The sequence below is a fragment of the Oncorhynchus mykiss genome, chromosome 17, assembly GCF_057628025.1.
Source record: "Oncorhynchus mykiss isolate SJ-2025 chromosome 17, ASM5762802v1, whole genome shotgun sequence".
In the NCBI taxonomy this organism is placed as follows: Eukaryota; Metazoa; Chordata; class Actinopteri; order Salmoniformes; family Salmonidae; genus Oncorhynchus; species Oncorhynchus mykiss.
Genome location: NC_143038.1, coordinates 56150936 through 56354376, shown reverse-complemented (window position 1 = coordinate 56354376; position 203441 = coordinate 56150936). Strand labels below are relative to the sequence as shown.

The following is a 203441-nucleotide window of genomic DNA, read 5'->3' as shown; positions in this document are numbered from 1 at the left end:
TTTAAGAATATGAAATGTCAGAATGATAGTAGACAGAATGATTTATTTCAGCTTTTATTTCTTTCATCACATTCCCAGTGGGTCAGAGGTTTACATACTAATTGAGTGTATTTGGTAGCATTGCCTTTAAATTGTTTAACTTGGGTCAAACATTTCGGGTAGCCTTCCACAAGCTTCCCACAATAAGTTTCCTCCTGACAGAGCTGGTGTAACTAAGTCGGATTTGTAGGCCTCTTTGCTCGCACACTCTTTTTCAGTTCGGCCCACACATTTTCTATAGGACTGTGTCAACAGTATTCATTGTATAGAGACCAGTGTCTGGCCCTCCAACTCCAAAGTGGAACCATCTCTCCCTGCTACGGTGTAGAACAGAAACATTAACTCAAGCTCTGGAATGCTCTTTAGGTTTTATCACCCAAAAGACATCGTAAATCTCCTGTCAGTGTTATCTCCCAGAGGCCCATCCTCAGTAGAACACACACACAATAGTTAAGAAAATACTCTAATCTGTTGCATAAACAACCATTTGATGCAATAAAATTATTAGAACATAATCTTGCAAATTTGCTCTCACACTTGCCAAAACTATAGTTTGTTAACAAGAAATTTGTGGAGTGGTTGAAAAACGAGTTTTAATGATTCCAACCTAAGTGCATGTAAACTTCCCGACATCAACTGTATATGAGAAGGTACGCTATCGGCCTACTTTTATGAAAGAAAATTACAAAAAGCACAGGCCTAAGATTTTGAAGAAAATGAAACGGATCAGATTATATAAAGTGATCATTAACAGTGCTTTGGTCCACTATGCTTTATGCTAGAAACAAGCTTTAAAATAGTTGGGAAAGACATGACTCCGATGCATATAGGGATATCATTTCATTATCGTTTCTATGACCTTCCGAGGCTAAGCTACAACCTTCTATAGCAGTGGCAGTGGCGATTTTAGCATGTCCCAATAGCAGTCCCAACACCTTAGCACTGTTACACCTGGCTAACAGCGGAGCCTAGTCTGGCAACGAAACAGTTCATTCAGCCTCATTTACTGCCTTAAAAAACATAGCTGATATGGCTGACTTGCTTAAACAAATGTGGATTCTACTGACATTTGAGATTTACAAACTATAGCATAAGGGGACGACAAGCTGATAAGAGGCACTCCGCAATCCGTAAGACACTGTATGTAGGTCTATAACCTCTCATATAGCCTTAATAATAACTCTTGCAGAATTAAGCATTTCTTGCAGTAAAATGGTTGGCAACGTTTTGATTTGGGAACAGGAGTGGAGAAATATGTTTTATGTATTTCTGCATCTTGTGAGAACGCAATTAGATACCATCTGCAGAGGTGCCAATTTCAACCATGTAAAATATGCATCAAAGCCGATCTGAAATCTTATCAGAAACATGTTGGGTCGTTTTCACAGCTTTATTTTTCCTTCCAACCGGTTAAATTGATGACATTTGGAGATTTTGCACAGAAAATCTGTGTTTCTTTTTTGCTTTATTGTCTTTTCTCCCCAGTCCCTAAATGTCTTTCCTTCGCGAAAGATGACAGAAAAAACTTTACATATGTCAACTAGATTGAAGCATTAATTCATTCTATCTATCTATTATATTATTATGTTGAGCAAGTGTTTATTTAGTCTTCTAGGGCATCATATATTAACAGAAGAGAAGCTACATGTGTCTATAAATATAGACAAGTTAACTAACAAATAGCCTACCAAATTGTCGGAAATTATAATCAGACACATCTAAATCGGGCAACAACAAAAAAAATCCTGCACCCCTTGTCAAAAGAAATGTCTGCTGTGTTTGGACGTAGCACGTTTTCTATATTTGTGATTCAGTGTTAGGTGCGGGGCCTCAGACCTTATCACATTTAGTCGGGTGGTTACAGATGGGTTATTAGCATTTATGGTGAAGGTGAACAAGCAGCTGACCCACGGGCCACTCCTTTCCACCCCTACTCTTGTCCACGGTGAGTTTGCGAACCCTCAACCTTCCACCCTGCAGCCCTGTGTGCTATCAAGGTTCCTGCATAGCCACACAGGATAAATAACATCCTGTATGGCTCTGGTTTGTTACCTATAAGAATTTATGCTGTTTTCAAGGCAAATGGTGGTCACAAAAAAAAATGTTGATGTAGATTTTTCTTTTGTTCACACACTTTGCATTTTGTTAATTGATAAATATAATCTATTAACATGTCTATTTTTTGAAATCATTTTTACATTACAGCATTTTTTCACACCTGCCTAAAACTTTAGCACAGTACTGTACATTTTCTCACAGACCACAGTGTATGAGCTGCCAGGAACATAATCCCCCGCAGTAAGACTGTTGCAAGCATGTCTTTTTTCCACTGAATAATAGTGGAGAAGGATCTGCTCTTGTGTGTCGTGTGAGAAGTGTTCCTGTGAATGAATATATCAATGGATGGATGAACCATGAGTGTCTCTGATTCAGAGAGGTTGGGTTAAATGCGGAAGACACATTTCTGTTGAATGCTTTCAGTTGTGCAACTGACTAGGTATCCCTTTTCCCCTTCCCCTACAGTCGTGACCAAAAGTTTTGAGAATGACACAAATAATAATTTTCTGTTTCAGTGTCTTTAGATATTTTTGTCAGATGTTACTATAGAATACTGAAGTATAATTACAAACAAAACCCCACAAAATCTGACACATTCCAAGCATTGATTATGCAAGAATGGGTAGCCATCAGTCAGGATGTGGCCCTTAAGATAATTGACAGCATTCCAGGGCAGATTTGGTCTTGAAAACACTGCAAATATTGCAAATATTGACTCTTTGCATCAACTTCATGTAATTGTCAATAAAAGTCTTTGACCCCCCCCCCCCCCCCCCCGATCATCTGATCACACTTCATAACATTCTGGAGTATATGCAAATCATACAAACTGAGGCAGCAGACTTTGTGGAAATTAATATTTGTGTCATTCTCAAAACTTTTGGCCACGACTGTAGATACATTTCAATGTTGTTAACACACAGTAACCAAAAACCTGATCTAATTTGCATATTCATACTGATTTTCCCAGAATGCACAGATGCACACCAGCAAAACCACTGCACAACTCTAAACAATACATTAATTGCACTAGAACGGTGACAAACGGTGCCCACAAACTGATAGGTCCTACATAAATCAATCCCAACAGCAGAGCTTTCTTTTCAGCACCATGGAGTGAATCCTTACCACCTGGCTATCACCAGAGCCTTGTATGACAGCGAAACATTTAAGTCAGCCTCATTTGCTGTCTTTTAAGAAAAAATAGCTGATATGGCTGACTTGCTTAAACAAATATGGTTGCTACTGACAATTGAGATGTACAAACTATGGCATAAGTGAACGATGAGCGGATAAGAGGCAATCCGTAATTTTGATTAAGACATTAATGAGCAAGATAAGACGGATGTAGTCAATATAGCTATTTGTTCAGCACTTTTGAAATGTACAGGGACAGAATTCAGAACATGGGCCGTTCTTACAGTATTCTCCCTGTAGACCAAGTCAGAACAATAGGGTAAATCAAGGGGGCATATGAGAAGACAATGAAAGCTCTTACAATATTAGTTGATGCCATTGCTTTAAAACAGGCTATAGGCTGCATGTGCACCATCAAGTTAGAACAGTAGGTTAAGTTATGAGGGAGAAAGGGACCAAATTATTAGGGTGAGGCACATGGGTTACTAACAGCTTACTACACAACATACACTTAGTATTACTTTCTTAGCTACAGTATAAATATCTCCCTGGCATATTACATAATATATGCAGCAGCATACAAGACATTTTTGGACTCGTGGAACCGATGTTGTGCTGTGCTCACTTGAACAGGAAGGTGGCGCTGTGATTCTTCTTGTGGGCAAAGTTTGTCATGAAACTTTGTCATGAAAGTCTGGCATTCACCGGATTTATGGTGCTTTCAAGACCACTGGATACTCAGAAAAAAAACTAGGTTGGATCATGATGTCAGTGACCTTCAAGTCGGAGATCCAGAAAGAGGCCCGAGTTCCCGACTTGGAATTCTGAGTTGGGTGACCGTTCAAATCTTATTTTCCAGTCGGGGGATGTTTTTTTCCGAGTGTCCAGTTGTCTTGAACTCACTGAAGTCTGAAATTTCCCATTTCCGAGTTTCCAGTTGTTTTCATTGACAGCATGGCCAATATATTCTGGCCCATGGTGTTGCATGGAAATGTTTATCCTTTTAAGCTTCGAAAAGAGACCCTTAAGCACAGACTTGGACCACACACCCTCTCCACCGAATAGCAGGCAGGGGATGAAAAATAGTGATTACTTTGCAACGCTTGCAGGTAGCCACTGAATCCTTTCAAACCACTCATTGTTGAATTTGCAATTTCTAACTTGTTGTGTAATGTTTATGTCCAATGGCCGATGAGAACCGATACGTTTATCTATAATTTCTCTTCATATGACAAGGATAGAAAAGGATTTGCCAGTAGATTGTCGACGTGATTCATGATGATGACTGGTTGTCTAGCTTGCTAGCTAAGATTTTGAAAGTATGACGTTGACATGATCAGTCCAATCAAAGCTACTGTAGATATAACGTGATTAAACATAATTTTATCTGTGGCCAATGACCTTGAGCCTTCTTCAATGGGCATTTATAATGTAAATCTATGGCAGCACCCAAGCGGGTTTGAAATTTCTAGATCCCCCTGTAGATTTTGCGGTGACGTAGTGTCCCCAACACTGAGCCAATCACGGCGCAACTAGAGACGATTACTAACTCCTACGCTCTGTATTTTCCGCTGGCTGTCCCTCCACCACAGAAAGCACTGAGCTAGGCTGAAACACCTGCATTTTGGAGCTGCCTTTAACAAGAAAGCAAAAAAGAGACCAGGTTGGTATGCAACTCTATTAACTCAATAAAAAATGGATTTACATTGTTTAGGAACTGATATGTGACACATATTAATGCCAGGATATCATGCAAAACAGGCTGAATGACGGGTCGCCACTGCTTATTTGTCTCTCTCTTTTATAAACTCTGCAGTTGTCCATGTTTCTTCAACATTCATTCAACCAATTAAAGAATAATATCACTGAAATGTATTGAAATCACCTATTAGTATCAATGGCCTTTCCAAACCAAGTTTTCATTGATTGTAACTCAATGTAATTGTATACTAATTGTTGAAGTTTAATCAGGAAAGGGTCATATACTTGTAACAAGCATAATGTCTGCCGTTCTGTATGAATAAAAGTTTCCTACCAAACCTTTGCACTGATGTTCCTGGAGAAACTCTTGCTTGGTTGGTAGTGGGACAGGAGGGATGAGAGAGTCTGTGCGGCTTGTTGGCACTGTGTGGTAAAACATAAAACTAATTGTTACTTTAAAAGTGCACGGTACAATGCAATGATATATTCCTGTATACACCCCACTGTATCCTGTGCATATGCCAAATAAACATTGATGTTGATTTGATCATATAATTTTGATGGAGTATGAGAGAATTATAGTGAGAACTTACCCATCATTTATGAATTTAACCATCACTTCACCATCAATGAATTGATGGTTGGTAACAATACTGGGCATGGTCTCACCTGAGAGAGAGGAGGTAGGTGATATACTGGCCATGGTCTCACCTGAGAGAGGAGATAGGTAATATACTGGACATGGTCTCACCTGAGAGAGGAGGTAGGTAATATACTGGACATGGTCTCAGGTGAGAGAGAGGAGATAGGTAATATACTGGCCATGGTCTCACCTGAGAGAGGAGGTAGGTAATATACTGGACATGGTCTCAGGTGAGAGAGAGGAGATAGGTAATATACTGGACATGGTCTCAACTGAGAGAGGAGATAGGTAATATACTGGCCATGGTCTCACCTGAGAGAGGAGGTAGGTAATATACTGGACATGGTCTCACCTGAGAGAGGAGGTAGGCAATATACTGGACATGGTCTCAGGTGAGAGAGAGGAGATAGGTAATATACTGGCCATGGTCTCACCTGAGAGAGGAGGTAGGTAATATATTGTGCATGGTCTCACCTGAGAGAGGAGGTAGGTAATATACTGTCCATGGTCTCACCTGAGAGAGAGGAGATAGGTAATATACTGGACATGGTCTCACCTGAGAGAGGAGGTAGGTAATATACTGTCCATGGTCTCACCTGAGAGAGGAGGTAGGTAATATACTGACCATGGTCTCACCTGAGAGAGGAGGTAGGTAATATACTGGACATGGTCTCAGGTGAGAGCGAGGAGATAGGTAATATACTGGACATGGTCTCACCTGAGAGATGAGGTAGGCAATATATTGTGCATGGTCTCACCTGAGAGAGGAGGTAAGTAATATACTGGACATGGTCTCACCTGAGAGAGGAGGTAGGTAATATACTGGCCATGGTCTCACCTGAGAGAGGAGGTAGGTAATATACTGGACATGGTCTCACCTGAGAGAGGCGGTAGGTAATATACTGGACATGGTCTCAGGTGAGAGAGAGGAGGTAGGTAATATACTGGACATGGTCTCACCTGAGAGAGGAGGTAGGCAATATATTGTGCATGGTCTCACCTGAGAGAGGAGGTAGGTAATATACTGTCCATGGTCTCACCTGAGAGAGAGGAGATAGGTAATATACTGGACATGGTCTCACCTGAGAGAGGAGGTAAGTAATATACTGGACATGGTCTCACCTGAGAGAGGAGATAGGTAATATACTGGACATGGTCTCACCTGAGAGAGGAGGTAGGCAATATACTGGACATGGTCTCAGGTGAGAGAGAGGAGGTAGGTAATATACTGGACATGGTCTCACCTGAGAGAGTAGGTAGGTAATATACTGGCCATGGTCTCACCTGAGAGAGGAGGTAGGTAATATACCGGACATGGTCTCACCTGAGAGAGGAGGTAGGTAATATACTGGCCATGGTCTCACCTGAGAGAGAGGAGGTAGGTAATATACTGGACATGGTCTCACCTGAGAGAGAGGAGATAGGTAATATACTAGACATGGTCTCACCTGAGAGAGGAGGTAGGTAATATACTGGCCATGGTCTCACCTGAGAGAGAGGAGATAGGTAATATACCGGACATGGTCTCACCTGAGAGAGGAGGTAGGTAATATACTGGCCATGGTCTCACCTGAGAGAGAGGAGATAGGTAATATACTGGCCATGGTCTCACCTGAGAGAGAGGAGATAGGTAATATACCGGACATGGTCTCACCTGAGAGAGGAGGTAGGTAATATACTGGCCATGGTCTCACCTGAGAGAGAGGAGGTAGGTAATATACTGGACATGGTCTCACCTGAGAGAGGAGGTAGGTAATATACTGGACATGGTCTCACCTGAGAGAGGAGATAGGTAATATACTGGACATGGTCTCACCTGAGAGAGGAGGTAGGTAATATACTGGCCATGGTCTCACCTGAGAGAGAGGAGGTAGGTAATATACTGGACATGGTCTCACCTGAGAGAGGAGGTAGGTAATATACTGGCCATGGTCTCACCTGAGAGAGAGGAGGTAGGTAATATACTGGACATGGTCTCACCTGAGAGAGGAGGTAGGTAATATACTGGACATGGTCTCACCTGAGAGAGGAGGTAGGTAATATACTGGCCATGGTCTCACCTGAGAGAGAGGAGGTAGGTAATATACTGGACATGGTCTCACCTGAGAGAGGAGGTAGGTAATATACTGGCCATGGTCTCACCTGAGAGAGAGGAGGTAGGTAATATACTGGACATGGTCTCACCTGAGAGAGGAGGTAGGTAATATACTGGACATGGTCTCAGGTGAGAGCGAGGAGATAGGTAATATACTGGACATGGTCTCACCTGAGAGAGGAGGTAGGCAATATATTGTGCATGGTCTCACCTGAGAGAGGAGGTAAGTAATATACTGGACATGGTCTCACCTGAGAGTTTAGTTTATTAGGATCCCATTAGCTTCTGCACATGCAGCAGCTACTCTTCCTGGGATCCACATAAGACATACAAGTACATGGCAAAGTACAGAACAGTTATAGACAAGAACAACATAAGATATTACATTAAGTCAAAAATGTATTATCATTATTTATTGTTGAAGAATGGTGTCACATCCCTCTAATAGAGTTCCAGATACTAAGACACTACTAAGACGCGTTGAAGCTGTTCTGGCGGCTCGTGGTTGCCCAATGCTCTATTAAGATGCTTTATGTTGGTGATTCATTTATTTTGGCAGTTACCTGCATATCCATTGTAAAAATTGCTCAAGCTCAGTAAATTTGGCTGGGAGTCATTAATGGACAGCAATATTCAAACATTGTCTCTGATTTACAAGCAGATTTACACTATATATACAAATGTATGTGGACACACCTTCAAAATAGTGGATTCGGCTATTTCAGCCACACCGGTTACTGACAGGTATATAAATCGAGCACACATCCATGCCATCTCCATAGGCAAAAGTAGAATGACCTTATTGAAGCGCTCAGTGACTTTTAACGTAGCCCAGTCTACTGTAAGTGCTGTTATTGTGAAGTGGAAACATCTAGTAGCAATAACGGCTTAGCCACGAAGTGGTAGGCCACACAAGCTCACAAAACGGAACCATCGAGTGCTGAAGTGGGTAAAATTCCTCTGTCCTCGGTTGCAACCCTCACTACCAAGTTCCAAACTGCCTCTGGAAACAACGTCAGCACAAGAACTGTTCATCGCCTAAGATCCCTATGCGCAATGCCAAGCGTCGGTTGGAGTGGTGTATAGCTCGCAACCATTGGACTCTGGAGCAGTGGAAACGCGTTCTCTGGAGTGATGAATCATGTTTCACCATCTGGCAGTTCGGTGGACAAATCTTGGTTTGGCAGATACGAGGAGAACGCTACCTGCCCCAATGCATAGTGCCAACTGTAATGTTTGGTGGAGAAGGATTAATGGGGCTGTTTTTCGGGCTTGGCCTCTTAGTTCCAGTGAAGGGAAATCTTAACGCAACAGCATACAATGACATTAGACAATTCTGTGCGTCCAACTTTGTGGCAATAGTTTGTGGAACGCCTTTCCTGTTTCAGTATGACAATTCCACCGTGCACAAAGCGAGGTCCATACAGAAATGGTTTGTCAAGATCCTTAGAAGAACTTGACTGGCTTGCACAGAGTCCTGACCTCAACCCCATCGAACACCTTTGAGATGAATTGGAATGCCGACTGCATGCCATGTCTAATCGCCCAACATCAGTGCCCGACCTCACCAATGCTCTTGTGGCTGAATGGAAGCAAGGCCCCGCAGCAATGTTCCAACATCTAATGGAAAGCCTTCCCAGAAGAGTGGAGGCTGTTATAGCAGAAAATGGGTGACCAACTCCATATTAATGCCCATGATTTTGGAATGAGATGTTTGATGGGCAGGTGTCCACATACTTTTGGTGTATGTAGTGTTAGTCAGGACCATTAACAAAACCTCAACACCTATTGGAAAGCCATTCTATTGTGTCTTTGGCATTACAATTTGTGTAATTGTCCCACTTAAAAATAAAACTCTATCCCAGGGTTAGGTATTCAGAATAACTTTTTATCTGGGCTTTGCTTTGCCTTTAATATTTTTTTTTATTCTGAATATTGCTGTCCATCAATGATTCCCAAACAAATGTTTTATGAGCTTGAGCAATTTTGACAAACACAATGGATACATGTTGCCCTAAGAGTTGTGCAAAGTTGGTAGAATCTTATTCAAAATGATTCACAGCTGTAATGGCTGCCAAAGGTGCTTCCACCAAGTATTAACTCTGGGTGGGAAGACATACACAATCAATACATCTTCGTTTTTCATTCATTTGGAAAATGTTCTATAATTTTTCTATCACTCCGGAATTGTGGAGAAGGATGTGTAGATCAGTACGGAAAAAATAGAATGTATTCTCTTTATAGATTTCATTTTAAGGCAGCAAAATGTGAAGACTGCAAGGGGTATGTAGACTTTCACTAGCAACTGTATAAATAGAAGCAGTGGAGCTGTTATTTGGAACACAGCTGTTTGACCCTCAGAGTTCTTCTCTGGAAGGTCATCCTCATATGTTTAGAACATACCAAAAGGAATCACCTTTCCCCTACTTCCAGCACACATGGTTGCTGCCCTCTGGTATTTGGGGGATGGGAAGTTATACTGAACAAAAATATAAATGCAATATGCAACAGTTTCAAAGATTTTACTGAGTTACAGGTCATATAAGGAAATAAATCAATTAAAAAAAATACATTAGGCCCTAATCTATGGATTTCACATGACTGGGAATACAGATATGTACAGTGCCTGGCAAAAGTATTCATCCCCCTTGGTGTTTTTCCTATTCTGTTGCATTACAACCTGTTATTTAAATACATTTTTATTTCATGTAATGGACATACTGTACACAAAATAGCCCAAATTGGTGAAGTGAAATATAAAACATTATTATACCCCCCCCAGAAAAGTGGTGCGTACATATGTATTCACCCCCTTTGCTATTAAGCCCCTAAATAAGATCTGGTGCAACCAATTACCTTCAGAAGTCACATAATTAGTCAAATAAAGTCCACCTGTGTGCAATCTATGTGTCACATGATCTCAGTATATATAGACCTGATCTGAAAGGCCCCAGAGTCTGCAACACCAGTAAGCGAGGGGCACCACCAAGCAAGCGGCACCATGAAGACCAAGAGCTCTCCAAACAGGTCAGGGACAGAGTTGTGGAGTAGTACCTATCAGGATTGGGTTATAAAAAATATCAGAAACTTTGAACATCCCACGGAGCACCATTAAATCCATTATTAAACAATTTAAAGAATATGGCACCACCGCAAACCTGCCAAGAGAGGGCCGCCCACCAGAAACTCACGGACCAGGCAAGGAGGGCATTAATCAGAGAGGCAACAAAGAGACCGACGATAACCCTGAAGGAGCAGCAAAGCTCCACAGCGTAGATTGGAGTATCTGTCCATAGGACCACTTTAAGCTGTACACTCCACAGAGCTGGGATTTACAGAAGAGTGGCCAGAAAAAAAGCCATTGATAAAGAAAAAATAAGCAAACACGTTTGGAGTTTGCCAAACGGCATGTGGGAGACTCCCCAAACATCTGGTCAGATGAGACTAAAATTGAGCTTTTTGGCCATCAAGGAAAATGCTATGTATGGCGCAAACCCAACACCTCTCATCACCCCGAGAACCCCATCCCCATTTTCCATTGGCAGGGACTGGGGAATTGGTCAGAATTGAAGGATGGCGCTAAATACAGGGAAATTCTTGAGGGAAACCTGTTTCAGTCTTCCAGAGAGTTGATACTGGGATGAAAATTCACCTTCCAGCAGGACAATGACCTGGTTTAAGGGGAAACATTTAAATGTATTGGAATGGCCTAGTCAAATCCCAGACCTCAATCCACTTGAGAATCTGTAGTATGACTTAAAGATTGCTGTACACCAGCGGAACCCATCCAACTTGAAGGAGCTGAAGCAGAAATCCCAGTGGCTAGATGTGCCAAGCTTATAGAGACATACCCCAAGAGACTTGCAGCTGTAATTTTTTTAAAAGGTGGCTCTACAAAGTATTGACTTTGGGAGGTGAATAGTTATGCACGCTCCAGTTTTCCGTTTTTTTGTCATATTTCTTGTTTGTTTCACAATACAAAATATTTAGCATCTTCAAAGTGGTAGGCATGTTGTGTAAATCAAATGATACAAACCCCCCCCCAAAAATCTTATTTATTTCCAGATTGTAAGACAACAAAATAGGAAAAATGTCAAGGGGGGGGGGGGGGGGGGGTGAATACTTTCGCAAGCCATCGTATCTCTTGGTCACAGATGCCTTAAGAAAAATGGGCCTTACAATGGGCCTCATGATCTCGTCACGGTATCGCTGTGCTTTCAAATTGCCATTGATTAAATTCCATTAGCTTATGCCTGCCTGCACATACCATAACCCCACCACCACCATGGGGCAAACGTTGACATCAGCAAACCGCTCGCCCAAACGGCGCCATACACGTGGTCTGCGGTTGTGAGGCCGGTTAGATGTACTGCCAAATTCGCAAAAATGACATTGGAGGTGGCTTATGGTAGAGATATGAACATTAAATTCTCTGGCAACAGCACTGGTGGACATTCCTGCAGTCAGCATGCCAATTGCACGCTCCCTCAAAACTTCAGGCATCTATGGCATTGTGTTGTGTGACAAAACTGTACATTTTAGAGTGGCCTTTTATTGTCCCCAGCACAAGGTGCACTTGTGTAATGATCATGCTGTTTGAACAGAATATTGATATGCCACACCTGTCAAGTGGATGGGTTATCTTGGCAAAGAAAAATGAACAGGGATGTAAACAAATTTGTGCAAAATAATTGTGAGAAATAAGCTTTTTGTGTGTATCGAACATTTTGGGGAACTTTTAATTCAGCTAATGAAACATGTTGCGTTTATATTTTTGTTCGGTGTAGTTGTGTTTGGCTGTGCTGTTGTTAATATGGGATATCGGCCATGCTTATATTTGGCTCAAACAGATCATGACCTCACAGCTGTTGTTTGCTTCTCATGGATATTTTCACTGACATTCTCAGATCTAACTTTCTACACCAGAGGAATTAGGGCAGAAAAGGAATGTTCGAGTGACAGTTCACAGATAGTATGCTACTTCATTTAGCCATTCAACAGTCTGTGTTTACTCCTTTACATTTTGTTGGATGGAAGTAAAATACATAGTAATAAAACAGAACATATTGCATTTTTTCTTCATGTGTGACAAGAATGTACTTCGTAATAAAAATGCAAATTTACCATGTCACAATGGATGATGAAAACAGTCTAGGGTAGAAGATGGTGACTGGCATGAAGAACTTAGCCTGTTAAACTTTATAACTCTGTTATAAAGCATTTGTTGGTTATGATTTCACTGCAAAGCAGCTCCTCCACAGCCACTAGCTTGCTCACTACAGTCATGGCAGCAGATGCATGATTAGAGCAGGAGGCTGGAATGGGCAGTAGCAATTTTAGCATGTAAATCTTGGTGGGGCAAAAAAAAGTGGGAGGCATGCCAGCAAAGCCACTATACAACACTAAACAATACGTGAATTGCACTATAACAGCGACAAACAGTGACAAACCAGACAATGAAAGATCTTACAATATTCAATGATTACATTTCTCAAAAACAGGTTATAGGCTACATGTGCACCACCAAGTTAGAACAGGAGGCGAAATTTAGAGGTGAAAATAGACCAGTTTAATAGGGACTGGCACATTGGCTACTAACAGCTTATTACACAACATACACTTAGTATTATTTTCTTAGCTAAAGTATAGGTATCTCCCTGGAATATTACATAATTTACGCAGCAGGATACAATACATTGTTGGACTCAACTTGTTGAGCTGTGCTGGCTTGAATAAGAAGGTGGCGCGGCGGTCCTTCATGGGCAAATTTTGTCATCAACATTGTCATCAAAGTCTGGCATTCTCTGGATTTATGGTGCTTTCCAGCACGATGACGTCAGTGATCTTCAGGTCGTAGCTCTAGAAAGAGGTCCGAGTTCCCAATTTACAATTCCGAGTTAGAGGAAAGTTCAAAACGTATTTTCCCAGTCGTAGCTCGTTTTTCCCCGAGTTCACCGTTTTCTGGAACTCACTAATGTCAGATTTTGCAGTTCCAAGTTAACAGTTGTTTTGCTTCATTAACAGCATGGCCAATGTTGAATGTTTATAATTTAAAACTAGGAAAAGAGACCGTTAATCTTAGACTTGGGACCACACAGCCACTCCACTGAATAGCAGGCTAATGATTGCTTTGCAATGCTTGCAGGTAGCCACTGATTCCTTCCAAACCACTCATTGTTAAATTTGCGAATTTCAACTTGTTGTGTAATGTTTATGTCCAGTGGCCAATGAGCACTGATACATTTTACCTATAATTTATCTTCATTATTTCTCTTCCCATGACAAGGATTAAAAAGGATTTGCCAGTAGATTGTCAACTTGATTCATGAGGATGACTGCTTGCTAAGATTTTGTAAGTATGATGTTGACATGATCAGTCTTATCAAATCTACTGTAGATATAACGTGATTTGACGTCATTGTATCTGTGGCCAATGACCTTGAGCCTTCTTGGATGGGCACTTCTAATGTAACTCTGCCCCACCTGCCCTGAATGATGGGTCGCCACTGGGTATGGGTGGTATTTATTGTGCCTCCAGCAGTGACTGGTCTGGACACAGCCTGTTTAGCCAGCCCTGGACACAGAATGCTGCCAGAGGCTAGAGTGTGGGAGGGGGATGTGTGGGATGAAGTGAAAGGTGAAAAGGTGGTACGAAGGGATGCTAATCGCTATGGTCTTATGGAGACGTGGTGAGGAGTCAAGACATTTTTTAAAAAATGTTTTACCTTTATTTAACTAGGCAAGTCAGTTAAGAAGAAATTCTTATTTCCAATGACGTCCTAGGAACAGTGGGTTAACTGCCTGTTCAGGGGCAGAACGACAGATTTGTACCTTGTCAGCACGGGGGTTTGAACTTGCAACCTTCCGGTTACCACTAGGCTACCCTGCCGCCCCATTATCATGCACAGTGACCCTTATATCACTCTCTCTAACTTGCTCTATCTCTTCCTATCAGCCTTTTACCATATGTCTCTTTCCCTCTCACCATTATGATGACCCCCTCATTTATCTACCCTTAGGTCTTGTGCTCACATACAGCACCCTGCAATTATCTCTCTCTCGATCTTCAGTCCACAAAGGCGGGTCACGTGCTGCACTGTTATCTCTGCTGGGCTGCTGGGTCACAATGTTAGGTGTGTGTGTGCGTGTGTGTCCACTTAACCCATATTGCTAATTTAGCGTCGGTACTAAATCAATAGGCTATGTCATCTTAAAATTCAGATTAGGCTACAGCAGTTTAACTTTCAGGTGTATTGCACTGAAAATGTGTTCATCCAGATCCCATCTATGGTAAACACAATATCCCAGAGGAAACTTAAATAAATGAGTTCTTAGACTCACTGGAAGACCTTGGCCTACATCTCAGTCTATATATAGCCTGTAACTCATTCAACGCAGCAGGCTAAGGACATTTTACACATTGTTCAGTAGGCTACACAGCATCAGTCACCTGTCCTAAACTCCTACCTGACTGTCTTGTGATTTAATTTGATTTCCTGGCCCAAGCTGAAACACAGTGTGAACAATAAGACAAATATCATATGTGTTCAAATATGTTCATTTTGAGAAGCTGGATAGTAAACTCAGCCGGAGCCTCTTACAGAGGAATCCCAATCACTCTGAAGCAATCCAGCAGAAGTGGGTGTGTGCATGCATAGACGACATGCATCACAGTATCGCACAGCTCTAGACCTCAACTGGCTGCGGCACGTTTCTTCCGTGTGATTGCCCCTCTCACATCAGACGCACACACACCACAACCAACCTCTACGCAACGTAGGCTACACCAGAACTAAATAGGGATGATGAGAGGCTCCAGTCGTTCAAAAAGCACGCAGAATCTGGATCTGACGGGTAAGGAATTTGGACTTTAGATAATAAGGTTTATTATGTGCTATGCATGCATACATTCGACTAAAGCTGGGCTGTGAATAGCCAACCGAAAACGACGTATGGGCTTTTCGGGAAGACGTAAACAAGTGTAGATGTCATAGGCAATGTGTTGTTTTGACGCTGAAAAATGACCTTATAGTGACGACGATACGACCTACAGTGTAGACGTTTTGAAGATTGACATTCACGACAGATTGTTTTACCACACTGACAAACAGATGTTATTTATTGCCGATGAGCAGCTATTTAATTTGAAGCTGATTCCACTCAGTCGTACAAGTCCATTCATTCAACATAGGCAGTATAGTTTCATAGGATGAAGTGTACATTTAGTTTGCAATATGTGATCAAAGCTTGACAATTCATTCCTATAGCCTACCTGGCGCTACCAGGATTACTGGTGTTTGCCAGACAAAGGTAATAATGTAGTGTGACATGCAATAGTTTCTTGGGGCCGATTTGGAAGGACAGTCTGCTGAATTTAGGCTCTGCAAAATAATTGATATTTTAACCACAGACCCATTTGGAATCTTCCATTTAAACTCAAATAAACTGACTTTTTAGGAACAGTTACGATATATTATATGGTAAACATGCTACAGATAACCTTGGCATTTCTAGGCTAAGTGAGTTTCTATGTGTTATTGCTTCTAGCACAACCATTGAGCTATTAAGGGCGAAAGCTCCCTGACAGCTGCGACGTGGGACAGCCTGGTCTCATACACTAGACGTAACATAGTGTAATGAAACAGGCAGGGAGCAGGCCTCGAACCCTCGACCTTCTAGCACGAAATCCAGCACACGATCGACTGTGCCCCAAAAGCATGCTCACGCAGCAGAGTCGATATCCACGCTTATAAACCCAGGGTCGTTACACTAATTCCTCCTTTCTAAGAGCTCGTCCTCACGCTAGCTTGCGAATCTACGTCTTATAGGAACGCGCTCACTGGCCAAGCACACGCAGTGTCATGAATGCATGGTCTGATCCCACTTCTGACACCAATGTAATGAAACAGGCATAGAGCAGGCCTCGAACCACCGACCATCTAGCCCGAAGTCCAGCGCGCTATCGACTGTGTCCCAAAAGCATGCTCAAGTGGCAGAGTCGATATCCGAGCTTATAAACCCAGGGTCGTTATTCTAGTAAACATAAATCCGGGACCCTGAATGAGTATGATATGTTACGTTTGGTATGGTTACATAAGACAAATGGTTACGTCTGGGTGGATGGCTGGACATATAACGAGAAGATCTAGCAACCCAATGGTTGCGAGTTCGAATCTCATCACGGACAACTTTAGAATTTTTGCTAATTAGCACCTTTTCAACTACTTACTACTTTTTAGATACTTTGCAACTGCTTAGCAACTACGTAGCATGTTAGCTAACCCTTCCCCTAACACTAACCGTAACTCTTTTAGCTAACCGTACCCCTAACCTTAACCTTTTAACATAACTCCTAAACTTAACCCGTAACCCAGCTAACATTAGGAAGTTAGATAATGTTAGCCACCTAGCTAGCAAGCTAGCTAATGTCATTTTTTTTTGCAGATTCTTAACACATTGTAGGTTTTGCAAAATTGTAACATATTGGACATTTGCAAATTCATAACATATAATACAAATTGTAATTCGTAACATATCATATGAAATTGGTGATGGACACCACAAATGAATATGTACCATATGAAATATAACATATCATACTAAATGTAGTGTTTCGGATTTATGTACAGAATAATATGAAATGCTCTGAGGCCAGGTTTTGTGGGAGGGGCCATGCTAGACCCACTTTCTGTTCATGATACAATGTAGTGTAGAAGGTTCAGTCATGAGTTGATTTATATCCTTGGAAAACCACCTCACTGTGGTGTTGCAGCTGCTGCACCAAAAACAATACTGGCAACTATGTATGAATTGTGTTTTCACTGCCTTAGTTGCTCATAGGGCATTCACTGTGTGCTATCCCAATGTTTTGACTATAAATGACAGGCTAAAAGACTTCCTGGCAAGCACACCTATCTGGCAGGTTGAGAAACCAAGGAATTTACATACACTGTAACGGCAAAATGTATAAAGGGAAATTGTATATTATCAACAGTGAAATACTGTGTGACACGCTTTACTACAGCATACTGTAAATTGTAGTGAATTGTGGGAAAATACAGGGAAAGAATTGTACTGTAATTACACCCCAGATTACAGTAACATACCATATTTTTGGAGCGTCAAAAACCTTTTGTGTCAGACTCCGAAGTGGCGCAGCGATCTAAGGCACAGCATCACAGTGTTGTGGCATCATTACAGCCTGGCGTTTGATCCCAGGCTGTCACAACCAGCCATGACCGGGAGTCCCATAGGGCAGCCCACAATTGGCCCAGCATCATCCGGGTTAGGGGAGGGTTTGACCGGGTAGGGGGGCTTTACTAGGCTCATTGCGCTCCAGCAACTTCTTGTGGTGGGCCAGGTCCCTGCAGGCTGACTCAGGTCGTCAGTTGAACGGTGTTTCCTCCGACACTTTGGATTCCGGGTTAAGCGAGCGGGTGTTAAGAAGCGCGGCTTGGCGAGTCATGTTACGGTGGACGCATGACTTGACCTTCGCCTCTCCCATGCCTGTTGGGTAGTTGCAGCGACGAGACAAGATCGTGATCACGAAATTGGGGAGAAAAAGGGGGTAAAAAATGGATTAAAAAAACTTTTGCTTCAAAAACAAATATTGTTGTTTCTGGTTCATTAACTTATTTAGAGGTGTGCTTTGTAAGAGGCTATATTTGTTGTACCAGTTAGTGAGAATGCTGTAACATTTTAACTGATATATGGATATCAATTTTTATTTAACCTTTATTTAACCTTTATTTAGTTGAAAATGTATAGGAGTCAGCTTAGAGTGGTAGCAAGTCGTAAACCTTTATTGGTTAAGCATTTTGCCATGACCTGTTTTGCCCTGTAGTTGCTGTATGTTTGGACGCCTTTGTTAAGGCCTCTATTAAGTACAAGTGATATAACACCAAATATTCATTGATATTCTGTAATTACTTAGCACAGTGGTTCCCAAACAACTTACTCTTGAAAGTTGTAATAGTAGATTTCGAAATTGGGAAGTGCATTATCAGTTTTCCTCTTGTCATGTCATTCATTGTGTAACCGATGTGAAATGGCTTGCTAGTTAGCGGTGGTGCGTGCTAATAGCGTTTCAATTGGGGGACGTCACTCGCTCTGAGACCTTGAAGTAGTTGTTCCCCTTGCTCTGCAAGGGCCGTGGATTTTGTGGTGTGATGGGTAACGATGCTTCGAGGGTGGCTGTTGTTAATGTGTGGAGAGGGTCCCTGGTTCAAGCCCAGGTAGGGGCGAGGAGAGGGACGGAAGCTGTACTGTTACAATTGCGTACCTTAGAGAGCTATGTATAACTTGTCAGAAATATCCAGATCAACTAGCCCATGTTAGCTAATGTTTTTTAGCTAGGTTATTTTAGCCCATAGATTTTGTTGCGATGTTTTAATGTTGGAGTCACTCAAATATCACATGAATGCACATTAGACATGGATAAAATGTATAGAATTGCAAGAAAATTGGATTTAAAACTGCAAAACCCCGGTGTCGAAGTCGTGGATGTCGATTAACATTTCAGTTGAATGCATTCAGTTGTACAACTGACTAGGTATCCTCTTTCCCAATATGTTCTCTGTACCCCATGACAAAATGTGTAGAATTGCAGGAAATTAGCTTTAAACCTGCAAAATGTTATCTTCGCCAACAAGAGGGCGAACAGTGCTTGTGCCCATAGAAATGGATGTGGTGCTCGCAAGGAACTCCTGACTATAGCAGCCAACCTGCTTGCACCAATCCCATGTAAATACTGTGAATTAATAACCCCATCTCACCTAAATTTATTTAATTTAATTCATTCATTACAGTAGCATTTACTTTTTTTTACAGTATTGTACTGTGTGTCAAACTGTCATTACACAGTACTTGCTTTGATACTGTATTAATATTACAGTAGGTGTACTTCAGTATGAAATACAGTAACTTACATGCCGATAGCTGCCTATAACTTACAATTCTGGGCAACCCCTTTAAAGTGTAATGACTAAAGCTTACTGTTTGAAGTCAAACCTTGTCATAACCAGATTGACGCTGACAAATCAGGTTTGTTAGCTCCAAAGAATGTGGAGTGGTAGTATTGGACTGGTTAGAGAATCTACACTACAGAATGCACAAACAATAATTATAAAAGGGCAAATCTCTGTCAGGGGCACATTGTAAAGAGTTTACCGTGAATTTGACAGTATCTTACAGGCAGCTCTGTGGCAATTAAAATTCTATATTTCATATTACAGTACACTTATTGTAATGTAAATATGGTATCAAAGCAAGTACAGTAAAATGGACTATTTTGTAAAAAAGTAAATGCTACCTTAATCAGAATTATTGAATGAATGGATGAATGAAATTGGTTGATGGGAGGGGTTTGTATTTCCACAGTATTTTACTGTAATTACAAAGGATTGGTGCAAGCAGGTTACCTTCTAGGTAAAGTGGTTGCAAACATTACAGCATATTAATGAATATTTTGTGTTTTATATCACTTGCACTTCTAGAGGCATTGTCTCCATGTAGCGCTATCTTAGGCGTCTCACAGTACATTGCAATTTATTGCCCTGGCGACATCGGCAGTCCTCATGCCTCCTTGCAGCATGCCTAAGGCACGTTCACGTAGATGAGCAGGGACACTGGACATCTTTCTTTTGGTGTTTTTCAGAGTCAGTAGAAAGTCCTCTTTAGTGTGCTACGTTTTCATAACTGTGACCTTAATTGCCTACCGTCTGTAGGCTGTTAGTGTCTTAACGACCTTTCCACAGGTGCATGTTCATTAATTGTTTATGGTTCATTGAACAAGCATGGGAAACAGTGTTTAAACCCTTTACAATGAAGATCTGTGAAGTTATTTGGATTTTTACGAATTATCTTTGAAAGACAGGGTCCTGAAAAAGGGATGTTTTTTTTTTGCTGAGTTTATATGAGATGAGTAATGCACAATATGTAAACATTATTAAAGTGACCAGTGTTCCAATTATTAAAGTGGCCAGTCTATGTATAGGGCAGCTGCCTCTAATGTGCTAGTGATGGCTATTTAATTGTCTGATGGCTGTTTTTCAGTCTCTTGGTCCCAGCTTTGATGCACCTGTACTAACCTCACCTTCTGGATGATAGCGGGGTGAACAAGCAGTGGCCTGGGTGGTTGTTGCCCTTGATGATCTTTTAGGCCTTCCTGTGACATCGGGTGCTGTAGGTGTCCAGGAGGGCAGGTAGTTTCCCCCTGATTATGCGTTGGGCAGACCGCACCACCACCTGGAGAGCCCTGCGGTTGCTGGCGGTGCAGTTTCCGTACCAGGTGGTGATACAGCCCGACAGGTTGCTTTCGTTTGTGCATCTATAAATGTTTGTGAGGGTTTTAGGTGCCACGCCAAATTTCTTCAGCCTCCTGAGGTTGAAGATGTGCTGTTGCACCTTTTTCACCACACTGTCTGTGTGGGTGGACCATTTCAGTTTGTCAGTGATGTGTACCCCAAGGAACTTGAAACTTTCCACCTTCTCCACTGCTGTCCCGTCGATGTGTATAGGGTGGTGCTCCCTCTGCTGTTTCCTGAAGTCCACGATCAGCTCCTTTGTTTTGTTGACATTGAGTGAGAGGTTATTTTCATATTCATATTCATTACCGTTATGACCTTTGGGTACCAATTATAATCACTATGAGGTGTGCCCACTTCTGAACATTGTGCATCCATGGGCTATTGTGTGTTATCAGGTCTTCTGATCCACCATCCAGTATAATGTACTATCAATGCTTCAAAATCTTAAGCTTAGCTAGCCCAATGCTGCCATCTTATGGACAAACACTACCTGTATTGGAGAGGTGCACCCTTTTGTTTGGGATTGAGATAGAAGTTATTCACAAACACTGAACCTGTTGGTATCCTGAGGTCATGCAAGCATTACAATATTACTTTGGTATATACCCATCAGCTAATTATCTCACCATTGTGGTTTGAACAGTTTTGTACAAAAGAACTCTTAAAGTATAGCGCCCATATTTGTTTTACGCTATGGTTTTACACTGTAACATCTATATATTTAGTGTTAAGATGTATATCTTGTGAGTTATACCTGTATCATTATTTCCCTGTCTGTAGCAGCCTACAGTCTATCTGAATAGCTTCTACCCTCAAGCCATAAGACCACTGAACAGTTAATCATATGGCTACCCAGACTATTTGCATTGACCCCCTTTTTTTGGTTGTTGCACTGACCGTCTTGCACTGGCTCTACCCACACACACACACTACACTCCACTCCAATACACACATACTCTCACTGCAGCTACTCTTATCTATCCTGATTGACTAGTCACTTTCCCCCTACCTATATGTACATATTACCTCAATCACCTCAACCCCATCTGAGCAGCAGCAGTTAGGCTCCTCCTCATTCTTAAAATGATTCAATCATTTAGTTTTTTGGGAACAGTATGGTTGTTTCAATGGAGTGCTTTCTCCACATCTGGAGATATTTTTCATTTGAGAAGATTGATTGAGATTGATCAACCTGGCTATGCAAGCTTGCTAGTCTACTTGATCTGGCAAGAAGCAACAAGAGCAGGATTGAGGGACTAGGACATGAGGACAACGAGAAAGAGGAAAAATAGAGGATAAAACCAACAGAAAAATAAATTGATTTGGAGGGTTTCTGAAAGATTTCTAAAGGAAAGACCGTACAAGGCATTGAAAAGGAAACCAAATCTAAACAAGCACATAAAGTAGGATTATTCTGGACATTGTAGTTGGTGTGAACAGTGTTAATAATCAAGCCATGAACTGTCCCGCTCCATCTTTGGAGGATACATGAAAGACTTGGCATCTATTGGTTTACCTAACAATCAGCCCCCGTCCCCACAGGAGGCCTTTTGGTAGGCTGTCATTGTAAATAAGAATTTGTTCTTTACTGACATGCCTAGTTAAGTTAAATAAACTATAATTATATACTCATGGTATCCTAATATTTCTTATTATAAAAAAAATTCAATATTTCAAAGTTGCTTGCATCAATGCTCAAATTCTAAAAATAACAAATGGCAATCGTAGCAGGAACTTGGCCCATTCCATTTAATCTAACAGCTGAACAGAACTCTGAACATTGTAAACAGCATCAAACAAAAGTTAAGAGGGAAAAATCCAGAGACATCGTTTACTGATTATACTCTAATTGGAGACAATACAATCTCTGACGTGCTCTTCTTTACAGATGTCATGTTCCCCAGCAAGAAAACCATTAATTGTTACTCAAACGGAACCTAAAAGTCACTGACAACAACCAAAACAAGTGGGGTTTTAGGAGGAGTTCTGAAAGACACTCATGGGGGTGTCCATTGAAAGTTGTCTAGCAACAACTGGGACCTAAAAGGCAAACAAAATAAAACCCCATACCAAACTTAAAGTGAGGAAGCAAACCAAAAAGTGGAGCAAAACAAAACCAGGGAAGATCAGATAAAGGATTGATTGTCTAGAAATTAAAATCAGCCACGCCAACTAAAGGTGTTAACTCTCCACATCTCTCAAAACAACTGGAGTACTCGGCCAACCACTCTTAAATATAACCTGGGCCAGCACAGGTGAAACACATACTGACTAATGAGGTGACACCAATTGGTGCGCCCCATGCTCTACCGTGCTAACACCCAACCTCAAAATATATACATTGGAAAACCAAAGCCTGCAACACAGCATACTGCTGCTTGGTATTCTGCCACATGTGGGTACTTTGGCCATGTCGGAAAAAGATAAATCACTAATGGTCCACAAATCTTGGTATTTCATGAACAGGAGCCTGATAATCGACTCTTCACCATTAATGCCTACAACAATGGCACTGTAACGATTCAATGGCCTAGAAATTGTACTAATCCTCTATATATACAATAGTTTACATCATTGAAAGAGCTAACAGACACCTTGAAAGAGAATGACACTAACTGCTACACTTTAATCAGAAGACTGATGGGAAATCAGTTCATTCCTAAAGTCCCACACTCTCATATCTAACCAAGCCATCCTTGCAGACATGGAGAGCGACAACATGTTCCAGGCTTTGGGAGTATCTCCCTACTGGATGTAGAGGTGAATGAGCTGTGTGGTGAGGTGACAGTTCTGAGGCAGGATAAGGAGGGGCTGAGAGAGAAGCTGGCAACGGTCTAGAGCATCATGAGGAGAGAGGTAGCTGACATCGGGGAGTAGCTACAAAGGGAGTTGTCAGCAGTCATATAATTGCTACAACACAGAGACACCACCATCCACACTCTAAGATAGCAACTGGAGCCTACCACAACCCTCAATATCACACCCTCACATCCCCTCATCGGCAGTACCACGTATTGAACCTCCGGAACTCACACAGACTCAGTACATGAGGTCAGTAATCAGGTCTGACCCGACCTCCCCAGGATCTTTACATCCCAGCCCCAGAGCACCAGCGCCAGTGGAGCCATGCTGGGACCTTCAGAAGAGAGGAACGAAAGGCCATCTGTGGTCCCCACCCCACTCCATCCCCCCAAAAATCATTCCAGACACCACAGCCCACAACAGCAGCAGAGCACCCTATTGCCTTCATTTTTAATGTGACTCCAATGGGACATTTCTCAGACAGACACTGCTATTCCCTGGCATGTCAGTCAGAAAGCTATGGTGACCAACAACACCAAGTGTCTTGAAAAGTCTGTCAAGAAATAAATGAAATGGGGCAAATATTATAATGACACCCTACCCCAGCCAAAACCGGACGACGCTGGGCCAATTGTGCGCTGCCCTATGGGACTCCCCATCCCGGCCCGGATGTGATACAGCCTGGATTCGATACCAGGGACTGTAGTGATGCCTCTTGCACTGAGACGCAGTGCCTTAGACCACTGCACCACTCGGGAGCCAAATAATTTGATGGCAATGAGAGGACCTGTGGCAGCCAGAGATGCAAAGAGATTTCCTAACACCAAAATCACTATGTCTACCCTGTTGCCACATGGAGCTGTGCCCTTCCACATTATTCAAAGCAACAACAATTATTTGTCTAGAGGCTGTGCTCTCTTGGACAATGTTTACCTGGCGATCCACCATGACATTCACCCCCAGATGATGTACGACCTAGTACACTTGAACAAGCAGGGTGTCAAGGCGTTTGCTAGGAACTGAAAGAAACTCCTCTGGGACAAAGCAAAAACCAAAATAAGAGGAACTTTGCCATACATCCTCCAAGATCACAACCACCAGCCCCCACTCAGAGAGTCCAGCTCCACCCTACACCACCAGGCCACATCCAGAGAGGCCAGCTCTACCCTACACCACCAGGCCACATCCAGAGAGGCCTGCTCTACCCTTCACCACCAGGCCACATCCAGAGAGGCCTGCTCTACCCTTCACCACCCGGCCTCATCCAGAGAGGCCAGCTCCACCCTACACCACCAGGCCACATCCAGAGAGGCCAGCACCACCCTACACCACCAGGCCACATCCAGAGAGGCCAGCTCTACCCTTCACCACCAGGCCTCATCCAGAGAGGCCAGCTCCACCCTACACCACCAGGCCACATCCAGAGAGGCCAGCTCCACCCTACACCACCAGGCCACATCCAGAGAGGCCAGCTCTACCCTTCACCACCAGGCCACATCCAGAGAGGCCTCTTCTACCCTTCACCACCAGGCCCCATCCAGAGAGGCCTGCTCTACCCTTCACCACCAGGCCACATCCAGAGAGGCCTGCTCTACCCTTCACCACCAGGCCACATCCAGAGAGGCCTGCTCTACCCTTCACCACCAGGCCACATCCAGAGAGGCCTGCTCTACCCTTCACCAACAGGCCACATCCAGAGAGGCCAGCTCTACCCTTCACCACCCGGCCTCATCCAGAGAGGCCAGCTCCACCCTACACCACCAGGCCACATACAGAGAGGCCAGCACCACCCTACACCACCAGGCCACATCCAGAGAGGCCAGCTCTACCCTTCACCACCAGGCCTCATCCAGAGAGGCCAGCTCCACCCTACACCACCAGGCCACATCCAGAGAGGCCAGCTCCACCCTACACCACCAGGCCACATCCAGAGAGGCCTCCTCTACCCTTCACCAACAGGCCTCATCCAGAGAGGCCAGCTCTACCATTCACCACCAGGCCACATCCAGAGAGGCCTCCTCTACCCTTCACCACCAGGCCCCATCCAGAGAGGCCTGCTCTACCCTTCACCACCAGGCCACATCCAGAGAGGCCTGCTCTACCCTTCACCACCAGGCCACATCCAGAGAGGCCAGCTCTACCCTTCACCACCAGGCCACATCCAGAGAGGCCAGCTCTACCCTTCACCACCAGGCCACATCCAGAGAGGCCAGCTCTACCCTACACCACCAGGCCACATCCAGAGAGGCCAGCACCACCCTACACCACCAGGCCACATCCAGATAGGCCAGCTCCACACTACACCACCAGGCTTCATCCAGAGAGGTCAGCTCCAGCCTGTACCATCGGGCCCCTTCCAAAAAAGACCAGTTCCACCCTACACCATAGGTTAACTTCCAGAGAGGCCAGCTCCACCCTGCACCATGGAGCCCCTTCCAGAGAGGCCGGATCCACCAGACAACATTGGGCCCCTTCCAGATTGGACACAGATCTGGGGAAGGGTACCAAAAAATGTCTGCAGCATTGAAGGTCCCCAAGAACACAGTGGCCTCCTTCATTCTTAAATGGAAGAAGTTTGGAACCACCAAAACTCTTCCTAGAGTTGGCCACCCGGCCAAACTGAGCAATCAGGGGAGAAGGGCCTAGGTCAGGGACATGACCAAGAACCGATGGTCACTCTGACAGAGCTCCAGAGTTCCTCTGTGGAGATGGGAGAACCTTCCAGAGGACAACCATCTCTGCAGCAGTCCACCAATCAGGCCTTTATGGTAGAGTGGCCAGACGGAAGCCACTCCTCAGTAAAAGGTACATGACAGCCCACTTAATGGCACTTAATGACTCTCAAACCATGAGAAACAAGATTCTCTTTTCTGATGCATCACGTCTGGAGGAAACCTGCCACCATCTCTATGGGAAAGCATAGTGGTGGCAGCACCATGCTGTGGGGATGTTTTTCAGCGGCAGGGACTGGGAGACTAGTCAAGATCGAGAGAAAGGTTCACCTCCAACAGGACAACGACCCTATGCACACAGCCAAGACAACACAGGAGTGACAAGTCTCTGAATGTCCTTGAGTGGCTCAGCCAGAGCCCGGACTAACATCTCTGGAGAGACCTGAAAATATTTATCCGTTATTTTAACAGGTAAGTTGACTGAGAACACATTCTCATTGACAGCAACGACCTGGGGAATAGTTACAAGGGAGAGGAGGGGGATAAATGAGCCAATTGTAAACTGGGGATTATTAGGTGACTGTGATGGTTTGAGGGCCAGATTGGGAATTTAGCCAGGACACCCCTACTCTTACAATAAGTGCCATGGGATCTTTAATGACCTCAGAGAGTCAGGACACCCTTTAACGTCCCATCCGAAGGACAGCACCCTACACAGGGCAGCGTCCCCAATCACTGCCCTGGGGAATTGGGATATTTTCTTTTAGACCAGAGGAAAGAGTGGCTCCTACTGGCCCTCCAACACCACTTCCAGCAGCATCTGGTCTCCCATCCAGGGACTGACCTGGACCAAGCCTGCTTAGCTTCAGAAGCAAGCAAGCAGTGGTATGCAGGGTGGTATGCTGCTGGCTAAAATAGCTGTGCAGCAACACTCCCCATCCAACCTGACAGAGCTTGAGAGGATCTGCAGAGAAGAATGGGAGAAATTGCCCAAATACAGGTGTGCCAAGCTTGAAGCGTCATACCCAAGCAGACTCGAGGCTGTATTTGCCACCAAAAATGCTTCAACAAAGTACTGTGTAAAGGGTCTGAATACTTATGTAAATGTGATATTTCCAGGCTTATTTTTTTATACATTTGCAAAAATGTAAAATAAACTATTTTTGCTTTGGCATTATCGGGTATTGTGTGTAGATCGATGAGGGAAAAAAACGATTTAATACATTTTAGAATAAGGCTGTAACGTAACAAAATGGACATAGTCAAGGGTCTGAATACTTTCCGAATACACCGTATTCAAGCCATATTTCTGTAAAGCTCAGAGAGGATCTCATGACAAATAAAGAAGGCGTGCTGTGAATAGTGTGTAAATAGTATTTTTGTTGTCTCTTGGTGTCTGTCCTATATATAATTTATTCGAATTTGAATATATTATGTTGTTCTTGTCTATTACTGTTCTGTACTTTGTCATGTATTTGCAAGTTTTATGTTGACCCCCAGGGACCCCAGGAAGATTAGCTACTGCTTCTAATGGAGAAAGTCTACACATTTTGTATTCGGCGCATGTGACTAATAAAATGTGATTTGATCTTAAATACTCGGTATACGATGTCGTATTGTGTAGTTACTACGGTAAACAGAATACTACGTATTAGTGTCTCCGAATTGATACATTGTCCTTTTTGTAGAGAACTTGAAACTACAGATGTTTAGGGAAGAATGAAGTCGTTTAGTAGACCATTAATCCCAATATACATTTGGAAGTATGACATTTGAGGAAAATTGTAATAGCATTAACAGCGTTACTTCATTGTTTCCGAGCAAATGTGCGCGTGTTTTCGCGAGATTATGGTAGGCACATCCTTCTGCGGTTTCACCACGATACCGCCAGACTTCATCAGAATACTGATGCGAGACCATTCGCTTGAAGCGCATGACAAAAGGCTCCGCGCCACAGTAGTCGAAGCAACCACCATGTCCTCAATGGAAGTTGGAATGGAAGAACGACCATCGAACTCTGCAACGCCGCGTGAACTCACTCAAAACCCGCTTAAGAAAATATGGATGCCGTTGCCGTGTAAAAATGGCCTTCCCGAGAAACACATATCTCAGAGAAAGGGTGCGTATATAACGTTACCTACGTGGCTAGACCGCAAGCCGGTTGTTGCACACGCACGAATAATACATTTAATGTATGTTGTTTACGTGGTGAAAATGCATTTTATTCATAGTTAGCTAACGTTACATGTATCTCTTACTAGTTAACATTACAAACGTGCAGCCGAGCGTCAAGCCAGGTTCTTATCTATATATTGTGTCTTAACGCAATTTTCGTTGATTACGTGGAGAAAATATAAATGTGTCAACGGCGTGATCGTCAGCCAGAGAAAGAACATTAGTCTTCTTGGCAATCGATTATTGATGATCTTTGCTGCCTGTTATCTGATGACTGTCTGTTCTGACTGCCCTTCTGACTGGTTCTTCATACTGTCATTGGACTTGCCCCTCTCCAGTCCAGAGCAACGTCCTTTGCTTCTCTTCTGTTAATCTCATTGTATATTTTGTCCTGATTTGTGAAAGAAGCAGATGCCAGTACAACAACCCAAGCGGTTGAGCATTAGTGGCAAACTAAGTCACTTTCAGGACACACTGCTCATTGAAGTATCTATTGTCTGTTCTCCCAGTACTGACTGTTCACAACAGGCCAGTAGATGGTAATCCATGGTGGCATTGTCCTAAATCACTGCCCCATCCTTTATCAATCCAAACTTGTTGGTAAACAGGAATTCTAGTCTTGACTCCTGGCACTGGACTCTGTGGATCTGCTTCTCTAAGCCTGTATTACCCTGTTCAATAGTATTTTTATTAGTATGATTTGTTCTGTGGGTTGACCAGACATCATAGGCCACTTTCCTGGTCAGAATAAGCTGCTATGACAATAGTATTTTGCATGCTACATTTCCCTCATGAGAGATCTCTATGACAACTTAAGGTTTTACTGGCTTGGTCAGTCATAGAAAATCACCATGGTTTGTAATACATAACCTGATCAGTTGCTGGCTTGCTGCACAGGTTTTTATGTTTGAAACTCACAAACATATAGGCAACTTTGACATTTGTTCCCGGCATTGACTTGTTGTATTAACACCACTCACTGGATTGTCTTTTTCACCAAAGGGATATGATATGAAGCCTGGCTCCTCTCTCACCCTGTCCTCTACAGATCGGGTGAGAGAAAGTGTGTGTGTGGAAACTAGGTTACAAGTCTCCAGATGCCTTGGTTTGTACTGTCATTTCACAATAGCGTGCCATGGTGGCACTTGTGACATTTGGTACCTCTACTCCTTATTGACAACATTCCCAATACTTTCTGATATGGTTTTCTTTCTTCATGTTAGATAGCATTAGTACACAGTGATTGGTGGAATATGTTGTCCTTATCCGATTTCAACACAATGTTGCCATCTTTGCAAACTGCTCTCTTTCACTTGGTTCAATAGTTAGTGTGAGTTACAGAGGGCAGGTCAGTTGAGGGACAAAAGTTAACTTGGGAATTAACTCCAAAGGATCATTTTGGACAATTTAATGAAAAAATGTTGTAATCAGAGCCCTTCACTGCTATAGCCTGCACTGTGTTCGGTTATGTTTATATTTCAATGCCGGTCTGTCCAAATATAGTAGAATAATTTAACCGGTCTCTCCCTCTACTCTTTTTCCATGTGCAGTATGTATGACCAACTGCCCCACCCTGATAGTGACGGTGGGCCTCCCAGCCAGAGGGAAGACCTACATCTCCAAGAAGCTCACCCGCTATCTCAACTGGATCGGCGTGCCCACCAGAGGTACCAACTCTCAGCCGTTTTACCTGAAATGACATTTCGGCAATCCACTCACACACACTCAAACTCGTTAGAATTCTCCTCAACAGTCTGTAAGAGAGGACGACCGTTTATGATTTTTCAACGCCGATACCGATTATTGAAGGATCAAAAAAAGCCGATACCGATTATTCGGCCGATTTTTAAAAACAAACAAAAAAAACATGTATTTATTTATTTGTAATAATGACAATTACAACAATACTGAATGAACACTTTTTTTTTTTAAAACTTAATATAATACATTAAAAAAAACTCTTTAGCCTCAAATAAATAATGAAACATGTTCCATTTGGTTTAAATAATGCAAAAACAAAGTGTTGGAGAAGAAAGTAAAAGTGCAATATGTGCCATGTAAAAAAACTAACATTTAATTTTGTTGCTCAGAACATGAGAACATATGAAAGCTGGTGGTTCCTTTTAACATGAGTATTCAATATTCCCAGGTAAGAAGTTTTAGGTTGTAGTTATCATAGGAATTATAGGACTATTTCTCTCTATACCATTTGTATTTCATATACCTTTGACTATTGGATGTTCTTATAGGCACTTTAGTATTGCCAGTGTAACAGTATAGCTTCCGTCCCTCTCCTCGCCCCTACCTGGGCTCGAACAAGGAACACATCGAAAACAGCCACCCTCGAAGCATCGTTATCCATTGCTTCACAAATGCCGCGGCCCTTGCAGAGCAAGGGGAACAACTACTTCAAGGTCTCAGAGCGAGTGCCGTCACCGATAGAACAGCTATTAACGCGCACCCCGCTAACTAGCTAGCTATTTCACATCGGTTACACCAGCCTAATCTCGGGAGTTGATAGGCTTGAAGTCATAAACAGCTCAATGCTTGAAGCACAAAGAAGAGCTGCTGGAAAAACGCACAAAAGAGCTTATTTAAATGAATGCTTACGAGCCTGCTGCTGCCTACCACCGCTCAGTCAGACTGCTCTATCAAATATAAAATCATAGACTTAATTATAACATAATAACACACGGAAATACAAGCCTTAGGTCATTAATATGGTCAAGTCCAGAAACTATCATTTCGAAAACCACATGTTTTTTCTTTCAGTGGAACTGTTCCGTATTTTATCTAACGGGTGTCATATTTTATCTAACGGGTGTCATATTTTATCTAACGGGTGTCGTATTTTATCTAACGGGTGTCGTATTTTATCTAACGGGTGTCGTATTTTATCTAACGGGTGTCGTATTTTATCTAACGGGTGTCGTATTTTATCTAACGGGTGTCGTATTTTATCTAACGGGTGTCGTATTTTATCTAACGGGTGTCGTATTTTATCTAACGGGTGTCATATTTTATCTAACGGGTGTCGTATTTTATCTAACGGGTGTCATATTTTATCTAACGGGTGTCGTATTTTATCTAACGTTATGTCGTATTTTATCTAACGGGTGTCGTATTTTATCTAACGGGTGTCGTATTTTATCTAACGGGTGTCGTATTTTTATCTAACGGGTGTCGTATTTTATCTAACGGGTGTCGTATTTTATCTAACGTTATGTCATATTTTATCTAATGTTATGTCGTATTTTATCTAACGTTATGTCATATTTTATCTAACGTTATGTCATATTTTATCTAACGGGTGTCGTATTTTATCTAACGGGTGTCATATTTTATCTAACGTTATGTCGTATTTTATCTAACGGGTGTCGTATTTTATCTAACGTTATGTCGTATTTTATCTAACGGGTGTCGTATTTTATCTAACGGGTGTCGTATTTTATCTAACGTTATGTCGTATTTTATCTAACGTTATGTCGTATTTTATCTAACGTTATGTCGTATTTTATCTAACGTTATGCCGTATTTTATCTAACGTTATGCCGTATTTTATCTAACGGGTGTCATATTTTATCTAACGGGTGTCATATTTTATCTAACGTTATGTCGTATTTTATCTAACGTTATGTCGTATTTTATCTAACGTTATGTCGTATTTTATCTAACGTTATGTCGTATTTTATCTAACGGGTGTCGTATTTTATCTAACGGGTGTCGTATTTTATCTAACGGGTGTCATATTTTATCTAACGGGTGTCATATTTTATCTAACGTTATGTCGTATTTTATCTAACGTTATGTCGTATTTTATCTAACGTTATGTCGTATTTTATCTAACGGGTGTCGTATTTTATCTAACGGGTGTCATATTTTATCTAACGTTATGTCGTATTTTATCTAACGGGTGTCGTATTTTATCTAACGTTATGTCGTATTTTATCTAACGTTATGCCGTATTTTATCTAACGTTATGTCGTATTTTATCTAACGTTATGTCGTATTTTATCTAACGGGTGTCGTATTTTATCTAACGTTATGCCGTATTTTATCTAACGGGTGTCATATTTTATCTAACGGGTGTCATATTTTATCTAACGTTATGTCGTATTTTATCTAACGTTATGTCGTATTTTATCTAACGTTATGTCGTATTTTATCTAACGTTATGCCGTATTTTATCTAACGTTATGCCTTATTTTATCTAACGTTATACCGTATTTTATCTAACGGGTGTCATATTTTATCTAACGGGTGTCATATTTTATCTAACGTTATGTCGTATTTTATCTAACGGGTGTCGTATTTTATCTAACGGGTGTCATATTTTATCTAACGGGTGTCATATTTTATCTAACGGGTGTCATATTTTATCTAACGGGTGTCATATTTTATCTAACGGGTGTCGTATTTTATCTAACGTTATGTCGTATTTTATCTAACGTTATGTCGTATTTTATCTAACGTTATGTCGTATTTTATCTAACGTTATGTCGTATTTTATCTAACGGGTGTCGTATTTTATCTAACGTTATGTCGTATTTTATCTAACGGGTGTCATATTTTATCTAACGGGTGTCATATTTTATCTAACGGGTGTCATATTTTATCTAACGGGTGTCGTATTTTATCTAACGTTATGCCGTATTTTATCTAACGGGTGTCGTATTTTATCTAACGTTATGTCGTATTTTATCTAACGGGTGTCATATTTTATCTAACGGGTGTCATATTTTATCTAACGGGTGTCATATTTTATCTAACGGGTGTCATATTTTATCTAACGGGTGTCGTATTTTATCTAACGTTATGTCGTATTTTATCTAACGTTATGTCGTATTTTATCTAACGTTATGTCGTATTTTATCTAACGGGTGTCGTATTTTATCTAACGTTATGTCGTATTTTATCTAACGGGTGTCGTATTTTATCTAACGTTATGTCGTATTTTATCTAACGTTATGTCGTATTTTATCTAACGTTATGTCGTATTTTATCTAACGTTATGTCGTATTTTATCTAACGGGTGTCATATTTTATCTAACGGGTGTCATATTTTATCTAACGGGTGTCATATTTTATCTAACGTTATGTCGTATTTTATCTAACGTTATGTCGTATTTTATCTAACGGGTGTCATATTTTATCTAACGGGTGTCATATTTTATCTAACGTTATGTCGTATTTTATCTAACGGGTGTCGTATTTTATCTAACGTTATGTCGTATTTTATCTAACGGGTGTCGTATTTTATCTAACGTTATGTCGTATTTTATCTAACGTTATGTCGTATTTTATCTAACGTTATGTCGTATTTTATCTAACGTTATGTCGTATTTTATCTAACGGGTGTCATATTTTATCTAACGGGTGTCATATTTTATCTAACGGGTGTCATATTTTATCTAACGTTATGTCGTATTTTATCTAACGTTATGTCGTATTTTATCTAACGGGTGTCATATTTTATCTAACGGGTGTCATATTTTATCTAACGGGTGTCATATTTTATCTAACGTTATGTCGTATTTTATCTAACGTTATGTCGTATTTTATCTAACGGGTGTCATATTTTATCTAACGGGTGTCGTATTTTATCTAACGTTATGTCGTATTTTATCTAACGTTATGTCGTATTTTATCTAACGTTATGTCGTATTTTATCTAACGGGTGTCGTATTTTATCTAACGTTATGTCGTATTTTATCTAACGGGTGTCATATTTTATCTAACGGGTGTCATATTTTATCTAACGGGTGTCATATTTTATCTAACGGGTGTCGTATTTTATCTAACGTTATGCCGTATTTTATCTAATGGGTGTCGTATTTTATTTAATGTTATGTCATAATTATGTACAATTCTGGCAAATGAATTATGGTCTTTGTTAGGAATAAATGGTCTTCACACAGTTCGCAACAAGCCAGGCAGCCCAAACTGCTGCATATACCCTGCTTGCACGGAACGCAATAGAAGTAACACAATTTCCCTAGTTAAAAGAAAGTCATGGTAGCAGGCAATATTAACGAAATATGCATGTTTACAAATATATACTTGTGTATTGATTTTAAAGAAAGGCATTGATGTTTATGGTTAGGTACATTGGTGCAATGACAGTGCTATTTTTGCGAATGCGCTTGTTAAATCATCACCAGCAGTTAACCCACCGTTCCTAGGCCGTCATTGAAAATAAGAATGTGTTCTTAACTGACTTGCCTAGTTAAATAAAGGTAAAAAAAAATAAAAATGCCGATTACCGATTGTTATGAAAACTTGAAATCGTCCCTAATTAATCGGCCATTCCGATTAATCGGTCGACCTCTAGTCTGTAATAGTATCTAGAAAAGTAAAACATGTAACTCTTTCTTTCCCCTATTTAGAGTTCAATGTTGGGCAGTACCGGCGTGAGTGTGTGAAGATCTACAAGTCCTTTGAGTTCTTCCGTCCAGACAACGAGGAGGGCCTGAAGATCAGACAGTAAGAAACATTTCCAGTGCTTTGATCCTCTGCTGTGAACAAGTTAAAACACTGGGAAGATCAACTTGTCCTTGAATCCCCCCAATTTTTTATTTATTTATTTTTATTTCACCTTTATTTAATCAGGTTTAAATTGCCTTAAAATATCACGGTATTATATGATATTACTTCCTGTTTTTAACCAGTGTCTGTGATTAAGCAAGCTACATTTATTTGTCTCTGCTAACCCACCAGTGGCTCTTTTTAGTCTTGTCACTGCTGCCTCTGACTCAGTTTTCCCACTGTCCCTTATAGGCAGTGTGCGTCAGCAGCACTGAATGATGTCAGACAGTACCTCGCTGACAAAGGAGGACAAGTTGCGGTGTGTACAATCACTATAAAAACAAAAATATTATTGTGGCTGGATTATGTGCGCATTAGCGGTCAATTCCGACACTTTTCAACCTCGTTTTCATTTTTACAAGCACAATACTAGTGTCTACATATGTGGAAATTGTGTGTTTCTGTGATAGAAATGTGCTGTAGATAATGAAAATGCGGTTGAAAGTGGTGGAATTGCCCTTTAACATTAGGGTGGGATTATCCCGCCATGAAATGCTGTGATATCTCAATGTGTATTTGTATATGGATTACAGTGCAGTGCTTCTGGCAGTCTGTGTGAATACTGTGTGATGGTGTGTGTTTCGTTCTTTCTCCAGGTGTTTGATGCCACTAACACCACTAGAGAGAGGAGAGGGACCATCACTGCGTTTGCTGAGCAGAATGGCTTCAAGGTAATGTTGGCTTCTTCAGTGGTGGTGATGATGATCATGCTTGTGTATAGACAGGTGAGTTGACAACATCACAACAAAAATGAGTGCACAACTCTGAGGTAAAATGCTGGGTGTTGTAGTATTTCTTTAATTTAAACTTTGTTTAACTAGGCAAGTCAGTTAAAAACAAATTCTTATTTTCAATGATAGCTAGCGTTTGGGCTGCACGATTTGGACAAATTATCTAAAATATTTTTTGTGGGGCCAGATATTGGAATATCAATTATGAATTGCAATTTTCAACACTTGTGTGAAAACTTGGTAATTCCGTCAGACATGGTTAAACCAACTGTCAGGGTATAGAACATCACTTATTAAATGAGATCATATGAATGTAGAGTGAATAACTATGTTCCAACATTGTTATAGGCTATATATAATAATAGGATTATTACACCTACATATTAACAAACATACATTTTGAACATTCACAACAAAGCATCCTTCACTCATGCTGCCAAACATACCCTCGTAAAACTGACCATCCTACCGATCCTTGACTTCGGCAATGTCATTTACAAAATAGCCTCCAACACTCTACTCAGCAAACTGGATGCAGTCTATCACAGTGCCATCCGTTTTGTCATCAAAGCTCCATATACTACCCACCACTGCGACCTGTATGCTCTCGTTGGCTGGCCCTCGCTTCATACTCGTCGACAAACCCACTGGCTCCAGGTCATCTACAAGTCTTTGCTAGGTAAAGCCCACTGGTCACCATAGCAGCACCCACCCGTAGCATGCGTTCCAGCAGGTATATCTCACTGGTCACCCCCAAAGCCAATTCCTCCTTCGGCCGCCTCTCCTTCCAGTTCTCTGCTGCCAATGACTGGAACGAACTGCAAAAATCACTGAAGCTGGAGACTCATATCTCCCTCACTAGCTTTAAGCACCAGCTGTCAGAGCAGCTCACAGATCACTGCACCTGTACATAGCCCATCTGTAAATAGCCCATCCAACTACCTCATCCCCATACTGTATTTATTTATTTATCTTGCTCCTTTGCACCCCAGTATCTCTACTTGCACATTCATCTTCTGCACATCTATCACTCCAGTGTTTAATTGCTATATTGTAATTACTTTGCCACTATGGACTATTTATTGCCTTACCTCCCTAATCTTAACTCATTTGCACACACTGTATATAGACTTTTTATATTGTATTATTGACTGTTTGTTTATTCCACATGTAACTCTGTGTTGTTGTTTGTGTCGAACTGCTTTGCTTTATCTTGGCCAGGTCGCAGTTGTAAATGAGAACTTGAGAACAAATAGCCTATCTGGTTAAATAAAGGGGAAATAAATAAATAACATTTAAAAAAACATGATCATAAAAAGTGCAGCACTTATTCATTAACATGAGTTCCTATTTTACCATTAGGCCTATTAGTTCTTAAATAAACTAAGTTCATTGTTTATTCATTCAGCCATGGGCTGCAGATGGAATAGGAGTCTTATGATTGTGTAATTATGTAGAAGTAGGCTCCATCATTATTATAATTTAAATTATAAGTCGGTGCCTTAAAAACATGTGACACGTAGTCTATCGATTACAAGGTGCATCCTGTGTCCAAAACATTGGAGTCTGGTCCAGTCATTCAACACAGCATTCAATGTTTAAACTTCTCCCTTAAGTTTGTTATACAGTGTTGGGACGGCGACTTGGGAGAAATAAATGTGCGAGATGGAATCTTGTATCTCCTGTCCAGCTTGTTTATCATCTTCTTGAAGCAGTCTTTGCTGACTGTGTAAATAGGAACCATGTCTTTGGCTATGTGATAGGTGATTGCCTCTGTGATTTCTGTGTCAGTGGGATGTTTTTTAAATTCAAATTATGGAATAGATTTGTTGTTGCCTCTTGTTGTCACCACAACTCTGAGGTACTTTTTGCAAAACACTTGCATTTGGTTGACATCAGATTGCCTGTAGCCGAAATACTGCCATCACTGAAGATGCGCCCTTCTTTGGCACCAAATCGGCTTCTTGTTGGCACTAGCAGCACTTACGTTTCCGACTCACACTCTCTCTTCACCAACATGTAACTGCTCGCTCTATGCGGATTGGCCAGCATGAGCATGCCATGCAGAGGGTGAGAGAGCCCACTTGTGATTGGTCAGCATCCTCTGTGCTTGTACAGAGGGAATAAACGCAGTCTAGCGCATCTCATTGGAGGTACGGTAGGGTTTTTGTTGTATTAATGGCATGTCAAAGAAAGGAGAACATGGTAGCCAGTCTCTTGCTATATGGATATTGCACATGTCAATATCTCAATTTTGATCTGAATTCGATTTATCCGCCCTAGCTAGCGGCAATAACTAGAAGCTGCTGTGTGATGAATTGTAGATGGTTTATTTCAGCTGGTTGTATTTTGTTCTTGATACCATCTCTTGTTTTGACACATCATATCTGCAGTAACATGGCTAGGGTAGCTAGTTCACCAACAACTGTAACAATGTATCTGAAACCGAACAACTGCTTATTGGGCAAATGTATTTTTCAATAAACATTTACAGATGAAATATAGCTTACATGTTGTCAATAATCCTTTGATTGTAAGCCAACCCTGTCTGTTTTTAGCCTTGTGGTCATGCATGCATTGGTTTTGTTGGTTAACACCCTACCCATCTATGTGACTTAGATGTTTTGTCTATCCTGTGGGTTTACTGTATTCCCTTTTCTCCTAGGTGTTTTTTGTAGAGTCTGTTTGTGAAGACCCTGAAGTCATTGCAGAAAACATTGTGGTGAGTGATCATCCACAGTTCCTGTTGCTAACTCTTTATAGAGAGCACCAATAAGTCTTATTTCCACTGTCTCTTTCTCTGCTCAGCAAGTGAAGCTGGGCAGCCCTGACTACACCAACTGCAACACAGAGGAGGCTATGGAGGACTTCAAGAAGAGGATCAAGTGTTATGAGAACTCCTATGAGACCCTGGATGAAGTTCTGGACAGGTGAGCATCTTATCTCAATGAGGAACAAAGAGTTGTCTCCCACTATTTCATCAAAGCGTTCTGTGGACTGTTTTCTATTCAAAAGTCGTTGCTTTTACAGTTGTAACTGTTAATTCAAAATCACACACCGACTAGGTTCCAGTTTAACAATGTTTACTTCACAGAACATAGTCACCACTACACTCAGGCCAGGTCCATCTCCAGTGAGACTACTGCGCAGGCGTACTAATAATCAAATCGAATCACATTTTATTTGTCACATGCGCTGAATACAACCGGTGTTGTATTTAAATGCTTACTTACAAGCCCTTAACCAACAATGCAGTTTTAAGAAAAATAAGTGTTAAGTAAAAAATAGATAAAAAACCTAGAAAATAATAAGAAATAAACGTTACAAATAATTAAAGAGCAGTATTAAAATGTAAATAGCGAGGCTTTATACAGGTGGTAACTGGTACAGAGTCAATGTACGGGGGCACTGGTTAGTCGAGGTAATATGTACATGTAGGTAGAGTTAAAGTGACAATGCATAAATAATAAACAGAATAGCAGTAGTGTAAAAGAGGGGGGGTGACAATGCAGGGGGGGGTGACAATAATCAAGTTTGCAGACGACACTACAGTGGTAGGCTTGATTACCAACAATGACGAGACGGCCTACAGGAAGGAGGTGAGGGCCCTCGGAGTGTGATGTCAGGAAAATAACCTCACACTCAAAGTCAACAAAACAAAGGAGATGATCGTGGACTTCAGGAAACAGCAGAGGGAGCACCCCCCTAACCACATCGATGGGACAGGAGTGGAGAGGGTAGTAAGTTTTAAGTTCCTCGGCGTACACATCACGGACAAACTGAATTGGTTCACCCACAAACAGCGTGGTGAAGAAGGCGCAGCAGCGTCTTTTCAACCTCAGTAGGCAGAAGAAATCCGGCATGTCACCAAAAGCACTCACAAACGCACAATCGAGAGCATTCTGTCGGGCTGTATCACTGCCTGGTACGGCAACTGCTCCGCCCACAACTGTAATGCTCTCCAGAGGGTAGTGAGGTCTGCACAACGCATCACCGGGGGCAAACTACCTGCCCTCCAGGACACCTACACCACCCGATGTCACAGGAAGGCCATAAAGATCATCAAGGACAACAACCACCCGAGCCAATGCCTGTTCACCCCGCTACCATCCAGAAGGTGAGGTCAGTACAGGTGCATCAAAGCAGGGACCGAGAGACTGGAAAAACAGCTTCTATCTCAAGGCCATCAGACTGTTAAACAGCCACCACTAACATTGAGTGGCTGCTGCCAACATACTGACTCAACTCCAGCCACTTTAATATTGGAAATATTGATGTAAACTAATGTATCACTAGCCACTTGAAACAATGCCACTTAATATAATGTTTACATACCCTACATTACTCATCTCATATGTATATACTGTACTCAATACCATCTACTGTATCTTGCCTTTGCCGTTCTGTACCATCACTCATTCATTTATCTTTATGTACATATTCTTTATCCCTTTACACTTGTGTGTGTATATAAGGTAGTAGTTTTGGAATTGTTAGATTACTCGTTGGTTATTACTGCATTGTCGGAACTAGAAGCACAAGCATTTCGCTACACTCGCATTAACATCTGCTAACCATGTGTATGTGACAAATACAATTTGATTTGCAAATAGTCTGGGTAGTCATTTGATTAGCTGTTCATGAGTCTTATGGCTTGTGGGTACAAGCTGTTGAGAAGCGTTTTGGACCTAGACTTGGCGCTCTGGTACCTCTTGCCATGCAGTAGCAGAGAGAACAGTCTTTGACTAGGGCGGTTTGAGTCTTTGACCATTTTTAGGGCCTTCCTCTGACATCGCCTGGTATAGAGGTGCTGGATGGCAGGATGCTTTGTCCCAGTGATGTACTGGGCCATATGCACTACCCTCTGTAGTGCCTTGCAGTCGGAGGCTGAGCAGTTGCCATACCAGACAGTGATGCAACCATGCTCTCAATGGTACAGCTGTAGAACCTTTTGAGGATCTGAGGACCCATGCCAAATATTTTCAGTCTCTTGAGGGGGAATAGGTGTTGTCGTGCCCTCTTCATGACTGTCTTGGTGTGTTTGGACCATGATATTTTGTTGGTGATGTGAATACCAAGGAACTTGAAGCTCTCAACCCACTCCACTACAGCCCTGTCGATGAGAATGGGTGTGTGCTCGGTCCTCCTTTTCCTGTAGTGCACAATCATCTCCTTTGTCTTGTTCACGTTGATGGAGAGGTCTACCACTTGTCATCAAAAAACTTAATGATGGTGTTGGAGTCGTGCCTGGGCGTGCAGTCATGAGTGAACAGGGAGTACAGGAGGGGACTGAGCACGCACCCCTGAGGGGGCCCCTGTGTTGAATATCAGTGTGGCAGATGTGGTGTTACCTACCCTTACCAGCTGGGGGCGGCCTGTCAGGACGTCTAGGATCCAGTTGCAGAGGGAGGTGTTTAGTCCCAGGGTCCTTAGCTTAGTGATGAGCTTTGAGGGCACTAAGGTGTTGAAAGCTGAGCTATAGTCAATGAATAGAGATTGCATCATCTGTGGATCTGTTGGGGCGGTCTGAAAATTGGAGTGGGTCTAGGGTTTCAGGGATAATGGTGTTGATGCGGGCCATGACCAGCCTTTCAAAGCACTTCATGGCTACAGACGCTACAGAGTGCTACGAGTCGGTAGTCATTTAGGCAGGTTACCTTGGTGTTCTTGGGCACAGAGTCTATGGGGGTCTGCTTGAAGCATGTTGGTATTACAGACTCAGTCAGGGACAGGTTGAAATTGTCAGTGAAGACTCTTGCCAGTTGGTCAGCGCATGCTCGGAGTACACGTCCTGGTAATACGACTGGCCCTGCGGCCTTGTGTATGTTGACCTGTTTAAAGTCGGGATGCATGATATATCGGTAAGCATGTCGGAATCGGACGATATTAGCTAAAAATGCCAACATTGGCTTCGGCCGATGTGCAAAACCGATGTCAAAGCTGACGTGCGTACCTAAATAACGTAGGTAGATCCCGTAATGATGCCACGAAAAATATAGCACTGCACGTGCAACACCTAGCCTACAATGTCTGCTGTGTGGATCGAGCAGTCATTTGAAAGATTAAGACAATTTCAGCCAGACAACTCAAATGCGAAATCCATTAACTCCAAGATAATGGAATTCAATGCCCTTGATAATAAACCGTTCTCTGTCGTGGATGATGTTGGCTTTCGCCGACTGGTCGAGCACAGTGGGTCGATGAGGATTTCCTACTGAGGAAAGCTGCATGGCATGCTTAAGAATGTGCTGTTTCTCTTACCGCTGCTGCCATTTCAATGGCATTTGAGAAAATGTTTGAAACACACACATATCAGATATTGTCCAAAAAATGTCATATCGGTGCATCCCTAGTTTAAAGGTCTCACTTACATCGGCTATGGAGAGCGTGATCACACAGTTGTCTGGAACAGTTGATGCTCTCGTGCATGTTTCAGTGTTACTTGCCTCAGAGAGTGATTTAGCTCTTCTGGTAGGCTCATGTCACTGAGTAGCTCGCGGCTGTGCTTCCCTTTTGTAGTCTGTAATAGTTTGCAAGTCCTGCCACATCCAACGAGCGTCTGAGCCGGTGTAGTACGATTCGATCTTAGTCCTGTTTTGCCTGTTTGATGTTTTGTCGCTTTGCTTGAAAGCGGCAGCTCTAGCCTTTAGCTCAGTGTGGATGTTGTCTGTAATCCATGGTTTATGGTTGGGGTATGTACGGACAGTCACTGTGAGGATGATGTCATTGATACACTTTTTGATGAAGCCAGTGACTGATGTGGTGTACTCCTCAATGCCATCAGAGAATCCCGGAACATATTCCAGTCTGTGATAGCAAAACAGTCCTGTAGCTTAGCATCTGCTTCATCTGACCACTTTTCTATTGAACGAGTCGCTGGTGCTTCCTGCTTTAGTTTTTGCTTGTAAGCAGGAATTAGGACAATAGAATTATGGTCAGATTTGCCAATTAGAGGGTGAGGGAGAGCTTTGTATGCATCTCTGTGTGTGGAGTAAAGGTGGTCTAGAATTTTTTTCTCTTAGGTTGCACATTTAACATGCTGATAGAAATTAGGTTGAACGAATTTAGGTTTTCCTGCATTAAAGTCCACGGCCACTAGGAGCGCTGCTTCTGGATGAGCGTTTTCCTGTTTGGTTATGGCCGTATACAACTCGTTGAGTGCGGTCTTAGTGCCAGCATCAGTTTGTGGTGGTAAATAGACCGCTACGAAGAATATAGATAAACTATCTTAGTAAATAGTGTGGTCTACAGTTTCATGAGATACTCTACCTCTAGGTGAGCAAAACCTTGAGACCTTAGATATCGTGCACCAGCTGTTGTTTACAAATATACGTAGGCCGCTACCCCTTGTCTTACCAGAGGCTACTGTTCTGTCCTGCCGATACAGTGCATAACCCGCCAGATGTATGTTATTCATGTCGTTGTTCAGCCACCTCTCTGTGAAACATAAGATATTACAGTTTTTAATGTCCAGTTGGTAGGATATGTAGTTTAAGTTTACATACACTTAGGTTGGAGTCATTAAAACTTGTTTTTCAACCACTCCACAAATTTCTTGCTAACAAACTATAGTTTTGGCAAGTCATTTAGGACATTACTTAATGCATGACACAAGTCATTTTTCCAACAATTGTTAAAACATATTATTTCTCTTATAATTCACTGTATCACAATTCCAGTGAGTCAGACGTTTACATACACTAAGTTGACTGTGCCTTTAAACAGCTTGGAAAATTCCAGAAAATGATGTCATTGCTTTAGAAGTTTCTGATAGGCTAATTGATATAATTTTGGAGGTGTACCTGTGGATGCATTTCAAGGCCTACCTTCAAACTCTGTGTCTCTTTGCTTGAGATCATGGGAAAATCAAAATAAATCAGCCAAGACCTCAGAAAATCCATTGTAGACCTCCACAAGTCTGGTTCATCCTTGGGAGCAATTACTTCCGGCGCCGACAGAGATGGCCGCCTCGCTTCGCGTTCCTAGGAAACTATGCAGTTTTTTGTTTTTTTACGTGTTATTTCTTACATTAGTACCCCAGCTCATCTTAGGTTTCATTACATACAGTCGAGAAGAACTACTGAATATAAGATCAGCATCAACTCACCATCAGTACTACCAAGAATATGTTTTTCGCGACGCGGATCCTGTGTTCTGCCTTACAAACAGGACAACTGAGTGGATTCCATGCAGCGACCCAAAAAAAAAACAACTCCGAAAAAGAGGGAAACGAGGCGGTCTTCTGGTCAGACTCCGGAGACGGGCACATCGTGCACCACTCCCTAGCATTCTTCTTGCCAATGTCCAGTCTCTTGACAACAAGGTTGATGAAATCCGAGCAAGGGTAGCATTCCAGAGGGACATCAGAGACTGTAACGTTCTTTGCTTCACGGAAACGTGGCTCACTGGAGAGAGACTATCCGAAGCGGTGCAGCCAACGGGTTTCTCCACACATCGCGCAGACAGAAACAAACAACTTTCTGGTAAGAAGAGGGGCGGCGGCGTATGCCTTATGACTAACGTGACATGGTGTGATGAAAGAAACATACAGGAACTCAAATCCTTCTGTTCACCTGATTTAGAATTCCTCACAATCAAATGTAGACCGCATTATCTACCAAGAGAATTCTCTTCGATTATAATCACAGCCGTATACATCCCCCCCCCAAGCAGACACATCGATGGCTCTGAACGAACTTTATTTAACTCTTTGCAAACTGGAAACCATTCATCCGGAGGCTGCATTCATTGTAGCTGGGGATTTTAACAAGGCTAATCTGAAAACAAGACTCCCTAAATTTTATCAGCATATCGATTGCGCAACCAGGGGTGGAAAGACCTTGGATCATTGTTACTCTAACTTCCGCGACGCATATAAGGCCCTGCCCCGCCCCCCTTTCGGAAAAGCTGACCACGACTCCATTTTGTTGATCCCTGCCTACAGACAGAAACTAAAACAAGAGGCTCCCACGCTGAGGTCTGTCCAACGCTGGTCCGACCAAGCTGACTCCACACTCCAAGACTGCTTCCACCACGTGGACTGGGACATGTTTCGTATTGCGTCAGACAACAACATTGACGAATACGCTGATTCGGTGTGTGAGTTCATTAGAACGTGCGTTGAAGATGTCGTTCCCATAGCAACGATTAAAACATTCCCTAACCAGAAACCGTGGATTGATGGCAGCATTCGCGTGAAACTGAAAGCGCGAACCACTGCTTTTAATCAGGGGAAGGTGTCTGGTAACATGACCGAATACAAACAGTGCAGCTATTCCCTCCGCAAGGCTATCAAACAAGCTAAGCGTCAGTACAGAGACAAAGTAGAATCTCAATTCAACGGCTCAGACACAAGAGGCATGTGGCAGGGTCTACAGTCAATCACGGACTACAGGAAGAAATCCAGCCCAGTCACGGACCAGGATGTCCTGCTCCCAGGCAGACTAAACAACTTTTTTGCCCGCTTTGAGGACAATACAGTGCCACTGACACGGCCGGCAACGAAAACATGCGGTCTCTCCTTCACTGCAGCCGAGGTGAGTAAGACATTTAAACGTGTTAACCCTCGCAAGGCTGCAGGCCCAGACGGCATCCCCAGCCGCGCCCTCAGAGCATGCGCAGACCAGCTGGCCGGTGTGTTTACGGACATATTCAATCAATCCCTATACCAGTCTGCTGTTCCCACATGCTTCAAGAGGGCCACCATTGTTCCTGTTCCCAAGAAAGCTAAGGTAACTGAGCTAAACGACTACCGCCCCGTAGCACTCACTTCCGTCATCATGAAGTGCTTTGAGAGACTAGTCAAGGACCATATCACCTCCACCCTACCTGACACCCTAGACCCACTCCAATTTGCTTACCGCCCAAATAGGTCCACAGACGATGCAATCTCAACCACACTGCACACCGCCCTAACCCATCTGGACAAGAGGAATACCTATGTGAGAATGCTGTTCATTGACTACAGCTCGGCATTCAACACCATAGTACCCTCCAAGCTCGTCATCAAGCTCGAGACCCTGGGTCTCGACCCCGCCCTGTGCAACTGGGTACTGGACTTCCTGACGGGCCGCCCCCAGGTGGTGAGGGTAGGCAACAACATCTCCTCCCCGCTGATCCTCAACACTGGGGCCCCACAAGGGTGCGTTCTGAGCCCTCTCCTGTACTCCCTGTTCACCCACGACTGCGTGGCCACGCACGCCTCCAACTCAATCATCAAGTTTGCGGACGACACAACAGTGGTAGGCTTGATTACCAACAACGACGAGACGGCCTACAGGGAGGAGGTGAGGGCCCTCGGAGTGTGGTGTCAGGAAAATAACCTCACACTCAACGTCAACAAAACTAAGGAGATGATTGTGGACTTCAGGAAACAGCAGAGGGAACACCCCCCTATCCACATCGATGGAACAGTAGTGGAGAGGGTAGCAAGTTTTAAGTTCCTCGGCATACACATCACAGACAAACTGAATTGGTCCACTCACACAGACAGCATTGTGAAGAAGGCGCAGCAGCGCCTCTTCAACCTCAGGAGGCTGAAGAAATTTGGCTTGTCACCAAAAGCACTCACAAACTTCTACAGATGCACAATCGAGAGCATCCTGGCGGGCTGTATCACCGCCTGGTACGGCAACTGCTCCGCCCTCAACCGTAAGGCTCTCCAGAGGGTGGTGAGGTCTGCACAACGCATCACCGGGGGCAAACTACCTGCCCTCCAGGACACCTACACCACCCGATGTCACAGGAAGGCCATAAAGATCATCAAGGACATCAACCACCCGAGCCACTGCCTGTTCACCCCGCTATCATCCAGAAGGCGAGGTCAGTACAGGTGCATCAAAGCTGGGACCGAGAGACTGAAAAACAGCTTCTATCTCAAGGCCATCAGACTGTTAAACAGCCACCACTAACATTGAGTGGCTGCTGCCAACACACTGACACTGACTCAACTCCAGCCACTTTAATAATGGGAATTGATGGGAAATGATGTAAATATATCACTAGCCACTTTAAACAATGCTATCTTGAATAATGTAGGGTAAGTAACATTATATATCTCATATGCATACGTATATACTGTACTCTATATCATCGACTGTATCCTTATGTAATACATGTATCACTAGCCACTTTAAACTATGCCACTTTGTTTACATACTCATCTCATTTGTACATACTGTACTCGATACCATCTACTGTATCTTGCCTATGCTGCTCTGTACCATCACTCATTCATATATCCTTATGTACATATTCTTTATCCCCTTACACTGTGTACAAGACAGTAGTTTTGGAATTGTTAGTTAGATTACTTGTTGGTTATTACTGCATTGTCGGAACTAGAAGCACAAGCATTTCGCTACACTCGCATTAACATCTGCTAACCATGTGTATGTGACAAATAAAATTTGATTTGATTTGAATTTCCAAATGCCCGAAGGTACCATGTTTATCTGTACAAACAATGGTACGTACGTATAAACACCATGGGACCACGTAGCCGTCATACTGCTCAGGTTGGAGACTTGTTCTGTCTCTTAGAGATGAACGTACTTTGGTGCGAAAAGTGCAAATCAATCCCAGAACAACAGCAAAGGACCTTGTGAAGATGCTGGAGGAAACAGGTACAAAAGTATCTATATCCACAGTAAAACGAGTCCTATATCGACATAACCTGAAAGGCCGCTCAGCAAGGAAGAAGCCACTGCTCCAAAACCGCCATAAAAAAGCCAGACTACGGTTTGCAACTGTACATGGGGACAAAGATCATACTTTCTGGAGAAATTTCCTCTGGTCTGATGAAAAAAAAATTAGAACTGTTTGGCCATAATGACCATCGTTATGTTTGGAGGAAGAAGGGGGAGGCTTGCAAGCCGAAGAACACCATCCCAACCGTGAAGCACGGGGGTGGCAGCCTCATGTTGTGGGGGTGCTTTGCTGTAGGAGGGACGGGTGCACTTTACAAAATAGATAGCATCATGAGGATGGAAATTATGTGGCTATATTGAAGCAACATCTCAAGACATCAGTCAGGAAGTTAAAGCTTGGTCGCAAATGGGTCTTCCAAATGGACAATGACCCCAAGCACACTTCCAAAGTTGTGGCAAAATGGCTTAAGGACAACAGTCAAGGTATTGGAGTGGCCATCACAAAGCCCTTACCTCAATCCTATAGAAAATGTGTGGGCAGAACTGAAAAAGCGTGTGCGAGCAAGAAGGCCTACAAACCTGACTCAGTTCCACCAGCTCTGTCAGGAGGAATGGGCCAAAATTCACCCAATTTATTGTGGGAAGCTTGTGAAAGGCTACCCGAAGCGTTTGATCCAAGTTAAACAGTTTAAACGCAATGCTACCAAATACTAATTGAGTGCATGTAAACTTTCATCACTGGGAATGTGATGAAAGAAATAAAAGCTGAAATAAATCATTCTCTACTATTATTCTGACATTTCACACTCTTAAAATAAAGTGGTGATCCTAACTGCTCTAGACAGGGAATTTTTACTAGGATTAAATGTCAGGAATTATGAAAAACTGAGTTTAAATGTATTTGACTAAGGTGTATGTAAACTTCCGACTTCAACTGTGCTTGTAGTTCATCTATTTTGTTATCCAATGATTGTATGTTGGCAAATAGGACTGATGTCTCTTTGGAAGGAGATCCTTGCCCTGAGCTCCTCTACTTTACTGTCCAGGGACTGAACATTGGCGAGTAATATACTAGGAAGCAAGGGATGGATGGTATGCACAACACCCAAGTCTGACTAGGGCCCCATTCCTACATCTTTAGTGCAGCTCCTAGGATGAATACAGCTGCCTCTGGAAGTTTAAACAAAGGATCCATGTCAGGGAAGTAACATGTATTGGGAGTCTTGTCCCATCGCTGCAACTCCCGTACGGACTTGGGCGAGGCGAAGGTCGAGAGCCATGCATCCTCAGAAACACTACCACGCCAAGCCGCTTCTTGACAGACACACTGCTCGTTTAACCCGGAAGCCAGCCGCACCAGTGTCGGATGAAACACCGTACAGCTTGCGACTGAAGTCAGCATGCATGTGCCCGGCCTGCCACAAGGAGCCGCTAGAGGGCAATGCGACAAGGACAAACCCTCCCCTAACCCGGACGACGCTGGGCCAATTATGCGTTGCCTCGTGGGTCTCCCGGTCGCGGCCAGCTGCGACAGAGCCTGGGATCGAACCCGGATCTGTAGTGACGCCGCTAGCACTGCGATGCAGTGCCTTAGACCGCTGCGCTGCTCGGGTGCCCTGGAATCCAAATTTCTGCTTGAATATCCAACATTCTTAGCAAATAATGTAAGAAATAACTCCAAAGAATACTGCAAAGTTGGCTAGGAGCTAGAAATAGGTCGGCACCATCTTGTCTGTCAAATACATGAAAAACATTAATCAAATAATTTCCAATTACAACAGTCAAATACGTTGCTTGTCCTTTTAATGTGAATTTTTTTAAAGCTGGTTTCAATGCATGTCGTTTCTAAGAGGTGTTCTCTCTTATAAAGTACGGGATTCCTAAAGCTCTCTGGCCTGTCCCTCACCCCTCTCTCCCAGGGATCTGTCCTACATCAAGATTATGGACGTGGGCCGGAGGTACCTGGTGAACCAGGTCCAGGACCACATCCAGAGCCGGATCGTCTACTACCTCATGAACATCCACATCACACCACGCTCCATCTACTTGTGTCGCCATGGAGAGAGTGACCTCAATGTCAAGGGCTGCATTGGAGGAGACTCTGGACTCTCCCCCAGGGGCAAGGAGGTATGGCTAACTCTATCCCTAGACTTGATCTCTTCCTTACATATTCTACTTTTTAATTTCTTTAATATTGAATAGTTTTACATATTTTTTTTATTCTCTCTTTTCCCTTTTGTGTGGATTTTTTCCATGTGCAGTTTGCCAATTATCTGGGCCAGTTCATCCAGTCTCAGGAAATCAGTGATCTGAAGGTGTGGACCAGCCAGATGAAGAGGACCATCCAGACAGCTGAGGCAGTGTCTGTGCCGTACGAGCAGTGGAAGGCGCTCAACGAGATAGACGCCGTAAGAACTCAACTTTTCAATATTGCACAGTGCCACCTGTGTGACTGTGTGATATCAAGTTAAAGGTTTTTGGTCGTATACACAGTTGGGCAGATGTTATAGCAGGTGCAGCAAAATGCTTATGTTACTAGCTCCTAAAAGTAATCCAAATGCAATCTATTAGAGCTGCCATGGACCTCACAATCCGATATTACGATACTCAGGTGCCGATACGATATATATTGCCGTTCTCATGATTCTACAGTACCTTCATGAAGTAAACTCAGCAAAAAAAGAAACGTCCCCTTTTCAGGACCCTGTCTTTCAAGGATAATTTGTAAAAATCCAAATAACTTCACAGATCTTCATTGTAAAGGGCTTAAACACGGTTTCCCATGCTTGTTCAATGAACCATAAACAATTAATGAACATGCACCTGTGGAACAGTCGTTAAGACATTAACAGCGTACAGACGGTAGGCAACTAAGGTCACAGTTTTGAAAACTTAGGACACTAAAGAGACCTTTCTACTGACTGAAAAACACCAAAAGAAAGATGCCTGCTCATCTGCGTGAACGTGCCTTAGGCATGCTGCAAGGAGGCATGAGGAATGCAGATGTGGCAGGGCAATAAATTGCAATGTCCGTACTGTGAGACGCCTAAGACAGCGCTATAGCTACAATCTATAATAGGGGCCTCTAAAAGGTTGCGAACTACCAGTAGCTCGCCAAACAATTCTGAAAGTACATGCAATTTTCAAGTGTTCTACCGCAAACTGTCATAAACTAATCTCACAACAGACACCGCAACTCCCAGCTACTATCTAATCATCGCAACATTGACATTATCCCACCCCTGGTTAGACACTATTTGCTTAAACACACCATATCAGCGAATTAATTTCCTGCAATATTGCCTGGTACACGCGTTTGTTTGTCTACGCACTATGTAGCCAGCCAGTTGATGCGATAAATCTTGTGCGTTGACAGATACTTTCCCCAAAACCTTCTCAATTTAAATGTTAACTGCCAAGTATGCTTACCTGGCGGATGTATATCATTAGTATTTATTAGTTATTTGTCAATTTTGCCATGAAATGAGTAGCAGCAGTACAGAACCATCGCTAGACCGGCACATTAGACAGCACATGTGCAATTAAAGGGGAATTGGGCTAACAAATTGATTTTTTTTCTTTGTTTTCTTCCAGGCCTAAAAAACAGTCTTCTGATATGATTTAAGCATTGACATGGGCTCAGAACATCAAATTCTGTTGTTTCTCTATGAACAATTGTAATTTTGAGAGTGAAATAAAAAATAAATAAAAAAGCGAATACCAAGAAAAGTAAAACTCAGCAAACCTAATTTGGGAAAATATTTTAAAAAATCAATTTGGGGAAGAAATCAGATTTTATAGGGCCCTCCTTAGTTGTTTATTAACCATTATTTTACCAGGTATATTGACAGAAAATATATAGTACACAAAGGACCCGGAGGAAGAGTTGCAGGGGAGAGAAGAGAAAATGCCTATTTGAAACCTCAAATGAAATTCGTAGCTTGCTCATACTAGAAAAGGTTGGAAACTCTTAATCTGTACATATATATACACTGGATTAATTTACACAAGATCTACTAAGAATGATGTGTAAATCACATTCTTTGTAAACAGTAGGTGTAGACTAACAGTGAAATGCTTACTTATGGACCCTTCACAACAAATTTTTTGAAATAATGGAAAAACTAATAACACAGGGATTAAATACACAATGAGTAACGATAACTTCGCTGTATACACGGGGTACCAGTACTGAGTTGATATGCAGTGGTATGAGATAATTGAGGTAGATGTGTACATATAGGTAGGGATCAAGTGACTAGGCAACAGGATGGATAATACACAGTAGCAGCAGGATATGTGATAAGTTAAGTGCAGAAAGAGTCCATGCAGATAGTCCGGGTACCTGTTGGTTAACTATTTAACTAACTATTTAGCAGTCTTCTGGCCTGGGGGTAGGTGCTGTTCAGGGTCCGGACTGCATCGGCAGAAGATATATTAGTGAGGTTTGTCAAGAACCCAGTATATATATAAATATGGAGTGTGCATAAACAGTGTGACTAAAATGCAATATACAGGTGTAGATTTGGAAAATTGTGCAAGTCTGTGATTTACTAAATATGTTGCGGTGTGTTTGAGTAACTGAAGTGATGCATGTGTGTTTATCCTCAGGGTGTGTGTGAGGAGATGATGTATGAGGAGATCCAGCAGCACTACCCACTGGAGTTTGCAATGAGGGACCAGGACAAATACCGCTACCGTTACCCAAAGGGAGAGGTGAGTGAGAAGAACATTTTCTAATGCCTCATTTGTTAAATCATCTTTATGTATTATGAAAGAGCTCTGCCAACCTGAATGCTGGTTTTATGTGTCAAGAAATATGTGTGAGGACTTGCTTCTGCTGAAGAGCTGTACAGTTCTAAACAATGTTTTTGACAAGCCAGCACTTAGATATGGCCGTTTCCATACTTTCATGGAATGTTTGGGATTGACAGAGTAAGGCATTTGTGAAAATTCTATAGCAATATATAGTTGGAAAGCAGCTGTGGGTTTGGACAATTAAGACACTGCAGTAAATAAAAACGTGTCAGTCTTGTCCAGGACCGGAATCTACACAGACCGGTGCGCCATAGTCAATCAGAGCTACAGTAGGCCTATATGCAAATAAGCCATTTGCCACACTGGCCTGCAAAAATGTACTTTGAGCTGGACTGTCTTTACAGGCAGTAGCGTCAGTGTGACTTTAGACCATTAGAAAGCATTCGCCAAAAGCCAAAATATACACCTGAATAGATTTCTGTAAATATTTAAGTACTGTACCACAGGCATCCATACATTTGGAAACTTTACAGTCCTATTGATCAAACAGCCATGAACAGATAGGCTCTCTCCCTCCCTAAGATCAACAACTAACGGTAGCCAGAGCGAGATGAGCTAAAATCTAACAAGGCAAAAGTAGATAAACTCTCAAACTTTTTCAGCTTGAAGTTGGCCGTCAAAATATTTGCACTGATTAACGATGGGGAATAGTAGCCTGCTCGCCCTTGTGCAGCTTGCTTGCCAACGCATGCTTGTCCCAACGCAAGTTTTGACAACCGAATGGGGAACTGCCTGCCTGCCCATTTAATCGATGCCAAATACATTTGATAAAAAACTAAGAGATGTGCTTGTTACCTGTATAAGTCGTTCAGCTTAGCTAGCTAGCAAAGCAATTCACATTTCTTGTTGGCTAAGTAAATGGCACCTGCATCTCTAGCTGTAGCCGCCGAAAAACGATATGAGAGGGAAAAGGTCGGCCATTCATCCACTGACATGACATTCTCCCAGCAGCTTGCTAACCTAAGCTGTGTTTTTAGCTTGCTAAATAAATAGCTACATACTATGCATTTGGAAAGTATCCAGACCCCTTCACTTTTCCACATTTTGTAACATTACAGCCTTATTCTAAAATGTATTTAAATAAAATAAAAATCCTCATCAATCTACACACAATACCCCATAATGACAAAGCGAAAACAGGTTTTTAGAATTTTGGGGTAATTTATACAAAAAAAAGAAACGTTATTTACATATTCAGTAAGTATTCAGGCCCTTTGCTATGAGACTCGAAATTGAGCTCAGGTGCATCCTGTTTCCATTGATCATCCTTGAGATGTTTCTACAACTTGATTGGAGATCACCTGTGGTAAATTCAGTTGATTGGACATGATTTGGAAAGGCACACACCTGTCTATATAAGGTCCCACAGTTGACAGTGCATGTCAGAGCATAAACCAAGCCATGAGGTCGAAGGAATTGTCCGTAGAGCTCCAGACAGGATTGTGTCGAGGCACAGATCTAAGGAAGGGAACCAAAAAATGTCTGCAGTATTGATGGTGCCCAAGAACACAGTGGCCTCCATCATTCTGAAATGGAAGAAGTTTGACCCACCACCATGACTCTTCCTAGAGCCGCCCGGCCAATCTGAGCAAAAGGGGGAGAAGTCCTTGGTCAGGGAGATGACGATGATGGTCACTCTGACAGCGCTCCAGAGTTCCTCTATGGAGATGGGAGAACCTTCCAGAAGGACAACCATCTCTGTAGCACTCTACCAATCAGGCCTTTATGGTAGAGTGGCCAGACGGAAGCCACTCCTCAGTAAAAGGCACATGACAGCCCACTTGGAGTTTGCCAGAAGGTAATTAAAGGACTCTGACCATGAGAAACAAGATTCTCTGATCTGATGAAACCAAGATAGAACTCTTTGGCCTGAATGCTAAGCATCACGTCTGGAGAAAACCAGGCACCACTCATCACCTGGACAATACCATCCCTATGGTGGAGCATGGTGGTGGTAGCATCATACTGTGGGGATGTTTTTCAGCTGCAGAGACTGAGAGACTAGTCAGGAATGAGGGAAAGATGAACGGAGCAAAGTACAGAGAGCCTTGATGGAAACCTCCAGAGCACTGAGGTCCTCAGACTGGGGCGAAGGAACACTTTCCAACAGGATATCGACCCTAAGCCCACTGCCAAGACAATGCAGGAGTGGCTTCGGGACAAGTCTCTGAATGTCCTTGAGTGGCCCAGCCACAGACCAGACTTGAACCCGATTTCAACATCTCTGGAGAGACCTAAAAATACCTGTGCAGCGTCGCTCCCCATCCAACCTGATAGAGCTTGAGAGGATCTGCAGAGAAGGAGAGACACTCCCAAATACATGCTTGTAGCGTCATACCAAAGAAGACTCGGCTGTGATCGCTGGCCACGGTGCTTCAACAAAGTACTGAGTAAAGCTTCTGAATATTTATGGAAATGTAATATTTCAGTTTTAATTTTGTATTAATTTGCAAAAATGTTTTCTACATTGTTTTCCACTTGTAGTATTTGTCTGTGCCCTGTTTTTTGGGGAGTGTCTTTTACCCCCTGCCTTAAGTTTTTGTCACCCTTTTTGGCCGAGTGAGAGTCTTGGTTGGTCTGTCTCTCTGAGTGTACCTAACCGTTGACCTGTCTCCTCAGTCCTATGAAGACCTGGTGCAGCGTCTGGAGCCGGTCATCATGGAGCTGGAGAGGCAGGAGAACATCCTGGTTGTCTGTCACCAGGCTATCATGCGCTGCCTGCTGGCATACTTCCTGGATAAGACCGCAGGTCAGTCTGGTTGTCTTTCCTGGATAAGACCGATGGAAGGTGTTGTTTAGTCTCCTTTTTGCAGATCTCTTTTGTAATAGATTTCTTGGTAATGTTTGTGTGTTGTTTCTCAGAGGAGCTGCCCTACTTGAAGTGCCCACTGCACACCGTGCTGAAGCTCACGCCAGTGGCTTATGGTAAGACTGGCCTTCCACTGCTACGCAGTCCTGTCTGTACCTACTTCAGTGTTAATTGTGAAATAACAGAAATATTTCACATTGGATTTAGTTGTTTATAATGCAAGAATGCACCTTTCTGTGCCCTGTGTTTTCAGGCTGTAAGGTGGAGTCCATCTACCTAAATGTGGATGCAGTGAACACTCACAGAGATAGACCAGAGGTTGGTATATCTACATACTCACACACACAGATACTGATTTGGTGGCAGATTTGGTAAACATAAGGGGGAATCTGTGCTATGCTTGACAGATGACTCTAAACTCTGTAAGCTGTGCAGCTGTAGTGCTTTTCAACAGTCCAGGTTGCAATGGCTTCATAATCAGAGGAGTGTTTAATAGTCATGCTTAGAGTGGATTCTTTATTGTAAAGATGTCATGTGCACTGGTATCAGTACTAAAGATGATGATAGTGACTCATGTTGTGACCTTCATCCATTGTCCATCACCATTTCACACGCTCATCCTGAATAAACCAATTAGAGGATAGTGGGATGGAACGACATGATTCATGATGTTATATCATCAGGTGAAATCTGTGTGATTAGGGATCATGTTCATGACATTTCTTTATCGTATACGTAGAGAAGCATTTAGGGAGTGTAACTATTCAAATTAACTTTGATAATGAAATAATGAAATGGATTTTTATCACATCCTGGGCTCTGTTTTCAGCTGGTGCTCAGGAGGCGCTAGTGTCAAATGCACATTAGTTTGCAATTTAGGCATGTAAAAAATGTCAGACTGATATTTTCCAGTCCTAATGCCACGTTTGTCAATTTACCTGTTGAACATCAGCTCATTTGCACTGAGGTGGGAGGGGTGGCAATATTTGAGGTGTGTCCTTTAAAAACAAACGCAAAAGTTACAATTTCATGCAGCACTAATGGTAAGTTTTAAAACTCACAAAATGCAGGTCTTAACGGTAACGCTGTTAATGGCATGATTTTGAGAGCAGAAGTGCAGCCTATCCAGCCATGATGCACAGGGCCCATGGAAGGAGAGATGTGCCAGTGAACCTTGTATTTACAAACCTTAACAAATGATTGATTTCCGCCCCTTTCATTAAATTGGATTAAAAAACAAGCATAGCCTACCCTCCCGTTAATCAAGGCTGGTTTAGCAACATCACATAGGTGTGCCTTTTTGTCCTGGCCAGAGGTAGCTTTTTAATAAATGGTTTCTACTGGGAGTGCTTTTAAATATTGGAGGTTTAAGCCCTTGTGCATTTTAATTATTCACAATTCACATACCTGCGTTTTGCTTGTTCAAGTAGGTTATCCATCCCACTACCGATTTACTGAAGGCATGCTCTTCCAAAATATTCAGTCCTCATAATGCCATATCAACAACAGATTCTTATTTTTTTTTTAATGATACAATTGACAGGAGCCTAGTATTGGTTTGAATGCAATTGACATTTTGTCTGCTATTTCTGGAGAATGTGATCTGTAAGGTGGTTCCATGATGTTTATAAAACATTACAGTTGTGAAGTGTAACGGTGAGTGGACATTCCCCCGTTCTCTTTACATTGGATCCAGGTCCTGTGGAAAGTTTGGATGTGAGTAAAATCCTACATAGTCTTATTTTCCTGGTCTGTATTATGTGCCCAAGGGGTGCAGTTATGGTGCCTGTAACTGTATTATGTGCCCATGGGGAGCAGTTATGGTGCCTGTAACTGTATTATGTGCCCATGGGGTGCAGTTATGGTGCCTGTAACTGTATTATGTGCCCATGGGGTGCAGTTATGGTGCCTGTAACTGTGTTATGTGCCCATGGGGTGCAGTTATGGTGCCTGTAACTGTGTTATGTGCCCATGGGGTGCAGTTATGGTGCCTGTAACTGTATTATGTGCCCATGGGGAGCAGTTATGGTGCCTGTAACTGTATTATGTGCCCATGGGGAGCAGTTATGGTGCCTGTAACTGTATTATGTGCCCATGGGGTGCAGTTATGGTGCCTGTAACTGTATTATGTGCCCATGGGGAGCAGTTATGGTGCCTGTAACTGTATTATGTGCCCATGGGGAGCAGTTATGGTGCCTGTAACTGTATTATGTGCCCATGGGGAGCAGTTATGGTGCCTGTAACTGTATTATGTGCCCATGGGGAGCAGTTATGGTGCCTGTAACTGTATTATGTGCCCATGGGGAGCAGTTATGGTGCCTGTAACTGTATTTACACGTTGCCTATTTAAAACAAGTTATTTCGTTTTTATTAGAATTGTGGACAGTCATTTTAGGCCTTATCAATAGCCTAGTGAATTTAATGTTGCTTGTTGACTACGTTTGGCATGTCCAGACTGCAAATTACAGTAGACATTGCCCCTGTATCAGTGCGAATGCTGTTGCCTATGTTTCTATATTGAAGCAATGTGTTTTAGAACAATGTGGGCTGACATGTTCAACATATTCAGCAAACTAGGCTATAACGGACTAACATTCAAATTGGAGTTGCAATACATAAAAGACCATAAATACACAACTTGAAGCAACTGCATATTTAGCCCTGGTTTATGTTCTGATTGGCCAGTGAAGGGCCAAGTCTTGACACACTCAACTTGTTTATTCATCAAAACCCAGCCCTTTCACGCCACCACCAACTACTCTGCCTATAATTCCGGTTGTGAAAATGGCAAAAATATTTCTGACACACCCTGAACCTATAACGCTACCACCAGCGCTAAGATTTACCATTGCGCTAGGTTTGTTAGAATAGAGCCCCCTGTCTTTCCCACCCATCCTCCCATTATAGCTATTTTGTTTCCCTGATGTTTGACCCCAACCTTTTCTTTCATTGCTGAACAGAACGTAAAGGTGTCGCGGATGGCCGAGGAGGCTTTGCTAACAGTACCAGCTCATCAGTGAGATGGTATCCCCTCATGCTCTCACACTCCCTTCTTTCCACTCCCCATTAACTTGTTCTTCAATCAGACACTTAGTCCTCAGTCACTCCATACCCTCTTTACTTCCTGACATCAGAAGTACTCTGATTTTGTTTTGGAGTATTCAATAATAATTCTAATTAACTGGAATCTAGTTCATTTGTAAATATCCCTACCATAAGGGTCTGGTTTTCTTTTTTTTGTTTATTGACCTGCTGCTTTTTTCCATCTCCAAATTGACATAATGGTTTTGTAAATCAATGTTGAACTGCCAACTGTGAAGCGATTTAAGCCGAAGCACATTTCATTTCAAATATTTTCATTTGTCGGATAACCTTTTTTAAATTTACTCTCATGGATGTATGTCACTTTTTTTATTCGGGAAGCTCAGTATTTTATTATTATTTGTCAGTAGTGAGTCTGTGGATTTCAATGTGACTCACTGTCTTAATTAGTTGAATGTGTGTCTGTCTGTGTTCATAGCGTTGCACAAATGTCTACTTGATGAGGTAGTGTTTTGCACCTTTACTCTGAAACCTAAACTCTTGAGTGTTTCTTTAATTAGTTATTTTTTAAAATTCTTTCAGTTTAGTGTATTTTTAATTTGATCAAGTTAGATTAAATGTTAATTTTATAATCATGTATGAAGATGGCCCAGAAGAACACATTTTTTATTAGAATGTGAAGGTTTCTGCTCCATATGGAATATGAGGAAGTAATTGACATATCACTGTTTACTGGCTATGTTAATAAAAATCGACTTGACCAGCCCTGCTGTATTTTATGTATCGATACATTGACCCTCACGTTTTTGTTCTATAAATGTCTTCAGAAACATCTTTTACTGTGCTATGCAAATGCAGAGCATTTTGTCCTCAGCCTTTATTAATATGCAGCGGCTGTATTGGAAGTCATTTCCTCTGTAGACTACTAATGCCTATTCATCAGACTCAATATAAACACCTGTTTGTAGAACAGTGCTTGACCTCTTCCTGACACCATAACAGTAACTCTCCTCATCCACAAAGCCAACTGCAAAACATGCCTTTTTCATACACACATCTGACCAGGAACAATAATATTCAGTTGTCTAAACTAATATCTATTTCTCTAAACCATTATCTCTGCCGCAAACATAAACAAACCTCACTTTGTATAGCACAGTGTGTCTCTCACTGAAATGAAATGCCTTGTTCTAGGACTTCTATGCCTTGAAGCTATGGGGGATTTGAACATGTCCCTTATTTTGAAACTCCATGGATTTGAGATTTGATTCGTCATTCTGGTGTGTCTTCAAAGGGATGTAAAACGTGTATGTTCCTCTTTCAGAATGTCAACGTTCATCGCACCACAGAAGATGCCTTGCAGACAGTCCCACCTCACCTCTGAAATGCAAGCCACTCGGATTGAAGTTTGGGCTCTCCTCTACCTCCCTGTTACTACGTGTCATTACTTGTGTCTAGTGGTACAGAGTCAATGGACATTCTATCTGTGCAACTCACTCAATTGATGGTTCTTTGTTGGGCGATGTAATGTTTTCACAGCCTGGTCTCAAAGCAAAACATACAGTACGAGTCAAAAGTTTAGACATTCAAGGTTTTTTGTTTGTTGATTGTACCATTTTATACATTGTAGAATAATAGTGAAGACATCACAACTATGAAATAACACATGGAATCATGTAGTAACCAAAAAAGTGTTAAACAAATCCAAAAATATTTTTGATTCTTCAATGTAGCCACCCTTTGCTTTGATAACAGCTTTGCACACTCTTGGCATTCTCTCAACAAGCTTCACCTGGAATGCTATTCCAACAGTCTTGAGGGAGTTCCCACATATGATGAGCACTTGTTGGTTGCTTTTCCTTCACTCTGCATTCCAACCATCCCAAACCATCTCAATTTGGTTGAGGTCGGGTGATTGTGGAGGCCAGGTCATCTGATGCAGCACTCCATCACTCTCCGTGCTCAAGTAGCCCTTACACAGCCTGGAGGTGTATTGGGTCATTGTCCTGTTGAAAAACAAATGATAGTCCCACTAAGTCCAAAACAGATGGGATGGTATATAGCAGCAGAATGCTGTGGTAGCCATGCTGGTTAAGTGTTCCTTGAATTCTAAATAAATCAGTGTCACCAGCAGAGCACCACGTCCATGCTTCACGGTGGGAACCACACATGCGGAGATAATCCGCTCACCTACTCTGCGTCACACAAAGACACGGGAGTTGGAACCAAAAATCGCAATTTTGGAAAATCGGACCAATGGATAGATTTCCACTGGTGTAATGTCCATTGCTTGTGTTTCTTGGCCCAAGCAAGTGTTTTCTTATTATTGGTGTGGTTTCTTTGCAGCAATTTGACCATGAAGGCCTGAGTCACGCAGTCTCCTCTGAACAGTTGATGTTGAGATGTGTCTGTTACTTTAACTCTGTGAAGCATTTATTTGGGCTGCAATTTCTGAGGCTGGTAAGGCTAATGAACTTATCCTCTGCAACAGAGGTAACTCTGGGTTTTTCTTTCCTGTGGCGGTCCTCATGAGAGCCAGTTTCATCATAGCGCTTGATGGTTTTTGCAACTGCACTTGAAGAAACTTTCAGAGTTCTTGACATTTTCAGAATTGACTGACCATGTCTTAAAGTAATGATGGACTGTCGTTTCTCTTTGCTTATTTGAGCTGTTCTTGCCATAATATGGACTTGTTCTTTTACCAAATAGGGCTATCTTCTATATACCACCCCTACCTTGTCACAACACAACTGATTGGCTCAAACGCATTAAGGAAAGAAATTCTACAAATTGACTTTTAACAAGGCACACCTGTTAATTGAAATGCATTCCAGGTGACTACCTCATGAAGCTAGTTGAGCGAATGCCAAGAGTGTGAAAAGCTGTCATCAAGGCAAAGGGTGCCTACTTTGAAGAATCTTAAATAAAACATATATTTTGATTTGTTTAACACTTTTTTGGTTACTCCATGATTTCATATGTGCCATTTCATAGTTTTGATATCTTCACTATTATTCTACAATGTATAAAATTGTAAAAATAAAGAAAAACCCTTGAATGAGTAGGTGTCCAAATTTTTGACTGGTACTGTATTTGACAAATTTATGCCACTCCATTAAGTATGATATGTTACTTTGTTGGGTTACATTACATTAGCCTGCGTAAATCTGGCATGCTCAAATTAGTATGGTAAGTCATATGTTTGGGATGACAGATTACTTAAAGCAAAAACAAAAGGAGGGTGGAGGCGTATAACGCGAATATCTAGCAACCCGACGGTTGTGTGTTCGAATCTCATCACGGGCAACATTAGCATTTTAGCAACGACGGAAAAGTATTGACACCCCTTTACTTTTTCCAAAAGTTGTTGTATTACAGCCTGAATTTACAATTGATTAAATTTGAAATGTATCACTGACCTACACACATTAACCCATAATATCAAAGTGGAATAATGTTTTAAGAAATGTCTTGAGTCAATAAGTATTCAACCCATTTGTTAGGACAAGACTAAATAAGTTCAGGAGTAAGGATTTGCTTAACAAGTCACATAAATTGCATGGACTCATGTGCAATAGTAGTGTTTAACATGACTACCTCATCTCTGTACCCCACACATAGAAATAATTGTAAGGTCCTTCAGTCGAGCAGTGAATTTCAAACACAGATTCAACCACAAAGACCAGGGAGGTTTTCCAATGCCTCACAAGGGGCACCTATTGGTAGATTGAATATTATATACATATACATTGAATATCCCTTTGAGCAAAGCAAAGTTATGAATTACACTTTGGATGGTGTATCAATACACCCAGTCACTACAAAGATACAGTTATCCTTCCAAACTCAGTTGCCATAGAGGAAGGAAACCACTCAGGGATTTCACCATGAGGCCAATGGTGACTTTAAAATAGTTCGTTTTTAATGGCTGTGATAGGGAAAAACTGAGGATGGATCAACAACATTGTAGTTACTCCACAATACTAACCTACAGTGCCTTGCGAAAGTATTCGGCCCCCTTGAACTTTGCGACCTTTTGCCACATTTCAGGCTTCAAACATAAAGATATAAAACTATCTTTTTGTGAAGAATCAACAACAAGTGGGACACAATCATGAAGTGGAACGACATTTATTGGATATTTCAAACTTTTTTAACAAATCAAAAACTGAAAAATTGGGTGTGCAAAATTATTCAGCCCCCTTAAGTTAATACTTTGTAGCTGTGTTTACAGCTGTAAGTCGCTTGGGGTATGTCTCTATCAGTTTTGCACATCGAGAGACTGAAGTTTTTTCCCATTCCTCCTTGCAAAACAGCTCGAGCTCAGTGAGGTTGGATGGAGAACATTTGTGAACAGCAGTTTTCAGTTCTTTCCACAGATTCTCGATTGGATTCAGGTCTGGACTTTGACTTGGCCATTCTAACACCTGGATATGTTTATTTTTGAACCATTCCATTGTAGATTTTGCTTTATGTTTTGGATCATTGTCTTGTTGGAAGACAAATCTCCGTCCCAGTCTCAAGTCTTTTGCAGACTCCATCAGGTTTTCTTCCAGAATGGTCCTGTATTTGGCTCCATCCATCTTCCCATCAATTTTAACCATCTTCCCTGTCCCTGCTGAAGAAAAGCAGGCCCAAACCATGATGCTGCCACCACCATGTTTGACAGTGGGTATGGTGTGTTCAGGGTGATGAGCTGTGTTGCTTTTACGCCAAACATAACGTTTTGCATTGTTGCCAAAAAGTTCAATTTTGGTTTCATCTGACCAGAGCACCTTCTTCCACATGTTTGGTGTGTCTCCCAGGTGGCTTGTGGCAAACTTTAAACGACACTTTTTATGGATATCTTTAAGAAATGGGTTTCTTCTTGCCACTCTTCCATAAAGGCCAGATTTGTGCAATATACGACTGATTGTTGTCCTATGGACAGAGTCTCCCACCTCAGCTGTAGATCTCTGCAGTTCATCCAGAGTGATCATGGGCCTCTTGGCTGCATATCTGATCAGTCTTCTCCTTGTATGAGCTGAAAGTTTAGAGGGACGGCCAGGTCTTGGTAGATTTGCAGTGGTCTGATACTCCTTCCATTTCAATATTATCGCTTGCACAGTGCTCCTTGGGATGTTTAAAGCTTGGGAAATATTTTTGTATCCAAATCCGGCTTTAAACTTCTTCACAACAGTATCTCGGACCTGCCTGGTGTGTTCCTTGTTCTTCATGATGCTCTCTGCGCTTTTGACGGACCTCTGAGACTATCACAGTGCAGGTGCATTTATACGGAGACTTGATTGCTGCACTGAAAGTAAAGGGGCTGAATAATTTTGCACGCCCAATTTTTCAGTTTTTGATTTGTTAAAAAAGTTTGAAATATCCAATAAATGTCGTTCCACTTCATGACTGTGTCCCACTTGTTGTTGATTCTTCACAAAAAAATACAGTTTTATATCTTTATGTTTGAAGCCTGAAATGTGGCAAAAGGTCGCAAAGTTCAAGGGGGCCGAATACTTTCGCAAGGCACTGTAAATGACAGTGTGAACAGAAGGAAGCCTGTACAGAATAAAAAAAAATATATGCATCCTGTTTGCAATAAGGCACTAAAGTAAAAATTGCAAATAAATAAGCTTCATGTCCTGAATACAAAGTGTCATGTTTGGGGCAAATTCAACATTCATACATCACTGAGTACCACTCATTTTCAAGCATGGTGTTGGCTACATCATGTTATGGGCATCCTTGTCATCGGCAAGGACTAGGGAGTTGTTTTAGAATAAAATAAACAAATACAGCTAAGCACAGGCAAAATCCTTAAAGAAAAATCTGGTTCAGTCTGCTTTCCAACAGAAAAGTGCACCTTTCATCAGGACAATAACCTAAAACACATGACCAAATATACACTGGAGTTGCTTACCAAGATGACATTGAATGTTCCTGAGTGGCCTGTCTTAAAGACAGAAGACGTAAAAATGGCAGTCAAGCAATGATCAACAACCAACTTGACAGCGCTTGAAGAATTAAAAAAATAATAATGGGCAAATATGGTACAATCCAGGTGTGCAAGGCTCTTGAGAGATTTAACCATAAAAACACAGCTGTAATCTCACCAAATCTTATTCTAACATGTATTGACTCAGGGGTGTGAATACTTATGTAAATGAAAGATTTCTGTATTTCATTTTCAATAAATTTGCAAAAGTTTCTAAAAACATGTTTTTACTTTGTCATTATGGGGTTTTGTGTGAAGATGGGTGAGGGGAAAAAACAATTTAATCAATTTTAAATTCAGACTGTAACACAAAATGTGGAATAAGTCCACATTTTAAATGAATATTTTCTGAAAGCACTGTACTCTTTAAGCTACTTTGTAACTACTTAGCATGTTAGCTAACCCTTCCCCTAACCATATTCCTTTAATCTAACTCATAACCTAACGGTGTATGTCATACTAAAGCAGTCAAATGTAATATATTATACTAAAGCAGTGGAACGTAGCATATCATACTAAAGCAGTCTAACGTAGCATATCCTACTAAAGCAGTCAAACGCAATATATCATACTAAACGATCAAGACGTAGGATACTATACTATTTGTAGGCCAATGTAATGTAACCTAACTTTAAGTAACACACACCACATTTGGACACCTACTCGTCGACTATCTCATTACAAAATCATGGGCATTAAAATGGAGTCCCCTCCCCTTGCTGCTATAACAGCCTCCACTCTTCGCTTTGTGCACAGGGGCATTGTCATGCTGAAACAGGGACAGGCCTTCCCCAAACGGTTGCCAGAAAGTTGGAAGCACAGAATGTCATTGTATGCTGTAGCACTAAGATTTCCCTTCACTGGAACTAAGTAACCCAGACCTTTATTCTTCCCCCACCAAACTTTACAGTTGACACTATGCATTCGAGCAGGTAGCATTCTCCTGGCATCCGCCAAACCCAGATTCGTCCGCCGGACTGCCAGATGGTGAAGTGTAATTCATCACTCCAGAGAACGTGTTTCCACTGCTCCAGAGTCCAATTGTGGCAAGCTTTACAGCACTCCAGCCGACGCTTGGCATTGCGCATGGTGATCTTAGGTTTGTGTGCGGCTGCTCGGCCATGGAAACCCATTTCATGAAGCTCCCAACGAACAGTTCTTGTGCTGACGTTGCTTCCAGAGGCAGTTTGGAACTCGGTAGTGAGTGTTGCAACCGAGGACAGATTACTTTTACGCACTTCAGCTCTCGGCGTTCCTGTTCTGTGAGCTTGTGTGGCCTACCACCTCGCAGCTAAGCCTTTCTTGCTCCTAGACGTTTCCACTTCACGATAATAGCACTTACAGTTGACCGGGCAGCTCTAGCATGGCAGACATTTTACAAACTGACTTGTTGGAAAGGTGGTATCACGTTGAAAGTCATTGAGCTCTTCAGTAAGGCTATTTTACTGTCAATGTTTGTGTATGGAGAATGCATGGCTGTGTGCTCGATTATATACACCGGTCAGCAACGGGTGAGGCTGAAATAGCCGAATCCACTAATTTGAAGTGGTGTCCACATACTTTTGTATATATATAGTGTATCATACTAAATGGAGTGGCAAGGATTTGAGTAATATATAACACGTTTTGCTCTGAGACCAGGTTGTTTTTCCGCCCCTTCGCCCTCTCTGAGCACATCCTTGTCCTGTTTTGGTGTCTCATGTTCAGAGCAATGTGAACTGAAGGATCCAGAGCCTTTCGGCTTTTCTGTAAGCATCCTCGATTGGCCTGTACAATTGTATCAGTTGGCCTTATTACTCCTCCGTAGGTATCTCAGTCAGTCTACAGCACATTCAGACCAATGGTTTAGAGGTCCAAACAGAAATGGGAATTAAATGAACAGTTCTGCTTGCATTCTAGGGTTTTGGGGTATGCTTTCAGGGAATTACTCAGACCCATTACCTTTTGCTGCTCCATTCTCATGGTAGGAAGAGCAGTAAGTCCTTGTTAGTAGTTTGGTTTATGTGTGTTAAGGCTTTATATATAGCTTACAGCGGTGTCTTGTCTAGGAGAGAGAAATGGACTGCAACTTATTTTTGTAAAGTATGAACCCCCTCAAAGTATTGATTGTGTGATTCACTTGTCCATTTTGAACCTCAGAAGTGTCACTATTGTTCTTCATGTCAATGTTTTATATTAAAAAGTATTTTGAGATGTGCAATTATAAAAATGTGATGGCTACACCATCAGCATATGCAAATATGTGGGCATATTCAATTGTTGGTGCTTGTGTTGGCTGCTGTTGAATCCAAATGTTTGATCATTTTTCCTGTGTTTTTCAAAATGTTTTTCCTGTGATTTTTCAAAATCTTCAATAAAGATGTGTTTTATACAGCTGCCTCAGATTCATCGAACATAGTACCTCTATTACAGATTACCTAACAGTTGGATTTTCTCCAAATCAGCCACGCACAAAACTGCATACAAATTACCAAAGGCACCAGTGTTGAATGAATATGCTGGAACTCAGTGTTATGAAAATAATATTTGAAGATAATAATTGGCCATAATGAAATGTGTTTGCAGCTTAAGGCTTACGAACGGAGGGAAATCTTAAACAAAATAAATACTACAACCAGTCTGTTTTAGTTACATTTTAGTCATTTAGCAGAGACTTATCCAGAGCGACTTACAGGAGCAATTAGGGTTAAGTGCCTTGCTTAATAACAGCACATCAGATTTTTCACATAGTCGCTCAGGGATTCTAACCTTTCGGCTACTTGCCTAACGCTGAGCTACCTTCCCCCAGCTCAGCACTAGAGGCCCACACTCTAACCAGGAAACATGCAAGATCTGACTCGCTCATTTTAGAACCAGCAACACATTCACTTCTCCTTTCTCACACCTGAAATAATACAGTGAGCCTTACTCTGCGCAAACTGAAGAGAAACAGCTGATCTTAGCAGAGACTTGAGTCCCAACCAACACAGCTAGTGCCACAGGAATAGATTTTGAAATTAAAGTGCCCTGAGTGTACGAAACATTATGAACACTAATATTGAGTTGCACCCCCTTTCACCCTCAGAATGGCCTCATTTCATCAGGGCATGGACTCTACAAGGTGTCGTAAGCATTCCACATGGACGCATGCCCATGTTGACTCCAATGCTTCCCACAGTTGTGTAAAGTTGGCTGGATGTCCTTTTGGTGGTGGACCATTCTTGATACACACAGGAAACTGTTGAACGTGAAAAACCCAGCAGCATTGCAGTTCTTGACACACTCAAACCGGTGCGACTGTCACCTGCTACTACCATATCCTGTTCAAAGGCACACCCTCTGAATGGCACATATACACAATCCAATCCAATTGTCTCAAGATTTAAAAATCCTTCTTTAACTTGTCTCCTCTCCTTCATCTACACCGATTGAAGTGGATTTAACAAGTGACATCAATAAGGGATCATAGCCTTCACCTGGTCAGTCTGTCATGGAAAGAGCAGGTGTTCCTAATGTTTTGTATATTCAGTGTACATATCTAATGGTATACACACACTCAACTTCAACAATGAGGATGTGGGCAAAAAGAAGAGCATGGATGGGACACACGGGCACCATTACTCAGAACTACAAACAAGCTCTCATGAGTTTTATTGGTGATCATTTCAAACATGGCTTATTTTAGGACAGTTCAATAAATCTGTGGTATCTTGTAATAAAATGTAAACATACATATTTTTTAAATTTATCTCCGTGATGATCGTTACATTTTGAGGTTACATTTTCTTTGTTGTAACAAAACACAAGAGTACATAAAGTCACAGAATGTATAAAAACAACACAGGCCGTTTCAGTTGGCACAACACATTCTCATTGTCCCGGTAATCATGAATATCAACCTGGTTAATACTTAAGGACCCGCCTTGGCTTTGAGATTTGTTCTAATTAGAAAATAATTCATTATATACAGTCATCAATATTTATGAGTACAGGGAAATACTTGTGATATGCAGTTGGGTGCCACACACACCCACCCACACTGGATTGGTCACTTTTCTATGGTATTCCTCACTGATTGGTTGTTCACTTACAGTACGCTTCTCCACCCTCTTCCTGCTATCGGACCCTTGAGCCTGCCCTGTCTCACAGATCCATAGTGATGGCCAAGTCATATGATCAGTGAGGGATGAGAGGACACCAACTCAGAACTGCAACAAAAGGAAGACATTGACAAGCATCATAATACTGTTCCATTAGTCGCACTGATTTGACTACATTTCTATAAAATGTAGATGGTTTTGCTTCGAACACTGTCTTACATTCTTGAGGAACTCCTCCGCTACGATACGGGCACGGGCATTGACAGACAGCTTCATCTCGCTGATCTCCTTGTCGATCTCCTCCATGAAGGTGATGACGAAGTCCACCAGCTTGTGCTTGTACATCTGCTCCGTGTGGAAGTTGGTGATGAGGAAACTGATGTCATAGCCCTACATGACAGGATGGAGAGATGGACAAAGAAAGAGAAAAGGAATTTAAAAAAGATTAGCAAGTCCAACAACAGCAATACCAACAACACCAATTGAATCATTTCCTGTTTCTATTCCTGCCTCTGTTTTCTTTCCTGTTATGAATCTCACTGGTTCTTTCAACCCCAGTTTAAAACATGAACGTCTAAGTTGATTTTCATTTATCACCTCAACTGGTTTCCTCCTGAGAATGAAGAAGTTCTCAGCTCTCATCATCATGAAGCGCATGAACTTGTGGCACAGGATCTTCTCAATCTCATCAGCCTGATGGAGCCAATTACGGTGCACTAATCAGCATTTGCATTAAACACACTTTTGTTTCCATATTGATTACAACTGATAGCTTTCAAATCTATATGAAAGGCTTGATTTCCTTAAACACACAACATCAAGATAATGGAAGGATAACATTGAAAGCAAAAAGACGGGTCATATTCCCTGACCTGCTTCACAGCAATGCTGACTCGCACAGAGTTGATGGAGCCCTCAATTAGGACCTTCTCCTTGTCATTGCGGCTGATCACCACAGGCTGTAGTAGGAGTTCTTTACTACTCCTGTAATGAGAAAACAACCAACTTGACAGAGCTTGAAGAATTAAATAACACTAATGTCATCATGAGGACAGAGAGAGAAAGAGAGACTCTTTCACACACAACTCACCTGACCTCCACCTCTGGTTTGTTGTGGCGTTCCACTACCTGAGAGGAGAAGTTCTCCAGACAGAGGGCGGCCTGCAGTGTGGCACGCACAGCGTTCAAGTATGGGCGCAGGGTCGCTGTCTGAGGGAGGTAGTGCCAACATTAACTCACGGATAGAAAACATCACTATTACATTTCAATTATCACGACAATCATCGAGACACTTTTTGTTTTTTTTTACTAAGTCTTTACATGTCCGTCTCAGACAGAGTGCTTTCAGAGTGCTGTTTGTACCATGGTCACAGGTTTTGCTACAACCATGTTACTACAAACATATTAGCCTCATTCATTTGCATAGTATTGAACGATCTAATAATGTTGTGGTGTTGTCAGAGATTTCTAGTCTGTCTTGCTTTGATCAATACTTTTTTCCTAGGGCGTCCTGTCAAACCACCATATTAAGGTTCAACCTACCTGATTAAGGTTCAACCTGGGAATTTAAAAGCAGAGAATATAATCGGTATTTCTGATTAAATAGAGATTTAACTCACTCACCATTTCTCTGTTGTAGTGGGTTTTAAAGGCGGAAGTTATTTTGCCACGCCTGCCAACTCCTCTTCCGCAAATCTCATATCACAGCGGATAGAGCGTTTTCATTGATTTCGACTTGACGGTCACCGCGGCCATCTTTCTGCTATCTAAAACATCTTTGGACGCATCCATTTGTTGGCCTCACTTTTTAGGGGAGTTAAATAAAATTATAATTTAATGAATTGTATAATTTAAAAAAGCATGACTATCTGACAGACTATTGTAATAGTATACCTACAAATACACTTAAATTAGGGACAAACAAAAACATTTAGATCCCTAATATTCGTTTGATTCCCGTTACCATAAATCCACATCCCCAAATACAATTTTGTATTTTTCGGAGATGCCATTCTACAATTTAGAGGGTCACTGACGTTCTGTATTCGTCAGATGGGAATTGCTCAAAAAAAGTATTAACAATTGAGAATCATTCAACACTCAGAGAATTACTGTTCATTTTTTTCTGCCTCAATAATAGCTAGTACGTTAACGTACAATACCCTCTTACTGAATATTCTTATCCCCCCTCTTCCACAGATGGTTCAATCAATAATGGATGCCAGTACAGAGGTAAATATTGGTGCGTAAATATTCTAAATGTGGTCCATTTACATGGTGTATTTGCAATCAAACCACTATTTTGTCAATTTATAAACCGTATTTGGGGTCCTGATTGATATTATGAATGGTCACTTTTGTTTCGGAAGCAACACCGGTCGTTGAGCGCAGATACTACTGGTACTGTGCTAAAGCTAGCTAACGTTAGCTGATTAGCTAAGCTAGCTAACGCGCTAATGTTCACGATATATTCAATGGCAATCACCAACGTTGTTCCCCGGTCTTGAAGTTAGTAGTAGTAGGCTAATGGAGTTCAGTGATTCATGTGAGGAGCGTTTATTTTTTTTGGACAGATGTATGTATGAGTGTACATTTTTGTATGATCAAAGGTGCACTTTATCTCTGTCTCTCCACACAGACATAGCCCACTCTAAACCATCAAGATGAGTGAGTTGAAGGACTGCCCGCCTCTAAAGTACTATGACTTTAAGCCAGTAGAGCATGTGAAGGTGTGCCCCCGCTACACTGCAGTGCTCGGGCGCTCAGAGGACGATGGCATCGGTATTGAAGAGCTGGACACACTGCAGCTGGAGCTGGAGACTCTCCTGTCCTCTGCCAGCCGTCGTCTCAGAGCTCTGGAGGAACAGAGACAGGTAAGACAGGAGTCAATGGGCACATATTTAATGTCACTGACTAATTTAGTAGCTTTTGTGTCATTGGACTGCCCAATGATTCAGTCACCTATAGGGCTGGCACAATTACTGTATAACCATGGTTATGTAACCAATAGTCATAAGGGACAGTTCAAAATGTACTGGGGTGAAGGGGGAGGGTTGTGTTTTTAATTGTTTTTATTGGACACAGGAGGGTACTGTGTTTTTTTCCCCCATGGTTTATACACTGCTCAAAAAAATAAAGGGAACACTAAAATAACACATCCTAGATCTGAATGAATGAAATATTCTTATTAAATACTTTTTTCTTTACATAGTTGAATGTGCTGACAACAAAATCACACAAAAATGATCAATGGAAATCAAATTTATCAACCCATGGAGGTCTGGATTTGGAGTCACACTCAAAATTAAAGTGGAAAACCACACTACAGGCTGATTCAACTTTGATGTAATGTCCTTAAAACAAGTCAAAATGAGGCTCAGTAGTGTGTGTGGCCTCCACATGCCTGTATGACCTTCCTACAACGCCTGGGCATGCTCCTGATGAGGTGGCGGATGGTCTCCTGAGGGATCTCCTCCCAGACCTCGACTAAAGCATCCGCCAACTCCTGGACAGTCTGGTGCAACGTGGCGTTGGTGGATGGAGCGAGACATGATGTCCCAGATGTGCTCAATTGGATTCAGGTCTGGGGAACGGGTGGACCAGTCCATAGCATCAATGCCTTACTCATGCAGGAACTGCTGACACACTCCAGCCACATGAGGTCTAGCATTGTCTTGCATTAGGAGGAACCCAGGGCCAACCGCACCAGCATAGGGTCTCACAAGGGGTCTGAGGATCTCATCTCGGTACCTAATGGCAGTCAGGCTACCTCTGACGAGCACATGGAGGGCTGTGCGGCTCCCCAAAGAAATGCCACCCCACTGACCCACCGCCAAACTGGTCATGCTGGAGGATGTTGCAGGCAGTAGAACGTTCTCCACGGCATCTACAGACTCTGTCACATCTGTCACATGTGCTCAGTGTGAACCTGCTTTCATCCGTGAAGAGCACAGGGCGCCGTGGCGAATTTGCAAATCTTGGTTTTCTCTGGCAAATGCCAAACGTCCTGCACGGTGTTGGGCTGTAAGCACAACCCCCACCTGTGGACGTCGGGCCCTCATACCACCCTCATGGAGTCTGTTTCTGACCGTTTGAGTAGACACATGCACATTTGTGGCCTGCTGGAGGTCATTTTGCAGGGCTCTGGCAGTGCTCCTCCTGCTTCTCCTTGCACAAAGTCGGAGGTGGCGGTCCTGCTGCTGGGTTGTTGCCCTCCTACGGCCTCCTCCACGTCTCCTGATGTACTGGCCTGTCTCCTGGTGGCGCCTCCATGCTCTGGACACTACGCTGACAGACATAGCAAACCTTCTTGCCACAGCTCGCATTGATGTGCCATCCTGGATGAGCTGCACTACCTGAGCCACTTGTGTGGGTTGTAGACTCAGTCTCATGCTACCACTAGAGTGAAAGCACTGCCAGCATTGAAAAGTGACCAAAACATCAGCCAGGAAGCATAGGAACTGAGAAGTGGTCTGTGGTCACCACCTGTAGAACCACTCCTTTATTGGGGGTGTCTTGCTAATTGCCTATTTCCACCTGTTGTCTATTCCATTTGCACAGCATGTGAAATTTATTGTCAATCGGTGTTGCTTCCTAAGTGGACAGTTTGATTTCACAGAAGTGTGATTGACTTGGAGTTACATTGTGTTGTTTAAGTGTTCCCTTTATTTTTTTGAGCAGTGTATTTGACCTTTTCAAGTTTTATGAAAGTATTTTCTTCCATCCTAGCCACATTTCCTCATCAGCATGCATGCACCTCCCCTATATCAAGGTGTTTTGGTACTTCCCTAATGCACTACACTTTTACACACGTTAACTATTACTATACCACAGGTCAATATTAGAGAACAACTGGTCAAGGAGGCTGATGGCCCATATTCAATATCATTACATTTGACAATTTTGATTACAATTTCCCAGGGGCGTATGATAATGCATCAATTTTAAAATCAAACAAATTTGACTTTGGTAAAAACAATCTAACTACATAACAACATAATGGTAATACTTTTTATTTGAATGGTAAATCTCTTGATAAACTGGGAAAATGAAGATGGCATAGGCCTACTCAGTTAGGGGTGTGACGATCTCATTGTAATCGTATCTGTTGTTTTATCACACTCGATATTCGTAATCTGAAAACCCGGAAGTGTGCATTAAATGTTGGTAAAGCCTGTACATCAAGTGCGCTATCACTCAGAGCGCATCATTATGTACCTTCACTCATTCACGCACATTGTTAAAAGGTAAATGACCCTGACAGATGAAAATGCACATGATTTACTTACTTAGTCCTATTCAATTATCAACGAATAATAAATAGCCTAATACATGGCTGGCTACTACTGCCTGCATATATTCCAGACACAGATTTAGATGAAGGTAGGCTAGTTCGCTTGCCCCATATATTGTTTTACTTTAGAGAGGAGCAAAACTATTCTCTCCCAACACTTACAGCTGCAAGAAAAATGTTTGTGCCCTATGGAATTACATGGATTTCTGCATTGATTACTCATAAAATGTGGTCTGATCTTCATGTAAGTCACAATAATAGACAAACACAATCTGACTAAACTAATTCACACACAAACAGTTGTACTCTTCAAATTATTATTGAAGACATTGAGTAAATATCCACTTTGCAGGCTGGAAAAAGTAAGTGAACCCTTGAATTTAGTAACTTGTAGATCCTCCTTTAGCAGCAACAACCTCCACCAAACGTTTCCTGTAGCTGCTTATAAGACTTCCACAACGTTGAGGAGGAATTTTGAACCATTCCTCCCTACAAATCTGTTTCAGTTCATCAATATTTCTGGGTTGTCTTGATTGCATAGCCCTCTTCAGGTCATGCCACAGCATCTCAATTGGGTTAAGGTCAGGACTCTGACTGCCATTCCAAAACACAAATCTTCTTCCTTTTCAGCCATTCTTTGGTTGATTTACTTGTGCGCTTTGGGTCATTGTCTTGTATCACACAACCTCTCTTAAGCTTGAGGTCATGAACTGCTGCCCTGACATTCTCCTGTAAAATGTATTTATCCACGTTTGAATTCATTGTTCCCTCAATGATTGCAAGGCGTCCAGGCCCTGTGGCAGCAAAACAGCCCCAAACCATGATGCTCCCTTCACCATGCTTCACAGTTGGGGTAAGGTGTTGGTGTGCAGTGCCATTTTTCCTCCACACATAGCGTAATGCATTTTCCCCAAAAAGTTAAACTTTTGTCTCATCTGTTCACGGCACATTTTCCCAGACGTGTTGTGGAACATCCAGGTGATCTTGGGCAAACTTGAGACGTGCCGCAATGTTTTTTTTTTTTAGACAGCAGTGGCTTCCTTCGTGGTGTCCTTCCATGAACACCATTGCGGTTCAGTGTTTTCACCACATTCTTATCGGCAGACTCAACAGCCTTGGTTTCTCCAATGACGGCCTCGCCTGGTTCACAAACTACTTCTCAGACACAGTTCAGTGTGTCAAATTTTAGGGCCTGTTGTCCGGGACCTCTGGCAGTCTCTATGGGAGTGCCACAGGGTTCAATTCTCGGGCCGGCTCTTTTCTCTGTATACATCAATGATGTCGCTCTTGCTGCTGGTGATTCTCTGATCAACATCTACGCAGTAGACACCATTCTATATACTTCTGGCCCTTCTTTGGACACTGTGTTAACTAACCTCCAGACGAGGTCATATACTACCCACAACTGCGACCTGTATGCTCTCGTTGGCTGGCCCTCGCTTCATATTCTTCACCAAACCACTGGCTCCAGGTCATCTATAAGTCTGCTAGGTAAAGCCCTGCCTTATCTCAGCTTACTGGTCACCATAGCAGCACCCACCCGTAGCATGTGCTCCAGCAGGTATATTTCACTGTTCATCCCCAAAGCCAATTCCTCCTTTGACCGCCTTTCTTTCCAGTTCTCTGCTGCCAATGACTGGAACTAATTGCAAAAATCACTGAAGCTGAAGACCCATATCTCCATCACTAACTTTAAGCATCAGCTGTCAGAGCAGCTCACAGATCATTGCACCTGTACATAGCCCATCTGTGAATAGCCCATCCAACTACCTCATCCCCATATTGTTATTTTTTTGCTCCTTTGCACCATAGTATCTCTACTTGCACATTCATCTTCTGTACATCTACCATTCCAGTGTTTAAATGCTAAATTGTAATTACTTTGCCACTACGGCGACAACAACTCTGTGTTTTTGTTTGTGTCGCACTGCTTTGCTTTATCTTGGCCAGGTCACAGTTGTAAATGAGAACTTGTTCTCAACTAGCCGACCTGGTTAAATAAAGGTGAAATTAAAAAAATAATGCATCCTCTAAGGTGCTGTGAAAGTTGTTGGGATCGAGGCATGGTTCACACTAACCAATCTGTGTGTGTGTGTGTGTCTGTCTGGGGAAATGAGAGCAGAGGGAGAGTGGCTTGTTCTAATCCAATCGTTGCAGCATGCTCAACTGATACCCCGCCCATTTCCTTACAGACAAGAACTAGCCAATAGTTGTTTAGAACGCACAGTGCTTCACACTGTTGGAGTGAAAGAGAGATGGCAGCTGACAATTACTTTTTTCCGATCAATAATAATTACAATTATTCATAATCGTATTGGGGAAATTCTCCATATCCATCACGATTCTCAGTTTGCCTTCCACCTGGGACTCACACTGAGTGTATTAAACATTACGCATAGACCAAATACACTACATGACCAAAAGTATGTGGACAGCTGCTCGTTGAACATTTCATTCCAAAATTATGGGCATTAATATGGAGTTGGTCCGCCCTTTGTTTCTATAACAGCCTCCATTCTTCTGGGAAGGCTTTCCACTAGAAGTTGGAACATTGCTGCGGGGACTTGCTTCCATTCAGCCACGAGCATTCGTGAGGTCGGGCACTGATGTTGGGCGATTAGGCCTGGCTCGCAGTCAGCATTCCAATTGAGTCCAAATGTGTTCGATGGGGTTGAGGTCAGGACTCTGCAGGCCAGTCAAGTTATTCCACACCGATCTCGACAACCCATTTTTGTATGGACCTCGCTTTGTGCACTGGAGCATTGTCATGCTAAAACAGGAAAGGGCCTTCCCCAAACTGTTTCCACAAAGTTGGAAGCACAGAATTATGCTGTAGCATTAAGATATCTCTTCACTGGAATTAAGGGGCCGAACCATGAAAAACAGCCTCAGACCATTATTCCTCATCCACCATACTTTACAGTTGACACTATGAATTCGCGCAGGTGGCGTTCTCCTGGCATCCGCCAAACCCAGATTCGTCCCCCGGACTACCAGATGGTGAAGCGTGATTCATCACTCCAGAGAACACGTTTCCACCTCTCCAATGGTTACGAGCTTTACACCACTCCAACTGACGCTCGGTATTGCGCACGGTGTACTTAGGCAAGTGTACAGGTGCTCTGCAATTGAAACTCATTTCATGAGGCTCTCGACAAACCGTTATTGTGCTGACGTTTCCAGAGGCAGTTTGGAACTCGTTAGTGAGTGTTACATCCAAGGACAGACGATTTTTACGTGCTACAGCCCTTGGTGGTCCCGTTCTGTGAGATTGTGTGGCCTAACAGTTTGTGGCTAAGTCGTTGCTCCTAGACGTTTCCACTTCATAATAACAGCACTTACAGTTGACCGGGGCAGCTCTAGCAGGGCAGAAATTTGATGAACTGACTTGTTGGAAAGGTGGCATCCTATGACAGTGCCACGTTGAAAGTAATTTAGCTCTTCAGTAAGGCCGTTCTACTGTCGATTTCGTTTTTTGTCTATGGAGATTACATTGCTGTGTGCCTTATTTTATACAACAGGTGTTGCTGAACCTGCCAAGTCCACTAATTTGAAGTGGTGTCCACATACTTTTGTATAGATAGTGTAAGTAAGCACAGGCAAAATCGTAGAAAGCAGACTGAACCAGGTTTTCCTCTAACAGACACTGGGAGGCAAATTCACCTTTCAGCTGGTCAATAACCTAAAACACAAGGTCAAATACACTTAGTGTCCAAAACATTAGGAACACCTGCTCTTTCCATGACATAGACTGACCAGGTGAATCCAAGTGAAAGCTATGATCCCTTATTGATGTCATCTGTTAAATCCATTTCAATCAGTGTAGATTAAGGGCAGGAGACAGATGTAAAGAATAATTTTTAAGCCGTGAGACAATTGAGGCATGGATTGTGAATTGCCAAGACAAAAGATTTAAGTGCCTTTGAACGGGGTATGGCAGTAGGTGCACCGTTTTGAGTGTGTCAGGATTTGCAACGCTGCTGGGTTTTTCACGCTCAAAAGTTTTCTGTGTTACAAGAATGGTTCACCACCCGAATGACATCCAGCTAACTTGACATCTGTGGGAAGCATTGGAGTCAACATAGGCCAGCATCCCTGTGAAACGCTTTTGACACCTTGTTGAGTCCATGCCCCAATGAATTGAGGCTATTTTGAGGGCAAAAGGGGGTGCAAATCGATATTAGGAAGGTGTTCCTAATGTTTTGTACATTGTTCCTGAGTGGCCTATTTACTGTCTTGACTTTATATCGGCTTAAATCAATGGCAATACCAACATGCTTCAAGCAGACCACCATAGTCCCTGTGCCCAAGCACACAAAGGCAACCTGCCTAAATGACTACAGACCCGTGGCACTCACGTCCGTAGCCATGAAATGCTTTGAAAGGCTAGTAATGGCTCACATCAACACCATTATCCCAGAAACACCTAGACCCACTCCAATTTGCATACTGTCCAAACAGATCCACAGATGACGCAATCTCTATTGCACTCCACACTGTCCTTTCCCACCCTGACAAAAGGAACACATATATGTGAGAATGCTGTTCATTGACTACAGCTCAGCGTTCAACACCATAGTACCCTCAAAGCTCATCACTAAGCTAAGGATCCTGGGACTAAACACCTCCCTCTGCAACTGGATCCTGGACTTCCTGACAGGCCGTCCCCAGGTGGTGAGGGTAGGTAGCAACACGTAGCCACGCTGATCTTCATCACTGGAGCTCCCTAGGGGTGCGTGCTCAGTCGCCTCCTGTACTCCCTGTTCACCCATGACTGCATGGCCAGGCGCGACTCCAACACCATCATTAAGTTTGCTGACGACACAACACCGACAACGATGAGACAGCCTATAGGGAGGAGGTCAGAGACCTGACCGGGTGGTGCCAGAATAACAACCTATCCCTCAATATAACCAAGACTAAGGAGATGATTGTGGACTACAGGAAAAGGAGCACCGAGCACGTCCCCATTCTCATCGACGGGGCTGTAGTGGAGCAGGTTGAGAGCTTCAAATTCCTTGGTGTCCACATCAACAACAAACTAGATTGGTCCAAACACACCAAGACAGTCATGAAGAGGGCACGACAAAGCCTATTCCCCCTCAGGAAACTAAAAAGATTTGGCATGGGTACTGAGATCCTCAAAAGGTTCTACAGCTGCAACATCGAGATGGTTGCATCACTGCCTGATACGGCAATTGCTCGGCCTCTGACCGCAAGGCACTTCAGAGGGTACTGCGTACGGCCCAGTACATCACTGGGACAAAGCTGCCTGCCATCCAGGGCCTCTACCCCAGGCGGTGTCAGATGAAGGCCCTAAAAATTGTCAAAGACCCCAGCCACCCCAGTCATAGACTGTTCTCTCTACTACCGCATGGCAAGCGGTACCGGAGTGCCAAGTCAAGGACAAAAAGGCTTCTCAACAGTTTTTACCCCCAAGCCATAAGACTCCTGAACATGTAACCAAAAGGTTACCCAGACTATTTGCATTGTGTGCCCCCCCTCAACCCCTCTTTTACGCTGCTGCTACTCTCTGTTCATCTTATATGCATATTCACTTTAACTATACATTCATGTACATACTACCTCAATTGGCCCGACCAACCAGTGCTCCCGCACATTGGCTAACCGGGCTATCTGCATTGTGTCCCACCACCTGCCAACCCCTCTTTTTATGCTTCTGCTACTCTCTGTTCATCATATATGCACAGTCACTTTAACGATACCTACATGTACATCCTACCTCTATAAGCCTGACTAACAGGTGTCTGTATATAGCCTTGCTACTCTTTTCAAATGTCTTTCTACTGTTGTTTTATTTCTTTACTTACCTACACACACACACATACCTTTTTTTTTGGCACCATTGGTTAGAGCCTATAAGTAAGCATTTCACTGTAAGGTTTACACCTGTTGTATTCGGCACACGTGACAAACTTTGATTTGAAGATTTGAAAATGGCTGTCTTGCAATGATCAACAACAAATTAGACAGAACTTTAACAATAAAAAAAGAATGTGCAAATATTGTAAAATCCAGGTATGCAAAGCTCTTAGAGACTTACCCAGAAAGACTCATAGCTGTAATCTCTGCCAATAACATGGACTCTTAACATAATGGAGCTTTGTTGCCCCTTGCAGAAACAAGCAAGGTGTTGTAGCAAACAATGAATAAAATGGGTTGTCAACCTCCATCCCTGGCAATTTGACTTGTAAACTCATGGGTACACTCGCAATTGCTGCCTGGTATTGTGATGTAATATGTACAGTGTTCATTCAAATGAAATATTAACTGATGTACCTCACACAATGGAATTGAGTTGAATCAACAAATCACAGCACATATTGATGGGTACACTTCATGCTTTTCTCCTATGGGTACACTCGCGATAGCCGCCAGTCCATCCATTATGCTATCATTGACTTGAATGGGAAAGCGTGTTCTATTCATTCTATTTCTATGGCAGCACATGCAGTCGGGCGGAGAAAATGTGTAGAAAAAATAAAAAATCATCTTATTCTGCCTCCTTGCTCGAACTGCTGTTGCTACACCTCCATCTGTAATGTTGGACAGGAAATATATTTTGGTGCCATAGTGGTTCTGAAACTGTAAGTGGTCTGATACTTGCCCTGATGCTACAAATCTTACTGCGTCATCCTCTGAAAATGAAGTTTTGTTGGTGACTGGTCCCTATTTTCTCAGATCCTCACAGACTGGCAGGATAAGAAAGGGGACAAGCGCTTTCTGAAGCTGGGAAAGGATGCAGACCTTTCAGCCTCATCACGTCACAAACCTAAGAAGCAGAAACTCGATGGAAAGGGTAGTCACGGGCCTGGTCCTGGGCGACCCAAATCCAAAAATCTACAGCCCAAAGTCCAGGAGTACGAGTTAAGTGAGGATCCACAGGACATTCCCCGTAATCCTAAGAACGATGCCCCCAACAGGTCAGTAACAATCACATCTCACTCAAACAGTGTAGGGTGTCTGCATCTTTTGACCAATGAGTAACATAATATGTTAATTGTGTAGATAATCTTCTAAGAAAACAAATGGTCCAAACCACATGTCTCTGTCATAATCTGTTCAAATGTTATTTAAGTGTTTACCCTTGTAGGATGGCTAGAATTAGGGTGACTAAATCAATAGAGCCCGGAAAAAGTGGTCAGAAATCAGGAATGTTGCATCGCGTCAGATATGCTGGATTCTGTGCAAGAATAAAGGCCACTGGCTACCTGACAGGCTCACTTTCCTGTTGAACTCGTCATCTTTCTTAAAATGGATATCGATTTCATATTTTAGTATAAGCTTTTCATACTAATTCGAAATGACTGATATTTTTCCCAAATTTCTCACAAAAACAAGTGAAATGTCAACAGAGGACCGAGTGCAAGGCTGTTACAGTGATGTATCAGTGGTGTAAAAATACTTGAAAGTACTACTTAAGTAGTTTTTTGGGGTATCTGTACTAAACTATTTATATTTTTCACAACTGTTACTTCACTACATTCTTAAAGAAAATTCTATACTTTCTACTCCATTTTACTCCCTGACACCCAAAAGTATTTGTTACATTTTGAATGCTTAGCAGGACAGGAAAATGGTCCAATTCACACACTCAAGAGAACATCCCTGTTCATACTACTGCCTCTTATCTGGTGGACTCACTAAACACAAATGCTTCATTTGTAAATGAGTGTGCTCCTAGCTATCCATAAATATAAAAACAAGAAAATTGTGCTGTCTGGTTTGCTAAATATAAGGAATTTTGAATGATTTATACTTGTACTTTTACATTTGATACTTAAGTATATTTAAAATCAAATACCTTTTAGACTTTTACTCAAGTAGTATTTTACTGGGTGGCTTTCACTTTTACTGGAGTTGTTTTCTATTAAGGCATCTTTACTTTTACTCAAGACAATTGGGTCATTTTTTCCACCACTGCGCAGTACCGCCAGACCAAGGTCACACCGGTACTTCTCCAAAACTGCTCTCTGATACCGCTGATGGTCATTCGTAGCCTATCAAACTTGCTAACTGCCAGTTGCTAATGGCCTGGTACTCACCTCTCTATTGTCCCACTAATCACTCTGACATCAATGCAAATGTAATTGAAAATCAAACACTTCATGAGAGCTCATGTTGTGCAACATTTCTATAGGCTATGCAATTGTGTGAGAAAACAGTTTTGATGGACTCTATTAAAAAGAAGAGGATACCATCAGCTTTCAATAGGCTAGGCCTACTATATTTATTTCTCAACTTTCCTAATTTTAAGCACATTGCTTCACTTTACATCAGGAGTAGCCTACCTGACTGACATGAAAATGAACAGAGGGAAAATCGTCCTCCATTCATTATTTATGTGCAACTTTTTTCTCTGCCCCTGTTCTGACGGGTGCATGATAATTGTCCATTCTAAATCAAAACTAATTTCACGCATATATTATTAAGTATATGTAAAGAAAATATTAAATTGAGTGTAGTCTGATTGGTGACAGTAGTATCACTTGTGCATGGTGACAGTAGTATCACTTGTGAATGATGCAGTGTGTGCAGCCTAAGGCAAGAAACAGCACATGCCTTTTGTTTGCGACTTATTCAAATCATAGTCGCACACATCATGCAGCCTAACCCATAGGCCTATATGTTTTGATCACAACTAAAGTGACCAAATAACTAAAAATGTAACCTGTAGGTCTAAGGCCCCTGGAACACGGTTGGAGAGCACACAGCCTACAGAACCTAGTGAAATGTGTTCTTATAAGTCCAATCGCATGTGAAAAGAGTTTTGACTAGCCACTATTTAAGAGGATCCTATCTTTCTCGTGCTGCTATATTTATTGCTCAATTCTTAAAATGAAGCACATTAATCTGCTTTATATCCAGTGTAGCTTTCCTGGCATACATATGAGTCAAGTTTGGGGTAGCAAATTTTCACCATTAAAAATGCACCTTTTTAGAATAAAACGTATTTCCTTGCATCATAGCATTTGCAGACTTAAAATAGCTTACTCTTCATAATGTGATGAGTAGATTGGATAGTTATAATTTAGGCTTCTAATTTAACTCAATCACTGTTTAATTTAAAAAAAAAAAAACCTGTTCAATGCAGCTGAGTGTGTAGGCCTAGGCTATATTTTATATTAGATACATTTCTTTCTTTGCATGGGAAAAATGTGGCCGTTTTATAAACACATTTCATGCAATTCTACTACACTTTATATGACTGGAGAATTGTTTTATGTAGAACTGACCCAACAATGATAAATAGTGAATATGCACAGTGCGCACTCACAGGGGATATTGCTGATGCTCTCTGCTGGTGCCAATATGATAGGCTATACTGTTCGCAATGCAGTTGAGAATTTTGTTAACTAAAAGAGAGATTAGTCTTTTCATTGTCTTCTCTTTACAGCAATAAACATTTTCTTTCCAAACTATGTTTTCCCCACGATTGTATTTTTAAATATTGTGAAATGCCTGGCTTGGCCTCTACTTTTCACAGACAGTCGCAACTCAACAATAATCTGCCCAAATTGTGCTCCCTGCCTTCCGACTGTAAGCAATGCAATTTTAAAACAATTCACAACATTTTACTTATGGACGCGCCGCCTATGCTTGCATATTAAAAACGTAATGCATGGGACTTCCATTCGCTATTCGAGTGCTGGCTACAGATTACACGTCTTTTTTTGTGGGCCATTCTAAATAAATAACAATATTCCACACATACATTAGTAGGCTATATGTAAAGACCAGATTAAATTAAGAATAGTCTGATGGGTGAGAATATTAACAAGTGCTTGTCAAATTGTCAATTAGAAACTGATTAAGTGTGTGCAGCCTGCACAAGAAACAGAGCAGAGCTCATGCCTTCATGCAACTTTTTTCCGATCATTAGTTGCATCATGCAGCCTTAGAATGTATTAAAAATCAAAACATATAGCCTAATGTTTTTTCACAACTAAGGTTGCATAAATAACTCTAAATTAAGCATGTAAACTCAGAAGGAAAAAAAATGTCACTTTTTCAGGACCCTGACTTTCAAAGATAATTTGTACAAATCCAAATAACTGATCTTCATTGTAAAGGGTTTAACACGGTTCCCCATGCTTGTTCAATGAACCATAAACAATTAATGAACATGCACCTGTGGAAAGGTCGTTAAGACACTAACAGCTTACAGGTAATTAAGGTCACAGTTATGAAAACTTAGGACACTAAAGAGGTCTTTCTGCTGACTCTGGAAAAACACCAAAAGAAAGATGCCCAGGGTCCCTGCTCTTCTGCGTGAATGTGCCTTAGGCATGCTGCAAGGAGGCATTAGGACTGCAGATGTGGCCAGGGCAATAAATTGCAATGTCCGTACTGTGAGACGCCTAAGACAGGGAGACGGGAAGGACAGCTGATCGTCCTCACAGTGGCAGACCACGTGTAACAACACCTGCACAGGATCAGTACATTCGAACATCACACCTGCAGGATAGGTACAGGATGGCAACAACAACTGTGTGTGAGTTACACCAGGAATGCATAATCCCTCCATCAGTGCTCAGACTCGGGGCGGCAGGTAGCTTAGTGGTTAGAGCGTTGGACTAGTGAGATCAAATCCCCGAGCTGACAAGGTAAAAATATGTTGTTCTGCCCCTGAACAATAATTTGTTCTTAACTGACTTGTCTAGTTAAATAAAGGTAAAATACATTAAAAAAAAAGAAACATGCTCAGACTGTCTGCAATAGGCTGAGAGAGGCTGGACTGAGGGCTTGTGGGCCTGTTGTAGTAAGGCAGGTCTTCACCAGACATCACTGGAAACAATGTCGCTTATGGGCACAAACCCACCTTCTCTGGACCAGACAAGACTAGTCGGATTCGCGTTTATCGTCGAAGGAATGAGCCTGTACTCTTGAGAGGGATCGATTTGGAGTTGGAGGGTCCGTCATGGTCTGGGGCAGTGTGTCACAGCATCATCGGACAGAGCTTGTTGTCATTGTAGGCAATCTCAACGCTCTGCGTTACAGGGAAGACATCCTCCTCCCTCATGTGGTACCCTTCCTGCAGGCTCATCCTGACATGACCCTCCAGCATGACAATGCCACCACGCACAGAATGAGCAGTATGGCTGATTTCCTGCAAGACAGGAATGTCAGTGTTCTGCCATGGCCAGTGAAGAGCCCGGATCTCAATCCCATTGAGCACTTCTGGGACCTGTTGGATCGGAGGGTGAGGGCTAGGGCCATTCCCTCCCAGAAATGTCTGGAAACTTGCAGGTGCCTTGGTGGAAGAATGGGGTAACATATCACAGCAAGAACTGGCCAATATGGTGCAGTCCATGAGGACATGATGCACTGCAGTACTTAATGCAGCTGGTGGCCACACCAGATACTGACTGTTACTTTTGATTTTGACCCCCCCCCCCCTGCTGAAAATTTACGCAGTTTACAGTGCGAGGACGATTCTTGTTTTGCTGAGTTTTGGAGGACCTGTTTCTTTGTTAACCGCTCACAGAATAGCCGCATGTTGCCACTCCCTATCTATTGTATTCATCAATGTTCAATTGTATTCTTCATACTATAAAAAATGCCACTGAATTATAAGAAAATCTTGTCTACTAAGTGAACTAGTGTAGCCCACAGCCATATGGCATGGCCAGATCAGGGCCTGACATAAGGCCAACTTAGAATATGCTATTCTGCTCTTCTAAAATAGGCTACATTTTCTTCATATGATGTTTGTTTAAACCTGTCTAAAATAAATCATGGATTTATTGTGATTGTGTACGCTATATTAAATGTAATTTTCCAAAGGTCTGCATCAGTGGCTTGTAGGTTATGCGTGGAAGCCAGGAGATGCTAAACATGTTTATTTTATATTAACGGTCAATTACCATTAGACCTGCAGCTATTTGCATGACAATCACCAACTGAGAAAATGTTATGACCGCCACAGCCCTAACTGAGTGCATACCAAGCTTTTTATTTCAAAGCCTTTTACATTTAATTCAGCTCCGGTCATGCTAATTCTTCTTTTTGTGATCTACGGAAACAACTTTGAAGATGACGACCACAAAATGTAAAATATTCAAGAAACCTGCACCGCTACAGTTGGAAGTTTGAAGTTTACATACACTTAGGTTGGAGTCATTAAAACTCGTTTTTCAACCACCCCCAAATTTCCTGTTAAAACTATAGTTTTGGCAAGTCGGTTTGGACATCTCCTTTGTGCATGACACAAGTCATTTTTCCAACAATTGTTTACAGACAGATTATTTCACTGTATCACAATTCCAGTGGGTCAAAAGTTTACAAACACTAAGTTGACTGTGCCTTTAAACAGCTTGGAAAATTCCAGAAAATGATGTCATGGCTTTAGAAGCTTCAGATAAGCTAATTGACCTCATTTGAGTCAATTGAAGGTGTACCTGTGGATGTATTTAAAGGCTTACCTTCAAATGCAATGCCTCTTTGCTTGACATCATGGGAAAATCAAAAGAAATCAGCCAAGACATCAGAAAAAAAATTGTAGACCTCCACAAATCTGGTTCATCCTTGTGAGCAATTTTCAAACGCCTGAGGGTACCACGTTCATCTGTACAAACACCATGGGACCATGCAGCCGTCATACCGCTCAGGAAGGAGACGTGTTCTGTCTCCTAGAGATGAATGTGCTTTGGTGCGAAAAGTGCAAATCAATCCCAGAACAACAGCAAAGGACCTTGTGAAGATGCTGGAAGAAACAGGCACAAAAGTATCTATATCCTCAGTAAAAATGAGTCCTATATCGACATAACCTGAAAGGCCGCTCAGCAAGGAAGAAGCCACTACTCCAAAACCGCCATTAAAAAAAGCCAGACTATGGTTTGCAACTGCACATGGGGACAAAGATTGTACTTTTTGGAGAAATGTCCTCTGGTTTGATGAAACAAAAATAGAACTGTTTGGCCATAATGACCATTGTTATGTTTGGAGGAAAAAGGGGGAGGCTTGCAAGCCAAAGAACACCATCCCAACCCTGAAGCACGGGGGTGGCAGCATCATGTTGTGGGGGTGCTTTGCTGCATAAGGGACTGGTGCACTTTACAAAATAGATGTCATCATGAGGTAGGAAAATTATGTGGATATATTGAGGCAACATCTCAAGACATCAGTCAGGAAGTCGAAGCTTGGTCGCAAATGGGTCTTCCAAATGAACAATGACCCCAAGCATACTTCCAAAGTTGTGGCAAAATGGCTTAAGGACAACAAAGTCAAGGTACAGTGCCTTGCGAAAGTATTCGGCCCCCTTGAACTTTGCGACCTTTTGCCACATTTCAGGCTTCAAAAATAAAGATATAAAACTGTATTTTTTTGTGAAGAATCAACAACAAGTGGGACACAATCATGAAGTGGAACGACATTTATTGGATATTTCAAACTTTTTTAACAAATCAAAAACTGAAAAATTGGGCGTGCAAAATTATTCAGCCCCTTTACTTTCAGTGCAGCAAACTCTCTCCAGAAGTTCAGTGAGGATCTCTGAATGATCCAATGTTGACCTAAATGACTAATGATAAATACAATCCACCTGTGTGTAATCAAGTCTCCGTATAAATACACCTGCACTGTGATAGTCTCAGAGGTCCGTTAAAAGCGCAGAGAGCATCATGAAGAACAAGGAACACACCAGGCAGGTCCGAGATACTGTTGTGAAGAAGTTTAAAGCCGGATTTGGATACAAAAAGATTTCCCAAGCTTTAAACATCCCAAGGAGCACTGTGCAAGCGATAATATTGAAATGGAAGGAGAATCAGACCACTGCAAATCTACCAAGACCTGGCCGTCCTTCTAAACTTTCAGCTCATACAAGGAGAAGACTGATCAGAGATGCAGCCAAGAGGCCCATGATCACTCTGGATGAACTGCAGAGATCTACAGCTGAGGTGGGAGACTCTGTCCATAGGACAACAATCAGTCGTATATTGCACAAATCTGGCCTTTATGGAAGAGTGGCAAGAAGAAAGCCATTTCTTAAAGATATCCATAAAAAGTGTCGTTTAAAGTTTGCCACAAGCCACCTGGGAGACACACCAAACATGTGGAAGAAGGTGCTCTGGTCAGATGAAACCAAAATGGAACTTTTTGGCAACATTGCAAAACATTATGATTGGCGTAAAAGCAACACAGCCCATCACCCTGAACACACCATCCCCACTGTCAAACATGGTGGTGGCAGCATCATGGTTTGGGCCTGCTTTTCTTCAGCAGGAACAGGGAAGATGGTTAAAATTGATGGGAAGATGGATGGAGCCAAATACAGGACCATTCTGGAAGAAAACCTGATGGAGTCTGCAAAAGACCTGAGACTGGGACGGAGATTTGTCTTCCAACAAGACAATGATCCAAAACATAAAGCAAAATCTACAATGGAATGGTTCAAAAATAAACATATCCAGGTGTTAGAATGGCCAAGTCAAAGTCCAGACCTGAATCCAATCTCCATCCAACCTCACTGAGCTCGAGCTGTTTTGCAAGGAGGAATGGGAAAACATTTGTCTCTCGATGTGCAAAACTGATAGAGACATACCCCAAGCGACTTACAGCTGTAATCACAGCAAAAGGTGGCGCTACAAAGTATTAATTTAAGGGGGATGAATAATTTTGCATGCCCAATTTTTCAGTTTGATTTGTTAAAAAAGTTTGAAATATCCAATAAATGTCATTCTACTTCATGATTGTGTCCCACTTGTTGTTGATTCTTCACAAAAAAATACAGTTTTATATCTTTATGTTTGAAGCCTGAAATGTGGGAAAATGTAGCAAAGTTCAAGGGGGCCGAATACTTTCGCAAGGCACTGTATTGGAGTGGCCATCACAAAGCCCTGACCTCATTCCTATAGAAAATTTGTGGGCAGAACTGAAAAAGCTTGGGTGAGCAAAGAGGCCTTACAAACCTGACACCGTTACACCAGCTCTGTCAGGAGGAATGGGCCAAAATTCACCCAACTTATTGTGGGAAGCTTGTGGAAGGCTACCCGAAATGTTTGACCCAAGTTAAACAATTTAAAGGCAATGCTACGAAATACTAATTGAGTGTATGTAAACTTCTGACCCACTGGGAATGTAATGAAATAAATAAAATATGAAATAAATCACTCTACTATTATTCTGACATTTCACATTCTTAAAATAAAGTGGTGATCCTAACTGACCTAAGACAGGGACTTTTTACTAGGATTAAATGTCAGGAATTGTGGAAAAACTGAGATTAAATGCATTTGGCTAAAGTGTGTGTAAACTTCCAACTTCAACTGTATGTCAACAGAGCTTGGTGCTTATTATTGGATATATTAGGTTACAATGTCTGACTTTTTGGATATAAGGTTAATGATATGTTAGAGAAAGACACCACTGAACGATTCAGAACATCAATAATCATATTTGTCTTGGTAAAATGTATTTTATAACAAGTGAAATTTCATCACCAAAGGCATTTTCACCCACTCTGGGCAGGGTCAGTGGACAGACACAAGTTGGTTTGAGATAGGATATGTGTTTGTTTTTCATTGTCCCACATGCATCTGTGTATTATGTTTTCCAGATTTTGGGCATCAGTAGAGCCATACTGTGCTGACATCACAAATGAAGAAATCCGGGTTCTGGAAGAACTATTGAAGCCCCCGGATGATGAGGCTGAATACTACAAGGTACAATATTGAATGTCCTAAATCTTTTGTGTTTTATGTCATATTCTTTACCTTTATTTAACAAGGCAAGTCAGTTAAGAACAAATTCTTATTTTCAATGACGGCCTAGGAACAGTGGGTTAACTGCCTGTTCAGGGGCATAATGACAGATGCCTTGTCAGCTCAAGGGTTTGCAACCTTCCGGTTACTAGTCCAACGCTCTAACCACTAGGCTACCCTGCCGCCCCATATTATGCTCATTACATTAGTAGCTGACTTATCAGGTCTCAAGCACTACCAGCATATCTGATAGTAGGTATTCTGTGACACTTCAGATAAGAGTTGTGCTTTAGAATGGTATGTTACTCACATCCTCTGTTAAAGATTTCCCCAAGGAGAAAACATAGATTAATAGCATTGTATTGGTTATATTGTGAAGATTCCAGCATTGGGGAAACACTTCTCTCAGCGATGGGCTCAGGAGGATCTACTGGAGGAACAGAGGGAAGGAGCACGAGCCAACGACAAGAAGAAAAGCCTCATGGGACCACTATCTGAGCTCGACGCCAAAGGTGAGTGCACTCATAAATGGGTATTGTGTCTGTCTACAGTCAGCACAGAAATTATCATGCGTATTTGACTGATATGAGGATGCTTTTATTCTCTCAGATGTGGATGCCCTGCTAAAGAAGTCAGAGTCCCAGCACGACCCCCCAGAGGATGGCTGTCCCTTCGGTCCTCTCACACAGAGGCTCCTTCAGGCTCTTGTTGAGGTCACATACAGTTGAAGTCGGAAGTTTACATACACCTTAGCCAACTACATTTAAACTCAGTTTTTCACAATTCCTGACATTTAATCCTAGTAAACATTCCCTGTCTTAGGTCAGTTAGGATCACCACTTTATTTTAAGAATGTGAAATGTCAGAATAATAGTAGAGAATGATTTATTTCAGCTTTAATTTCTTTCATCACATTCCCAGTGGGTCAGAAGTTTACATACACTCAATTAGTATTTGGTAGCATTGCCTTTAAATTGTTTAACTTGGATCAAACGTTTTGGGTAGCCTTCCACAAGCTTCCCACAATAAATTAGGTGAATTTTGGCCCATTCCTCCTGACAGAGCTGGTGGAACTGAGTCAGGTTTGTACACGCTTTTTCAGTTCTGCCCACAAATTTTCTATAGGAATGAGGTCAGGGCTTTGTGATGGCCACTCCAATACCTTGACTTTTTTGTCCTTAAGCCATTTTGCCACAACTTTGGAACTATGCTTGGGGTCATTGTTCATTTGGCAGACCCATTTGCGACCAAGCTTTAACTTCCTGACTGATGTCTTGATGTTGCTTCAATATATCCATATAATTTTCCTACCTCACGATACCATCTATTTTGTGAAGTGCACCAGTCCCTTATGCAACAAAGCACCCCCACAACATGATGCTGCCACCCCCGTGCTTCAGGGTTGGGATGTTGTTCTTTGGCTTGCAAGCCTCTCCCTTTTTCCTCCAAACATAACAATGATCATTATGGTCAAAAAGTTATATTTTTGTTACATCAGACCAGGGGACAAATCTCCAAAAAGTACGATCTTTGTCCCCATGTGCAGTTGCAAACTGTAGTTTGGCTTTTTAATGGCAGTTTTGGAGCAGTGGCTTCTTCCTTGCTGAGTGGCCTTTCAGGTTATGTCGATATAGGACTCGTTTTACTGTGGATATATATATATACTTGTGTGCCTGTTTCCTCCAGCATCTTCACAAGGTCCTTTGCTGTTCTGGGATTGATTTGCACTTTTCGCACCAAGGCACATTCATCTCTAGGAGACAGAACGCCTCTCCTTCATGTGCGGTATGACGGCTGCATGGTCCCATGGTGTTTATACTTGCGTACTATTGTTTGTACAGATGAACGTGGTACCTTCAGGCATTTGAAAATTGCTCACAAGGATGAACCAGATTTGTGGAGGTCTACAATTTTTTTTCTGATGTCTTGGCTGATTTCTTTTGATTTTCCCATGATGTCAAGCAAAGAGGCATTGAATTTGAAGGTAAGCCTTGAAATACATCCACAGGTACACCTTCAATTGACTCAAATGATGTCAATTAGCCTATCAGAAGCTTCTAAAGCCATGACATCATTTTCTGGAATTTTCCAAGCTTTTTAAAGGCACAGTCAACTTAGTGTATGTAAACTTTTGACCCACTGGAATTGTGATACAGTGAAATAATCTGTCTAAACAATTGTTGTAAAAATTACTTGTGTCATGCACAAAGTAGATGTCCGAACCAACTTGCCAAAATTATAGTTTGTTAACGACAGATTTGTGGATTGGTTGAAAAATTAGTTTTAATGACTCCGACCTAAGTATGTATATTTCTGACTTCAACTGTATCTTAGGCTTTATTGTTGACTACACATACAATTCTAAATTACTTTTGAAAACTTAACCCTGCAAATAACTAGTTGATTTGAATAGTTTATAATTAAACTGTTGAATTTAAATTCTTTAATATTGTTGTTTTTTCGTACAGGAGAATATCATATCCCCCATGGAGGATTCTCCAGTCCCTGACATATTGGGGAAGGATGGTGGGAACGATGGGGCTGGGACCTCACCTCGCAACCAGGGCAAAGCTTTTAGGTAAAGGCCTATCCTCCATAAAGGAACATCACCCCCTCATAACCTTGTAGGATACATTCTATAGATACCCTGAAAGAAAATGCTGAATAGCAACAAAGCAGGGCTCGACATACAAGGATACCCGCTGGCCTGGCGAGGTTTTGGAACCCCCCCTGGGCCAGTCAACCATCCACATCATTGGCCTGCTTGGGCCAGTGAAAATAATATTGTAATAATGCTATTTTCAATCTAGGCTACATAATTGATGAAAAAAAGATGAAATCCTGAAAATGTTAGTTCATTATGTAGATTATTTATCAAACACTGCACACGGTGCAGCAGCTCACAAGATGAAGGGGGATACCTGAAGGCATACCTGAATGCCTTCAACTGAAATGTGTCTTCCGCATTTATCCCAACCCCTCTGAATCAGAAACGACAACGGTAGGGTAGGTAGGAAAGATGTTTCAATTTATGATATTTACAAGTAAATTCTAAGGCGTCAATGGGTATGCAAACCCGGTATTCAAATAGTTTGATCCGAAGTCAGGTTCAATCTTTGCGATATGCAATTCAGTCATTGTGTGCTGTTTGAATAAACATTTCTAAAGGCTTTAAAATATATTTTTTAAAAGGCCCAATTAAATGTTGACTGCAAAGTAGGTCTATGTGATATCATGATGATTTGTATCCATTTGGGGGGGGGCACTTGTTTGGCAAACCCTGCCATCACATCATGTGTAGCCTCCACTGCAGATAGGTAGGCTACAGTACAAAACACAGCTAGCCAAACACAACGGTCTCTAGCTAGGTGAGCAATTGATTTAAAAAGGTAAACTACACCCTCCAATTATATATATATATATACAGTGCCTTGCGAAAGTTTTCGGCCCCCTTGAACTTTGCGACCTTTTGCCACATTTCAGGCTTCAAACATAAAGATATAAAACTGTATTTTTTTGTGAAGAATCAACAACTAGTGGGACACAATCATGAAGTGGAACGACATTTATTGGATATTTCAAACTTTTTTAACAAATCAAAAACTGAAAAATTGGGCGTGCAAAATTATTCAGTGAGGATCTCTGAATGATCCAATGTTGACCTAAATGACTAATGATGATAAATACAATCCACCTGTGTGTAATCAAGTCTCTGTATAAATGCACCTGCACTGTGATAGTCTCAGAGGTCCGTTAAAAGCGCAGAGAGCATCATGAAGAACAAGGAACACACCAGGCAGGTCCGAGATACTGTTGTGAAGAAGTTTAAAGCCGGATTTGGATACAAAAAGATTTCCCAAGCTTTAAACATCACTATTATCGCTTGCACAGTGCTCCTTGGGATGTTTAAAGCTTGGGAAATCTTTTATGTATGTGTGTGTGTGTGGGTGGGTGGGTGGATAGAGTGGGGCAAAAAAGGTATTTAGTCAGCCACCAATTGTGCAAGTTCTCCCACTTAAAAAGATGAGAGAGGCCTGTAATTTTCATCATAGGTACACTTCAACTATGACAGACAAAATTAGGAAAAAAATCCAGAAAATCACATTGTAAGATTTGTAATGAATTTATTTGCAAATTATGGTGGAAAATAAGTATTTGGTCACCTACAAACAAGCAAGATTTCTGGCTCTCACAGACCTGTAACTTCTTCTTTAAGAGGCCCCTCTGTCCTCCATTTGTTACCTGTATTTATCAGTATAAAAGACACCTGTTCACAACCTCAAACAGTCACACTCCAAACTCCACTATGGCCAAGACCAAAGAGCTGTCAAAGGACACCAGAAACAAAATTGTAGACCTGCACCAGGCTGGGAAGACTGAATCTGCAATAGGTAAGCAGCTTGGTTTGAAGAAATCAACTGTGGGAGCAATTATTAGGAAATGGAAGACATACAAGACCACTGATAATCTCCCTCGATCTGGGGCTCCACGCAAGATCTCACCCCGTGGGGTCAATATGATCACAAGAACGGTGAGCAAAAATCCCAGAACCATACGGGGGGGCCTAGTGAATGACCTGCAGAGAGCTGGGACCAAAGTAACAAAGCCTACCATCGGTAACACACTACGCCGCCAGGGACTCAAATCCTGCAGTGCCAGACGTGTCCCCCTGCTTAAGCCAGTACATGTCCAGGCCCGTCTGAAGTTTGCTAGAGAGCATTTGGATGATCCAGAAGAAGATTGGGAGAATGTCATATGGTCAGATGATAGAACTTTTTGGTAAAAACTCAACTCGTCGTGGAGGACAAAGAATGCTGAGTTGCATCCAAAGAACACCATACCTACTGTGAAGCATGGGAGTGGAAACATCATGCTTTGGGGCTGTTTTTCTGCAAAGGGACCAGGACGACTGATCCGTGTAAAGGAAAGAATGAATGGGGCCATGTATCGTGAGATTTTGAGTGAAAACCTCCTTCCATCAGCAAGGGCATTGAAGATGAAACGTGGCTGGGTCTTTCAGCATGACAATGATCCCAAACACACCGCCCGGGCAACGAAGGAGTGGCTTTGTAAGAAGCATTTCAAGGTCCTGGAGTGGCCTAGCCAGTCTCCAGATCTCAACCCCATAGAAAATCTTTGGAGGGAGTTGAAAGTCCGTGTTGCCCAGCAACAGCCCCAAAACATCACTGCTCTAGAGGAGACCTGCATGGAGGAATGGGCCAAAATACCAGCAACAGTGTGTGAGAGTGTGTGAAACCTTGTGAAGACTTACAGAAAATGTTTGACCTCTGTCATTGCCAACAAAGGATATATAACAAAGTATTGAGATAAACTTTTGTTATTGAACAAATACTTATTTTCCACCATAATTTGCAAATAAATGCATTAAAAATCCTGCACTGTGATTTTCTGGATTCTTTTTCTCATTTTGTCCGTTATAGTTGAAGTGTATCTATGATGAAAATTACAAGCCTCTCTCTCATATTTTTAAGTGGGAGAACTTGCACAATTGGTGGCTGACTAAATACTTTTTTGCCCCACTGTGTGTGTGTGTGTGTGTATATAGATACATATATCTCGATGTGGTTTAAGCGTTATGGATTTGTACTCTATCAAAAAAGTTATTTTTAAGAGTGAAACTCGTAAACCTGGAAAAACAAAACCGTGAACTATATTTAGCTAAATATAAAACTGATTTTATAGGGCCCTACAACTCGCTAACAAAATCGGTAACAATAACACTCTTTTTGAGATTGCACAAATGTTTAATTTTCTATCTCCAAACAATCAATGTAAATATGATATTTCCAAGTAATAATTATATAAAATGTAAGTATTTGTGTATGGAGGGTAGGTCATTATAGGCTCTAGGCACTTGCTCAGCCCGCAAATTAAAGATACAGTTTAAATGATTTGCACATTATTCGGGCCAGTAGCTTTCAGTTGGCACTGGCAAATGAAACTGAATGTCAAGCCCCGAACAAAGGCTTTGTAGATTACACTAAAGTATTCCAATCACTGCAACTCTGCAGAAGTTCTGCTACTCACTCATTAGTTAACTAGTTATTTCTCTCCTCTGACTTTCCCTCTTTCCTAGTGTTCCTCACACACGCTCCCTAGAAGCGCGGATCAAGGAGGAGCTGATGTCTCAGGGGCTTCTGGATTCTGAGGAACGGCCCGGAGCAGGCGGAGACTCAGAGGATGAGGTGCTGGCTGAACTCCACAAGAGACAGGCTGAACTCAAAGCCCTGAGCGCCCACAACAGATCCCGCAAGCAGGAGCTACTCCGGTGAGAGCACAGGAGAAATGTAAAATATACATCAGAAATAAGGATTGTATGATGATTTAGTTCAAGACCTATAAGGAGGGATGTTCTGACGTCGATGATAATGAGTTGCACTTATAGAAGGCCCAGTTGGTTCTCATTGTGTTCCACTTCATCCACCATCAATATGTAGAGCGGAGATTAAGGGAATGTTAACCTTTTTTAAATTTATTTTTTACCTGAACACACATCACAAACTATTACTGGATTAGGATTTTATTCATAACAAGCCTCAGCATTCATCCTTTACTCTAAACTTCCCATCCTCCTCATAGCCTGGCAAAGGAGGAGATGCGGAAGCAGGAGTTGCGGCAGAGGGTCCGGGTGTCGGATAATGAGGTCATGGAGGGCTTCCGTCGCATCATGGCTGCTAGGCAGAAAAAACGAATGCCAACAAAGAAAGAGAAAGATCAGGCATGGAAAGCACTGAAGGAGAGGGACAGCATCCTCAAGCTGCTGGATGGTTAGAGGGACAATAGTTTAGGGTGGGAATTAGATGGGAAGGGGTAGGTTTTCAGTCTGCCAATGAGTATATACTGTTGTATGTGTCTGGTCATATGCTTCCATGCTCTAGTGGCCATAAGCATTTGTGTTACTTTATAAAACTCCCCAATGGAAGTACAGTGAATACCTACAATGATGTAGCATGATTGTCATAGTTGTTGACACTCGATGTTGAAAATGGAGGTATCTATGTTTTTGTATTGATAATTACTGTATTCTTGCATGAATGTGCTAACTAAACTTTCAGTGCATATTCACTATTGCAACATCGTCACCATAAGAGCTTATGATAATTTAATGTGCATTGCTGGCGTTTTTTTTTTTTTTTTACTAATAACTGATAGTTTCCCACTGGCATTTTCCAAGTTCTGTTGTCGATTTTGTTTTAATTTTATTTTTAACGTTATATAGTGCATTTCTTTTCTCTAGTATGTAAAAACAAACTGAATGTTTGAATAAATAAATATCAGAAAAATGGTTGTGAGGGAGTGTTTGTAATGTGCCATTCAACTTTCACACTAGCAATGTAACGTTGGGAAACGTTTAACCAAAGATTTTAATCGCTAAACCAAGATAGACCACAGTCTGTCGTTATCAACGGGAACAAATGAGCCATAGTTGGCAGAACAAGCAAGGAGGTAGTAAAATCCTACTGGCCTAGGATCATCTGCTTATTCCGTTATGGAATGCCTACTCTGAAGTGAGCGTGTGCAATAACTAAATTAGCCTTTGCACTCCTAAACACCGCATTCGTTTACAACTTTAGCAAATGGTGAAGTCAACGAAACTTTGTCCACTCTGTTCATAATAGATCTCTATTTTTGGAAACAAAACTATTGAGATCAAATGTTTCATCGATGAGAAAATGTGCAGAATGTCGGCTGAAATCCATCCCTGTTTTATTTTTTACAAATAACTGGTATTGTTTTCCACTGGCATTTCCCAAGATCTGTTGTCGATTTTGTTTTAATTTGATTCTTAACGTTATATAGTGCATTTCTATTCTCCAGTATGGAAAAACAAACTGAATGTTTGAAAAAATAAATATCAGAAAATGGTTGTGAGTGAATGTCTAATGTGCAGTTCAACTTTCACACAAGGCACGTGACGTTGGGAAACGTTTAACCAAATATTTGAATAGCTAAACCAAGGTAGATACAGTTTCTGTCAATGGGAACAAATGAGTCATATTGAGCAGCACAAGCAAGGAGGTCGGCAAGAGCCAAGCAGATGCTTCAAATTTATACATCCCGAAATATCTCTCATTGGTTGTATTCCATACACTTAAAAGACCTCCGCCCTCAAATGAAGTGGGCACTTCTGATGACCTCTCATGACGTCTGACGAGTTGACACTTGCAGGGCGAGGGAAGAGTTAATTCATTTTAAATTGACCGTCGTTCATCGCACGGTTGTGTTTTCAGTCATCATGAAACAGTTGTGTGCGCTACAGTTAATTATGATTGCATTTCGTATCTTGGCTAGAAGACAACGCATCCGCAGACATCGAATGTTAGCCATTCTACTATCAGGTAAATTGAAAATTACAATGTATAAGTGTGATGTCAGGGAAAGTTATATTTGCAAGTTAACGTTTCCCCAAAAATAATCAAACAAAAACATATTTACTTTTATCATATGTGTTTGAGCCGCCATGTGCATTAGTAACATACTTTCTAAATTATTTACATTCATTTTTAATTCCATTTGTATATTGACTTATCCATATTAATGTTGGTTTTAAGTTATTTTATATATATATATATATATATATATATATGGAAACTTCCTTAATTTTGTTAACAAGTAGGTATGTGTGTGGCAACATCCAAACTTTTTTCCAACTGATATTATCAATAAATCCATTCCAATAAGGCATGACATACAACATCCTGCTGAAACAAGGATCGTATCGCTCTGTTGTTGAATGGACCAAAAGAGAAACAAATCTTTCCTACTGATGAGTCAACAGGGTCAATAGAAGGTAGGCTCTGAGGGCCAGGTCTTGACATGTTCCTGAATAACATAGCAACACCTGAGGGAATGGCATCTAAAACAATTGCAAAATCTTTAGGTGTTTACAGGAACTGAGTAAAAGACCTTCTGCATTTACCAGTTGGCTCACCAATAGGATATTATTTCGGAACCAATATTCTAAAAACAAAGAAGTATTTTTATACAATATTTCCCGATTATTCCATATATAATATCTGTGTGGAGAAAAAATGTGTTTATTAATTAAGGACCATGACAAGAAAACCTGCCGATGAAAAGCAGAAAGTTTCACTGGAACTTTGTCAATATTATAATTGCAAAACAACATGAAGTTAAGGCCACCAAAAGTAGAGAAGACATGATGAGGAATAAAAGTCCAGATAGAAGTGGGTCTTCTTAAGAATTGTTTTATCCAATAGATCTTAAAAGTATTATTTAAAGTAGTAAAGTCCAGAAAATTCAGCCCACCATTCTCATAAGTGTTCATTACAACAGTTTTCCTAATGTAATGGGTACGGTTTCTCCACAGAAAGTTGAAAAGCATCTGGTCTATCTCCTTGTTTATTTTACTGTCAAGATATAAAGATAGAGTGTCATATGTTAGCCTAGAGATACCTTCACCCTTGGTTATTAGGGGACTCTACCTTTTAAAGATAAGTCCCTCTGTAGCCATTGATTTTGCTTCTTCTGGGGGTTTTTAATACGAGGGTTAAAATTTAGTAAGCCTCTAGACTTCTGATCCTTTGTAATGGTTATGTCTAAATATGTAAGTTCTTCTTTTACTGGAATTCCATAATATGAAGGTGTCACACAATTCCTCTCTTTAACTCAAATCTAGGTGAGGTGCCATATTTCAAATTGATAGCGCTGTTACCATTTGCATAGAGTCTTAATAGCCTTACATTAAAAATCCCCAAAGTCAAGTCTCTCAAGGGAGTGGAAGAGAAACTGATGCTCTACTGTGTCAAATGCTTTATAAAAATCTAGAAATAATATGAAGCTATCCTCAGTTATTAGGTCTGAGTAGTCAAGTATGTCTAATACTAGTCTGACATTGTTAGAAATATGTCTGTTCCTCATGGAGCCAGACTGTGTTTCATCAATGATTGCATCCAGGACTTCTTTAATTCTTTTTGCAAGTAGTAAGGCTAATATCTTATAGTCATTATTAAGAAGACAAATTGGACGCCAGTTATCGATGAGCAGCACTTATTTTTTAGGCTTAGGTATCAGTGTTATTAACCCCTGACTCATTGTAGGAGGGAGAACATTGTGTTTAATACTCTCTAAAAAGACTTCAAATAGGAAGGGAGCTACTTGTTCAGAAAATAATTTATAAAATTCTGATGTAATTCCATCAACACCTGGTGATTTATTGTTCTTTAGATGTTTGATAGACTGTGGATTCCTGACAGTACGTAGAGCTATACAATTTTCTGTAAAAATGTATACAGTATTTAGCCATTTTAATTTTTGGTCATCTGTAATAACACCATCAATGTTTAATTTATGGATAGTGTTATTTGTAGAGTGAAATTTCTCAAGTCTAAAGAAATAGGATCCCTCCTCAATCCATTTTTTCCTGATCTAATAAAGTCTCCTTCTACTTTTAATCTCTATATATTATCCAGTTTATGTAATCTATATATATTATCAAGTTTATTTCATCTATATATATCATGCAGTTTATTTCATCTATATATATTATCCAGTTTATTTATATAGTTTCTATATTATCTAGTTTATCTTGTAACTCACTCAGTTCCATCTTCTCCTCCCCCGATAGGCCGGCAGGGGACCTCTGAGAAAGGGAAGTTATCTTAATGAGCACCTTTTCCTCCTCAGTTTTTCTGGTTTTAAACAAGATTACTACCATATTTTCTAAGGTATTTGGACACCTCAAATTTAAAGAGCTCCCAGTTCTTGCAATAAGATTTTATTCACAAGCCCTTTCCCAAAAGTGTGAGAGCAGACCTTTAACCTCAAACTTAACTACATGATTATTTAATAACGAGCTATTTAGCTTCCAGTAGGATGCTCTACCAATGTAAATAGCCCTATGGTCTGGGAGGGGACTAGTACAAAAATGTGTAGTAACACACTCACTATCAATACATTTGGATATAAACCAAAAATCTATTCTGGATTGTCTGGAACCTGTTGTTACTCCAAGTAAACATTCTGCCGGCCAGAAACCTCTCCGTGTATCAGTAAGATCAAACTTTGTCATAAAAAGTATTAAACCCAAATTCTGACTGGTTGAAGAAAAAAAAAGACACCCTCGTTCACTTACCCTCGCTTTATATCCTTGGGCTAATCCCGGTCACCATTTTGGACGTTGGTCCAAACGATTAGCCAAACAAGGATTATTCGCAATGTAAACCCCTCAGCCATTCTTTCTGATCGAGTTTACGAGTGTACAATTATTTTCACTTCGGCCTGAAACGCCCCACAATTCAATTCGCGATTATTGTACATCCGCTAAGAAAAATAAACCAAAACTTTAGACCTCAACGTCAATATGTATAAGTAAACATACAAGTAAACTAATGTAAAAAAGGTTAGAAATTGTGCTACTAATGGACATGACGGCACAAACACATCTCATAAAAGTAGTAATATTTTTGTTTGGTTTGCTTATGGATTTTTTTAAAATAAAAAATGTTCCTTCTTCAGAAGTTCCAGCTAGGCAGGCTAACTTTATTTAGCTAATTAATTTGCTAGCTATCATACAGTAGGCATATATTAATAATTATATAGTTAATATAGACATGCAATCATAATTGACTGTTGCACATATAAAGCACCCACAAGCTACCGGTGGCTGAAAACACAATCATCGCTGGATGAACAGTGACAAATTTCCATTTGAAAATAATTCCTTCCGCCCTTGCCCTGCAAGTGTATACTCGTCAGACTTCATTAAACATCATCAGAAGTGTCCACTTAATTTGAGGGCTGAGGGGATAGGGTGTCTTTTAAGTGTTTGGAATGCTGCCCTTGAGTCATTGTGGAAAATGTTACATTTGTCAGTACTATACACAATGCATGCGTTTCATTACCTCATGTTGTTTCATCAGACACTGGGCTGAGGACGTGTGGGAGGACTGCATCACAAATACATGGGTTAGATTAATCTTAATCTTTGGCTGCATTCATCCTGAAGGCGGAGGGCGCCTCTCAGTAGAGACCGAGGTGGAAATAATGGGATTCGGATACGTACCTTCTTACAACAAGAGTCAACAGTCTTTGAGCCCAGCCTTGTACCAAAGACATTTTGATAAGGTACGCAAAGTATAGGTGTTCAATTGATCCTGGCTAGGGGGCTGATGTTTCTTTGGGGGGGCTTTATTTGCACCCTGCCTGGAGAGAGATGTGTGTATTAACCAGACAGTCTGCATCCACCGCTTTTCCCTCAGAATGCCCCAGTGGATGAGTGGATGCTGGCAGCAATGACCCAAGCAAGATGCAGTACAGCACCAACAACTGTTGCAGCGGGAGCCGCCTAGAGAAGTCCTACAAGGTGCAGAGTGAGTTGGATTCATCTTCACATGAAATCCACATAACTCATCAACTGGGACAGCATGCATCCTCAAACTTGGTTCCCCGTGTATTAGTGAATGTTTGTGTACCACTTCATTCAGGATCCGCTGCTGAAAGGACAGCGCTGTTTCATCTTGGCTGACGGCTTTTATGAATGGAAGCAGGAGAAAGACAAGCAGCCCTTCATCTATTTCCCCCAGACTCAAGGACCCGCTCACGTGAAAACAAAGGACCAGGATGAGGGGACACCCTATAAGGAGGATACAGACATGCACGTCTGAAGAAGGCTCTGTAGACCTGGAAGAGGTGAGCCTACCCACACATGCACCTTTCATCACTAAGAAAACTAACATTCAGAATAAGATGATTGAGTCTGATTACACTGATGAGGTCTCCCATCTTCCCTTTTCTTCCTAAAAATAATTTAGCACTCTCCCACTGACTCCATCCTGACCCATTTTGTGATCCTTCTGTCTGCAGTAATGAAATAATGTAAACTTTGCCTTTTGACCGATTTGATGTATTTCTGTCTTATGTAGGGCAAAGGAGTCTGTGAGTGGAGAGGATGGCTGTTGCTGACCATTGCAGGACTGTTTGACTCCCCATAGTGGAGATCCCCTCTAGACCTACACTGTGATCACTCTGGGTACATCCCCTATCATCAAGGCATCCATGACCGGTATGGGTCTGTTTAAAACATTACTCTCTTCTTGAGTGAAGTATGTTCTTTATATATGAAAGTTTGTATGAGGTAGAATCACCAATGATTTTGCTTGTGTTGCAGGATGCCAGCGATTCTCGACAGAGGTCAGAAGTTGGCTGGATTTTGGTGAGGAGAAGTCATTAGATGCCCTAAAACTGCTTCAGTCCAAAAACAAACAGACTTTTCACCCAGTCTCTTCACTGGTCAACAACTCTCAAAAACAATTCCCGAGTGCCTGCTGCCAGTGGATCCCCAGGCTAAGAAAGTATAACTGCATGACTTCACTGAGCTACATACCCATATTTGAGATGTCTGATGTGTTCCAATCATTGAATAGCTCCTGATCATTGGTCTGGGACAACCTTTCTAAACACTTAACATATCTAGATTTAAAACGTTGAAGAGTAAAAATACATAATGGGCTCCATACCATACTACACTTTCCTCCCTGCCTCCCCTCATCATATACACTTCCTTCCACAGGAGCCCAAGCCCTCAGCTGGCAGTAAGATGATGATGGGCTGGCTAAAGAGCAGCACACCCTCCAAGAGGAAAGAGCCAGATACTGGGAAAGTCAAACAGGAGGGCCACACAGGAGAAACCAGGCCTGAGAAGCAGCCGAAGACTGCAGGGCCTCTCCAACAGTGGCTGCAGGGACCCAGTAAGAAACCCAGGACCAACTGAGTGGTTGGGACAAACATTGACTGACTTTGAAAAGAGATGGGAACAGACTGAAGAATGTATGTCTTATTGTCTTGAGGTGGAAGAGCGCAAATGGTTTGATTAATTTTATGTCTGGTGTTGGTTGAAGATTAAATAATTAAACGTTTGACAGATTTCGATGGTCCCGTGTTCTGTCAACTTTCACAAGTGACCAATTTTTATATTTCAGTACAAGTAGTAGACTGAATACAAATACCAAGTGAGTGCCCCCATGCAAAATGACACATTTCAATGTATTCAAGAGTATACTATAGATTTGAGTAAACTTTTTTTCAACAGCTGTGTGTATGAGAGCCATGATAGTAACCTACTGTGCTTTAACTACCTGTTCTACTTGCACTAACACACACACACAGATTCTTTATTCAATAACCATTATTACTACCTGAAACCCAAAGACATTTTCAAACAATGTAGATTAAGTGCATTTATCATTTCATTAACTTGATTAAAGCTAACACATTTCCCCCATATGTCCTCTGATGCAATTCAAATTCTAAACATATGCGAACAGACAAAAGATCTGATCGGTAAAAAATACAAATCAAGCACTTAAATTGTTTGCCAACCTGAGCTATCGGCAGAGCGAGAAACTGACAAGACATGTTTTCTTGCCTTAAACGATTGACAAAGGTTTGTAATAGTTGACAGCATAAAAAGAAGACAGGTACTAATAATAGTAGAGATATTTCTATTCTGAAAATATATCTCCCTTGGTTTGATTCTCTACCCCGTGTCAGGTCTCAATGTTGACAAAATAATTTGCCGCTTGACTTTTCCACCATTGAGAAACAATGTGTAGGGCAGTTGAGGACATCATGGAAGTTGGGGAGCAGAGTTAAAATCCATATTGCCTCTTCTGCCTTGAGCTAAAAAAATAAATTAAAAAGTGTTTATTGTGGCTCCAAAATAAGGTGTCAAATAGGGTTTGAATAAGCCTACATGACAACAAAGTGCAAAATATGCCTTAAACACACTTGTATGTTCGATTTGCTAGTTTACATCCAATCAAATTAACACATGTATCTTTAGGCAGTACATTGGTATAACCCCCACATACCATTGATATGACTCACCACTGGAACTTTGGGAGTGAACTACATCTAACCCCCCCCTTATAAAATGTTATGAGGCTGGTGCCATGGAAACAATGGCATCTAAAGAGACAGGTTAAGGGGAAATAATAAGCAGATATGCTGTTAAATGCTCTAACATCCATCTGGGTGTTCTTTGGGCTTGGAGACTCATCTTGAGAGTAAATGTGTGATGTGTACACAGGGATGAGTCCAGTGTGTGTGTGTGTGTGTGTGTGTGTGTAAAGTATACTTTACGAGCGGAACTCTGCTTGCATCTACGAAGGCCAGTGATGATATTGGGCAGAGGAGAGCACACAGGGGCATGTGGGATAAAGGGTAGACAAGGCAAGACAGAGTAGCAGGGCAAACAGTTGTCCCCTGTAGGTCTCCTAGGTCCTCAGCAGCTGCAGGCCTCCGCTGATGGCTTGGCCCGTTCGTTCCTGTCCAGCTTTATCGGTTCAGGGAACTCATTGTACAACTCCACCTCTGTCTCCTAAAAGACGAGATGGTGTTAAGTACTTGAAAGTATTTTTACTGAAGTAGTTTTGTAGTTTACTATTTATATTTTACAACTTTTACCTTACTACATTCTTAAAGACAATAATGTACTTTTTACACTATACATTTTCCCTGACAAAATGTTTGTTACATGTTGACAGGAAACTGGTCCAAATTCATGCACTTATCAAGAGAACATCCCTGGCCATCCCTATTGCTTCTGATCTGGCAGACTCACTAAACACAAATGCTTTCTTTGTAAATTATGTCAGTATTGGAGTGTGCCCCTGGGTATCTGTAAATTAAAAAAAACAAAGACAAGTTTGCCATCTGGTTTGCTAAATATAAGCAATTAGAAATTATTTATACTTTTTCTTTTGATATTTAACCCCTTGACTTTCACATTTTGATGTGTTACAAATTGGGATTGAAATGGAGTTGTCTTTTTTTTTTTCAACGATCAACACAAAATACTCTAATGTCAAAGTGGAATATATACAGTACCAGTCAAATGTTTGGACACCTACTCATTAAAAGGTTTTTCTTTATTTTTATTATTTTATACATACAATAGTGAAGACATCAAAACTATGAAATAACATATGGAATTATGTAGTAACCAAAAGTGTTAAACATATCAATCTATTTTAGATTCTTCAAAGTTGCCACCCTTTGCCTTGATGACATCTTTGCACACTCTTGGCAATAATTAAACATAAATAAATAAATAATATATCTTCAATAGATAAGTATTCAACCCCTTAGTCAATACATGTTGGAATCACCTTTGGCAGTGATTACAGCATAAGTATCTTAAGAGCTTTATACACCTGAATATTTGCCCATTATTATTTTTTTTAACTCTTAAAGCTCTGTCAAGCTGGTTGTGATCATTGCTAGACAGACATTTTCCAGTCTTGCCATAGATTTAAGCCAAAACTGTAACTAGGCCACTCTGGAACATTCAATGTCATCTTGGTAAGCAACCCGTGTAAATTTGGCCTAGAGTTTTAGGTTATTGTCCTGCTGAAAGGTGAATGTCTCCCAGTGTCTGTTAGAAACCAAGTTTTCCTCTATGATTTTGCCTGTGCTTAGCTCTAAAAACTCAGTAGACCTTGCAGATGACTACCATATCCATAAATGACGCAGCCACCATCATGCTTGAAAATATAAAGAGTAGTACAGTACTTACTCAGCGATGTGTTGTGTTTGTTTTGCCCCTAACACAATGCATGTTGTGGAATATTTTTTATTCTGTACAGACTTCCTTTTCACTGTCATTTAGGTCAGTATTGTGGAGTAACTACAATGTTGATGATCCATCCTCAGTTTTCTCCTATCACAGCCATTAAACTCTAACTGTTTTAAAATAACCATTGGCCTCCCTGAGCGGTTTCCTTCCTCTCCGGCAACTGAGTTAGGGAGGACACCTGTATCTTTGTAGTGACTGGGTGTATTGATACACCATCCAAAGCATTATTAATAACTTCACTATGCTCAAAGGGATATTCAGTGTCTGCTTTTTTAAATATATTTTTTTTACCCATCTGCCTCTTTGTGAGGCTTTGGAAAACCTCCCTGATCTTTGTGGTTGACTCTGCACTTGAAAAATCACTACTCGACTGGGGGACCTTACAGATAATTGTATGTGTGTATGTGTGGGGTATAGAGATGGGGTAATCATTCAAAAATCATGTTAACCACTATTATTGTACACAGAGTGAGTCCATGCAACTTATGTGTACACAGCGATATTTTTCCTCCTGAAAGTATTTAGGCTTGCCTTATCAAATGTGTTGAATACTTACTGATTCAAGACATTTCTACTTTAACATTTCTGCAAACAAAATTTCACTTTGACATTGATGGGTATTGTGTCTAGATCAGTGGCACAAAATCTCAAATTAATCAATTTTAAATTCTGTCTGTAACAACAAAACGTGGAAAAAGTCAAGGGGTGTAAAAGGCACTGTACAATGAAATCAAGACAGCACTACTGTAAATACACAAAACACACATGGCATTCAGCAAAGCTCTTATAAGCTCCCGACTGACCCCTACCTGTTTAAGAGCATTGCGTGCGATAGTCTGGAAAGCCTGTTCAACGTTGATTGCCTCCTTAGCGCTGGTCTCAAAGTAGGGGATGTTGTTCTTGCTCTGACACCACGCCTGTGCTCGTTTGGTCGTCACCTGACAGATGCAAAGGGCAGCTGTCATTCTCTGCGGGGAACACAAGCTACTGCCTGAGATGCTCTGGTCTCAAACACTACATCTTGACCCACCTGTCTGTTCTCCAAGTCAATCTTGTTGCCTAGCACCACAAAGGGGAAGTTCTCGGGATCTCGGGGGCTGGCCTGTATAAGGAACTCGTCCCTCCAGCTGTCTAGCGTCTTAAAGGTGTTGGGGGCAGTCACGTCAAACACCAGCACACAGCAGTCTGCCCCGCGGTAGAACGCTACACCCAGAGACTGGAACCTCTCCTGCCCTGCAGTGTCCCAGATCTGTGACAGAGCACAGGGAGGCGATACATGTTCATGAACAACAATAGATTATAGGCCTACCCACTGGCCTCTACTTCAGCACAGCACTTGTGAAGTGATGAGTAAATTGATAGTATCCCTTCCCCAGTACCTGCATGGTGACAAGTCTGTCATCCACCATCACTTCTTTCGTTAGGAAATCAGCTCCTATTGTGGCTTTGTACTGGTTACTGAACTTCTTATTCACATACTGGTTCATCAGCGACGTCTTCCCAACTCTGACAAGAGAGATTCAGCAACAGTTATGACAGAGTGATTGGTAAACAAACATATTTTGTAAACTTTTACGTTGAGAAGTGTAATTAGCAAGGTAGACAGGACACTCACCCAGAGTCTCCCAGGATGATGACTTTCAGTAGTACTTTCTTCCTAGACGTCATTGTGCCACAGCTGAGGAAAGAGAAGGGGCACTAAATTAGAATGGTGGACTAACCATGTACATTGTTATTATGGTAAACAGCAACCTATAACACAGGCACACACAGCATGCTGCCTGTGTGTCTGCTGTGAACCCCCCACCCCCGGGTTAAAAAGCGATGCAGTTTATGTTCTACGACAGCATGGCTCAGGCAATATTATCACAGGCTACTACTTACAACCACTACTACTGCAGTGTAAATATTATAACACTTCCTTTGTGCAATTGACTACATTGACCAGCTGCTAGCTCAACCTCACTCTAGACATTTGGTCCACAGCTAGTGATCCAGTCATTGGGATTACAGACAATGAAATGCTCGGAGCAGGAATGGTTCTGGGAATGTAACCAAGTACAGTGTGCCTCACTGGACACTGTTTAACTACATAAACAACAAGACTAGGTGTTTTTTGTTGTTGTTTTTTTAAACTCTGCCGGCCCCTCCAACAACAGGTTCCTCTAATTTCACTTTCACAGGACACAGGTTTGGGAGAGGAATGTAGACTTAATGTAAACCAGAAACGTTTCAACATGTGAAGGAAGCTATGAGACTTGATCCACAGAGAGAGTGGAATACAATATTCCTGTTGATGTGCGGGCCATATTTGTGCAGAGCCCTTCCATAAAGACTTATTGAATAAAGACCCCCCCCCCCCCCCACTCCTCCAATATAGTACACCTTGCTCTCACTGACCTACATTTTCTTAACAAAACAGCATAACCATATCTCCCCCAAATAAAACCTGACCATAATTATATCCTCCTGATTCCTGCTTACAAGCAACAATTAAAGCAGGAAGTACCATTGACTCGCTCAATAGAGAAGTGGTCAGATGACATGGATGCTACGCTACAGGACTGTTTTGCTAACACAGTCTGGAATATGCTCAAGGATTCATCCAATGGCATTGAGGAGCATACCACCTCATTCACCAGCTGCCTAGTGGTTAGAGCGATGGGCCAGTAACCGAAAGGTTGTTGGATTGAATCCCCGAGCTGTAAAGGTAAAAATCTGTCGTTCTGCCCCTGAGCAAGGCAGTTGGACCCACTGTTCCCAGGGCACCGTGGATATCAATTAAGGCAGCCCCCTGCACCTCTCTGATTCAGAGGGGTTGGGTTAAATGCAGAAGACACATTTCAGTTGAATACATTCAGATGGACAACTGACTAGGTATCCCCCTTTCTCTTCCATCAATAAGTACATCAACAATGTCGTTCCCGCATGTACATTTGCCAACTAGATGCCATGGATTACAGGCAACATCCGCACTGAGCTAAAGGCTAGAGCTGCCGCTTCAAGGAGAGGGACACTAATCCAGATGCTTATAAGAAATCCCGCTATGCCCTCAGACGAACCATCAAACAGGCAAAACGTCAATATAGGACAATGATTGAACTTCCTGACGGACCACCCCCAGGTGGTAAGGGTAGGCAACAACACATCTGCCATGCTGATCCTCAACCCTGGCGCCCCTCAGGGGTGCGTGCTTAGTCCCTTCCTGTACTCCCCGTTCACCCACGACTGTGTGGCCAAGCACAACTCCAACACCATCATTAAGTTTGCTGATGACACAGCAGTGGTAGGTCAGATCACCGACAATGATGAGACAGCCTATAGGGAGGAGGTCAGAGTCCTGGCAGGACACCACATCTCCCTCAATGTCAGCAAAACAAAGAGCTGATCGTGGACTATAGGAAAAGGAGGACCGAACAGGCCCCCATTAACATTGACGGGGCTGAAGTGGAGCAAGTGAACGTGCCGTGTGGAAAGAAATTTGCAACACAAACAAACATGGAGGAGAGTGAACGTGACACAGAGCATGGAGACAGAGCTCATAGCTAAAAGAGGGGCCACTTCGGTCGCATGGATGTGGTTTGGGTATGAAAAGTCTGTGATGGACCAAAAAAACGTCCTCTGCAAATATGCCGCAGGCCGGTCCCGATAACAGGCTCAAACACCACTAACCTATTTTACCACCTATGCAAGAATCATGTGAAACAGTATGGAGAGAGTCTACGGATGAGACCCAAAAGTACAGTCGAGTGCTCAAAACAAACCTGACTAAGATGTTGCAAGAGGCTTTTGCCCACAGCACACCATATGGCAAAGAATTACAAAGATGGAAGGAAATAACAACTGCCGCTACGACTTACATTTGCAAAGACATGGCCCAAATATACATGGTTGAGAAACGAAGGTTGTATAATTCAAAATGTAATAAGAAATAAGCCTTTACACGTGGTCATTTTATAGAAACAATTTATTCATTGAATTTACAGAAAATGTGCTATATTGTGATATGTATCATTTTATGAAATGACCTATATCAGGATATGAGATTTTGGCCATATCACTCAGCCCTAGTCCATACACACAAAGACAGTTGTGAAGAGGATACAACACCACATTTTCCCCCTCAGGACACTGAAAAGATGTGGCATTGGTCCCAGATCCTCAAAAAGTTCTACAGCTGCACCATCGAGAGCATCCTGACCGGTTGTATCACCACCTGGTATGGCAACTGCTCGGCATCTGACCATAAGGAGCTACAGAGGGTAGTGCGCATGGCCCAGTACATCACTGGGGCAAAGCTTCCTGACATCCAGGACCTATATAATAGGCAGTGTCAGAGAAAAGGCCCCAAAAATTGTCAAAGACTCCAGTCACCCAAGTCATAGACTGTTCTCTCTGCTACCACACAGCAAGCGGTACTGGAGCACCAAGTCTAGGACCAAAAGGCTCCTTAACAGCTTCTACCCCCAAGACATAAGACTGCTGAACGATTAATCAAATGGCGTACCCTATTAACATTGACCCCCCCCCCCCCTGTTTTTACACTGCTGCTACTTGGTGTTTATTACCTATGCATAGTCACTTTCCAAGTTACCTCAACTAACCTGTACCCCCACACATTGACTCGGTACCGGTACCCCCTGTATATAGCCTTGTTATTGTTATATAATTTTCTTGTGTTCCTTTAGGATTTTTTTTTCCTCCAGTTTAGTTGATTTAGTAAATATTTTCTTAACTATATTTCTTGAACTGCACTGTTGGATAAGGGCTTGTAGGTAAGCATTTCACAGTAAGGTCTACACCTGTTGTATTCGGCGCATGTGAGAAATTATATTTGATCACAGGACCGTGGATTCAGGAACCCCGACCTGGGATGTAGACCAACATAAGTGATCAATTGGACCACTCTAGATTCTGAGGGTGGAAGATCCATGCATGGTGCCAAAATAGGCCTAACCTCAGTCTGAACAATAAAATGAAGCACTATATACTTTTTTAATTTCTAACAATTTGGCAATTCTGACTGTGGCCTTGCTGACTCCATATTTAATCTCTAACCCATGACATTCATGAGAGTCGGGTGGGTCACATGGGTTTCTCATGTAGAAAGCAACACCACAGATTATTCATTATATTGACCAACTACACTATTGGCCAGTAACAACGAAAATAAATGTCTTTAAAAATGGAAGGAGAGGAGGCCAGATCAGGTGAGACCATTCTAGCCAATGAGAGGGCAGACAGGCGTGTGAACAACATGCATAACGGTTTCCACTAGTTACCAAAACCACAAAGTCAAAATGATCTACCATAAAAACTTGTGAAAACTAAAAATGTGCTTTTTGATTTTAATTTATTGTAAGGGTTAGGCATATAGTTAGCAGTGTGGTTAGGGTTAGGTGGAAAATCACATTTCAAGAAGATAAATTGTAGAAATAGGCGGGGACTTTGTGACTTTGTGGTAACTAGTGACGACCAGGCACAACTCCGCTATAACTTTTTTTCCCTCAAAATTGCCGGGATGTCACGTGTCCTTCCTATATCCGTACACTTGTAACAAAATGTTTTGCAACTGAAAACGTTTACTCCAAACGAATGGATTTTGCAACGAAAACAATATTTTTCTATTGGACAAATTCAGGAATGTACTCATTACCTCGATTCTGAAGCAAACGAAAAAAGGGGGGACCTATTTGAATTGGTCAAATAGACACACTCACATACAATCATCATAGACTCTGCTGCTACAATGTTCATCATATATCCTGATGCCTACCTTACCCCTAAACATATCTAACCCTACTACTCCAGTATCCCTGCATTGTAAATATGATATTGGAACCGACCCTGACTTATACTGAACAAAAATATAAATGCAACATGTAAAGTGTTGGTCCCATGTTTTATAAGCTGAAATAAAAGATCCCAGAAATGGTCCATTTCTCTCCAATTTTGTTTACATCCCTCTTAGTGAGCATTTCTCATTTGCCAATATAATCCATCCACATGACAGGTGTGGCATATCAAGAAGCTGATTAAACAGCATGGTGATTCCACAAGTGCACCTTGTGCTGTGGACAAAAGGCCCCTCTAAAATGTGCCATTTTGTCACAACACAGTGCCACAGATGTCTCAAGTTGGGGGAGTGTCCAATTGGTATGCCACCAGAGCTGTTATCAGCTAATTGAATGTTCATTTCTCTACCATAAGCCACCACCAATGTTGTTTTAGAGAATTTGGCAGTACGTCCAACCAGTCTCAAACTCAGTCCATGTGTAACCACGCCAGCCCGGGGCCTCCACATCTGGCTTCTTCACCTGCAGGATCTGAGACCAGCCACCAGGACAGTTGATAAAATTGAGGAGTATTTCTGTCTGTAATTAAGCCATTTTGTGGGGAAAAACTCATTCTGATTGGCTGGGCCTGGCTCCCAAGTGGTTGGGCCTGTGCCCTCCCAGGTCCACCCACAACTGCGCCCCTGCCCAGTCATGTGAAATCCATAGATAAGGGCCTAATAAATTTATTTCCATTGACTGATTTCCTTATATGAACTTAAACTCAGTAAAATCAATGAAATTGTAGCACTTATATTTTTGTTCAGTATACTTTTTGTGTTTTCATCTCTCTCATGTGTACTTGTTCTACTTTACTTTTTTTTTGTAGTACTACTGATATTGCCAGCAGCATACCACCCTGCTGGCTTGCTTCTGAAGCTAAGCAGGGTTGGTCCTGGTCAGTCCCTGGATGGGAGACCAGATGCTGCTGGAAGTGGTGTTGGAGGGCCAGTAGGAGGCACTCTTTCCTCTGGTCTAAAAAAATATCCCTATGCCCCAGGGCAGTGACAAGGAACACTGCCCTGTGTAGGGTGCGGTCTTTCAGATGGGACGTTAAATGGGTGTCCTGACTCTCTGAGGTTATTAAAGATCCCATGGCACTTATTGTAGGATTAGGGGTGTTAACCCTGCTAAATTCACAATCTGTCACCTAATAATCCTCAGTTTATGATTGGCTCTTTCATCCTCTCCCCTGTAACTATTCCCCAGATAGTTGCTGTAAATGAGGTGTTCTCAGTCAACTTACCTGGTAAAATAACAGATAAATAAAAAATGTATTACTTTATGGTTGGGAAAAATCAAGCAAGAATGGCGTTTCCCTGTACATGTGAACATGACAATAAAAACTTGAGAAACTATTTTTACTCTGTTCGGTTCTTAAACAGCTAAAGGTTTCCGTAATGAATACACCCCAGGTAGGTCCCTCATTTGCTTCCTAGAGTTTTGAAACAGACGAAACATTTTTGCAACTGATTCCGATTAATGAATACACCCCTTGCTGGCTAGTATGAAACATTTGGCTAGCAAAGTTAGCTCGTAAACAAATGTTTACCAGTTGCTAAAATACTAGCTAGTTAGCTAATGATTACAGATGAGCACGTCATTCAACACTAACGTTAGTTATTTTATCAACAAGGTTAGCTAAATTGAGTAACGTTAGCTAACATTACAGTTAGCTCAACTCTGGCTAAACGGTCTGTTTGTTTTCTAACAACGTTACTTTAGCTAACTAGTAGCTGGCATAATGTTGGCGTTACCCCTGATGGGCCTAGTAGGTTAGATAGTCCGTTAACGTGACGTTAGTTGGTCCATTACTAACTAGCACCTAGCTAATTAGATACTACAGAGCCATGCATTTAGAAAAATAGCTAAGTACATGGTTTTGGATGCTTACTGGCTGTTTAGACAGCTAACTAATTGGACAGGGCTGATTTTGACAAAGATGTTATAGTATGACTGATGAGTGACACTCATATTAGAGTCGAGAAGCTAGGTATCTGACTTCAGTGTCCAGCGCTCAACGCCCACTGCGGGGACAAATTCTCAGTTAGCTAGGTAAGTAAATTGGTAAACATAAAATAACCATTTATCAAAATTTGTGCAGAAAAAAAATACCAGATACAAATCTTACCTTGATCAACCCAAACACAGGGAAGGAATGTTAAGGAATGTCCAAATGGGTCTTTCGTCTAACTAGATGAAAAACAGACGACCCACCCCCCCCACCCAACAACCTAACGTTCGTTTGCTAGTTAGTGGTGTGGTAACGTTGCTGTCAGAACGCACGTCTGTTTAATGATATGCAATATATACTTTCAATACTAGTAGGTAAGCCACCTGTGTTTCCAAAGTAAGATAAAGTATTAAGCAAGAGGAATCCCTGTAGGTATACTTGAAGAGGGCCTATTTCTTTTTCTTTTCAGTCTCTTGTCACTTCCTCCAAAACATCCTCTGAGTCAGCAATCTTCGACGTCATCACAGATGTTGACTAAGACACGCCCTAAACCCTGCCCCCTTTTTACTGTATATAGCAGGGTTTCCCAATTTAGGGGTCACCTCATTTGAAAATGGGATAGCTAGAGAAAACAGGGTAGTTTGACCAAAGTCGCGCTTGGTCAGCCTGGTCTCAGACACTCGACCTAACATTGTATACGTAAATCCGGGAAACTCAAATTAGTATAATATGTCAGATTTGGTATTTTTATTTTACTAGGCAAGTCAGTTAAGAACAAATTCTTATTTTCAATGATGGCCTAGGAAAAGTGGGTAACTGCCTTGTTCAGTGGCAGAATTACCAATTTTCTTACAACCTTCCGGTTACTAGTCCAACACTCTAACCACTAGGTTACTGTCCACCCTTATGTATGGTTACATAAGAAAAAGGTTTCTTATTAGCAGAACAATGAAAGGAGGGTGGTTGGCAGTGGTGGATGTGTGGGCGTATAACACCTATGACTAGAAACCCAAAGGTTACATGTTTGAATCTCATCACAGACAACGTTAGCATTTTGGTAGCTTTTAATCTACTTAGTACTTTTGAGCTACTTTGCAAGTATTTAGCAAATGAGGTCGTGAATGACCTCATTACTGAGTTCAAAATTGATTACATGGCTGTCTTCAGACTGTAGTGCTGCTTTTTTTGAAGCCACTCTTATGGAAGCCTCCCGCCGCCCAGACTACAGCTTAATAACAAACATTTAAAAAAACATGGTTATCAGTTAATGAAGACCTGATGAGAAGTTTGATGATATGTGCCCTAGCTTACCACGCAAAGGCACAATGGATTTATTTTTCCCTGGTTGACACAGACATGCTAAGGAAAGTGATATCATCATTTAAGCCTTCTACCTGCCTTCACAATCCTATCCCCACCATCTTCTTCAAAAAAACATGTATTTGCATTACTGAAGAAGTGCAAGATATTGTTAATCACTCCCCACTTTATGCAGATGACACCATTCTGTATACCTCTGGCCCTTCTTTGGACACTGTGTTAACTAATCTCCAGACAAGCTTCAATGCCATACAACTCTCCTTCTGTGGCCTCCAACTGCTCTTAAATACGAGTAAAACTAAATGCATGCTCTTCAACATATCACTGCCCGCCCGTCCAGCATCACTACTCTGGACGGTTCTGACTTAGAATATGTGGACAACTACAAATACCTAGGTGTCTGGCTAGACTGTAAACTCTTCTTCCAGACTCAAATTAAGCATCTCCAATCCAAAATTAAATCTAGAATTGGCTTCCTATTTCGCAACAAAGCATCCTTCACTCATGCTGCCAAACATACCCTCGTAAAACTGACCATCCTACCAATCCTCACCTTCGGCGATGCCATTTACAAAATTGCCTCCAACACTCTACTCAACAAATTGGATGCAGTCTATCACAGTGCCATCCGTTTTGTCACCAAAGCCCCATATACTACCCACCATTGCGACCTGTACACTCTCGTTGGCTGACCCTTGCTTCATACTCGTTGCCAAACCCACTGGCTCCAGGTCATCTACAAGTCTCTGCTAGGTAAAGCCCCACCTTATCTCAGCTCACTGGTCACCATAGCAGCACCTACCTGTAGCACGCGCTCCAGCAGGTATATCTCACTGGTCACCCCCAAAGCCAATTGTTCATTTGGCCGCTTTTCCTTCCAGTTCTCTATTGCCAATGACTGGAACAAACTGCAACAATCACTGAAGCTGGAGACCCATATCTCCCTCACTAGCTTTAAGCACCAGCTGTCAGAGCAGATCACTGGACCTGTACATAGCCCATCTGTAAATAACCCATCCAACTACCTCATCCCCATACTGTATTTATTTATCTTGCTCCTTTGCACCCCAGTATCTCAACTTGCACATTCATCTTCTGCACATCTACCATTCCAGTGTTTAATTGCTATATTGTAATTATTTTGCCACCATGGCCTATTTATTGCCTTTCCTCCCTTATCCTACCTCATTAGCACACACTGTATGTAGACTTTTTCTACTGTATTATTGACTGTATGTTTGTTTATTCCATGTGTAATTCTGTGTTGTTGTTTGTGTCGAACTGCTTTGCTTTATCTCGGCCAGGTCTCAGTTGCAAATGAGAACTTGTTCTCAACTAGCCTACCTGGTTAAATAAAGGTGAAATATTATTATTATTATTTTATTTTTTTACTTTCCCCACTGCACTAAAAATTGCTATGCTGAAACCCCTTCTGAAGAAAAGTAATCTAGATTGTTGAGCTTTTTAGCAATTTTCGGCCAACCTCCAACCTTCCATTCTTAAGCAAAATTCTGGAGAAATTGTTTTTCAAAAATAAAAAAATTCAATGCCAACTGTATTTTTGAAAAATTCCAATCTGTTTTCTGTGCATACCACAGTGCAGAGACAGCCTTAGTTAAAGTGGTAAATGATCTTAGAGCCAACACAGATGTCAAACATCTCTGTTCTCTTGGATTTAAGTCTTACATTCGACACTGTTGACCATGATGTCCTTCTGGACAGACTGTAGAGGTGGGTTGGCCTCTCCGGCCGAGTTCTAAATTGGTTTAAGACCTTTTTAACCGGTCAAGAGTTTATTTTGTCACCCTTGGTCAACATAACTCAGAGAAAATGCATATCACATGTGGCATTCAATTTTGGGTCCGGTACTGTTCAGTTTCTATATGTTACCTCTTGGTATCAGAAATTGATTTTCACTGCTACGCTGATGATACACAACTTAAAATGTCTGTGTCACCAGAGGATTTTTGCTCCACAGATAAATTATTAGACTGTATTAGTGGTTTAAATACTTGAATGGCTCACAACTTCCTCCAGCTAAATCAAGACAAGACCTAGGTACTTATTGTTGGAGCGAAATCACAGAGAGAGAATCTGGCCGCACATTTTAATACACAGGCAATAAAGATAAAACACCAGGTAAAAAACCTAAGTGTTATTTTAGATTCTGAACTCTATTTTGAATCACACATTAGGAATGTGACCAAAATAGCTTTTAACCACCTGAGGAACATTGCCAAGGTGCGGCCGTTTCTCTCTCAGGCTGATACAAAGAGACTCATCCATGCTTTTATGACAAGCAGGCTTGACTACTGTAATACTATCCTGTCTGGTCTACGCAAGAAAGCCATTGGTCAACTGTAAAACATACAGAATACAACAGCACAGGTACTGACCAAGACCAAACGGAGAGCACACATTACACCGTTTTAAGGTCTCTGCATTGGTGCCTGAGAGTTTTAGAAATAATTTTAAGATTATTATATTGTTTTTTAATTGTGCACCCCAATACATGTCAGACATGCTTGTAAGTTATGTACCTAGTAGGTCCCTCAGGTACTCTGGCACTGCCCTTTTAACGAGTGGTGGAAAAAGTATCAAATTGTCATCCTTGAGTAAAAGTAAGGATACTGAGTCACCTAGTCAAATACTACTTGAGTAAAAGTCTAAATGTATTTGGTTTGAAATATACTTAAGTATCAAAAGTAAATGTACACTGAACAAAATATAAACAACATTTAAAGTGTTGGTCCCATGTTTCATGAGCTGATAAGTATTTCTGTCTGTAATAAAGCCCTTTTGTGGGGAAAAACTCATTCTGATTGGCAAGGCCTGCCTCCCCATTGGATGGGCCTGGCTGCCAAGTGAGTGGGCATATGCCCTCCAAGGCCCACCCATAGCTGCCCCCCTGCCCAGTTATGTGAAATCCATAGATTAGGGCCTAATTTATTTATTTAAATTGACTGATTTCCTTATATTAATTGTAACTCAGTAAAATCTTTGAAATTGTTGCATGTTGCATTTAGATTTTTGTTCAGTATAGTTGAATGTAGTTCACTACTCCTCAATACTGAGGTTTTGCTCTGTGAGTGTATATGCAAGTGCATTTGTGAGTATGAGGCGTGTGTGTGATAGCTTGTGTCAGGGCCATGCACAGACCTTTCAGGAAGCAGGTGCTCAAAATGAAATAACCCATCCCACCCTTGAAAAATTAAAAATTGAGTTTCATCATTAATATCTCAATTCATAACCCTGGGCAAAGACGTCAATTCAATGTTGGTTCAACTTAATTTAATTGAGATGACGTGGAAACAACGTTGATTCAACCAGTGTGTGACCGGTGGGCACTAACTGCCTCTGTAGCAAAGGCCTATTTATTTCTGCAACAACACACTCACTAAATTGCAAGGAAGCTAGTTACAGTGCTCCCTGACATGACTAACATCGGGAGGGAAAGGTGTGTAGAGACACATTGTACAATATGAGGAGGACATTATAGTCCTAAAAAATCTTTCCAGTTTCACTGACTCACCCAAAGATGCGCAGCTCACTCGCTTGCTTTCCAACCTGTGTTTTTCCGCAATTGTATTTGAAATATTGCGAAAGACCTGTTTTGTCTGCATTGCCACAGTCATACTCACTGACAGATTTGCCGCGCATTGCCGAATGTAGGCTACACATAATCTGCAGCTAGGCAATTTTTTCACTCATGGTGTAGTAGGCTATTCTGAATTATTTATTTTATTTCTGAACACAAAGCAGTAATTCTTTACCTTTGGCAAATGTATTTCAATTGATCAGGGGTAAAAATGTATTTCAATTGATCAGGGGTAAAATGTATTTCAATTTATCAGGGGTGTTGCAGCACCTCCAGCACCCTTCCTATGGCTATGATTCTATAAGGAAAGACATTATGAAGTGCTGCTGCTCGTAGGCTATCAGCCAACCAGACCAAATGTTGATGATGATGTAAATCAAGTGTTTTCTAGTGTTAATCAAATGTTATGCTGCTGTGGCAGTGCTTGCTACACACATTTGACCGGTGGCCGCATTTCAAGCCATGCATGTTTGGATAGCAATCTCAGTACATGGCAGACTGGAAAATGACACATGTGACCTCCATACAGGGCAGTGGACGGGGAAGGGGTGGGGGAAGGCAAACTTGGCGATGTCACAACGACCTGGGGGCAGTGGGTTCAGAACAGCAATGACAAAAGCTGTATGTAGAGCTGCCCTCATAACAGCCTCAATTCGTCGGGCATGGACGACAAGGTGTGGAAAGCGTTCCACAGGGATGGTGGCCCATGTTGAATCCCACAGTTGTGTCAGTTTGGCTGGATGTCCAAACTGTTGAGTGTGAAAAACCCAGCAGTGTTGCAGTTCTTGACACAAACCGGTGCGCCTGGCATCGACAACCATACCCTGTTCAAAGGCACTTAAATATTTTGTCTTACCCATTCACCCTCTGGATGGCATGCACACAATCCATGTCTCAATTGTTTCATGGCTTAAAAATCCTTCTTTAAACCCCTTCATCTACACCCGCAGCAACCCTACTTCCCACGGTTATGCAGATGCGTGCCTGGCTTGTGTTTGTGTTTTGTGTAAGTGAGTGTGCATCACTTGGTAGACGGCTAGTGATGGCTGTTCAACAGTCTGATGGTCTGGTTATGGAAGCAGTTTTTTAGTCTCTCGGTCATTGGCTCTGATGCACCTGTTCTGTCTCTGCCTGTCAGACAGCAGCCAATTGAACACTCAGTGGCTCAGGGGGCCATGCCAAATTTCTTCAGCCACCTGAGGTTGTAGAGGCGCTGTTGCAGTTTCTTCACCATGGTGTCAGTGTGGTGAGACCATTTTAGGACTTCAGTGATGTGCACGCTGAGGAACTTGACTCTTTTGACCCTATCCACTGCAGCCCCGTCGATGAAGATGGGGTTGTGCTCCCTCTTCTGTCTCCTGTCATCCACGATCAACTCCTTTGTTTTGTTGACGTTTAGGGAGAGATTATTTTCCTAGCACCACTCTGCCAGTGCTCTAACCTCCCTGTAGGCTTACTTGTCGTTGTTGGTAATCAGGCCTACCACTGACGTGTTGTCAGCAAACTTGATGATTGAGTTGGACTTGTGTGTGGCACGCAGTCATGGGTGAACAGGGAGTACATGTAGTTATGGCAGATACTATTCTATTTTTTGGTGACTTTAATATTCACATTTAAAAGTCCACAGACCCACTCCAAAAGGCTTTCGGGGCCATCATCGACTCAGTGGATTTTGTCCAACATGTCACGAGACCTACTCATTGCCACAGTCATACCCTGGATCTAGCTTTGTCCCGTGGAATAAATATTTTGGAATTAAATGTTTTTCCTCATAATCCTGGACTATCGGACCACCATTTTGTTTACATTTGCAATCGCAACAAATAATCTGCTCAGACCCCAACCAAGGATCATCAAAAGCCATGCTATAAACCCTCTGAAATATATTAAAGAAGCCAAAAACTGTTGGGGCCTTTCGATTTTTATACTCCAGTTTATAATATTATTATTTTAGAACAATGTGACTTGTATTAACACTATAACACAATTTTAACATAGTGTTAACACAATTTCACAATAATGTTTTCTAAAGAAAACATAGTCCTATGTCTTAACCATTTACTGTCAATCACCATAGTTCAGAATAAATCAGTTGGTGTGACGAACCATAACAAAGGGAGAAATGCAGAGAGCACGGTAAAGCAATTTTACCAGTTGTATCTAGATTGTCATTATAGAGACACCTGTTGGACAAATGTGATAAATAAAATTGGACTAGTTTTCAGGCCTTGTGGGAGGGTTTTGAGTGGTCATTGAGACGGTTCGATGAGTCCCTCCCGGGCGCCTGTGTAGGCGTGTTTTGCATCCGCTAAAAATGGATTTCATTCGATTTGGAGCCGGGCTGCCACCCGGGCATAAACCAGGTGCCCTGTTCAAAGCCAACGGCGAAGTCGGCTCAAAACAAAAGTGATGTAATTAAGCACGTGCAGTAATTAGTAGGATTCTGTGTTCTGTCTTCTGCCTTCCCAATGAAAACTAGTTCGAAAATTCAAACGTGTTTTATGAGAAAGAGATGTATGTTTTGGACGATGCTCCATGCTGCCTTTGCAGCCTTAATGCGTTATGTAAGAACCGGTCCACGAACGGGAATGCTAGATCTGCATTATCGGCTGCCTAGGCTATGGTTGGGTACAGGAACAATGCCATCCATGATAGCTATCTAAGTAAGTGGGGACGATAGGGAGGGGTCGAACACATTCCATCTATATTCTGGTCATTCACAAGTAAAGTTGGGTTGTAGCTACAAGCTACACACAGATTTGTGTGTTACTGGAGAGAGACGTTTTGCAAAAAAAAAGAAAAGGACAATGGCTCCCTCTGCCGTTTTTTTCTTCGGAACAGCATCTTTGGACCAGTTTGCGCCCTTCTTCTTCTATGATATCATGGTGGTCCGCAAACAAACGTGTAAGGTGCATGTCGCCACCTACTGTGCTAGAGTGTGCGATCAATCATGGTCTGCCAAATTCTGTACCACTACGAAAATACAATTAAAAACCAAATAAATCCCTACTAACTTCTACCCCACAATCCATTACAGTTGATCTATATCATGCTGAAACAATCCACCCTTAGAATTATTTAGCATGTCAACAACCATTGATAGTCAATAAAGTTAACTTCCTAGCTTTCATTGGTTAGGTTAACAACACGACTCAGGTTATGGAACTCAGAAATGCCAGGTTGAAGGTTATAGTGGATATGGCAAAAGAGTTATTGGGGGTAACAGATGTTACTGTCAAAGTTTCTTTTTACACAGCACATTCATGATCACAAGATTTATGAACAGGTCTGGAAACCATGCCAGGACTAGCAGAAGCCCCAGCTCCGACAGTAGGTTCACTTAGTACAGGAGCAGCAATGGAAGCGCCATCAGACCGCACTGTAGTTCCACCAATCTGTCTTACAACATCTGCATACGATACATTATGACTGCTTTTATATTTCTGAGCCTCTAGCCTCTCTCTGCAACTGGCATCCACCAAATGCTGCACTATGTCCCTTATTTGACCCTCTTCTCTACTGATCAACCTTTTGGCCTCAATCACTCTTCCTCCCTTCACATTTTCTTTAATATTATCTATGGACATGCTGTAGATATTGTGACCCCCAGTGATGACTCCCATCAACCTAGCATAAGCACCAGGGTGTTGGTTTTTAATCTTCTTCCCATGAAGCTTTTCCATTTGCAGAATCTTCCCTTGCTGAGCCTGACTACCACAAAATATTAGCAATCTACCTTTTCCAATGAACCGGGCTAGTTTGATTTTAAATGAGGCCCTGTGGTCTCATCAAACACTCACCACTTTCTACACCAACACATCTTTACTCTTGCATCCTACCTTGACCTTCTTTATGCTTTCTTCAGTAGACTCTTCACTGCTTTCAGTTTCATGACCTCTTTTCTTCCTATGTCTTTCCACTACTGACCATTCAGGTCATCCTCCCGCTCCATATCATCAGAACAGACACCCATATTGTTCGCATTCCAGTACAGCTGTTGCTTCACCAACTTTTTCTCAATTTCCTCCATTTCGTCCACACTACTCGCTGCCATATCCAACCCGAGTGCGTTGTCAAGCCCTCACTCACACTCAAACCCGGGCCAGCCATGTCATGTTTTTGATGAGACAAAGAACATTTAACAAACTGTTTTCAGCGTTACAAGTCTTCTCCTCATCTGCAAACGCACTACTCTCAGCGATTCCTGAGCATCAACCATTTAGCCTGAAATTGAGAAAAAGTTGGTGAAGTAACAGCTGTGCTGGAATGCGAACAATATGGGGGTCAGTTCTGATGGTATGGAGCGTGAGGCATTAAAAAAAATATGAAGGGAGAAAGAGTGATTGAGGCCAGGTTGATCAGTAGGAAAGAAGGTCAAACAAATGAAAGCCTATCAGTGCTGCTGAGGTGTGAGAAGGTTATGCCTGGAAAAGTACAGATAGGATTCCTTAGTTTCAATGTCAGAGCATTTGTCCCTTTCCCATTGCAGTGTTTTAAATGCAAAAGAATTGGACATGTAGCTGCTCAATGTAAAGGAAGGAAAAGATGTGCCAAGTGTGGAGGGTAACATGATTAAGGTGAATGTGGGAGTAATGTGAAGGTTAAGTGTTGTAATTGTGGGGTGGGGAGGCATAGCACAGCATTTGGTGGATGCCAGGTGCAGAGAGAGGCTAGACAGACTCAGAGATATATAATTAGTCATGATGTATCATTTGCAGAGGCTGTAAGACAGATTCCTAGAACTACAGTGTGGAAGGATAGAGCTTCCATGGCTGTTCCTGTAGTAAGTGCACCTAATGTCGGGGCTGGTGTTTCTGCTGGTCCTGGCATGGTTTGGAGGCCTGTTCAGACATCTTGTACTCATGAATGTGTGGTGTCAAAGCACACTTTGACAATGAATAAAGTTGACTTCATAGCTTTTATTAGTAAGGTTATCAATACGATTCAGGTCTATCACGCTAGTGCTTAATTTCTAAATTGTAATTGTTTCGCCACTATGGCCTATTTATTACCTACCTTCCTACCTCCCTTATCTTACCTCATTTGCACACTCTGTATATAGACCTTTTTTTCTCTATTGTGTTATTGACTGTATGTTTGTTTATTCCATGTGTAACTCTGTGTTGTTGGTTGTGTCACACTGCTTCGCATTATCTTGGCCAGGTCACAGTTGTAAATGAGAACTTGTTCTCAACTAGCCTACCTGGTTAAATAAAGGTGAAATAAGTAAATAAAAAGGTTGTGGAAAGCAGAAATGCCAGGTTGAAGGTTATTGTGGATAAAGCAAAAGAGATATTGGGGGTAGCAGATGTTACTGTTGAAATGGTTGTTGACATGCTGAACAATCCTAAAGGTGGAGTTTTTCAGCATGATATAGATCAAATTTAATGGGGTAGAAGTTAGTAGGGATTTCTTTGGTTTTTATTTTATTTTCATGGTAGTACAGAATTGGGCAGATCATGATTGATCCTACATTCCAGCACAGTAGGTGGCGGCGGCATGCACTTAAATGATTGTTTGCGGACCGCCATGATATCATAGAAGAAGAAGAACCATTTAGCCTGGGAAGCAACCATCATTTCCGGTGTTCTGTCGAAACGGCCCCTCCTAGGAAATGCTTTTGAGAACTTGATATAGCTAGCTGAAGTGGAATAGGAAGAATAGGAAGTATCGCAAGAAGCGAGATCAGCGTGTTTTGAGAAAAAATGATGGCGGAAGCAGATGATGAAGTGGATTCTGAATCTAATGGCGGTAGAATCAAGGATAATTGGAATATTGTCCAAAAATAATGGAAACGGAGAAAAGTAGTATACAATGATGAGAATGTCACTTTGTATCTTGTAGGATTGTACGGTTTATTAATGAGGAGCAGCTGATCGAATGACCAATCTTGAGGAATCCATTGGAGATATCCAAACTGGTGGAGAAAGTGCTGGGTAGAGTGAAGGCTGTGAGGATCAGGAGAGGCGGGCTTGTTTAGATTGTATGTGCTTCTGCGGATCAGAAGAAACGTGTGTTGCGTCTCACACGATTTGATACGTTTGAAGTGTCGTGTGTGTCTCTTGGGAACAGGGCACCCCTCAAGGGGGTTATAGCTGGTGTCTCGTGGATGTTGAAGAGATGAAAAATATTCCTGGAGTGATTGATGCACTTCGGCTGAATCATGTGGTGAATTAAGAAAAAGAGGAGAGTATCTGTTCTTTTGTTTTTTGATATGGAGTCTCTCCCTATTCAAGTGCATTTAGGGTATATTAACTACAGAGTCAGGTTATTTATCCAAAGACAAATGCAGTGTGATCATTCTAAAGCTTTTGGTCATGTTTCAAGTGTTTGCATACAGGAGAACCCGAGATGTCCAAGTTGTGGAAAATATAATATCGTGTTATAAAAGTGATGAAAATGTTGCAATTGCGGTGGGAACCATGAAGCCACATATTTTGAATGCCCCACAAAGGTGAAAGAGAATGAGGGGGCCAAAGTCAGGGCTGTCCAGAGCATTTCATATGCAACAGCTGTTAATGGGTTGACGGTTTGTTTGAATGGTTCACCTGAAGAGTTCATGGTGGTGGATAGTCTTTCACTGAAGGCTGCAGGGGCTTCATTTCACGAGGAGGATCCTGACATTTTAAAGTTTAAGAAGGTGGCCTTTATAGCTATAGTGATTAATTGCCCTGCCAAGGTGGAGAGAAGGTCCAGGAAGATAGAAATCATTGTGGGTGCAGCAGAGCGGTTCCTTGGGCTGAAAGATTTCTCTGCGAAGGAGTTACCACCCTCCAAGGCCCTAGATATGGAGTTTTGTTTTCTCAATGTACTATTTTTGTTTGGGTGGATTAAGTTAGTTATGAATTTTATTTTTTACCTTGTTTTGGTTTCAACCCGTCCAGTTGGTGGCGGCAAAATACATGTTTTGGTTGTAGTCTGTCATAAAACCCACAGAAGAAGAAGTTTACGCCATTACGTGAGAAATGAATTACGCGTCATCCTTTCGGCTGCAACTTTGATCCTAAAGCGGTGCGCGGCATTTTTGTTTTTTCCCCCTCTCTAGCTTCAACTATACATACTGTTTAATTCTATAACAATGGCGCGAAGCATACCTTTCTGCACAGTTCCCACTTGTCTGCTCCTTATCACCGGACTGTGTTATCGAGTAGTTGCCGACGGGCTGGTGAACGAGGAGGTGAAACGGACAGTGGACCTGAGCACGCACATTGCTAAGATAACAGCAGAGATTCTTCTGTTAAACCAGGGAGACTCGGCGGTACATAGCTTTATATTGGCAGTAGAGCCCGAATTGGCCCCCAACCTTGCGTACGTCGGAGCATCGGTAAGTGACTTAGGAATGCATTCGCTGTAAACCAAACATTTTTCTCCAGGTAGTTTAACACATGATTATAGGTAACGTTAGTAGGCTAGGTAGTTAACCTAGCTAGCAATAGCATGCACATATTTGTCCTGCAGCTCCCAGTCAATTTATTTACCTTTATTTTACTAGGCAAGTCAGTTAAGAACAAATTCTTATTTTCAATGACGTCCTAGGAACAGTGGGTTAACTGCCTGTTCAGGGGCAGAACGACAGATTTGTACCTTGTCAGCTCGGGGGTTTGAACTTGCAACCTTCCAGTTACTAGTCAAGGCAAGGAAGATAACTTGCTAGATAGCAAATGCTTTTTGCTAACAATGCAAGGCTGTAGCAATAAAATATAAGTGAATTATGTGATTGTGGCGTGGAACTGTTTGAATGGGCTAACGAGTGCACTTCCGCCGCACTCGTTCTGTCAGGAATGACACGTATCCGCAGAGGGAAGTTATTTCCGTGTCTTATCTATATTCTGAATATCTCCTTTTTATGTGCATGATTTTGGGACCTTTGATTATGTAAGATAATGTTTAGTAACTAGTTAGAATAAATGTTTTCCTCATGGTGAGGGTTGTAAATTAAGATTTGTGTGTGCTACCAGTGATTGTTTGCACACCACCCATAGCCGTGGGGAATCAGTACTAACTCTAGTCACAACGCAACATACTCAAACTCATTCCTATCTACAATGAATAAACATCAGGTCCAGTTGCAGTAATAAGAGTTGAATTGCACTGGATTGGACAGACATGTAAACATGTGTCTTTGCCAGGTGAAGGGTGATGAAGAGGAGGATGGCATACTTGAGCTCAAGCAGACAATGATCCAAGGCCAAAGGTGAGAGGTCTATAATTGCAGGTGCATCCCTGTTTACTAACGTTTCGAACACACAGAGAGCGTCTTTGTGCAAAATAGTATGCAGCATCATCTGGATATGTGCAACAAAAGTTAAACATTCACCTTCTGCTACCATTTGTGTGGAGCCGTCTACGCATACATTTTCACGCATACATTTTCACGCATACGTATGTACCACACCGAACGCACTGCAACTGCCTCTGCAATGCTGCAAGGCAAACACAACTTTTCATTGGAAATGAATGGAATTCTGGTGTACCAAAATGCCATGATGCTATCGGTGTGTTCGAAGTAAAGGTCGACCGATTAATCGGAATGGCCGATTTAATTAGGGCCAATTTTCATAATTTTTCATAACAATCGGAAATCTGTATTTTTGGACACCAATTTGTCTGATTTTTATTTTTTACACCTTTTATTTAATCTTTATTTAACTAGGCAAGTCAGTTAAGAACACATTCTTATTTTCAATGACGGCCTAGGAACAGTGGGTTAACTGCCTCGTTCAGGGGCAGAACGACCAATTTTCACCTTGTCAGCTCGGGGGATCCAATCTTGCAACTTTACAGTTAAGTCGTCCAACGCAATAACAACCTGCCTCTTGTTGCACTCCACAAGGAGACTGCCTGTTACGCGAATGCAGTAAACCAAGGTAAGTTGCTAGCTAGCATTAAACTTATCTTATAAAAATCAATCATAATCACTAGTTAACTACACATGGTTGATGATATTACTAGATATTATCTAGCGTGTCCTGCGTTGCATATAATCTGACTGAGCATACAAGTATCTAAGTATCTGACTGAGCGGTGGTAGGCAGAAGCAGGCGCGTAAACATTCATTCAAACAGCACTTTCGTTCGTTTTGCCAGCAGCTCTTCGTTGTGCGTCAAGCATTGCGCTGTTTATGACTTCAAGCATATCAACTCCCGAGATGAGGCTGGTGTAACCGAAGTGGAATGGCTGGCTAGTTAGCGCGCGCTAATAGCGTTTCAAACGTCACTCGCTCGCTCTGAGCCTTGGCGTGGTTGTTCCCCTTGCTCTGCATGGGTAACGCTGCTTCCAGGGTGGCTGTTTGTGTTCCTGGTTCGAGCCCAGGGAGGAGCGAGGAGAGGGACGGAAGCTATACTGTTACACTGGCAATACTAAAGTGCCTATAAGAACATCCAATAGTCAAAAAGGTATATGAAATACAAATCGTTTAGAGCGAAATTGTCCTATAATTCCTATAACTACAACCTAAAACTTCTTACCTGTGAATATTGAAGACTCATGTTAAAAGGAATCACCAGCTTTCATATGTTCTTATGTTCTGAGCAAGGAACTTAAACGTTAGCTTTTTTACATGGCACATATTGCACTTTTACTTTCTCCTCCAACACTTTGTTTTTGCATTATTTAAACCAAGTTGAACATGTTTCATTATTTATTTGAGGCTAAATTGATGTTATTTATGTATTATATTAAGTTCAAATATGTGTTCATTCAGTATTGTTGTAATTGTCATTATTACAAATAAAAAAATAGGTTAATCGGTATCGGCTTTTTTGGTCCTCCAATAATCGGTATCGGCGTTGAAAAATCATAATCGCTTGACCTTGAGTTCGAAGGGTATGTTGCTTATCCATTGTCAAGCATTGGACTATAAAGTTTCTAGATATGCACATTTTCACCATGTTAAACTTCACCCCTTTTTTTTCCAGTGGAGTTTGTCACTGTTTTAGTTAGTCCCCTTGTTTTTTAAAGCCATATACGTTGGTGCTGGTGTCCACTGACCTGACCCCTCCTGTCTGCTAACCTCTTACAGTGGGGAGTTCTACAAGGTGCAGTTACCCTCCAGTCTGGCCGTTGGCGCAAAGCTGCGAGTGAAGGTGGAGACAGTCCTAAGCCACATTCTGAGGCCCTTTCCCACCCACATCACCCAGGCTGAGCGTCAGCTGGTGGTGTTCCAGGGTAACCACTACCTGTACTCTCCATACCCCACCCGCAGCCAGACCACCCGCGTCCGCCTTGCCTCTAAGACTGTGGAGAGCTACACCAAGCTGGGCAACCCCAGCAAGAGTGATGAGGCCATTGAGTACGGCCCCTTCCGTGATGTCGCCCCATTCAGTGAGGTATAATGTCTCTGAGGGCCCTGGGTTTGAGATACATTTGTTGTTGAATGGTCTGAACACTGTTGGGCCAGCTGAATAGCAGACATTGGCTTAGTAGATTCATATTTGGAAGAGAAGTTTGATATTTCTTTGTTTCTCATTCTTTTTAGGATGCCCTGAAGGTCCATTATGAGAACAACACCCCCTTCCTCACCATTAGCAGCATCACCCGCATCATTGAAGTTTCTCATTGGGGAAACATTGCTGTGGAAGAGACAATTGACATGAGGCACACAGGGGCATTCCTGAAAGGGCCTTTCTCCCGTTATGACTACCAGCGCCAGTCTGACAGTGGCATCTCATCAGTCAAATCCTTTAAGGTGTGTTGATTTTAAAGACACTTTTATTGCCATGGAATATTGGTGCATTTGCAAATCATGCTCTCAAAGGTGACTTGTAAATATTATATAATAACTACATCTCCTCTTTCTCACAAAGACCATCCTTCCTGCCTCAGCCCAGGATGTGTACTACCGGGATGAGATCGGCAACATCTCCACCTCCCACCTCCAGATTCTGGAAGACTCTGTGGAGGTGGAGGTTAGGCCCCGATTCCCCCTGTTTGGTGGCTGGAAAACCCACTACATTATCGGCTACAATCTGCCCAGCTACGAGTACCTCTACACCCTGGGTGAGTTGAGTTGACTAGATTACCATATTACGATAACTGTTTATAACCAGAACTCTTTTTAAAGAGAAATGGCCGAACTGAAAGCTAAAAAATAATATGCTAATTAAAATATTCCTTAGGGGATCAGTACGCTCTGAAGATGAGGCTGGTTGACCATGTATATGATGACCAGGTCATCGACTCCCTCACTGTTAAACTCATACTGCCAGAAGGCGCCAGGTGAGTATGCATGATGTTTATTTAGCATCTGTGGAAATGCATTGATCTCCTGTTTGATTGTATTGATCCATGTCTCTTCCTCTCAGGAACATCCATGTGGAAACCCCCTACCCCATTGACCGTATTCCAGACCAGCTGCACTACACTTACCTAGACACCTTTGGCCGTCCCGTGCTGGTGGCGTCTAAAAACAACCTGGTGGAGCAGCACATCCAGGACGTAGTGGTGAGCTGCAAAGCCCCTAGTGGAGGAGGGAACAGAGACTTTCGGGGGAGGTACAGGGGAGAAAGGAAGGCAGTTTGTCTTTGGTTTCACTGAATCTGGAAAACCAGCGTGCCGTTACGGTGACAGGATTATTATAAGCAACGGCTCTGGAGTTATGCCACTGAAATATATATTTTTTTAAACAATCAAGATGCATGCTTTACATCTGCAAACCCTTTCAGAGAAATGCTTTAGAAGCTATGTAAGGTTCCCAATTGATGGTGTGAGTTCCTCAGTGTCTGTCTCATCCCCCAGGTGCATTATACCTTCAATAAGGTCCTGATGCTGCAGGAGCCCCTGTTGGTGGTGGGGGCATTCTACATCCTCTTCTTCACTGTCATCATCTATGTGCGCCTGGACTTCTCCATCACTAAGGTACACCATCCTCAACATACTCCCCATCAGTCTCTTTAATAGTGGTAGCACTTGTACTCTCCACATCACTCCCTTCTATGTTTATCTCCTTTTTCCTGTATGCACTTGCTGATTGTCTCGTGTGTGTGTGTCTTCGCATCCCCCCGTTTCAGGACCCTGCTGCAGAGGTTCGTATGAAGGTGTCCTCCATCACAGAGCAGGTCCTGACCCTGGTCAACAAGCGTTTAGGGCTGTACCGCCACATGGACGAGGTGGTGAATCGCTATAAGCAATCTCGAGACACAGGGGCCCTGAACAGCGGCCGCAAGATCCTGGAGGCCGACCACCGCACCCTCACCAACGACATCAGCTCCCTGCAGGCCCGCCTCAAAGCAGAGGGCTCCGACCTTGCAGATAAGGTGTGTGTGTATTCAATTGTGTATACAGTGTTTGGTGTGTGTACAGTTTATACCTGTGTGCATACACTGTGTTGAACCTCACATTTCCTTGTGTTTGTCAACAGGTGGGTGAGGTGCAGAAGCTGGACGGCCAGGTGAAGGAGCTGGTGTGTCGCTCTTGGCAGGAGGCTGAGCGCCTGGTGGCAGGCAAGGTTAAGAAGGAGGCCTACATCGACAACGAGAAGACCCTCTCTAGCAAGAGACTGGAGCTGGTGACCCGCATCGACAGTCTGCTGGACACCCTGTAAACACCACTATACACGTGTCAGTGTACAAAAAACACACATTGTGCTGCCCCAACTACACATCTGTTGATCCATCCCTGCAGTTATTATAAAATAATAAATATTTACCTTTGCTCATTGTCCATCCCACTCACAAAGTACACACACTAAAGGAACCTGTAGGTGCATGCAAACACTCGTGCCTTTGTGCCTCGCAAGAAACACAACAGCGTTATGCTTAACACCACAGGGAATTCTTGCAGGACCTTACATGGCGGTCTAAGTTAAATTGCGTGGAAGAGCTCTGTTGTTCCTAAATGCAGAATTTAACTGTTTAAATTTGGAATGTTTTGTGTATTTTTTTTTAACCTTTTTTTTGAATGGTGATAAATATATATTTTTGTGTTACTCTTTAGGGTTTTCATGTCACATCTGTCCTGTGTCTATACTCCCTTGAGTCCCTCCATCCTGTGCTCTCTTAAGGGTGGAGTAGTCATCAGTGCCCCTGAAATAAGGGATCCCTTGTGAGTCAAACAGTCTCTAAATGTCTTCGTCATATTCTTTGCACTTACGAACTATTGTTACTTCCCCCTGGCTGTTTATATTTGAACAAAGTTGAAGCTCTGAAATGGTGTGGACCCCAATCCAAAGGGTTACCATCTTCATGTTAAGTTTCTCATTGTCCCTCTAATATTTTATAACATTTTGTATAATTTCTCTTTGTAATTTTGTTTGATATGAGATTAGGCCATGTGTGTGTGGGGAATAGTATGGGGCAGTCGAAGACGTTGAGTGATAATGTATGTGAACCTGTATCATCAGTAAATGAAATGGGGGAAAATGAACCAAGTTTGAAACATTGTCTGACAACTGTTTTAAAATAGAAATGATTCCTCCACTTTTAAAACTCTTTAGGGAAGTCACCTAGTTCCACCACCGGAGGGCACTCTTGCTCAATATATTTTTCCCATCTGTGGTGGGTAAGTAAGGCTTTTGACTTGGGAAAGGGATAGTGCCTACAAAGTTGACTGTTTTATTTTAATATGGAAGTAACCCCAAATAAAACAACTGGTGCTCAATTCATATAATGTGATCCTTGTAGATGTGGCTTGCTGATTCTCTCTTAATCATGGGGAAAAATTGGCTTATTCTTTAATTTTGCTGATCATTACATCAGCCAATTATATTCTTGAAGACACTACTAAATCGTGGCTCACCTGAATTAATAAACAAGAGGGCAATGGTGGGTTGAATTCTCCATTACATTCAAAGATGTCACATACTGTATATAACATCAATTACATTTCCCTTCTCTTTCCACATTCCTCTGGGAATTTCCAACACGATTTATTCTAGAGTGCACACCAGGCCTTAGTAGGATGACCACACCTAGCAACCCAAACTGCTAGTGGAGGGTGGCACTCCCTAGGAGACCTGCTTATTTCTTCCTGATCAGAGAGGACGAACAGGAGATGAGACATAGGTCAGTCTGAGGTCACCGCTTTCCCTTTAGGGTCACAAGAGGTCATGCCAAGGCATTTCCTATGCCATAACTACCCATTCTAGTTGCCATGATAATGTTCATGTATTGTATGTGCGTTACAATAATCATTGAAAATACACATTGGAGGAAGGCGAAGACCATGTCTGTTAGCACTGATGTTCGGTGGCGTTACAAGGCCCCACAATGGCATTTTGTGTATGCGCTTCAGTGGAGATTTGGAGCTGCAGGGCTGGTAGACCCCCCCCTCAGCCAATCATTCTCACACCAACATAAACTCAGCAAAAAAAGAAACGTTCTCTCACTGTCAACTGTTTACTTTCATCAAACTTAACGTGTAAATATTTGTATGAACATAATATTCAACAACTGAGACATGACCTGAACAAATTCCACAGACATGTGACTAACAAATGGAATAATGTGTCCCTGAACATAGGGGAGTCTAAATCAAAAGTAACAGTCAGTATCTGGTGTGGCCACCAGCTGCATTAAGTACTGCAGTGCATCTTCTCATGGACTGCACCAGATTTGCCAGTTCTTGCTGTGAGATGTTACCCCACTCTTCCACCAAGGCACCTGCAAGTTCCCAGACATTTCTGGGGGGAATGGCCCTAGCCCTCACCCTCCGATCCAACAGGTCCCAGAAGTGCTCAATGGGATTGAGGTCCGGGCTCTTCGCTGGCCACTGCAGAACACTGACATTCCTGTCTTGCAGGAAATCACGCACAGAACGAGTAGTATGGCTGGAGGCATTGTCATGCTGGACGGTCATGTCAGGATGAGGCTGCAGGAAGAGTACCACATGAGGGAGGAGGATGTCTTCCCTGTAACACACTGTTGAGATTGCCTGCAATGACAACAAACACAGTCCCATATTGCTGTGACACACCGCCCCAGACCATGACTGACACTCCACCTCCAAATCCATCCCCCTCCAGAGTACAGGCCTCTGTGTAACGCTCATTCCTTCGACGATAAACGTGAATCCGACCATCACCTCTGCTGAGACAAATCTGCGACTCGTCAGTGAAGAGCACTTTTTGCCAGTCCTGTCTGGTCCAGTGACGGTGGATTTGTGCCCATAGGCAACGTTGTTACCGGTGATGTCTGGTGAGGACCTGCCTTACAACAGGCCTACATGCCCTCAGTCCATTCTCTCTCAGCCTATTGGTGTAACTCAGGCAGCTGTTGTTGCCATCCTGTACCTGTCCCGCAGGTGTGATGTTCGGATGTCCCGATCCTGTGCAGGTGTTGTTACACGTGGTCTGCCACTGCGAGGACGATCTACTGTCCGCCCTGTCTCCTTGTAGCACTGTCTTAGGCGTCTCACAGTACGTACATGGCAATTTATTGCCCTGGCCATATCTGCATTTCTCATGCCTCCTTGTAGCATGCCTAAGGCACGTTCACACAGATGAGCAGGGACCCTGGGCATCTTTCTTTTGGTGTTTTTCAGAGTGAGTAGAAAGTCCTCTTTAGTGTCCTAAGTTTTCATAACTGTGACCTTAATTGCCTACCATCTGTAGGCTGTTAGTGTCTTAACGACCTTTCCACAGGTGCATGTTCAATAATTGTTTATGGTTCATTGAACAAGCCTGGGAAACATTGTTAAAACCCTTTACAATGAAGATCGTTGAAGTTATTTTATGAATAATCTTTTTTTGCCGAGTTTCCTATACTGCAGGTAGACTGTAGTTGACATAGTTTCCCTCACTGCAGTGGTATGTCAAACAGCAGCTGAGGTAATGCAATGCGTCTTATGACGCCATCACATTACAACTTGGTTACCAGTATGTTAGATCTTATTGTATTCTACAGCGGGTTCTATTCTACAGCAGGTTGCATACTTATTTGTGGACCGCTGTATGTTTGGCAAATAAACTGTTAACAAACAAGGGAGAGAGCGAAAGTATTGCTTAAGTACAGTATGTTAGCTCTTCATAATACCACCAATTCCTCACATCTGACATCACTTCCAATAGTGCCAATAATTTGATTATGTCTTACCCAAATGTGTGGCATAGCGACAGATTCAAAATGTGTTTTCTTGTAATAGTTTAGTGTGATTTACTGTATTTGGTTGATATGTGGGTGGTAGGAGGTGAAGATTCGTTAGAGATGTTCCTTTCAGTTCTGGCCCTGCCTTGCTTTAGTTTCAGCCTATAGGGGATGTGATAACCGGTCACACCAGGGCTGCGGTTGAGCTGTTGACCAAATCCGAGCAAAATTCTGTTTAAACCGGAATCTACAAACAGAACTGTATCCTGATGTGGCGAAGAGTGAAAGCTGAGGGACATGTGTGTGTGAACCATGTGGTTGTTATGTGTTGCATAAATAGTATTTATTTCCTGATGCAGTAACTTAGGCTATTGCAAGTAAGTTATTTCTCAGAATGAATTGATAGTTTTGGAAGAATCTGAAAGAAAAAGCCAGGTACTTATGAAATGGGGAATCTAGAGGGCAAGAGCAACGTGACATGGTGGTGATTGATTATGTTGAGAGCTCACCTGCAGGCCCCTTCTCCTAATCTCTTTCTCCCGCTCTCTCTAACACACACACACCCTACCGAGGGACCAGTCACTGTCAGAGAACAATATCCTGCACTGAAGACCCTTCAAAGTGCGTGCTCATAAATCACTCCCTCAGAGAAGCCATCCTCCCTGTCCCTATTTTATTATACATGCAGCTCATACATACACGCACAGAGCAGAAGGTTGAAGAGAGAAGAGAGAAACCATGCAGATTAGGAGGAAACTAATCCAAACATCAAGGGAGTTCTCAATACTCGCACACATATGCATGCAAAACCTGGTCTCATAGACATAACATAGTAAACATAAATCCGGGAGCCTCAAATTAGAATGATATCTTATGCTTAGTACGATTACATAAGACATAAGGTTAGTTAATGCAAAACAAAAGTAGGGTGGTTGGTCGGGGTGGATGGGTGTATAACCAGGTTGCTTTTTTGAATCTCATTACGGACAACTTGCATTTTAGCTAATTAGTAACTTTGCAACTACTTGCTAATTTTTAGCTACAGTACTTTGCAACTACTTAGCATGTTAGCTAACCCGAACCTTAACTGCTTAACCTAACTCCTAACTTTAACCCCTAACCCTAACTGAGCTAACGTTAGCCATAACAAATTGGAATTTGTAACATATCATTTTGCAAATTTGTAACATATTGTACAAATTACACTTTGTAACATATACAAATTGTAATTCGCAACGTATCATATGAAACGGATGATGGAACATATCATACTAATTGAAGTGTCCTGGATTTACATGTACTATGTTAAGTCTACCCCTGAGTCCAGTTTGGCATGCACACACACACACACACGCATTCATGAACACTCATAAACACTTATAAATGCAAATGGGAAACCATGTGCCATCAAATATCTGTCATACTTGACTGTCCTCCATGCTGTAAAGACTGTACTCACTACCCACAATAGCTAAAATGCTGTTGATGATATTTTGCCTAAAGTGATGGTAATCTGTAGAGAATTGACTTTGGGATACAAGGCAATATAAACAAGGAAAATCCCCATCATGCATTCTGGCAATACCCACACACTCCCAGGTCTCTGTCTCCTGTTGTATTCAAAATCATTTAAAAAATGTTGCATCCTATGCTAAAATCTATTCCTTTGCTGTGGACAAATCCTGTATACTTTAGCTCCTCTTGACCTGGAAACAAACAGAGATGGCTCTCCGTCCTCTAACCCGTGTGTCTGCCATTCCACAGTGACAGGCCTGGGGCAGAGGGGCCTGCGCTGGGGGGGAGATGAAAGCTGCCTGGTCAGGGCCCATGTCCTGTGCAGGTGGCAGGTGTGATTGTGGCGGGTGCAGACGAGCGAGGGCGAGGAAGAGGAGCACAATGAGAGCGCCTGTGCCCGTCTCACAGCTGCAGAGGGTGGAGATGAGCACGGCTGACAGATAGACAGACAAACGGACAGAGAAGGGTAAGGAAGGGAACAGAGAGAGGGATGGAGAGATATCTGGACATGTGTTCATCTGACTTCAAACAGAGGATTGTGTCGGGGGTGTGGAGAGACACATTCTTGTCTGGGGCGGGTAGGGTGGGTTGTATGGTGAGGAAATGGAGGAAAAGGTGCAAGAGAGACAGAAAGAGGGGGACAATCATTGAGAATGTTGTCATTGCTTCCATCTACTGCATAGAGTATGTGTGTTCTTAATCAGAGTTTGTATACATGGTATATGTGTGTTATGTCAGTTTGTCTCTTCTCTATGGATTTGTATTGATGAAAGTGTAATCCTCTTGCCCTCCTCCCCTTGTATGTAACTGTCCACAGCTCCCACTAAGACCCCCTGATCTCTGTCACATGGCTCTCCATCAAAGGCACGCTGGTCATGCCTCTCAGGGAGACATTCACCTAAAACATCCACTGGGTGATCCATCTCTAGGGGAAGTGAAGAGGTGGCAGCTCTGATGGTTATTTTATACATGTGTATGTTATCCATGACAGATCCATGGGCTTTCTAGACCCAGTGAGACATGGTTAAAAACAACTTCATCCATACACAGAGAAAGACATATGCACATGTACCTATGTGCAAATGCAATCACACGTGTGCACATACACACACACACATACGTTTCCTCCTCTCTATCACTCCTGATTAGAGTGACAGGGGCACTTCCCATTGGCTGTGAGATTGGCCCTCTCCTTTCCAGGGCAGCCAATTTCCCCCTACTCCAGAGCTGATAGGAAACTCTGATTGTCTACTGAGTTTAGGAGAGACAAAGACATTTTTCCTCTCACACTTCACATACCACTCTATTTCATATCTACTGTGAGACTCATTCTTTCTGTGTTTTCTTAACCTCTATTTGTCAAACCTCTGATATTAACTCGTGTTGTCCCGTTGGTACATGGGCTTTTATTGTGAGCCCACGTGGGTTTGTAACCTGGCTGACAGATCTGACAGGCAGGAAGTACCACCGTGGTAACACCTGGTTCCTGCTCCCCAGTTTATTTACACCTCAAGCAACCTGATGGCCTGGCAGCTTGACCCACTCTCCTCCCTCCCACAACCCCATTGATCAAATGTATCATACCCTGTTGCTGTGTGAACTCATATGAGGAGTTTGAAGGTGAACATTTGAGGGAAATAGGATGGTTTCATAACCAATAGGCCTACAAGTCCTAATGTGGATGGGGAGTGAATCATGGCAAAAGACAGAGGGATAGGTAGACAGAGAACACTTAGAGAGAAATGTGTTGAGAGAGGGAGAGCAGCTAACAGGAAACAACTCTCTCTCTCTCCCCACCCAGCGCTAGCCCTCCCAGCCCCACTCTTCCTGTCAGGACTCCACTCTCTTCCTGTCCAGCCATCGGGAATCCCAGCTGGAACATTCCAGCTGTGCAATGGCCTTTTGTAGTCTCTCTTTCTCTCTCTCTCTCGCTCTCTCTCTCTCTCTCTCTCTCTCTCTCTCTCTCTCTCTCTCTCTCTCTCTCTCACTCTCACTCACTCACTCACTCTCAATCTCTTTCTCTCTCACTCTGTCTCCATCCCCTGCATCTATTCTCAATGACTGAATTCATTTTTATCCTCCATGAATTTCTCTCTATGTTCGTCATTTATCTCCCTCTTCCAACACACACATGCACACAGACTCTCTCTCTCTCTCTCTCTCTCTCTCTCTCTCTCTCTCTCTCTCTCTCTCTCACACACACACACACAAACACACACTTTTTTCACTTTCATCCATTTTCCTCCACTTTCCTCATTTGAATGTTGATCTACTTTTGAATGATCATCTCATCACTAGGGGTCGCTACATAACAGTACATTGGGCCCAATTGCTACTAAAACTGGAGCCCTAGTGGGTTGGTAGTGAGACAAATAGCCTGAGTAACCTCTCCAAGCCTCAGCTTGTGTTGCTGCTATGTTGTTCTGTCTACATTCACCATAAGTCACAGAAAGTACTTCTTTGTGATGCTGATATTTTGTGAGCAGGGACATTTTGAAGGTTAATGACTTTAAATGAAATGGCACGCAAATGCATGTATATACATGTGTGTGCACTCACAGCCAGGGTGAAAATACCAGGTGTCATGATTTTGTGTTTGACCTTTTCGGAAAGAGAGCTAATCCCAGGATATAATAGACTGGCGCTGATATGGAAAACTGCTGCTCTGTTATCTTGGTTGTCTAGGAGACCATCAGAGCACATGGCTGGTGGAGATACCTTGTTATTAAAAGGGGAGTTTGTGTATATTGGAAAACTCGATTTTTTTTTTGTCATAAGTGTCACTCCTAAATACTACATTATGTTCCATGCTCGATTATAAATGGAAAACGGTTCTCTCTCAAACACAAAACATTTTGCTCTCTGTGTGGTCAAATTAGTAATGTAGACTCTGAGATGTATGACTACAGCAAACTTCAAAGGGCAGTCATCAGAGAACTCGATGTCCATGGTGAAGTTTTTGCGCCTACACCTCGATCACACCTACAGTGTCATTGCGTTTGGTACACCAGAAGTACATTCATTTCCAATAGAATAATGAGTTTGCCTTGCAGCATTGCGTTGCAGAGGCTGTTGCAGTGTGTTCTGTGTGGTGCATATGTTGGATTTATCAAACATATGCATCAAATGGTATGCTTAGACGGCTTGACAGAAATGGTAGCAGAAGGTGAATGTTACACTTTTGTTGCACACATATCCAGATGATGCTGATTACCATTTTGCGCAACGACAGTGTAGGTGTGATCGACGCATAATCGTGTATGCCAAATATTCTCTCATAAAACATCAAAAAATAACATGGGAGAATAAAGGAATATTAGGCCTAGCATACCACACCGGGTCTATAGTACGCCTATTTCATACACATAAAACATGGAAAAAGAATTGTGTTTGAATTTGAATATTTTAAGAAATGCATTTGTTAGAGAATAAACAGTATGCCTATAGAAAACGGCAGAAACTGTTTGTCTGCTTGCTCGAATAAACTTTTGCCATACCTTCGGGAATGTTGAAGTATATTGGCCTATTGTATTTGTTATATAGGCCTATATATTGCATTTGCAAGCTTTTAGTGAAATAACACTCGCACTTGACTCGTTTCCCTTAGTAGCCCTGGCTTTGCTGATAGCTACTTTATTGAGGAAAAATTAACTTACTATGACTTTGATATGCCATTGTCCCACCTAGCCATCTTAAAACGAATGCACTAACTGTAAGTCCCACCTAGCCATCTTAAAACGGATGCACTAACTGTTAAGTCCCACCTAGCTATCTTAAAACTAATGCACTAACTGTAAGTCCCACCTAGCCATCTTAAAACGAATGCACTAACTGTAAGTCCCACCTAGCTATCTTAAAACTAATGCACTAACTGTAAGTCCCACCTAGCTATCTTAAAACTAATGCACTAACTGTAAGTCCCACCTAGCTATCTTAAAACTAATGCACTAACTTTAAGTCCCACCTAGCCATCTTAAAACTAATGCACTTACTGTAAGTCCCACCTAGCTATCTTAAAACTAATGCACTAACTGTAAGTCCCACCTAGCTATCTTAAAACTAATGCACTAACTGTAAGTCCCACCTAGCTATCTTAAAACTAATGCACTAACCGTAAGTCACTCTGGATAAGAGCGTCTTCTAAATGACTAAAATGTATATTGAAGTGAATATTATTGCCATTGCTAATACTATGATTAATCAACATATGCATTATTATTATTGTAGTTATTATTTAGCCTAAGCTACAATTATTACAGTATTATGTTATTATTTATTGCATTGTTATGTATGTTCATTCATAGTGTCATTATCAATTGTTATTAGTTATTATGTTCCATTGTGTTTCAAATGTCAGCGTTTATAGTTTAAGTTATAGTAGGCTATTCAGTATAGAAATGTATGTCTGAAAACCAATAGGCTACAAGGCTACATCCGACGCAAAGAAATAACGAGTTTTTTTTTTTTTTACCACTACCAATGTAGAGACAACAACTGAGGAGACAGGATTAATCAGGCAGATAACCATCATATCACTTCACTGTGATATATGTTTAATATAGGGTGATATGTAAAATGTATGAACCAAAGGCCTACCTAATATTGGCTCTAAACACGGGAGCGGGTAAAACGTGTAAATATTTCGCATTCCCTGTGTCTGTATGTCTCTATCAACCTGCGGGATCTTCCCCCCTCAAATGATGCATTCGATGCATTGAATGTATTTGTTGTGTGCGTCTGAAAAGGCGGCGATAATCTGGGAGTGAGAGATAAGGAACACCAATTTATTCAGCGGCACTTTGGACCCTGCTTTCAGCCTCGGTCGGTGCTGACACCCCGAGCAGTTTGCTGATAACGATTAGGCCATTTATTATCTTCACAGAGAACAAAGATTGCCTAGCACCGATGAAATATTAGCCTACCCCTGGTAATAATCAGAAGAAGAAGGGCCCTGGCATCTAATGCAGCCTGCATACATAAATAATAACGTTCCAGCCAAGCACCATGCAGACACTTACAAAAACCCTGCTGCAGACCATGTTGAAAATGATAAGAAACATACAAAAACCCTGCTGCAGACCATGTTGAAAATGATAAGAAACATACAAAAACCCTGCTGCAGACCATGTTGAAAATGATAAGAAACATACAAAAACCCTGCTGCAGACCATGTTGAAAATGATAAGAAACATACAAAAACCCTGCTGCAGACCATGTTGAAAATGATAAGAAACATACAAAAACCCTGCTGCAGACCATGTTGAAAATGATAAGAAACATACAAAAACCCTGCTGCAGACCATGTTGAAACATACAAGAAGACAAGAAGACAAGAAGAAGACAAGAAACATACAAAAATAAACGCTGCATTTTCATGTGATTATGTGATTATGATAACCCTATGATAAAGATTATTAGGCTATTCAATTATTGTAAGGCCAATTATTATTATTAGGCTATAATTCAGCCTATTTGTATTATTATTAAGTCCTTGACCTTGAACTATAAAGTTTGTATTATTGTCATTAGGCTCACCTCAAGAAAATTTGCTTCAAAATGTTAGAAGCTATATAGGTGTCCAACTGTAGCCTATAGGCTAGATTTGGGTGGACAGTATGACATGTCGTATTTTCTATTTAAAAAAACATGAGTTGAGCAGCTTCATCAATATATGGGTTATATATATTTGAGTCTTTTTTATTATTATTTTTTCAATAGTTGCAAATAGGAATGGAAGCTCCGTGCTGATAAGCTTTTATCGCGCGCTCAAATCAGGAGGCAGCTCTTTCCGCTGGACGGATCACAAGGCTTGCGCTGCTCGTACTTTTATTGATCTTTAACTAATTAGCATTCTAATTGGGTTAATGCTATGAGCATGTTACGAAATTTCTAATTTAGCTTAACCAGTTTGTTGTCAAGTGATGATATTCTACGGTCTTGTAGCCGAAATAAACGAAAAGATCAATACACATAAAGAGCTATTTGTGATGAGTGTTTGATTATAACTATTAACATTAACTGGTATGATCATAACCATTGTTGTTGATTTTGGTGCAACTTTTAGTGAAATAAAGAACTGTCGCTTTTGGGGTGGGATACTATGAAAATAATGGATCGTTACCGTTCTCATTTCTCTCATATGTCTGCTCCAAGTTCTCAAATGTTGAGTGCATTTTTATTTGTGTGCTATAACTTCTACTTTGGATAATGGGATAACAACATCATGACCGGGGTCGAGTCTGCATTTCAAGGAAGGTAAAGGCTAGTTACTGGATGCAAGTAGGCCTAAGCCAATAATGCCCTCTCCAGTTTCAACAAGATATGCTGTCTTCAATTGTGCGCCGTCATTGAATTTTATGTTATATTACAACAATGTTATTTGAATAAAAATGTAGGCCTAAATGCACAATACAGGCTATTTAAAATGTGTTTCTCTGGGCGTATATGCACGGATTGTTGTAAGGCATCAACATGACGAAGTTACACAATTTATACCATGTAGCCTATGGAGCTTTTTCTGCCTCCAGTTGGGAGAGTTGACATAGCGTCATCTCAAGATAACTGTCTTTATTTTTCGGCTTCTCTTCTTTTTTTCGTAAAATTATATAACCTACCATAAACCAGACGATTCTTGTCAGTTTATTTTATTTAGAAAATTAAACTTATGTCAAGTCAGTGTGTATATTCTGTCTGTTTTTTTTCATTCAAGGCCCTATGCATGAGCCAAAACAGATCGGGTTTTGATGAATTTTGCATAAATTATTTTAAGTTTTGAAATGAATGCAATTAATTATGTCAGAGTTTACTTTTTTTGTTTCTATTGATGCAAGCTTGGTTTTCTCCTCTTTTTGTGTGTGTCTACTCTAGGGGACACGAGCCCGGGATGCAGCAGTCCTTGCACCCTTGCACCTGCCTGGCTTCAGAGGCAGTGCACGAGCCCAGGTCGCGTGCCGGAGATATTGAGGCTTTGCATGTTTTAAAAGTTGGTGTTAATGTGTGGGACAGAGTAAAAAGAAGATGGGAGGAGGGCGGGTCGGTCATGGGGTATACCGTATTTTAATCCAAATTGGCGAAGGAATTCATTACACCGGATTGCTCTAGGCCAAATACTATTGTGCATGTAGATTTATGTAGCTTGCTTCATCATAGCCCAACAACTCACGATAGCTCAATAGGTAGGCTAATATAATCACTATTTGTTTTTTCATAGATTATATTATTTTGAAGATATATTGCATCGCCATAGCGCTAAACTAGGCCTACTTTATATGACTTTTATTACAGTTCAAAATAACCTGATTGGTTATTGGATTGGTTGAGTGATATTGACCTTCCACTCTCACATAACATTCCATAAGGAACTGTTCTGCTTACTGATTATGAAGTGAAACTGTAGGCCGGATAAACCTTATGACTAAAATGTTTTTAAGAATGAACACTAGATACCCTCCTCCACAATCCATATCAAAATGGCCAAAGCCAGGATCCGGAATACAAGATAGAGACTGGTTGACGCACCGACCGACATCGTTACGTTGCTCCAGCCTCTATACGTCTATGAAGTTCTTTCTCGTTTTCAGTGGAGAGAAAGGGGGAGTGCAGAGATTGAAAAAGTGAAAGGGTTGAAAGGGAGAGAGAGAGGTCGCTAAACTGCTTGCCAGCTGACAGAACTCTTGGGAAAGAGCGACATAACTTCTACAGCAGCATCACCAATAAACGCGGATTGATTTTTAGGCAAATCTACCACCTTCATCACTGTGCGCATAACAGGGAAACGTGCTAGAACTACGCCGTGTCAGGCAAGCGAAACGGAGACCCGGTTATACAAGACCGAGTCTCTCATTATTCCTCTCCCAGGCAGAGCAGGACCGAGGCAGTTTGTGTCCATCTAGCCTGTGCATCGCGAAGAACAGGGATCAGCCACTACATATGCAACCCTCAAGTGGTAAGAGCTATTCAATATTTACATAGGGTATTGTGGTAAATGGAATTATTTAGGATATATGATCCTTGCAATGTTGTTACTGGTTGGGGTGCATATTGCATAGTTGTCCATCAACTGAAATACAATGTGAGAGAGTAGGCTATCCAAGCTTTATGCCAGTCAAAAATAATGAACGCGCCTATGTATCATTTAAAATGTACTACATTATAGGCCGCAGAGAGCCATGGCACGGCACTCGGAATGGACACGGAGTAGTTAGAATGTGAGAAGAACAACATGAAATACAAGCCATCACAATAATGACAACAATGGACTACAATTGGAATGTATTTTATTCAAACTGTTTATTATGTGTTTATCATATAGTTTACCATTCAGAATAATTCGTTACGCAGTTACAGCAGTAGCCTATCTAATCCAATTGTGCTATTATATGATGCGATTATGTGCTGTTTGCATTTTTCTGTCAAATCTATAATTACGACTATCAAACAAGTTTTCCTGGTTTTCTAAACAATATTTTTTATAAGACTAAATAGACCTCAAATAAAATAGTTGAAAAAATGCATTGAGACTGTATAGGCTACTATGCCTACAGCTAGCTCCTTTGAGCATTAGTTATTAGGCCTACTGTTTTTTGTAAATATTATGCTATATAGACTAGGAACATAACATAATGTGATACTTCGAACATTAAGTCATCTGGTAGAGCTAATATAGTCCTCCCGAGTCCCCCCAAAATACCTGCCTGGTATCCCATATGAGCAGAAGAAGAGCATCGATTATAATTTGTCCAGATTAAATTCTTAATGGTTTAACAGTGTTATGTATTACATGGTTATTGCGAGTATCCGTTTTGGAATGACCTGACTTAGTGTGATCTGATTTTCTGTACTAGATGTTCATTAAGTATTTAATAGTTCATCATTTAAAATGTGAAAATTGCTGTGTCCTCGGGTTGTTCTAATGGAATTATGCAGATCCAGATAGGCTAACCAATCAAGGGTGTGAGATCAACATTGGCGTTATATTGACATATGTCGATGTATCCACTAATCAATCACCTGTGCTTTCAACCGCATTAACTCCAGAAAACCCCTTTCATCATAAGAAAGGGCAAAAACGTCATGATCTCAGCGCTCGAATAGAAACAGGGGCGGAACTGTTGTCTTGAGCAGGCATATTTATTGCCCCGGTGAGACTGAGATCATCTAATAAAAATGACGCTTTCACTCGAAACTCAACATGTGGCCCCTTATGGTTACTTATCACATAGCAGTCCCTCACATGCCAAAGAGTTAAGCATCCCTTTTATGTGTCTGTTTGTGTGTGTGTGTGTGTGTGTGTCTTGTGGTCAACTTCATATAAATCAAAAGTATCACTTACACCTAATCTAAATAAACGACCCTCAAATTATGTCAAGGCTACCAGTGAGATACAGGAAGCCAACATGTACAGAAGTCCATCCATTAATGGGCCATTATAGCTAGATTTGCCTACTCCGAAAATAGTAGTTTGACTTCTCCAATATTCAGCTGCACCTCAGTGTAATTTATTCAAATAAAACATATACCAACTTCAAAGTAAATGGATGCAGTTTAATGTGAGGGTGAAAAGGCATAGCTTTCACATCTCGTTCTGTGTTCCCATGCACTTCCACTAGGATGGGCTGGGTGTTGGGTGCGTGTGTCTCTATAGCCCTTAGTGCCCTGGCTCGATCTAATTACCCATGAGTAAAGGACAATAATGCTTCAGCTGGTTTGTGTCATTCTCCTCTCCCCAGCTCTGCTTATCTTCACAAACCCCTCTGTGGCTCTCACTACCACCCCACTCCCCCCCCCAGCCCGCTGGAAAATGATAGATGACCAGGAGCAAAGGGAAGAAACAGGTTAAGAAAGGCAAGCTCATTTCATAACAGCACCTGTTAATTATTTGAATTCTCTCTGTAACTCATACACTTACTCTTGTTCAGTAATAACAACCATACCTTAGCAATGGTGGTAGGGTATATCTTCAGCATGTTTCAAAGCTGTCCACTGCACAGATTCAATCCTACAGCAGAAAAGAAAAAAAAACTAGGAATTGACATGGTTTTGCTACTATTGTATTGTCTTTCATAACCATGCCTGTGTTTGCTATGTAAAGATAGCCAATTAACATTTATTAGGAATAAAGTCTTTCCCTCAGCTATAGGTACCCTTGCTTACCTCCAAGGGTTCTGCCGCTCTAGTAGTATCCCCTGTGAGACAATTCTGCTATGTCCTTGAGAGAGGACCCCCCCTCCCCCCCCGGCCCCCAACCCATCATCCCATCCTTTGTTCCAGCACAGATACAAATGGGATTAATGAAGGTATAAATTACAGAGGAGTAAATCCTGTTGAGTAATCCATTTGGCAAACAAGCAAAACAACAATGGAGAAGCTTGCTTGCTGGGCCTGACCCACCCAGTCCCAGCCAGACAGCACAACGCTGAGAGGAGCACAGCACCGAGGACAGACAACAACACAGACAGACAGCAGGGGTGAATTACAAACAGTATGCATTAGGGTGAAGGTGTTGTAAAATGATAGGTTTTTCTTGCTATGATCACTATATAGGATTTGGTCAAGATGTAAATCAAGAATAATTCATATTTGAAATTTGAGTTGGTACATGACTATTAAATTGATGCATCATAGTTTGAAGAGATCTATTGTGTTGATGCTTATTATTATTTATTTTTAAAGCAGTTGGCATGAAGTTCTGCACTTTTTTCAATGGAATATCTGTAGGGAATATTTATATTGTACTTTAGACCTAGCTACGTGCCATAGAAAATTAGACCAGCTCAATGAATCGACAGACAGTTGCACATTATACATAAAAAACAATTTATTAAGACAAATCTCCTCACTGCTACACCTGTAATTTTCTGTAGCTATATATGTCTCATTTCAGGAGAATGTCTGTATTTGGGTGATTACATAATTAGAGAGACCCCTGGGTGTGTTAAGACCCCCACATACGTTAATTTGTTGATTTTAGGATTTGACGCACAGAGAGCTGAGCTCATCATGTCATGGCCCTTGGCCAGTGCCAATGACTGAATGTCAAGCTACACACACACACACACACACACACACCATACAGACATGCTCATATCAAAGCCCAAACTGCGCAAATGGCTTTGCTCTAACATTGCGTTAAGCATTCATGCATCCCTTTTTAACAGGTTGAGTAGAGCGCATGTAATTACTTCACATAAGCTTGGCCAAAACATCACTGTATTTCTATCAGAATAAGTGAAACTTGGTCCTCGTTGATCTCGAGGCTTTTTTGGAACGATTATAAAGTTCATGCGCTGGTATTTTTTCCCCTTTTCTGTGATGCTGTGACGTCAAGTCGCGGCGTCAGAGAGGCGGTCAGTCTGGGCCCCGAGCTCCCTCCAATTATTGCATGTCAATCACGCACGCACGCACGCACGCACGCACGCACTCTTTATTACAAAAGCCACAATAAAACAAATCATTTTTAATATTCAATATCGTTAAAGCATGGCACGAAATGCCACATTTTTACCATAGTGGCTAAGCCAGTATATCTCGACTGACAAATTCATCCTGGATGCATTTCCTTTGGAACAGGTAGGTCCTACATGGCATGTCCATGTAGTGTGTAGCTACAGTTTTTCATCACATTATAATAAAAGGCCACTATACTTGTAAGCCTACATATTATGAGTCTCAGATGCTCAGTTGGTAGCATTTAATTGAGTAGGCGTTTGCTTACCTAAGGCATGAGGATTTCTAATCTATACTAAAGTAAATCACATATATACCTAGATATTAGTCTTTGGGTAGGCTATGCAAATGGGGCAATTATAGGACAAAGCCTACCTGGTTATATTTATTTTTTATGTAGCCTTTATTTAACTAGGCAAGTAACAAATCAACAAATTCTTATTTACAATGATGGCCTACCAAAAGGCAAAAGGCTTCCTGCGGGGATGGGGGCCTGGGATTAAACAATCTAAAACAATATAAATACAGGAAAAAACATACATCACAACAAGAGAGACAACACAACACTACACAAAGAGAGACCTAAAGACAACAGCATAGCAAGGCAGCAACACATGACAACACAGCATGGTAACAACACAACATAACAACAACATGTTAGCAACACAACATGGTAGAAGCACAAAACATGGTACAAACATTATTGGGCACAGTCAACAGCACAAAGGGCAAGAAGGTAGACACGACAATACATCAAACAAAGCAGCCACAACTGTCAGTAACTCTTACTGATTGAGTCTTTGAATGAAGAGATTGAGATAAAACTGTACAGTTTGAGTGTTTGTTGCAGCTCGTTCCAGTCGCTAGCTGCAGCGAACTGAAAAGTAACAGGCGGCACTCCTGTCTTTCTGCCTGAGTTGGGCAAGCCAATTTGTTTTAGCCCACGAGGAGATTGTAAACAAGAATGAACAAAGTGCCGCTAATGGTCACCAGTTGGTTTTACGCAAGTGAGGCCTGACGCCCTGTCTGCACCACCAAGTGAGAAAAAGGCGCTATTACCATGCCAATAGTGTTTGATCGCCCTATTTCTGAGACAAAACCAGTGTTTTCACAAGAAGAATGTCGTGACTACTAATTAAAGACAATTAGGCGTTCACAACATCGGCCCACTTTCGAGGTTATAAAACACCTCCAACCATATTAATCCTAGAGGTGCTGAAAGTTGTATTTATTTGAATTGCAGTCTCATGTGAAAACTCACACTTGTAATGGTTGTTGTTCTACGTAACATTTACATGATTGGCATATATAATATTTGTAAAGTTTGTCCAACCTGCCGATGCAGTTCCTCAGGGCATATGCGTAAAACAAGGCATTATGCGTAAAACCAACCACTTTATTCATGAAATACAGAATAAAAACCAACAGTGCTTAACTAAAATACCCATCATTATGTTATGATGTCTGATAGCATTTATATTAGCCCACTAAACCTGTAGATTAGAAAATATAATCATGGTTGTTTTAATTTAATTAGCCAATTCAAAATAGCATTGGCATTCACTTCAAATTCAAGTTTATAGTATTATGATGCGTTCTCTAAACGTGGTATAGGCAAGGCTAAGCAATGTAATAGACTGCTCTAGAACTTGGTAGGTTTACATTTTAGTTACGATTTGCCTCCATCTTGGCTGTCCACTTCTTGAGTGTTGTTAGAAGAAGACCTTATCAGAGCCCAATTGCTCATTTTGTGAGTTTCACGAGAGAGAAAAAGACCCCCAAGAAATTACGACGCTGATTGATATGTCTTTTAGTTTTTTGGTCCCGAGCATTACTGTTTCTACAGCAGAATGGAAATTGAAAGAGCTGGGATACATGAGCCAATTGTAGCTATACTGATCTGTGGTTGGCTTACAGGAGGTCACTGCTAACGGGTGACTCCGCCCCGGCTCGCTTGATATTGAATTTACTGGCGCCAGTCGCATCAGTACAGCCACATTTCATTAATGAGCGTGCGCCCGGGTACCTCACGGATCAGGCCTTTCAGAGATTAAAATGTGTTTGAACAGCTGATCGTAGTTATAGATCAAACTTTCACCAGGTATATTCAGAATAAGTTTTTTTAACGGAATAAGATTGGATGCAAAAAACAGAAACTTGCAGCAATGTTTTTTTTTTTTACTATTTAAAAAAAATGATACATATGAATGAGTAAAAGGGATTCAGTGGTAGACTAGCCTATCTATACAATCAATGTTCCTCGGAGGACTGAACATATATGGATAACAACAATCTCTTATCTTTTGTAAACATCCCCGAAGGAGTTCTACAAAATGGGCTGGCACCACCTTGTGTATTAAATTAGAGCATTTTGTTTTGTTTCATTGCAGGTGTCAGTAAGAGCCAAGACGGATCAAGGTTTCTATATCTGAAGCAAATAAACTATAAGGAGAGTGTGCAGAAAACCCATATCACAACTACGTCCATATTTTTCTCCACACTTCGGGACTGTTTAAAAGTGCTTGATCCAGGAGAAGGACCACAGAAAGATAATTTGTATTTTGAGTAAAGTAGGCTACGGCGTTTTGGTTATTTCTTGGATAAGGAGATCGAAGACTTAGTTATGGAAGTCGCAGCTGATCAATCTCGTTGGATGGCGCATCACCACGCGGTGTTGAATGGGCAGCACCTGGACTCGCATCACCACAGCCTGACCCACAACTACATGGAGCCCATGGCGCCGCTTTTGCCCCCGGACGAGGTGGACGTGTTTTTGAACCACTTGGACTCTCAGGGGAACCCCTACTATGCCAATTCCCGGGCTAGGGTTACATACAGCCAGACACATGGTAAGACGCGCTCAGCCTTGTGACTAAACTGTATTTGTGTTCTAGTCAAGTCTGCTTTAAAGCTGTAGTTAATTGCGAGAGTTTGCGAGTTACAATACGATTACATGTTTCCTTCAACCCAGCCTGTTGCTTTCAAACTCATTGATGGTAGGCCTATATTATTGCCATAAATGGTTATGTGTGATGCGCAAAGCCCTTTGACACAGAAAACGACGCCGGACCAGTTAAAAGTCGCCATAACAGTCCCTTATGGGACTTTTATTTATTTATTTAATCCTAGGACATTTTGTATTTTTTTTCCCTTTCACGGGTAAGCCTATATGTGAATTAAATCACTCTAACACATCTATGTCCATAAACGTGTAGCCTAGGCTTATATGTATCTGACATACGGCATGGAATCATTAAATGAGAATTTCAAGCAATAAATAGCAAGAGGAAAGGGAAGTATGTCATTTAACCCCTCTCTGTTGGGCCAGGGGTTTCTAGAAAAGTGGAGAGAGAGGAACTTCCGGATATAATATAAAAGCGCAGAATTGCTAATACCATTCTTTAGCCCAAGTTCTGGAACTTGAGCGAAGACCAGGCATTGGCCATAGGCAAATAGCAGTTCAATCAAGGCCTCTATAAAGGTCCGATTTTCTCCTCGTGGATTTTTTTCTTCTCAGTTAGGCCTACATGCTTTCGGCAATAAGCATGAACATTTAAATTAGTAAATATGTCGTATAGGCTATGGCACGGGGCTGTTGTAGCCTAACTCTTGTTTTAGCTTTGGCTGGTGATTGTAAAATGACGTGGGGTTTAAGTTAGTGCCCTGTAGGCTACTTGATTAACTTTTACACTGTGAAAATGATAACTCGATGTCGTGTTTAAATAGTTTGGAGTTTGCATCAACAGGTGAAGAGACAGCACTTTTACGCACTCTGAGAGAACTGGACCAATCGCTTTCGATTAGTAAAAATTCATAATAGCTTATTTCTATTTCCAGCTCGCCTTGGGAGTCAGGTTTGCCGGCCACACCTCATCCACAGCCCTGGCATTCCGTGGCTGGACAGCGGGAAGGCGGCCATCTCTGCTGCCCACCATCATAACGCATGGGCAGTCAGCCATTTCAGCAAGCCCGGACTGCATCCTGCTAGCTCTGGCTACCCTTGCAGTAGTAGCTCCAATTCTGCTCCCGTGTCTTCCCTCACCCCTGCGTCCCACTCCAGCCCGCACCATCTCTACAGTTTCCCTCCTACGCCTCCCAAAGACGTGTCCCCGGACCCCGGCCCTACTTCTCCAAACTCCAACTCTGCGAGAATGGACGAAAAGGAGTCCATAAAGTACCAAGTGTCACTCGCAGACGGGATGAAAATGGAGGGTTGCAGTCCTTTGCGCAACAGCCTGGCTTCGATGAGTGCCCAAACACCCGCAACGCACCTCCCTATCCCGACCTACCCATACTCTCTACCAACACCACATGAGTACGGCGGCAGCCTCTTCCACCCCGGTAGCCTGCTGGGCGGATCTTCATCCAGCTTTACGCCGAAATGTAAAAGCAAAGCCCGGTCATGCTCAGGTGAGTTTCATAACTCTATTCCAAAGGTTACCCTGTACCTAAAGAGTTTGGTATAATTATTTAAGTTTTAAGATACCAATATCTGGGCCTGCATGTTTAACGATATAAACTTGGCCTATAGTTTGTCGAAACGCTTTGGAAGTGCATCGATTTCTGTCAGGGCACATACAATAATTAACATACTTTAAATTGATTTTACTTGTAGGGCTATAAATGTTTATTTTATCTTGAAATATCTTGAAATAGTTTGGGTGGTCCATCCAGTATGTGTTTCGCTGTCAAACGGTTGGTTGCTGTAATAGTTTATTCAGGTTCTTTTACCAGCAGCGTTTCTTTCTCCTCAAACCTGTTTCAGCGACTCTTATCTATGTTCCATCGCATACGTCACCACTTGTAAACACCATCCACTTAAAAGGGTCACTTAATGGGAATCTAACATGAAACGACTAATCAGGGTCACCGATTACAAACGCAAATATTCAGGACCAGCTTGAACATGACTATGGAGTCGAGGCAAAGAGATGATAGCCTAAAGTCAACAGTCACCAAAATAGAAATAGGGAATTCAACGTGAAAATGTATTTTCTCGTTGATTATTTGGCTTATAGTAGGATATAGTATTTTTAAGAGGGTGCTGAATATAATAATATTTCAGTAGAAAATGTAATAAGGCTTAGCTATTGTGCATGTTCTATCAAAAGTGCTACGTGGCCTTAGCCTATAATCATTATTTTGCTACTATTTTTAACCATATTCAAAGTGGACGTTTTTATGTTTATCTGGTTTAGATGCTGAACATATATCCCACCAATGTCCTTGTTTGGCAGAAGTGTTCACTTCCAGTTGTTTTCTTTTAGAGTAGTTCTTTATTACACTTAAAATGCAGGAGTCACGACGCTCTGGCTCCTACCATATCCTGTAGCCTATACTTCTGAGTGAACAAATCACGACCTCCACCCCTGCCCATTGCTTGCCCCAATACTAACAAAGCACCGTCGCGATGCGCCGTCACAGGCGACAGAGCCCTGCTGTTTGTGTTTTTAAGCATGGCCTTGGCCCAGTGCGCTGTGATGGTGAGAAGGAATGAAACCCAGGGTTAAGGTAGCCTACTCTAGTTGAGAGGATGATTATACCACTAGTGGTAATGACCACATGAGTCACAACAAAGTCATAATACGATATTTATAATTGATAATAACGATATTATGATACTGTAATAATAGCCGTTACTTGTATAAAAGTTTAGGATCTTCCAAAGAGCACATCACCTTCAGAGAAATGAATACAAATCCTAGATAATGAATTAGATGGTTAATCAAGCCATCACATGAGCTCATAGGGAGACATTTATTATTGCAACAACTGTCTCCATTTAGATGATCACCAGAGCTCAAAGTGCTATTGTCTGACGGATGCTTAGTAGTTCAATACTTTGTGAATGGTAGATTGGTTATGCAAATATTTTAATTCAAACACTTCACAAATGTTTTAAGGGGATTATTTAATGCAAGAAAAGCCTACTGTTTTGTGAGTTACTCTCCAAAATCAGTAACTATAAGGCCTGCCATTAGCTACTCTTATCTGTCAGTCCCATCTTATGTAGCAGTGATTGATTGTTGTATGAAATGGCCACAATGACATTTCAGCAGTCAGCACATACCTTAAGACAGTGTTGTCTCTTGTTTAAATAACCTCAAAACAGCCCTCTCTGCTCACCTACCTACCTCTTCTCTCGAAGGGCAATGGCCTCACACTCCCTATACTCTTGGCCAGTGCGATCTCAGTGTTCTCTCCCTGTGGAACCTCCCCAAATTACACAACAATTCAACAGCTTTAGCATTTGTGGAGCAGGAAGGTGATGTTGTATTGATACTGGTGCCTCTGCTGGACTGGGAGAGGGAGTCAAACACTCAGAATACACTTCAAAGTGAACACTGCCATTGTCCAGAGCAGATCCCTCTCTCAGGTTTCGATGGGACTGTGGGTGTCGCTGACATTATAATAAGACATGATGCACCAGCAACCTCCCAATTTACTGAGCCTGTGCATTAAACGAAGTGAAACTGAGAGGAGAGAGAGTGAACACCCATTTGTTCTCTGCAGCTGAAGCTGTAGAAGTGGGTGAAAAGGCTTGAGCACTTAATACTACAGAGGAGCAAAACACAATCAGGGTCACCACTAAATGGGTCACAGTTGCTGCCAGGTACACAAACCTAACAATGAACACATTTTGTAAACAAATGTAAATGGAAAAAGAGAAGCCGTGTTGATATAAAGTGATACTGAGCTATATTATGGGATTCTATTTGGTTGAGACCACAGTGTGGTCAGGCCCACATTTAATACTACCACCAGCAGCACACACTTCTGTTTCCTATCATGTGTGCCTGCTAAGCTGATGAATTATGTAGCTCTAATTTGATGGTGTCTCACATTCATCTGTTTGGACACCTTTGGACACGTCCTGGCTGTCTCTGGGCTTCCGAACTTGGATCACTTTACATACAGGTGTCTGTATCCATGGAGATTCGCCCTGAACCAAGCTGTACAAATGACAGTCATATGGATTGTCCTTGGCTGGTACACCTGCACACTGAGACACTGTCCTCGAGGGGGGGGGGGGGGGGGGGGCACTAAGACTTCATATTACACTACTAATGAAAAGTGGCTCCAATAGGCTCGTTAGTACCTGTCTGTCCTCCTTGGTGCTGACGACTATTGTCTTTAATGTGAATCTGTTACAGTTTAGCTTTTGATGGAGTGTGAACTTTTTAATTATATAAATTTCCCTTTGTCTTCCCTCCACTTGAATTCTGCTCAGAGGGGCGCGAGTGCGTCAACTGCGGTGCCACCTCCACCCCCCTGTGGCGGCGGGATGGGACGGGTCACTACCTGTGCAACGCTTGCGGCCTGTACCACAAGATGAATGGCCAGAACAGACCTCTCATCAAGCCCAAACGCAGACTGGTGAGTCCCCGTCTCTCTCCTGTCTACCCCTCCACATCTGAGAAAGGGGGCCCAAATAGAGCATGAAGCAGATACCGCCAGGACAATTCCAGGAAAGTTATATTTTCCCTATGATCTTCCTGGAATTGTTTGTCCCTCTCACCCCCTGCTGATCCCCTACACCGCCTGTTACAATACTGCTACTATTGCCATTGTTACTGCTATTATTATTGCTGGTACTTTTGATACTGTCACTGATACCAATGCCCATGCTGCTTTAGTTATCACCACACTGGAGTGAGTAAAAAACAGTGCACACACACAAACACTTTGTCCAGTGTTCTGCACAGGCATTTAGGAGCAAGGAGTATTCCAAGCCCTGTTATTTTTAATGCACATACACTTTTATAGATATTTGTTTGTCTCGGACCAAAGTATTATTGTACATTTAATGTTCAATATTATTAATCATGATGAGTTGTTTAGTTATCATTACAAGTTATTTAAAACAAATATATATATATTGGTTCCTGCTTATTTTGAAATTGTTTTATTTCTTTCATTTTGTATTCAGAACTCTGACTAGGAATCATAACTTTGATTCTATAGGAGAGCCTTACTCCCTGGTGTAGTGGGGCCAAGAGGAGTGGGTATGCTCCAATTTTGCACAAAAAAACTGTAAAAAGGCCTGCCCTGTGTGAAATCTTTTATGAGTAACATTGATATGTACTCTGAATGACCTAAAATGATAATTCCCATGTTGGTCTTTCATAGTCAAGTAGGCTAACAGTAGGCCACATGAGATTGATCAATGCAAATAATCATTAGCATCACTATATTTGACCTGTTCCTTAGTTGTTTGAAACCGGGACGTTATACGTCCTATTATGAGGCAATATCTTACCTTGCTTCAAAGTAGCCAAGCCAAAATTCAACCATAGAAATGTTGATCAAAATATTTAAGGAACACATCCTTATGTACTCTAACATTCTATCGTTTTTCAAATTAACTTTCTTTAATTTTCTAGCAGCCAAAGGCATTATCCTAGTCATTTTAGCAACCAATGATAGTTGTTCCATCTTTCGATCTCCCCCTTTCTCCATTTTTTATGTGCTTTGCAAATTTCATTTTCAACATTTGCATGTATCTTCCACTACATCACTAATTTGGCATTTTCAGTCTTACCATCTCAAAGTTTAAAAAGATATTCATGTTTCCCAAAAGTAAATTGTGAAAAGTAATTAAGGCTACTTTCAATGCCAGTCCAACTCCTAACTTTTGGATAGCTCAAAAAAATGTGGGCTAAGCATTAAAGCAGTAGATTTAGGGCTCTACTCAATCCATATGGAAGTTCATCATTACAAGTTACAGCTTGATTGAAATTTAAAGGCAGTGTTCCCTCCCTTAGCAGACACCGCATTTATGGTAAATCTGCATTTAAACACCATTTTTCTTTTTACAAGAAAATGGTTTTACTTTATTTTGCTTCTCTAATGACTTTTTCTAGCTTCTGTTTTCCTCAGCTAAACAGGTTCATGAGTCATGATCAGTAGATGTTTTACTCGCCACACCTGGTTTATGTAGACCTATAGGCTTAATCTGAATAGTTTAGTTCTGATTAGACGTTCAATTTATTTCACATAATTAAATCATATGCTACTATAGGCCTACATCATATACATGTTTCAATCAATAGCTTATACCTTAGTATCTAATTCAATCTGTACTTAGACAGTTATACTTACACTTATACTCCTCCAGTCATGCAGTGCCAAAGACACATTAGTTGGATAACCTAATTGTAGCCCAATTCCCTCGTGTTTTTAATGTATGTGTGTAGCCTAACCCATGTGGTTACCTTGAAATCAATCATTCAAAATGTTCAACAAATTGAAATGGTTGTTTGCTTTACCATTGCTATCTTCCATTGAGCTAAATGTAATGGGATGGTGAGCATGGTGAATAGGGTGGGATTATATTTGAATATGTTTTGAATAACTGTCTTTCTGAAATACATCGTTTCTTACTGTATTAGCAACATTGTCAGCATTAGTGGGACGAGTATAACTCATTTTAGCGCTGCTTGGTGTAAATAAACCTTCTGCATTTTTCTCCTTGGCTGCGCGCCTCTGCCTAGTTCTTCCGATGAGAAGTCCATTACATTTTCCATGGGTCGGTCTGTGGTCGCAGCTTTGCATTTTCAGCTCAAGTGTTTTCAGAGTTCAGTTCAAAGGGCATCCAGTTGTTTCCTATCCGGATATCTGCCCGGGCCCGATAAGGAAGCCAGGTTCCCCGGTGTTTCCGCCTTCAACAAACCCCGCTGCATTTTTCAGGCCAGACTTTGACATGTACTGTAGAGCGATTATCACAGCACTGTAGGAACCAGTTATGTGTGTGTGGAGAGAGAAAACGTGAGGGGGGGGGGGGGGTTGGAAAATAAATGGATTGTTTGTCATGCTGGGTAAGCAGTGGCACAAGCTTTATGCGTCGGAATGCGAAGTGTTTTTTGTTGTCGTTTTTTACATTCCGTGCGTCGCCACCGTTGTCTTTATTGGGGATGTTTTGAATGAACAACTATGATATGATACAATCTTAAATGAATGAAAAGGAAAAACACACATGCAGCATCATGTCTGTATAGTTATTGTATTCTGAGTTGAAATGTTTCTTATTAAATTGATCTGTAATGGACACAAAGCGCATCGGCAGACAGGACCCTGGTATTGTAGACGTCTTAGTTCGGGTCGTTTGATTCTCTGGATCAAGGGAGAATCATGCAAAAAGACGGCATACATTATTAATGTGCCCTATCTATTTTTTTAATTAAATGAAATATGACAGCAGTAATTGGTAAAAGATAGAAACAACGCATTTAACTAGAAACAGCTTTTGCAGCATTGCACAAATTGAAAAATTGAATTAAGCTTGTATAGATCACAGAATATATTCAATTAAATCAATACAGATGTGACTCCCTTTAAGCAATTTCATGAGTCTAACTGGCGCTGTCTTTGATGTTATTTGTGGATGTAGCCCTGAGAGGAGGTTGGTTGGAGAATGGCCTACACAGCAACACAAAGTCATAATACTCATCACCCTAAAAGATACATGGGAAGATATTTACCGAAGAGAATGTTTTATTCTGTTGTTCAATGCGTGATACTAGTTGATATGGGTAGATCTGGTGGAACATTACAGTAGGCTTTTAAAACCAGTGGTTTTAAGTTCTAAAATGTCCTATAAATTCCGAATGAACATTTGAAATGTAGCCTTTGGCTATGCCTAAATCGTCACGGTAGTTAATTTCAATAATCGTATTCATGTCATGTTCACTTCCCTCGTTGACCTCTGTTGCCTAATACAATGATCAAATCAGCTAACATTTGAATGGCTTTATTCATAATGTATTAACAGTATGCGTTTTTCTCCTCCCCAGTCCGCTGCGAGACGAGCTGGCACCTGCTGCGCTAACTGTCAGACCACCACCACCACCCTTTGGAGGCGCAACGGCAATGGCGACCCGGTGTGCAACGCCTGCGGGCTCTACTACAAACTGCACAACGTAAGTAGCCTGACCGCTTACATAGAAACTGGGGGGTGAGCTGGTCAAGTAGGCGGACAGCTTGTATCGATTGAGGAGCCGGGGAGAAAGAGGCTGGGGATGCAAAGTCTGCTTTCCCTGTCAAGCAGAACCCGCCAGTCGTTTTTTCTTTCTATTAACCCATCTTTGTTTCAATGGGGGGTGTTACTCCCAGGAGAGGCTGGAGGGTGGGACTGTCATTCAGGGTAAAGGCGTCAGTTATATTGATGCCAACTTGTCTGAGAGTAGCCCTTTCAGGTTTAGCGTGGCTTCCAGTCCTCATGTATTCATGTTCAGTGAGAGGATTCTATTTCATTTTAAAGACAAAAGTGTAAAAATGCTCATGCCTTTTAATGTGGCTTGGTTATCCAATGTCTGTTACATCTGTTCCACAATATTTATGGCACATCAGAATTTTTTCTCATGTTTATTAAAAAGGCAATATGTTTTCCATCATAGTTGTTTAGATTTTTCTAAATGATTCACAATTACGAGCGAAGCTTGACAAAGTTGAATATAAAAGGATTGAGAGTGCAAGAACATGTCCAATGACTAAATAATTTAGTTCTGGACAGTTTTTTAAAACAAGAAACAGGTATTTGACATGATATTGAAACCCACAAAATATCAATATGAAGCCTACTCCAATAGCCTACTCCAGGCTTGTCTGGCTTCTCCTTAGCTAACATCCCTCCTCCCTGGCTCTCCACAGGTCAACAGGCCAATGACCATGAAGAAGGAGGGCATCCAGACACGCAACCGCAAAATGTCCAGCAAGTCCAAGAGGGGCAAGCGTTCCGGAGATGGCTACGATGAGCTGTCCAAATGCATGCATGACAGGTCTTCTCCCTTTGGGGGTGGCCCCGGCCTGGCTGGACACATGACCCACATGGGCCACCTTCCCCCCTTCAGCCACTCCGGACACATGCTGCCAACTCCCATGCCCATCCATCACCCCTCCTTCAGCCATCCCCACCACTCAGGTCGGTCGCCGGCCTGGGCTGAGCACTGAAGCCTCCTGAAGCGCCTGCATCAGGCCTTGCCACCACCACCACCCCTCCAACTCCATCACCACCACTACTGTGGGACAACATAAAGAGGACTGCGTCTGTTTTTAGAAGGGTAATAGTAATGGGGATCAACTATCAGTAGGACATTGTTTTGCCTGGCCTCATTGAGAGATTGATGAAGAGGAGACGTGACTGAAGGTAGAGAGAAAGTGAGAGGGTGAAGGGGAATGTGGGTATGCTAAGTTGTCCCCTTCAAGTGTGTGGAAGACGAAGACGCATTGGTGCGAATGGGGACATTCATGGTTCTTTTGCCTTTTTTCTACTAAGTCACTTTGGTACCCCCCCTCCCACCCTATCAGAGAAGAGATAGGGGAACCACTGCTTTCCCCTCTTAATCTCCCCACTGACTGGCTGCTGTGGACAGACTGTTGATACCGTAGGAATGAAAGACTTTCTGACCCAGCCTCCCCACACATGTACACACACACAAACACCACTGACCCCTCATCCCTCACATGCTGGAATACACACCACCCACCTGGTCCCCTATTTTTAACAGATTTTATTGAAAAAATAAGCAAGCAAACAGAGCAACTATTGTTGTTATAATTGCTGTTATAATTATTGTTATGATAATTTATTTTCACTCTTTTTGCTTCAGAAAACATGACTTATCTTAGACAAGACATTGTTCCTGAGCTGTACGTGTTTATAATTTTTCCATCTCACAACATTAAGGAAATAAAGTTTGAATTATAAATGATGAGTCCTTGAAACTGATTATTGAAATGTATACATTTCTCTGTTTCTCAGTGTTTCTTTCAGTCTCTCTTATTCCCCATCTCTCTTTCATATACACATTTAAAATTGCCTTAAAGGAACATTTCACCCAAAAACTATCTAATCCATTGTTGACATAGTCCCAAAATGTTTTGCATGTCAGAAATCAAGTTTTCAAGATAAATATCAAAATACCAAAACGCAACTGCCATATTTCTGTATTTATAAAATTATATACAGTATCTTGAAAACTTGATTGCTGACATGCAAAATATTTTGGAACTATCAACAATGGACTAACAAAACAAATACCAAAATATATTTGTGAAAAGGTCTTGATTCCAGCTCTATTTCTAAGTGATATCAGATGTAATGAAGCCAGCTCTATGTTCCCCAAAGCGTGGTAATGGTTTTGTTGGGCTCCTCGCCTGAGTGATGTGCTGCTGTTTATAGAAGGCCTCTTTGTGGAGCTCAGGCCCCAGGGTGCACCACTGTGACCCAGACAGCAGGCTCCAAACCCAGGGTGAGCACAGGGTGCCCACGTCACACATGCACACAGTCACACACTAGTCTTTCCTGACGCGCACACATGTTCTTGAACACAAATACACATTTTAATTTGATTCCTCCCTTATTTCCATTCCTTGTGTCCCTCTCCCCTGCATCTCCCAGAATGCACCTCTCTGGGTCATGGTGCGTTGATTAGAGTGAGAGGAAGGACAGCAGGTCTTTAGTCGGAGAGAAAAGAGGAAGGAAAGGCAATCAGGCGACCCGTGAGCAAACACGTGGGGGGCTGTTTGGACCCCTCACAGACAGATGTTCTCGCAGCTGAGGACTGCAGGAAATTCTCTCTCTCTCTCTCCCTCCCTCCCTCCCTCCCTCCCCTGATGAAACCAAGATTCAACTCTTTGGCCTGAATGCCAAGCATCACGTCTGGAGGAAACCTGGCACCATCCCTACGATGAAGCATGTTGGTGGCAGCATCATGCTGTGGGGATGTTTTCAGTGGTAGGGACTGGGAGACTTGTCAGGATCGAGGCGACGATGAATGGAGAGAGATCCTTGATGAAAACCTGCTCCAGAGCTCTCAAGACCTCAGACTGGGGCGAAGGTTTGCCTTTCAACAGGGCAACGACCCAAAGCACACAGCCAACACAACGCAAGAGTGGCTTCGGGACAAGTCTCTGAATGTCCTTGAAAGGCCCAGGCAGAGCCCGGACTTAAACCTAATCAAACATCTCTGGAGAGACCTGAAAAAAGCTGTGCAGCAACACTCCCCTTCCAACCTGACAGAGCTTGAGAGGATCTGCAAAGAAGAATGGGAGAAACTCCCCAAATACAGGTGTGCCAAGCTTGTAGCGTCATACCCAAGAAGACTCTAGGCTGTAATCGCTGCCAAAGGTGTTTCAACAAAGTACAGAGTAAAGGGTCTGAATACTTATGTAATTAGCAAACATTTCTAAAAACATGTTTTTGCTTCGTCATCATGTGGTATTGTGTGTAGGTTGATGAGGAAATACATTTAATCAATTTTAGAATAAGGCTGTAACCTAACAAAATGTGTAAAAAGTCAAGGGCTCTGAATACTTTCCGAAGGCACTGAATGTATTGTGCTATAATAAATCAAGCCCCCTAGCTACAGAACTGTGATCATATATGAATGAATCTAATGTATTGCCTTTATAAATCAAATCTAATTTTATTGGTCACATTCACATTGTTAGCAGATGTTATTGCTATTGTAGCGAAATGCTTATGCTTCTACATCCGACAGTGCAGCAGTATCTAACAGGTAATATCTAACAATTACACAACAACACCTAATACACACAATCTAGTAAAGGAATGGGATAAGAATATGTAAGTATAAAATATATGGATGAGCAGTGACAGAGTGGCTAAGAGGCAATAGCTAATATATTGTATATATTGTAGGATACAGTATACAGTATATACATATGAGATAAGTAATGTGAGATATGTAAACATTCTTAAAGTGGCATTATTAAAGTGACTAGGGTTCAAGTTATTAAAGTGGCCAATGATATCAAGTCAGTAGGTAGGCAGCCACCTCTTTGTGCTAGTGATGGCTGTTTAACAATCTGATGGCCTTGAGATAGAAGCTGTTTTTCAATCTCTCTGTCCCAGCTTTGATGCACTTGTACTGACCTCACCTTCTGGATGGAACTTGGGTGAACTGGCAGTGGCTCGGGTGGTTATTGTCCTTGATGATCTTTTTTGCCTTCCTGTGACATGGAGAGTGTTGTAAGTGTCCTGGAGGGCAGGTAGTTTCAAATCAAATCAAACTTTATTTGTCACATGCGCTGAATACAAGTGTAGACTTTACTGTGAAATGCTTACTTACAAGCCCTTAACCAACAGTGAAGTTCAAGAAGAGTTAAGAAAATGTTTACCAAGTAGAATAAAATAAAAAGTGATAATAAAAAGTAACAATAAGAATAACGAGGCTATATACAGGGGGCACCGGTACCGAGACAGTATGCGGGGTTACAGGTTAGTTGATGTAATCTGTACATGCAGGTGGGGGTGAAGTGACTATACATAGATAATAAACAGCGAGTGGTAGCAGTGTACAAAAGGGGGGGGGGGGGGGGGGGGGGGGTTCTTATGAATTGTTCAGCAATCTTATGGCTTGGGGGTAGAAGCTGTTGAGTAGCCTTTTGGTCCCTAGACTTGGCGCTCCGGTAGCGAGAAAACAATCTATAACTTGGGTGACTGGAGTCTCTGACATTTTTATGGGCTTTCCTCGGACACTGCCTATTGTATAGGTCCTGGATGGCAGGGAGCTTGCCCCCAGTGATGTACTGGGCCGTTTGCACTACCCTCTGTAGCGCCTTATGGTCAGATGCAAACAACTTGCAGACACGAACACAACATTAAACAAAATTATAAACACAAATACTCTACAACAATTACATATTACGTTAATTAACACAAAAGTCTTGACTAAAAGACAGCTGTTTCTACAGATGCTCTCGATGGTGCAGCTGTATAAGCTTTTGAGGATCTGGAGACCCATGCCAAATCTTTTCAGTTTCCTGACAGGGAAAAGGTTGTCGTGCCCTCTTCTGTTTGGATCATGAAAGTTCGTTGGTGATGTGGACACCAAGGAACTTGAAACTCTCGACCTGCTCCACTACAACCCGGTCGATGTTAATGGGGGCCTGTTGGGCCCGCCCTTTCCTGTAGTCCACAATCAGCTCCTTTGTCTTGCTCACATTGAGGGAGAGGTTGTTGTCCTGGCACTACACTGCCAGTTCTCCTCCCTACAGGCCGTCTCATCATTGTCGACGATCAGGCCTACCATTGTTGTTTCGTCAGCAAACTTAATGATAGTGTTGGTCGTGTTTGGCCACACAGTCATGGGTGAACAGGGAATACAGGAGGGGACTAAGCACACACCCCGGAGGGGCCCCAGTGTTCAGGATCAATGTGGCAGACGTGTTGTTGCCTACTCTTACCACCTGGAGCGGCCCGTCAAGATGTCCAGGATCCAGTTGCAGAGGGAGGTGTTTAGTCCCAGAGTTCTTAGCTTAGTGATGAGCTTCATGGGCACTATGGTGTTGAATGCTGAGCTGTAGTTAATGAACAACATTCTCACATAGGTGTTCCTTTTTTCTGGTTGAGAAAGGGCAGTGTGGAGTGCGATTGAGATTGAGATTGCGGATCTGTGGATCTGTTGGGGCGGTATGCAAATTGGAGTGGGTCTAGGGTGTCCGGAAGGATGCTGTTGATGTGAGCCATGACCAGCCATTCAAAGCACTTCATGGCCACTGACATGAGTGCCACGGGGCAGTAATCATTTAGGCAGGTTGCCTTCGCTTCCTTGGGCTCAGGGACGATGGTGGTCTGCTTGAAACATGTAGGTATTACAGACTCGGTCAGGGAAAGTTTGAAAATGTCAGTGAAGACACTTGACTTGTCTGTACTAGTTTTCAATCCCTGCCACATCCGACGAGCGTCAGAGCCGGTGTAGTAGTTTTCCCCCGGTGATGCGTTGCGTATACTCGGAAGTGGTGGGTGGTGTGCGCGCATCCGAAGCCTCACTAGAAGACCGCTCCGGCACCCTCTCCTCCGGTGGCGTTGTTTTGGCTCGGCCTCTGGAATCAGTTCAAATGCCCCGCAGATAAAGGATCCGCTTTGGGAAAGTCATATTCCTGGTCGTAATGCTGGTTGTGCTGGTAAGTTGACGTCTCTCTGATATCCAATAGTTCTTCCCTGTCTGTATGTAATAACACTTAAGGTTTTCTGGGCTAACAATGTAAGAAACAATCCATAAAAAAAACGAAATACTGCAGTTTCCTAATGACTAGAAGTGAAGCTGCCATCTCTATTGGAGCCATCTTCCACCATAAAGTGCATTCTAAAGTGCTCAATTAGCATTACACACTCTTAAAAAAAGGTGCTATCTAGAACCTAAAAGGGTTCTTCGGCTGTCCCCATATAACCCTTTGTAGAACCCTTTTTGGTAGTAGGTAGAACCCTTTTGGTTCCAGGTAATACCCTTTTGGGATCCATGTAGAAATCAGATGTACGATAAGTATTTATAGCTAATATTACCTTTACCACCAAGGTAGTAATAAACTACAACAGTACAGCTACATAAAGATAGATGCAGAGGTAAGATGTCATTAGATGAGGAGCAGGGTGAAGATGATGGTCATCTTCATCAGTTATGAGAGCTTTATGAGTCTTCAACCTTGGACTTTCATGTTTCTTCTCTCCCCCTCTCTGTCCCTTCCATCCTCCCCCTCCAGATGTCTTTCCTTCCCTATACCCATCTCTGCCTTCACCCACCTCCCCTTCTCCCACAAACCCCATCCTCTGGCTCTCTATAACATCTCCATCGCTTCCACTCCCACTTATTCCTCCCCTCCCTTTCCCACTCCCTTCATATATGTGTTTTTCTATGAAATTGAATTAGCAGAATCAAAAGGTGGTTGTCCTCCACGGAGTGGAGTTAGGGAGACAGGGAGGAAAGATGAAGGCAGGTGCAGTCCGGTCGGTTCAGACGCAGGTCTCCTGGAGTGAATATGTGTGTGTGTGTGTTTTGAGGGTGGGGGTTAACCTATACGCTGGCCTAACGGAAAAAAACAGACTCCCTACCCAAAACCCCTAGAAGGATGTGAGGTTAAACTGGGTATTTTCTGTATTACATTTCGATTTTTAAAGCTTGGACATGTAGTCCTGCAAGTGTACATGCCACATCATTGAATGTTATACTTCCTACATACTGTACATTATGTTATCTATGATTAATGTAGGTCTTACATTTGATGTATACCAACAACTAATATCCCATTCCAGTTTTATATTTACTTATCAACCCAGTGTTTGACATTCATGGACTGAAGTGACTTATGTGGACAGAAAAATCATCTTAACAGACTACATTGAAAAACAAGGATATTAGTAAGCATTTCCAGCTAGGTGGTTTACAGTTTGAACTACACCAATAAAATGAGTTGTAGCCTACAAGCTCCCACACGCATGCATGCACACACGCAGGCAGGCTTCGTCACTGTGATTATGCTATTAAAAGCTGTAGGTGAACTTCCTCTTTTTTACGGACCATTACAAATTCATAGAAATACGCTCCCTTGACATTTCATTTCATGTCTGGAGAGAAGTGTGGTTAGGCTGTATTCAATAGAAACACCTAGTAAACATACTGTAGCTCACAGGACACACCACTGATACAGACAAACCTTAACACATGAACAAACTTGCAGGTTTATTAACCTTGACACAGTCTCCCAATCACTTAACCATAGCTTGATGTTATGGTCTGTGACATTTACTGTGTGTTAAGAGTAGAATTGACAGCCGATTGTGGCTATCATGGATGACCTCTGTAACCAGGATACTCATAGCGACATCCTGACCTGTCAGAACACAGTAAGTAACAAAAACTCCCCACAAGTCACAGACTAGAGGGGATTACTGTTTTTTACCATATGATAAGTCATGTTCTCCACCCCTAATAGTATTTTTTCACCACAGACCCAACCCCACATTTTGTCCCACTACGCCACACCTCGGTACAGCTATGGCTACAGCTGCACTTAAGCTTGGCTGCACACCTTTTTCCAAGCACCAATATAAAAAGAAAAACAGGAAGTGAGAAGTCCAAACAGGAAATACTTATGAAGTATTATTAGGACTGATTGAGACCAACAATCTGACAAGGGCAGGGTAGAGAGAGATTGATAAACAGTGAGTTGGCTATAGTGTACTCTAGCCTACCTCATATTTATTTGTGACATATTCAATACATTTGTACAAATCAATGTTTTAGAGACTGACTGGTTAACCAGAGATCTACGATGAGAAAAACGACAGAAGTGAAAGAGGGAAAGAAACTGCGAAAGTGTTTCATATCATAGAGAAGTGGTTAGTGGTAAAACATTATTGCTGCTTGTGGGAAGGCCAGCAATGAAAAGGTTGCAAAGACCATCGAAATAGTGTGCTTGTGGTCTCGGCATAGTAAGAAAGCAAATGAAGATGTGATTACCTACTCTTCAAAACGGTGTTGGGTATCCAGTAACCTAACGTAGCAGGCGTAGAATAAACACCTGAGCGATGTGTATTTCTTTCTGGTCTTGACGAGAAAAGATTTTCTGCACTGTTTAGCCAATCCAGTAAATGTGGAGGAGTTTAGATGGAGTGTCGCCTTGTTAACGTCCAAAAACAGAGGTCGCATCACAGACTCCCTTTCCATTTCCCCTGAAAACCAGATGCATCCGGTTGTCTCCGACCCTACAGAGGGTGGGTATCCAGTAACCCCCACTCTGCACACGTTATTGCTGTAATAATATGTGGGGATTATTCTGTTTGCTCACAATCCTTGTTGAAACCAGGGTGATACAAAATCCCAACACTATTCAGCTCCCTAATCCTATGAACTAGCATTAAGAATTAGCATCAATCATCCAACCGTTTCCATTCTGTTCCATTCATGCATTCTGTGCTACTGTCCAGTGGGGGTAATTCTGGGCCTGGGTAGTAACGGCTGTTGCAGGGTGCCGAAACCAAGAACACTGCCCTCGCCTTGATATCCTACAAAATTAGATCAGGGCTTCTCTCACCTGGGATGGGCAGCAATTACAGTGTTCACCTGGGACAGGTAGTGTTCAGGTGGCATTCTGGTGTAGCATTCAGGCAGCATTGAGGCCCTTCTGCTCCTCTGAGACAGACATATTCATACCTGCTGTCTGCGGACAAACGAGACCATTCATCTGGGGCACCAATTTACAAACCAGGGGGCAAGTACAGTACTAATGCCTGGGAGGGCTCGGGGAAGTGGGCGTTTGGACCTGTTATCCTCTTCCGCACCCTCACAATGCCCCCCACCCCACTCTCTAGGGCAGGGGGACAGGACCCAGGAACTTTCCCCTGCATGCATGGGCCCCTGGAGGCCCACGGGGTGAGATGACCCAGGGGGTGAGATGACAGAGTAACAGGAAAGTAGAGGAGAGTCAAAACCCACTGAGACCTCCTTTCTCTTATTCAGATTAGAAAAATGTTCAGGGTCTCTTTTGTACAGTCTCTAAAGATTTGGAGGATGAGATTCTCTACAGGTGTGTGGTGTATAGAACGACAGAGACTTTTTGGAAAAAAACTTATTTTTTAACATTTATTTAACTCGGCAAGTCAATTAAGAACAAATTCTTATTTACAATGACTGCCTATCTTCAACCACCGACTTACTACCCTGAGACAAGGCTGAGTATAGCCCACAAAGATCCCCTCCACCGCACGAGCCCGAGGGCTGCAAAACCAGACAGGAAGATCACGTCTGTGACTCAACCCACTCTAGTGACGCACCCCTCCTAGGGTCAGCACGGAAGAGCACTAGTAAGCCAGGGACTCAGCCCCCGTAATTGGGGCAGACGCAGAGAATCCCAGTGGAGAGAGGGGAGCCGGCCAGGCAGAGACAGCAAGGGCAGTTCGTTGCTCCAGTGCATTGCCATTCACCTTCGCACCCCTGGGCCAGATTACACTCAATCATAGGACCTACTGAAGAGATGAGTCTTCAGTAAAGACTTAAAGGTCGAGACCGAGTCTGCGTCTCTCACATGGGTAGGCAGATCACTCCATAAAAACGGAGCTCTAATGGAGAAAGCCCTGCCTCCAGCTGTTTGCTTAGAAATTTTAGGGACAATAAGGAGGCCTGCGTCTTGTGACCGTAGCGTACGTGTAGGTATGTAAAGCAGGACCAACTCGGAGAGATAGGTAGGAGTAAGCCCATGTAACGTTTTGTAGGTTAGCAGTAAAACCTTGAAACCAGCCCTGGCCTTAACAGGAAGCCAATGTAGAGATGATAACATTTTGGGGTTCTAGTCGGGATTCTAGCAGCTGTGTTTAGCACTAACTGAAGTTCATTTAGTGCTTTATCCGGGTAACCGGAGTGTAGAGCATTGCAGTAGTTTGATCTAGATGTGACAATAGCATGGATTAGCTTTACTGCATAATTTTGGGACAAAAAGTGTAAGATTTTTGCAATGTTACGAAGATTAAAAAAAGCTGTACTTGAAATATTCTTTAAAAGTTCGTCAAAAGAGAGATCAGGGTCCAGAGTAATGCCAAGGTCCTTCACAGTTTTATTTGAGACGACTGTACAACCATCAAGATTAATTGTCAGATCCAACAGCAGATCTCTTTGTTTCTTGGGACCTAGAACTAGCATCTCTGTTTTGTCCGAGTTTAAAAGTAAAACATTTGCTGCCATGCACTTCCTTGTCTGAAACACAGCCTTCCAGGGTAGGCAATTTTGGGGCTTCACTATGTTTCATCGAAATGTACAGCTGTGTGTCGTCCGCATAGCCGTGCTTGTTGATACTGTGTTTCTGAATGACATCACCAAGAGGTAGAATATATTGTGAAAACAATAGTGGTTCTAAAACGGAACCTTGAAGAACACCGAAACTTACAATTGATTTGTCAGAGGACCATCCACAGCACAGAGAAAAATGTATATCTGAAAGATTAGTGGAATCTGTGTGGGTAGCTGGACAGGTAGGATGACTGACAGTGAAGGTGAACAGGTGGTCACGTGTCAGGTGACAGAGGAATGGATGAGACTGAGGCAGGAATTCCTTTAACCATAAAGTGGTATATTTACTGAGTAGTGTGGATTCATGGACGCACAGAACTTTTGGATCAGATGGAGTTAAGGAAGAGAAAGCAGTGAGATCAGGCGAACTCCATGGGCCTTTTCTACAGCCACCCCGTAAATTTGTTAAATTCCACAACTCAAAAAAGGCTCATTGCTCCCCGTCCTCCTTCATCTCAGGGAGAGGAATTAGTCGGGCAACTGGCCGGATATATGTCCGGTTCTTCACCTGGATCTCTACTGATCTAACACGACCATCGGTCCCAGGCATGGTCTTAGTTATACGGCCCACCGGCCAGGAGGCTCGAGGCAGCTGAGGGTCCACCATCATTACTACTTGGCCAGTTTCCAGGCTGGCCATTTATCTCCGCCATTTCCCTCTGTGCTGTAGACTTGGTAGGTAATCCCGAATGAATCGGGCCCAAAAATGGTCCGCTAAGATTTGGCTGTGTCGCCACCGGCGTCTGCCTACGAGGTTGGTATCAGCATACATGGCTTGAGGAAGTGACGCATCTCGGCGTCCCATCAAGAGCATATAAGGTGTAACCGGATCAGGGTCAGCGACGTCTGCAGAGAGATATCCCAAGGGTTTGGAGTTCAGAATCCCTTCCACCTCTATCAGGACGGTCCTCAAGACAGTTTCAGTGACAGTTCGGTCCCGTAGTACGACTCGTAAGGCCATTTGTACAGATTTGATCGCTCACTCCGATGTTCCTCCAAAATGAGGAGCTCCTGGAGGGTTAAATTTGAATGAGATTTGTTGGTCCATCAGCTGATCCTGGAGGCTGGGTTCCATGGCTTGGAAGGCTTCCTCCAACCTGGCTTCTCCTGCCTTGAAGTTCGTACCTCTGTCAGCCAGGATCTCGTAGGGTTTCCCCCGTCGGGAGATAAACCGCCGTAGGGCCATGAGGAAGGCTTCAGTATCCAAACTCTCCAGTAGGTCCAGGTGGACACATCTGGTTGTCAAACACTTGAATAGAATGCCCCAGCGCTTTTCCACACGACAACCTAGTTTGATCATCAAGGGGCCAAAGCAATCTACTCCTGTTGACCAGAAGGGTGGTTTAAGGAGGCGCAAGCGAGCAGGGGGTAAATTTGGGCACCGTAGCTCCGGCTCGCCATCTCTGACATTCTATGCAGGCATATTGGTGCTTACGAATGGCTCCTCGTCCTCCAATTATCCAGTACCTCCGCCTCATCTCCCCATAGACCCTCTCTGGCCCTGGGTGGAGAAGCCTCTCATCATAACTCTTGATGAGGAGCCTGGTAAGAGGGTGTCTGGAGTCAAGGATAATTGGTTGGATAGCATCTGGGTCCAAAACTTCTGCTTGGCGCAGCCTCCCTCCGACTCTGATCAAGCCAAGGATTGGATCTTATTCTGGGGCAAGAGAGAGAAGACGGCTGTCCTTAGCCACTTCCCTACCGGCTTTCAGAACTTTTAACTCCTCAGGGAAGCTAACTGCTTGTGCTTGCTGAAGGAGTAGTGTCTCTGCCGCGAGGGAGGTGGGTATAGAAGCCACCCCATCTGAGGTCTGGTTTGTGGCGGCAATCAGATCCAGCAGTGTTTGGGATTGTGTTAAGTCAGGGAGAGCCGTTGTTGGTTCCGTAGAGATGCTGTAGCATTGGGCGGACTTCCTTAACTCATGAGCTTCAGTTGGATGCAGAGGGGCCGCACGCCTGGGGGCTGTCGGCCACTCGTTCTCTGGTTGGGACAAGAATGGTGGTCCCAAGCTCCAGCGATGGGGTTGAGCCAATTCCTTAAGAGTTTTACCGCGAGTAACATCATCAGCAGGATTGTTTATGCTATCAACATACCTCCAGTCCTGGACTTCTGTTAGGTCTTGGATTTCCGCAATGCGAGTTCCGACAAACACCTTAGACTCCGACTTGAGCCAGGTCAATACAGTGGTCGAATCACTCCAGTAGATGACTCGTTGGATTGGCAAGGTGAGCTCGGCTCGCAAGGGAGAGACCAACTGGGCTCCGGAAAGGGCAGCACTGAGTTCCAGCCTAGGCATTGACAACTGCTTCTTGGGTGCGACCCTGGGCCTGGCCATGACAAAGGAGACATGGGTGTGGCCTGCCTTATCCTCCACTCTAAGATAGGAAACAGCCCCATAAGCTCGCTCCGAAGCGTCACAGAACACATGCAGTTCCAGGCATGATCCCAGTTGGTCAGCACAGGTACATAATATATTGGCATTTGGACATCAGAGAGCTCCGTTAACTCCAAAAGATCCATCGTTCCACTAGGTCAGCTGGGTGGATTGGTTCATCCCAGTCCCTCTTGGTCTGCCACAGGTCCTGGACTAAGACTTTGGCCCATGTTGTGTATGGCAGGATATACCCAAGGGGATCGTATTGGCTGGCCAGGGTCCGATAGATGGTGCGCAGAGTGGGGGTTTCGATACTCGGGGATGAGCAGTGCTTATACCCCAGGGTATCCGGTATGCAGCTCCACCTCAGTCCTAGAGTGCACTCTTCTGGGTTAGCACCAGACTGCGTTAGCCATAGTTCACTGCTACTGGACCTAGCTTGTGGCGGGAGGTGCTGGATAATCTCTGCTCTGTTACTAGCCCACTGTCGGACCTCAAATCCCCCTTTGGACAGGAGATTCCGTACTTTCTCAAGGAGTGCTTTCGCTTCAGCCATGGATGGGACGCTCTGTAAGCAGTTATCCACATAGAAGGCATTTTCCACTGAATCCAATACTTCTGGGTCACTGTCTGGATGCTCCCGTGCGTGTCTCTGCAGAGCGTATATGGCACAGCAAGGACTGCAGGTGGTGCCAAATGGGAGTACCTGCCATTCATAGATTGTGGGCTTTGCATCTCGTTCCATATCTCGCCATATGAACCGGAGCAGTGTGGTGTCGGAAGGCAGTAAACGAATCTGATGAAACATGGCTTTGATGTCTGCACTGATGGCTGTAGAGTGCTGCCGGAACCGGAGAAGGACACCGAGCAAGGAAGGACCTAAGGTTGGTCCGGGGAGTAGACAGTCATTCAGGCTTTGACCAGTAGCTTGGAATGAACAGTTGAAGACAAGTCTATACTTCCCACCATGTTGCTGGATAACATGGTGAGGGAGATACCAGGATTCACGGAGTGTGTTTCCCTCTTCATGAGCTGTCACTTCAGTGACGTAGCCTGCCTTCACAAGGTTATGAATCTCTCGGTTATGAACTTCTGCAAGCTCAGGATTCTTCACCAGGCCTCGCTCTGTTCCACGCAGTAGTGGGAGTACAGCCCGTGTCGTGGTTGCCAGAGGAGGATGGTTGGGCACCCGTAGCAGTGGGGTTGCATACCTCCCTCCGAACGCCATCCATATCAGTGGTGGTGGTGCTCTTCTCCAGGAGGATAAATGCATAGGAGTCATGTTTCGAGCGAGTGACCTCCTGTAGCTTCCGGTTGGAGAAGGTGTCCATCTTCCAGAGCATCTCAACATTCCGAAGGAGGTCAGTGGCTGCACAGGGGAATGGATCTGGATTGCTTCTGGTGAAGAGGACTTGCTGTGACTGTACAGCTTGGGTGGAGAGAAGTAGATGGGATGGACCTTGCACAGCCCAACCCAAGGATGTCCAGCTCGTATAGGCTCATTCGGGGTGATGAGATGTGGGTGGTCTGACCCAATCAGGATAAGTGGCGCTACTCTGGCCAGGTTAGGAAGAGGCCGTCCTCGTAGATGAGGATATTGTTTCTGTAGAACACTTACCGGGCAGGAGTGCTCTGCGAGATTCAAGCCATCTGCCGTGAAGGCATTGGTGATGTTATAGGCCACGTCCCTGTTTCCTGAAGGTGAAATGCTAAAGGTTACAGCAGAGCCTTTCATTTGGATAACATCATGTCGCACCGTTCTGAGATTAAGGGTCTCGGGGGTCCCCTACAGGTTAAGCTGACGGGTGGCCACCGTGAGAATGATTGTTCTTTCTGACCCATCATCTAGAACGGTGAATGTATCAATGCTTCTCCCTTCATTTTGCAGAGTGACCTTGACCACCTTCAACATGACCCTTGGAGACCGGTTCTGCTGGTCGAGGTACAGCTCCTTTGCAGCTCCTACCATGAGCATACTCTGCTCCTTCGGTGCTTGGGGAATTTCATCATGCAACACGGTGAGATGGATTGCTTTACAGCGGTTGCAGGGTTTCCTCAATGTGCAGGTCTCCACCTTATGGCTACGGGCACACTTGTAGTATCGCTCGCCTGAAGTGATCCAGGCCTTCAATTGAGTTTGAGTGATCTTTTTTACCCTGGGGCATGAGCCAATGAAGTGCCCCTTACTATTGCAATATGGGCAGTAAGGCTGGAATTTTATGTTCTTGCTCTTGAGAGGGGTCTTCTTCCCGGGTTCCTCCCTGGCTTCACTATTTAAGTACATGGTAGTGGGATTTGGCCTTTTCTGTCCCTCCTGGCATTCAAACTCCTTCCTTCCCCCTGTGGCTATGGCTGAGATTGTGGCCTGGTGAGCGATGCTCTTAGCCTTTGCCTTCACCTCCAACCATGCGGCCAGGTCTCTGAGAGCATAGGTGCTTCTCGAGCCCTCTTTCAGGATGCCCTTATTCAAACAATGTTCAATGAAACTGTCTCTGAGGTACACTGGAAGTTTGCTAAGAAGCCTGTCCACGTGGGAGCCACATTTCAGCTCGTTCCCGTCTTCTCCTTCAACGGATTGGAGCATCGAGGTCAGGGATTGGACAGCCAGGGAGAATTCTTGGAGGGCAGCATGGTCTCCCATTTTAATTGGAGACGTCTTCAGGATGTTGTTTAGTTAATTCTGGACAAGCTGACGTGGCTCACCATATCTCGCCTTCAGGGCCTGGAGAGCTGCAGTGTATGGTGTGCATAAAGGATTGGGCCAGCCTGTATGCACTGGGAAACCGCAAATGATCCATTAGTACTTGGTATTTGTAGCGTTCTGACAGATGACTGTGAATACCCAATAGGCTCTCCAATGCCATTTCCAAAAGGACAAATTCACTCTCCTTTCCGTTTTCAAAGTATGGCAGTTTGGGTCTGGTAGCTATAAAAAGTGATTGATTAGGCTGCACAGATTTCATGACTAGAAGCTCAAAAGATGAAAACGCAGTCATTTTTGTTTTTGTAAATTTAAATGTTCTGTCATACATTTTACAACACCTCCTTTGTGGTCCCACAGTTGACAGTGCATGTCAGAGCAAAACCCAAGCCATAAGGTCAAACAAATTAGAGCTCTGAGACAGGATTGTGTTGAGGCACAGATCTGGTGAAGGGTACCAAAACATTTCTGCAGCATTGAAGATCCCTAAGAACACAGTGGCCTCCATCATTCTTAAATGGAAGAAGTTTGGAACCACCAAGACTCTTCCTTGATTTGGCCACCCCACCAAACTGAGCGGAGAAGTGGTCAGAGATGTGACCAAGAACCTGATGGTCACTCTGACAGAGCTCCGGAGTTCCTCTGTGGAGATGTGAGAACCTTCCAGAAGGACAACCATCTCTGCAGCACTCCACCAATTAGGCCTTTAAGGTAGAGTGGCCAGAAGGGAAAAACGTACATGATAGCCTGCTTGGAGTTTTCCAAAAGGTATGTAAAGACTCTCAGACCATGAGAAACAAGATTCTCTGGTCTGATGAAACCAAGATTGAATGCCAAGTGTTACGTCTGGACGTAACCTAGCACCGTTCCTACGGTGAAGCATGATGTTGGCAGCGTCATGCTGTGTGGATGTTTTTCAGCAGCAGGGACTGGAAAACTAGTCAGGATCAAGGGAAAGATGAATGGAGCAAAGTACAGAGAGATCTTTGAGATCCTTCCAATAGGACAACAACCCAAAGCACACAGCAAAGACAATGCAGGAGTGGCTTCGGGACAACTCTCTGAATGTCCTTGAGTGACCCAGATGTAACAGTATAACTTTAGTTCGTCCCCTCGCCGGGCTCGAACCAGGGACCCTCTGCACACATCAACAACTGGCACCCACGAAGCATCGTTACCCATCGCTCCACAAAAGCTGCGGCCCTTGCAGAGCAAGGGGAACCACTACTTTAAGGTCTCAAAGCGAGTGACGTCACCAATTGAAACGCTATTAGCGCGCACCACCGCTAACCAGCTAGCCATTTCACATCGGTAACACAGACAGAGCCCGGACTTGAACCTGATCGAACACCTCTGGAGAGCCCTGAAAATAGCTGTGAAGCAATGCTCCCCATCCAACCTGACAGAGCATGAGACGATCTGCAGAGAAGAATGGGAGAAACTCTTCAAATACAGGTGTGCCAAGCTTGAAGCGTCATACCCATGAAGATTCCATACTGTAATCGCTGCCAAAGTTGCTTCAACAAAGTACTGAGTAAAGGGTTTGAGTACTTACGTAAATTACATTTTTCAGTGTTAAATTTGTAATAAATGAGCAAAAATGTAAAAATATATATAATTTTGGGGTACTGTTTGTAGATTGATGAGGAACATTTTTAGAATAAGGTTGTAACGTAACAAAATGTGGAAAAAGTGAAGGGGTCTGAATACTTTCCGATGGCACTGTAAATAAGTATTCAGACCCTTTGCTATGAGACTCTAAATTGAGCTCAGGTGATCATCCTTGAAATGTTTCTACAACTTGATTGGACTCGACCTGTGGTAAATTCAATAGATTGGACAAGATTTGGAAAGGCACACACCTGCCTATATAAGGTCCCACAGTTGAAAGTACACATCAGAGCAAAACACACGGCAGGAATTTTGTGTGGGGTAGATTGATGAGGGAAAAAATATTTTGATCAATTTTAGAATAAGGCTGTAACTTAACAAAATGTGGAAAAAGTCAAGGAGTTTGAAAACTTTCAGAATGCAATATATATCAAAACTATGAAATAACACATATGGAATCATGTAGTAACCAAAAAAGTATTTTAAAAAAATCTACATTTATTTCATATTTGAGATTCTTCAAAGTAGCCACCCTTTGCCTTGATGACAGCTTTGCACACTCTTGGCATTGAACAATCTATAATATATGTAGATTTGATTGACACTTTTTTGGTTACTACATGATTCCATATTTGTTACTTAATAGTTTTGATATAAAATGTATAAAATGCATATACATATATTTTGTTGTTGCCTGTTTTGCATGTTATTTTGGCATTAATACGTGCCACATTTGTTTGCAAACAATGTAAAAAAATATATTTTAGTTAATAAAGCCGCATACAAACATGATCCAAAATGCAGGTTTCAGCCTAGCTCAGTTTTTTCTGTGGTGTTGGAACAGCCAGTTGAAAATACGGAGTATAGGGGTTGGTAATGTTCTTTAGTTGTGCCATGATTGTCTCAGTGTTCTGTCACTTACGGGGACACTACGGCACAGCAAAATCTATGGGGAGAGCTCGAAAATTCAAGCCCCTTGGTTGCTGCCATAGAGTTAAATTAGAAGTGCCCATCCAAGAAGGCTCAAGGCCATTTGCTACAGAGAAAACAACGTCAAATCACGCTATATCTACAGTAGCTTTGATTGGACTGATCATGTGTTAAGGTTTTCTTCTGTCGAAGGAGAGGAGGACCAAAATGCAGCGTGGTTATTTGTAAACATCTTTAATAAAGATGAAAAATACGAACAATATACAAAAACAATAAATGTGAAAACCCGAAACAGCCCTATCTGGTGCAAACAAACACAGAGACAGGAACAATCGCCCACAAAACACTCAAAGAATATGGCTGCCTAAATATGGTTCCCAATCAGAGACAACGATAAACACCTGCCTCTGATTGAGAACCACTCCAGGCAACCATAGACTTTCCTAGACTACTATACTACACCACAATCTCATAACCTACACAAAAAAACTAGACAAAGCACACCACATAAATAACCCATGTCACACCCTGGCCTGACCAAAATAATAAAGAAAACAAAAAGCGTGACATCATGTCAACATCATACTTTCAAAGTCTTAGCTAGCAAGCTAGCAGTCATCATCATGAATCAAGTCGACAATCTACTGGCCAATCCGTTTCAATCCTTGTCATATGAAGAGAAATGATGATGAGAAATTAAAGATTAAACATCATCGGCCATTGGACATAAACATTACACAACAAGTTGGAAATTGCAAATTCAACAATGAGTGGTTTGGAAGGAATCAGTGGCTAACTGCAAGCATTGTAAAGCAATCACTAGCCTTCTATTCAGTGGAGTGGATTTGTGGTCTAAGTCTTGGTTTAAGGATCTTGGTTTAAGGGTCTCTTTTCCAAGCTTAAAATGATAAATATTCAACATTGATCATGCGGTCAATCCAGCATGACATCTGCCGTGCTCAAAACAACAGTAAACTTGGAATGGGGAAATCTCAGACTTCAGTGAGTTTAAGACCATTGGAAACTGGGAAAAAACGAGCTTCAACTGGGAAAATAAGTTTTGAACGGTCATCCAACTCAGAATTCCAAGTCGGGAACTCTGGCCTCTTTCTAGAGCCACGACCTGAAGATGACGTCATGATTCAACCATGTTTTTTTCAGAGTTCCAAGTTGTCTTAAAGCACCATAAATCCAGAGAATGCCAGACTTTGATGACAAAATTTGTCCACTAAGGACCGCTGCGGCACCTTCCTGTTCAAGTGAGCACAGCACAACAAGGTGAGTCCAAAAATGTCTTGTATGCTGCTGCATAAATTATTTATATGCCAGGGAGATATACTATATACTGTAGCTAAGAAAGTAATACCTAGTGTATGTTGTGTAGTAAGCTGTTAGTAGACCATGTGCCTCACCCTGATAATTTGGTCCCTTTTCCCTTCATAATTTAGCCTGCTGTTCTGATTTGGTAGTGCACATGTAGCCTATAGCCTGTTTTAGAGAAATGACATCATCCAATATTGTAAGAGCTTTCATTGTCTGTTTATATGCTCCCTCTATTTATCCTACGGTTCTGATTTGGTGTACAGGGAGAATACTGTAAGAACGGCCCATGTTATGAATTCTGTCGCTGTACATTTAAAAAGTGATGAACAAATAGTTATATTGACTACGTCCTAGCTCGCTCAATGTCTTAATCAAAATTACGGATTGCCTCTTATCCGCTCGTCATCCCCTTATGCCATAGTTTGTACATCTCAATTGTCAGTAGAAACCACATTTTCTTAAGCAAGTCAGACATATCAGCTATATATTTTTTAAAGGCAGTAAATGAGGCTGAATGAACTGTTTCGCTGCCAGACAAGGCTCCGCTAATAGCCATGTGTAGTTGTGGTATGGTGTTGGGACAGCTGTTGGGACTCTGCTGTTGGGACAACGTTATATAGGCCCTGACAGTTTGTGGGCACTGTTTGTCAACATTATAGTCAAATTAGTATATTGTCCAACGTAAGATAGCACAGGAGAGGATGGTTGCCGTTTCATGGGCTCTTAACCAACGTGCTATTTTTAAACGTTTTTTCACATTTGTACATAATGTTGCCTCTACCGTCTCTTATGACTGAAAAGAGCTTCTGGAAATCAGAACAGTGATTACTCACCTTGAACTGGACAACGATTTCTCTTTAATGAGTCGGACAAGAGGGATTGACACCAGACACCCGAACAGGCCCTCATCCCTATCATTTGCTGGAGAAGAGACGGAAAAGATATTGCGGAAAGAGATCGGGGTGCCTTGTGAGGATCTGCCGACGAGTGGCTAATCTTCCCTTGCCATCTGTACTACTGGAAACAAATGCGGGTGCATGATATCTAAGGAAGTCTCAAGGTTTTGCTCGCCTGAGGTAGAGTATCTCATGATAAGCTATAGACCACACTATCTACCTAGAGAGTTTATCTGAATTTTTCATAGCTGTCTACATAATACCACAGACCAATGCTGGCACTAAGACCGCACTCAGTGAGCTGTATACAGCCATAAGCAAACAGGAAAACTCTCATCCGGAGGCAGCGCTCCTAGTGGCCGGGGACTTTAACGCAGGGAAACTAAAATCCATTTAACCTCATTTCTATCAGCATGTTAAATGTGCAACCAGAGGGGAAAAATCTAGACCACCTTTACTCCACACATAGAGATGAGTACAAAGCTCTCCCTCGTCCTCCATATTGTCAAATCTGACCATAATTCTATCCTCCTGATTCCTGCTAAAAGCAAAAGTTAAAGCAGGAAGCAGCAATGACTCGGTCAATAAAAAAGTGGTGATATGAAGCAGATGCTAAGTTACAGGACTGTTTTGCTAGCACAGACTGCAATGTGTTCCAGGATTCTTCCAATGGCATTGAGGAGTACACCACATCAGTCACTGGCTTCATCAATAAGTGCATTGATGACGTTGCCCCCACAGTGACTGTACGTACATACCCCAACCAGAGCAGAGCTAAAGGGTAGAGCTTCCGCTTCAAGGAGCGGGACACTAACCCGGAAGCTTATAAGAAATCCCGCTATGCCCCCTGACGAACCATCAAACAGGCAACGCTTCAATACAGGACTAAGATCGAATCATAATACACAGACTCTGATGCTCGTCAGATGTGGCAGGGCTTGCAAACGGTTAGACTACAAAGGGAAGCACAGCCGAGAGCTGCCCAGTGACACGAGCCTATCAGATGAGCTGAACTACTTCTATGCTCGCTTTGAGGCAAGTAACACTGAAACATGCATGAGAGCACCAGCTGTCCCGGATGACTGTGTGATAACGCTCTCCGCAGCCGATGTGAGTAAGACCTTTAAACAGGTCAACATTCACAAGGCTGCGGGGCGGGACTGATTACCAGGATGTGTACTCCGAGCATGCGTTGACCAACTGGTGAGTGTCTTCACTGACATTTTCAACCTGTCCCTGTCTGAGTCTGTAATACCAACAGGTTTCCCTGTGCCAAAGAAGACTAAGGTAACCTGCCTAAATTACTACCGACCCGTAGCACTCACGTCTGTAGCCATGAAGTGCTTTGAAAGGCTGGTCATGGCTCACATCAACACCATTATCTCAGAAACCCTAGACGCATTCCAATTTACATACCGCCCCAACAGATCCACAGACGATGTATTCTCTATTGCACTCCACACTGCCCTTTCACACCTGGACAAAAGGAACACCTCTGTGAGAACGCTATTCTTTGACTACAGCTCAGCGTCCAACACCATAGTGCCCTCCAAGCTCATCACTAAACTAAGGACTTTGGGACTAAACACCACCCTCTGCAACTGGACCCTGGATTTCCTGACGGGCCGCCCCCAGGTGGTGTGGATAGGTACGGCAACTGCTCGACCTCCGACCGCAAGACACTACAGAGGGTAGTGCGTACGGCCCAGTACATCACTGGGGCCAAGCTTCCTGCCATCTAGGACCTCTATACCAGGCGGTGTCAGAGGAAGACCCTAAATATGGTCAAAGACTCCAGCCACCCTAGTCATAGACTGTTCTCTCGGCAAGCATTACCAGAGAACCAAGTCTAGGTCCAAGAGGCTTCTAAACAGCTTCTACCCCCAAGCCATCAGACCACTGAACATCTAATCAAATTACTGCATGACCCCCCCTTTACGCTGCTGCTACTCTCTGTTATTATCTATGCATAAGTCACTTTAATGACTTTTCTGTATATATTACCTCAATTACCTCGACTAACTGGTGCCCCCGCACATTGACTTTGTACTGGTACCCCCTGTATATTGCCTCTGTTGTTATTTTAATGCTGCTCTTTAATTATTTGTTACTTTATATATTTTGGGGGGTTGGTATTTTTATTAAAACTTCGATGTTGGTTAAGGGCTTGTAAGTAAGCATTTCACTGTAAGGTGTTGTATTTGGCGCATGTGACAAAAGACATTTGATTTGATTTTGATTTTTGTTGTGCTGGCATGCATCAAAAACATTTTTGGGGGAGTTTGCCCCACCAAGATGTACATGCTAAATGCATACACGTACATTTTAATATTGTTGTTTGGTGGTATTATACATTTTGTGTCGTAGATATTTAGTGGTGTAATGATGTTATTTTATGTACTGTTGTTTTTGTGTGTTTTTCTGTGATGCACCTTAATGTGTTTGGCCTTGGCAACAGCTAATGGGAATCCCCAATAAATACAAATAGAGCGTTCAGAATGTCTAGATTTGCCAGTTTTTCAGATCTAAGGGACAGTGCTTCTGCATCACAGACAATAGAAATATGTACGGTACTCATCTTGAGCTGGCGTCAGGAGCAAGTCGGCTAGGCCTCATTACAGTCCCCATTGGCTTATCACTCATGCAGAAATGGTGCCTCTCAGGTGAGGGCATTTTTAGACAACACTACATATTGTTTTTCCATGGCTGTAGTTTTTGTTGTGTCTCAGCCCTCAGCCCCCCAGCGTCATCCACATAAACAAACACTATCTGACATTCTGATCCTCTGTGGGAAAAACAGCTTGTGTCACGATGAGGTGTCTGAGCTCCAAGCAAACAAGGAGCACTGTGTGCCTCTGTTTTTACTGTGAGGGTTTACTGGAATTCAACAACAATTAGGTACAACAACTTGGAGAGGAAAGAAAGCCACACAAATATTATTTAGAGGTGTCTTTAACAGCAGCAGTGTAACTTTGTTCTTGAGAGCCTGCAGCACCCCACATCAGTCTATCACAGTGCCATCCATTTAGTCACCAAAGCCCCGTATATTACCCACCACTGCGACCTGTATGCTCTCGTTGGCTGGCTCTCGCTTTATACTCGTTGCCAAACCCACTGGCTCCAGGTCATCTATACATCTCTGCTAGGCAAAGCCCTGCTTTAGCTCACTGGTCACCACAGCAGCAACCACCCGTAACACACACTCCAACAGGTATATCTCACTGGTCACCCCCAGAGCCAATTCTTCCTTTGGCCGCCTTTCCTTCCAGTTCTCTGCTGCCAATGATTGGAACGAACTGCAAAAATCACTGAAGCTGGAGACTCATATCTCCCTCACTATCTTTCAGCACCAACTGTCAGAGCAGCTCACAGATCACTGCACATGTAAATAGCCCATCCAACTACCTCATCCCCATACTTTATTTATTTATTTAGCTACTTTGCACCCCAGTATCTCTACTTGCACATTCATATATACTGTATACACACACACACACACACACACACACACACACACACATACAGCACATCTACCATTACAGCATGCTATATTGTAATTACTACCTCATTTGCACACACTGTATATATACTTTTGCTACTGTATTATTGACTGTATGTTTGTTTATTCCATGTGTAACTCTGTGTTGTTGTATGTGTCGAACTGCTTTGCTTTATCTTGTCCAGGTCGCAGTAGCAAATGAGAACTTGTTCTCAACTAGCCTACCAGGTTAAATAAAGGTGAAATAAAAATATAACATTAAAAACATTGGCCTTTAATACCGTAGTGCCCTCTAAGCTCATCACAAAGCTACACGACCCTGGGACCTAACTCCTCCCTATGCAACTGGGTCCTGGACTTCCTGACGGGCCGCCCCCAGGTGGTGAAAGTAGGCAACATTACCTCCTCCACACTGATCCTCAACACGGGGCCCACAAGGGTGCGCCTTCAGTCCTCCTGTACACCCACGACTGCGTGGCGTCATACAGTTCCAACGACAGTTCACTGACAACGACAGTAGTAGGCCTGATAACCAACAAAGACGAGAGGAGGAAGGCCTTCTGACAGCGTGGTGCCAGGTAAATAACCTCTCCTTCATCATCAGCAAAAGAAAGGAGCCGATTGTGGACTTCAGGGGGAACCAGGTTGGGGACGCCCCCAACCTCATTAACGGGGCCGCAGTGGAGATGGTCAAAAACGTAAAGTTCCTTGGCGTACACATCTCCGATGAGCTGAAATGGTTAAACCACACGGACACCGCAGTGAAGGAGGCACGGCAGCGACTCTTCAACCTCAGGAGGCTGAAGAAATTTGCAGTGTTCAACAAGAGCACCGTCGAGAGCATATTGCTACATCACGGCCTGGTACAGCAACTCCACTGCCACAAGGATCTACAGAGGGTGGTGTGGTCAGCCAAACGCACCATTGGGTGCTCACTGCCTGCCCTCCAGGACACCAGGTGTCGCAGGAAGGTCAAGAATATCATTAAGGAGATCAGCGTACACTTACCCTGCCCCCACACCCCAAAGGACATGTATCATTGCTACAAGCTAACATTGCTACAAACATTTCTCTACACCCGCAATAACATCTAAATATGTGTACGCAACCAAAAACATTGTATCTAACATTAGGATAAAATATCCTAATAACATCCAAATATTTTTTTTGATAACAAAATCTCTATCGACAGTTGAAGTCAGAAGTTTACATAAACTCATTTTTCAACTACTCCACAAATTTCTTGTTAACAAACTATAGTTTTGGCAAGTTGGTTAGGACATCTATTTTGTGCACGACACAAGTCATTTTACCAACAATTGTTTACTGACAAAGTATTTCATTTATAATTCACTGTATCACAATTCCAGTGGGTCAGAAGTTTAAATACACTAAGTTGACTGTCCCTTTAAACAGCTTGGAAAATTCCAGAAAATTATGTCATGGCTTTAGAAGCTTCTGATCAAATAAAATTTATTTATATAGCCCTTCGTACATCAGCTGATATCTCAAAGTGCTGTACAGAAACCCAGCCTAAAACCCCAAACAGCAAGCAATGCAGGTGTTAAAGCATGTTGGCTAGGAAAAACTCCCTAGAAAGGCCAAAACCTAGGAAGAAACCTAGAGAGGAACCAGGCTATGAGGGGTGGCCAGTCCTCTTCTGGCTGTGCCAGGTGGAGATTATAACAGAACATGGCCAAGATGTTCAAATGTTCATAAATGACCAGCATGGTCAAATAATAGGTCTGGGACAGGTAGCACGTCCGGTGAACAGGTCAGGATTCCATAGCCGCAGGCAGAACAGTTGAAACTGGAGCAGCAGCACGGCCAGGTGGACTGGGGACCACAAGGAATCATCATGCCAGGTAGACCTGAGGCATGGTCCTAGGGCTCAGGTCCTCCGAGAGAGAGAAAGAAAGAGAGAAAGAGAATTAGACACAGCATACTTAAATTCACACAGGACACCGGATAAGACAGGAGAAGTACTCCAGATATAACAAGCTGACCCTAGCCCCTCGACACAAACTACCGCAGCATAAATACTGGAGGTTGAGACAGGAGGGGTCAGGAGACACTTTGGCCCCATCCGGTCTGATAGGCTAATTGACATAATTTAAGTCAATTGGAGGTGTACCTGTGGATGTATTTCAAGGCCTACCTTCAAACTCAGTGCCTCTTTGCTTGACATCATAAATTAAATATCCTTGGAATGTTCTGAGCATTCACTACAATTATGTGCACAAGATCCGTAAAACAACCACCACAGAACATTCCTTAAAAAAGTTATTCTCCAAGACCTAAACCTCAACTGGAGTTGTGCTCAGAACTATCAACAACATGCATGCCAGTCTTTCCTGGTTGAGTGTTGATGAGAGATCAATTGCTTCTCTTTCAGTTATGAAAAATATTAATGTGATGAAAATCGTCTGCATAATCAAATAACATACAACTCACAGCCATACAGCACAAGACATATCACCAGGGGCCTCTTCACAGTCCCCAAGTCCAAAACTAATTCATGTCAAAGCACAGCACAGGAGGCTGCTGAGGGGAGGACGGCTCATAATGTCCGGAACGGAGCGAATGGAATCAAACATATGGAAACCACGTGTTTGATACCATTTGATACCATTCCACTGAAACCATTACCACAAGCCCATCCTTCCCAATAAAGGTGCCACCAACCTCCTGTGACTCACAGTATTATACAGAGCCATGATCGCATGGAACTCCCATCTCCAATGACTCAAGCAAACTGTCACACCCTGATCGGTTTCACCTGTCTTTGTGATTGTCTCCACCCCCCTCCAGGTGTCACCCATCTTCCTCATTATCCCCTGTGTATTTTTACCTGTGTTCACTGTTTTGCTGTTACCTGTTCGTGTTGTTTGAGTCAACCAGCGTTGGGTTTCAGCTCCTGCTTTTTACAAATCAAATTTTATTTGTCACGTGTGCCAAATACAACATGTGTAGAGTGAAACGCTTACTTACAGGTTCTAACCAATAGTGCAAAAAAAGTGTTAGGTAAGTAAAGAAATAAAACAGTTAAAAGACAGGCTATAAAAGTAGCGAGGCTATTAAAGTAGCGAGGCTACATACAGACACCAGTTTGTCAGGCTGATTGAGGTAGTATGTACATGTAGATGTGGTTAAAGTGACAATACATATGAAGAACAGAGAGTAGCAGTAGTGTAAAAGAGGGGGTCGTGGGTGGCGGGACAACGCAGATAGCCCGGTTAGCTAATGTGCTGGAGCACTGGTTGGTCGGCCCAATTGAGGTAGTATGTACATGAATGTATAGTAAGTGATTATGTGTATATGACAGAGAGTTGCAGTAGTGTAATAAGAGTGTGGGGGGAATAATGCAAATAGTCCGGTTAGCCATTTGATTATCTGTTCAGGAGTCTTATGGCTTGGGGGTAAAAACTGTTGAGAAGCCTTTTTGTCCTAGTGTTACATACGCCTCTCGAAAGAGGGAACGCAACACCCTGCTACAACTAAACTCTCCGTGGAGTGAAAGAGGTATGGGACTGTAGGTGCGAGTAAGGATGACAAAAGGCAGAGAATTACCATTTACAGGGAATTTATTCCATCACACGGTAATGTTAGGGGAAAGGGGCTGAACGTAACCAAAGAAAGTAAATAGCAAAACCCCCTCTCCTGCCTACCCACAACTTACCTAACTAGCACACTAACCAAAATACAAGGGGGTGGTCCACCCAGGACTTCTAGTGTGCATAGACAGAGTATATACTACGGGTATATGTATGCCCGCAGGCCTCTTGCCTAAGCACTCCCAAGGTGCCTTCCCCTTCCCCCCTGGTATCAAATGAAACAGAATATCACAAACAATTTCAATAATCAAAAACACTGCCTCATGGGGACACACATACCTTAGAAGCAGCAGCTACAAAGTACTTAACAAAGACCTGTCACTCAGCAAAAACCAACACAGGACATCACCCTCCTCTCTCAGCAATCCTCTCAACCAACACGGGACACAGTAATCAGCCTCATCTCTCTTCTGAGCAACAGAACACTGGTTTATATAGCTTCAGAAGGAGTTGGTATTGAAGACAGCTGCGTCCTGACTAGGGGGCGGGGTCAGCTCTCCAATCATCAATGGGAGCCGACCAATCCGCTGCTTGGGGAGAATTTCAGGAAGCCATTTCCTGAAACACACACTCACAAATACACAAACCACAACACAGAAACTGGGGAACGTAACACCTAGACTTGGCACTCCGGTACCGCTTGCCATGCGGTAGTAGAGATAACAGTCTATGACTGGGATGGCTGGGATCTTTGACAATTTTTAGGGCCTTCCTATGACACCGCCTGGTGTAGAGGTCCAGGATGGCAGGCAGCTTAGCCCCAGTGATGTACTGGGCCGTACGCACTACCCTCTGTAGTGCCTTGCAGTCAGAGGCCAAGCAATTGCCGTACCAGGCTCTCGATGTTGACTCTGTAGAACCTTTTGGGGATCTCAGGACCCATGCCAAATCTTTTTAGTTTCCTGAGAGGGAATAGGCTTTGTCGTGCCCTCTTCACGACTGTCTTGGTGTGTTTGTATCTAGTTTGTTGTTAATGTGGACACCAAGGAATTTGAAGCTCTCAACCTGCTTCACTACAGCCCCGTCGATGAGAATGGGGACGTGCTCGGTGCTCCTTTTCCTATAGTCCACAATCATCTCCTTAGTCTTGTTTACATTGAGGGATAGGTTGTTATTCTGGCACCACACGGCCAGGTCTCTGACCTCCTCCCTATAGGCTATCTCGTCATTGTCTGTGATCAGGCCTACCACTGTTGTGTCGTCTGCAAACTTAATGATGGTGTTGGAGTTGTGCCTGGCCATGCAGTCGTGGGTGAACAGGGAGTACAGGAGGGGACTGAGCACGCACCCCTGGGGAGCTCCAGTGTTGAGGATCAGCGTGGCAGATGTGTTGCTACCTACCCTCACCACCTGGGGGCGGCCCATCAGGAAGTCCAGGATCCAGTTGAAGAGGGAGGTGTTTAGTCCCAGGATCCTTAGCTTAGTGATGAGCTTTGAGGGCACTATGGTGTTGAACGCTGAGCTGTAGTCAGTGAATAGCATTCTCACATAAGTGTTCCTTTTGTACAGGTGAGAAAGGGCAGTGTGGAGTGCAATAGAGATTGCATCATCTGTGGATCTGTTTAGGTGGTATGGAAATTGGAGTGGGTCTAGGGTTTCTGGGATAGGGGTGTTGATGTGAGCCATTTCCAACCTTTCAAATCACTTCATGGCTACGGACGTGAGTGCTACGGGTCTGTAGTAATTTAGGCAGGTTGCAATAGTGTTCTTGGGCACAGGGACTATGGTGGTCTGCTTGAAACATGTTGGTATTACAGACTCAATCAGGAATATGTTGAAAATGTCAGTGAAGACACCTGCTAGTCAGCACATGCCCGGAGCACACGTCCTGGTAATCCATCTGGCCCCGCAGCCTTGTGTATGTTGACCTGTTTAAAGGTCTTACTCACGTTGTCTACGGAGAGCGTGACCACACAGTCGTCCGGAACAGCTGATGCTCTCATGCATGCCTCAGTGTTGCTTGCCTCGAAGCGAGCATAGAAGTGATATAGCTGGTCTGGTAGGCTCGTGTCACTGGGCAGCTCGCAGCTGTGCTTCCCTTTGTAGTCTATAATAGTTTGCAAGCCCTGCCACATAAGACGAGCTTCGGAGCCGGTGTAGTATGTTTCAATCTTAGCCCTGTACTGACGCTTTGTCTGTTTGATGGTTTGTCGGAGGGCATAGCAGGATTTCTTGTAAGCTTCTGGGTTAGTGTCCCGCACCTTGAAAGCGGCAGCTCTACCATTTAGCTCAGTGCGAATGTTGCCTGTAATCCATAGCTTCTGGTTGGGGTATGTACGTACAGTCACTGTGGAGACGACCTCCTCGTATCACAGTCTGTGATAGCAAAACAGTCCTGTAGTTTAGCATCTGCTTCATCTGACCACTTTTTTATAGACCGAGTCACTGGTGCTTCCTGCTTTAATTTTTAGCTTGTAAGCAGGAATCAGAAGGGTAGAGTTGTGGTCGGATTTACGAAATGGAGGGTGAGCGTTGTACACGTCTCTGTGTGTGGAGTACAGGTAATCTCTAACTTTTTTCCCTCTGGTTGCACATTTAACATGTTGATGGAAATTTGGTAGACCTGATTTAAGTTCCCTGCATTAAAGTCTCCGGCCGCTAGGAGTGCCACCTCTAGGTGAGTGGTTTCCTGTTTGCTTATGTCGTTATACAGCTGACTGAGTGCGGCCTTAGTGCCAGCATCTGTCTGTGGTAAATAAACAGCCACGAAAAGTATAGCTGAAAACTCTCTAGGCAAGTAGTGTGGCCTGCAATTTATCACAATATACTCTACTTCAGGTGAGCAAAATCTAGAGACTTCCTTAGATTTTGTGCAACAGCTGTTGTTTACAAATATGCACAGACCCCCCCCCCCCGTTTTACCGGACTGTGCTGTTCTATCTTGCCAGTGCAGCGTGTATCCCGCTAGCTGAATATCCATGTCGTCATTCAGCCACGATTCCGTGAAACATAGGGTATTACAGTTTTTTATGTCCCGTTGGTAGGATATTCGTGATCGTACCTCGTCTAATTCATTGTCCATTGATTGCACGTTGGCGAGTAGTATTGACAGTAACGGCAGCTTTCCCACTCGCCTTCTCCTGGTCCTGACCAGGCATCCGGCTCTTTGTCCTCTGTACCTGCGTCGCTTCCTCTTGCAAATAACGGGGATGTCGGTCCTGTGGGGTGTTTGGAGAATGTCTTGTGCGTTGTCTTTGTTGTGGAAAAAAATCTTTGTCTAACCTGAGGTGAGTGATTACTGTCCTGATATGCAGAAGCTCTTTTTTTGCCGTAAGATACGATTGCAGAAACATTATGTACAAAATAAGTTACAAATAACTTGAAAATAAACCAAATAATAGCACAATTGGTTGGGCGCCTGTAAAACTGCTGCCATTTCTCCCGGCACCATTTTAACAACAGTCTCTCTTTTCTTGCTCTCCTGGTTTTGACCCTTGCCTGTCCCGACTCCGAGCCCGCCTGCCTGCCCCTGAGCCTGCCTGCCCCTGAGCCTGCCTGCCGACCTGTACCTTTGGCACCCCTCTGGATTACCGACCTCTGCCTTACCCTGAGCCTGCCTGCCGACCTGTACCTTTGGCACCCCTCTTGATTACCGACCTCTGCCTTACCCTGAGCCTGCCTGCCGTCTGGTACCGTTGCCCCTCCTCTGGTTTGCTGACCCCTGCCTGCCTTGACCTGTCTATTGCCTGCCCCTGTTGAAATATTAAACTATTGTTTATTCGATGTGGTCTGCATCTGGGCCTTAGCTTCATACCTGATACAAACAGCAAAATTACACTAATAAAATGATAAAACATCTCATGCCACAATAGGAACTGTGAAATGACACACAAACACACACTATCTACACACACATGATTATTTTGTCGTATTGTTTGTACATCGTTGCATTTTACATTTCTGGGACTGTTCTTGTCTATCAGTGTATCAGTGTTTTGTTACTTATGGTGTCTTATATTTTTGTGTGGACCCCAGGAAGAGTAGCTGCTGCTTCGACAACAGCTGTCCAATAATGTAATAACACAACATACCAGTAATGTTTTCCCAGCAAGCCAAAATTGGTTCTGTGAAAGTTCCCAGAACATTTGTTAGGTTGCATCAAATGTTCTCATAACACAAAAACTGTCCAGTCGTGCTGATGATTATCGGCAGAATGTTGCAAGAATGTTCCCAGAACACATTTAGTCTGTTCTTTAAAGGCTCTCAAAATGTTTCATTAGGTTGTGGGATGCATTTGTATGTGTTTTGAAAACATTTGATTTCTCATTTAGTCTGAAGTTGGTTCTGAGCCTGTATTTAAGAAGTTTATGAATACCCAAGGATACAAATTATTTAAAGGAAGCCCTTTCCAACAAAAAAAATCATATTTTATAACACTTTCAACATGTGATGAAGAAATAAAATCATAATATACAGTGTTACAAGAACACAACACATGAAGATGATGGGACATTTTAATTATTCAGAAATTGTGTTCTGTGTCCTCATTGACTATTAAAAAATATATACTCATATATATTCAACCAGGCAAGTCAGTTAAGAAAAGAAATGATTTTTTACAATGACAGCTTTGGATGAGAGCCTTATGCAAGGGCAGAACCACAGATTTCTACCTTGTCAGCTTGGGGATTTGATCTAGCAACCTCTTGGTTACTAGCCCACTGGCTACCTGCCACCCATATTAGACTAAAAAAACCCTGATTGACCACATTCGACTGAACAAACTCTGACTGACCATATTAAACTGAAAAACCCCTGCAGTATCAAGCTATCCCTTGGTGGTGCAGAGGTTAATGATCTGGCTGATGATTGCAGGTTCAGTTCCACATATTCTTTGACCATGTTTCTTTTGAAAAAAAAAAATAACTACTGGAAATTGAGTCGCAAATGTAATCTACTAAAAGAGAGGATGCCCATATTTATAAATCCAGTCATAAATGCAGAATTTATACTAACTGTAAAAAGAAATTGACTGGTCAACTTTTTAAAACACACCCAATATAATCCTTACTTGGAGATGCTTGACATGGTCCTCCCCTGTCTAATATTTAATGATCTGAAAAGCAAAAGTGATCCTAGATCAGCATTCATAGCCTTGAATACATTGTAAATATGGGCCCAGACGTATGTAGCATATAAAGAGGATGGAGGAAGTGATGGTGAATAACCCAGTTACCAGTCTTTCCCTGGGTTAGTTATGTCTAACAAGGCTATATACAGTAAAAAGAAGATGAGAAAGAGCTCCCCTGGTGGCTTAGAGGATAAAATACCTGGCTTGGGAACTTAACATTGCAGGTTCAAAACCCTACGTGCAGATTGTCAACATATAAAGTGAGAAAAAAAATATGGATGTGTTTGAATGATGAAATGCTGTTCAATTGTCCAAGAACTCAAATGCCATGTTTCTCTATATCACCTACAATGCAAATCGATGTTCATTCTGGAGAGAAATGGGAACTTATTCTAAGGAGTATAACTGGACAATTTTGGGAACATATCTTTTGTGATGTCCCCACAATGTTCTCACCAGACTGTTCCCACAACCTAATGAAACATTCTGGTAACCTTTAAAGAACAGATTAAATATGTTCTAGGAACATTCTTGCAACATCAGGCAAATGTTTTATACTAAAAATGTATAATCATCAGCACGACTGGGTAGTTTTTGTGCTGTGAGAATATTTGCCATACCTGTGACCTAACCAATGTTCCGGTAACTTTCACAGAACCAATTTTGGTTTGCTGGGTTGTCTCCCTTGGAGACAAAGATTATCACAGTCATCACACAGGCCGAGGGGGAGACAGGGGAGAGAGAGGTGAGGGAGGTGTGCACAGCAGGCATATCTGCTCAGGATCGGTATGAGAGGCATTCTGCTCACTCATTGGCTCAGTTGGATGTTGCAACTGCAGCATCTACTGGTTCTTATCTCCCTCAGGCAGACTGTGCTGGCTGATATGCATCTCGTACAATTGGTCAGAAATAAAAGACACTGCAGGAAAATAACATGATGAGTCAAAAACCATAAGCAAACTTCTCTGTGGTTTATGCATACGGTTAAACATTTGCTTATACATTGTGGGTGTGACATCTCACCTTGCAAAAGTTTAGATGTGTTTACAAAAATGTGATTCTTTACTGTCTTGTGCATGTACTGATTGTATGTGTGTGTGTTCAGTTGTATGTACTATGCGGTTGTAAGAGTAGGTTTGTCTGTATGGGTTTAGAGCCTAAGACGTCATCATTCCATCACCACCAACGCTATAACAACAGATAAGGCCCGTTCCTTAATCAGTGTGGCGTTACATCTTGTCCATCAGCTGATGTGGCACATGCTGCTCCTGTCTCTGGGTATGGGTGTCTATCAGGACTATATCTGTAGTGATAGGAGGAGAGTCAGGAAGAGAGAGACTGACCACAGAACATGTCATAGCAGACAGTACTGAAAGTTCTAAAGACACAGAATGTCAAGATTCCCTTTACTCACACTGAGATTACAGTCAGCCGTGTAGTAAAAATAGTCAGATATAATACACACACACACACACAATTATTACATTTACTATTGTGATTAAAACATGTCTGTACTGTCATCGTCTGCTGGAGAAAGAGTGAAAAACAGTGATGTAAGTGGCTTCATTCAGTTATTGTTACAACTAACTAACAAGGGAGGGTTCAGAGTATGATGGCTGTTCAGACAGATCAAATCATCTTGAAGAAAAATAGTTTAATTTAGTCTTTTTGAAACTCTTTAAAAGGGAAAGAAGTCATTCATGAAATGAGAGCTTCTCCATACAAAGTCTCTCCTGAAGGTGAAGAAATATTATTTTACCACACCCCTCTGGCCAATAGAAAGCTTGCTGGACAAGAGTACAGCCATCCCAGCCAGGGTCCCTTCCTAGAAGCCTTTGCTACAGGCATGGCCTCTGGCTACAGTGTGTAGAGACAGTGTGTAGAGACAGTGTGTAGAGACAGTGTGTAGAGACAGTGTGTAGATACAGTGTGTAGATACAGTGTGTAGCGACAGTGTGTAGCGACAGTGTGTAGAGACAGTGTGTAGAGACAGTGTGTAGAGACAGTGTGTAGAGACAGTGTGTAGATACAGTGTGTAGAGACAGTGTGTAGAGACAGTGTGTAGATACAGTGTGTAGATACAGTGTGTAGAGACAGTGTGTAGAGACAGTGTGTAGAGACAGTGTGTAGAGACAGTGTGTAGAGACAGTGGGGAGTGTAGGGAGGAGCATGGTTTCAAAGCGCAAATGGAAAGAGAGAGAGAAAAGCAGAGCGAGACAAAGAATCGAGTGGAAAGAGAGCTTTCTGATTAGTTTCCTTGGCAGAAAGACAAAACCGTAAGGAATGCAGGCATGAGGGGAAAGAGGAGTGATCAAGAGCTTGAAAAAGAGAAAAAATGAAAAGATGGAAGAGAGGAGGAGTGAGGACTGCTGAATGAGCCAGGATGGACGGTTTTCTCTTGATTCATTTCCATTCCATCCAACCCGCTTTCCCTCTATCTCTTTCCAGCCATTCTTCTCTCTCTCTCTCCTTACAGCTTCCTGTCTCTGTTCACTCTTCTCATCAGACAGAAACATATTTCCCTCCATCCCATGTGAGGAGAGGTGGAGTGGTCTGATTGCTGTTGGAATCACTCCAAGAGCAGAGAAGAGGGCAGAACAACTTGTCATTGTATCTGCTGCATGTGGTGGCAGAGGTGAGGATGGAGGTAGAGAGCCTGGTGTGTCATGGTCATGTGCAAGCTTGTACAACTGAGAGAAGTCTGAAGGCAATCGATTCATATTTGCGCAGAAAAATGTATAGTATCGAGTCAGATTTTTTTTTTGTTCATAAGCATACATGGACACATTACAAAGTACATGCATGCACGGTATTATCAGAGGGAATGTATAAATAATTGATATTGAGCACTAGTATGCACACTGACACGCACACAGAGCAGCTGCAACCCCTGTCCAGTCCATTTCACAGCAGCTCCTCACAACCCTGTGCCCAAGGCCTGGGGCAAGTCATCGCTCCAGCATTGAGTAAACTTTGCCACCTCTGCCTCACACTCATACACACAAACACACACTCTGTTGAACGCGTGATTAATGGAAGGAGAGCATTGGAGATGACAGCATCCCGAAAGGCTGTGTGATAGCCTCTGTTCCCCCTTCTTTAATCTCTCTCTCTCTGGCCTCCCTCCCTCCCTCTCTCATTTTGTTATCACATTGCGGCTCTTCAGCAATAAAATCAAAAAGTATCAAGACCTATCATTAGTAGATACTCACCTACAATATAAGCATGACTAGGTGGTTCCCCCATCACAATAACAGGAAATAAGAATGACAAATATCCTGGTCACTCGGACCAAAGGTTACAGTTAAGTTAGAGTATCACCACCAGTTACCATGTCCAAAACTGTGTCCAAAGGAACCAAGGTTCATTTCACAGTTCTAACCATTGTAATGTTCTCCTGGATGCATGTTAGACGTTAGACCACATTAGACCCTCTAATCATGTTAACCCCTGTGTATGTACATCACTAGAGAAGTGATGTGGGTCTGCTGTGTTCTGTTGTGTTGCACAACACTGGTCCTGGTCATGAGTCATTATTAATATAATAATATATATTAGTTGTTTGAGTGGAGTTTGTCTGCAAAATTTACCCATCATGTGACACGAATCAGCCAGTGTCCCCCCTCACCCCACCTTCCCATTTACTCGTGCCCGTCTTTCCCCCTCTGACCCCCGTCCCGCTGGCGCCTACACGGTTAGTTAGGGTTTGCCACAGGGCATCATGTGAGCAGGGAGACATTTTCCAAACACACACACAAACACAACACGGAGAGAGAGAGAGAGAGAGAGAGAGAGAGAGAGAGAGAGAGAGAGAGAGAGAGAGAGAGAGAGAGAGAGAGACAGAGAGAGAGAGAGAGAGAAAGAGAGCAAGAAAGAGAAAGAAAGAGAGTGAGAGAGAAAGAGAGCGAGAGAGAGAAAGAGAGAGAGTGAAAGAAGCACAAACATTTAATGTGACGGAACCAATGTGAGCACCATCATGCGCACATACACACATATCAATCTGACGTTCTAACTTCATCCATTGAGATGAAGTTCTTTCATCTGGGGTGACTCTGAGGGCCAATGAGATCTCCAACAATACTATCCATTATACTGGCAGGATCAGGGGTCTATCAGTCTGTCTGCAACTCAAAGAGCTGGGCAGACACACACCTCAGGGCTAAATGTCAGCACAACTTTGGAGAACAACACTACATACAGAGAAGCCCTTTGAATGCAACACGCCAAATTTGTGTTTGTTGGTTTTTAGGGAAATACTTTGGTGGATTTATGTTGGTCTAATGGTTGCTTAGCATGTACCGCTTGTTGCATGGACAGCCAGGCCTATAGGGGAGATTCCTTAGTGACGTATAGATCTGAGATCATAGTGTCTGGGACTTCCACAGGAAATTTCCCCCAAGGCTTTTAACAACGTGAATGCATGCAAGGCACACTTTGGCACACATTTTTCATCTCTCCTCTCCTATATACCTATTATCCATCCCCCTCTCTCCTCCTTTCCTCCCCCTTCCTCCTACGGCAGACCTCAAATGTCTGAAACCCTAGACGAGGCTGGTTCGGTCCTTTCTACGAAATGTAGGAAGCCATTAGCAACATCAAATCATTACCTCAGGAGAGGGAGAGAGGGGACACGGAGAGAGAGAAAGAGAGAGAGAGAGAGAAAGAGAGAGAGAGAGAGAGAGAGAGAGAGAGAGAGAGAGAGAGAAAGAGAGAGAGAGAGAGAGAGAGAGAGAGAGAGAAAGAGAGAGAGAGAGAGGGGACACAGAGAGAGAGAACAGAAACTAGGATTGGGAGATGGGCGAGAGAGAGCGAAATATCAGGTGTCCTTGGTTTTCAGTCAATCCATTACAGTAATGTGCAGGGGCCCATTTAACTAATGCAGAAAAGCACGTTGATACCCATAATAAACAACATTACACACTAAATGAGTGTCCAAGACACACAAGGACACTCCTCCCGCTTCTCTGACCAAACTTGTTGAACATGGAGATCAGGGATCCAACCACATTCATAAGAATTAATCTCACAAAATTACCATTTTTCAAATATAGACAAACTGAAACCATTACACCCTCAGGCAGTCTTGTACAAAGCCAACAAAGTGCAATGCAGAATGAAAACATAACTGTTCTTTCTCTATACCCTATTCTTTCTCCTTCTCTCTCCTTCCCTCCTTCTATATCCCTCTCTCTCTTGTTACAGCACTGTCACCCCAACACTAATCCAGTTCAAATGTAAACAGGCTTAGGTCTTCATTCCACACTTAAACCGTATCAAATGTATCAAAGCCAGGGCTCAGCTGAGTCCCTGGCTACAGCAGGGTCAGACTGGGGCCACACGGGGCCACACACCCAAATCAATTAGCCTGAGAGCCAGTTAGTCTGTCCCACCAATCCTGCGTGTGTATGAAAGAGATAGAAAGAGGGGGGGGGGGCATATGTGCATATGTGCGTGTGAGACTGTGTGTGAGACTGTGTGTGTCTAGGACCAGGATTTGTAATGCTGTGTGAATTCATGTGTGTGTTTGAATATACATGGTGGTATATATTGGGTTAATAGGTCAGGTCACGGTGATTAGGAGCGTGTGAGAGTTTGTGTCTGTGTGTATGTCTATGTGTGTGTGTATGCGAGTGTGACAGAGACATAGTATGTCTATGTGTGTGTGTGTCTGTGCTTGCGTGAGCATGTGTGACAAAGACGCTATACTTCCTCTGCAGGCTAAAGTCAATAACACAGACACTGTCTGCAGCAACATGATTTATATCTGAGGAAATAAACCCTCCTCAAAGACCCCTCTATGGCTCCTGCAGAGCTGTGATCATACTGCCCACAGAAAACAAAAGCAACATCACAACAGCTAAGACAATGCTCTCTAAGATACGAGATCTCAAAATGTGTACAACCTACCTCACAACATCCTTTGCCATTTTACTGTGACGAATTACAAAAGCACATACACAAACCAGCTCAGAGCAAAGAGGCATCACAACAAACGACGCAACGGTGAGTCTTAAAGAATCTGATGTGTGCCAGAGCCTTAGGTGAAAATAGTCCTAATTCTCGGTGCTCCATTCTCTTCCTGTGGGAGAGGTGGTAGCTTTATTTCTCACATAGAGATGTCTTCTTAGTATCTGAACCCTGTCCACACCATGTGACCTTCTTATGATGTGTTTGTGCGTCTATGGCTAGTTGTGTGGAAATGGACCATGTCCACATCTCCCACTGGATCCCCTGTACCGCCCTATTGATGCAAGGGGGTCCCAAGAGACCTTCATAACAACCTGTTCCCACCCGCTCCCCTAGAGCCAACCTCTTCACCCCGATCGACATATTGCCAGTCTAGCCCAGCAGAGTAGAGAATGGAGCCCAACCAGGCAGCCCAGCTTAAACCCAGACAATGTTCAAGTCTGTATAGCCCAGACCAGTCTAGCCCAGCACAACCCAGCCAGCATAATTGTGAAAAGTACATCTCACTCCACAGCACCCAACCCAACTCAGTGAACCAATCTACCAATGTATCTCCCAAATGTATTCCCCCACCATAAGGGACACTTCAGCTTAAATCAAGCAATCATCAGGACCATCCTAATGTTAAGGGGCCTCTCTGGCTGTCCCACAGGCCTGCAGTGGGATTACCCTCCCCTCCCAGCTCCAATCCTAAGCCCATCACTCTTATTCAGCCACCAAAGTGTCAATATGGCCCTGATCTGGGAACGGTGTCTTATCTGATCCCTCAGGACTCCTCTGGGGATGGGGGCATCCCAGCCAAGCCAAGCTACACCATGTTTCTACATGCCTTCTGCCTCTCCATACACACATCACTCTACCTACCCCATAAACATCAGCCCCAAACATTCCCCTAGAGGATAATGACCTTACTCCTCCAGAACATAAACATGACATCACAACTACCTGCATTTTCTTGTGTTTAATACTACAATTTGTCCAATTTGTCCAACACTGTCCAATGACTTAAAGATTCTGATGTGTGCCAGAGCCTTAGGTGCTGCAGTTGTAAAAGTGTGTGTGTGTGTGTGACTACTTGATGTCATTGGGGGTAACCTGTGTGTTCACTCTATGAGCATGTTTGTGCATCAGCGATATTGGACTCACTTGGACTCACTCATCACCTGTTATTACCTCCCCTATATTTGTCAGTTCCTCAGCCCTGTTCCCCACTTCTGCATTAATAGATTTTTGTTTCTGTTACTCGTTTGCTGACGCTGTTCCCGACTCGTTCCATGTCCGTTCTTTATTAAATGTTTTACTCCCCGTACCTGCTTCGTCTCTCCAGCGTCAACTCATGACAGAATGCAGAAGTCACCTCACGAAGCATCGGGGAGTTCTGGTGTTCCAGTTGGTATGGTGGCATCGGCTCTGGGAACCGGGGGTGCCTAGCCAGCTCGTCGGGCTTCCACGCCCTGGCTGGCCCGAGAGGTTTCCTTTCCCCGGTTGGCTCGGGTGGCGTCCATTCCACGTCGGGCCTCAGCCGGATCGTCAGTTCTTGTTCGCCCAGCCGGTCCAGGAGTTTTTTTTGTTTGTTTTTTGTTTTGTTGATGACCTCGGGGTGGATTCCGCCGCCGATGGAACTGGGGGTGCCTAAGCCAGCCCGTCGGGCTGTCACGCCGTGGCTGTCTCAAGAGGTTTCCTTGCCTCGGTTGGCTCGGCGGCTTTCCATCCCACGTCACACTGCACTGGATCTTCATTGAAGATCTGATTTATACAGTATCTGCTTAAAAAACAGATACATTGTTTCAGTATTGCTGTCCATCAATGATTCACAACCAAATTTACTGAGCTTGAGCAATTCTGACAAAAAAATGGATATATGTTGGCCTATGAGAATTTTGGAATATTTTTCAAAATGATTCACAGCTGTAATGGCTGCCAAAGGTGCTTCCACCAAGTATTAACTCTGGGTGGGAACACACCTTAGTTCCTTTTTTATGTCTCTCTTTTAGTTTGGTCAGGGCGTGAGTTGGGGTGGGCATTCTATGTTTTGTGTTCTATGTTTTCTATTTCTATGTGTTTGGCCTGGTATGGTTCCCAATCAGAGGTAGCAGGCAATCGTTGTCTCTGATTGAGAACCATACTTAGGCAGCCTGTTTTCCCACTATGGGTTGTGGGTAGTTATTTTCTGTTTAGTGTTTTTGTTGCAAATTACAGAACTGTTTGTTTGTGGGTTTGTTGTTTTTGTTCAGTAGTCATCTTTATTAAAAGTATTATGATTACGTACCATGCTGCACTTTGGTCCTCTTCTCCTTCTCCCGACGACAATCGTTACACACACAATCAATACATCTTTGTTTTTTATTTCTTAGTAAATTGGAAAATGTTCTATAATATTTATTTCACTTTGAAAATGTGGAGCAGGTTGTGTAGATCAATATGAAGAATAATCTAATGTAATCCCTTTTTAGATAACATTTTAAGGCAGCAAAATGTGAAGACTATGCAAGGGCAACATAGGCTTTCACTAGCAGCTGTATTTGCACTGACTCACTCCTAGCTAGATTCCATCAGCAGGAGGAAGGTATCCCGGGCCTTAATCGTCCGCTGACTCGTCCGTCAGACACAGATTCAATTGGTGGCTTTAATTAATAATTACGTTTATCATTGGGGACATCAGGTGCTGAGGCAGGGGACAGGAGCCTGTCACTCTAATTGGGAGGCCTGATTAACCGCATGTGGAAGCTTTTAAGCCAGCAAGGTTATCAGAGGCTCTACCTCTCTCTGCCTGTCATCTCTCTCCACAACATGGGCTCTCATGCTCTCCTCTGTGACCAAGGTCTTGCTTTCTCACCAGTCTGCTCTGTCCTGTCCCTTTACTTGTCCCTGTCCCTGTCCCTCTACCTTCGCTTCCACTCCAGTCGCCTACTCCTTTCTTTCCGAAACCCTGCACTTCTCTTTTTTGGTTCAAATGAAATGTGGTTTGTCTTAAAATTCCTAGAAGTCTTTAGACAGTTTATGAACACCAAAATCTCAACATCTTACATGACAGCCAAATGATTCACTGAGAGTGGCAAGAGGCCTAAATGACTGGTGTTTCTTCATGACTGTAGACCAGTGTAGAGAGAGCGAGAGTGTGAGAAAGAGTGAGAGACAGAGAGAGAGAGAGTAAGCAAGAGATAGAGAGAGAGTAAGAGCGAGCAAGAGAGAGAGAGTGAGAGAGAGAAAATGTGAGCAAGAGAATGAGCGATGGGGAGTGTGAGAGGCTCAGCCATCATTGCGTTGGACAGCTCCTGTCCTGTCTGTCCAGCCTGATGTGAATGGAAATGTATCGATCCCAACAGACCAAGCTGAGCTGAGTTGCAGGTACTAATGCAGTTACATACTGCTCTCTCCATCTCCCCTAACCTGCTGTTTGTCCCACTTAATTACAGCTTTACCATAAGAGGCATATACCTCCCTTTCCTGTCTCTCTCTGTCTCTCTCCACCATACCTTTCCTTTCCTATCTCTAAATCTACTCTACTCTATTCTACCCCCGACTTGTCCCTCCTCTCCCCCTTCTCCCTGGGGTATTGTCTGTAACGGTACTCAGGGGTGTCTGTCAGTCTGGTTCAGGAGGGGACAATGTGTACATTTTAAAAAGATTCAAGTGGACCAATGGGGAAGACCTGTACTACCTATAGCCATCACTGCTTCAACATGATGCCATTTGAAAGATATTAAAACACTGTTGTGGAGGAAGAAGATTATTTTGTAAAAGCATTGTTTTCAATTGTTTTGACATAAAAAATAATATATAAAAAAATATGCTCACTGTGTGTGTGTGTGTGTGTATGTGTGTGTGTGTGTGTGTGTGTGTGTGTGTGTGTGTGTGTGTGTGTGTGTGTGTGTGTGTGTGTGTGTGTGTGTGTGTGTGTGTGTGTGTGTGTGTGTGTGTGTGTGTGTGTGTGTGTGTGTGTGTGTGTGTGTGTGTGTAGGGGTGTTCTGTCTCTCTGATGACCTCCAAAAGAGCAGGGACTTCAGTCACTGGGAGGGAGAATGGAGAGATTGATTTAGGGATAAAGCTAAAAGGAAAAAGGAGGGAGAGGAGATGAAACAGTGTTTTATTTTATTGTCATGTGAATTACTACCTAAGCCAGATCAAACAACATTATTGTTAGTGCTAAACAAAAATGTGTCATCCCTCTCTACCTCCCTCTCCATCTCCCTCTTTCTCGGTATCCTCTGCTCTCTGATCTCTGTGGAACATCCTGCCCTATTTTAGTCTCTGTCTTAGTCTGTCTGCAACCCCAACTCATCTTTGTCTACCTCTGCAGTCTACATTCTTTCTCTATATACTAACCCCAACCCTAACCCTAACCCCTAACCCTAACCCTAACCCTAACCCCTAACCCTAACCCTAACCCCTAACCCTAACCCTAACCCTAAACCCTAACCCTAACCCCTAACCCTAACCCTAACCCTAACCCCTAACCCTAACCCTAACCCTAACCCTAACCCCTAACCCTAACCCTAACCCCAACCCTAACATGTTTTATTTAACATGGTCCTCTTCGGACACTGGTAAACTTAGGCTTAGGGTTATGGCTAGAATTAGGGTTATGGCTAGAGTTAGGTTTATGGCTAGAGTTAGGGTTATGGCTAGAGTTAGGGTTATGGCTAGAGTTAGGGTTATGGCTAGAGTTAGGGTTATGGCTAGAATTAGGGTTATGGCTAGAATTAGGGTTATGGCTAGAGTTAGGGTTATGGCTAGAGTTAGGGTTATGGCTAGAGTTAGGGTTATGGCTAGAGTTAGGGTTATGGCTAGAGTTAGGGTAATGGCTAGAGTTAGGGTTATGGCTAGAGTTAGGGTTATGGCTAGAGTTAGGGTTATGGCTAGAGTTAGGGTTATGGCTAGAGTTAGGGTTATGGCTAGAGTTAGGGTAATGGCTAGAGTTAGGGTTATGGCTAGAGTTAGGGTTATGGCTAGAGTTAGGGTAATGGCTAGAGTTAGGGTTATGGCTAGAGTTAGGGTAACGATAGCTTTAGGGTTATGGCTAGAGTTAGGGTTATGGCTAGAGTTAGGGTTATGGCTAGAGTTAGGGTTATGGCTAGAGTTAGGGTTATGGCTAGAGTTAGGGTTATGGCTAGAGTTAGGGTTATGGCTAGAGTTAGGGTTATGGCTAGAGTTAGGGTTATGGCTAGAGTCAGGGTTATGGCTAGAGTTAGGGTTATGGCTAGAGTCAGGGTTATGGCTAGAGTTAGGGTTATGGCTAGAGTTAGGGTAACGATAGCTTTAGGGTTATGGTGAGTATGTGGAGAAAGGGAGATTAACTTTAACAGCGAGGATAGAACAGCCTTGCTACCACTAACACAGATAGAAAATAATAAAAACACATTTTCAGTATACAGTATAAAAAATAATTATTCCAGAAAACATATAAAAGTATATCGCCAAACACTTTCTTTCAAAAGTTGTAGGTCACAAAGAAAAACTATTCATTGAGAATCAATGCAAATAATCAATCTGAGTGATATAGGAGGTGGTTGGTGGGTGTGGTAGAGAGTGGAGTGTTTCCCTACCTCCTCTGTGAGCAGATGAAGATGTAAATCACATGAGTACAGCCCTAAAACATTCAGCTGGGATGTCTGAACCTCAGCCTGACTCTGACCCTGGCCAACCAAGGATGTAATAGAGGGCCAGAGAGGAGACAGGGAGGAAGGGAATGGGAGAGGAGGAGAGAAGAGTCAAGCATGTACATACCACTCTATAAACAACTGTACTGGAAGCCATCATGATTTATAATTCACTTATCAGCTTTTTGGCTTTACTGTTACATGTTTTTGCACTCTATTTCATTTGAAACACAACAAGCTGAGAGTAAATTGTGCTCGTGGTGAAAAGGAAAACCTGGCGATTATGTTTTTCTTTCAATATATAAAATAAGACTTATAATTGCCAATAGGGTTGGCAATAGCAGTTGACAGGCTGGGTAAGGCAGGTTTGTGTATGATAATCTGAAAAGACACTAGACCAACAAACGTTTACAATTCTTCAATTGAAATCAGTTAAAATGGTACATTATACAGTTGTGTGCCCCCCAACCCTTCCTCTGTCTCCAGTCCCGGTGGTGGGGAGTGTGGAGTGGTCATAAGTGGTGGGATCACGGAGTACTGTCCCGCGGCCCATCCGTTGGCTGCTTCCTAATCTGGTTAGGGGAGGGGGTCTGGCGTTTCCCGTCTTGGCTGAGCAGGACGTGCTAAAGGA

At 42.5% G+C, this 203441-nt stretch overlaps 6 protein-coding genes, 1 long non-coding RNA gene and 1 pseudogene across 15 annotated transcripts; 5 read left to right on the top strand and 3 right to left on the bottom strand.

Annotated features, from left to right (window-relative positions):
* The first annotated feature begins 15285 nt into the window (after window positions 1-15285).
* pfkfb4a (6-phosphofructo-2-kinase/fructose-2,6-biphosphatase 4a) lies at window positions 15286-64462 on the top strand. Of its 4 annotated transcripts, none has more exons than XM_090205999.1 (14): window positions 15286-15527; window positions 30180-30296; window positions 35016-35112; window positions 35407-35473; window positions 35811-35885; window positions 38611-38667; window positions 38754-38875; window positions 49513-49720; window positions 49855-50001; window positions 52205-52309; window positions 55031-55160; window positions 55274-55336; window positions 55474-55538; window positions 59587-64462. In XM_090205999.1, exons 1-14 carry the CDS (start codon window positions 15476-15478, stop codon window positions 59644-59646), a joined length of 1365 nt encoding a protein of 454 aa, XP_090062125.1. In that variant the 5' UTR covers window positions 15286-15475; the 3' UTR covers window positions 59647-64462. The 4 variants fall into 4 exon arrangements, with proteins under 4 accessions (XP_090062125.1, XP_021425332.1, XP_021425331.3 ...); XM_021569657.3 differs by lacking the exon at window positions 59587-64462 and adding an exon at window positions 58181-59025 and having other exon boundaries at window positions 15323-15527; XM_021569656.3 differs by lacking the exon at window positions 15286-15527 and adding an exon at window positions 28264-28573.
* A 3387-nt stretch (window positions 64463-67849) lies between these two features.
* Window positions 67850-70112, bottom strand: LOC110494520 (actin-related protein 2/3 complex subunit 4). The gene is given in 8 exon segments (XM_090204198.1): window positions 67850-68429; window positions 68541-68711; window positions 68919-69014; window positions 69194-69305; window positions 69412-69530; window positions 69945-69968; window positions 69970-70005; window positions 70068-70112. Coding segments are annotated over 8 exon segments (609 nt in total). The 3' UTR covers window positions 67850-68423.
* Window positions 70113-70343: 231 nt separating this feature from the next.
* LOC110494518 (transcriptional adapter 3) lies at window positions 70344-96640 on the top strand. 2 transcript variants are annotated; one of them, XM_021569652.3, is made up of 9 exons: window positions 70344-70553; window positions 70960-71194; window positions 80317-80558; window positions 89192-89297; window positions 89716-89848; window positions 89946-90049; window positions 91805-91914; window positions 95434-95625; window positions 95937-96640. In XM_021569652.3, the coding sequence occupies exons 2-9, from the start codon at window positions 70985-70987 to the stop codon at window positions 96127-96129; spliced, it is 1290 nt and encodes a 429-aa protein (XP_021425327.1). In that variant the 5' UTR covers window positions 70344-70553; window positions 70960-70984; the 3' UTR covers window positions 96130-96640. The 2 variants fall into 2 exon arrangements, with proteins under 2 accessions (XP_021425327.1, XP_090062126.1); XM_090206000.1 differs by lacking the exons at window positions 70344-70553; window positions 70960-71194 and having other exon boundaries at window positions 80520-80558; window positions 89946-91320.
* Window positions 70584-100628, bottom strand: LOC149976087 (uncharacterized). Its single transcript, XR_016488032.1, has 2 exons — window positions 100453-100628; window positions 70584-71176 (listed from the first exon to the last, which is right to left on the bottom strand). It is a non-coding gene; the product is annotated as an uncharacterized LOC149976087 (long non-coding RNA).
* Window positions 100629-101625: 997 nt separating this feature from the next.
* On the top strand, window positions 101626-102793 carry LOC110494517 (abasic site processing protein HMCES-like; annotated as a pseudogene). The gene is made up of 4 exons (XR_016487631.1): window positions 101626-101682; window positions 101804-102008; window positions 102242-102381; window positions 102487-102793. The product of XR_016487631.1 is annotated as an abasic site processing protein HMCES-like (transcript).
* A 448-nt stretch (window positions 102794-103241) lies between these two features.
* Window positions 103242-114395, bottom strand: LOC110494516 (ras-related protein rab7). The gene is made up of 6 exons (XM_021569648.3): window positions 113920-114395; window positions 107570-107632; window positions 107334-107460; window positions 106985-107203; window positions 106764-106892; window positions 103242-104697 (listed from the first exon to the last, which is right to left on the bottom strand). Exons 2-6 carry the CDS (start codon window positions 107620-107622, stop codon window positions 104602-104604), a joined length of 624 nt encoding a protein of 207 aa, XP_021425323.1. The 5' UTR covers window positions 107623-107632; window positions 113920-114395; the 3' UTR covers window positions 103242-104601.
* A 9823-nt stretch (window positions 114396-124218) lies between these two features.
* Window positions 124219-132260, top strand: LOC110494515 (dolichyl-diphosphooligosaccharide--protein glycosyltransferase subunit 1). Its single transcript, XM_021569647.3, has 10 exons — window positions 124219-125984; window positions 126790-126854; window positions 128682-128988; window positions 129138-129347; window positions 129466-129658; window positions 129778-129877; window positions 129964-130102; window positions 130397-130516; window positions 130669-130914; window positions 131019-132260. The coding sequence occupies exons 1-10, from the start codon at window positions 125739-125741 to the stop codon at window positions 131199-131201; spliced, it is 1809 nt and encodes a 602-aa protein (XP_021425322.1). The 5' UTR covers window positions 124219-125738; the 3' UTR covers window positions 131202-132260.
* An 11457-nt stretch (window positions 132261-143717) lies between these two features.
* On the top strand, window positions 143718-160346 carry LOC110494514 (GATA-binding factor 2). Of its 4 annotated transcripts, none has more exons than XM_090205995.1 (6): window positions 143718-144139; window positions 150030-150488; window positions 151477-152049; window positions 154871-155016; window positions 158433-158558; window positions 159289-160346. In XM_090205995.1, the coding sequence occupies exons 2-6, from the start codon at window positions 150263-150265 to the stop codon at window positions 159586-159588; spliced, it is 1371 nt and encodes a 456-aa protein (XP_090062121.1). In that variant the 5' UTR covers window positions 143718-144139; window positions 150030-150262; the 3' UTR covers window positions 159589-160346. The 4 variants fall into 4 exon arrangements, with proteins under 4 accessions (XP_090062121.1, XP_090062120.1, XP_090062122.1 ...); XM_090205994.1 differs by lacking the exon at window positions 143718-144139 and adding an exon at window positions 149620-149740; XM_090205996.1 differs by lacking the exons at window positions 143718-144139; window positions 150030-150488 and adding an exon at window positions 150944-151385.
* Window positions 160347-203441: the final 43095 nt, after the last annotated feature.

What these genes read in the sequence shown, in the direction of transcription:
- LOC110494516 (XM_021569648.3), bottom strand. Translation starts at nt 107,622, where the DNA reads ATGACGTCTAGGAAGAAAGTACTACTGAAAGTCATCATCCTGGGAGAC. An exon ending in ATCATCCTGGGAGACTCTGG is followed by an intron (nt 107,461 to 107,569) that starts GTGAGTGTCCTG and finishes CTCTCTTGTCAG; the next exon opens with AGTTGGGAAGACGTCGCTGA. An exon ending in CACGCAATGCTCTTAAACAG is followed by an intron (nt 104,698 to 106,763) that starts GTAGGGGTCAGT and finishes CTCGTCTTTTAG; the next exon opens with GAGACAGAGGTGGAGTTGTA.
- LOC110494514 (XM_090205995.1), top strand. Translation starts at nt 150,263, where the DNA reads ATGGAAGTCGCAGCTGATCAATCTCGTTGGATGGCGCATCACCACGCG. An exon ending in TACATACAGCCAGACACATG is followed by an intron (nt 150,489 to 151,476) that starts GTAAGACGCGCT and finishes TTCTATTTCCAG; the next exon opens with CTCGCCTTGGGAGTCAGGTT. An exon ending in TCTACTACAAACTGCACAAC is followed by an intron (nt 158,559 to 159,288) that starts GTAAGTAGCCTG and finishes GGCTCTCCACAG; the next exon opens with GTCAACAGGCCAATGACCAT.
- LOC110494518 (XM_021569652.3), top strand. Translation starts at nt 70,985, where the DNA reads ATGAGTGAGTTGAAGGACTGCCCGCCTCTAAAGTACTATGACTTTAAG. An exon ending in TCCTTCAGGCTCTTGTTGAG is followed by an intron (nt 90,050 to 91,804) that starts GTCACATACAGT and finishes TTTTTCGTACAG; the next exon opens with GAGAATATCATATCCCCCAT. An exon ending in CGCAAGCAGGAGCTACTCCG is followed by an intron (nt 95,626 to 95,936) that starts GTGAGAGCACAG and finishes TCCTCCTCATAG; the next exon opens with CCTGGCAAAGGAGGAGATGC.
- pfkfb4a (XM_021569656.3), top strand. Translation starts at nt 28,279, where the DNA reads ATGTGCGCGTGTTTTCGCGAGATTATGGTAGGCACATCCTTCTGCGGT. An exon ending in TCATTGCAGAAAACATTGTG is followed by an intron (nt 38,668 to 38,753) that starts GTGAGTGATCAT and finishes TTCTCTGCTCAG; the next exon opens with CAAGTGAAGCTGGGCAGCCC. An exon ending in ACCGTTACCCAAAGGGAGAG is followed by an intron (nt 52,310 to 55,030) that starts GTGAGTGAGAAG and finishes CTGTCTCCTCAG; the next exon opens with TCCTATGAAGACCTGGTGCA.
- LOC110494515 (XM_021569647.3), top strand. Translation starts at nt 125,739, where the DNA reads ATGGCGCGAAGCATACCTTTCTGCACAGTTCCCACTTGTCTGCTCCTT. An exon ending in TTGCGTACGTCGGAGCATCG is followed by an intron (nt 125,985 to 126,789) that starts GTAAGTGACTTA and finishes TGTCTTTGCCAG; the next exon opens with GTGAAGGGTGATGAAGAGGA. An exon ending in ATACTGCCAGAAGGCGCCAG is followed by an intron (nt 129,878 to 129,963) that starts GTGAGTATGCAT and finishes TCTTCCTCTCAG; the next exon opens with GAACATCCATGTGGAAACCC.